The sequence below is a fragment of the Pecten maximus genome, chromosome 12, assembly GCF_902652985.1.
Source record: "Pecten maximus chromosome 12, xPecMax1.1, whole genome shotgun sequence".
NCBI classification, from domain to species: Eukaryota; Metazoa; Mollusca; class Bivalvia; order Pectinida; family Pectinidae; genus Pecten; species Pecten maximus.
In genome coordinates this window covers 33,033,908-33,315,977 of record NC_047026.1, presented here as the reverse complement: position 1 = coordinate 33,315,977, position 282,070 = coordinate 33,033,908, and the positions used below count along the sequence as shown (strand labels likewise).

The window sequence follows — 282,070 nt, the reverse complement described above, 5'->3', positions numbered from 1 at the left end:
CATTGTTAACGTATACAATGTGTTTATCTAAACCATCGCTAACTGCAAAGAAACCAATCGTTCTTTTAAATGTGTTCTTTTGCAACATGAAATATATAATATCCAAAATTGTAATAGTCAGGAATGACAGTTGTACCTGGTTTTAGTTGTTCTAACTGGACTCGATAAAACACCTGATCAAGAATTGTACGGTTTCCCAAGAATTACAGAAGAGATAAAAAGCTGTAAGTAAAATCACATAATATTTACCTGTTAACGTGACAAAGATTTGCATACACAAGATCAGAAAACCAACATAAATCCATTCCGCAGTTGTCACACCCATCCTTTCTACATCCACCTCAAAGCTGACTCCACACGGAGTATAATTCTAATGATGAATGCAACTGAGACAGGATTGGTTGAATTTCCTGTGTACATTTGATACAAGTGAACGATCGATATATCAAAACTCATGTGTCAATTTTGAAAACAATAGATTGCATTCATAACACGATCAAATACAATAATTTATTTACAATAAACCAATTATATTCCCACAAGCTAAAATTATTTTTATGTATCTATATGAATTCCTGACTTAAGCCACGCAGAGCGATTGTTTACGCTTAAAATACAGATAAAGTATCACCTGACCTACATTTTGTATTGTCTGTCTCATAGTACCAAATTAGGTCGACATGGTTCATCGGTGCGCTGTGCGTTGTCAACGGTTATGAAAACATGTAGTTAGGCATTCTAGTTAGCGTAAAAATAAGAAATAGATAACTATACTAACTACATATTTTTAATTTCCCCAATACTAACGTACCGGATAACCATATTTTGAAATGAAATAAGATGGGCTCCATGTCAATTTTTTTTTTTTTTTTTGATTCGGGAAAGACCTCATCAAAAATTACTAGCAGCCAGATTTAGCAAACTAACGGTCTTATTTGAAAAGAATGTTAAGGTTAAATTATGTTCAATGCATTTGCATGTCATGCAAAAAATAGATTTTCTTGTTGAGGTTTTAACGTATTTTACCCTTGCAGGAGCGAGAAAAAATAAAATAGTTTCAGAGTTGAAAATGAGGCATGCTATATAGTCTACAACATGTTAACAGCGGAAGGCTCTTTAAGCGTCTCTTGCCCAATTTTGGATTTCCGTCCTCGTTTTCTACTTAAGTGGGAGTAACGAGAGACTAACATATTGGTAACTTATTTTGGCACGCTCAATTGTTTGCGGATAGCTAATCATGAACAGAATAAGTGCATTCACAATAATTGTTGTAGAAAACAATGCATTCTTACTACAATGGTAACAGTAGAAACAAGTTAGTAGAAGTCTTACAACGAGCAAAGCACTAAAATATGTATGTTAACAGTAGACATGATGCCATGCTACAAAACGTTAGAGTTTTATCTGATATTTTTATCTTTCCTTTTTTACTCTTATTTTTTCTCATTGATTTTTTTTCTAATAATTCATACCCGTATTATATTGTGTTTCGCAGTAACCTAACCTTAAAGGATATTAACTACTGTCGAACCCCGTGATCCGAAGTAACTGAAGACAAGAGACATCGAAGCCTGAGTATTTGATGAAACCGAGTATACTTTATCATTTTAACGGTCGGAACTGAATTTGTATATCCAGTAAAGCCATGTCTTCGAGTTATAAGGGTTTAAAATAATATAGTTTGACTGTATGCAAAATATATATACGAAATGTTTTAGAAAGTAGAAAATTCTGTAACAACAGTCGCGTTTTCTTCAGCGATCAGTAAACATGAAGAATGATTCTGACTTATTTTAATACATCCAAGAAAATCGGTACTGTATCAGAATGTGAAGCATTTACTTACAACATTTATGGATTTATTTACTCACATACTTTTCTATTGTTTAGTATATCAAACATCGTTAAGACTTATCTAAATTTTTTGTCGAGGGATATCCAATTTTTAATAAATATCTTATATTTAAGTGCATAAAAATGATAGCATTGCAAAACTGTATGATGATTATCTCAAACACAGGCCAATATTGCCAAGTGGCCATAATGTAGAACGAATAGCCTTTTTGTATCATTGAATAACAGGCGACACAATTGTTGAGTACGTTTCGCAATACAAAATGGAGCTACTGGCAAATGAGCAATATATGACTACAGCCTCTTTAACTATATTTTATATAAATGTTCCGATTGACAATATAGAATTACGATCATTATTCACTTAGCACATGTTCTTCTTAATCACAACCCTTGGCATCATATCTATGGATTGTACAAAAACATCATCTTAACAAAAACCCTATGTTTAGAAGATATATTCTGATTGTCTTCAAGTTTATAGTTAAAAAGGAACCAAACCAGATGATTAAAACAGTACACTGTATAATAGATATTAGTTATTAGTTAATACAGCACTCTATGTGATTATAATCAGTAAAAGAGTAATTATACCATTAAACAACATTGAACATTGATTGAAGCATTGTTAACGTATACAATGTGTTTATCTAAACCATCGCTAACTGCAAAGAAACCAATCGTTCTTTTAAATGTGTTCTTTTGCAACATGAAATACATAATATCCAAAATTGTAATAGTCAGGAATGACAGTTGTACCTGGTTTTAGTTGTTCTAACTGGACTCGATAAAACACCTGATCAAGAATTGTACGGTTTCCCAAGAATTACAGAAGAGATAAAAAGCTGTAAGTAAAATAATATATATTTACCTGTTAACGTGACAAAGATTTGCATACACAAGATCAGAAAACCAACATAAATCCATTCCGCAGTTGTCACACCCATCCTTTCTACATCCACCTCAAAGCTGACTCCACACGGAGTATAATTCTAATGATGAATGCAACTGAGACAGGATTGGTTGAATTTCCCGTGTACATTTGATACCAGTGAACGATCGATATATCAAAACTCATGTGTCAATTTTGAAAACAATAGATTGCATTCATAACACGATCAAATACAATGATTTATTTACAATAAACCAATTATATTCCCACAAGCTAAAATTGTTTTTATGTATCTATATGAATTCCTGACTTAGGCCACGCATAGCGATTGTCTACGCTTAAAATACAGATAAAGTATCACCTGACCTACATTTTGTATTGTCTGTCTCATAGTACCAAATTAGGTCGACATGGTTCATCGGTGCGCTGTGCGTTGTCAACGGTTATGAAAACATGTAGTTAGTCATTCTAGTTAGCGTAAAAATAAGAAATAGATAACTATACTAACTACATTTTTTTAAATTTCCCCAATACTAACGTACCGGATAACCATATTTTGAAATGAAATAAGATGGGCTCCATGTCAATTTTTTTTTTTTTTTATTCGGGAAAGACCTCATCAAAAATTACTAGCAGCCAGATTTAGCAAACTAACGGTCTTATTTGAAAAGAATGTTAAGGTTAAATTATGTTCAATGCATTTGCATGTCATGCAAAAAATAGATTTTCTTGTTGAGGTTTTAACGTATTTTACCCTTGCAGGAGCGAGAAAAAATAAAATAGTTTCAGAGTTGAAAATGAGGCATGCTATATAGTCTACAACATGTTAACAGCGGAAGGCTCTTTAAGCGTCTCTTGCCCAATTTTGGATTTCCGTCCTCGTTTTCTACTTAAGTGGGAGTAACGAGAGACTAACATATTGGTAACTTATTTTGGCACGCTCAATTGTTTGCGGATAGCTAATCATGAACAGAATAAGTGCATTCACAATAATTGTTGTAGAAAACAATGCATACTAACTACAATGGTAACAGTAGAAACAAGTTAGTGGAAGTCTTACAACGAGAAAAGCACTAAAATATGTATGTTAACAGTAGACATGATGCCATGCTACAAAACATTAAAGTTTTATCTGATACTTTTACCTTTCCCTTTTTACTCTTATTTTTTCTCATTGATTTTTTTTTCAATAATTCATACCCGTATTTATATTGTGTTTCGCAGTAACCTAACCCGTGAAGGATATTAACTACTGTCGAACCCCGTGATCCGAAGTAACTGAAGACAAGAGACATCGAAGCCTGAGTATTTGATGAAACAGAGTAAACTTTTTCATTTTAACGGTCGGAACTGAATTTTTATATCCAGTAAAGTCATGTCTTCGAGTTATAAGAGTTTAAAATAATAAAGTTTGACTGTATGCAAAATATCTATACGAAATGTTTTAGAAAGTAGAAAATTCTGTAACAACAGTCGCGTTTTCTTCAGCGATCATTAACATGAAGAATGATTCTGACTTATTTTAATATATCCAAGAAAATCGGTACTGTATCAGAATGTGAAGCATTTACTTACAACATTTATGGATTTATTTACTCACATACTTTTCTATTGTTTAGTATATCAAACATCGTTAAGACTTATCTAAATTTTTTGTCGAGGGATATCCAATTTTTAATAAATATCTTATATTTAAGTGCATAAAAATGATAGCATTGCAAAACTGTATGATGATTATCTCAAACACAGGCCAATATTGCCAAGTGGCCATAATGTAGAACGAATAGCCTTTTTGTATCATTGAATAACAGGCGACACAATTGTTGAGTACGTTTCGCAATACAAAATGGAGCTACTGGCAAATGAGCAATATATGACTATAGCCTCTTTAACTATATTTTATATAAATGTTCCGATTGACAATATAAAATTACGATCATTATTCACTTAGCACATGTTCTTCTTAATCACAACCCTTGGCATCATATCTATGGATTGTACAAAAACATCATCTTAACAAAAACCCTATGTTTAGAAGATATATTCTGATTGTCTTCAAGTTTATAGTTAAAAAGGAACCAAACCAGATGATTAAAACAGTGCATTGTATAATAGATATTAGTTTTCAGTTAATACAGCACTCTATGTGATTATAATCAGTAAAAGAGTAATTATACCATTAAACAACATTGAACATTGATTGAAGCATTGTTAACGTATACAATGTGTTTATCTAAACCATCGCTAACTGCAAAGAAACCAATCGTTCTTTTAAATGTGTTCTTTTGCAACATGAAATACATAATATCCAAAATTGTAATAGTCAGGAATGACAGTTGTACCTGGTTTTAGTTGTTCTAACTGGACTCGATAAAACACCTGATCAAGAATTGTACGGTTTCCCAAGAATTACAGAAGAGATAAAAAGCTGTAAGTAAAATAATATATATTTACCTGTTAACGTGACAAAGATTTGCATACACAAGATCAGAAAACCAACATAAATCCATTCCGCAGTTGTCACACCCATCCTTTCTACATCCACCTCAAAGCTGACTCCACACGGAGTATAATTCTAATGATGAATGCAACTGAGACAGGATTGGTTGAATTTCCCGTGTACATTTGATACCAGTGAACGATCGATATATCAAAACTCATGTGTCAATTTTGAAAACAATAGATTGCATTCATAACACGATCAAATACAATGATTTATTTACAATAAACCAATTATATTCCCACAAGCTAAAATTGTTTTTATGTATCTATATGAATTCCTGACTTAGGCCACGCAGAGCGATTGTCTACGCTTAAAATACAGATAAAGTATCACCTGACCTACATTTTGTATTGTCTGTCTCATAGTACCAAATTAGGTCGACATGGTTCATCGGTGCGCTGTGCGTTGTCAACGGTTATGAAAACATGTAGTTAGTCATTCTAGTTAGCGTAAAAATAAGAAATAGATAACTATACTAACTACATATTTTTAATTTCCCCAATACTAACGTACCGGATAACCATATTTTGAAATGAAATAAGATGGGCTCCATGTCAATTTTTTTTTTTTTTGATTCGGGAAAGACCTCATCAAAAATTACTAGCAGCCAGATTTAGCAAACTAACGGTCTTATTTGAAAAGAATGTTAAGGTTAAATTATGTTCAATGCATTTGCATGTCGAACCCCGTGATCCGAAGTAACTGAAGACAAAAGACATCGAAGCCTGAGTATTTGATGAAACCGAGTATACTTTATCATTTTAACGGTCGGAACTGAATTTGTATATCCAGTAAAGCCATGTCTTCGAGTTATAAGGGTTTAAAATAATATAGTTTGACTGTATGCAAAATATCTATACGAAATGTTTTAGAAAGTAGAAAATTCTGTAACAACAGTCGCGTTTTCTTCAGCGATCAGTAAACATGAAGAATGATTCTGACTTATTTTAATACATCCAAGAAAATCGGTACTGTATCAGAATGTGAAGCATTTACTTACAACATTTATGGATTTATTTACTCACATACTTTTCTATTGTTTAGTATATCAAACATCGTTAAGACTTATCTAAATTTTTTGTCGAGGGATATCCAATTTTTAATAAATATCTTATATTTAAGTGCATAAAAATGATAGCATTGCAAAACTGTATGATGATTATCTCAAACACAGGCCAATATTGCCAAGTGGCCATAATGTAGAACGAATAGCCTTTTTGTATCATTGAATAACAGGCGACACAATTGTTGAGTACGTTTCGCAATACAAAATGGAGCTACTGGCAAATGAGCAATATATGACTACAGCCTCTTTAACTATATTTTATATAAATGTTCCGATTGACAATATAGAATTACGATCATTATTCACTTAGCACATGTTCTTCTTAATCACAACCCTTGGCATCATATCTATGGATTGTACAAAAACATCATCTTAACAAAAACCCTATGTTTAGAAGATATATTCTGATTGTCTTCAAGTTTATAGTTAAAAAGGAACCAAACCAGATGATTAAAACAGTACACTGTATAATAGATATTAGTTATTAGTTAATACAGCACTCTATGTGATTATAATCAGTAAAAGAGTAATTATATTATTAAACAACATTGAACATTGATTGAAGCATTGTTAACGTATACAATGTGTTTATCTAAACCATCGCTAACTGCAAAGAAACCAATCGTTCTTTTAAATGTGTTCTTTTGCATCATGAAATACATAATATCCAAAATTGTAATAGTCAGGAATGACAGTTGTACCTGATTTTAGTTGTTCTAACTGGACTCGATAAAACACCTGATCAAGAATTGTACGGTTTCCCAAGAATTACAGAAGAGATAAAAAGCTGTAAGTAAAATAATATATATTTACCTGTTAACGTGACAAAGATTTGCATACACAAGATCAGAAAACCAACATAAATCCATTCCGCAGTTGTCACACCCATCCTTTCTACATCCACCTCAAAGCTGACTCAACACGGAGTATAATTCTAATGATGAATGCAACTGAGACAGGATTGGTTGAATTTCCCGTGTACATTTGATACCAGTGAACGATCGATATATCAAAACTCATGTGTCAATTTTGAAAACAATAGATTGCATTCATAACACGATCAAATACAATGATTTATTTACAATAAACCAATTATATTCCCACAAGCTAAAATTGTTTTTATGTATCTATATGAATTCCTGACTTAGGCCACGCATAGCGATTGTCTACGCTTAAAATACAGATAAAGTATCACCTGACCTACATTTTGTATTGTCTGTCTCATAGTACCAAATTAGGTCGACATGGTTCATCGGTGCGCTGTGCGTTGTCAACGGTTATGAAAACATGTAGTTAGTCATTCTAGTTAGCGTAAAAATAAGAAATAGATAACTATACTAACTACATTTTTTTAAATTTCCCCAATACTAACGTACCGGATAACCATATTTTGAAATGAAATAAGATGGGCTCCATGTCAATTTTTTTTTTTTTTGATTCGGGAAAGACCTCATCAAAAATTACTAGCAGCCAGATTTAGCAAACTAACGGTCTTATTTGAAAAGAATGTTAAGGTTAAATTATGTTCAATGCATTTGCATGTCATGCAAAAAATAGATTTTCTTGTTGAGGTTTTAACGTATTTTACCCTTGCAGGAGCGAGAAAAAATAAAATAGTTTCAGAGTTGAAAATGAGGCATGCTATATAGTCTACAACATATTAACAGCGGAAGGCTCTTTAAGCGTCTCTTGCCCAATTTTGGATTTCCGTCCTCGTTTTCTACTTAAGTGGGAGTAACGAGAGACTAACATATTGGTAACTTATTTTGGCACGCTCAATTGTTTGCGGATAGCTAATCATGAACAGAATAAGTGCATTCACAATAATTGTTGTAGAAAACAATGCATACTAACTACAATGGTAACAGTAGAAACAAGTTAGTGGAAGTCTTACAACGAGAAAAGCACTAAAATATGTATGTTAACAGTAGACATGATGCCATGCTACAAAACATTAAAGTTTTATCTGATACTTTTACCTTTCCTTTTTTACTCTTATTTTTTCTCATTGATTTTTTTTTTCAAATAATTCATACCCGTATTTTATATTGTGTTTCGCAGTAACCTAACCCGTGAAGGATATTAACTACTGTCGAACCCCGTGATCCGAAGTAACTGAAGACAAGAGACATCGAAGCCTGAGTATTTGATGAAACAGAGTAAACTTTTTCATTTTAACGGTCGGAACTGAATTTTTATATCCAGTAAAGTCATGTCTTCGAGTTATAAGAGTTTAAAATAATAAAGTTTGACTGTATGCAAAATATCTATACGAAATGTTTTAGAAAGTAGAAAATTCTGTAACAACAGTCGCGTTTTCTTCAGCGATCATTAACATGAAGAATGATTCTGACTTATTTTAATATATCCAAGAAAATCGGTACTGTATCAGAATGTGAAGCATTTACTTACAACATTTATGGATTTATTTACTCACATACTTTTCTATTGTTTAGTATATCAAACATCGTTAAGACTTATCTAAATTTTTTGTCGAGGGATATCCAATTTTTAATAAATATCTTATATTTAAGTGCATAAAAATGATAGCATTGCAAAACTGTATGATGATTATCTCAAACACAGGCCAATATTGCCAAGTGGCCATAATGTAGAACGAATAGTCTTTTTGTATCATTGAATAACAGGCGACACAATTGTTGAGTACGTTTCGCAATACAAAATGGAGCTACTGGCAAATGAGCAATATATGACTATAGCCTCTTTAACTATATTTTATATAAATGTTCCGATTGACAATATAAAATTACGATCATTATTCACTTAGCACATGTTCTTCTTAATCACAACCCTTGGCATCATATCTATGGATTGTACAAAAACATCATCTTAACAAAAACCCTATGTTTAGAAGATATATTCTGATTGTCTTCAAGTTTATAGTTAAAAAGGAACCAAACCAGATGATTAAAACAGTGCATTGTATAATAGATATTAGTTTTCAGTTAATACAGCACTCTATGTGATTATAATCAGTAAAAGAGTAATTATACCATTAAACAACATTGAACATTGATTGAAGCATTGTTAACGTATACAATGTGTTTATCTAAACCATCGCTAACTGCAAAGAAACCAATCGTTCTTTTAAATGTGTTCTTTTGCAACATGAAATACATAATATCCAAAATTGTAATAGTCAGGAATGACAGTTGTACCTGGTTTTAGTTGTTCTAACTGGACTCGATAAAACACCTGATCAAGAATTGTACGGTTTCCCAAGAATTACAGAAGAGATAAAAAGCTGTAAGTAAAATAATATATATTTACCTGTTAACGTGACAAAGATTTGCATACACAAGATCAGAAAACCAACATAAATCCATTCCGCAGTTGTCACACCCATCCTTTCTACATCCACCTCAAAGCTGACTCCACACGGAGTATAATTCTAATGATGAATGCAACTGAGACAGGATTGGTTGAATTTCCCGTGTACATTTGATACCAGTGAACGATCGATATATCAAAACTCATGTGTCAATTTTGAAAACAATAGATTGCATTCATAACACGATCAAATACAATGATTTATTTACAATAAACCAATTATATTCCCACAAGCTAAAATTGTTTTTATGTATCTATATGAATTCCTGACTTAGGCCACGCATAGCGATTGTCTACGCTTAAAATACAGATAAAGTATCACCTGACCTACATTTTGTATTGTCTGTCTCATAGTACCAAATTAGGTCGACATGGTTCATCGGTGCGCTGTGCGTTGTCAACGGTTATGAAAACATGTAGTTAGTCATTCTAGTTAGCGTAAAAATAAGAAATAGATAACTATACTAACTACATTTTTTTAAATTTCCCCAATACTAACGTACCGGATAACCATATTTTGAAATGAAATAAGATGGGCTCCATGTCAATTTTTTTTTTTTTTATTCGGGAAAGACCTCATCAAAAATTACTAGCAGCCAGATTTAGCAAACTAACGGTCTTATTTGAAAAGAATGTTAAGGTTAAATTATGTTCAATGCATTTGCATGTCATGCAAAAAATAGATTTTCTTGTTGAGGTTTTAACGTATTTTACCCTTGCAGGAGCGAGAAAAAATAAAATAGTTTCAGAGTTGAAAATGAGGCATGCTATATAGTCTACAACATGTTAACAGCGGAAGGCTCTTTAAGCGTCTCTTGCCCAATTTTGGATTTCCGTCCTCGTTTTCTACTTAAGTGGGAGTAACGAGAGACTAACATATTGGTAACTTATTTTGGCACGCTCAATTGTTTGCGGATAGCTAATCATGAACAGAATAAGTGCATTCACAATAATTGTTGTAGAAAACAATGCATACTAACTACAATGGTAACAGTAGAAACAAGTTAGTGGAAGTCTTACAACGAGAAAAGCACTAAAATATGTATGTTAACAGTAGACATGATGCCATGCTACAAAACATTAAAGTTTTATCTGATACTTTTACCTTTCCCTTTTTACTCTTATTTTTTCTCATTGATTTTTTTTTCAAATAATTCATACCCGTATTTTATATTGTGTTTCGCAGTAACCTAACCCGTGAAGGATATTAACTACTGTCGAACCCCGTGATCCGAAGTAACTGAAGACAAGAGACATCGAAGCCTGAGTATTTGATGAAACAGAGTAAACTTTTTCATTTTAACGGTCGGAACTGAATTTTTATATCCAGTAAAGTCATGTCTTCGAGTTATAAGAGTTTAAAATAATAAAGTTTGACTGTATGCAAAATATCTATACGAAATGTTTTAGAAAGTAGAAAATTCTGTAACAACAGTCGCGTTTTCTTCAGCGATCATTAACATGAAGAATGATTCTGACTTATTTTAATATATCCAAGAAAATCGGTACTGTATCAGAATGTGAAGCATTTACTTACAACATTTATGGATTTATTTACTCACATACTTTTCTATTGTTTAGTATATCAAACATCGTTAAGACTTATCTAAATTTTTTGTCGAGGGATATCCAATTTTTAATAAATATCTTATATTTAAGTGCATAAAAATGATAGCATTGCAAAACTGTATGATGATTATCTCAAACACAGGCCAATATTGCCAAGTGGCCATAATGTAGAACGAATAGCCTTTTTGTATCATTGAATAACAGGCGACACAATTGTTGAGTACGTTTCGCAATACAAAATGGAGCTACTGGCAAATGAGCAATATATGACTATAGCCTCTTTAACTATATTTTATATAAATGTTCCGATTGACAATATAAATTACGATCATTATTCACTTAGCACATGTTCTTCTTAATCACAACCCTTGGCATCATATCTATGGATTGTACAAAAACATCATCTTAACAAAAACCCTATGTTTAGAAGATATATTCTGATTGTCTTCAAGTTTATAGTTAAAAAGGAACCAACCAGATGATTAAAACAGTGCATTGTATAATAGATATTAGTTATTCAGTTAATACAGCACTCTATGTGATTATAATCAGTAAAAGAGTAATTATATCATTAAACAACATTGAACATTGATTGAAGCATTGTTAACGTATACAATGTGTTTATCTAAACCATCGCTAACTGCAAAGAAACCAATCGTTCTTTTAAATGTGTTCTTTTGCAACATGAAATACATAATATCCAAAATTGTAATAGTCAGGAATGACAGTTGTACCTGGTTTTAGTTGTTCTAACTGGACTCGATAAAACACCTGATCAAGAATTGTACGGTTTCCCAAGAATTACAGAAGAGATAAAAAGCTGTAAGTAAAATCATATATATTTACCTGTTAACGTGACAAAGATTTGCATACACAAGATCAGAAAACCAACATATATCCATTCCGCAGTTGTCACACCCATCCTTTCTACATCCACCTCAAAGCTGACTCCACACGGAGTATAATTCTAATGATGAATGCAACTGAGACAGGATTGGTTGAATTTCCTGTGTACATTTGATACAAGTGAACGATCGATATATCAAAACTCATGTGTCAATTTTGAAAACAATAGATTGCATTCATAACACGATCAAATACAATAATTTATTTACAATAAACCAATTATATTCCCACAAGCTAAAATTGTTTTTATGTATCTATATGAATTCCTGACTTAGGCCACGCAGAGCGATTGTCTACGCTTAAAATACAGATAAAGTATCACCTGACCTACATTTTGTATTGTCTGTCTCATAGTACCAAATTAGGTCGACATGGTTCATCGGTGCGCTGTGCGTTGTCAACGGTTATGAAAACATGTAGTTAGTCATTCTAGTTAGCGTAAAAATAAGAAATAGATAACTATACTAACTACATATTTTTAATTTCCCCAATACTAACGTACCGGATAACCATATTTTGAAATGAAATAAGATGGGCTCCATGTCAATTTTTTTTTTTTTTGATTCGGGAAAGACCTCATCAAAAATTACTAGCAGCCAGATTTAGCAAACTAACGGTCTTATTTGAAAAGAATGTTAAGGTTAAATTATGTTCAATGCATTTGCATGTCGAACCCCGTGATCCGAAGTAACTGAAGACAAAAGACATCGAAGCCTGAGTATTTGATGAAACCGAGTATACTTTATCATTTTAACGGTCGGAACTGAATTTGTATATCCAGTAAAGCCATGTCTTCGAGTTATAAGGGTTTAAAATAATATAGTTTGACTGTATGCAAAATATCTATACGAAATGTTTTAGAAAGTAGAAAATTCTGTAACAACAGTCGCGTTTTCTTCAGCGATCATTAACATGAAGAATGATTCTGACTTATTTTAATACATCCAAGAAAATCGGTACTGTATCAGAATGTGAAGCATTTACTTACAACATTTATGGATTTATTTACTCACATACTTTTCTATTGTTTAGTATATCAAACATCGTTAAGACTTATCTAAATTTTTTGTCGAGGGATATCCAATTTTTAATAAATATCTTATATTTAAGTGCATAAAAATGATAGCATTGCAAAACTGTATGATGATTATCTCAAACACAGGCCAATATTGCCAAGTGGCCATAATGTAGAACGAATAGTCTTTTTTGTATCATTGAATAACAGGCGACACAATTGTTGAGTACGTTTCGCAATACAAAATGGAGCTACTGGCAAATGAGCAATATATGACTATAGCCTCTTTAACTATATTTTATATAAATGTTCCGATTGACAATATAGAATTACGATCATTATTCACTTAGCACATGTTCTTCTTAATCACAACCCTTGGCATCATCTCTATGGATTGTACAAAAACATCATCTTAACAAAAACCCTATGTTTAGAAGATATATTCTGATTGTCTTCAAGTTAATAGTTAAAAAGGAACCAAACCAGATGATTAAAACAGTACATTGTATAATAGATATTAGTTATTAGTTAATACAGCACTCTATGTGATTATAATCAGTAAAAGAGTAATTATATCATTAAACAACATTGAACATTGATTGAAGCATTGTTAACGTATACAATGTGTTTATCTAAACCATCGCTAACTGCAAAGAAACCAATCGTTCTTTTAAATGTGTTCTTTTGCATCATGAAATACATAATATCCAAAATTGTAATAGTCAGGAATGACAGTTGTACCTGATTTTAGTTGTTCTAACTGGACTCGATAAAACACCTGATCAAGAATTGTACGGTTTCCCAAGAATTACAGAAGAGATAAAAAGCTGTAAGTAAAATAATATATATTTACCTGTTAACGTGACAAAGATTTGCATACACAAGATCAGAAAACCAACATAAATCCATTCCGCAGTTGTCACACCCATCCTTTCTACATCCACCTCAAAGCTGACTCCACACGGAGTATAATTCTAATGATGAATGCAACTGAGACAGGATTGGTTGAATTTCCCGTGTACATTTGATACCAGTGAACGATCGATATATCAAAACTCATGTGTCAATTTTGAAAACAATAGATTGCATTCATAACACGATCAAATACAATGATTTATTTACAATAAACCAATTATATTCCCACAAGCTAAAATTGTTTTTATGTATCTATATGAATTCCTGACTTAGGCCACGCAGAGCGATTGTCTACGCTTAAAATACAGATAAAGTATCACCTGACCTACATTTTGTATTGTCTGTCTCATAGTACCAAATTAGGTCGACATGGTTCATCGGTGCGCTGTGCGTTGTCAACGGTTATGAAAACATGTAGTTAGTCATTCTAGTTAGCGTAAAAATAAGAAATAGATAACTATACTAACTACATATTTTAATTTCCCCAATACTAACGTACCGGATAACCATATTTGAAATGAAATAAGATGGGCTCCATGTCAATTTTTTTTTTTTTTTGATTCGGGAAAGACCTCATCAAAAATTACTAGCAGCCAGATTTAGCAAACTAACGGTCTTATTTGAAAAGAATGTTAAGGTTAAATTATGTTCAAATGCATTTGGTCGAACCCCGTGATCCGAAGTAACTGAAGACAAAAGACATCGAAGCCTGAGTATTTGATGAAACCGAGTATACTTTATCATTTTAACGGTCGGAACTGAATTTGTATATCCAGTAAAGCCATGTCTTCGAGTTATAAGGGTTTAAAATAATAAAGTTTGACTGTATGCAAAATATCTATACGAAATGTTTTAGAAAGTAGAAAATTCTGTAACAACAGTCGCGTTTTCTTCAGCGATCAGTAAACATGAAGAATGATTCTGACTTATTTTAATACATCCAAGAAAATCGGTACTGTATCAGAATGTGAAGCATTTACTTACAACATTTATGGATTTATTTACTCACATACTTTTCTATTGTTTAGTATATCAAACATCGTTAAGACTTATCTAAATTTTTTGTCGAGGGATATCCAATTTTTAATAAATATCTTATATTTAAGTGCATAAAAATGATAGCATTGCAAAACTGTATGATGATTATCTCAAACACAGGCCAATATTGCCAAGTGGCCATAATGTAGAACGAATAGCCTTTTTGTATCATTGAATAACAGGCGACACAATTGTTGAGTACGTTTCGCAATACAAAATGGAGCTACTGGCAAATGAGCAATATATGACTACAGCCTCTTTAACTATATTTTATATAAATGTTCCGATTGACAATATAGAATTACGATCATTATTCACTTAGCACATGTTCTTCTTAATCACAACCCTTGGCATCATATCTATGGATTGTACAAAAACATCATCTTAACAAAAACCCTATGTTTAGAAGATATATTCTGATTGTCTTCAAGTTTATAGTTAAAAAGGAACCAAACCAGATGATTAAAACAGTACACTGTATAATAGATATTAGTTATTAGTTAATACAGCACTCTATGTGATTATAATCAGTAAAAGAGTAATTATATTATTAAACAACATTGAACATTGATTGAAGCATTGTTAACGTATACAATGTGTTTATCTAAACCATCGCTAACTGCAAAGAAACCAATCGTTCTTTTAAATGTGTTCTTTTGCATCATGAAATACATAATATCCAAAATTGTAATAGTCAGGAATGACAGTTGTACCTGATTTTAGTTGTTCTAACTGGACTCGATAAAACACCTGATCAAGAATTGTACGGTTTCCCAAGAATTACAGAAGAGATAAAAAGCTGTAAGTAAAATAATATATATTTACCTGTTAACGTGACAAAGATTTGCATACACAAGATCAGAAAACCAACATAAATCCATTCCGCAGTTGTCACACCCATCCTTTCTACATCCACCTCAAAGCTGACTCAACACGGAGTATAATTCTAATGATGAATGCAACTGAGACAGGATTGGTTGAATTTCCCGTGTACATTTGATACCAGTGAACGATCGATATATCAAAACTCATGTGTCAATTTTGAAAACAATAGATTGCATTCATAACACGATCAAATACAATGATTTATTTACAATAAACCAATTATATTCCCACAAGCTAAAATTGTTTTTATGTATCTATATGAATTCCTGACTTAGGCCACGCATAGCGATTGTCTACGCTTAAAATACAGATAAAGTATCACCTGACCTACATTTTGTATTGTCTGTCTCATAGTACCAAATTAGGTCGACATGGTTCATCGGTGCGCTGTGCGTTGTCAACGGTTATGAAAACATGTAGTTAGTCATTCTAATTAGCGTAAAAATAAGAAATAGATAACTATACTAACTACATATTTTTAATTTCCCCAATACTAACGTACCGGATAACCATATTTTAAAATGAAATAAGATGGGCTCCATGTCATTTTTTTTTTTTTTTTGATTCGGGAAAAATTACTAGCAGCCAGCTTTAGCAAACTAACGGTCTTATTTGAAAAGAATGTTAAGGTTAAATTATGTTCAATGCATTTGCATGTCATGCAAAAATTAGATTTTCTTGTTGAGGTTTTAAAAGTATTTTACCCTTGCAGGAGCGAGAAAAAATAAAATAGTTTCAGAGCTGAAAATGAGGCATGCTATATAGTCTACAACATGTTAACAGCGGAAGGCATTTTAAGTGTCTCTTGCCCAATTTTGGATTTCCGTCCTCGTTTTCTACTTAAGTGGGAGTAACGAGAGACTAACATATTGGTAACTTATTTTGGCACGCTCAATTGTTTGCGGATAGCTAATCATGAACAGAATAAGTGCATTCACAATAATTGTTGTAGAAAACAATGCATACTAACTACAATGGTAACAGTAGAAACAAGTTAGTGGAAGTCTTACAATGAGAAAAGCACTAAAATATGTATGTTAACAGTAGACATGATGCCATGCTACAAAACATTAAAGTTTTATCTGATACTTTTACCTTTCCTTTTTTACTCTTATTTTTTCTCATTGATTTTTTTTTTCAAATAATTCATACCCGTATTTTATATTGTGTTTCGCAGTAACCTAACCCGTGAAGGATATTAACTACTGTCGAACCCCGTGATCCGAAGTAACTGAAGACAAGAGACATCGAAGCCTGAGTATTTGATGAAACAGAGTAAACTTTTTCATTTTAACGGTCGGAACTGAATTTTTATATCCAGTAAAGTCATGTCTTCGAGTTATAAGAGTTTAAAATAATAAAGTTTGACTGTATGCAAAATATCTATACGAAATGTTTTAGAAAGTAGAAAATTCTGTAACAACAGTCGCGTTTTCTTCAGCGATCATTAACATGAAGAATGATTCTGACTTATTTTAATATATCCAAGAAAATCGGTACTGTATCAGAATGTGAAGCATTTACTTACAACATTTATGGATTTATTTACTCACATACTTTTCTATTGTTTAGTATATCAAACATCGTTAAGACTTATCTAAATTTTTTGTCGAGGGATATCCAATTTTTAATAAATATCTTATATTTAAGTGCATAAAAATGATAGCATTGCAAAACTGTATGATGATTATCTCAAACACAGGCCAATATTGCCAAGTGGCCATAATGTAGAACGAATAGCCTTTTTGTATCATTGAATAACAGGCGACACAATTGTTGAGTACGTTTCGCAATACAAAATGGAGCTACTGGCAAATGAGCAATATATGACTATAGCCTCTTTAACTATATTTTATATAAATGTTCCGATTGACAATATAAAATTACGATCATTATTCACTTAGCACATGTTCTTCTTAATCACAACCCTTGGCATCATATCTATGGATTGTACAAAAACATCATCTTAACAAAAACCCTATGTTTAGAAGATATATTCTGATTGTCTTCAAGTTTATAGTTAAAAAGGAACCAAACCAGATGATTAAAACAGTGCATTGTATAATAGATATTAGTTTTCAGTTAATACAGCACTCTATGTGATTATAATCAGTAAAAGAGTAATTATACCATTAAACAACATTGAACATTGATTGAAGCATTGTTAACGTATACAATGTGTTTATCTAAACCATCGCTAACTGCAAAGAAACCAATCGTTCTTTTAAATGTGTTCTTTTGCAACATGAAATACATAATATCCAAAATTGTAATAGTCAGGAATGACAGTTGTACCTGGTTTTAGTTGTTCTAACTGGACTCGATAAAACACCTGATCAAGAATTGTACGGTTTCCCAAGAATTACAGAAGAGATAAAAAGCTGTAAGTAAAATAATATATATTTACCTGTTAACGTGACAAAGATTTGCATACACAAGATCAGAAAACCAACATAAATCCATTCCGCAGTTGTCACACCCATCCTTTCTACATCCACCTCAAAGCTGACTCCACACGGAGTATAATTCTAATGATGAATGCAACTGAGACAGGATTGGTTGAATTTCCCGTGTACATTTGATACCAGTGAACGATCGATATATCAAAACTCATGTGTCAATTTTGAAAACAATAGATTGCATTCATAACACGATCAAATACAATGATTTATTTACAATAAACCAATTATATTCCCACAAGCTAAAATTGTTTTTATGTATCTATATGAATTCCTGACTTAGGCCACGCAGAGCGATTGTCTACGCTTAAAATACAGATAAAGTATCACCTGACCTACATTTTGTATTGTCTAACTCATAGTACCAAATTAGGTCGACATGGTTCATCGGTGCGCTGTGCGTTGTCAACGGTTATGAAAACATGTAGTTAGTCATTCTAGTTAGCGTAAAAATAAGAAATAGATAACTATACTAACTACATATTTTTAATTTCCCCAATACTAACGTACCGGATAACCATATTTTGAAATGAAATAAGATGGGCTCCATGTCAATTTTTTTTTTTTTTTGATTCGGGAAAGACCTCATCAAAAATTACTAGCAGCCAGATTTAGCAAACTAACGGTCTTATTTGAAAAGAATGTTAAGGTTAAATTATGTTCAATGCATTTGCATGTCATGCAAAAAATAGATTTTCTTGTTGAGGTTTTAACGTATTTTATCCTTGCAGGAGCGAGAAAAAATAAAATAGTTTCAGAGCTGAAAATGAGGCACGCTATATAGTCTACAACATGTTAACAGCGGAAGGCTCTTTAAGTGTCTCTTGCCCAATTTTGGATTTCCGTCCTCGTTTTCTACTTCAGTGGGAGTAACGAGAGACTAACATATTGGTAACTTATCTTGGCATGCTCAATTGTTTGCGGATAGCTAATCATGAACAGAATAAGTGCATTCACAATAATTGTTGTAGAAAACAATGCATTCTAACTACAATGGTAACAGTAGAAACAAGTTAGTAGAAGTCTTACAACGAGCAAAGCACTAAAATATGTATGTTAACAGTAGACATGATGCCATGCTACAAAACGTTAGAGTTTTATCTGATATTTTTATCTTTCCTTTTTTACTCTTATTTTTTCTCATTGATTTTTTTTTCTAATAATTCATACCCGTATTATATTGTGTTTCGCAGTAACCTAACCCGTAAAGGATATTAACTACTGTCGAACCCCGTGATCCGAAGTAACTGAAGACAAAAGACATCGAAGCCTGAGTATTTGATGAAACCGAGTATACTTTATCATTTTAACGGTCGGAACTGAATTTGTATATCCAGTAAAGCCATGTCTTCGAGTTATAAGGGTTTAAAATAATAAAGTTTGACTGTATGCAAAATATCTATACGAAATGTTTTAGAAAGTAGAAAATTCTGTAACAACAGTCGCGTTTTCTTCAGCGATCAGTAAACATGAAGAATGATTCTGACTTATTTTAATACATCCAAGAAAATCGGTACTGTATCAGAATGTGAAGCATTTACTTACAACATTTATGGATTTATTTACTCACATACTTTTCTATTGTTTAGTATATCAAACATCGTTAAGACTTATCTAAAGTTTTTGTCGAGGGATATCCAATTTTTAATAAATATCTTATATTTAAGTGCATAAAAATGATAGCATTGCAAAACTGTATGATGATTATCTCAAACACAGGCCAATATTGCCAAGTGGCCATAATGTAGAACGAATAGCCTTTTTGTATCATTGAATAACAGGCGACACAATTGTTGAGTACGTTTCGCAATACAAAATGGAGCTACTGGCAAATGAGCAATATATGACTATAGCCTCTTTAACTATATTTTATATAAATGTTCCGATTGACAAAATAGAATTACGATCATTATTCACTTAGCACATGTTCTTCTTAATCACAACCCTTGGCATCATATCTATGGATTATACAAAAACATCATCTTAACAAAAACCCTATGTTTAGAAGATATATTCTGATTGTCTTCAAGTTTATAGTTAAAAAGGAACCAAACCAGATGATTAAAACAGTACATTGTATAATAGATATTAGTTATTAGTTAATACAGCACTCTATGTGATTATAATCAGTAAAAGAGTAATTATATCATTAAACAACATTGAACATTGATTGAAGCATTGTTAACGTATACAATGTGTTTATCTAAACCATCGCTAACTGCAAAGAAACCAATCGTTCTTTTAAATGTGTTCTTTTGCAACATGAAATACATAATATCCAAAATTGTAATAGTCAGGAATGACAGTTGTACCTGGTTTTAGTTGTTCTAACTGGACTCGATAAAACACCTGATCAAGAATTGTACGGTTTCCCAAGAATTACAGAAGAGATAAAAAGCTGTAAGTAAAATCATATATATTTACCTGTTAACGTGACAAAGATTTGCATACACAAGATCAGAAAACCAACATAAATCCATTCCGCAGTGTCACACCCATCCTTTCTACATCCACCTCAAAGCTGACTCCACACGGAGTATAATTCTAATGATGAATGCAACTGAGACAGGATTGGTTGAATTTCCCGTGTACATTTGATACCAGTGAACGATCGATATACAAAATGTATCAAACAGCTGTTTGATGTCCCTAACATCAATGGCAAGCGCTAGAAGAACGGGACTGCTGTATGAAATCCCTAGCATCACTGACGAGTCCTTGGACTACGAGACAGATGTATGATGTCCCTAACATCACTGACGAGTCCTTGAAGTACGAGACAGATGGATGATGTCCCTAACATCACTGACGAGTCCTTGAAGAACGAGACAGCTTTATATAATGTCCCTAACATCACTGACGAGTCCTTGAAGAACGAGACAGCTTTATATAATGTCCCTAACATCACTGACGAGTCCTTGGAGGACGAAACAGCTGTATGATGTCCCTAAACATCACTGACAAGTCATTGAAGGACGAGACAGATGTATGATGTCCCTAACATCACTGACGAGTCCTTGAAGTACGAGACAGATGTATGATGTCCCTAACATCACTGACGAGTCTTTGGAGGACGAAACAGCTGTATGATGTCCCTAAACATCACTGACGAGTCATTGAAGGACGATACAGATGTATGATGTCCCTAACATCACTGACGAGTCCTAGAAGTACGAGATAGCTGTATGATGCCCCTAACATCACTGACGAGTCCTAGAAGTACGAGATAGCTGTATGATGCCCCTAACATCACTGACGAGTCCTAGAAGTACGAGACAGATGTATTTTACCGTTTCCATTTTACAGCATGATAATACGATATCCCACATCAGTGACGTGATCAGGACGTTCTTACAGCAGTCTTGGATTTGCCTTCGAAACAGTTGGGATGTCTTTGGAAAACGAGTACGGCCAAATCCTCCCTAAAACTTACAGGAACTGGCGGGGATGGAAAGCCATCCCAGCTCACACCATTCGACGATATGCATGTTCTATCCGCCGGCATTGTAATGCTGTGATCCTAACCAATGGTGGTCAAGCTCTTTACGTACAACGTTATTAGGGACATATTTATGAGCATCACAAGTCTTGTACATCACACAAAATCACTGACCCATAACGGAGTTTGGTTGGCATTTAAGCTTCCTTAAAAGCAGACATCTTACTTCAACATTTGACTCCTCATTTACAATATTTCTTAAGTATATCTGTAATGCTTTAGCCTGGAAAGATAATCGGCCAATAATAAGGACAAACAGATACCTGCTAGTAGCCATGGTGAGCTAAGTTTTTGTCCGTTAGATTCGAAATGCCAAACAAAATGTTTTATACAAAGAAGGACGTTTTGGTATAATTTGGAAGGGAAGGACTGCAAGAAATATTCGACACAAACGCAGTTTTCGAATTATTAATTTTCGAAACATCTGTGATTAAATTACTAAGATAAGGAAGGGACAGAATCGGGACAGAAAACATTCCACTCATCCGATGTATTAAATCAAAGCATATTCGACATAATCCAATTTTACTTTATTTAGATATGCTCTTTACAGTTTCAGTCTATATAACTAACAAATTATCGCGAATCAAAAACTGGAGGAAAATATGTATTTATGAAAGAATAAGGGAAGTATAAAAAAATAATAGCTGGGTCCGATGCAAACTAGTCCCACAATGCAACGGGCGGAATATCAGTCAAAACAAAATGAAGGAAGGGGCCTGTCGAAACACAGACATATTCTGCGAAATAGAAACGCAAAAGGGACTGGAATCGGAAAACCCCCAGGATTTCCGAAGGAAAAGAATTGATTTGGTGTAACTTGCAAGAGCAAAAGGAATAGAGTCGAATCTTGATTTTGCCGGACGTCTATTGGGTTGCTGGTTAGCGGTGCTTTTTCCGTATTCCTCGAATAATGTCAACTTTACCGATCTGAATTTATCGATGTTTTGTCGTATGCATATTGCTATATTTAAAAATTGAGTATTTAGCTGCATGTTTGTTTATATTGATCATTTATTACGAGAATATTTTGCTAATATGTTCAAATGAAAGCAGGATATTTCACGTATACCCGATATGTAAAAACTGCCATATGTGTTATACGTTGTTGTAGCCTCGTTCTCGGCTCCGTGACAAAGAAATTCAGCGAATTATATTTATACACTGATGACGCAAGGATTCCCCCGGTCAATCGTCCGCTCCAATGGACATTTTAATGTTAGGAGAACGTAAATTGAGCATCTTTGATTGGCATTAATACATGTGTGCAACTAGAACGCCTGATAATTTTCAGTGTATCATTCGCGGAATCACTACTAAACTAAGTTGTAAGTTGGTTAAAACCACATAATCCAAAAGAAATATACATAAGTGTTTACATTTTGATCTCATTATAGATTTCAGAGTTAATACATACCTAAAAAATTATCGCGAATCAAAAACTGGAAGAAAATGTGTATTTTTGAATGTATAGGGGGATTTCCAAAAATAATAACTTTGTCCGATGGAAGTTTCTATCTAAATTAGTCCCACAATGCAACGGGCGGGTTATCAGTCAACAACTACAATGGCGGAGCGCCGACGCATGTGCCTGCCACAACGCAGACAGAATATGCCAAAAAGAAACGTAAAAGAGACTGGAATCGGCAAAACCTCAGGATTTCCTCACGAGAAGAATTGATTCGTTGGAACCTAGCAAAAAAGTAAAGGGAATAGACCCGAATTCCGAGTTTACCGGACTTATGTTGGATTGCTGGTAAGCAATTATTATTCGTCATTTACCCATCTGAATTTTATCGATGTTTTGTCGTATTAATATTGCTTTTCTTTTTAAATAAGTATTTAGTTGTATGTTTGTTTATATGTATCAGTCACTGCGAAAATATTTTGCTAATATGTTCAAATTAAAGCATCAATAGGTATGTTCAAACATCCCGGCTTCGTGACAAATCTCGCGATAAAAATTAAATGCGGATAGTTATTTTTATACATTGATGGCGCAAAAAAAAAAAAAAAAAAAAAAAAAAAGACCGGAGTCTTACATGGGGAGATGATGTCCCCGATTCTGTTCAGCATATTTGTTAATTATTGTGAATGTTTACGAGTCCGTGTACATTAGAGTCACGTACTTAAATGTACATAATGTACATTATTACAATGTACAGTGTATGTGGATGTATTTTGTTTAGCTGGTACAATACTTGAAGTATTCCTATATTATTGTTATGCAAAGTGTGATTTGGTGAACATAAATCGGCATTCGCATGCAATATACCATTTTGAAGTAATTTGTGCTATGGCCCAATACTTGTATAACCTTGTTCATTTTGTTAATGAATCATATCAAACTAATTATTTGAATTTGCAATGTCTTTTGATAGTGTTGAACTCAATAAAATTCAAATGATAAAAAAGCTAGAAAAGTAGTTTCTCACGGTTAATATGTTAAAAATAACGTTGTGGTTTTCCGTATATCCGGTAGAATACCGTCGGATGAAAATCGTTGCTTTAAAATGTAGATTGCTTTTGCTATCGTATAACGCAAGCTTCACTTGTCTACCAATGTTTGTTTTTTATTTTCCACATTATATTGAGTCTCTTTGACACTAAGAATATTTAAATACCGATGTACGTTAACCAAGAATTGCGTACCAAAGGCATATTGAAAATATACATGTATATACAACGATCGTGAAACGAATCCTAATTGTAGAACCTTGGTTGCAAAGGACAAACACTAGTTGGCTCATTAGGTACAATGTATGTTAGGGATATTTGGGTTTCCCAAAATATTAAGTATATATAAATAGTTTGATATATACGTTTGTTAGGTAATTTCAAACAAGAGTGTTTTGGCTGTTTTCGTCGCCAGACGGATATCAGTTGATTTTTAAAGGCCCCATGTACAGTGATTTGAGAACCAAATGTATTGTTTATATTGACCAAAGGGTACCCATATTAAACACTTTTTTCTGTTAAAGTGGTTGATCCGACTTTTTAAAAAATAATTTCTAAACAATTATGGATTAAATTATACATCATGTACATCATGTAAAATACATAAATAAACCGTCCAGTTCGACACGTCTGTAACTACCCTGATTAAAACATTATACTTCTTGTGTTGATCAGTTCGTTCTTAATATGACCGCTTTCATGTAATCAATACGTCTTTCCATGGCTTGAATATTTCATGCAGTAAGGGCGTTCAGAAAGGAGATTATGGAACGTGACACAATAATGGCATTTTTAAATATGAATGGATACTTGTGAGTAATAAGAGACTGCATAAACATGTTTGCATTATATAAACATACTGTACTATTAACTTTACCTGGTACTTGTATATACGGCCAATATATTACATGCAGTTACTTTATCATATAACGTAATCGTTTCTATTTCTGCTCTAGACCAACGCTGAGAGTATTTGTTAACAAAGTAAAATATTAAGTACGGTCAAATAATGCCAAAATGTGCTTTAAAAGAGTTAAAGAATATATGTTCATTCATACTGAATTCTCAGAAGTGAAAAGACCCATAGGTACCACATCAGCTTCGAACCTGTACTGTGTGTCTGACTGACATCGAGGAGGAATATAAATTAATTTTTAAATGACCCTTGTACATTTGAGAACCAAGCAACATTATGCCCTATTATCGAGTAAATCCCTTTGTCTTTAAATTAGCTATATTTCGATCGTCTGTAAATACGAAAGAATATACGAAAGAATATAATTCAAGAAAATTTGTCCATCAAGGAGGTGATCACCGATAAGCCTTTGTTTAGAGGTGATCACTGATGAGCCTTTGTTTAGAGGTGATCACTGATGAGCCTTTGTTTGGAGGGGATCACTGACGAGTCTTTGTTTAGAGGTGATCACTGATGAGTCTTTATTTAGAGGGGATCACAGACGAGTCTTTGTTTAGAGGTAATCACTGACCAGTCTTTGTTTAGAGGGGATCACTGACGAGTCTTTGTTTAGAGGTGATCACTGACGAGTCTTTGTTTATAGGTGGTGATCACTGATGAGTCTTTGTTTGGAGGGGAGGTGATCATTGACGAGTCTTTGTTTAGAGGTGATCACTGATGAGTCTTTATTTAGAGGGGATCACTGATGAGTATTTGTTTGGAGGTGATCACTGATGAGCCTTTGTTTAGAGGTGATCACTGATGAGCCTTTGTTTGGAGGTGATCACTGATGAGCCTTTGTTTAGAGGTGATCACTGATGAGCCTTTGTTTAGAGATGATCACTGATGAGCCTTTGTTTAAAGGTGATCACTGATGAGTCTTTGTTTGGAGGTGATCACTGATGAGCCTTTGTTTAGAGGTGATCACTGATGAGCCTTTGTTTAAAGGTGATCACTGATGAGTCTTTGTTTAGAGGTGATCACTGATGAGTCTTTGTTTAGAGGTGATCACTGATGAGTCTTTGTTTAGAGGTGATCACTGATGAGTCTTTGTTTAGAGGTGATCACTGATGAGTATTTGTTTAGAGGTGATCACCGATAAGCCTTTGTTTAGAGGTGATCACTGATGAGTCTTTGTTTGGAGGTGATCACTGACGAGTCTTTGTTTAGAGGGGATCACTGACGAGTCTTTGTTTAGATGTGATCACTGATGAGCCTTTGTTTAGAGGTGATCACTGACGAGTCTTTGTTTAGAGGTGGTGATCACTGATGAGTCTTGGTTTGGAGGGGAGGTGATCATTGACGAGTCTTTGTTTAGAGGTGATCACTGATGAGTCTTTATTTAGAGGGGATCACTGACGAGTCTTTGTTTAGAGGTAATCACTGACCAGTCTTTGTTTAGAGGGGATCACTGACGAGTCTTTGTTTAGAGGTGATCACTGACGAGTCTTTGTTTAGAGGTGATCACTGATGAGTCTTTGTTTAGAGGTGATCACTGACGAGTCTTTGTTTAGAGGTGATCACCGATAAGCCTTTGTTTAGAGTTGATCACTGATGAGTCTTTGTTTAGAGGTGATCACTGACGAGTCTTGTTTAGAGGGGATCACTGATGAGTCTTTGTTTAGAGATGATCACTGACGAGCCTTTGTTTAGAGGTAATCACTGACGAGCCTTTGTTTGGAGGTGATCACTGACGAGTCTTTGTTTAGAGGTGATCACTGACGAGCCTTTGTTTAGAAGTGATCACTGATCAGTCTTTGTTTAGAGGTGATCACTGACGAGCCTTTGTTTAGAGGGGATCACTGACGAGTCTTTGTTTAGAGGTGATCACTGACGAGTCTTTGTTTAGAGGTGGTGATCACTGATGAGTCTTTGTTTGGAGGTGATCACTGACGAGTCTTTGTTTGGAGGTGATCATTGACGAGTCTTTGTTTAGAGGTGATCACTGACGAGCCTTTGTTTGGAGGTGATCACTGACGAGTCTTTGTTTAGAGGTGATCACTGACGAGCCTTTGTTTAGAAGTGATCACTGATCAGTCTTTGTTTAGAGGTGATCACTGACGAGCCTTTGTTTAGAGGGGATCACTGACGAGTCTTTGTTTAGAGGTGATCACTGACGAGTCTTTGTTTAGAGGTGGTGATCACTGATGAGTCTTTGTTTGGAGGTGATCACTGACGAGTCTTTGTTTGGAGGTGATCATTGACGAGTCTTTGTTTAGAGGTGATCACTGATGAGTCTATGTTTAGAGGTGATCACTGACGAGTCTTTGTTAAGAGGTGATCACTGATGAGTCTTTGTTTAGAGGTGATCACTGACGAGTCTTTGTTTAAAGGTGATCACCGATAAGCCTTTGTTTAGAGGTGATCACTGACGAGTCTTTGTTTAGAGGTGATCACTGATGAGTCTTTGTTTGGAGGTGATCACTGATGAGTCTTTGTTTAGAGGTAATCACTGATGAGCCTTTGTTTAGAGGTGATCACTGACGAGTCTTGTTTAGAGGGGATCACTGATGAGTCTTTGTTTAGAGACGATCACTGACGAGCCTTTGTTTAGAGATAATCACTGACGAGCCTTTGTTTGGAGGTGATCACTGACGAGTCTTTGTTTAGAGGTGATCACTGACGAGCCTTTGTTTAGAAGTGATCACTGATCAGTCTTTGTTTAGAGGTGATCACTGACGAGCCTTTGTTTAGAGGGGATCACTGACGAGTCTTTGTTTAGAGGTGATCACTGATGAGCCTTTGTTTAGAGGTGATCACTGACGAGTCTTTGTTTAGAGGTGATCACTGACGAGCCTTTGTTTGGACAGGATCACTGACGAGTCTTTGTTTAGAGGTGATCACTGACGAGCCTTTGTTTGGAGGTGATCACTGACCAGTCTTTGTTTAGAGGTGATTACTGACGAGTCTATGGTTGGAGGTAATAACTTAACAGTCTTTGTTTAGAGGAGATCACTGACGAGCCTTTGTTTAGAGGTAATCACTGACCAGTCTTTGTTTAGAGGGGATCACTGATGAGCCTTTGTTTAGGGGTGATCACTGATGAGCCTTTATTTAGAGGTGATCACTGATGAGCCTTTGTTTAGAGGTGATCACTGATGAGTCTTTGTTTAGAGGTGATCACTGATGAGTATTTGTTTAGAGGTGATCACCGATAAGCCTTTGTTTAGAGGTGATCACTGATGAGTCTTTGTTTGGAGGTGATCACTGACGAGTCTTTGTTTAGAGGGGATCACTGACGAGTCTTTGTTTAGATGTGATCACTGATGAGCCTTTGTTTGGAGGTGATCACTGATGAGTCTTTGTTTAGAGGTGATCACTGATGAGTCTTTGTTTGGAGGTGATCACTGATGAGCCTTTGTTTAGAGGTGATCACTGATGAGCCTTTGTTTAAAGGTGATCACTGATGAGTCTTTGTTTAGAGGTGATCACTGATGAGTATTTGTTTGGAGGTGATCACTGATGAGCCTTTGTTTAGAGGTGATCACTGATGAGCCTTTGTTTGGAGGTGATCACTGATGAGCCTTTGTTTAGAGGTGATCACTGATGAGCCTTTGTTTAGAGATGATCACTGATGAGCCTTTGTTTAAAGGTGATCACTGATGAGTCTTTGTTTGGAGGTGATCACTGATGAGCCTTTGTTTAGAGGTGATCACTGATGAGCCTTTGTTTAAAGGTGATCACTGATGAGTCTTTGTTTAGAGGTGATCACTGATGAGTCTTTGTTTAAAGGTGATCACTGATGAGTCTTTGTTTAGAGGTGATCACTGACGAGCCTTTGTTTGGAGGTGATCACTGACCAGTCTTTGTTTAGAGGTGATTACTGACGAGTCTATGGTTGGAGGTAATAACTTCCCAGTCTTTGTTTAGAGGAGATCACTGACGAGCCTTTGTTTAGAGGTAATCACTGACCAGTCTTTGTTTAGATGTGATCACTGATGAGCCTTTGTTTGGAGGTGATCACTGATGAGTATTTGTTTGGAGGTGATCACTGATGAGCCTTTGTTTAGAGGTGATCACTGATGAGCCTTTGTTTGGAGGTGATCACTGATGAGCCTTTGTTTAGAGGTGATCACTGATGAGCCTTTGTTTAGAGGTGATCACTGATGAGCCTTTGTTTAAAGGTGATCACTGATGAGTCTTTGTTTGGAGGTGATCACTGATGAGCCTTTGTTTAGAGGTGATCACTGACGAGTCTTGTTTAGAGGGGATCACTGATGAGTCTTTGTTTAGAGGTGATCACAGACGAGCCTTTGTTTGGAGGTGATCACTGATGAGCCTTTGTTTAGAGGTGATCACTGACGAGTCTTGTTTAGAGGGGATCACTGATGAGTCTTTGTTTAGAGGTAATCACTGACGAGCCTTTGTTTAGAGGTAATCACTGACGAGCCTTTGTTTGGAGGTGATCACTGACGAGTCTTTGTTTAGAGAGGATCACTGACCAGTCTTTGTTTAGAGGTGATCACTGACGAGTCTTTGTTTAGAGGTGATCACTGACGAGCCTTTGTTTGGAGAGGATCACTAACAAGTCTTTGTTTAGAGGTGATCACTGACGAGCCTTTGTTTGGAGGTGATCACTGACCAGTCTTTTTTTAGAGGTGATTACTGACGAGTCTTTGGTTGGAGGTAATCACTTACCAGTCTTTGTTTAGAGGAGATCAGGGACGAGCCTTTGTTTAGAGGTAATCACTGACCAGTCTTTGTTTAGAGGGGATCACTGATGAGCCTTTGTTTAGGGGTGATCACTGATGAGCCTTTATTTAGAGGTGATCACTGATGAGCCTTTGTTTAGAGGTGATCACTGACGAGTCTTTGTTTAGAGAGGGTCACTGACCAGTCTTTGTTTGGAGGTGATCACTGACCAGTCTTTGCTTAGAGGGGATCACTGACGAGTCTTTGTTTAGAGGTAATCACTGACCAGTCTTTGTTTAGAGGTTATCACTGACGAGCCTTTGTTTAGAGGTAATCACTGATCAGTCTTTTTTAGAGGGGATCACTGATGAGCCTTTGTTTAGAGGTGATCACTGATGAGCCTTTGTTTAGAGGTAATCACTGATGAGCCTTTATTTAGAGGTGATCACTGATGAGCCTTTGTTTAGAGGTGATCACTGACGAGTCTTTGTTTAGAGGTGATCACTGATGAGTCTTTGTTTGGAGGTAATCACTGACGAGCCTTTGTTTAGAGGTTATCACTGATGAGTCTTTGTTTAGATGTGATCACTGACGAGTATTTGTTTAGAGGTGATCACTGATGAGTCTTTGTTTAGAGGTCATCACTGACGAGTCTTTGTTTAGATGTGATCACTGATGAGCCTTTGTTTAGAGGTAATCACTGACGAGTCTTTGTTTAGAGGTAATCACTGACGAGTCTTTGTTTAGAGGGGATCACTGATAAGCCTTTGTTTAAAGGTGATCACTGATGAGCCTTTGTATAGAAGTGATCACTGATGAGCCTTTGTTTAGAGGTAATCACTGACGAGCCTTTGTTTAGAGGTAATCACTGACGAGTTTTTGTTTAGAGGGGATCACTGATGAGCCTTTGTTTAAAGGTGATCACAGATGAGCCTTTGTTTAGAGGTGATCACCGATGAGCCTTTGTTGAGAAGTGATCACTGATGGGATTGTGTTTAGAGGTGATCATTGATAAGCCTTTGTTTAGAGGTGATTACTGACGAGTCCTTGTTTAGAGGTGATCACTGACCAGTCTTTCTTTAGAAGTGATTACTGACGAGTCTTTGGTTGGAGGTAATCACTTACCAGTCTTTGTTTAGAGGAGATCAGGGACAAGCCTTTGTTTAGAGGTAAATTACTGACCAGTCTTTGTTTAGAGGGGATCACTGATGAGCCTTTGTTTAGGGGTGATCACTGATGAGCCTTTATTTAGAGGTGATCACTGATGAGCCTTTGTTTAGAGGTGATCACTGACGAGTCTTTGTTTAGAGGTGATCACTGATGAGTCTTTGTTTGGAGGTAATCACTGACGAGCCTTTGTTTGGAGGTGATCACTGACGAGCCTTTGTTTAGAGGTGATCACTGATGAGTCTTTGTTTAGTGGTGATCAATGACGAGTCTTTGTTTAGAGGTGATCACTGATGAGCCCTTGTTTAGAGGTAATCACTGACGAGCCTTTGTTCAGAGGTAATCACTGACGAGTCTTTCTTTAGAGGGGATCACTGATGAGCCTTTGTTTAGAGGTGATCACTGATGAGCCTTTCTTTAGAGGGGATCACTGATGAGCCTTTGTTTAGAGGTGATCACTGATGAGCCTTTGTTTAGAGGTGATCACTGATGAGCCTTTGTTTAGAAGTGATCACTGATGGGTTTGTGTTTAGAGGTGATCATTGATAAGCCTTTTTTTAGATGTGATCACTGACGAATCTTTGTTTAGAGGTAATCACTGTCGAGCCTTTGTTTAGAGGTGATCAATGATGAGCCTTTGTTTAGAGGTGATCACTGATGAGCCTTTGTTTAGAGGTGATCACTGATGAGCCTTTGTTTAGAGGTAATCACTGACGAGTCTTTGTTTGGAGGTGATCACTGACGAGCCTTTGTTTAGAGGTGATCACTGACGAGTCTTTGTTTAGAGGAGATCACTGACGAGCCTTTGTTTAGAGGTAATCACTGACCAGTCTTTGTTTAGAGGGGATCACTGACGAGTCTTTGTTTAGAGGTAATCACTGACCAGTCTTTGTTTAGAGGTTATCACTGACGAGCCTTTGTTTAGAGGTAATCACTGACCAGTCTTTGTTTAGAGGTTATCACTGACGAGCCTTTGTTTAGAGGTAATCACTGACCAATCTTTGTTTAGAGGGGATCACTGATGAGCCTTTGTGTAGAGGGGATCACTGATGAGCCTTTGTTTAGAGGTAATCACTGACCAGTCTTTGTTTAGAGGTGATCACTGATGAGCCTTTGTTTAGAAGTGATCACTGATGGGTTTGTGTTTAGAGGTGATCATTGATAAGCCTTTTTTTAGATGTGATCACTGACGAATCTTTGTTTAGAGGTAATCACTGTCGAGCCTTTGTTTAGAGGTGATCAATGATGAGCCTTTGTTTAGAGGTGATCAATGATGAGCCTTTGTTTAGAGGTGATCACTGATGAGCCTTTGTTTAGAGGTGATCACTGATGAGCCTTTGTTTAGAGGTAATCACTGACGAGTCTTTGTTTGGAGGTGATCACTGACGAGCCTTTGTTTAGAGGTGATCACTGACGAGTCTTTGTTTAGAGGAGATCACTGACGAGCCTTTGTTTAGAGGTAATCACTGACCAGTCTTTGTTTAGAGGGGATCACTGACGAGTCTTTGTTTAGAGGTAATCACTGACCAGTCTTTGTTTAGAGGTTATCACTGACGAGCCTTTGTTTAGAGGTAATCACTGACCAGTCTTTGTTTAGAGGTTATCACTGACGAGCCTTTGTTTAGAGGTGATCACTGATGAGCCTTTGTTTAGAGGTAATCACTGATGAGCCTTTATTTAGAGGTGATCACTGATGAGCCTTTGTTTAGAGGTGATCACTGACGAGTCTTTGTTTAGAGGTGATCACTGATGAGTCTTTGTTTGGAGGTAATCACTGACGAGCCTTTGTTTAGAGGTTATCACTGATGAGTCTTTGTTTAGATGTGATCACTGACGAGTATTTGTTTAGAGGTGATCACTGATGAGTCTTTGTTTAGAGGTGATCACTGACGAGTCTTTGTTTAGAGGTGATCACTGATGAGCCTTTGTTTAGAGGTAATCACTGACGAGTCTTTGTTTAGAGGGGATCACTGATCAGCCTTTGTTTAAAGGTGATCACTGATGAGCCTTTGTATAGAAGTGATCACTGATGAGCCTTTGTTTAGAGGTAATCACTGACGAGCCTTTGTTTAGAGGTAATCACTGACGAGTCTTTGTTTAGAGGGGATCACTGATGAGCCTTTGTTTAAAGGTGATCACAGATGAGCCTTTGTTTAGAGGTGATCACTGATGAGCCTTTGTTGAGAAGTGATCACTGATGGGATTGTGTTTAGAGGTGATCATTGATAAGCCTTTGTTTAGAGGTGATTACTGACGAGTCCTTGTTTAGAGGTGATCACTGACCAGTCTTTCTTTAGAAGTGATTACTGACGAGTCTTTGGTTGGAGGTAATCACTTACCAGTCTTTGTTTAGAGGAGATCAGGGACGAGCCTTTGTTTAGAGGTAATCACTGACCAGTCTTTGTTTAGAGGGGATCACTGATGAGCCTTTGTTTAGGGGTGATCACTGATGAGCCTTTATTTAGAGGTGATCACTGATGAGCCTTTGTTTAGAGGTGATCACTGACGAGTCTTTGTTTAGAGGTGATCACTGATGAGTCTTTGTTTGGAGGTAATCACTGACGAGCCTTTGTTTGGAGGTGATCACTGACGAGCCTTTGTTTAGAGGTGATCACTGATGAGTCTTTGTTTAGTGGTGATCAATGACGAGTCTTTGTTTAGAGGTGATCACTGATGAGCCCTTGTTTAGAGGTAATCACTGACGAGCCTTTGTTCAGAGGTAATCACTGACGAGTCTTTCTTTAGAGGGGATCACTGATGAGCCTTTGTTTAGAGGTGATCACTGATGAGCCTTTCTTTAGAGGGGATCACTGATGAGCCTTTGTTTAGAGGTGATCACTGATGAGCCTTTGTTTAGAGGTGATCACTGATGAGCCTTTGTTTAGAAGTGATCACTGATGGGTTTGTGTTTAGAGGTGATCATTGATAAGCCTTTTTTTAGATGTGATCACTGACGAATCTTTGTTTAGAGGTAATCACTGTCGAGCCTTTGTTTAGAGGTGATCAATGATGAGCCTTTGTTTAGAGGTGATCACTGATGAGCCTTTGTTTAGAGGTGATCACTGATGAGCCTTTGTTTAGAGGTAATCACTGACGAGTCTTTGTTTGGAGGTGATCACTGACGAGCCTTTGTTTAGAGGTGATCACTGACGAGTCTTTGTTTAGAGGAGATCACTGACGAGCCTTTGTTTAGAGGTAATCACTGACCAGTCTTTGTTTAGAGGGGATCACTGACGAGTCTTTGTTTAGAGGTAATCACTGACCAGTCTTTGTTTAGATGTTATCACTGACGAGCCTTTGTTTAGAGGTAATCACTGACCAGTCTTTGTTTAGAGGTTATCACTGACGAGCCTTTGTTTAGAGGTAATCACTGACCAATCTTTGTTTAGAGGGGATCACTGATGAGCCTTTGTGTAGAGGGGATCACTGATGAGCCTTTGTTTAGAGGTAATCACTGACCAGTCTTTGTTTAGAGGGGATCACTGATGAGCCTTTGTTTAGAGGTGATCACTGATGAACCTTTATTTAGAGGTGATCACTGATGAGCCTTTGTTTAGAGGTGATCACTGACGAGTCTTTGTTTAGAGGTGATCACTGATGAGTCTTTGTTTGGAGGTAATCACTGACGAGCCTTTGTTTAGAGGTGATCACTGATGAGTCTTTGTTTAGATGTGATCACTGATGAGCCTTTGTTTAGAGGTGATCACTGATGAACCTTTATTTAGAGGTGATCACTGATGAGCCTTTGTTTAGAGGTAATCACTGACCAGTCTTTGTTTAGAGGGGATCACTGATGAGCCTTTGTTTAGAGGTGATCACTGATGAACCTTTATTTAGAGGTGATGACTGATGAGCCTTTGTTTAGAGGTGATCACTGACGAGTCTTTGTTTAGAGGTGATCACTGATAAGCCATTGTTTAGAGGTAATCACTGACGAGCCTTTTTTTAGAGGTTATCACTGAGGAGTCTTTGTTTAGAGAGGGTCACTGACGAGTCTTTGTTTAGAGGTGATCACTGACCAGTCTTTGTTTAGAGGTTATCACTGACGAGCCTTTGTTTAGAGGTAATCACTGACCAGTCTTTGTTTAGAGGTTATCACTGACGAGCCTTTCTTTAGAGGTAATCACTGACCAGTCTTTGTTTAGAGGGGATCACTGATGAGCCTTTGTTTAGAGGTGATCACTGACGAGTCTTTGTTTAGAGGTGATCACTGATGAGTCTTTGTTTGGAGGTAATCACTGACGAGCCTTTGTTTAGAGGTGATCACTGATGAGTCTTTGTTTAGATGTGATCACTGATGAGCCTTTGTTTAGAGGTGATCACTGATGAACCTTTATTTAGAGGTGATCACTGATGAGCCTTTGTTTAGAGGTAATCACTGACCAGTCTTTGTTTAGAGGGGATCACTGATGAGCCTTTGTTTAGAGGTGATCACTGATGAACCTTTATTTAGAGGTGATCACTGATGAGCCTTTGTTTAGAGGTGATCACTGACGAGTCTTTGTTTAGAGGTGATCACTGATGAGCCATTCTTTAGAGGTAATCACTGACGAGCCTTTGTTTAGAGGTTATCACTGACGAGTCTTTGTTTAGAGAGGGTCACTGACGAGTCTTTGTTTAGAGGTGATCACTGACCAGTCTTTGTTTAGAGGTTATCACTGACGAGCCTTTGTTTAGAGGTAATCACTGACCAGTCTTTGTTTAGAGGTTATCACTGACGAGCCTTTCTTTAGAGGTAATCACTGACCAGTCTTTGTTTAGAGGTAATCACTGACGAGCCTTTGTGTAGAGGGAATCACTGATGAGCCTTTGTTTAGAGGTAATCACTGACCAGTCTTTGTTTAGAGGGGATCACTGATGAGCCTTTGTTTAGAGGTGATCACTGATGAACCTTTATTTAGAGGTGATCAGTGATGAGCCTTTGTTTAGAGGTGATCACTGACGAGTCTTTGTTTAGAGGTGATCACTGATGAGTCTTTGTTTGGAGGTAATCACTGACGAGCTTTTGTTTAGAGGTGATCACTGATGAGTCTTTGTTTAGATGTGATCACTGATGAGCCTTTGTTTAGAGGTGATCACTGATGAACCTTTATTTAGAGGTGATCACTGATGAGCCTTTGTTTAGTGGTAATCACTGACCAGTCTTTGTTTAGAGGGGATCACTGATGAGCCTTTGTTTAGAGGTGATTACTGATGAACCTTTATTTAGAGGTGATCACTGATGAGCCTTTGTTTAGTGGTGATCACTGACGAGTCTTTGTTTAGAGGTGATCACTGATGAGCCTTTGTTTAGAGGGGATCACTGACGAGCCTTTGTTTAGAGGTAATCACTGACGAGTCTTTGTTTAGAGGGGATCACTGATGAGCCTTTGTTTAAAGGTGATCACAGATGAGCCTTTGTTTAGAGGTGATCACTGATGAGCCTTTGTTTAGAAGTGATCACTGATGGGTTTGTGTTTAGAGGTGATCATTGATAAGCCTTTTTTTAGATGTGATCACTGACGAGTCTTTGTTTAGAGGTAATCACTGACGAGCCGTTATTTAGAGGTGATCAATGATGAGCTTTTATTTAGAGGTGATCACTGATGAGCCTTTGTTTAGAGGTGATCATTGATAAGCCTTTGTTTAGAGGTGATTACTGACGAGTCCTTGTTTAGAGGTGATCACTGATGGGTTTGTGTTTGGAGGTGATCACTAATGGGTCTTTGTTTGGCGGTGATTACTGACGAGCATTTGTTAGTCGATTACTGATGAGCCTTTGTTTAGACGTGATCACTGATGAGTCTTTGTTTGGAGGTGATCACTGATGGGCCTTTGTATTGCGACTATCATCGATGAAGCAGAACAGGCCACGCTTACTTTACTGGACCACTTGGTCGTGTTATTCTTATAGATTTTAGAAGTCCATATAAATCGATGTGTTGCTCTTATTTCATCATTATTTGATCGTTTTTGATTAAGCAGTATGGTTTCGTTTCTTAGTTAATGGTGTTACATGTATATTAAGCTAATGGCTAAGAGTAACACGTTCAGGAGCGTCAGTGGCAACCTGCATTTTATAAAAAAAATTCTGGCAGTATCGGCCATGACAAGTGTTCATTTTTGATATATATTAACAAAAGTGTACTCATATAAATACTTTTTCGTTGTTTAAGTCTCCTTTTTCGGTGGTTTGGGTTTCAGATTAAAGCTGAGAAAGCGGACCATCTTGTGCGTATGTGGTCATTTCCTTTTGCGAGACGCTTTACTCCAGCTACTTAGCAAAACATAACTCGTTAGTGAGGTAGCCACCAACTACTACAATGGAATTTAAAACAGAATTACAACTATTGTTTATGTATGTAAAATAAAGTATAAGAAAGTAATTTTAAAACATTTTTGATAAATCATGGATTTAATTGTACATAGTGTACATAATGTAAAATACCTAAATGAACCCGCCTGCTCGACATGTCTGTGAAAATTCGGTTCTACGCAGATCATACTTGCTGTGTTGAGTAGTTCGTTTTAAATGACCGTATTTATGTAATCAATACGTATTTCAATGGCTTGAATGACTTGTGTAATAAGGGTGGTCTGAATGGAGTATGCATTATATTAACTCATACGGTACGTACCATTACTTCACCTGGTACTTCTTTTGGTATATGACTGGCATAGATTAACACCTACGTACAGTTCCTATATCACGTGTATTTAGCACAAAAGGAAATAAAGGGAGAAAACAAAAAACAAAAAACTAGTGCTTTAAAAGAGTTCAATGCATACTGAATTCTCAAAAGTGAAATGACTCATATACCGGGTAATTCGTGAATTGCGTCGTTGATATATCACTCTGAACCAGAGAGAGATAGGCAGGTATCAAATGGTAAGTCTGTAAATGACTAAATTCAAATAGTATCATTTGTGTCATATATATATATATATATATATTGTGCATTTAAACCTTAAGAAAAGCGTCAATTATTTGTATTACTTCTTTTCCTTTTCATTACAGAACACGGGAGACTGTGATGGATTCCACCGGGGAAGAAGGTATCAATTTACTGGTTTCTATTATTATTCTGAAGAAATTAAATAACATATACTATATATAATAATGTATATGTATATTACGCCTAACTCTATCATATGTATTAGCTACTAAGGACTTTGAAAAAACACATTCGTAACTTATCCTCATTCTTCGCATAAAATATGGCGTCCCTATGAGTGTACTGATTTCTATGTCAAAAATGAAAAGTTAGTAAATTTCATAGTATATAATTGGAAGAAAATTCGTAATATAGCAATCATAATGACACGGTTAATGTAATGAGTATGCTGTCTTTAGGATGGTCCTGTTCCGTGTGCACATACTTGAATGCCTCTTATCGTTGGAAATGTGAAATGTGTCATACAGGACACAGACACACATATAGTTTGATAGCTGCCGGAGGTAGTTCTACAGGTAAGTACACATGAAGTGTTGTCTTGTTTCATAATTATCCACTAGACATTTAATTCACAATAGCGTGAAACAGATAAAAAAAGGAAGTCAAACATGTGTAGCGGAACTTAACTGGGTCGATCGTCGGCGACCAGGTAGCTCAATTGGTAGAGCATCCGACTAGTGTTCGGAGGTTCCGGGTTCGAATCTCGGTATGGCCGTGCATTTTTCCACTCCTACTACATTTGGTGCCTGTGACCAAACCTTGTTTCAAGTGAGATGAATACATGTACTTGTCTAGGAGATACCCGAATCTGGGTTGCTAGTTGTGAAGTCTCAGGGTCGAAGACTTTAAAAAAGGCAGGGAAGAGTATAGCGGAACTGGACTGGGTCGATCGTCGGCGACCAGGTAGCTCAATTGGTAGAGCATCAGGATAGTGTTCGGAGGTCCCGGGTTCGAACCCCGGTCTTGCCGTACATTTTGCCACTCCTGCTGCACATGTATTATTATCCGAATGTTTATTGATATGGAACATGTTACATTATTTTGAAACTAAGATGCGTCTATCCACTTCAGATTTCTACATTTTAAAGTGTTTGTGTATTTGTGTCGCAAAGTGTTTGTGCATGTTATATTTTTGAACGAATTTGTCACATAACAAAGATTCATGTAAGTCACAGTGGCCTATCTATTTTCATTGAATTTTATCAGGAACAGATGTTCCCGGAATTCTGTGACATTGTTAGGTCTACAGATCCAGGTCCAGAGTTGTTGATATGGTGCATGATTCATCAACCATTCACCAGTAAACAAAAACCACATTATCACTACTTCTCCGAAATAGAAAAAAGACATCTATTCATGAGTAGGATCTGGTCAATGATTGGCCATCGATAAATTGGGACATTCAATATGGCTGAAATGACTGTATCAAAATTGTATACTTCTCTTGAACGAAGTGTTGTAAGAGTTATATAATTGTTGTTATATGCTGATTCATAGACCTAACTGGAATTTTAAGATCACCGTTATCTTGAACATTTGTTCACTGCCTCGGAATCTCGTGAATATAGAGAGTACCTTTGCAGAATAACAGAATCCTGGTAATAGTTTAGCTAAAGAAGGTACAATATACACTAATCAAAATACATATTATGTTTGTACAAGGTTAGAATTTCTTTTTCAGGTACAGATGCAGTGGTAACACAATGCATTATGTACGATACTGCTGATTTTACATAATTTCCGAGATATGATCATTTTTACTGAAGTTAGTTTTGTGATTTTCAGCATCGTCAAAACATACTAGGACTTCGAGTTTCGAAACGTTTTTCGATGGAACTCTTAAGCACGAAGAAATGGACAAGAAAATGAGAGGATTAAGTTTGGATTCCATTCAATCAGGTTTGAAATATCACTTATTGAACAAACAATTTTAAAGGAAACTTAATTTGTGGGATTCGGTTGACTCGGACATTAACGTGTATCTTGTATGCTTTAACTTATACATGTAGTTGTGAAATTTGATCCTGGAAAAAAATCTAATTCCTCATTTGTTGATTTTTGTTAAACAGAACCGTAGTTGAATTTTATGTTAATTGTTACTATACCTGCTTAGTGTTCAGCATTTTGTGATTTGGACGACTGGTGTGTCCGTTGTCAGCATGATTTGACCAGATTGGGTACAGTATTTTTCTTACCCGTCTTCGATTCCGCTACGATGTATCGCATTATCTTTTACAGTCACTTTGGTTTCAATATTTCATGGGCGGTTTGAAAATGCAGCCGATGTTCTTACTGCCTAGTGTAAACACGACAGTCGGTGGTAAATGAGTCTTATTTTAGCGATTATAACGAACGTTAAGATATATTCTCGAAGAAATCGCAACACAGAAAAGTCATAATCGACTTATAAGTTGTAAGAGTTCAGATATCTATCTTTCGAAGCATTTGAAATAAAGCATTTTATATCTCTTAAATCTATGTCTATAATAATATTAATTTTCCTTTATTAAATCAAATAGTCATCAAATTGTTATGAACAATGATTCTTAGACCTAGCTAAATGTCTCAGTACATATATATTGATATAAATTAAAAGTATACTCAGCACATTTTTTCAAAGTGTCTGGCTGCTGTGTATACACCTTTTATACCTATTGTCAGCTTCAAAGAGTTTTCCTGCGTATGCTGTTCACATGTAATTTCTGATTTGATCACCTTTTCATTGCTGGGGGTTTGAAATTCCAGCTCCAAACAAAAGTTCAACAAAGAATAAATAATGTGTTTTGATACGTTTCCATAGCAAAAGATGTGTTTCTGCAAGTTTCATATATAAAGATAAAATATGATAAATTGGTGTGGTTTATGTCTAACTCGGTGGGCTGGTCGACATTTATGTCCCTGTGAGTGGACTGGTCATTGTGAGGATGACGACAGGTCATTGACAATGCTCCCCGCTTAGCCAGACAAGATGCACGGGGATTGATGTTATGTCAGATTATTTTGAGGACGATTCCCTCGACAAAGATTTGAACGCTCAAGCACAGCGCTCGTCAATTCATAGCGCTGCGATTCATTTAAGAAAATATCTCTATAAATACAAGGTTCCTGGGAGTTGTTTATATTGGGGCCCTCAAGTGAATAATAAAATATGTCTAAGTAGACCAATTCAGGCTAAGGACCACGAGTTTAAGGAGGCACAGCGAATGCTAGGTTTGGATTTGATCGCCCTCTTGAAACTAACCCAGGCGTTAATGAAGTTTCCTCAGTTCGCCGAGACGTTACCAGCACTATGTGGGGATTCAATGTTGTTGGATAAAAACGCTTTCCTGAAGATATCCACTGAGAGACGGTTCCTTGTTGGAAAGGCTCTTCCTAAAGCCTATCACTCCCTGCGCTCGAAAGCTGTCCCAGTAACCAACTGGCTGCTCGGGGATGAGTTAACAGAAAAGGTAAAGGATATTTTTGAGGCTAATAAAGTCTCCAATGCCTTTTCTTTCACGAACAGGTCCAACAAGTTCTGAAGCGGTCAACCTCTTAGCTGGGCGAATGAGAACGCCCATTTGTTACGGCCAGGGGGCAGGGGATACGTCAGGCGACCCGGTCGGGCCCAACAGAATCACAACAACAGCCAGCTTGAAAAGCAAGAGTAGAGGTGAGTAATGTGTTTCCCTTCAAGAAGGCAAAAGGTTCACTTTCCCTATTGTCAGTTTATCACTGATGATATGTGGTTTCTGAAACTGTCAAGGGTTTACGTATAGAATTTGACAGTCGGCCACATTAGAGTTTTGTTAAACCGATTCATAATTTAATTTTATGTTAATTGTTATTTGTAATTAAATGGATCTATAAAATTGGTAATTTCTACAGCTGCTTAGTGCTCAGCATTTTGTGATTAGCTAGACTGGTTGGTCCGTTTCATGATTTAACCAGGTGGGATACAGTGCATTGTTTCGTGTTCGATTCCGCTACCACATTCATCATTCTCTTTTACTGTCACTACTGTCGAGGTGTTTACTTCCTAGTGTAAAGACTACCCTGGGTGGTTAATAACATACCTACTTCGGCGATTATAACGGTAGTTAAGATATATTCGACCAAGAGATCGCAAAACAGAAAAGGCATCGCTAACTTATAAGCCGTAAGAGTTCAGATATATTCCTTTATACAACCAAATAATCATCTAATTATTATTAACAAGAATTCTTAGACCTAGCTTAGCGTCTCTGATACAGTATATTGATGTAAATCAAAGTTAAAATCGCACAGTCTGCAAACTATCTCGCTGCTCTGCATACCTTTAAGGACATTTTCTAATGACTTTTATAACAATTGTCAATTTCAGAAATAAAATTCTATGTAAGCTGCTCACTTATAATTTCTACCTAGATCGCAATTTAATTGTGTGGACATTTGAAATTCCAATTCCAAAAGAGTTTCGACAAACTACACACTATGTTTTAATTAGGTACATTGAGGCGTAAAATTTCCATAACAACGTACAAGTAGATGTTTTTGTGCAAATCTTATAAAAACACGTGTCGTCATTTATTTCCAAGTAGGTGGGTAAGTCATCATTTATGTCCCAGTAGGTGGGTTGGTCATCTGTCCCAGTGTCAGACATAAATTTATATTTTTTCGGGATCTTTTCTGTGGTAGCTTTGCTTTCACCGAGTCGGGAACAACAGAGGCTTTAGTAGGTTTCAACAAATTCATATAAACAAAACGTGTGTAACAACAATGGACATAATAGATGACATAAAATCTAACAACAAAAATTCACATAGGCAACATTACGTGTGTGGCACTCGTACCCAGTTCATGACCACATATCCTCCTGGCCGCGTCTCGCGATCGCACACACGTACAATGTATCTCAATCCACTTCTAACAATAACATTGTCACTTTGTCGTCGCCATCTCTTCTCGCTGTCATTTTCACCACCGCTTCCCTAGCGCAGGTCGGGTCGATCGCTATATTAGGACATAAACATAGATTAACGTCACCGGCCTGTTATCCATAATGCATTGCGAGGTTCGGCCAATCGACTAAATGAGATGTGATCACATGATCTGTTTTACTACGTGTTTACTATGCGAAAAACACGTGTTGCGTGCATAAATATGTTGTTTTTTTTCTCTGGGTAATTCATTTTTGTAATTTGTTGTTCAACATTTTGTATCAGTAAAGTTTACAGGATTATAAACAATTTCACCTTTGGAATTACACGTTTTTATAAAAGACTGAGAAAGTAAATCACCGAAATCGTTATCAATAATGTACATATACATGTATTATTGTACTAGGACACGTGTCAACCATGCGTGTATCGTGCAAACACGCGTAACACACATATCACGAGAATTAAGCAGTTTTACAATTAATACCAGAGTTACAGCTATAAATTGGCCGTATATAAATTAAAGTGACATGACATTTTGAAGTGAAGGAATCCTACCCGAGAAGCCCCCAATTACAATAGACAACCTAGTTAGTACATGTATTATGTATATAGAGGATCTTACATGAGTTGCTATGCCATATGGAATTTACTAAACTCGCTCATTAATTTGATATGCCATGGGCCTTTATGTGTTTCTAATAGAAAAATTAAGTCGATTGGTAGTAAAATTGAAATGTGTCAACAACTCACAACTTTTAGATGTGAAAGCATTAAACAATTGGTCTTTGGAATTTATATAAAAAAAAAAATTCTTTAAATCAAAGTAAGAAAAATCCCCGTAACTGAGAATGATACAGTGAATTTAGAGAAAGATATATCAAACCGATATTGACGAGAATGTGAGAGGGATGCCTGAAAGTGTAAAAGATGAATTGGTGACAAGAATGAAAGTTGAGAAAATCAAAACAGCTAGCAAAACAATATTACTGCAATTTTTGACCAGTGTTCTGGAACCAGTAAATGAACAAATTGACTTAATTTGGATACCAGTTTTTGCGTCTTTGTTTACATCTGAGTTACGAATTCCAAAGGTAGAATCTTGAATTATGTGCATAGTTAACATTTCGACATTTTTTATCGGTTGATAAGCCATATTCTTTTACCCACTGCAGTTTTTGCAACACTATTGACAAATCATTATCTAATGAATGAAACAGGTGACTGATGCGTAGTAACTGTGTAGTAAAACAGATCATGTGATCACATCTCATTAGGCGATTGGCCGAACCTCGCAATGCATTATGGATGACAGGCCGGTGATGTAAATCTATGTTTATGTCCTTACATAGTGATCGACTCGACCTCTAGCGCGTGCCATCCAAGCCCAACTGTCTTCCTTGGTTTTCGTTTTAGAGTTAATGTGTAAGGGAAGTAACGCCTGACGAATCTTATTAAGGGCGCGCCCCATCAATTTCACACACGTTAATATATCTAGGAATGTCCTTTCCTTTGGCCGAGCCACATACATATCCATATTTAAATCACATACAAATATTTATTTTGACACCCAGTAAGTGGGATATGGTCATCATTTATGTCCCAGTAGGTGGGATGGTCATCATTTACGCCCCAGTAGGAGGGTTGGCCATCATTTATGTCCCAGTTGGTGGGTAGGTCATCATTTATGTCCCAGTAGGTGGGCTGGTCATTATCTATGTTCCAGTACATGTAGCTGGGTAGGTCATTATTTATGTCCCAGTAAATGTAGGTGGGCTCGTTATCATTTATGTCCCAGTAGGTGGGGTGGTCATTATCGTTGTTCCAGTACATGTAGGTGGGATGGTCATTATCAATGTTCCAGTCTATGTAGATGGGTTGGTCATCATTTATGTCCGAGGTGAGTAGGTGGGCTGGTCCTCATTTATGTCCCAGTAGGTGGGATGGTCATCATTTATGTCCCAGTAGGTGGGTAGGTCATCATTTATGTCCTAGTAGGTGGGCTGGTCATCATTTATGTCCTAGTAGGTGGGCTGGTCATCATTTATGTCCCAGTAGGTAAGATGGTCATCATTTATGTCCCAGTAGGTAAGATGGTCATCATTGATGTCCCAGTAGGTAAGATGGTCATCATTTATGTCCCAGTAGGTGGGTAGGCGGGTTGGTCATCAGTTCGATCCAAGTAGGTGGGATGGTCATCATTTATGTCCCGGTAGGTAGGTTGGTCATCGTTTATGTCCCAGTAGGTAGGATGGTCATCATTTATGTCCCAGTAGGTGGGTAGGTCATCATTTATGTCCTAGTAGGTAGGATGTTCATCATTTATGTCCCAGTAGGTTGGTAAGTCATCATATATGTCCCAGTAGGTGGGTTGGTCATCATTTATTTCCCGGTAGGTGGACTGCTCTCTCACTCTGTCTATATATATGACGCATACTCAATGTCAATAAATATCAGCCTTAACATTTATTTAGAATATGTGAAAAGACGTTTTTAAGTAAGCACAAAAATCATATAACTTCATTATAGATGTAGAAACCGAATTGTCTACTAAGGAAGAGCCCTCTAATGAAGTGGTAGGTAATTTTGAAAATACAATTCTTTTGACTGCTCAGCATTTTGTGATTAGCTAGACTGGTTGGTCCGTTGTCTGCATGATTTAACCAGGTGTGATACAGTGCACTTTTTCGTGTTCGATTCCGCTACCACATTCCGCATTCCCTTTTACTGTCAGTGTCGAGATGTTTACTTCTTAGTATATTCAATATGGCTGAAATGACGTATCCAAATTGTATATTCTCTTGAACAAAGTGTTGTAAGGTTTATATAATTGAGTTGTTGTTATATGCTGATTCATAGACCTAACTGGAAATTTAAGATCACCGTTATCTTGAACAAAGTGTTCACTGCCTCGGAATCTCATGAACATAGAGAGTGCCTTTGCAGAATAACAGAATCTAGATAATAGTTTAGCTAAAGAAGGTACAATATACACTAATCAAAATACATATTATGTTTGTACACGTGTGTACAATGTTAGCACTTCTTTTTCAGGTACAGATGCAGTGGTAACACAATACATAATGTACGATACTGCTGATTTTACATAATTTCCGAGATATGATTATTTTTACTGACGTTAGTTTTGTGATTTTCAGCATCGTCAAAACATACTAGGACTTCGAGTTTCGAAACGTTTTTTGATGGAACTCTTAAGCACGAAGAAATGGACAAGAAAATGAGAGGACTAAGTTTGGATTCCATTCAATCAGGTTTGAAATATCACTTATTGAACAAACAATTTTAAAGGAAACTTAAATTGTGGGATTCGGTGGACTCGGACATTAACAAAATCTAATTCCTCATTTGTTGATTTTTGTTAAACAGAACCGTAGTTGAATTTTATGTTAATTGTTACTATACCTGCTTAGTGTTCAGCATTTTGTGATTTGGACGACTGGTGTGTCCGTTGTCAGCATGATTTGACCAGATTGGGTACAGTATTTTTTCTTACCCGTCTTCGATTTCGCTACGATGTATCGCATTATCTTTTACAGTCACTTCGGTGTCAATATTTCATTGGCGGTTTGAAAATGCAGCCGACGTTCTTACTTCCTAGTGTATACACGACAGTCGGTGGTTAATAACAGTCTTATTTTAGCGATTATAACGAACGTTAAGATATATTCTCGAAGACATCGCAACACAGAAAAGTCATAATCGACTTATAAGTTGTAAGAGTTCAGATATCTATCTTTCGAAGCATTTGAAATAAAGCACTTTATATCTATGTCTATAATAATATGAATTTTCCTTTATTAAATCAAATAGTCATCAAATTGTTATGAACAATGATTCTTAGACCTAGGTAGATGTCTCAGTATATCGATATAAATTAAAAGTATACTTTAAAATTCTATGTATGCTGCTCACTTATAATTTCTACCTAGATCGCAATTTAATTGTGTGGACATTTGAAATTCCAATTCCAAAAGAGTTTCCACAAACTACACACTATGTTTTTATTAGGTACATTGAGGCGCAAAATTTCCATAACAACGTACAAGTAGATGTTGTTGTGCAAGTCTTATAAAAACACGGGTCGTCATTTATTTCCCAGTAAGTGGGCAAGTCATCATTTATTTCCAGGTAGGTGGGATATGGTCATCATTTATGTCCCAGTAGGTGGGTAGGACATAATTTATGTCCCTGTAGGTGGGCTGGTCATTATTTATGTCCCAGTAGGTGGGATGGTCATCATTTATGTCCCAGTAGGTGTGATGGTCATCATTTATGTCCCAGTAGGTGGACTGGTCATCATTTATGTCCATGTAGGTGGGTAAGTCATCATTTATGTCCAATTAGATGGGTTGGTCATCATATATGTCCCGGTAGGTGGGATGGTCATCATTTATGATAACAATTTATAATGAACAAAGATCAAAGTTTTGATGAATTTGATGAAAATATCTGGCCGCTTAATACAGGACGATACAAAGACTCGGGGCAGGTTTTTGTGGCCGTTGGCCGCGTTAGACAGGTGACCGCTTATTTAAGGTTCATTATATAGTGTTTTCCATCGGGCGGACCACAGACTGACCACTTAACGGAGGTGGCCGCTTATTCAAGGAAGCCGTTAGAGCAGGTTTGACTGTATATATAAATATATATATATATGAACCATACTCAATGTCAATAAATATCAGCCTGAGCATTTATTTAGAACATGTGATGCACAAAAATCATATCACTATTTTATAGTTGTAGAAACCGAAGTGTCTACTAAAGAAGAGCCCTCTAATGGAGATGGTAGGTAATTTTGAAAATATAATTTCTTTGACTGTAATCCTGTAGTGCTTTCCTAAGGAATGGCTTAATTTAAGGACTTCTGATTAAACTGTGGCCTGGGGTTGCACCTTATACCTGCCATGCAGGTAGGGCGTAAGAATTGTACCTGATGCCCCCATTGCATGATCGTAAGAGGCGACTAAACTTGAGTTCTTGTCTTTTCTCTTCTTTCTTAACAACTTTCTTCTTCCTAATGTCTCCCTTGACAATGCCTCACTTTTGGCCTTTAGTTGAGCGTTCGCCCCTGTGAGGAAGGCTTTGGGTTCTGTTCCCTGGCCAAGACATACCGGAGTCTTTAAAAATGGTAGTTGCTGCTCCTGCTTAGCGCTCAGCATATTTGGAGTGGAACGACTGGTTCACCCGTTATCAGTATAATGTGACCGGGTGGGGTGTCCTGCTGGGTGTCTTCGGCAGTATGCTTCAGTGAGGTAGCACTATAAATCGGCAAAGGTTCCGGCCTATCACAAGGAGACTTAACACGAACTTACCGCAGCCTCCCAAAACACACATACGCACTCACCACACGCATGCACGTCGCAAGCACGGGAGGCCGTCCTTGAATGAACTTGGCTGTTAATGGGACGTTAAACAAAATAAACCAAACCAAACTAATCCAATGCACCTTATACACATATTTATTACGCGTTTGCCTTTGCAATGGATATCAATATGTAACATACGACATCATCTCTTTTACGAGTTTTCATTTCAACGACCTGGAGTTAAACTTCTGCTTATTGTTACTATATATTTGGAATTTTTTCTGAACGGCATTTTTATTTGACAATTCTTACCATCTTTTGTTGCGTATTAGTTGGGGTTGAATAGCAAGGGGATTCGTATAGCTTGATATTCCATGATTTTAACTTGAATTTGCACTGCTATTTTCAGACTGGTCCTGCACTCGTTGCACACTATTGAACAGTGCAAGCAGTTGGAGATGCGGGGCCTGCTCTCTGAGACGAAAACATACAGAGGAATTCGACGGATCTGTAACATACCAAGACATAGACGGAGAAATGGAGAGAAATGGTTTGGATATTGGTAAGATACTTTCTGTTCCTCTTTTCTCGATGTATGTCTTGCCAGTGACGGGGTCGACGACCGAGACATAGATACAGGTCACAACATTTGTGTCAAACTCCCAGTTGTTCAATAATTACTAGTGGCATTATCTCCAAATCTGTTTTTACATGCAGTTATGCATATAAGCAGGAGCTTCTCTCACATGATTTTAGTCTACTTTTTGAATTGTCAAATAAATATAAGGTGTTTTTTTTTTTGTTTTTTTTTTTAAACTAGCGGTTGAGCATAATTTCTGTTCAAGTATACGTGCTGTCATAACCAAGCCTGGATTTTTCTTTTGTATCCTTGCATGGACATCCCTCCATACATTTCAGATTTTGAATTTTCTCTTCTGTGTAGCGCTAATTGAACTTAAAGAAGAGAGGACACGCGAGACATATATTAGACGTGTTTTTTTTTTATTGATTCCGAGTAAGAATTAGTTTCAGTAGAAACAATACCTTACATAGTATTGGTATCATAGAGTGTCTTACCATAAAGGAAATGATGCATTCATTTGTAGACGCACCTCAGTCGAAGGAACTACAGAATGAGCTCCGCATTGTTTTAATTGGGAAAACCGGCTCCGGTAAAAGTGCGACAGGAAACACCATACTCGGGATAGATGCTTTTAAATCAAGCTCGTCTATGACATCAATCACCGAGAAATGCTCGTCTGGAAATGCAAATCGCTTTGGGAAGGACTTAGTTGTCGTGGATACCCCGGGTTTATTTGATACCGGTATGACCAATGAGGACATGACCAAGGAGATAGTTAAATGTATCGGAATGACATCACCAGGACCACATGCAATCGTACTCGTGATATCCGTAGGGAGGTTTACTAAAGAAGAGCATGATACCGTTCAAGAATTTTCTAATATTTTTGGAGAAGGAATGTTTAATCATATGGTTGTGCTGTTTACACGTAGGGATGACTTGGAAAAACAGGGAACTACCATACAAAGCTGTGTACAGAGGGCAACACAACCGTTAAAAGAAATTCTCAGGAAATGCAGTCAGAGATACCTTGCGTTTGACAACGGGCAGTCGACCGAAATGCGCGAAAAAGATGCAATGCATTTGATCCGATTAGTTGGTGATATTACTGACAGAAATGGTGGCAAGTGTTATTCAAATGAGATGTACAAGGAAGCAGAGAAACAGTATAGAAGAAGAGCTGAAGAAATCAAACGTCAACAGATGAAAGAAAGGGAACTTGAAAAAGAACACATAAAAATGACTCTGAAGAAAGATTTCCAGGTGCAATTAGATGAATTTGATAGAGACAAGAGAAAACTTTTAGAAGATAAACGTGCTGAAGAACGAATTCTGAATTCACAAATCAATGAACTACAGCGGAACATACAGCAGCAGCAACGTCAAAGGCAACAGCGTGAAGGTGAGGAAGAGAAAGAGAGAGAAGCTTTATTGAAGGAAAGGGAAGAATTCCAACGCCTCAAAAAGGAAATGATAGAAAATGAGCAACGTAGAAAACAGCAGTACGAGGCTGAGGAACAGGAACGACAACACAGAAGGGAAAGGGAAAAGGAAAGGGAAAAGGAAAGGGAAAAAAAGGAAAAAAGGGAGCGAATTCGCTTGGAAAATGAGTTGTTAAAACAGCAAAAAGAGGCTGAAAAACACCTACAGCAGATCGAAGAGGAACATCGAAATCGACTCATTCAAGCGGAAGAAAGAGAACGGCAATGTAGGGAAGAAAATCGGCGCAAAGAACAAAGACGTCTTGCTGAAGTTGAAAGAAAATACGAACAGGAAGCACAAAATATGCGATCAAAAGTACGTAGAGAGTATGAGAACGAAAATAAAGGAATGTTATCATATTTGTGGAGTGGAGTGAAAACTGTCGCGAGCGGTGTTGCAGGATTCGTTAAAAGCATTTTTTGATATCAGGATTAGGAAGTATTTATTGACAGTTATGCACAAATCACTTCTAGGACTTGAAAATTGGTTGGTGGCTTTGCTATTGCTGACTCTTTCTCATTACTATGCTGAAAGTTTTTTATGAATAAGAAAGACATGAATTCGCAAAAATAATATCTACAAGTACATGTAACTACTAATTTTCTTTAGAAATTTAAACTATAGCACAAAATAATATATTCATAAAAAAAGCATCGCATTAGTATAAACCAATAATTCATGTCTATCCATAGTATTCAATTGTAATACATGTAGTTTGGTTTTAAATCTATTGCAGGAAATGATATCTAAATTAATACATTTTGACCTAAAATCTTTATATTTCCTTTCTTTTTGTGCGAGTATTATTGTTTTACTTTATATTGTCCACGAGTCGTTTCTAAACGTTTAAGCTCATTTCACGTTTGATGTATTAATGAAACGGTCATGAAATTTAGTCTCATTTGCCATGCCAGCAAACAAGCTTTTCGTGCACATTTCTATTATTACCTTTTTGGATGTTTTATACTCATATTCAATTATCCGCAATCTCCATTTGTTTTAGAGAATAGAATAGAAAGGTATATTATTCATTGTGAATAATCTGTTAAAAAGAGTTTTACTTATTTCAGTTTGATTTACTGTTGTGAACTGCATCCAAGCAACATAAATGCTAAATGGTATTCAAATTGTTAACGTACTAAACCCAAAGCCGTAAAATGAAGTCGCGGTAATTAATGGCATTTAAGCAAACTTGATATCCGTTACCCGAGCCAGCAAGAAAAAAATATAACATAATAGAAAGGTTTTTAAACATGTTATTGTAAAACTGGAAATATTCGTATTTTTTATTAGTAGGCTCAAAAATTATTATATTATCTAAAATAAATACTTGAAGAGTCACGACACTAGCATAGCTGTAATGCATAAGATAGACTACACTTACCTGCTGGAGCATCTGGTCTTGTACGTTTTCAAGGGTCTCCTTTCACATTCATAATTTTGTTCCTTCATAGTTTGCCCTCGGATTATAGATTTTGAGTTGGAATAAAAGTTTCACTATCATATACTCGTTGATGTTTTCTAACCAGCTAGTATATTCACTTTGAACCAACTATTGATAGACTACTTATATAGCACAATTGTCTTCAAATATTCAGATGATCTATAATATGTTATGTTCTGAGATAAAATAAAAACTTTTCATACAATGTTTGTGGATGATACTCAGTAATAACGTGCCAAGATATCCCAAGTTATATACCCTACCATGTTACCATCCATAAATAAAGATTTCCCATTCAATATCATATGCAAAGTGCAATGTTCAGCATATCTGCAACATTGACTTCTGAAGGCGTCTAATACGGATCGTTTACACAGGAAATGTAACGAGATATAATTTAAGTCACATAAAACAGAAGCTTAACAGTGGTGCTCTCTAGCTTAGGATATCTTGGCGGCATATGATGTCAAATTCTGTAGACTTGCAAGTAATAAACATTCTCTTTAAATATATTGCTTCCATATTATTCTTTCAATAATTGTTATTCAAACTTTTTCTTTTATGTAGGTCAAAAGCCAAAATGTAGATCAGAGTGATCGGGGTACGCAGCACACCGCCTCATTAAGATGACCATATGCCCTAAATATGAATTGGTTTGGTTTATTTTGCTTAATGTCCTATTAACAGCCAGGGTCATTTATGTTAAGGACATGCCTGGTTTTGGAGGTGGAGGAAAGCCGGAGTACCGGGGGAAAACCACGACCTAGAGTCGGTACCAGGCAACTGCCCCACGTACATGTAGGTTTCGAACTAGCAACTTAGAGTTGGAGGGCTAGTGATGAAGTGTCGGGACACCTTAAACACTCAAAATATGAAGTACCAGTGTTAAGAAGTATAGGAAATACAGCCCAAACTTTTTTATCTAGGTCAAAGGTCATAATGTAGGTCACTCTGTCCTTCATTTTGTATGTGACACACGTTTCATTTCAGTAAAACTATACCACTAGTATGAAGTGGAAGTGTTAAGAAGTACAAGGGGATAGAGCCCTGACAAAATTGCTTTTGATGTGAATCAAAGGTCACAATGTAGGTCAAAACACCTCTTTACACATTATTCTTGCTAATTTCTTTGATTTTCCAAGGGAGACTCGGGTAACAAGTCAATGTAAACTAATTATACAGAAAACAAGGGTATTGTTATATCATTTAGAGATACAAGGATGAAAGTATGAAAGCTTTTCAATAAAAAAGTCTGAAGGCTTTTAATAACAGGAAAACCATAATGTATAATTCAAAGGCTGAAAACTTACAACAGTTTAATCCTTCAACAAAGCACTAAAGAAAATCTGTGTGTATTGTAAAATAAGCAATGTAATTTTAATCTGAGTTTAATAACACAAACATTTGTATACGTGTTCCTGTATCAGATGGTAATTACCAGCTACATGTACTGAAATAATATTATGTCTGTACATACGAATCTGAATCCTTTACATCAGCTACATGTGCATCTTATTCAGTATATCAAACATTTACAACAATAGAATGTGATACACTCAAAATCATTAAGGTATGTGTAACATCAGCTTTTATCATTCAGATATGTATATCCCAAGTGTATACATTCATACAAATTAACATTTTATGATTTTATGTCCAAATCAAACCCATGGCATTACTACATCATGTACATGTTCAGGTATTCTGTTTATGCAAAAAGAAAATCATTATTTGGTTCTCGGGACCTCCCTCATCTGCTTTGAAGGAAAAAAAGCCCCTCGTCCCATGTTTTTACTGGTAGAATTGTAAATTCTTTCGCTCTTCTTCGGGAGAAGAATGTGACAGAATAATTTGTGGAAAAAGCGTCACCACTGAACCTTTCCCAGTAATACTTATTATACTTAACCATAGAATTAGAGCACATCTTAATTAACGTGAAGAAAGACCCATAACAAATCATACTCTCCTTATTATGAAGCAATTTGTATGAAAATTAAATGGATAATTATTGGTTGGGGAAAAAACGCCCTCATCTGTTTTTTTCACCAATAAAACAATAAAATGAAATTAACTCCCTCTGACATCTCTTTTCAGAAAAATTAGCCCAAGAACCAAGTATTGAATCAATTTTAGCTTGCCTTAGTCAGATTTCAGAGCTAAATATAATCATATCATACCTGTCACATCATGTCCAGTAGATTATTCAGGTTTAAATGCAAAGTTTGAATCACATCGCACATTTCTTTACTGTTCAGTCTCACTGTACCCACAACATACTGATTTTCTTTTAACATGAAGACAAGATTTCAATTCACAGTGATGATCTTGAGTTATAATTTCTTAAATTAATCAGATCTATATCACAGACAGAAAACAAGGACCCTGTCTGTATCAGAGAGATGTTTACAGTGGAGGTTGAACATAACGAGATCCCAGAGGGATCTTGGCGCCCACCATTGAATGATCTTCATAGGTTCCATGTCAGATTGATCTTTTCTCTACTTTTTCCTTCCTCTAAGTCTTACTAATCTGTGTAAATTCAGACACAGCCCTCTAGTACTTTTCAAACAAGGGGAACCTATATATAAAATTTAAGATTTAGCCATAATGGCTGTCTGTCGGCCATGTTGTTTTCGGATTGGTCCCAAAATGCAACATCAGGGACCAAAGGGAACCTACATATGAAATTTGAGAAAGATCCCTTCAGTACCTTCTGTAAGATAGCGATAACAAACTTCAATTGTCAAAATCCAAGATGGCTACCTGTCTGCCATGTTGTTTTCCGATTAGTCTCAAAATCCAATATGCATAACAAGGCACAGAGGGAAACCTACATATGAAATTTGAGAAAGATCCCTTCATTACTTTCTGAGAAATAGCGATAACAAACTTCAATTGTCAAATTCCAAGATGGCTTCCTGTCGGCCATGTTGTTTTCCGATTGGTCTCAAAATGCAATATGCATAGCTAGGCACCAAGGGGAACCTATATATGAAATTTGAGAAAGATCCCTTTATTACTTTCTGAGAAATAGCGATAACAAACTTCAATTGTCAAAATCCAAGATGGCTACCTGTCGGCCATGTTGTTTTCCAATTGGTATCAAAATGCAATATGCATAACTAAGCACCAGGGGGAACCTATATATGAAATTTGAGAAAGATCCCTTCAGTACTTTCTGAGAAATAGCGATAACAAACTTCAATTATCAAAATCCAAGATGGCTGCCTGTCGGCCATGTTGTTTTCTGTTTGATCTCAAAATGCAATATGCATAGCTAGGTACCAAGAGGAACCTACATATGAAATTTGAGAAAGATCCCTTCAGTGCTTTCTGAGAATTAGCGATAACAAACTTCAATTGTCAAAATCCAAGATGCCTGCCTGTCGGCCATGTTGTTTTCTGTTTGGTCTCAAAATGCAATATGCATAACTAGGCACCAAGGGGAACCTACATATCAAATTTGAGAAAGATCCCTTCACTACTTTCTGAGAATTAGCGATAACAAGAATTGTTTACTGACGAACGGAGGGACGGACCACGGACCATGGACGCAGGGCGATTTGAATAGCCCACCATCTGATGATGGTGGGCTAACAAAATATAATATTCATGAAAACAAAACTTCATCATACCCCAGTCTGCAATTGCTGTAGGTACCTGATGTAGTGATAGAAAATTTCCTCAAACATATTTCAGCTATCAGGTGGCTATGTAATTACTGGGAAAAGATATGCCTAGATAGAATTCCATAGAGAGCTGGACAGCTTCCTGTCAACTGGACATTGTGACAGAAGGCTTCTGCTGAGAAGACATGTATGCTTGGACAGATCTCCATAGAGCTGTGATATTACCAGAGCCAAATCCTGTGGCCCCGGAACGATGTATCACTTCCAGGAAAAAGGTGTTTTTATCAAAGAGAGGCTTGGTGAATTTCTGCATTAAGTACCTGCAACAAAGTTTGCATAATATCAGTATGATATCTCTAAAAGAAGAACAGGTATTTCAACATGAATAAAAAAGAAAGGTCAGAGCCAATTTGACACAGAAATCCTTCTTTTTCGTTATCACATTTTTAATGAAAGCTATTGATAAACATGTATATAATTGTAAGAGTGATATTTTAATCCTAATTTTTTCTCCAACTTGTTCCTAGTTGTTAAAATGAGCTTACAATTAAGCTGTGTGATTTTAAGATAATGCTTACATCAACATCATTATATTTTTTTTGTATGTTAAAGAGTTATAGATCTGTACTTATTACAAGTGATTAAAACTTATCAAGACAATAATTTTATTCTCATTTTATTATCTTCATCAGTAAAAATAAAGACATTGTAAAAGTTAGCTCCAAGCACCTGTCAATAATAATATAATGTACCAATTTTTTAGCACACAGCAGTTATCTACTTTTTTGAACAAACATGCAAAATTAAGGCCACTCAAAAATATTTAAACCTGGATACATCTGTATTTATGACTTTCTAAAGTTTGCAAGAAAATAATGACTGAGAGTTGAATCCAATCAGTCCGATTAAAATTAATTTGTAAATAAATTATCCCTGATCAGCAATGAAGACTATGGAGTCCTGTTTAAATCCTTGTGCATAGTCCTAGGTATACATGTAGGTATACCCCTACTAGCTCTAAGTTTATTTGTGGTGTAAAATAAAGATCATAAAAGGACAAAACCATCATTATTTTTGAAAAAAAAAAAAAATATATATATATATATATACAGTATACTCTACATTGTATATAGAACATTTGTGTAAACTTCCTTAGTTGCTGACCTTTTACTGTTGTGTCCATCCTTCCCTGATTGTTCCCCACTCTGTTCCCCTCTGGTGCTCTCCTGTACATTTGATCTCCCACTCTCCTTAACATCTTGCTCTCTGTCCACCTCCATATCTACCAGTATACCATTGGTCTCCAGGATCGCGACACACTGACCGATCTGCTCAATGTCTTCCAGTTTTCCGATCTGTCCCATACAAGTTGAGATAGGATTTAGTTTTTCAATTTAATTTTTTTTCTTATAATTGTCACAAATATCATTATTCCAATGATCATTAAATGTGCATTTTTTTGTTTTTGTTTTTAATTTTACATTCAGATTCATCCCCTTTCCTTTCAAAGATTTTCATTGAACCCTTCATCTTTATGCTTTTCTTATGATGTTCTCATACCAACATTTAAGAGTTGTCTATCAAGTAGTGTTAATCCAAGGGGACACTTGTATATTCACCTCTGTGTAATAAGTGTATGGTGGTTCAGCGAAATCTACACCCCTTCTCATCAGAGTGGATACTGTAGTCACAATGTCTGGCGTATGGAGCCCAATATGCTGGATTCCTGGCCCACCATGTTCTGTCAGGAAGGTAGCCACCTGGTTAGGACCTGTACAGACAATGGGAAGGACATTTAATGATTATGTCATGAAATGATTATAGCTGTAAAAGCAAGCTACAAATGTACATGCATATTAATTAAAACATATTGATTATCAATCTGATTAAATTAAAACAAATTCAAGACCCTTTAAATATACCTTGATGTATTTTTTTTAAAAACCTTAATTCATTTGAATTAATTTGACTTCAAGTTGAGTCATTAATATATAGCTTAAGTGATAAACATATTTTTATTATCGTGAATAAAATATGCTAAGAAGTTACATAACGATATACTGTAAAATGACAGCATGATTGACAAAGGCCAAAAACACCTTATAGTAAATAAAGTTTGCCTTATAATACAGATACTAGACCTTTAATTACATTTTGGTGCAGGATAGTTTGTAAGATATATTTAATAAATTCAATGGAGGTATATGCTATACATAACCAAATATTATTATAGAAAAAATAAATGAAATAAACTTAATCCTACTGTTCCGAAAAACATGACAATGAATTTCTCTCGTTGTTTTCTTATTTTACCTTGTACATGTAACAGACATACATTTGGATTAAGTAACATACGATCATGATGCTGCTTTAATTTTGTAATATAAGTACACAGTACATTGTACATGTTTGAACCCCAATAAAACCATATTTAATATATTCTATGCCAGATGAAGTGTAACAGCTTATGAGAAACAATTATAAGCCTAAAGTTATCAAGGACAAGTCACAGCTTGAACATGGTAAGAGTCCTCGTGTAATGGGAGTTTATTAATAATATTAACAACTTTGTATGAAACTTAGCTGATGAATAACATGCAATTTACTTAATATATAGAGGATATCTAACAGTGTCTTCAGTAATACCAAATATATTTCATGAGTGGGGCTAATATTTTGATATTTTTCACGAGTGCGCAGCACGAGTGAAAAATATCAAAATATTAGCCGCACGAGTGAAATATATTTGGTATTACTGAAGACACTGTTAGATATTCTGTTTATTACATTTTTTTATCAACGAAAACCCTACCCCGTATGCTAACTAGGACTACAGCGATAATTTGTAAACAATAAAGTAGTTTCCCCTGTCCAGGTGCTGACGTATATGTCGGGCTTTCTGATTGGTCAATTATTTTGGTATTTTCTAATCATTGATTTGATTGGACAAATCAGCAAAAGTGATATTTTTCACTAGTGAAAAATATGATATTTGTCACTAGTGAAAAATATCACTTTTATAGAATGAATAATTTTTGATATTTCACTGGTAAAAATGTAATAAATAGTTATATACATGTAGTATTGTATTTTACTGGTAAACTACATTGTATTTTAATGGTAAACTACATTGTATTTTACTGGTAAACTACATTGTATTTTAATGGTAAACTACATTGTATTTTAATGGTAAACTACAATAACAAGCAGAAGCTACATTCTGTACCTTGATCTGGTAAAGCCTCTGCTATAACAAACTTGATAGTGTTGACACTGTCAGATTGATGTGCTGCAGTGATTCCTGTTTCAGCACAGTGCCAGTACTCCATAGCCTTCAGTCGCAGACCAATGTCTGTTGTATTTATCACAAAACCATCATCAGTATCTTCATCACTGAAAATTACAAATAATGTGCTATGTATTATGTGATGTCATGGAATATAATATGTTCATCACATAATTATCAAGTTCAAATAACAATGACAGTTGTATATATGGTTATCAAAATTTCTTTCCAATTCTTTAATTATGAAGTAAAAGTTATTACTTTAAAAATAGAGCATCAACATTTAAATTGTATATCTTGCAGCAAGAAATAATTTATTTTTACTAATCAAAACAACAGAAATATTATAATCTAGTAATCACAGTGGCAGGTACAGAGGCGGTTCAGTGATCATCAGTTCAATGAAACAGTTATATTAACAGCAAACCTTTTTAATTCAAAGTATTGCATTCTATACAATTTACTTGCCATAGTATAAAAATAATTATCACTGTGTCCATATTGAACACCCTCTTGGTAATATCCTATATATACTTGTCCCAATTTAATCTAATGATTATGACGGTTTCTATTGTGATTTTTAATATCTGATATTCATTATCAGATACAAGTGTATTTATTATTTTTTGTTATATATTTGTGTTGAACCTAAACGACTGCCAGGTTTGACAAAATGAATTAAAACCACGATAAGAACCTCAGAAGTAATAAATTATGGGACTAACATATGATATATATGTAGTTTATCCTCTTGTTTACGGAGTCATGGATCTGCCATTTTAACATTATTCTTTATATTTTTTTAAAATTTAATATCATTGAGGTAAGATGGTAATATGTCTTTATTGAATTTTTGACAGTGAAACATAGAAATTTATCAAACCAATAGAACTTTTCACTACAACAATGAGCAGTGAAAATATAAGATTTTGCAGTGAAAATATAAGTTTGTCTTTTTTTTTACAAATCAGAGCGAACCTTTTTATTCACCTCATTGAAACTTGCTGATTTTTTCCAATCGAAGCGAAGATAGATAAATTGGTTATTTTTTGTATATCTGAAATATTCAGACTTGTTTTTGACAAAATACTAACTCGATGTTAGCTATTCATGCACATGCAGGTTCTCCGTAGCCCTATAATATAAGACTTTGAAGGTTCATATCATGATTTTTTACGTTTATTATCAGATATTTTACATTTATTATCAGATATTTTACATTGTTATTTGTCGAACCTGGAATGTAACCCTTGTAAATACTAGCTGCAATTAATATACTGCTTGGCTAGAGAGATCTCCTCATTAGCTCGATCAGTTGAGCGTAAGACTATAGCTACATGTAGTAAGCCAGAGGTCTCTGGTTCGATCCCTAGCGGAGGTAGTGATTTAGATTTAATTAATCATGCGCTCTGTTACATTGGCGCCAACGTAGGGACTCGGGAATGATACTCATCGCTGCTTGCGAAAGCATCAATGTTACCCCTGGAAAACTTCAGGACAATTTCTTTCCTGGAGGGGGAGAATGTAACCCTGGTAAATACTAGCCGCAATATACTGCTTGGCTAGAGAGATATTCTTTTTAGCTTGATCGGTTGAGTGTAAGACTATAGTAAGCCAGAGGTCCTGGGTTCAATCCATTAATGATGCACCCTGTTACATTGGCGCCCATGTAGGGACTCGGGGAAAATACTCAGCCTTGAAGTTGCTCCACAATCATCGATATTACCCCTGGAAATTTGAGGATGAGTTCATAATCCTGGAGGGCGAGTATGTAACCCTGGTAAATACTAGCCGCAATATACCGCTCGGCTAGATAGATCTCCTCTTTAGCTCGATCAGTTGAGTGTAAGACTAGTAAGCCAGAGATCCTGGGTTTGATCCCTAGCGGAGGCAGTGATTTAAATTTAATTAATCATGCACTCTGTTACACGAACAAATAACAAGAATGTAAATATCCGATAATAAACATAAAAAATCATGATATGAACCTTCAAAGTCATACATTATTGGACTAACGTTCTCAGATAACAGCAGCTAACCCTTAAATTGCGCTGATAAGTCCTTTCAAAATGGCGCTGTCAAGTTGACGTGGAATAACGTCAAAAAGAGATGACATCATGAATTTCCGCACTTTTTGGCAAAATTAATATTTCGATGTTTTAAATTTTGTTTGCAAGTATATAAAATGCAATGAAAATAATATTGAATGATTTCCCGTGTATTATAACATATATTTTATTCATATGACAGCTAGAATATTTCAATATTTTTCACTTGTACTTTGCAGTCGTGAAAATATCGATATTCTGTCATGTTCGTTAAATATGTTATAAATATTAAACGGACACCATTCAATATCCTCTATATATTTATTCACATATATATATAAATCTATATACAATTAATTATGTACAGATCATTGTGAGATGTAAAAAAATGTGGGCGAGTACAAAACCCGGTGTCATGTGGGATTTGTATCCCCCATAGGATAAGTACCCGGATACTAAAACAGGCCATAGGATTAGTATCCGGGTACAATATTTGGCCATAGGATAAGTATCCGGATACAATAAATGGCCATAGGATTAGTATCCCCCCCATAGGAATTGTATCCCCCCCCCCTGAAATTTGTCGTAGGGTAACAATGTAAAAATTTGGAAAATAACATTTTTATCATTTATATGCCTTAGAAACTTAGGAAATTAAGTTTTATTGTTCAATTTCATATTTGATTGATCTTATACTTTTCAATAAAATTGATGAATTTTTTCAAAACAGTTGAAAAACAAAAATTCATTTGACTTGTTGATGTATGGTCACTGAAGCAGTATAGTTATTGACACTTATTGAAGTAGAGACAAAAGTCTGGCCTATGTCACCTGGAGAAAGGTAAAACTGTTAGTTGGATGGGGAATCGGTCTGGGATGGCAGAGTGTTGTTTTAGTCATTATCACCTAGCTATCACCTGTTCACATACCTAAGATGTTGGAATGGGGTAAAAGAATAGATTATTAAGTCATTCTTAAAAAGAACCTGATACAACCAACATGGACTTAGAAGTAATCAACGAAATCGTAGATTTTCTTCAAAGTCCCACTGAGAAGAGGAAATGGCCTCAGCATGTACTTGTAAGTATAAAGACATGTTATTTAAACAAATTTAATCATTACTTTAAATTTTGTGTTTACTTTTTGTGAGTTGAAAATTGTCTTGTTATTATTTGTATTTAAATGTAAAAAAGAAATGTCAAAATCTTTTAAAAATTGATAATATATTCTTATTTATCACACTTTATTTGTTATTGCTGACTCGAATTAATCTAACTAAAAAAATCAACCATTTCACAATGTATATTACTTAATTCTCATTTGGACATATAAAGTTTCTTCTTCAAATGGAATGATTTCTATTATTGTTTCAATATAATTAGACAATTATCAAATCAGAAATTGTATATGATACATATATATATATATATATATATATATATATCACAGTACAAAGAAGTGTATACATACATACATACATCATCATCATTGTTTTCAATCGTCATTATTGCCAATCATCATCATCATCATCACATCATCATCACTAATCATAATCATCATCATCTTCATCATCAACATCATCATTGTTTTCAATTATCATCATCATCATCATCATCATTTATTTCATATCAACTATTCTCTTCTTGCCTTATTTCCCCTTTTCTACCTCATACTTGTCATTATCATCATCATCATCATTTTCATCATCATATTCATCATCACTAGTCATCATCATCATCATCATCATCATCATTGTTTTCAATCGTCATTATTGCCAATCATCATCATCATCATCATCACTAGTCATAATCATCATCATGATCTTCATCATCATTATCATTGTTTTCAATCGTCCTCATTAATCATTATCGTCAATCATCATCATCATCATTTATTTCATATCAATTATTCTCTTCTTGCCTTGTTTCCCCTTTTCTACCTCATACTTTTCATCATCATCATCATCATCATCATCATCATCATCATCATCATATTCATCATCACTAGTCATCATCATCATGATCTTCATCATCATCATTGTTTTCAATCGTCATTATTGCCAATCATCATCATCATCATCACATCATCATCACTAGTCATAATCATCATCATGATCTTCCATCATCATCATTGTTTTCAATCGTCATCATTAATCATTATTGTCAATCATCATCATCCTCATCATCATCATCATTTATTTCATATCAATTATTCTCTTCTTGCCTTGTTTCCCCTTTTCTACCTCATACTTTTCATTATCATCAACAGCAGCATTTTCATCATCATCAATTGTCATCATCACCATCATCATCATCGCCATCGTCATCTTCATCATCACATCAACATCATTAGTCATCATCATCATTGTCAATTATCATTATCATCATCATCATCATCATCATCATCATCCCTAATTTCTTTAGACCCTATCTTTTCATTGTTACACAATTTAACACTGACACACATACAGTATGGGTTCTTAAACTCATTAATTAAACATTACAATAGCTTAAAGTTGTTTAAGAAAGATAAGGAACTAATCTTTTTTTTTCTTACAGGAATCAAACACAAAGGCTAACTTTAGGAAAAAGGTGAAACCATATCTATTGCAAGATGGAACCTTATTCTATCAGCACAAAAGACATGGAGCTGTAAGAGTTGTTAAGAGAGATGAGGTCAATGTCATCCTTAAAGCTTGCCACGAAGATCCACTTGCTGGGCACCAAGGAGTTAATAGGACTTGGGAAAAGGTTAAAACCCGCTACTTCTGGCCGACACTAGGAAAAGATGTAGAGCAACATGTTCGAGAATGTGACAACTGCCAACGCCAAAATCACTTGGGAAAGACCCCCTCAACTCTTCATCCCATACCTGTGAAGAATAAAGCATTTTCAATGTGGGGAATGGATTTGGTGGGACCTCTTCGAGAGACAAGAAATGGGAATAAGTACATCATAGTGATGACTGATTACCTGACCAAGTGGCCAGAGGTAAAAGCCATTCGCACAAAGACTGCAGAAGAGATTTCGCTATTCATTACTGAGACAATCTGCCGTCATGGGACACCAGAAGTAATTTTAACAGATAATGGACGAGAGTTCTGCAACCAAGTTAATGATAATCTCTGCAAACAGCTAAAAATTGATCACAGAGTCACCACACCCTACCACCCACAGACAAATGGTCTCACTGAGAGGAACAATCAGACATTATGCAGTGCCCTAACAAAGTATGTTAATGCTGAACAAGATGACTGGGATTTGTATCTACAGAAAATAGCCTTTGCTATGAGGACCTGTCGCCAGACATCAACAAAGGCTACCCCATTCTTTTTGACATATGGAAGAGAAGCAACACTTCCAATCCAACTGGACATACCAACTGCACCTAATCCCAACAAGGATGGTTGCTCAATGTCAGAAGAAGACTTTCAAGAGGTTATTGACATCAGAGTGGCTTCTTTTGTGGAACTCATGAAGATTCAGCAGCAGGCAACAGAGGAAATATCTCAAGCCCAGGCCAAGCAGAAGATGTATTACGACAATAAGAACGACAGCACCACTTTTAAACCGGGAGATTTGGTTCTTCTGAAGAACAAGAGGAGAATAAACAGAAAAGGTGATAAGATCCTTTCCAGGGGGACAGGCCCATTCACTGTTAAGAACATTATTGGAAAAGGTGTATTCAGCTTGGAAAACAGAAAACAGAAAGTCAACATCAAGGATATGAAAAGATACAGGATTTCGTCTAAAACCAAGACAGATGTACAGCCACAAGCAGATGATTCAACAGAGGATTATCTACAGCCAGAAGCAACTGCTCCAGAAGAAACTCAGCAACTGCCAAAACCACTGACCAGAAAGCTGAAATCAAGAGGACAAATGTCAACTTTGCCGTCAAGACAGAAAATGAAGAATGGAAGAACATCTTGCCCAAAGCCCAGAAGAATCAATGTGTCAACAAGAGAGAAAATTGTGGAAGAACAGGAGACAACTAGACAAGAATCACCAATGAACATTCAAGATTATGTCCACAGTATTGATAATGACATCAAAGAAGAAATCTTCACCAAATGTAAACAATATCAAGTAGGAAAGCCGGAGGATATGCAGTCTGTATTGGAGTCTCCAACATTCTCCTTGATTAAGGATGCTGATGATCGATTCAGTGATGACATGATGGACTGTGAGTCATTATTACTATCATGGTACATGATGTCAGCTAGCAGAAATTTAGAGCTGATATGTGAATTGGACCCCTTTGTGCTGTCTTCAGCACTGCTGACCATAGCCTACCACGATAGGATCAACCCAAAGGAACTACTCCCCACCTTGGATAAAGTGCCTTTGTCTAAGGTTTCCTCTGCAAACTCTCCCAACAAGCTACCAAAATCATCTCTCCAGATGTGTGTAGGTGACGTCACCATCCATCGGCAGGACCTCACCACTCTCTATCACAAACATTGGCTGAATGACCAGGTTAGAAATCTATCTATTAACTTAAAGATATTTGAATATTGAAACAAAAACTAATTTTGAAAAGTCAGTACCACAAAATTATTTTAACCAATCTAACTGTAATAAAATCAGCGTAACATTTCAATGTTTGAAACAAAACTACTAGCAAGACATGCAACATTGGAAACATTTTGTGCAAGTATGAGCTTTTGTTAATATTTTCAAGAGATCTCACAACATGAAGCAATCTGAGTTTCATAAAATCTATTAAGTATAGAAACATGACTTAAAACCAACTGTTTAAATATCATATTGCATACAGTTTTTTTCTACTATGACACTTCATGTTCATTGTTGTTTTTACTTTTAGGTGATCCATGCATACCTAAGTGTACTACGGTCAGAACACAATGCTTCACATGAACAAGGATGTTATGTATTGCCCTGTTTCATAACAGACAAGTGGGAGAGTGGTCAATATGATGCATGGCTCTATCCCCAGGTAATTATAAAAAAAACTCTTAAATGCTCTCATAACAACTACTGTATACACGCATGTCCCATATATGATAATACCAAACAGGGTATTACACTAGTAACGCTGAACATTATATAGTCATCTGAAATTTTCCCATTTAAGATACTTCTGATAAATATTGCATAAAGACAAAAAAGGTTCTTTAGTGTTTTCTACAAGATAAACTGATAGAATAAATATCACATTGAGGGTGAAAACTCATAGTTTGGTAACATTATAGTCATACAATCTGTCTGTGATTTTGATATACATGTATCAAGAAATGCTATGTACCTGTAATTTGAAGACCTCATACCTGAATAAGATTCATAGCATCTTAATTTTTTTTTAAACCCAAAATGAAAGGATTTTAACTGGGGGCAGTTTCCATCACAAGCACAAAAACAATTTGTTTTGTTTCTTTCAGATTCCTCTTGAGAAATTCGAGCATGTGCTTGTGCCAGTTTGCCATCAGCAGCATTGGTTCCTGCTGGCAGCATCTATGAAAACCAACACTGTTAACATACATGACTCTCTCCCATACCAGAAAAGGGCAGAAAGATTCTGCAGACATTGGATGTAAGTTGTGTAATCATATATTATGAAAGTATTATCTTTAAAATACATCATAGATCTTTTTTTTTTTCTAATAATCACTTTCCAATGGTATTCATTGAAATGAAAATAGATCCAGAATTCTTCTTACATAATTCACAAGCTGATCTTAGATATTAAGTTCCCATTGGTCATACAAGGTTCCAGCAATTTCCATTGTAATGGCACAATTATTAAGTTTACTGCTATAGTTTAATTCCTGAGTTCCTTGTCACATATAATTATACATCGTGTATGTAGGAAGCTTTTCAGTTAATTTCACATATCATAACATATGAATATATATAAGGTAAACCCATGTTGGATCCTTTCTTAATCACTGAAATAATCTATTAAAGGAACTTCATGGCTGCAAGAAAGTGTGCCAATCAGTGGAATGCTGGTAGTAACCAGTCGAACAGACAGGCAGATGGTCATTCTTGCGGGGTATTTGGTTTCTAACAAAGCAGCATATTAACAGTATTTCAATTGTCATGCCTGGCTATATATATATATGTGTGTGTGTGTATACATTGATTATGAAGTGCTTCTATACATGTACTAAATATATATACACATGTAGGATAATGTCTTATTTCTCACCATAACCAGAAAACCTATCAAGGGATATTAGCAATTGGCATACCCTATAAATTTTAGTTTGCATTTTCTTTTTCTTTTCTTTTCTATTCAAATATCAATCTTAAGAATTACGACATAAATCAACCGATTTTATGCAATAATTTACAGTCTAGTGTTTTCAATTTACTTTTTTGAACTGTACTTTAATTACTGTACATGTAATTGGTGTTTGTAAAGGAATATGTTACTGCATAAATGTTGTTGTTAAGTAGAGTCCAATCTTTATTTTATTAGAATGCTGAAGCGATCCTTCAAGATTCTTCACCTGCAGTGATGAGGCAGTGTCACACACAACACTACAGGAAACATGTCCTGAAGCGACTCCTGGCCGAGTCATCGCCACACAACAAGACAGTCTGTGACCTACCATTTTGCAGTATGTTGAAGCCTCACAAAAGACACCAGTGTGCAAGATGCTGCAAATGGGTCCATAAAAAGTGCCTTGGCCTCACCAGTACACAGAGTATTCCAACTTGCGTTTTCTGTCAACTTAACAAATCTTGTTGATTTGTTCTAGATGATGGCATGTGTTTTAGTTCAGAGACTTGATTTTCCAGTTATTTTGAAACTGAATTAGAAAAAGTTTACAGAATTGGACTGTGCAGAATAGTTGGTATTGTCATTCAACATAATGTATCAACAACATTAACCATTTTTTAAGTATGTTTATCTAATCTGCTTGTAAAAAAGGCTCAATAAATGATTTAGATTTCTTGTTTATATGAAAGTTCAAACAATTACATTTATTTTCAATTGTAATGAAAACTCAATATGATTATCACAGCTAAAAATCTGAAGATTTGGTGTTGGCAATGAGCATTGTTTTTTGACAGCAGATAGAGAAACATCAGTAAATTGAAAAGTAGTGTTATTATGATTAGTTATGCATTTCAGTTTTGTATGTTCCAATACAAAATACTTATATTGATAGTTCCAATTGGTATGATAGTTACAAGACTTACAAAGTTATTATTACCATAGTGATGATGTGTAATTTGAATCATCTATAACGTACTTCCGTGAAATTTGATGCAAAAAGTACTTATTTTAGATGATTTTCAGTTAAAACACACTTTCAAAATTAACCGATTTGAATCAGACATGACATATCTTTCTTTTCGATTATAATTTTTATTTGTATGAGATAAAGCACATGATTTGTAATTATTGTTAACACAAACTGTGCCAATTTCACTTGTTTTCCATCTTATTGTTGATTGTTATCGTTACATGCCTTAATTTATAATAAATATTTATAACTGTACCTCCAAGTGTTTGACTTTGTTTGGCAAAGTATAATGATATAAATGACAGTAAAAGGATTCTATCAAAGAAAGCAATGATATAAGTAAACAAAAACATTCTACCAGATAAAATACTTGAAAGGCAAAGCCACTATCAATGTGGTAACCAGATGATTAATTTATCTTCGCACAACAGTGATCGCTCCATAAGGGGCACTGGCACAAAAAGTCTTGTATTTATAAGGCAAATACAGAAATATGAATAGTTTTGAAGAAAATGGCTGCAGAAACTTTCCAAAATCAGAAATGTTTTTAAGCATTGATGTCATTATTTTTTAGTTTCATCGGGGTATGAAACCCCTATGAAACTAAAAAATAATTGACATCATCACTTATAATCAATTTTTGAAAATGATTTTCTAATTTAAAACATGTTTTATGTACAATTTTACTGGTTTTAAATGAGATTCTTTTTCTCAAATCAATACGCAACGTCAATTGTCGCATTGTGAAGTCACATTTTTCGCGCCATTCTCGGAATTTCTTTCATAAAAGAATAAAAACAGTTTTCCGACCACTCACATTTGAGTATTTACCATGAAAACAAAGAAAAATTAATTATTATAATATGGTCGTGAAACAAGCTAACCCCACATATGGGTGAAACAATCGTAGTTTCCATTGGAAATGGGCTGAACAAGTCTAATGGAGAGGGGATACAAATCCTATGGCTATAGTTTATTTAGTATTGGTGAGGGGGGATACAAATCCTATGGCTATAGTTTATTTAGTATTGGTGAGGGGGGATACAAATCCTATGGCTATAGTTTATTTAGTATTGGTGAGGGGGGGATACAAATCCTATGGCTATAGTTTATTTAGTATTGGTGAGGGGGGATACAAATCCTATGGCTATAGTTTATTTAGTATTGGTGAGGGGGGATACAAATCCTATGGCTATAGTTTATTTAGTATTGGTGAGGGGGGATACAAATCCTATGGCTATAGTTTATTTAGTATTGGTGAGGGGGATACAAATCCTATGGCTATAGTTTATTTAGTATTGGTGAGGGGGGATACAAATCCTATGGCTATAGTTTATTTAGTATTGGTGAGGGGGGATACAAATCCTATGGCTATAGTTTATTTAGTATTGGTGAGGGGGGATACAAATCCTATGGCTATAGTTTATTTAGTATTGGTGAGGGGGGATACAAATCCTATGGCTATAGTTTATTTAGTATTGGTGAGGGGGGATACAAATCCTATGGCTATAGTTTATTTAGTATTGGTGAGGGGGGATACAAATCCTATGGCTATAGTTTATTTAGTATTGGTGAGGGGGGATACAAATCCTATGGCTATAGTTTATTTAGTATTGGTGAGGGGGGATACAAATCCTATGGCTATAGTTTATTTAGTATTGGTGAGGGGGGATACAAATCCTATGGCTATAGTTTATTTAGTATTGGTGAGGGGGGATACAAATCCTATGGCTATAGTTTATTTAGTATTGGTGAGGGGGATACAAATCCTATGGCTATAGTTTATTTAGTATTGGTGAGGGGGGATACAAATCCTATGGCTATAGTTTATTTAGTATTGGTGAGGGGGGATACAAATCCTATGGCTATAGTTTATTTAGTATTGGTGAGGGGGGATACAAATCCTATGGCTATAGTTTATTTAGTATTGGTGAGGGGGGATACAAATCCTATGGCTATAGTTTATTTAGTATTGGTGAGGGGGGATACAAATCCCATGGCTATAGTTTATTTAGTATTGGTGAGGGGGGATACAAATCCCATGGCTATAGTTTATTTAGTATTGGTGAGGGGGGATACAAATCCCATGGCTATAGTTTATTTAGTATTGGTGAGGGGGGATACAAATCCCATGGCTATAGTTTATTTAGTATTGGTGAGGGGGGATACAAATCCCATGGCTATAGTTTATTTAGTATTGGTGAGGGGGGATACAAATCCTATGGCTATAGTTTATTTAGTATTGGTGAGGGGGGATACAAATCCTATGGCTATAGTTTATTTAGTATTGGTGAGGGGGGATACAAATCCTATGGCTATAGTTTATTTAGTATTGGTGAAGGGGGATACAAATCCTATGGCTATAGTTTATTTAGTATTGGTGAGGGGGGATACAAATCCTATGGCTATAGTTTATTTAGTATTGGTGAGGGGGGATACAAATCCTATGGCTATAGTTTATTTAGTATTGGTGAGGGGGGATACAAATCCTATGGCTATAGTTTATTTAGTATTGGTGAGGGGGGATACAAATCCTATGGCTATAGTTTATTTAGTATTGGTGAGGGGGGATACAAATCCTATGGCTATAGTTTATTTAGTATTGGTGAGGGGGGATACAAATCCTATGGCTATAGTTTATTTAGTATTGGTGAGGGGGGATACAAATCCTATGGCTATAGTTTATTTAGTATTGGTGAGGGGGGATACAAATCCTATGGCTATAGTTTATTTAGTATTGGTGAGGGGGGATACAAATCCTATGGCTATAGTTTATTTAGTATTGGTGAGGGGGGATACAAATCCTATGGCTATAGTTTATTTAGTATTGGTGAGGGGGGATACAAATCCTATGGCTATAGTTTATTTAGTATTGGTGAGGGGGGATACAAATCCTATGGCTATAGTTTATTTAGTATTGGTGAGGAGGGATACAAATCCTATGGCTATAGTTTATTTAGTATTGGTGAGGGGGGATACAAATCCTATGGCTATAGTTTATTTAGTATTGGTGAGGGGGGATACAAATCCTATGGCTATAGTTTATTTAGTATTGGTGAGGGGGGATACAAATCCTATGGCTATAGTTTATTTAGTATTGGTGAGGGGGGATACAAATCCTATGGCTATAGTTTATTTAGTATTGGTGAGGGGGGAAACAAATCCTATGGCTATAGTTTATTTAGTATTGGTGAGGGGGGATACAAATCCTATGGCTATAGTTTATTTAGTATTGGTGAGGGGGGATACAAATCCTATGGCTATAGTTTATTTAGTATTGGTGAGGGGGGATACAAATCCTATGGCTTTAGTTTATTTAGTATTGGTGAGGGGGGATACAAATCCTATGGCTATAGTTTATTTAGTATTGGTGAGGGGGGATACAAATTCTATGGCTATAGTTTATTCAGTATTGGTGAGGGGGGATACAAATCCTATGGCTATAGTTTATTTAGTATTGGTGAGGGGGGATACAAATCCTATGGCTATAGTTTATTTAGTATTGGTGAGGGGGGATACAAATCCTATGGCTATAGTTTATTTAGTATTGGTGAGGAGGGATACAAATCCTATGGCTATAGTTTATTTAGTATTGGTGAGGAGGGATACAAATCCTATGGCTATAGTTTATTTAGTATTGGTGAGGGGGGATACAAATCCTATGGCTATAGTTTATTTAGTATTGGTGAGGAGGGATACAAATCCTATGGCTATAGTTTATTTAGTATTGGTGAGGGGGGATACAAATCCTATGGCTATAGTTTATTTAGTATTGGTGAGGGGGGATACAAATCCTATGGCTATAGTTTATTTAGTATTGGTGAGGAGGGATACAAATCCTATGGCTATAGTTTATTTAGTATTGGTGAGGGGGGATACAAATCCTATGGCTATAGAAATGAGTTAAACTAGTATAGATGAGGGGGGATACAAATCCTATGGCTATATAGAAATGAGTTTAACTAGTAAAGAGGAGGGGGGATACAAATCCTACGGCTATAGAAATGAGTTTAACTAGTATAGAGGAGGGGGATACAAATCCTACGGCTATAGAAATGAGACAAACTAGTATAGATGAGGGGGGATACAAATCCTACGGCTATAGAAATGAGTTTAACTAGTATAGAGGAGGGGGGATACAAATCCTGCGGCTATAGAAATGAGTTAAACTGGTATAGAGGAGGGGGATACAAATCCTACAGTTATAGAATATGAGTTAAACTAGTATAGAGGAGGGGAGATACAAATCCTACGTTTATAGAATATGAGTTAAACTAATATAGAGGAGGGGGGATACAAATCCTACGGCTATAGAAATGAGTTTATTTAGTATTGACGAGGGGGGATACAAATCCTACGGCTATAGAAATGAGTTAAACTAGTATAGAGGAGGGGGATACAAATCCTATGGCTATAGAAATGAGTTAAACTGGTATAGAGGAGGGGGATACAAATCCTATGCCTATAGAAATTAGACAAACTAGTATAGAGGAGGGGGGATACAAATCCTACGGCTATAGAAATGAGTTAAACTAGTATAGAGGAGGGGGATACAAATCCTATGGCTATAGAAATTAGACAAACTAGTATAGAGGAGGGGGGATACAAATCCTACGGCTATAGAAATGAGTTAAACTTGTATAGAGGAGGTGGGATACAAATCCTACGGCTATAGAAATGAGTTAAACTAGTATAGAGGAGGGGGATACAAATCCTACGGCTATAGAAATGAGTTAAACTAGTATAGAGGAGGGGGGGTACAAATCCTACGGCTATAGAAATGAGTTAAACTAGTATAGAGGAGGGGGATACAAATCCTATGGCAACTGAATTGAGTTGATTTAGTATTGACGAGGGGGGATACAAATCCTACGGCTATAGAAATGGGTTGATTTAGTATTGACAAGGGGGGATACAAATCCTATGGCTATAGAAATGAGTTAAACTAGTATTGACGAGGGGGATACAAATCCTATGGCTATAGAAATGAGTTAAACTAGTATTGACGAGGGGGATACAAATCCTATGGCTATAGAAATGAGTTAAACTGGTATAGAGGAGGGGGATACAAATTCTACGGCTATAGAAATGAGTTGATTTAGTATTGACAAGGGGGGATACAAATCCTATGGCTATAGAAATGAGTTAAACTAGTATTGACAGGGGGGATACAAATCCTATGGCAACTGAATTGAGTTGATTTAGTATTGACGAGGGGGGATACAAATCCTACGGCTATAGAAATGGGTTGATTTAGTATTGACAAGGGGGTATACAAATCCTATGGCTATAGTTTATTTAGTATTGGTGAGGGGGGATACAAATCCTATGGCTATAGTTTATTTAGTATTGGTGAGGGGGGATACAAATCCTATGGCTATAGTTTTATTTAGTATTGGTGAGGGGGGATACAAATCCTATGGCTATAGTTTATTTAGTATTGGTGAGGAGGGATACAAATCCTATGGCTATAGTTTATTTAGTATTGGTGAGGGGGGATACAAATCCTATGGCTATAGTTTATTTAGTATTGGTGAGGGGGGATACAAATCCTATGGCTATAGTTTATTTAGTATTGGTGAGGGGGGATACAAATCCTATGGCTATAGTTTATTTAGTATTGGTGAGGGGGGATACAAATCCTATGGCTATAGTTTATTTAGTATTGGTGAGGGGGGATACAAATCCTATGGCTATAGTTTATTTAGTATTGGTGAGGGGGGATACAAATCCTATGGCTATAGTTTATTTAGTATTGGTGAGGAGGGATACAAATCCTATGGCTATAGTTTATTTAGTATTGGTGAGGAGGGATACAAATCCTATGGCTATAGTTTATTTAGTATTGGTGAGGAGGGATACAAATCCTATGGCTATAGTTTATTTAGTATTGGTGAGGAGGGATACAAATCCTATGGCTATAGTTTATTTAGTATTGGTGAGGGGGGATACAAATCCTATGGCTATAGAAATGAGTTAAACTAGTATAGAGGAGGGGGGATACAAATCCTATGGCTATATAGAAATGAGTTTAACTAGTAAAGAGGAGGGGGGATACAAATCCTACGGCTATAGAAATGAGTTTAACTAGTATAGAGGAGGGGGATACAAATCCTACGGCTATAGAAATGAGACAAACTAGTATAGATGAGGGGGGATACAAATCCTACGGCTATAGAAATGAGTTTAACTAGTATAGAGGAGGGGGGATACAAATCCTGCGGCTATAGAAATGAGTTAAACTGGTATAGAGGAGGGGGATACAAATCCTACGGCTATAGAAATAAAACAAACTAGTATAGAGGAGGGGGGATACAAATCCTACGGTTATAGAATATGAGTTAAACTAGTATAGAGGAGGGGAGATACAAATCCTACGTTTATAGAATATGAGTTAAACTAATATAGAGGAGGGGGGATACAAATCCTACGGCTATAGAAATGAGTTTATTTAGTATTGACGAGGGGGGATACAAATCCTACGGCTATAGAAATGAGTTAAACTAGTATAGAGGAGGGGGATACAAATCCTATGGCTATAGAAATGAGTTAAACTGGTATAGAGGAGGGGGATACAAATCCTACGGCTATAGAAATGAGTTGATTTAGTATTGACAAGGGGGGATACAAATCCTACGGCTATAGAAATGAGTTGATTTAGTATTGACAAGGGGGGATACAAATCCTACGGCTATAGAAATGAGTTAAACTAGTATAGAGGAGGGGGATACAAATCCTACGGCTATAGAAATTATCTTAAATGACATAAAGTAGGGGGGATACATATCCTACGGCTATAGAAATTAGCTTAAATGACATAAAGTAGGGGGGATACAAATCGTATGGCTAAAAAAATAAGCTTAACTGGTATAGAGGAGGGGGGATACAAATCCTATTGATATTGAAATGAGCATATTTATGTAAAAGGAAGTAAATTCAAATCTACGGCTATATATATATAAACAGAAATTAGCTGAATTATCAGACATTAAGGAGAAGAAATGCAAATTCTTTAATATTGAGAAATGATTTAAAATATATGGTGGTTGAATGCATATGGCTCTAAAAAAATATTCCAAATTTCACTTTTTCAACATGAGAAAATAACATATATATGTTATCAATTATGTAAAAACATAGATTGTTTTTGTTTTGTTAATAATTTATGTATCCAATTTTTCTTGTCAAGTTGTGAATGGAGAAAATCATATTTAAACCAAAAACGTAATATAATTATTGATGTTAAAATCCATGTCTATCTGGGAATAGGGAAAAAATGGTATGTATATATATACCTTAATTAATTAAAGCCATTATTAAAAGAATTAGGTGATTCTATTCATTTATATCACACAATACTTTGTAATGACGTATATCTATATATATATATATATATAGTAATAATTAATACTTAAGAAATATGGACAATGTAATAATAGTAATAAATGCTTAAATAAAAAAGTAAGCATAAAACTTTATGGGGTATTTTCTTTAAACCAAAACAAATTCTGCTATTCAAGTTTAAGCCTTTTTTAATTAATGCTTGTCACAACACACGTCATCCACATTTACACCTGTCAAGTCCATGGCCATCCTGCTGATTGTGTGTACATCACACCCTGACCCCATGCATGACTGCTCACCACCCCTCCCTAATTGTCTTTGATGACAATCATTATATACACCTAGGTGTAATAAGAGTCACCAGGTATGCAGAGATGAACACATATATAATAGTGAACAGGGAACTACTGCAAACTGTATAGATATGTCCTGAATAAATAGATAGTCTGTATATAAAACATACACCCCTGCAGTCCATTCTCCCAATACCTTAAAAACTCCTTTAATCCTCCAATTATTAAAAAAAAAGTTCACTAATACTTTCTAGTTCATAAATTCAATGTATTGAACACCCATAAACAGATAAGGTTTGATATGAATAGGGGGGATACTTTTCCTATGGGGGGGATACAAATCCTATGGCCAGTTTTAGTATCCGGATACAAATCCTATGGGGGATACTTATCTTATATGACACCGGAATGCACTCAGGCGTGAAGAGATTTTTGTTGATTTATTGTGTTTATTAGGTCATAATTCCGTTATTACTGAATGAATTTTTGTTCGGATACCAGCAGTAAAAGGGTTAACTTATCCCCTTTCAAATGGTATAAATTATATTTAACAGTATCAAAAATTAGAAGTGAAAGTGGTGGCCGGAATGAACCCATATGGAATAATAATGTCGATATTTACAACTGTTTTCGTTAAAATAAATACCCATATCTCAAATATTACTGAACAGATTTTTGTTCGGGAACCACACAAAAACGGAGAATTTAGTACTCTTTCACATGATATAAACTGTTTGAATACATGTTCGATATTACTTTCAAAAGTGGTGGCCGGAATGAATTGATGTGGTGTGAAAAATTAGCAAAATCGTCAAAGTTACATGTAAATTTCCATCTTTATTGATCCATAACTCTTTTATCACCTAACCGATTTCTGTTCGGGACACGCTCTAGACAAGATAATTTAATAGGCTTTAAGCTGATATATCTTTTATTAAGGTAGCACACCACAGTAAGACAGCCTGGCCATGGGCAATTTTTTTGTTAAGCAAATAACTCCTGTATTATGATATGCATAAAAAATGAAAAAATAAATGTACACTATAATTGGTATATTCAGTATGAAGTAGTACATACAGGCTTCACATTTATTAAAACAAAAATCAATAAATTGGTTCCGGATTTTAAATATCCGGATTTTCCGAACGTGTGTTTACACAGGAAATTTAGTTTTGCCTACAGCGCAAAATGGCAGCCCACAGAAAAGGTAAGATAGCGGAAAAACTATAACTTATTGGGTATCTAACAAACCATATAGACTGAATTCTGGTTAGTTTTACCTGATTTATTACCCCGTATCCATGGAAACTATTACAGTAAGTGTTATTTTTTGAAATATTTGGTGAAACCATTATTTTCAGTTTATTTATACAATGGTAAGCATGTAATTTCAATGGCTTGAGTGTATGGTTGATGCAATATTGTCAATTATGGTCATTCACTTAGGTAAAGCAGAAAAAATAGCATTTTCCGCATAAAATGGGAGCAGCAGACACTTTCATATGATCATTGGTACATATCTGAATAACCGGGGTGGAAACAGATGATTGTGATGTCATAGGCATGACATTTTGAAATCTTGGATGTCATGCCATGATTTATCAGTTAGAATATTGCATGTGTTGCTAAGCTGAGGTTTGGAAAGGAATTTGGTTATTTATTATGACACCATTGAGTATTTATGACGTCATATATACCATCTGATGACGTCATAGTTACTGATGACGTCATGGTAACTATGACGTCATATTACAAGGCTAAATTTGATAGTTGTATAGTATTTTTTGCTTGATTACATGCACAGAGACTCAAAGTACCACATTCAACTCAAAACACAACTTTATTCAAGAGATATACAGAATTATGGGAGTTTTCATCTTTAAAATTACCTCCCCTTATTACTGGATTGGGAGAAAAAGTTGTCAAAATACACCTCTCAGGGAAATCAGCAATACTCGGTGACTATTAAAGATACACAGTAACCGGATATGTCATTTTGTTCGTCGGAACATGTTCTAGACATTCATGGGGTTTTTAGTAAAATTAGAATTTAAAAAAGTGATGTATAAGGTAGCACACCACAGTAAGACAGCCTGGCCATGGGCAATTTTTTTGTTAAGCAAATAACTCCTGTATTATGATATGCATAAACAAGAGGCCCATGGGGCCTGCATCGCTCACCTGGTTGGATTACGCCAAATGTCAAAATAATGTTCATATTCAATTTGTTTTATTTGTTAATCTCTAACAATGCTATATATGGTTATAGTGTGGGAATCCAAACTGCTTTAAAGATTAATGAAGTCCTGACTCTCTAAGGTCTGAAAGACCTCAAGAATTGCTTTTAGAACATGCATTCCTCACTTTATGACTAGTAGTGATTCAAAGGAATTACCTCTATTTCACCTATTGGGCCCCGCCCCTTTGGCCCCTCGGGGGTCAGAGTCACCATTTATGCAAAATCTGTTCTTCTTCCCCCAAGGATGTTTCTAATTAAATTGGGTTCAAATCCATTCATAACTTTATGATAAGTAGCGATTTAAAATAATTACCCCTATTTCCCCTATTGGGCCCCGCCCCTTTCGGGTCAGAGTCACCATTTATGCAATATCTCTTCCCCTTCCCCCAAGGATGTTTCTGACCAAATTGGGTTCAAATCCATTCATAACTTAATAACTAGTAGCGATTTAAAGGAATTACCTCTATTTCCCCTATTGGGCCCCGCCCTTTTGGCCCCTTTGGGGTCAGAGTCACCATTTATGCAAAATCTGTTCTTCTTCCCCCAAGGATGTTTCTGACCAAATTGGGTTCAAATCCATTCATAACTTTATGACTAGTAGCGATTCAAAGGAATTACCTCTATTTCACCTATTGGGCCCCGCCCTTTGGCCCCTCGGGGGTCAGAGTCACCATTTATGCACAATCTGTTCCCCTTCCACCAAGGATGTTTCTGACCAAATTGGGTTCAAATCCATTCATAATTTTATGACAAGTAGCGATTTAAAGGAATTACCTCTATTTCCCCTATTGGGCCCCGCCCCTTTGGCCCCTCTGGGGTCAGAGCTACCATTTATGCAAAATCTGTTCCCCTTCCCCAAAGGATGCTTCTGACCAACTTGGGTTCAAATCCATTCAAATCTTTATGACTAGTAGCGATTTAAAGGAATTACCTCTATTTCCCCTATTGGGCCCCGCCCCTTTGGCCCCTTTGCGGTCAGAGTCACCATTTATGCAAAATCTGTTCTTCTTCCCCGAAGGATGTTTCTGACCAAATTGGGTTCAAATCCATTCATAACTTTATGACTAGTAGTGATTCAAAGGAATTACCTCTATTTCCCCTATTGGGCCCCGCATCTTTGGCCCCTCGGGGGTCAGAGTCACCATTTATGCAAAATCTGTTTCCCTTCCCCCAAGGATGTTTCTGACCAAATTGGGTTCAAATCCATTCATAACTTTATGACAAGTAGCGATTTAAAGGAATTACCTCTATTTCCCCTATTGGGCCCCGTCCCTTTGGCCCCTCGGGGGTCAGAGTCACCATTTATGAAAAATCTGTTCCCCTTCTCCCAAGGATGTTTCTGACCAAATTGGGTTCAAATCCCTTCATAACTTAACAACTAGTAGCGATTTAAAGGAATTACCTCTATTTCCCCTAATGGGCCCCGCCCTTTTGGCCCCTCTGGGGTCAGAGTCACCATTTATGCAAAATCTGTTCCCCTTCTGCCAAGGATGTTTCTGACCAAATTGGGTTCAAATCCATTCATAACTTTATGACTAGTAGCGATTTAAAGGAATTACCTCTATTTCCCCTATTGGGCCCCGTCCCTTTGGCCCCTCTGGGGTCAGAGTCACCATTTATGCAAAATCTGTTCCCCTTCCCCCAAGGATGTTTCTGACCAAATTGGGTTCAAATCCATTCAAATCTGTATGACTAGTAGTGATTTAAAGGAATTACCTCTATTTCCCCTTTTGGGCCCCGCCCCTTTGGCCCCTTTGGGGTCAGAGTCACCATTTACGCAAAATCTGTTCTTCTTCCCCCAAGGATGTTTCTGACCAAATTGGGTTCAAATCCATTCATAACTTTATGATTAGTAGCGATTTAAAATAATTACCCCTATTTCCCCTATTGGGCCCCGCCCCTTTGGGGTCAGAGTCACCATTTATGCAATATCTCTTCCCCTTCCCCCAAGGATGTTTCTGACCAAATTGGGTTCAAATCCATTCATAACTAAATAACTAGTAGCGATTTAAAGGAATTACCTCTATTTCCCCTATTGGGCCCCGCCCCTTTGGCCCCTTTGGGGTCAGAGTCACCATTTATGCAAAATCTGTTTTTCTTCCCCCAAGGATGTTTCTGACCAAATTGGGTTCAAATCCATTCATAACTTTATGACTAGTAGCGATTCAAAGGAATTACCTCTATTTCACCTATTGGGCCCCGCCCTTTTGGCCCCTCGGGGGTCAGAGTCACCATTTATGCACAATCTGTTCCCCTTCCACCAAGGATGTTTCTGACCAAATTGGGTTCAAATCCATTCATAATTTTATGACAAGTAGCGATTTAAAGGAATTACCTCTATTTCCCCTATTGGGCCCCGCCCCTTTGGCCCCTTTGCGGTCAGAGTCACCATTTATGCAAAATCTGTTCTTCTTCTCCCAAGGATGTTTCTGACCAAATTGGGTTCAAATCCATTCATAACTTTATGACTAGTAGTGATTCAAAGGAATTACCTCTATTTCCCCTATTGGGCCCCGCCCCTTTGGCCCCTCGGGGGTCAGAGTCACCATTTATGCAAAAACTGTTCCCCTTCCCCCAAGGATATTTCTGACCAAATTGGGTTCAAATCCATTCATAACTTTATGACAAGTAGCGATTTAAAGGAATTACCTCTATTTCCCCTATTGGGCCCCGCCCCTTTTGGCCCCTCTGGGGTCAGAGTCACCATTTATGCAAAATCTGTTCCCCTTCTGCCAAGGATGTTTCTGACCAAATTGGGTTCAAATCCATTCATAACTTTATGCCTAGTAGCGCTTTAAAGGAATTACCTCTATTTCCCCTATTGGGCCCCGTCCCTTTGGCCCCTCCAGGGTCAGAGCTACCATTTATGCAAAATCTGTTCCCCTTCCCCCAAGGATGTTTCTGACCAAATTGGGTTCAAATCCATTCATAACTTTATGACTAGTAGCGATTTAAAGGAATTACCTCTATTTCCCCTATTGGGCCCCGCCCCTTTGGCCCTTCGGGGGTCAGAGTCACCATTTATGCAAAATCTGTTCCCCTTCTGCCAAGGATGTTTCTGGCCGAATTTGGTCAAAATCCAATAAGAACTTTTTGACTAGTAGCGATTTGAAGCAAATGTTGACGGACGACGGACGGACGGACGGACGACGGACGGACGACGGACGCTGCGCCATGACATAAGCTCACCGGACCTTCGGTCCAGGTGAGCTAAAAATGAAAAAATAAATGTACACTATAATTGGTATATTCAGTATGACGTAGTACATACAGGCTTCACATTTATTAAAACAAAAATCAATAAATTGGTTCCGGATTTTAAATATCCGGATTTTCCGAACGTGTGTTTACACAGGAAATTTAGTTTTGCCTACAGCGCAAAATGGCAGCCCACAGAAAAGGTAAGATAGCGGAAAAACTTAATTTACAACATATGTCCAAACAAGATTAATTCTGTCTTTGGGATAGAGATATTTAATTTTAAATAGGTTTCAGAAAAAAAATTGTGTAGAGAATTGTGCCATTTTGGGTCAAATATCATAATATTTTGCAATTTTTGAGAATTTTTTAAGCTGTTACCATGGTATTCACAGCTCTAAAAATCACAGAAAATATCAGTTTACTTATCCTTCAGAGCTCTATTAAAATTGCAAATGTTGTACAGATTTCAAATATATATACTTTATTAGAGGTTATATGTAAGGTTAACTGGCAATGTTTACATATCTAAAACATGTGCCATATTTTTCAGAATTTGGCATTTTTACTGTACACTGCTACCTAATATTCATTACAAATTCGGTGCAAAAGTGGTGGCCGGAATGAACCTAGGTGAAATTCACGGACGCCATTTTATGAGTATGTCCAAGCCGATACCACACTACGTCTATACTAAAACAACATATAGGCCTACACCGTACACCGGTCACCATGACCAGGTAACGGGCGGCTCGTTCACACCTTGATGAATATAATCGATCTTTAAATTAGCTTACGCTGGCCGATGACTGTTAACTAGAATTTTTTGAGGTTTTTAACCAATTGTTAGATTTAGACGATAGCTCAGTAACAATGTGCTTAGGGTATGACACAACTTTTAATCTAGGTGATTTTTATGTGACACCAGTCATTTTCCAACATATCCTTTTTGAAAACAAAACATCCCATTAGCATTTTTGGTACATGAACGAAAATTTCAAAAATGTCACGAGCGATTGTTTGATTATCTTTGTGAAAAAGTTCCAAAACTTTTGAAAAAGAATATTCCAATTATAACAGATAGAGAAAAGAGTTTTTCTAATGCAATTAAAAAGGTGTTACCAAATTGTACTAATCTGTCTTGCTGGAATCATATTAAAAGAGACTTTAGATACTGGTTACAAAAGAATCACGCAGATAGTTCTGAGATAGCTATTTATTTACAAGATTTTACTAGAATTCTTCAGTCAAACGAGGAAGACTTTGACGACACAGTCCAACTTCGCACAGGTAAGTGGTCCCAATTAGCGCTAAACCACTTCAACAACCATCTCCAGAATGACATCAAATTACATACTGCAAAGTGGAACATTCAACAGTTCAATGGTTTGTATAATCTGCTGTCAGGTATTACAAATACAATGTAATGCGTCAGAAAGTATCGACGCTGTCTTGAAAACTCACGTGAAAGGTAAGGAATTACCAGTCGATATCTTAACATTAAGTTTACAGTTGCTACAGTATAGATATTTTTATAACATTCAAACTGGAATGGCAGGAATAGGACAATACAAACTTTTAGATAAATTTGTATATGCTAATATTTCCAAAAGATGAAATTGTCATACCCCAAAAACTTTTAAACCCCAATGAAATCGTAGACCTTGTCAAAGGTAATTTAAAAAACGAGTCTTTTATAAACTTATTAGAACCTACTTCTAACGAAAACGGTAAAACAGTAGCAAGCCAAGTCAGTGAATCAGTTCAAGAACCTAATGTTAGTAAAGTTAGTGAATCTAAAGAAGTAGACATATCAAACGCCAAAATCTACGAAAAAACTAGGTCCATCAAAAACTCCTATTCAACAAATAAAGACTCCTACAAATCAATCTATTAAAAAGGAAACCTTAAGTCCTGAAAAAAAGGAAACCACGTGTTCAGTTAGAAGATTCTGATACATGTAATATTAGCGAAGATAATGTACAACTTGTTAAAAAACGTAAAGTCGCTACAAAACCCATGGGTAAATAACTTAAATGAAAGCCATAAACTTAAAATTTCCAATAAAGAATGGATTTGTTCTGATATTATAAATGAAGTACAATCAATAATGTCTAAACAATTTCCTGGTTTGAATGGTTTTCAGTTGACAAACTTAGCTCCAGTATATGATTCAAATAAATGTAAATGGAAAAACCAAATAGCTTTTCAATCTGTAGTTTCACCTTCTGTTCAAATTCACCATAATGGAAGAGACCACTGGGTTACAAGTTTTCAAAAAAGTAATGGGGAAATATCCGTTCTAGACAGTTTAGCATCAAAAGAAAATCATACAGTTAACACTCCGTCAATCGAACTTCAGCTTTGTAGTATTTACGGTAATAATAAAAGTAGTATCCCAGTCAAAATTTTAGATGTACAGGATCAAAATAATGGCTACGATTGTGGGCTTTTTGCAATAACTAATATGGTAGAATTTTGTTTTAAAGGTAATTCATTCAAACAAAAAACTAATTTCATTGAAAATCAAATGCGGGATCACTTAATTTGGTGTTTAGATAAAGGTTATTTCATGCCGTTTCCACAGTTCGTTAAAATAGCATCACAACTAAAAAAGGCAAGTACTAACAGTATCACAATAAATTGTAGTTGTTCTTGTGGGTTTCCAGATTGGATGGATGAAACAGGTACAGGTAATTTTTCCTTGCTCGAGTTACTTCCCTTGTATTAAAGAACTAGCATGTAGCTTGTGTTGTTTTTACATTCAACTTTTGTTCAAAATGGCGTCCGTGAATTTCAACTAGGTTCATTCCGGCCACCACTTTTGCACCGAATTTGTAATGAATATTAATAAAAGATATATCAGCTTAAAGCCTATTAAATTATCTTGTCTAGAGCGTGTCCCGAACAGAAATCGGTTAAGTGATAAAATAGTTATGGACCAATAAAGATGGAAATTTACATGTAACTTTGACGATTTTGCTAATTTTTCACACCACATCAATTCATTCCGGCCACCACTTTTGAAAGTAATATCGAACATGTATTCAAACAGTTCATATCATGTGAAAGAGTACTAAATTCTCCGTTTTTGTGTGGTTCCCGAACAAAAATCTGTTCAGTAATATTTGAGATATGGGTATTTATTATAACGAAAACAGTTGTAAATATCGACATTTTTATTCCATATGGGTTCATTCCGGCCACCACTTTCACTTCTAATTTTTGATACTGTTAAATATTACTTATACCATTTTAAAGGGGATAAATCAACCCTTTTACTGCTGGTGTCCGAACAAAAATCCATTCAGTAATAATGGAGATATGTCATAATAAATACAAAATATTATGAAAAATCTCTTCACGCCTGAGTGCATTCCGGGTTTTGTCCTCACCCCAAAAATGTACATATATATCCGTGTATACTATATGTAGGTGTAGCTACAAATGTACAGTGTAGGAGAAAAAAAAAGTCATTTAACTGAAAATGTAATTCTGTTCAATGAATTGTTACCTGTTCATCAGAAATCTTTTCAATCCAAGGCACTCCTCATACCACCGTAAGACAGCTGATGATGTACCAACTTCGCATGCAAATGTCACATGGTCAAAGTGTGTTAAATTCACTATGTCAGAATCCGCTTTCTCGCATGCATGATTTTGGGGAATGATATTGAAGTGGGGTAGGAATGCTCCCTTGTATCTATCACAATTAAGCAGAGTATGAATCACATTTCCAACACAAGATTTCACTATTGCTATATCTACTTCCCCTAAATCGTCCACAATAGTTGTTTCTTCCTTTAATATAGTTGCTCCACGTGCATTCAATCGCTGCAAGCACGATCTGACATTTTTGACCTTCAAAGCTACATTGTTCACCGTGTCGATTTCATCACAATTTTTGAAAGACCCACTCTCCGTTTTATGTGTTCCTTTGTATTTCAATTCAGTTGACACTAAATAAAAATCATCATTGTCTATCAAATCTTGTATTTTTGACTCGATTTGCTGCGCATGATGAAACAACTTCGATTGTGTCACCATAAAAATCACATTACGTGATTTAAGAACCCATTGATTCGCGAATGAACATGACCTTTTCGCGAACAAAATAAAACCATATTTTGTAACGAATTCCCGAGTAACAGATTCTCCATCTCGAGCAAGAATTTCAATATGATGAACGCAATCTGCATCCATGTTACAAAACAAATAGTCAAGTTGCTGTCTGCTTCTCGTTACCGGTGCGGAAGTAGTACTAGTACCGGAAACAGAACTCTTTTAGAATTATGTTAGGCGCAAGGTAATGTTAGAATTTTACAGTAACTACACGGATATCAAGAGTTATATATATAGGCCTACAAACCGAGACAAAAAGAGAACCGAACGAAATATTTTTATTCAAGAAATTTCATTTTAACAGTAAAGCTGATTGATATGCTCAAATAATAAGATTTTGAAGAAAAAGAATAAAGTAATAAATAAATAATAACATAAACAATATGTGCGGTATTTGTGCAAAAAAAAGAGAGGTTACTTGGGTGTGATTTGTTCAGCTGGTGTAGCTGAATTGCCTTTTTTTTCGGAAAGTGAAGTCGTGGACTATTATGCCAGAGATTTGGATTCGATTCAGGAACATTTTCCCATTTTCGCACTCACTTATGGCAATGGGTAATGGGTGAAATGTTATAGATCAAATGTATCAGACACAGTAAATATATATCAGTCTCTGGTTAAGTGCCATAGGCCAAATTAATGTACAAAATAGTAAAGATAAATCCGACATGGCTAAAATGTTATAGGCTAAATGTACCAAACATAAAAAAAAGATTAATGGGTTTTGTTAGAGGTTGTAGCTAGTGTAGGGATCCTATCAGGGTTTTGTGAGAGGCTATAGCTAGTACTGTAGGGATCCTATCAGGGTTTTGTGAGAGGATATGGCTAGTGTAAGGGATCCTATCAGGGTTTGTGAGGGGCTACATTTTGTATATAACTAGTGTAGGGATCCTATCAGGGTTTTGTGAGAGGCTATAACTAGTGTAAGGGATCCTATCAGGGTTTTGTGAGAGGCTATATAACTAGTGTAAGGGATCTTATCAGGGTTTTGTGGGAGGATATAGCTGGTGTAAGGGATCTTATCAGGCTTTGTGAGAGGCTATAACTAGTGTAAGGGATCCTATCAGGGTTTTGTGAGAGGCTATATAACTAGTGTAAGGATCATATCGGGGTTTTGTGAGAGGATATAGCTGGTGTAAGTGATCTTATCAGGCTTTGTGAGAGGCTATAACTAGTGTAAGGATCCTATCGGGGTTTTGTGAGAGGATATAGCTGGTGTAAGGGATCCTACCAGGGTTTTGGGGGAGGATATAGCTAGTGTAGGGATCCTATCAGGGTTTTGTGAGAGGCTATAACTAGTGTAAGGGATGTTATCAGGCTTTGTGAGAGGCTATATAACTAGTGTAGGGATCCTATCAGGGTTTTGTGAGAGGCTATAACTAGTGTAAGGGATCCTATCAGGGTTTTGTGAGAGGCTATATAACTAGTGTAAGGGATCTTATCAGGGTTTTGTGGGAGGCTATATAACTAGTGTAAGGATCATATCGGGGTTTTGTGAGAGGATATAGCTGGTGTAAGTGATCTTATCAGGCTTTGTGAGAGGCTATAACTAGTGTAAGGGATCTTATCCGGCTTTGTGAGAGGCTATAACTAGTGTAAGGGATCTTATCCGGCTTTGTGAGAGGCTATATAACTAGTGTAAGGATCATATCGGGGTTTTGTGAGAGGATATAGCTGGTGTAAGTGATCTTATCAGGCTTTGTGAGAGGCTATAACTAGTGTAAGGGATCTTATCCGGCTTTGTGAGAGGCTATAACTAGTGTAAGGATCCTATCGGGGTTTTGTGAGAGGATATAGCTGGTGTAAGTGATCCTACCAGGATTTTGAGAGAGCTATAACTACGGGATCCTATCAGGGTTTGTGAGAGGCTATATTGCTAGTGTAGGGATCCTATCAGGGTTTTGTGAGAGGCTATAACTAGTGTAAGGGATCCTATCAGGGTTTTGTGAGAGGCTATATAACTAGTGTAAGGGATGTTATCAGGCTTTGCGAGAGGCTATATAACTAGTGTAAGGGATCCTATCAGGCTTTGCGAGAGGTTATAGCTGGTGTTAGGGATCTTATCAGGCTTTGTGAGAGACTATATAACTAGTGTAAGGGATCTTATCAGGCTTTGTGAGAGGTTATAGCTGGTGTTAGGGATCTTATCAGGCTTTGTGAGAGGCTATAGCTAGTGTAAGTGATCTTATCAGGCTTTGTGAGAGGCTATAGCTAGTGTAAGGGATGTTATCAGGCTTTGTGAGAGGCTATAGCTAGTGTAAGGGATCTTATCAGGCTTTGTGAGAGGCTATAGCTAGTGTTAGGGATCTTATCAGGCTTTGTGAGAGGCTATAGCTAGTGTAAGTGATCTTATCAGGCTTTGTGAGAGACTATAGCTAGTGTAAGTGATCTTATCAGGCTTTGTGAGAGGCTATAGCTAGTGTACGGGATGTTATCAGGCTTTGTGAGAGGCTATAACTAATGTAAGGGATCTTATCAGGCTTTGTGAGAGGCTATAGCTAGTGTAAGTGATCTTATCAGGCTTCGTGAGAGACTATAGCTAGTGTAAGTGATCTTATCAGGCTTTGTGAGAGGCTATATAACTAGTGTTAGGGATCTTATCAGGTTTTGTGAGAGGCTATATAACTATAGTGTTAGGGATCTTATCAGGCTTTGTGAGAGACTATAGCTAGTGTTAGGGATCTTATCAGGCTTTGTGAGAGGCTATATAGCTAGTGTTAGGGATGTTATCAGGCTTTGTGAGAGGCTATATAACTAGTGTAAGGGATCTTATCAGGCTTTGTGAGAGGTTATAGCTAGTGTTAGGGATCTTATCAGGCTTTGTGAGAGGCTATATAGCTAGTGTAAGGGATCTTATCAGGCTTTGTGAGAGGCTATATAACTATAATGTTAGGGATCTTATCAGGTTTTGTGAGAGGTTATAGCTAGTGTTAGGGATCTTATCAGGCTTTGTGAGAGGCTATATAACTAGTGTAAGGGATCTTATCAGGCTTTGTGAGAGGCTATAGCTAGTGTTAGGGATCTTATCAGGCTTTGTGAGAGGCTATATAGCTAGTGTAAGGGATCTTATCAGGCTTTGTGAGAGGCTATATAACTATAGTGTTAGGGATCTTATCAGGTTTTGTGAGAGGTTATAGCTTGTGTTAGGGATCTTATCAGGCTTTGTGAGAGACTATATAACTAGTGTAAGGGATCTTATCAGGCTTTGTGAGAGGTTATAGCTGGTGTTAGGGATCTTATCAGGCTTTGTGAGAGGCTATAGCTAGTGTAAGTGATCTTATCAGGCTTTGTGAGAGGCTATAGCTAGTGTAAGGGATGTTATCAGGCTTTGTGAGAGGCTATAGCTAGTGTAAGGGATCTTATCAGGCTTTGTGAGAGGCTATAGCTAGTGTTAGGGATCTTATCAGGCTTTGTGAGAGGCTATAGCTAGTGTAAGTGATCTTATCAGGCTTCGTGAGAGACTATAGCTAGTGTAAGTGATCTTATCAGGCTTTGTGAGAGGCTATAGCTAGTGTACGGGATGTTATCAGGCTTTGTGAGAGGCTATAACTAATGTAAGGGATCTTATCAGGCTTTGTGAGAGGCTATAGCTAGTGTAAGTGATCTTATCAGGCTTCGTGAGAGACTATAGCTAGTGTAAGTGATCTTATCAGGCTTCGTGAGAGACTATAGCTAGTGTAAGGGATCTTATCCGGCTTTGTGAGAGGCTATATAACTAGTGTTAGGGATCTTATCAGGTTTTGTGAGAGGCTATATAACTATAGTGTTAGGGATCTTATCAGGCTTTGTGAGAGACTATAGCTAGTGTTCGGGATCTTATCAGGCTTTGTGAGAGGCTATATAGCTAGTGTTAGGGATGTTATCAGGCTTTGTGAGAGGCTATATAACTAGTGTAAGGGATCTTATCAGGCTTTGTGAGAGGCTATAGCTAGTGTTAGGGATCTTATCAGGCTTTGTGAGAGGCTATATAGCTAGTGTAAGGGATCTTATCAGGCTTTGTGAGAGGCTATATAACTATAATGTTAGGGATCTTATCAGGTTTTGTGAGAGGTTATAGCTAGTGTTAGGGATCTTATCAGGCTTTGTGAGAGGCTATATAACTAGTGTAAGGGATCTTATCAGGCTTTGTGAGAGGCTATAGCTAGTGTTAGGGATCTTATCAGGCTTTGTGAGAGGCTATATAGCTAGTGTAAGGGATCTTATCCGGCTTTGTGAGAGGCTATATAACTATAGTGTTAGGGATCTTATCAGGTTTTGTGAGAGGTTATAGCTTGTGTTAGGGATCTTATCAGGCTTTGTGAGAGGCTATATAGCTAGTGTAAGGGATCTTATCCGGCTTTGTGAGAGGCTATATAACTATAGTGTTAGGGATCTTATCAGGCTTTGTAAGAGGCTATATAACTAGTGTAAGGGATCCTATCAGGGTTTTGTGAGAGACTATAGCTAGTGTTAGTGATCTTATCAGTCTTTGTGAGAGGCTATATAACTAGTGTAAGTGATCTTATCAGGGTTTTGTGAGAGGCTATAGCTAGTGTTAGGGATGTTATCAGGCTTTGTGAGAGGTTATATAACTAGTGTAAGTGATCTTATCAGGCTTTGTGAGAGACTATAGCTAGTGTAAGGGATCTTATCAGGCTTTGTGAGAGGCTATATAGCTAGTGTAAGGGATCTTATCCGGCTTTGTGAGAGGCTATATAACTATAGTGTTAGGGATCTTTAAGGTTTTGTGAGGGGCTATATAACTAGTGTAAAGGATCTCATCGGGCTTTGTGAGAGGCTATAGCTAGTGTTAGGGATCTTATCAGGCTTTGTGGAATATATAACTAGTGTAAGGGATCCTATCAGGGTTTTGTGAGAGACTATAGCTAGTGTTAGTGATCTTATCAGTCTTTGTGAGAGGCTATATAACTAGTGTAAGTGATCTTATCAGGCTTTGTGAGAGGCTATATAACTAGTGTTAGGGATCTTATCAAGCTTTGTGAGAGGCTATATAGCTAGTATAAGGGATCTTATCAGGCTTTGTGAGAGGCTATAACTAATGTAAGGGATGTCATCAGGCTTTGTGAGAGGTTATAGCTAGTGTAAGGGATCTTATCCGGCTTTGTGAGAGGCTATATAACTAGTGTAAGGGATCCTATCAGAGTTTTGTGAGAGGCTATAGCTAGTGTTAGGGATCTTATCAGGCTTTGTGGGATATATAACTAGTGTAAGGGATCCTATCACAGTTTTGTGAGAGACTATAGCTAGTGTTAGTGATCTTATCAGTCTTTGTGAAAGGCTATATAACTAGTGTAAGGGATCTTATCAGGTTTTGTGAGAGGCTATATAGCTGTAGTGTAAGGGATCCTATCAGGCTTTGTGAGAGGCTATAGCTAGTGTACGGGATCTTTTCAGGCTTTGTGAGAGGCTTGGCGTTAGATATCATATAGTGTACATGTATATGAACTATATAGCCTGTTACTACAGTGATATTTAACCCAAAGCACCTGTGATTGTAAAAGGGTCCTCGAGAGAAACGGCTTATCAGCCCATCACTGCCATGTTGAGTTTTCTCATACTGAATGTTGAAGAAATGTGAATATTGCAGCGTAGAAAATTGAGCAATTGTTTTGCCATGCTGTTTGGACGGCGTCTTTATTGGCACATTGGGTCAAATTATTTAGTAGTAAGGGTAGAAGCATTGCCGCTTGTGTTGATTAATTGCTACACTTCAGTATGCCATACGTATACACTACAGGAATCAGTTTTACCTAATCCTAATTTCGCCACCTAAAACCTATAAAAATGGGCTATAGATAATGAGATAAGTTTAGTTACACACAGACAGTGACATATTATCAGGTCCTAGTTATATATACATTTTTTTGGTATACGCTCGTTATAAGCGAACACGGTTGAAAGTCGTTATGGTTCCTGTCCGTAACTATTATCCGTATGTCACCCTGTCCCTAATCGCTACGTGATGAACTGAAAGTAAACATGCATCTATCCCCCTGTTGTTTGGACGCTCCTTTCACGCACTCCGCAGTAGTAACTTCGATTTTCTGATGCTGGAAATATATAAGTGTTTTGGAAAAGTTATTTTTGCCAATGTTTTGGCATAGATCTACTGATTCCGATGCAAAACAGTTCAGCAGTGCCTAGTATATTCTGTAATCAAATGATTATATTTTGAAGGTAAGCATTTATATCAAACTTTATGTCATGCAATAAACATGGTATTTTTTGTACAATGCAATGCAACCAAACACTTGTATACAGATCTAGAAGCCTTGAACTGTTGAAGCTATCTGGCACATTGCACAGGGTATATTGTAGCCCGAGTTTCCTCTGGCCCTGTCACCTTGTCTCATGGGTGACAGGGCCAGAGAAAACTCGGGCTACGTATGTTGTAAAATAGGTTTAATGTACATGTATATGTGTAACAATAGAAGGAGAAAATGTAGCAACCAGACCGGGGTTCCAATGCGGGACCCTCCGAACTTTAGACAGACATTCTACCACTGAGCTTGTACCTGGTCGCCGCTGATCGACCCAGTCCAGTTCGACTACATATTCCTCCCTCCTTTTTTAATGCATTCGACCCGGAGAGCATAAGTTCGGATATCCCCTTGCTAAGCATACTGCCAATGCTTTAAACAAGGGTAGGCAAGCCCGCCAATTATGTAACAGGAGAAGGAGAAAATGTAGCAGCCAGACCGTGGTTTGAACCCAGGACCCTCAGAACTCTAGACAGACACTACCCATGATATACCTGGTCGCCGATGGTCGACCAAGTCAATTTCCGCAACACATGTACACTCACACATCTATAGACCGGTACATACAGTAGAAACCATGATAATGATGAATCAATGGCACATCCTCTACTACTATAATATTAGAAACTATAATGATGACACAGTCCCTCTACTACTATAATATTAGAAACTATAATGATGACACAACCTCTACTACTATAATATTAGAAACTATAATGATGACATACCCTCTACTACTATAATAGTAGAATATATAATGATGGCACATCCTCTACTACTATAATATTAGAAACTATAATGATGACATACCCTCTACTACTATAATAGTAGAATATATGATGATGACACACCCTCTACTACTATAATAGTAGAAACTATAATGATGACATACCCTCTACTACTATAATATTAGAAACTATTATGAGGACACATATCTACTACTATAATAGTAGCATCTATAATGATGACACACCCTCTACTACTATAATAGTAGAAACTGTAATGATGACATACCCTCTACTACTATAATAGTAGAAACTATAATGATGACACACCCTCTACTACTATAATATTAGAAACTATAATGATGACATACCCTCTACTACTATAATAGTAGAAACTATAATGATGACACATCCTCTACTACTATAATAGTAGAAACTATAATGATGACACACCCTCTACTACTATAATAGTAGAAACTATCATGATGACATACCCTCTACTACTATAATAGTAGAAACTATAATGATGACATACCCTCTACTACTATAATAGTAGAAACTATAATGATGACACATCCTCTACTACTATAATATTAGAAACTATAATGATGACACACCCTCTACTACTATAATAGTAGAATCTATAATGATGACACATCCTCTACTACTATAATATTAGAAACTATAATGATGACACACCCTCTACTACTATAATAGTAGAATCTATAATGATGACACACCCTCTACTACTATAATAGTAGAAACTATAATGATGACATACCCTCTACTACTATAATATTAGAAACTATAATGATGACACAGTCCCTCTACTACTATAATATTAGAAACTATAATGATGACATACCCTCTACTACTATAATAGCAGAAAGTATAATGATGACACACCCTCTACTACTATAATAGTAGAAACTATAATGATGACACACCCTCTACTACTATAATAGTAGAAACTGTAATGATGACATACCCTCTACTACTATAATAGTAGAAATTATAGTGATGACATACCCTCTACTACTATAATAGTAGAAACTGTAATGATGACATACCCTCTACTACTATAATAGTAGAAACTATAATGATGACACACCCTCTACTACTATAATAGTAGAAACTATAATGATGACACACCCTCTACTACTATGATAGTAGAAACTATAATGATGACACACCCTCTACTACTATAATAGTAGAAACTATAATGATGACACACCCTCTACTACTATAATAGTAGAATCTATTATGATGACATACCCTCTACTACTATAATAGTAGAAACTATAATGAGGACACATATCTACTACTATGATAGTAGAATCTATTATGATGACACACCCTCTACTACTATGATAGTAGAAACTATAATGATGACACACCCTCTACTACTATAATAGTAGAATCTATTATGATGACACACCCTCTACTACTATAATAGTAGAATATATAATGATGACACATCCTCTACTACTATAATAGTAGAATATATTATGATGACACACCCTCTACTACTATAATAGTAGAATCTATTATGATGACACACCCTCTACTACTATAATAATAGAAACTATAATGATGACACACCCTCTACTACTATAATAGTAGAATATATTATGATGACACACCCTCTACTACTATAATAGTAGAATCTATTATGATGACACACCGGTCCTGGTCACAGCGCATCCAGGTATCTGTCCAAGGGCCAAATACTGTGATCCATCAGAGTTAGAAACAATTAAAACCACATTAATATGTAAACAGTAAAGCATAGCATAGCAAAAATTATATGGATGCTTTATAAACTTTTATCTCTCTCTCTTTTTCTCTCGGTTTTTTTCTTTACTCATTTGGAGGTTTTTTTATTTTTTTTAAAGTTGTTGAATGCTTTAATTGGCAAACAGCATACACTTTTTGTAGCTAGCTATGCCACTTAATGATTACTTTGTGTGAGGTATCAGTTTTTTCATGTACAATAGTATATAAAGTCCAACCTTAACCAAACTTGGTTATCTAAAAGTGGAAATCTTAACTTAGCCTTTATGTGATTATGGAATATATATCACACAGAATCTATATAAAGGTCCAGTGACTCTGGAAATCTGGACTTTAAAACTGTGTGTTTAGCTCAGTTTCTCATAAAAATAACATTGCAGGTACATGTATTTCAACCAAACATAATTGTATGGTAATTTTGCAAAATTTGATATTTGTTTTGCGATGCATCAATATCTACACATGTTCATGCATCAATGCATGTGGATGCTTCCAATACTATCAAGTGGAGACTTTTTTTTTAAAATTATGAATTTGTTTTATTAATTTGAACTTATGGAAGAAGATTTCAAATTCATTCAGTGGTGCCAAAATGAATTCAAATAACATGGAGTAAATCAACTTCACTATATTCAGTGCCACACTGTTGTTTTGACAACTTCTCCACTATCACTGATAATTTTATTCAAAGCTATTATAAGTAACTGGGTTGTGTTGGTAGTGAAGGATGTGAGTGACAGTCTTTGTAACCTGATCCACAGAGAGCATATACATGTACATGTATACAAGTACATGGTATGATTTATATCAACATATTATTTTTGAAATGTGCTAATGTTTAAATGTGATTGCCTCAAGAAAGTGATATTAGTAAAGGTACTTAGGTTTTCACTCAAATCACTATATCTAGTATTTAATGGGAGTTTGTGTATATGTATCTGGAGATCCATAGATATAGCTTTCTGAATAGTTAAATGAAAAATCCCACTTATACATGGTTACATATTATTTGTGTGTTGAAGTAGCCAAATAATTTAAGTCACATTTACATGTAGCTGAAAAACGTTTTTTTTATAGTGAACTGTTGCATGATACAATTCTTGATGATGTAATATGTATACCTTAGGTAGATAATCATTGATATCTTTGATCCATTTTCCCTCAACTTTATAGATAACAATTTGATTGAGGTTTTAAATGCTTCACCTTGAAATTCCTTGTTCCAGGTATATATATATACATGTATATAGTGCTTTACACTGATCATGATGCGGTCTGATAATTTCTAAATCACAGCCTCAACATCAGTACAATGTAGTGAAAGATAAAGTTACATTCCAGTCTATAAATAAAGTCTGCATGGTAAACTGACAGGCTTACAAACATTAATTTACATATTAATGTATACATATACATTTGTATATCAAAATCCATTTTGTGGAGGGTAGATGACCTGAATGTATGTTCTTTTTTAGATGAACAACAGTATGGACATATAGACAAGCTGAAGAAATGGCGACATCTCACCAGGTAAATGGGACCATTCAGCATTTTATCTCTCAGACATCGAGGGGATGACACGAAAGCACAGATCAAAACACGCTAATACTGACACGTTTATGTCATGTACAATTATTTTTACAATGAATGAATTGCACAAATACTGATTCAATACACTCAAGTTAAACTATATGTGTATATTTGGAATTCCAGAATATGTTGGTGTTGGTTTTATTAGGCACCCACTGGTTCACCCAGTTAATTGAGGCTATAGGTATCAATGTTTCAGAAATATATAGCTCACTGACCTTTATTTTGACCTTTGACCTACATGTATATCAAAGAAAAAGTTTGTCAGGGCTCAAGTTATATCATGGCCAACTATAATTAATGATATTACCTAATCATAAAATCACCAAAATATTGAGTTACTGATTACAGTAGATACATAAATTATTGGAATAAAATTTCCCACATATTAGAGGTAATGTAATTTGTCTTATTGCCTCGTTAGAAATCAAGACGAGTTGATGATTAGAGATGAGACAATTTGATGATTAAGATCAAACAAAAAATGCTCAATAATGCAATGATTGCATTTAAACACAAGTAGTATTCCATATAAATGTGGTAATCTAGTATATGGCAGACACTAACATATATTGGGAAACTTTTAGTGTTCTTCAGTCCTCAGACCTTTACTGGTAGCAGTACTACTCTCCTCACAAGTTAATCAATGCATCCATTATCTGTGAACATTTTCCACCTCCTCAAAATTTACTCATTACAGCAATTTTGATAAAAAATTGCTGTAAACTTAATTAAGCTTCCATTCTTGCCAATTTAAAGGGAATAAACAAATCTGAGTGTTCTGTGTCCCAATCCCCTGTGAACCTTCCTATGTAGATTATAATATGCTAGAACCACCATTGTTTTAATGATTATAAAGTGAAAAATTAAAATTATATATTTCATAACAATAACATATATATCTCTTGTTTCCCTCCTTAGGGTGATAGTAAACATTACTTAATAATACATATGTATGTACATGTAGTAGTCTGTGATAAGGTATTAGTGAAATAGTTTGTGGAAAAAAATATATCTTAACATACATTCAAGGTAACCTCGATCTTAGGTACAATGTATATGACTAGGCTTTGTCAAAACACATACCCTAAAAACTCCTGATTAACTGAAGGGCATTTTAGAATCAGTTGGCTGGCAGTATAGTTTCTACAAAGTTTTTAAAAGAAATGAATTTGATTTATATTCTAAGTTCATAGGTGTTAAATTGGTAATTTACCACTTAAATACAGCACATATATGCATGCCAGTTCTGATTCAGGAAATGACTACTTCGGTAAAGTCACCATAACTTCAAAGTTTTCATGATAACTTTGATACTTCTTTAAGTTTACAATGTTTAAAATTGTGACTTGTTGGTTTCAAAAATAAATATCTGTTTGTTCTTAAAAATTTTGAAAGTTCCTGCATAAGAAGAGGTTGTCAACAAAGATCTGTCAGTTGTTTTACAGTTTTACAGAAATAATTTAATCTGGGGTGTTATGCTTACTATGACATTTTTAAAGAATTTTTATTTCAAAATAAAGAAATTCTTTGAAAATGTCATAGTTACCATAACTATGACCTAGCTCTAACTATACAATTGTACACAATGTTTGACTGTAATTGTGATATTTTGCAATGAGGGTTTGGGGGCCAGACTATTTAAGATGAGTTTATACTATGATTTTTTTGAGAGTTAAGTAAAATTTCCATGTCAATGGGACACAGGTGTAATCCTAGGTAAGAAAGGTATGTATTACACTTGTGGATAATGAAATGCAGTACAGAGTGGGTATGTGTCTCCCTCTGAGGACACTGTGAAGGGTTTACCTGTAGAAGTTAACGTTGGTGTCACTGATTATAACGTGTAAGTGGTTATGAGAGGGTTACAATCTGTTTACACATTTATGATGTTCATGTGTTATGTATTAAATACATCAAAAATCTTTCACACTTTTCAGATTGATATAACTGTTAACAATGTTTTATAAAATACAAAATATAATCTTTAGGTATCCGATTCAATACGACCAGTGGTAGCTGACACACTCTGGTGTTCGTCGGTAACACAGGTGTTGGGCTGTGATGTACAATGTACATCATGATTTTTGTACTCAAAATGTACATGTATGTATCATATTTCATCTCTAGTAAGCCATTTATATTTCTGGAACCTTTAAAGTCTGACAGAGGCCCCGATATCATTTCTGTTTTTGACTTGTTTATGATATGAGACGTGACTTCATTCGTTAATGACCTGTTTTATATGTGTCGACATCCTTCTTTTTACATTAATACGTTATACATATATATGTATTTTAAATTATCACAATCATACATTGTTGCTTTTGTGTCCCTTCTATCACAGGGGCTTGGCACAATTTTCCACATGATGTGCCAAGCCCCTGTGCCTTCTATTATGTATAATCAGTCATTTTCTTGTTTTTGTCCTGTTCTCTGAAGGTTCTTAAAGATTTGTGAAAATAGACTGTTCCTTAGCTGTATCTGAAGACAGGAAAGGACCAACAAGGAAAAGTCAACCACAAATAACTGTTTATGGTTTCTTTGAAATGTTAAAATTCAGTGACAAAAACAGTGCAGCTAGCAATAGATGGCCCAGTGAGCTGCCACCCCATATCAGATGATCACTCATTAAGTATAAACCTGATTTCTGTTATACAGGTGGATATGGCACAGGAACCTAGATCATACTGAGAGGAAGGCGCCAAAGTTTACTGAGCTGAATGATTTGGCTGTAGATACGGTATTCAATACTATACTTCATAAGCTTATGTGGTTTTGAGTTAAAGTTCATCTTGATGTGTAACCTGAATTCCCTAGAATGGTCAGTTGAAAGTGAAAGTGAAAGTTCAATACTCAATGTAGTTTTGTATCCAACTTAAAATCTAATACCTGGATACCTTTCATACAGCATGCAGTAAACAAACAGTACAGAATAGGAGTGATACATCACTGGTGTGGTCAGGTGACTCGGTGGTCACACACCTTCCACCTGGCGTTAGGTGACCAGTGTTGAGTCCTCAATCAGAAGTGAAAAGATAAAGGATCACCTGCTCGATCACTTGGATTTTCTCCCGGAACTTCAGTTTCCTCTCACCCTTAATGACCTTTTGACCTTTTGTATTCTTCCATCTGAGCCAACAAGCATTATTGATATAACTTGTTTCGCATTTGTTGTAAAATACATGAAGTTGACCTAGCTAACATCACTTTTAATTCTTCTAACCATTGCTTATTAAACATGCAGGATGCATTTTTAGACTAAGTATTGATCTTCAAGTATTAATTATATATTTAGTATTTCTCCCAGAATTAATTAATGTTTATGCAAACTCCCATCTTTTAACTTTTCACCACAGGGGTTTGCGGTACAATGTACTCCTATACCCCAGAACGAAAAACTAAGACCAGGATACAACCCTAGGTCATTTATTATCATCAATAATAAGTAATCTAGGGGTCTGACCTTGGGGTTAATTTTTTATCATGGGTCATACATAGAAATGTGTCAAGCTCATGTGCTTTTAAATTCAAACCTGTCTTGGTTTGTATATATAGTGCCGTGAAAAAGACATAGGACTTAAGTTTTGTTGCTCAGTCATGGTCATGAACAGAGTAATTTCCTACTTATTTCAGGTATGCCAAACTTTTGTCAGAATAGATACATGCACGTTGTAATACATTCATGTCTACATTATACATATTATGACTTAATTAAAAAAAATCACCTTATTGCATGGTCGAGATTTGACTTCATTGTACATGTAGTTATAGAAAGTGTTGTTTACTAGTGAAAAGTATTAATGGGATAACAATTTAATTCTTTGTTTTGTATCAGGTTGGTGGTAAAATATGTTTTGCGACAGATGACTATTTTGCAGTAGCAGACAATTTGTTAAAGGTAAGTAGAATGTACAGTATCAAGGAGCTCCAATGTATATATAGTCCTAGTTTAATGTGGTCGTACATTAATGGGTGACAAAGTGATATAATTCTGTAAATATAATAATTAGCTAATCAGATGAATTCTCATCTGACAATAACTTTCAAAATAATTGAATGTATAAAGGCGATGGATATACAAATGTTCTTAAATTATAATGTTTCTGCAGTTTGGTTTTTCTAACAAAGTCTGCAATTCATGGTCTTTGACTCATCTGTTAATATATACATTTTGATTATCAGCTTTGAACCATTTACATATTAACAATATACCAAAATTGATTTAAAGCTGGGATATTACTTTAACTTATTCATGTTTTGGTGCAGCCTGTAGCTCCAGTATTTAAGGAAGGCGTATTTACAGTGTTTGGAAAGTGGATGGATGGCTGGGAGACGAGGAGGAAGAGGATGGCTGGACATGACTGGTGTATTATACAGCTAGGTATACTATATCACAAAGCTACATGTTGGCCTGCTTCAAGTGTCAACTATAGTGACTATAATCTAACTATTGTAGAAGTGAAGCAATACCCATGTGTAGAAAAACAAAAAGTTACTATGCGCGTGTCTGGTCCACTTTTACTCAACACCCATTTCCTTTGGTGTGACTACAGCAATCTAATTGAAATCTAGATCATCATGCAATTCTCACTCCGTTACATGAACATCTACTAACATCCCATAAGGGGTCATTTCTGCAAGGTGACCTTTTGGACAAGCCAATCAAATGACTACTTCCAGAATCTTGGAAGTGAATTTTATATGTGGGAACTAGCATGACTATAGAGTTCATATAGCTTGCATAATCTGTCAATTTGTTTCAAGTCATTTCGTCCCATGAAGCATATAGCTATATATACACACTGTGCCTAACTGGTTTATATGGAACGCCATAGCTGCCTTATGTGGTAACTTGTATTATATGATGTATTCGCTTCATTACATGAAGTGATTGTTTCATTATATGAAGTGATGGTTTCATTATATGAAGTGATCGTTTCATTATATGAAGTGATTGTTTCATTATATGAAGTGATCGTTTCATTATATGAAATGATGGTTTCATTATATGAAGTGATCGTTACATTATATGAAGTGATGGTTTCATTATATGAAGTGATTGTTTCATTATATGAAGTGTGGTTTCATTATATGAAATGACGGTTTCATTATATGAAGTGATCGTTACATTATTTGAAGTGATGGTTTCATTATATGAAGTGATGGTTTCATTATATGAAGTGATGGTTTCATTATATGAAGTGATGGTTTCATTATATGAAGTGATCGTTTCATTATATGAAGTGATTATTTCATTATATGAAGTGATCGTTTCATTATATGGAGTGGTCGTTTCGTTATAATGACCAAATATCTTTATGGCTACACTTAGATTTATAATACAGAAATAAAACCGGTAGAAATATCCGGACGCTTTCAATTCCGTAAATCTTTTTGTAAATTATTGCGCGCACACACACACCGTCTTTTTCTTTAAAAAAATACTTGGAAATTAAATTTTTTTTAATTGTAATTTTGTCTACTTAATAAGTCCGTAAAGTGAATCTAAATGAAAAAAATGTGCAAGAAATGTGAGCGTGTTAAGGGTGACGATGCTGTGGGTACAAGTGTACGTGACCTATATTCCTCATTGGTTCCCTATTTTAGCAAATAAAAGTATAAAGTGTTCGTGGAAAGTGTTAAACTAGAAACTTAGGCACAACTTACCTCTCGGGTAGCGCGGGTAGGCCTCCCTGCTCCTCACACGATCTAGCTTAACTTAACTCAATATTTCACCTTAACACGTGTTCTGACTATGCAAAATGATTACAAAATTGTTATTGCGTGTTAATACCCAATCATATCTGGAATACCTTAACAAAACAGTCTTTAATTGACACTTACCTAGGGAACCAACAAGGAATATAGGTCACGTACACTTGTACCCACAGCATCACTGTTTCAAGCATCTTTGCGAGTTAACACGCTCACATTTCTTGCACATTTTTAGCTCACCTGGACCGAAGGTCCGGTGAGCTTGTCATAGCGCGGCGTCCGTCCGTCGTCCGTCCGTCAACGTTTGTTTCAAATCGCTACTAGTCATCAAGTTATAAATGGATTTGAACCCAATTTGGTCAGAAGCATCCTTCGGGGAAGGGGGAACAGATTTTGCATAAATGGTGACTCTGAACCCTAAGGGGCCAAAGGGGCGGGGTCCAATTGGGGAAATAAACGTTATTCATCTAAATCTCTACTAGTCATAAAGTGATGAATGCATGTTCTAAAAACAATTCTTGAGATCTTTCAGACCTTAGAGAGTCTGGACTTCATTATTTCTTTAAAGCAGTTGGGATCCCCACACTATAACCATATATATATAGCATTTTTTGAGATTTACAAAGAAAGCGAACTGAACATAAACATTATTTTGACATTGGGTCAAATCCAACCAGGTGAGCGATACCGACCCTATGGGCATCTTGTTTCATTTAGATTCACTTTACGGACTTACGTACACAAAACTACAATTAAAAAATGTTTAATTTCCAAGTATTTTTTTAAGAAAAAGACGGTTTGTGTGTGTGTGTGCAATTATTTACAAAAAGATTTACGGAATTAAAAGCGTACGGATATTTCTACCGGTTTTATTTCTGTATTATAAATCTAAAAGTTAGTCATAAAGATATTTGGTCATCATAACGAAACGACCACTCCATATAATGAAATAATCACTTCATATAATGAAACCATCACTTCATATAATGCAATAATCACTTCATGTAATGAAACCATCATTTCATATAATGAAACCATCACTTCATATAATGAACCATCACTTCATATAATGAAATAATCACCTCATATAATGAAATAATCACCTCATATAATGAAACCATCACTTCATATAATGAAACCATCACTTCATATAATGAAACCATCACTTCATATAATGAAGCAATCACTTCATAAAATGAAATAATCACTGCATATAATGAAGCGAATACATCATATAATACAAGTTACCACATAAGGCAGCTATGGCGTTCCATAGGTTTCATTCAGATGCATGTTGTGATGAAATGGTTTGCTTCGATGACATCGATAAATTGACAATTCGCACTGAAATACACATATCACACAAGTCATCAGAACGTGATCCCTGCTTTGGGATGTTGTTAGATGTTCATGTAACGGAGTGAGAGTGAGGACCTAGGGTTTAATCAGATTATGACTACAGCAACTAGACTTCAAATTCATTTGCACATATGTATCATGATCAGGAATTAGGGTAGCGATTGGCTGTTGTTTATACGGTGATGAAATCACATTAGACAGAACAGCCTAACTATAGTTAATAGTTGACTCTTGAAGAAGGCCAATTTCTCTCATATCTCGCCATGTTGGATAGAGTTTGCCCATGTAAGATAGCTATGTAAGATAAATCTATCTTACATAGCATTTCACGCGCGCGGATTAATCTGCGTTCAAGGGGGACAACTCTTACAACGTCGTCTGCTTGTGTTCACATCCGACAGTCCTTTTCGTCGGTGTCGGTTTTGAAACGTTGGACTTAACTATAAAAATACATACATTCTTAGATAAATATATATCATATCAGCAGTAAATCAATAGGGCTACACGGTTAAACGATTAGACATTTCATCTGAGCGAACATATAACTCCGTTACTGTAACAAACAGTTAGACTACGCCTACAGGCCTGTTGTAACAGCTACAGTACAATACAGACTTGCCTACCCGACAGATTTGTCATTTGTCATTAAAAACATGTACACACACACACACACAATCACCTGGCAATGACAGGAAGTAAAATAAAAGCCATACATAAAAAAATATAAAAAAGAAAATGTCATACGTCACAACCTATGAATTGGTTCCGTTTGCGTCAGCAGGGGGCCCTGGAATTTGTTTACTCTACTGTACTGTACTGTCAGTAACTGTTAGGCCTACTCAGTAACCTGTGTATTTGGAAGTTGGGAATTGGCTCTTAAATGAACGAACATTCGGTAAAAAGGCTCTTAAATGAACGAACATTCGGTAAAAATGACACCCCTCGATGTTCATATAAAAATATTTATTTCAATTGTAACTCAGAGTCTATATTTGTGTAGAGTAACCATGAAAACTAACTGCCATCCTAGCCTTTCAATATGATCATCGTTAGCCTATCGACTGACCTACCTTTGTCATTCCATCAAGACAACCGGTTAAACACATATAATCCTATGTCACAGAAAAGATCGAATACTCGTATAGAGTCACTGATCGCTGGTTCACACACGAAGTTGCCAAAATCACAATGAATTTAAAATTACCAGCCACGAAACATCGCCGCGCCATGGCGATCGAGATCGACATCACTCTCAATATCCTTGAACTATGAATGGAATTCCAATGACAGTCGTGACGTCATGCAGTGACGTAGTATTTTATAAAAAAAAATTTGACTTGACATTTAAAAGTACAGTGTGTTCTGTGAAATGATTAAATATGTCGAGGTGCAAATCAAATTATATGTGAAGTTGGAAAACTCATTTCAGCGTTGGCTTTCAGTATTGTTGATAGAACTTCTTTTTCTCGGATGTTGACAATTTGATCACGGCCAAGTAAAAGTCGGTCAAGTTACGGTAATTTTTATCGGCGAATAGTTCATTCGTTCATCACTTAACCACAAAATGAATGAAATTTGTGTTCAAACATAGTTTGCCAAAATAGGGTATGATCTTTCAGAATATCACAAGTATATTTAGTAAAAACGTCAAATGAAGAAATTAAAAAAATTGAAGAAAATGGATGGCTGAGGGACACTTTCGCCAGAAATTCGGTAATGATATGAGAGAAAAAGACTCTTTCATTATGTGTGTATGTAGGATAGGGATAATCCACCCTCGGGATCACAAAATGTGGTAAAACCCTCGGCAAGCCTCGGGTTTCACCACATTTTGTGACCCCTCGGGTGGAATATCCCTATCCTACATATACACATATGAAAGAGTCTTATATTATATAAAGAAGTTGGTGGACAAGATAATGTAACATTTTCTAACCTTCACCTATAATATTATATCTAATTAAGACACAAAAAACAGGATCCATAGTGATGATGTTGTTACTTGAACATGTATAACATGTAATTGATGTGTTCTGCCTGTATCGATGGTGATGTTATATCTAGTAGTGCACTCTGGCCCTACACTAGATAAACTGTATGGTGTCAGGGCCAGAGAAAACTCGGGCTACTATAGAACTTGTGTTCTGCCTGTATCCATAGTGATGTTGTTACATGTACAGTATATCTAGTGACAGGTGTCAGGGCCAGAGAAAACTCGGGCTACTATAGAACTTGTGTTCTGCCTGTATCCATAGTGATGTTGTTACATGTATATCTAGTGACAGGTGTCAGGGCCAGAGAAAACTCGGGCTACTAGGACATGTGTTCCGCCTGTATCCATGGTGATAATATGTTACTATGTCCTAAATAATGTGTCGTGTCTGTTTCCATGGCATTGCTATGGTACTAGTTTATGTGTTCTTCTTTGTATTTATGGTGATAATTGAATGAGTTTACAAATGTACGTATACATGTACCTCCTATTTTCAGGTGTTCCTGGCTGTATATATGGGGTAGATTTTGACACATCCTACTTTACAGGGAACTACAGCCCTCGAGTTTCCATACAAGGTGCTAATCTGGATCAAGGTTAGTCAGTGTAATTACAGAATTAAGATTAAATCGCCTCAGAAATATAGGTATCTTTTCTCAAATTAAGTATGGTCTGTAATGTACCTCACTGTGGACATTAATGTATCAGTGGTGTTACTGTATGTGAACAATGAGAAATTTAAATGCAAGTTCAGATCTAAAGTACAATTCTAAAAATAGAAGTCATATACTGATGGCCATGTGATGTGATATGAAGTGACAATGATACACAATATTTTCAGGTCTCCCTGACAGACTTAGTGACATGGGAACAGAAGCCACTGTACAAGAAATTACAGACATAACTAGACTGAAATCAGAGGTATACTTAATATAGGTCAGGGGTGCAAGTTATATTCTCGTTGGCAGCTATTGCTTTAAAGTTTATGTAAATATTAACCCTCTTTCTAGTTCAGTATATCATGAATCCAACGGAGCATGAAGTAAATTGCTTTCGCGTTTATGAACCATTTATCTCATGCCTGTTCCAATGGATTTTATGATCTCATAAACTAAACAAAATAAAAGGTTAATACTTATATTTACAATATTTTCTTTTAACAATAATAGCTTTCTAAAAATCGGATACAAATATTTTATCTGTGTGATCTCTCTTCAAAATTATATCATTGTTAAATTTATCCATGCACAACACGTGCAGCTGTTCGCAAAAGCCTTTGACAGCCAGCTAAACTCTGCCCATATCTCCTTTACATTAAATCACAAGACTTTTTTTTTTTGCAATTTTACAGTTGTCTTAATATGTTATGATTTTATTAGATAAATACTTTTTTTATGAAAATAAGGTTTTTTTGTTTTTCTCTAAAAACTGACATGTGGTTTGTAGCAAAAAGTTTGCTAATATTTCTCGTAATCATGCATGATGAACTTTTTATATTGAGAAATAAGTTGCTGACACTAAGGTTATCAATTCAGAAACAATGGCAATTGTAAATTGGATTAAACTTAAATTCTGTTGAACATTATATTATTTCGTATTATTTTGGAAATGATACCTAAGGTATGTATATCATTCAGACTACTACTTTGATTCTGCCTTGAACAAATTTGTAATTTAGTTTGGCTACTGTAGGACAGTCATAGATAAAAAGGTTTTTTAAAGTTGTTGATATAAAACTGATACAAAACTGATATAAAAAGTTGTTGAAAGGTGAATTAAGTCATGTGGTTATATAGTCCAATTTTCGTTATTTTAGACACTAGTTGAAATCCGATAGCCATAATTTTAAACACTCAAATCCATGATCAACAAAATATTGAGAAGCACATAAAGGAAATCAAATGTCATTTTATACAGTAAATATTGAGGCAATCTTAGATTTGAATCCACACATAATTAGGTAAATCTTTGTTCAGTGTTAATTAGGTCAAGATTGGTTAGAAATTAAAATTTATACGAACCAAATGTTTATGGTTTCCTATGCATGTCAATAGATTTCATGTATATAATAACCAGTTACAGATTCTATTTACCCACCTGAAGGAATTATTTCAAAAAGCAGCTCCTGTGATGGTCTCTATTTTATTAACATCCATAATTTTCTTAGTATTATTGGGCATGTAAATGAAGGGAAGCAACTCTTGCATCTTTCTCTGTGAATGAAGCATGTAAGAGTTACCTCCCATTCCACTGAGTAGTTGAGGGTGTAATTGTGGATTCCCATATAGTGTTGCAGGAACAGAAGGGAGTTGATAACCATACAATAAAATGCGATATTGTAGCCTAGTTATCCCAAAACCTTTATTTTGAGGAAAACTATAACCACCAATACATATTATGCCCATCCAAGGGGTTTCAAACATACTTAAGGCTTCCTCTTAGTGAATACTGGGGCTAAAAACAGCAGTAACATTGGGCCTGGTATGATGGTGATTAGCTATCCTATCTAATACATGTATGTAAATGTTAACTTATTTCTTTCAAAACATATGCCCCTTTTCCTGTGTCTGTACACACAATCTTGTTAATGTGTTTGGGTTGGGATTGGTAATGGATCAGGGTGGATAGAGGAGTGAGGTGTATCAGTCACCCTGATGATAGTTCTAGGTTTAAACAGTAAATAATATTGTTATCCTCCAAGTTAGTCATGGTGTAGCGTTTGTTGTAACAATAAAGATGAACATCTTTCCAGTGTGACTTTTTCATTGTGTTGTTTTAATAGGACTGGACAGAGATTTTGACCAAAACACCTCTCCAACCAGGCTACCTGACATCATGCCATAATTACTTTGAAATTTACAATAGGTCACGATGGACCCATCTAAGAGTCAACATGTTTCCAGGTAAATCTGAGGAACCTGTTATAGTTACAGATAAATATCTTCTGAGCAAACATAAAACCAACATATAACAAAACAGTAATCAAAACTCAAAATTCATGAAACAATGGCAAAATATAAAGAAAAATATAGATTTACATGAAGAATTCTAAAAAGAATTGTAAAGAGAATATAACCTTACTCAGGAATAGTTAGCATCTTCTGCTTTACTGACAACATTTGGTTCAATGGTCTGTCAAACTGATGCTTATATATAGTGCATTGATCTTGGAACTGATCAGAAAACAAAATGGCTGACAGACAGCCATCTTGGATTATGAGATTGAAAATTTGTTGTCACTATCTCTTGAGAAGTACTCGATGAATCTTTCTCAAATTTTGTGGTTGTGCTCCTTTGATTTTGGAACTGATAAAAAAATGGCTGATAGGTGGCCATCATGGATTTTGAGGATGAATGTTTGATATTGCTTAATCTTGAGAAATACTGGAAGGATGTTTTTGAAACCTGGTGGTAGATCAAAGATTCCCCTTTCAACATACTCTGGTAGTTGTGCCTATTCAATTTTAAGTCTGATCAGGAAGACAAAATGGCTAACAGGCAGCCATCTTTTGAGTTTGACATTTGAAGGTTGTTATTGTTTTTAGGTCATCTGACCCGAAGGGTCAGGATGACCTATAGTCATCATGCTTCGTCCGTCGTCGTGCGCCGTGCGTTGTGCGTCGTGCGCCGTGCGTAAACTTTTCACATTTCAATCTTCTTCTCAAGTTCCACCAGTGGGATTAAGCTGAAACTTGCCTGAAATGATCCTGAGATGGTCCTGACCAAGTGTTGTTATTTTTCGGGTCAGTCCGAAATCCAAGATGGCCGCCATAGCCGCCATTTTGAAAACACATTTTAAACTTCTTCTCAAGTTCCACCAGTGCTGTTGGGCTGAAACTTGCCAGAAATGATCCTGAGATGATCCCGACCAAGTGTTGTTATTTTTCGGGTCGGTCCAAAATCCAAGATGGCCGCCATAGCCGCCATCTTGAAAAACACATTTTAAACTTCTTCTCAAGTTCCACCAGTGCTTTTGAGCTGAAACTTGCCTGAAATGATCCTGAGATGATCCCGACCAAGTGTTGTTATTTTTCGGGTCGGTCCGAAATCCAAGATGGCCGCCATAGCCGCCATCTTGAAAAACACATTTTAAACTTCTTCTCAAGTTCCACCAGTGCTATTGAGCTGAAACTGGCCTGAAATGATCCTGATATGATCCCGACCAAGTGTTGTTATTTTTCGGGTCGGTCCGAAATCCAAGATGGCCGCCATAGCCGCCATCTTGAAAAACTTATTTTAAACTTCTTCTCAAGTTCCACCAGTGCTGTTGGGCTGAAACTTGCCAGAAATGATCCTGAGATGATCCCGACCAGGTGTTGTTATTTTTCGGGTCGGTCCTAAATCCAAGATGGCCGCCATAGCCGCCATCTTGAAAAACACATTTTAAACTTCTTCTCAAGTTCCACCAGTGCTATTGAGCTGAAACTTGCCTGAAATGATCCTGATATGATCCCGACCAAGTGTTGTTATTTTTCGGGTCGGTCCGAAATCCAAGATGGCCGCCATAGCTGCCATTTCGAAAACACATTTTAAACTTCTTCTCAGGTTTCAACAGTGCTATTGAGCTGAAACTTGCCTGAAATGATCCTGATATGATCGTGACCAAGTGTTGTTATTTTTCGGGTCGGTCCGAAATCCAAGATGGCCGCCATAGCCGCCATCTTGAAAAACACATTTTAAACTTCTTCTCAAGTTCCAGCAGTGCTATTGAGCTGAAACTTGCCTGAAATGATCCTGATATGATGCCGACCAAGTGTTGTTATTTTTCGGGTCGGTCTGAAATCCAAGATGGCCCCCATAGCCGCCATTTTGAAAACACATTTTAAACTTCTTCTCTGGCTCAACCAGTGCTATAGAGCTGAAACTTGCCTGAAATGATCCTGATATGATCCCGACCAAGTGATGTTATTTTTCGGGTCGGTCCGAAATCCAAGATGGCCACCATAACCACCATCTTCAAAAACACATTTTAAACTTCTTCTCAAATTCCACCAGTGCTGTTGGGCTGAAACTTGCCTGAAATGTTCCTGAGATGATCCCGACCAAGTGTTGTTATTTTTTAGATTGGTCTGAAATGCAAGATGGCCGCCATATCCGCCATCTTAAAAAACACATTTTAAACTTCTTCTCCAGTTCCACTGGTGCCATTGAGCTCGAAATTGGTGAGGATGTTAAGGAAGGAGTGCCAACAAAGTGTTGTTATTTTTTCGGCCATGTAAAAACTTTGGCATGGCAGCAATGACGGCCATTTTGTAACATGATTGCGCAATCATGGTTTTCCTGAACAACACCTATTTCAAACTTCTTCTCAAATTCCACCGGTGGGATTCAGCTCTAACTTACCAGAAATGATCCTTAGATGGTCCAGACCAAGTGTTATTATTTATTGGGTCGGTCAGATATCCAAGATGGACACCATGGCCAACAGTGCCACTATATACTTGCTACAGAGAATGCATACTACAATAATATAAGGGTTTTAATTTAGAGTCAGATGACCGTTAAGGCCCCTGGGCCTCTTGTTTTCTTTAGAAGAACTCCATGGAAAATACCCAATTTTACGCTGGGTTTATTCATGACAATTAATTTTTTAAGTTTTAAGTTTTTATACAAAATTATATCATATTTCAGATGGTGGTATAGCTAGGCTGCGAGTATATGGACGTGCCAAGAGGGACTGGAGTTCTGTTCCCCACAATCAAGTATGTCAATTAACATGACACAGAATATATCATTTATTCTAAATAACACATTCAGTACTACTGTACATTGTACAACACACAGTTCTACATTGCACATGGTACTGGAACAACCATCCTACAACACTCAATACTACAACACACAGTACTACAACACACAATACTACAACACACAGTACTACAACACACAGTACTACAACACACAGTACTACAACACACAATACTACAACACACAGTACTACAACACACAGTACTACAACACACAGTACTACAACACACAGTACTACAACACACAGTACTACAACACACAGTACTACAACACACAGTACTACAACGCAATACTACAACATATAGTAATATAGTACTACAACACACTATACTACAATACAGTACTACAACACACAGTACTACAACACACAGTACTACGACACACAATACTACAACACACAATAGTACAACACACAGTACTACAACACACAGTACTACAACACACAAGTACTACAACACAGTACTACAACACACAATACTACAACACACAATACTACAACACACAGTACTACAACACAATACTACATCACACAATGCTACAACACACAGTACTACAGCGCACAGTACTACAACATACAGTACTACAACACAGCACTACAACACACAATACTACAACACACAATACTACAACACACAATACTACAACACACAGTACTACAACACACAGTACTACAACACACAGTACTACAACACACAGTACTACAACACAAGTACTACAACACACAGTACTACAACACACAGTACTACAACACACAGTACTACAACGCAATACTACAACATATAGTAATATAGTACTACAACACACTATACTACAATACAGTACTACAACATATAGTACTACAACACACAGTACTACGACACACAATACTACAACACACAATAGTACAACACACAGTACTACAACACACAGTACTACAACACACAGTACTACAACACAATACTACAACACACAATACTACAACACACAATACTACAACACACAGTACTACAACACAATACTACATCACACAATGCTACAACACACAGTACTACAGCGCACAGTACTACAACATACAGTACTACAACACAGCACTACAACACACAATACTACAACACACAATACTACAACACACAATACTAAAACAAAAAAAGAACTACAAAAAACAGTAAATACCAAAAACAAACTAAAATCACAAAACTAAACAACCCCCCACAAAGGGACTAAAAAACACAAACTACCCCACCAAAAATCTACAACACCCAAACACACACCAATACTTAAAAACCCACATTAAATAAAACCCCACAATCCACAAAACACAGAAACCCAAAAAAAAACAGGACACAACACAATACTTTCATCAACAAAAAACTGGGAAAACCAGTTAAATGCCAAAAAAACACAGTACTAAACCCCAATACTAAAAAAAAAACACAAAAAAAAACACACAAATACTACAACACACAGTACTACAACACACAAAACCACAACCCCAAAAGTTAAAACAGCAACCCCAAAAACTACAACAACCCAAAACCCACAACACCAAAAAACAACAATAAAAAAAAAACCCCCCCCGCCCAAAACCCTCCAGACACCCAAACACACCAACAAAAGAAAAAAAACAAAACACAAAAACACAGCCCACAAAACGACAACACACAACGACAAAAAACACACGACCCCCAAAACACAACACAAAACAAAAAACTACAACACACAGCCCCCCCTACAAAAACAACCAAACCAAAACACCAATACTACCAAAAACCAAAGGACAACACAAAAACAAACACAACACAAAGGACACCAAAACCCCAAAAAACACAACAACACAGGGGGTAAACCCAAAAAACCAAAAAGACTACCAAAAAAACAACCCCCTAAAAAACACAGGGAACACAAACCCCACAATACTACAACCCCACAGGGACCAACCAAAAAACAAAGTAACAACACACAGACTTAAAAACACAAACCTTAAAAAACACACAAATTTACAAAAATCACAAAAATTAAAAACCAAAACAAAACAACACCCAGAAATTTCAACAAAAAGAAAATACAACCCCAACATTCTAAACAAAAACAAATACTACAAAACACACAACCAAACCAAAACACAAACTAAAACACCCAACACAAACCCCCACAATTAAACAACCCCCAAGTACTACAACCACCCCCTACCCCAAACCCCAAAAGAATAAAACCAAAACACAAACCAAAAAAACACACCCCAATAAACAAAAAAAACACAAAAAAACTTTTCTAAAAACCCCCAAAACTAAAAACACACAAATAAATACAACAAAAACAATCCCAAAAACACCAACCCCTCCCACAACCCTAAAAATTACGCCCCCCCCCAATTTTCTAAAAAACCCCGGGGAAAAACCCCCAAAAACACGTAAAATACAACAAACCCGAGCAAAACACAAAAATATACAACACCCAAAATACACAAAACAATACACAAACCACAAAAAATAATTAACACAAAAAACTACAAAAAAACAAAAGTTAAAACACACATAAGACAACCCCGCACACCCCCAAAAACCAACACAAACTAACACCCCCAAAACACAAAAAACAAAAAATTTTCAAACCAGTCCCACAAACAAAGGACACAAACAGAAACCAAAACACAAAAGTCACAACAAAAGACACAAAAAAAACAGATACAAAACAAAAAAAGACACAAAGATAAAAAAAACCAAAAGTACTCCCAAAAACAAAGTACTAAAACACACAAATACTACAAAACCCAAAAAAAAAAAAGTTTTTTAAAAAACACAAAAAAACAATATAAAAAAAACACCGACTACAAAACAAATAAAAACCCAAAACACAAGCAAAAACCAAAAACCAAAAACAAATTTTAAAAAAACCCAAATTAAAAAAACACCCGTACTAAAAAACAACAAATCCCAAAAAACACAGTAAATACAACCCCCCCTTTCAACACCCAAAATAAATACAAAACAGAACAGAAACTACAAAAAAACAAAAAAGGACAAAAACAAAACAGCAACTAAAAAAACAAAAAGTAACAACAAAGGTACCAACAACAGTACACAAACACCCAAAAAACAACACACAAAACAAAAGGGCCCCCTTACAACACCCAAAAGTACTCCAAACCCCACGTAAATACCCAAAACAAAGTACAAAAACACAAGTACTACAACACCCAGCAAAAAGTGCCCAAAACAAAAATACTAAACCCACATACTAAAAACAACATACCCACAACAAAAGCCTCAAAAAACAGTAAAAAAACAAAATTTCACCCCAAAAACAACCCGTACTACAAAAATAAAAACAATAAATTTCCACCCCCCAAACACTAAACACAACCCCAACCCACAGACTAACAAAAAAAATAGGAAAAACCACCAATACACAAAAACACACCCCCTAAAACAAAAAAAACAACACAAAAAACCTACAACAAAAAAGTCTACAACAAGTCCCACAACAAAAGAATAAAAAACACCCACTTAACCCAAAACAAAGGTTAAAAAAAAACAGTCTACAACACACCCATAAAAAAATAAAAAACAAACACAAAACTCAACCCCTACTACAACCCAAGTACTAAAAACACAATAAAACCCCAAAAAACCAAAACCAAAACAACCCCTCAAAATTTTTAAAAACAAAAACAAACCCCCACAACCCCCCCAAAAAATACTACAACCCAAAATTTACTACAACACAAAATACAACACACAAATTTCCCACAAAAAACAACAGACACCCCCACAGTACTACAACCCCCCCTAAAACACAACCAAAAACACAAAACAAAAAAACACAACAACAAAAAACAAAACACCCCTATAAAAAAAAACAGTACTAAAAAAACCAAATTTCTACAACACCCCCCACTACAAAAAACAGTAATACAACAAAACCCCTACTACAACAAAAACCCCCAAAAATACAACAAACCCCCTACTCAACACACAGAAATACAAAAACCCCACACAACACACAGTAAAATACAACCCCCAAAAGACTAAAAAACAAAACGTACACAAACCCAGTACTACAAAAACACAGTAAATACAAAAACCCCCAGTTAAATAAAAAACAAAAACAAATACTAAAAACCCCTATACTACAAAACCCCACCAATAAAAAACCACAGTACTAAAAAACCACAAAAAATACTAAAAAAACCACCGTACTAAAAAAACACAAAGTCTACAACACACCCTAAAACAACAAAACGGGACTAAAAACCCAAAAGTAAAATAAACACACAAACAAAACAAACAAAAACCCCTAAACACCAAAAACTACAACACACAGAACTCAACACCAGTAAAAAAATACACAAAATAAAATTAAAAAACACCAGTAATACAACACACAAATACAAACAAACAAAACTACAACCAAAGTACTTAAAAAACACAAACCACAAAAAACACCCCAGTACAACAACCCCCCATCAAAACCCAAACACAAACACAACCAATACTAAAAACCCCATATTTCTACAACACACAGTCCCAAAAAAAACAGTTAAAATACAACAAAAACCCCTACACCACACAGGCCCACAACCCAAAATTACAAACAAATTTCAAAACCAAGTACTCAAAACAAAGTAAAAACAAAACAAGAAAACTACCAAACACCAGGAAATACCCCCACACAGTACTACAACACCCAAAATTTCAAAACACAATAATCCAAAAAACAAAAAACTACAAAAACAAAGTTAAATACAACAAAACCCCGAACCCCCAACACACAAACACGGGGGGAAAACAATATTTCAACACACAATTTCTTTCAACCCCAACCCAAAACCCCCCCCCCCCCAAAACCCAAAAAAGAAAAAAACCACAAACACATCCAAAAACAAACAAATACTACAACAACAACCCCTACAACCAAAAAAGTTAAATACAACCCACAAAACTAAAAAACAAAGTAAATACAAACCCCCAGTACTACAAAAAATGTTTCTAAAACACACAGGACTACAACCAAAAAAAATAAAATACAAAACACAAAACTTTTTAAAAAACCTAGACACAAAACAAATATACAAACCCCAAAAGAACTAACCCACAAAAAACTACAACCCAACCCAAAAACCCCCCAAACTTTCAACACCAAAAATACTAAAACAACCCAATAACAAAAACCACAAAACACAACCAAAAGACTAAAAAACCCCAATACTACAACAAAACCCCCAAATTCCAAAAACAATAAAACAACACAAATACAACACCCCAAAAACAAAAACACACGGGAAAATTTTTAAACACCCCAACTACAACCCCCAATTTAAAAAACCACACAATACTTTCAAAACAAAAATAAAAAGTAAAATACAACAAAAAGTTAAATACAACAACAGTACTAAAACCAAAACCCCAAAAAAATACAAAAAACAATAAAAATACTACAACCCAAAAAAATTCCACAACAAACAGTTTCTACAAAAAACAAACTAAAAAAAACACAAAATTTCTACAACAAAAACAAATAAATACAAACACCCCAAATAAACCCAAAAACAACAGTAAACAAACACACAACTTACACACCCCAAAATACTAAAAAACACAAGTACAAACAAAACACAGAAATAAAAACAACAATCACAACCCCCAGAAAACAACCCAAAGTAAAATTACAAACACAGCACTCAACCCACAATACAAAAAACACGTACTACAAAAACACAACTACAAAAACAAATTTCTCAACACACAATAATACAACCCCACAAATCCAAACACCGTAAAAAACACAAAATAAAAACAACACACAGTCTACAACACCAAAAACCACAAATACTACAAAACACAAAATTTCAAAACCCCAGATTTTTAAAAAAGGAAAAACTACAAAAAACCCTTAAATACAAAAACACAAATACCCACACATTAAAACCAACATAAGACCACCAAAAAACTAAAAAAAAACCAAGTAAACCCAACACCAAAAATATACAACCCCCAACCAGCAAACACAAAGGAAAAATACAACACACATTCTACAACAAAAAGTAAAATACAAAACAAGCACTTTAAAAAACGTACTACAACAAAAATAGAAAATAAAAAAACAAAGCAAAAACCCAAAACCCCAATAAAAAAATACAACACACTGTACTACAACACAAAAAAAACTACAAAAAACAGGGAAAATACAACACCAAAATTAAAAACAAAAACAGTACTTGGGAAAACACCAGGAAAACAAAAACCACCAAAATACAAAACAAGTAAAAAAAAACACAACTACAACACAATACTAAAAAACACACAAGATACAAAAAACAAAAGTCTAAAAAACACAGGGACTAAAAACACACATTAAAATAAACAAAAAAACAAACACAACACAGTCCCAAACACCAAACTACAACACACTACTACAAAACAATACTCAAACACAAAATACAAAAACAAAACACAACAACAAAGTACTACCCCAAAACACCCCTAAAAACCCAAAAATACACAAAAACATAGTTAACCTACAAACAACAGTACTTTCAAAAAACCCAAAATACTACAACACAGACTACAACCCAGTTTTAAAAAAAAACAAAATACAACCCCAAAAGAACTAAAAACACACAAATACAACCCCCAAATTTCAAACACAAAAAAATTTCTACAACACACAGTACTAAAACACCATAACAAAACAAGTACAAAAAACACACAAAATAAAAACACAGTTAAAACTATAAACCCAAACCCAGCACACAACCCCCAAAAGTACTCAAACCCCCCCCAAAATACAACAAGAAATACAAACACATGTACTACAAAAACCCCCAAAATTTAAAAATAAACACACCCGTAAATACAACAACAAAAAATAAAAAAACATAGTACTACAACACACTGTACTACAACACACAGTACCAAAAACCATAACACCCCAACCACCCTAAAAACCACCCCAAAACAGCACTACAAAACAAACCAAAGTTTCTACAACAAAACCACACCAAAACAACACAACCCCCCAATTCCAAAAAACAAGCCCCAAACACCCCAATACTACAAACACAAGTATACAACAAAAATAAAAAAAAAACCCCAAAAATTTCTACAACCCCCAAAAACCACAACACAAAAATTTTCCACAACCAAACTTAAATAAATAAAAAAAACACAGTTAAATACAAACCAAATAAATAAACAAAATATACAAACCCCACAGTAAAATTAAAAAACACAGTTAAATTCAACACCCCAAAATACAACAAAACAATACTCCCCAAAAAAATTTCAAAAACACCCCCTTCCTACAAAAACCCAAAATACAACAAACAGTAAAAAAACAAACAAACCCTACCTTTCAAAACAAACACCACCCCTACTAAACACTATACACCAAAACAATACTCAACCCCAAAATTAGACTACAACACAAAAAGTACTTAAAAAAACAAACGTACCAAACACATAATACTTACAACCCCACAATAAACCACAAAGTACTAAAAACACCAAAATAAAAACCAAAAAAACCACCCTTTTTTACAAACACAGCACTACAAAAACCCCAAAACAAACCCACCTACTAAAAAACAAAAAAATAATACAAAACACCAGTTCTACAAACCCCACAGAAATACCAAAACACAGCACCAAAAACCAGTAAATCAAACAAAAAAGGACTACAAACAACCAAAACTACAACACACAATTAAATACAAACACAATAACAACAAAACCCAATCACCCCCACAAAAATACTAAAACCTACAACACAAAAACAAAACAGTAAAAAAACACAAACAATAATAAACATAAAAAGTAAAAAACAAAAGTACTTTAACACACAGTAAAAATGCAAAAAACAAAACTAAAAACAACAAGGGGACTTCCCAAAACAAAAAAATACAACACAAAGTACTAAACAAAAAGTTTAAAAACACCCCTTCTAAAAACCCCGTAATAAAAAACAAAAACAAATATAAAAACACCTTTCTACCCCCACACATAACCCAAAACATAAATACACACACATCCAAAAAACAATAAAAAATATACAACACATAATACAAAAACACACAAATTTGTAAAAACCCCAAAATAAATACCACAACAAATGTACAACCCCAAAAACCCAATTTTCTTTCACACAGTAACCCACAACACCAACAACCCAAAACACAATTCCCAAAAAACACACAAAACAAAAAACACACAATATACAAACAACGTACCACAACACACCAAACACAACCAAAAGTTTCTACAACAAAAATAAAAAGAAACACCCCAAATACTACAAAAAACCCTACTACAAAAACAAAGTATACAACCCCACAAAACACAACACCAAATACTTTTCCCCCAAAACAAAAAACGTTTCAACAAAAAACAACACTAAAACACACGAAATCAAAACCCCACAAATACTTTCCCAAACCCCTAAAAACAAAAAGTAATTTAAAAAAAAAAATTGTACAAAACCCCAAAAGTACTTTCAAACACAAGTACTAAAAACACAAGACTACAACACACTGAAACAAACCCGTAAAACAACACAAAGGTTTTTTTCTTAAAAACACAAATATCAACAATAAAAAAATACCAAAACAATTACAAACACAAAAGGCCCAAAAACACTGTACTTTCCCCAAAACTAAAAACACAGTAAACAAACACGAAATTTCAAAAACAAAAACAGTACTTAAAAAACACAAAAAGACTAAAAAACCCCCCCCCAAAATAAATCTTTCAACACACGTACTACAAAAAAAATAATAAATACAAACCCCTAACTACAACACAAATTTCTACAAAACACCCGGTAAAAAAACGACTAAACACACCCCGTACTACAAAACAAATCTAAAAACAGCAAAAAAAACAAAAAACACAGTTAAATTAAAAACAAATACCCCAAAACAAAACTACCAACCAAAAAAAGTACACAACCCCCCACAACAACCCCAAAAATACTAAAAACACAAAGACTACCAAAAAACCCCAATTTCACAAAAAACAGTACTAAAAAACACAAATACTAAAAAACACACACTTACAAAAACACATAAAACCCCCCACAATACCAAAACACCTTTCTAAACAACCCCTAAACCCCTTTTCCCCCAAACCCCCCCCTGTAAAATACCCCCACAGTTACCCCAACACCCCAGAAAAATACCCCACACCAATTTCTTCCCCCAAAACAACGGAAACACAAAATTTCTTTCAACACACCCCTAAATAAAACCCCACAAAAAAACCCCAAACACAAAACCAATACCCAAAAACAATTTTCCCACAAAAACAAGGAAAGCAACACAAATAAAAAAATACAAAAACACACAAGACCAAAAAACACCAAAAAAAAACAACACCCCCAAAAATTAAAAAAAACGATTTAAAAAAAAAGCAAGAAACACCGTACTACAAAACAATTTCCAAACACGTTAAAAACAAAAAACACCAACCCGTTACAACCCACAGGAAAAAATACAACCCCAACCCGTAAATAAAACACCAGACTTTCCAAACAACCCCAAACCAAAAAAACCCCCAATAAAAACAACACAAAAAATACTACACCCCCAATACTAAAAAAACAGCCCACAAACCCCAAATACTACCACCACAAAATACTTTAAAAAAACCCCCACTAAAAACAAAAAACAAGTACCAAAAACCCCCGTACTCCCCACAAAAACTCCCAAAAACAAGTAAATGCAACCCAAAAACTACCCAACACACCCTACTAAACACACAAAACTTTAAAAACCAGGACTACAAAACACAGTACTACAAACACACAATTTAATACACAAAACACAAATACAACCCCAACCACAAAAAAAACTCACACAATACTACAAAAACAAAAGTACACAAAAAAACAATAGACAAAACACAAATACCCACAAAAAACAAATAGACAACACACAGTAAAATACAAACCCCAATATAACAACACATACAAAAACACAAAAATACAAAACACACAAAACACTAAAAAACACAAAAGTACACAACAAAAAATACAAACACCAAAAATAATACAAAAACCCCAAATACTAAAAAAACACAGTACTACAACACCCCAGTAAAAAAAAAAAAATAAAACTGCAACACACAATCTACAAAAAACAAATTACTAAAAACCCACAGTTCTAAACACACCTCTACAACAACACAGTATAAACACATAGTAAATCCCCCAACACCCCCCAAATAAATACAAACACAACAATAAATAAACAAACAGTAAATCCCAAAAACAATACTACCAACACCCAACCCCTCTTTCAACACAAAGTACCAAAAACCACACCCAAAAACTACAACAAAACAAAAAACACCCAAAAATTTCTACAACACACAGTACTACAACACACAATACTACAACACACAAAAACAAAAAACCCACTTAACCTAAACACAAAAAACCCCAAAAACACACCCAATACTTTCAAAAACAGTACTACAACACAAAAAGTTTCAAAACAATACTACAACACACAGTACTACAACACAAGTACTCAAACACACAATTTCTACAACCCCAAAAAACAACACACATGCCCACAACCCCCCAAGGGAAATACCCCCACAAGTAAATACCCCCCAAACACCCCCTACCAAAAAAAACTAAAAAAACACACAACTACAACACACAATACTACAACAAAAAGTACTAAAACACACAATCTACAACACACAGTACTTTTCAAAAAATAGCTTACAAAAAACAGAAAAACACAAAAAACAACCCCCCAAAACCCTACTTTCAAAAAACCCCCTTAAAATAAAAACACCGGACACAAAAACACAAATAAAACAAAAACACAATACTACAACACCCAGTAAATTAAAAAAACACAATACTACAAACCAACAAATACTACAAAAACCAAAAAAATACTAAAACCCCAAATAAATACAAAACAACTTACAACACACCCAAAAATACAACAAAAAAAACCCAATTTTTTCTACAACAAACCCAAATACTAAACCCAATTACTACAAAACAAAAGTAAATCAAAAACAAAATTAAATACCAAACAAAAAGGCAAAAAGTTTTCCAAACACATAGTAAAATACAACACACAAAAAAAAACACAAGTACTAAAAAACAAGTTCCCCAAAACGTATAACCAAAACCCGGCTTTCAACACACAATAAAAAACACAAACTTAAATAAAACACAGAATAAAAACCAAAAAAGTACTACAACAAACCCCCCCCTACAACACCCCAATACAACAACCCAATACTAAAAAACCCACAATCCCCAAAAAAAACAGTACTACCAACCCCAATCCCCACAAACCCAGACAAAAACCCAAGTAAATAAACCAACACACACAAAAAAGTTCTAAAAAACAACACACAAAAGATAAAAACACCCCGTACTCAACACCCCCCAAAATACAAAAAACAAAAGTAACAAAAAAACAAAAAAAAAAAAACCCAACCCAAGTATACAAACCCCCCAAAAAATAAAACAAAACCAGATACAAAAAACAAAATAACCCACAAAAACCCCAAATTAAAAACACAAAGTGCAACCAAAAAACAAAACCAAATACCCCAAAACCCCAAAAAAAGACAAACCCAAAAATACTTTAAAAAACAAAATAAAAAACCCAAAACACCAATACACAACAATTTGGGAAAACAAACAAACAAAAAAACCACAAAAAACAGTAAAAACAAAAAACCCAAACTACACACAACCCTACTACAACCAAAATTACTTTCAAAAAACAAACTACAAAAAAAGCCAAAAAAACACACCCAAAATAAATTAAAAAAACACAGTACTACAACCCCAAAAAGGGCTAAAAAACAAAAATACTAAAAACCAAAACCCTTTCTAAAAAACACAAAAATAAAACAACACACATAAATAACCCAAAACAAAGTACTCAAAAACACAAATTTCTACAACAATAAAGGCACAAACAAAAAAAAGTACTACAAACACCCAATACTACAACAAAATGTAACCACAAAACATAACTAAACCCCCAAAAAGTACTACAACAAAATTAAACTCAAAAAACACAAAAAAAAACACACAGTACTAAACACAAAAATTAAAACCCCCAATACTACAAAACCCAGAAAATACAAAAAAAATAGACCAAAAAACCCCTTACTACAACACCATACCCACAACCCCACATACACAACACACAGAAAATAAAAAACAAAACAATACTTTAAACCCCCCAATACCCAAAAACACCACAAAACAACCCCCACAACCACAACAACTCCCACTTAAAAACAACAAATACTACACAAAACAACTGATACACCCCAAAACCCAAACACACAAAATACAACACAAAAGATACAACACACAGACTGCCCCCACAAAACACAACACACAGTACCAAACACAAAACTAAAACCCCACGTTCTAAAACAAAAAACCACAAAAACATATTAAATTTCAAAAACAAATACTACCCAAAAACCCATACTAAAAAAAAAAACCCAAAATTTCAATATAAAAACACAGTACCCAAAAAACAACAAAAAATGTAAACGTACACAATATACAAAAACAAAGCAAAACCCCTAAACCTTGTTTTTTTAAAAAATTTTTAAAAAAAAAAACAAAAGAATTTAAAAAAAAAGGGGGTTTAAAAACCAAAGGTTTTCAAAAAATAATTTTGCCCCTAGGGAAAAAAACCCCCCAGTTTTCAAAACACAAGTTTAAATTTTAAAACCCTATCCTTTTTCCAAAAATAAGCAAACCCTATAAACCCCCCAGATTTCAAAAAGGTTAATTTTAAAAAAAACAAGTCCTTCAAACACCGCCCCCCCCCCCCCCACCAAACCCAAATTAAGTTTTGCCCAACCCGGAATAAAACCAAATTTAAAAGAATTTTTCTTCCCCTTTCCCAAAACCCGACCAAAACCATAAAAATTACAAAAACAGTCCCAAAAAAGTCAAAAAAGACTAAACCCAATTCTAAAAAAAGTTAAAACCCCAAGGGCCTTTAAAACAATTAAAAAATTTTCCACAACCAAAGAAAACCAAAACCCAAGGTTTCCCTTTCCCACAGTAATTTAAAAAAATTCAGACCAAAAAGTTAATTTCAAAAAGGGGGCCTTTCAAAAAGGCCGACAAAACCAATACAAGGACAAAATCCACAAAATCTCCCGAAATAATATAAACAAAGCCCCTAAAAAAACCAACCCCTTTAAAAAAACCCCAAATTTTTTTAAAAAATTTTTTACAAAAAAGGGGCCCCACCAAAAAATATACCAAAGGGGCCCATTAAAAACGACTTTTTAAAAAGTAACCAAGGGGGCTCCAAACAAAACTTTAAAAAACATTTTTTAAAATATTTTTGAAAATTCCCCAGGATAAACAAAAAACCAATTATTGTATACTTTTTTTTTTAAATTTTAAAAGGATTTTATTGGTTGGTTTTTAAAAAAATTTTGGGGGGGGCCCCCCCCTTAAAAATTTTGGGGGGGGGGGGGGGGGGGGGGGGGGGGGGGGGGGGGGAAAAAAAAAAAAAAAAAAAAAAAAAAAAAAAAAAAAAAAAAAAAAAAAAAAAAAAAAAAAAAAAAAAAAACAGAAAAACTTTTTTTTGAATTGTTTTTGGGGAACCACTTTTAAAAAAAGGAAAAAATTTTTCCTTTTTCAAAATTTTCAAAAAAAAATTCCCCTTTTTTAACCCCTGAAACAAAAAAAAGGTTTTTTAAAAGGGGAAAAGGAAAAAAAGGGGCAATTTAAAAAAACCCTTTGGAAAAAAACCCCCCCTAATTGTGGTAACCGAGTATGTTTTGCATGTATAGTTTCACTCTAGGAACTGAACTTTCCATTCAGGTTAAACAAGATCTTTGAGTTATCAGATTTTGAAATATTAAATTGCCTGTACCATATCATTTGTCCTATATATAATAAGTCATTGTCTAGTAATAATTTCACCCATGCATGTACATGTATGTTAATTTGAAAACACTATAATATATGCTCCTTCATTACACTGCAATAAGCCCATTTTCTACTTCAAATCCAAGTTAATGTGTTTGCCCCTTTTGTTTATTGCAGGATGAAAATGGTATTACGTAAATTAATTGTAATTGTCTTCCTGGCTGTCTGACGCAGACATATATCCAGTAATGAATTACGTACTACAGCACTCGTTACATGATGTAATAATTAGACTAATACTGTTGGCTGGCATTGCTAATGATGTTAACAATAGTCGGTATACAATTAATTAGATTTTCCACTGAACCTAAATTGACACCAGAAAGCTCAGCTGTATTGTTCCTGTACTTGTCACAGATATATTATTTACGAGGTATAGTTATGTAGGTACATTGAGCTCATTAAGTCTATATCAAGGTTGGGTCCGTACTATGTGCCTTGTTATCTTTACACATGAACAGTGACATCCCACAAGGAGTCTCCATTGATACTATATACAAATGTAGTTCTCCATAATTTGTATAGGCGAACATCTTAGGACGATAGTTTGTAGATTGTATACATAGAAAAGGTCACTGCATCCTAGATATATACCATTAGGTAAAAATTACAACGACTTCATGAAGTATGTAGATTCTTGATGATTTGTGCTGCAGTACATCTGGAAAAGAATCATTATGTTACATATTGTATGTACATCCCTCAGGTACATATCTTAGAACAAAATTTTGACGTTTTAATTTATTTTTTATTATAAAGATGTTTATCTGTGTTGTTCCTTCATACTATTTTGCATACTTAGATACAGAACTATATGTTGGAACACTTATTAGGATTACTTCAATTCAGTCCACCTAACCCTGACAAGGTAACATTAGCACTGAGAAAAGTTCAAAATACTCATTATAGAAAAGTTGATAGCTTATGCTGTAATGGCTTTCCAATGGCATGGCCATGTCATACAATTATTTTGAATAATTTGTAATGTTTGCTGACCTTGCTTGTGATGAGTAACAGGAGTTCATTGACATGGTATATCTCTATATAAGGAGTTCATTGACATGGTATATCTCTATATAAGGAGTTCATTGACATGGTATATCTCTATATAAGGAGTTCATTGACATGGTATATATAGAGGTTACACAACGAGTGGTTGTTGGATATGGAATTTATTTCACACGAGTAAGTTATTTTTTAAAAGTTACAAAAGACACGAGCTTTAGCGAGTGTTTTTTGCAACTTTTAAAAAATAACTTACGAGTGTGAAATAAATTCCATATCCAACAATTTCGAGTCGTGTGACCTGTTTCTACCACAATAATATCGGCTTGAATCAAAGGGAAACGTGGCCAAGTATAATTTCGCGTATGCAAATAAAGTGTACCGGTGACGTCCGGGACCCGATGATGTGACGTCATTAGATTATTGTTGACGTCAATAACAATTGCAGCTTGGGTCAAAGTTCACCGTGTTAGCCAATGGAAATGCGAACAGAGTTTATACCACGTGTGGTATAAACAGATTGTTAATCAACAGCTGTAATGATTAACTGATGGTCTGAGAGTTGAATAACACAGGGTATTGTGGTAGAAATCTCTATATAAGGAGTTCATTGACTTGGTATATATCTCTATATAAACAATTCGTTGACATGGTATATATCTCTATATAAGGAGTTCATTGACTTGGTATATATCTCTATATAAGGAGTTCATTGACATGGTATATCTCTATATAAGGAGTTCATTGACTTGGTATATATCTCTATATAAGAAGTTTATTGACATGGTATATATCTCTATATAAGGAGTTTATTGACTTAGTATATCTCTATATAAGGAGTTCATTGACATGGTATATCTCTATATAAGGATTTCATTGACTTGGTATATATCTCTATATAAGAAGTTTATTGACATGGTATATCTCTATATAAGGAGTTCATTGACATGGTATATATCTCTATATAAGGAGTTTATTGACATGGTATATCTCTATATAAGGAGTTCATTGACATGGTATATCTCTATATAAAGGGTTCATTGACATGATATATCTCTATATAAGGAGTTCATTGACATGGTATATCTCTATATAAGGAGTTTATTGACATGGTATATCTCTATATAAGGAGTTCATTGACATGGTATATCTCTATATAAGGAGTTCATTGACTTGGTATATATCTCTATATAACGAGTTCATTGACTTGGTATATCTCTATATATGGAGTTCATTGACATGGTATATCTCTATACAATGTATAAGGAGTTCCTGGCCGACGCACATTTATTTTAGGGCCACGGTGACCGAGTGGTTAAGGTGTCCCGACACTTTAACACTAGCCCTCCACCTCTGGGTTGCGAGTTCAAAACATAAATGGGGCATTTGCCAGGTACTGACTGTAGGCCGGTGGTTTTTCTCCAGGTACTCCGGCTTTCCTCCACCTCCAAAACCTGGCACGTCCTTAAATGACCCTGGCTGTTAATAGGACGTTAAACAAAAACAAACCAAACAAACCAAAATAAGGATTTCATTGACATGGAATATGTAAGATATATATGCCATCTCTATATAAGGAATTCATTGGGAAGAGAGTATTACAACATTATAGGTATGTGAATTATAAGTAACAGCAAATAATATATGGATTATACATAGAGTAAATTTAGATATATCTCTGCTCAGATATTACAACCAGTTGCTATATTCTCATTATCGACATCAACTTCAATTTCATAATGTCCGAATCTATCAAATGAAAATGTTGTTTTATTGTATTTTCTGCTCACAAAGCCACAATTTTCTAACATAATATAAGCTGCCCCATTTCAGAGTAAATGCATGAGATGATGTAGCAACCACCTACATGTATAGTAGTTACTAAATTGTGACTCAAAGATTCCATAGTTTTCAAAGTGATATCATGCATACACTGTCGGAATATCTGCAGAGAGCTTTCGATATGGTATATATAGGGCTGTCCAACTCTCCAATCTGTTATACATGTTTAAAACATTTATAATACAGATATGTGTGAACATAAGAAAATGATTTGGTGATTTATTATAGGACATTAAAAGATATTAAATACAATTATAGAAATAATAGAAAATGGACTTGATACTTGTGACATGTCTTTGATGATATTGAGATATGAATTAATATTTTATATGTATATATGTTTCAGTTGACAGATTTAGTTGCCATGGAGAATGGTGGATTGTGTATTGGTTATAGTGATAGTCATTTTGGTCATGCACGAAATTTGATCCAGCCTGGTCGTGCAGAGACAATGGCAGATGGCTGGGAGACCAAACGACATGTATGTATATACTACACTGTAATTGAAGGCCTTTGTCTCTTGTATTCAGTAATATAGACCTAAGTCATCTATGGGTCAGGTTTGGTAGAGCAGTGGTATTTAATTAATGCACTTGTCTTTCTCTTATAAGTGATCATGACAGGGGTTCGATTCCCCTATCAGACAAAAGGTTATTTATGGCACCAGTCCAACCGTGTAGGTTTTCTCTAAGAACAAATTTAAAGTAAATCAAGTTTTTAGTTAAATACTGATTAATATTGATTTATTATTAGATCGGTGCTGTCCTTCAAAGTGGTACATTTTATTATGTGTTTAGTAATGCTGATCTGTTTATATTAATGTACTATATACAATGTATGGATATTGGGGGTGAAGGGAGGGGGTACATGGTGCATGGGGGCAGGCTTTTAGTTCCTGTCTAATTAAGTACATTTAATTCATGCTGATCCTTTTTATACGCCCGACGAAAGACGGGAGGTATTATGTTATCATGTTGGCGATCAGGCGGGCGGGTGGGTGGGCACATATGGTGTCCGGACCATAACTCCAATACTACTCGACCCAGGCTCTCCATATCTCTAATAAATATTAGCAAATAGTAATGGCGTATTTGATTATTAGTTCAGTGGTCAAATGACCTTGGTGAGCTTTTGCCAGACTGTGGTGTCCATTGTCAGTTGTCTGTACATCAACAGTTTCTTCAAAGTTCTTCTGAACAAATGATAGGAATTTTACTGGCAGCATCTATTGGTGATGGGCATTCAGAATGGTATAATGATGGGGCTGACCCCCAAGGGGGTTGAGGGATCTGGCCAAAAGGTGTCAATTTGGCTAAATTGCTATAAACAACTTCTCTGGAACTAAGTAATCAGTATCACTCATACTTGATTTGAAGTATCCCTAAGTGGTGGTGATTCAAAATATTGTTCAAATGGTGTGTATGATCTGTTAGGTACCTGAGGATTGGGGTATAAAGGGGCAATTTGGTTATATTGCTATATATGACTTCTTCTCTGGAACTAAACAATGAATCATATCACTCATGTTTAACTTGCTATATAGCATCCCTAGGTGGTGGGGATTCAAAATTGTACAAATGGTGGGACTGATCTCCTTTGGGCCTGAGGAATGAAAGATTTGATCAGTATTAATCTGAAATATCCTTTGGTGAAGGGGAATTTGTTTTGTGTAAACTTTGAGGCTGGCCCCAAGGGGCCTGAGGGGTGGTGCCCAATAGGGGAAATATTGCAAATTCTTCAAAATCTTCCTTCTGTTTGAATGGCAGGATTCTGTAAAAATTTTGTCTGAACCAACCTTGAGTAAATCAATTTCAGAAAAGCTGTGGGTCTGGGACCCCTGGGGCCTGATGGTTCTGGTCCTATATGAGAAATACACAACTTCTTTAAAATCTTTCATTTGTAGAAATGACATGATTTTGTCTTGATTTAAGGTCCCCATGCAGTGCTGATAAATATTTTGTTATAATATTATGAAGCAAAGTTGGTTGGAATTGTTATGATATTATGAAGCAAATTTGATTGGGAGTCAACTGACCAGAGATCAAGCCCACTGGCTCAAAGGTCAAGGTTATATTGGTCCAAAGGTCAAGGACAATGTGAATCTCTGACAATGTCCCTGGCAGCATTAGTTTTGGAGGAATTTAAGGTTTAAATAAATCAAAACAAAGGTAACACATGAGTATTATATTATATTACTGTTATTTACATTTCTGTTAGACTAGCTAATATGGAGGTGGAATGAAGTCAGAGCAAGAGGCACATCATAGGTAGACACATGTACAATTAATGTATAATTGTTTTTGAAGTCCAAATGTTTGGAACCAGAAAGCTAAATGTTAGTTAAAGGAAAGTGTTTACTGCATGTTATGTATGATACCGAGTGGCAGATCCTAAAACCTGGCAGTATTTGTCATATGATATAAATGAGAGTGTTTTGTCATAATCATTGACATATCCTTGTATCTTAGAAAGCAATTTAAGAAGATAATTTGTGTGTGTTACAGCCTGAGAGACCAGCGATACTAACCGCTGATGCCCAGGGTATCCTGCATGTTCCAGGTACGACTGTTTTGTTTCCTAACAAATATTCCTTTACTTATTGCTTGCAATACAAGTTTTCATTGGATAGCATATAAAATAACAAAGTATATGTGTATACACTTGTAGTACTGTATTGAAAAAAATGAAGGATAAATCTTAGTTTATGGGATAAATTAGTAACAAATGTTTGCTGCACTTGATTTTCTTTCAATATTACTGAAGTCGGCACCACGTCAGAATTGTACCCACAATTGTATCAGAATTTCATCTAAATACTACAAATGTATAAGAACTAAATGTATCAAATATACATGTAGGTCAGATGTCAGAGTCACCTTCATGTAAATATCTCACTGAACTTTTGTATTTACTTAATATTAAATTTTGTTTTGTGAGACTTTCTTTTAAATATCTCAGTTTCATATGAGTGAGAGCAGGGATATTTTATATCTATTCTAAATAAACATTTTCTAATTTGATATGACATTGTTTTTACTTTTAGGTGAAGACTGGTGTGTTTTTCGACTGGGACATCCAGGAACTGTTACAAAGGTATACATCAGTCATTACAAATAAGACTAATTACTTTATTATTATACTGTGTCTTTGTCTGTCCATCCATGCATTTGTTTATGTGAGTCTGTCCATCTGTGTGTTTGTTTGTGTGAGTCTGTCCATCTGTGTATTTGTTTGTGTGAGTCTGTCCATCTGTGTATTTGTGTGTGTGAGTCTGTCCATCTGTGTATTTGTTTGTGTGAGTCTGTCCATACATGTGTTTGTCTGTGTGAGTCTGCCCATACATGTGTTTGTTTGTGTGAGTCTGTCCATACATGTGTTTGTTTGTGTGAGTCTGTCCATCTGTGTGTTTGTTTGTGCGAGTCTGTCCATCTGTGTGTTTGTTTGTGTGAGTCTGTCCATCGGTGTGTTTGTTTGTGCGAGTCTGTCCATCCATGTGTTTGTTTGTGTGAGTCTGTCCATCTGTGTGTTTGTGTGAGTCTATCCATCTGTGTGTTTGTTTGTGTGAGTCTGTCCATACATGTGTTTGTTTGTGTGAGTCTGTCCATACATGTGTTTGTTTGTGTGAGTCTGTCCATACATGTGTTTGTTTGTGTGAGTCTGTCCATCTGTGTGATTGTTTGTGTGAGTCTGTCCATACATGTGTTTGTTTGTGTGAGTCTGTCCATCTGTGTGTTTGTTTGTGTGTGAGTCTGTCCATACATGTGTTTGTTTGTGTGAGTCTGTCCATCTGTGTGTTTGTTTGTGTGAGTCTGTCCATCTGTGTGTTTGTTTGTGTGAGTCTGTCCATCCGTGTGTTTTTTTGTGTGAGTCTGTCCATACATGTGTTTGTTTGTTTGTGTGAGTCTGTCCATCCGTGTGTTAGTGTGTATGAGTCTGTCCATCCATCCGTGTGTTTGTTTGTGTGAGTCTGTCCATACATGTATTTGTTTGTGTGAGTCTGTCCATACATGTGTTTGTTTGTGTGAGTCTGTCCATACATGTGTTTGTTTGTGTGAGTCTGTCCATACATATGTTTGTCTGTGTGAGTCTGTCCATCCGTGTGTTTGTTTATGTGAGTCTGTCCATCTGTGTTTGTTTGTGTGAGTCTGTCCATACATGTGTTTGTTTGTGTGAGTCTGTCCATCTGTGTGTTTGTTTGTGAGTCTGTCCATCTGTGTGTTTGTTTGTGAGTCTGTCCATACATGTGTTTGTCTGTGTGAGTCTGTCCATCCGTGTGTTGTTTATGTGAGTCTGTCCATCTGTGTTTGTTTGTGTGAGTCTGTCCATCTGTGTGTTTGTTTATGTGAGTCTGTCCATCCGTGTGTTAGTGTGTATGATTCTGTCCATCCATCCGTGTGTTTGTTTGTGTGAGTCTGTCCATCTGTGTGTTTGTTCATGTGAGTCTGTCCATACATGTGTTTGTTTGTGTGAGTCTGTCCATACATGTGTTTGTCTGTGTGAGTCTGTCCATCTGTGTGTTTGTTTATGTGAGTCTGTCCATCTGTGTTTGTTTTTGTGAGTCTATCCATCCGTGTGTTTGTTTGTGTGAGTCTGTCCATACATGTGTTTGTTTGTGTGAGTCTGTCCATCTGTGTTTGTTTGTGCGAGTCTGTCCATCCGTGTGTTTGTTTCCGTGAGTCTGTCCATACATGTGTTTGTTTGTGTGAGTCTGTCCATCTGTGTTTGTTTGTGTGCATGGCCATGAGTCTGTCCATACATGTGTTTGTTTGTGTGAGTCTGTCCATCTGTGTTTGTTTGTGTGAGTCTGTCCATACATGTGTTTGTCTGTGTGAGTCTGTCCATCCATGTGTTTGTTTATGTGAGTCTGTCCATCTGTGTTTGTTTGTGTGAGTCTGTCCATACATGTGTTTGTTTATGTGAGTCTGTCCATCCGTGTGTTTGTGTGTGAGTCTGTCCATTCATATTTATGTATTTGTGAGTCTGTCTATTTGTGTTTGTGTGTGAGAGTCTATTTTTCCTTGATAAGCTTGTGTCCAAGTTCCGACCCTGTGTTGCACTCCTCTGATCAGGAGAAACATTTCGTGTTCAATATCACACGTTACATGGAACAAAATACCATGTGTTTGCTGATAGTACATAATAATAAATCATTTTTGACTTTTTAAAATAAAAATGAAATGTCATGATAGGTATGATTCAGATGTTTTTATCTAGTTTTGAATAATAGTTATAATTGGTGTCTGCTTAAAAAAAATTTCAAATATTTGTATTTAGCAATAAATTTATAAAATATATCATGTTTTATTGTTGCAATTTGAAATCACTTAAAAAATTTAATGTTAAAATCATGTACATAAAAATCAAATTATCATCCGGACATACTGTATGTATCTATATTGCCAGCTGATGATCGCAAATCAGCTTGGAAGTATTCTGATATTGTTGAGGATAAGTCGTTTCATAAATTCAAATAAACTGTAAATGTCCATCTCAAAAGCGATTTTATTTCTGTAGTAAATTCAGTTTTAAATAGGTGACTGTTATCCTAGCTAAATATCTACATTTAAGTTATTGAGGAGTTGATTCAATTTTATTTTCATCCCATAATATTATTCATTTCAGATTGAGATTGATACAAACCATTTCAAAGGAAATTTTCCAGATTCTTGTCGCATTGAAGGTATGCAATCTGTCATTAGCTATTAAACCTCTAACCCCTTAACAGTCAGAGTGGTATAAACCATGTGAATGGAAGTCCATACCTATTAGTGTGAAATGGGTTTAAATCACCTTATGCCCTGAGGTCATAGTGTAAACTACCTGAATAAAGAAATATCATCTAATATCATGATGCCTCATTATAAAAAAAAAATTTAAATATCTTTTAAACTATTTTTTTTTGATTCCATGCTATTAACACAATCGTATTGATTTATAAAGGTGTCATTGAGGTGAACATCTGCCTGTATATGGTCACCTAAACGTTTGATACATTGCTGTACTTTAAAGTGATGGAGTCACATGGTGTAATAACTCTGATTTATAAGGGGAAAATTTTATAATGAAATTATCGTTGATAAATCTGTATAATTCAAAATGATCTTAGACCTGGTGTTCCAGCTGTCTTTGTATCTATTAACCTGTTAACCTGTCATGATCATTGTGTGGTATTTTTGATCTGAGGAAAATCCAACAGAATTCTGTACTAAATGTACATATGGATGAAAAAAATGAATCTTAGGTTAGGCATTTGTCCCAGAGAATGAGGGGGATTGTAACAGAAGTAGGGGAGGCAACAGTAGCCCAAGGCAGAGGGGATGAGGGTAGGGTTCACAACCAATGCCATATGCTACTTGGGAGGTGGGGGGGGGGGGGGGGGGGATTGGTCAGTTAGGGACATACCAGGTAACTGTTGCCCAAAACAGTTGGTAGGGGTGTGGGGAACAGATCGATATAACCATGAAAATTAAGCTTAATGATTGTGACAATTTTGACTTTTCATAAATCATTTGAAGAACCAAGGTGAGCTTATGCCATACTGTGGCGCCTGTCGTCCGTCGTCCGTCCGTCCGACAACAATTGACTTCTTCTTCATAACCTACGATTGGAATATATTTGACCAAATTTGGTCAAAAGCATCCCTATGGAGTGGGGACTCAAGTGGGTTTGGCTAAATTGATATCAACAACTTCTTCTCTGAAAGGAAGCAATGGATATTGCTCATATTTGACTGGTAGCATCCCCTTGGGGTTGGGATTCAAAATTGTGCAAATGGTGGGGCCGAACTCCCTGGGGTCTGAGGGGTGGGGTCAAAAGTGTCAAAATCATCACTAAAAAGTAATGATATGTATAGCCGTTTAATTTTCACAACTTTAAATGTTTGCAAGTTTTACCCTAAATGAGAATATTAGATTTACACCAATTAACATTTTGCTATCTTGCAATCCAGAAATATAAGAAATAAGGAAAATTTGATTTTACAATTATTGCCCCCAATATAATATTTCAAACATATGTTAGAAGCCAATACTCCACACTAACCTTCAAATAAAAATGTTCACTCTGATATACCATTATCATCATGAAATATTTCTTGGTTACATGAAAACAAAGGTATAGACATTAACTTTCTACCAGTAATTAACAGTTATTTTGATAATTTTTCAGTATGAGAGTAGGTTTTTTTTGATAATATTTATGTATGTATAATTATTTGAGGAGGAAAATTTTGAGAATTCTTAAAAACTTGGTACAATGTACTAATTATAGTAAATGTCATCCCTGTTAAAATAATTACATTATGTAAATATATGTATTTGTATCCCAACTGATCTTTTTAAGAGACATAAAAATCTACCCTGAAAGCCTCACTGCATTACATATATACCGGTATGCACAGTGTTAATTTTGAATCTGGGCGCTACACTAAAATACCTAGAGGTCAAAGACTATGCACAGTTTGTGATAAAAATGAGGTCGAGGACGAAGTACATTTTGTGCTTCTTTGTCCTGCATATTCTGAATTAATAAAAACATACATCAAAAAGTATTATTATTGTCGTCCAAGTGTTTATAAACTGATAGAATTGTTTTCCAGTAAAAGTGTTAAAACGTTGAATAGATTGGGTAACTTTTTGTTACATGTACTCGTAAGAAATTAAATTCAATATGTTTTGGAAGTTAAGATCACAAGTTTCATGTATAGAGTTCTTGTGCATATTTAGAAATCAGTTACCAGGTACTTATATTGAATAGTATATGTTTAAATTATGACGTTATACTGTCATGACGTCATAGGCATGCAATACGTAAATGCTGAATTGTTATGCATCAGTTACAAGTTTTTAAAATCAATGTAATTCATTATGTGTCCTTATTATACAGTACTGCTTATGTTGTGTCCCTCGCCATCTTGTCATTCAATTTGCAATATATATACACACATATGAATATTTTGTTATCCTATATGTTGTGTTGCATTTGGAAATGAATTGAATTGAATAGAACATTGATTATGTATTTTTAATGACATATAAGATATCAGTAACTATGATGAGGCCTTACTGCTTTACAGGCTGTTGGGTAGGAGTTGACCATGAGGAGGAACTCGTTAAGAGCTATGATACCCACACCTGGAGACCTCTCCTACCTGTCAAAAAACTGTCTGCCCATAAACAGTTTATCTACAAATCGGAGGAATTGTTTAGCTGTGGAGTTATCTCCCATGTTCGTCTTTCCATCGCACCAGATGGCGGTATAAGTAGAATGCGTCTGTGGGGGTACACTACGATAATTCCTAATTCCAAGTTGTAGCTATGATATAGTAACACAAGCTGTGATTTATAGCTGTCATGTTACAAACCTTGTTGAATTTTATTTTACCATACTTTATATAATTTGTCTTGAAACTTTGATGAAAGAGTTTGAAATTATGTATGTCCATCTTTGACAGGTTGTATGATACACTACAGGCTCTTTAATCAGATTAGTGTTCATGAAACCTGACATAGATCTAATGAACTACCAGGGGTATACTATCTTTGACTTACATAAGTTAAAGGTCAAGGTCTCATTTGAAATTTATATAATTTACTTGCCATTACTAAACAGGCCAGTATTCAGAATTTGAGGAAACATGGTCGGATTCAAACAATGCACATGCACATTTGAGTTGGAGAAATGATTTATTTACAATATTTGAATTTCAACACACATTTCATTCAAATTATACAAGTGTATCTTTTCACTTGTAGCAGAACTTAATTATTATATCACCTGTCAAAAATGGTCGACAGAACTGTAAAATTGATGGCCATATAATGGCCTTTAACTTGTGGTTATCACAAACAGTAGATGTTCAGTTTTAAAACATTGAAGAGAAAATGTATTTCAAATTAATTAAAAGAGGGGTGAAATGCAAAACATAAATCAGTTGTAGTTGACAATCAATGTTAAAAACACTTTAACCCTTAAACAGATCAGACATTATAAGTATGGTATATCTTATATACTTAACCCTTAAACAGATCAGACATAAGTATGGTATATCTTATATACTTATCTCAAATGTCTTAAGTAAACTTGCAATGTTAAATTTGTCATCTATTTTTAATTGCTCATTCTAAGCTTGCATATAATGATATACATATCAGTTTTATTTGAAGATTACCAATCAATTTTATAGTATTTTAAATCTAGCTATATCTATGCATAAATACAAGAAAGCCTACTTAACTTTTAATAGCAAGTAGGATATAAATACACACATATATATATACTTATATGTATTATTATTGTGTATATTAAACAAACAACCCGTTTCAAATTGCAACACACCACATGTACGGGTATACTTAATTTTGCTTGTTAAAAAAGCTCCATTATATAATTAGATAATAAACTTATATATACATGTAGATAATGGGTGTTATTTATACGCAGGTTTGACTGTGGTGTTTTACAGAGGCATTGATATCTAAAAGTTCAGTATATAAACATTGTATTACATTTATATTATATTATTACAAATTGCCAAAAGGATCATATTTATAAAAAATTAGGTTAATAAGTAGTGTTCAGATACTTATATTTGTGTCATACCCAAGGACAATACATGGCTGGCAACCTAATCCAATCAGTGAATACATTGTAATTATATTACATGTACATGTACATGAAATTAAAATCCTAGAACAAATCCCTAAAGTAATACACCAGACTCGCACCCTGGGAAAAAATCAGTGAAATAATACACCGGACTCACACCCTAGGACAAATCAGTGAAATGATACACCGGACTCACACCCTAGGACAGATCAGTGAAATAATACACCAGACTCACACCCTAGGACAGATCAGTGAAATAATACACCGGACTCACACCCTAGGACAGATCAGTGAAATAATACACCGTACTCACACCCTAGGACATATTAGTAAAATAATACACCAGACTCACACCCTAGGACATATCAGTGAAATAATACACCGGACTCACACCCTAGGACACATCAGTGAAATAATACACCAGACTCACACCCTAGGACAGATCAGTGAAATAATACACCGGACTCACACCCTAGGACAGATCAGTGAAATAAAACACCGGACTCGCACCCTAGGACAGATCAGTGAAATAATACACCGGACTCACACCCTAGGACAAATCAGTGAAATAATACACCAGACTCCCACCCTGGGACACATCAGTGAAATAATACACCGGACTCCCATCCTAGGACATATCAGTGAAATAATACACCGGACTCAAACCCTAGGACAAATCAGTGAAATAATACACCGGACTCAAACCCTAGGACAGATCAGTTAAATAATACACCGGACTCCCATCCTAGGACATATCAGTGAAATGATACACCGGACTCAAACCCTAGGACAAATCAGTGAAATAATACACTGGACTCAAACCCTAGGACAGTTCAGTGAAATAATACACTGGACTCCCACCCTAGGACATATCAGTGAAACAATACACTAGATTCACACCCTAGGACAAATCAGTGAAATAATACACTGGACTCACACCCTAGGACAGATCAGTGAAATAATACACCAGACTCGCACCCTAGGACAGATCAGTGAAATAATACACCAGACTCCCTCCCTAGGACAGATCAGTTAAATAATACACCAGACTCGCACCCTAGGACAGATTAGTGAAATAATACACCGGACTCCCTCCCTAGGACAGATCAGTTAAATAATACACCGGACTCACACCCTAGGACAGATCAGTTAAATAATACACCAGACTCACACCCTAGGACAGAATAGTGAAATAATACACCAGACGCCCTCCCTAGGACAAATCAGTGAAATAATACAAAGGACTCGCACCCTAGGAAAGATCAGTGAAATAATACACCAGACTCCCATCCTAGGACAGATCAGTGAAATAATACACCAGACTCACACCCTAGGACAAATCAGTGAAATAATACACCGGACTCGTACCCTATGACAGATCAGTGAAATAATACACCGGACTCACACCCTAGGACAGATCAGTGAAATAATACACCGGACTCGCACCCTAGGACAGATCAGTGAAATAATACACCGGACTCGCACCCTAGGACAGATCAGTGAAATAATACACCGGACTCACACCCTAGGACAGATCAGTGAAATAATACACCAGACTCACACCCTAGGTCAGATCATATAGCAGGTACACATCCTAGGACAAATAACTGAATAAAAGGAACAATAGGTTGACAAGCGAAGCATTTGACAATATCTGGATGTAAGATATAGAGGATAGAGATATCGTTAAATACAAACGTATCATATTGAAGAGTTTATTGTTTTCGAGATAATAGCCGGTTTAGTCGATGTATATTTTAGAGATCACCACTTTAGCACTGACAGTAATTATCTATTTACTTTTTATTCCGAAATTGCTCATTAATTATTCACGACTCCACAGCAGCTGTAACCTGTATTTTCCACAGGTAATTAATTTCCTGTGGAAACAAATAGCTAAGTCATGAATATTCAGGAGGACATAATGAGGGATGATACCTTAATAAAATAGAACATCTGATATGGCATTAATAAGATATAACCGATTTAGAAGTATTATAATCATCTAGATTTTTATGAGTTTGCCTAGTGATGGGTGTCTAGAATTTTTAATAGTTTACATGTTCCAATTATGTGTAAGTTAAAGGAATTGGAACATAGAACAAATACATTTTAATAATGATTGTGAACATACATTTCATAAAAAAAAATTCTCGTTACCCTTGAGACGTAGTTTTCCTTGTAGAACATAATTATAATGACGCTCTTAATTAATACGATACCTTTTTTATTCTATATAGATATGATCTGTTGTTTACCGTTTTCTACGTCTCACTATTTACAAAACTTATCAACTTTGTGCCTTTTCGGTTTCGTACAATGTTGATATAATTTATGTTTTATATTGAGACGTAATTACGTGATGGGAGTGAAATGTTTTGTTGTTATATGAACTCCGACATATGTATTGAGTAATGATGCATGTATAATGATACTCTTATGATATTGTCGTTAACACTGTCTTCTCTATTGGATTACGTCACTCAGTAATCGTATCAGCCTTATATTTCCTAGCGGAACCTGTGATGAAATAATTACTGGTACTATACATGTATATGATATTAGAGTCATGAAGATTGCTTTATTTGTTTTAAAATCATGATTAACACTCATAATTAACACTCACAATTAACCTTAACTAATACGTTCTTACTGTGACCTTATACAGCTCATAATTATTAGAAACTACATTTGTAATGTTTTAACCAGTAGAACACTTTGTCATGTATTAAAGATAAAACGTGTATCGAATCGGTTTTAGGGCATATGAACCAAATGAATGCATTTGTTTTCCTGTTAAATATGTTTATACAGCAAAAAAAAAACCTGGTTGTGCAGTTCCATCTAACAACACAAACACATTGATGATAGTACTCTTCTATATTGTTAGGACTTGTTTATCAGAAAACTAGCATTCAAATACCAACAAAGCTCAAACCAAGTATTGGAAAGGTACAGATAACTTTGATATGGTAAGAGCTACAGGCCAGCCGACATGTATATCGGGTAAAGTGTTCTCATGTATATTCTGTATCTATTGTATAACTTTACACGTTACTTGCTATGCAAATGATGACCATTTTAAATACTGCATCGCCAGCAGTGTACACACTGCTTCTCACAAAAATAATAACGTTCTAATAATACTCGTTTTTAATACCCAAAGTTATAAAGAGTACAGAAGCGGAATACGATCTGATTTCTTCGGATAAAATTAATTATTTATTCACCATGAATGCAAAAGATACTCAACCTTTTGAAGGTGGAAAAAACGTGAAATATGTTAAGTATGAAAATATACAGCATCCCTATTCTTATTTCAGTCGGTTATTCTTAGCTTTTAGTCGGCGATTTACCATCTTGAATACGAAAGGCGTAGTCTGACGCCATAGTTACATGTACTACATGTTAATGACGTCATCTAAATGTGGTTTTAGTTTTTCTTGGATTATTGCTCAATTTACCTCCCGAAAATCATTTATTGTTCATCTCGACTTCGTGTATTGCTAACACAGTTTATCTGGCGTGTGATTGCTAGGCAGATTTTCCACCATTTAATCAGGGTACCGACCATATCAGCTTGAGTGGTCAACCTGTTACACGTCATTGTGTATGGCCTGAAACATTACATAAATTGTGTAAGTTATTTGTATAGTACATTATATTGACGTTTAATATATATATATAGCATATTATATAAGTAGATAAAGATAGCATTTCTTTAATATATTGTTTCGTTTTCATTCCTTTGATTTTGTAGTTTATATTGTATGTCGATTGTGATTATAGCCTACTTATGTTATTTAGAGGAATACAGACACATTGTTTTTTTACAGCAGAGAATAGCGACATAATAACGGAAATAGCGACATAATAATGGAAATAGAGACATAATAACGAAAATATCGACATAATAACGAAAATAGCGACATAATAACGGAAATATCGACATAATAGCGGAAATAGCGACATAATAATGGAAATAGCGACATAATAACGGAAATAGCGACATAATAATGGAAATAGCGACATAATAATGGAAATAGCGACATAATAACGGAAATAGCGACATAATAATGGAAATAGCGACATAATAACAGAAATAGCGACATAATAATGGAAATAGCAACATAATAATGGAAATAGCGACATAATAAAGGAAATAGCGACATAATAACGGAAATAGCGACATAATAATGGAAATAGCGACATAATAACGGAAATAGCGACATAATAATGGAAATAGCAACATAATAATGGAAATAGCGACATAATAATGGAAATAGCGACATAATAATGGAAATAGCGACATAATAACGGAAATAGCGACATAATAATGGAAATAGCGACATAATAACGAAACTATAATTGTAACTCAAGTTCGATAAAACTATGGTAAACTACGAACAAAGATTAAATTGACAATGAAGGTCATAGATAAAATACAGGGAGAATAAGATTAAGGGTCTTCTGTTTCATATATACCACATATATATATATAATCGCACGACATATATATATAATCTTAATGTATGTGTGGTGTCGTGTAATGCTTTACCTTGCACGTTCACGTAGAGATATTATAAAACGGAAGTATGATATGTCAGACAATTATTCTTATCCTCTGTTGAATATGTATTTGATCCTTCTACAGCGGTATTGAATTCCATAACAATTATCCGAGACTGGTTTATTACAGAGTATGATTTTATATACATGTAAAACTTTGTATTGTCTTGTTTTCTGTTGTTTTCCAGTTACCTCCACTACCAGTCAAACTAGTGTTTTGACGTTAATCAGATATATGTATTGGCATGTGTGTTGTTGTTATGGAATAAAACAAACCCACTTTATCGTTCTATTAAACATTCAATTAGAAGTTGATCTCAAACCTTCAAAATTCCTGACTATATATTATAATCTTTATACATTTTACAATTCATTGTTTTTTTTTCTGTTAGAAGATTTTATTTTATTAACCCAGCTTTCTGAACAAATTATTTCATCTACATGTATGGCAACCATAGCGACACATCCTCGAGAGATAAGTTCAAAATTATAACATGATAAAGCCAGATAGTGGATATTGTATCGGCTTTTGTGAAAATAAAATCGAAATTTGGCCATTTTTGATTAAAGTTGAATAGTACTTATATTTTGTTATAAAAATTATTTATCAATTAAACACGCTTCAGATAATAGAAAATATAAGTTTACCTTCTTTTTACATTTTATTATGCATAATCTTAACAATCCCGCATTGTATAACCTATATATGCCTAGAAATACTATAATTTTTTTTGTATATACAATGCATGGTATTACTAGGGCGTTGTGCTTTATAAATTTTGAAAAGTTCTTATCAGTATTTAACTTGACTTTAATTTGTACTAGACATTATATTTTACATTGCCTAATTATCAATGTAATTAGTTAAGTTGATGCTCTCACTCATGCCTGCCTGGTTACAGTTAAGTTGTATCATGTTTCATCCTACATGGGTAGATGAAGACTATCATGGTTTTTTTTCTGTCTATATAACATATGCTATATTTGGCCAAAGGAAGGGAAGAACACGACTTTATAACTATTTACAGATGTTATTCCAGTGAGTATATCCATTTTCTTTGATCTGATTTTTTTCCCTTTATGGTGTAGGTATTTTTACACTTATACATGATATATAGTGTATAACGAAAATAAATTGAGATGCTGATCAATAAATGTGTCGAGTAATTCACGAGCTTTGTTGTTTTTTAATTTAAGATATAAATGCTTTTGAACAGGTCAATTCTTTTTACATATCATAAAAAAGTGAATACAGCTTAATAATCAAAACTGAAATTTGGGCCTCGTTGCACTTTAAACGTGGCAACTGTATGTTTAGCGCTCATGGGTGAAATCTAGATATTGTAGCACGTACTGAAATTATTCCGCTAAAGTGATATAATGCTAATTGCAAGATTTAATGCATATGAATTGACCCCTTCTCAAGTGTTAGCCAACCAAACGCCATGCACCACGTGATAAAAATAGTCCTTGGCAAAGGTCACATGTCGACCAGTTAAAACACATTCAACTGTTGTAATGATTAGCTGATGCTCTTGAAGTTTACTAAATTCTACGTATGGCAGAAACACCAATTCACCATTGCGGTTATCTGTAATGTGTCGGTTATGTGCTAAGATTTGCGTGCGCCAAAATAATTAAATTTGTAGTAGTTTGGCTTTGACCAAATTTAATATCGGTATTAAATAGTAGCGAACTCTGCCATGCCTTTCATTAGTATCGTTTACGAGTACATATGTAGTTGTGGATTGGGGTAATGATCTTCCTTACAAATGATCATTTACAAAATATATCGTATTCCATGGCTATAGTGCTATCATTGTTTTCATTAGCTACTCGTGTGTAATATACACCGTGTAGTATCCGCCTTTTGTTCCTGACTGCTGAACGAATACTTTATTTAACACTAGATCGTAGTAAAGTGCAAAGAGCAATATTACAGTCAAATCTATATTACGAACGTGAGAATGCATTGCTGTTAAATATATCGCTGTATCTAATGGGATCATACTTCGTCGACAATTAAGTATACTTGCATCAAAATATATTCTTGTGAGAACATCTTATAGTTAAATACGATTTCAGTTTGGCCTTGATGTCTTGGGTTCTATTGGCGGAAAAGATGCAGGTCTTGTATATGTCCCGACGGTGTGAAAGCATCAGGGCGGATATAGTACAAATGTTCCATGTACTCTAGCATGTGCTCTGCTATCAGCAACTGATGAAAATAATTGAAGCTTGCGTAAATAATAATTATTATGTTTATAGTAGTAATGTGTTTGTTTTATCCGCCAATAACATTGCGTCTACAGGGGCACACGGCAATTTGTTCTGTACAGCAAACTGATAGATTCTACAGACCCCGCAACACTCACAGTGCTACGGTTTGTCACGCCTTCCTAGTCATATAAAAACACGGCACTGTCAAAGTTTTCACGCAAAGAAAACAATTTCCGTCCCTCGTCACGGCTCATTTGGGACAAGAGAGAATATCGGTACCATAAAGTATAACATTTTAACGTTTATTTATGCATCATTTATGCTGATTTTCTACCGAGAACAGAGAACTATTCCAAATGATGGCTAAAACATATGTTTAAGATATTTTGTAAAAGATTACCCAAGGAAATGTATAGAACAAGCTTTTTTGTCGTTTAGATAAGGAATCCTGTATTTTGCTATCAATCATTTCCAAAATGGTCCAGCTATTCTCGATAGCTTACAGATTACTTTCAGCTCGTTTTTACACTTATAATACCAAGCCGTTTTATTATAAACATCCCTTCGCTTATCGGTCACTTTTGCCGGGTAATAAAACAAGGACGTACATGTACAGGTGCACTGAGAAAGGGGGTCTTAGCAAAACTAAGGTTTTTTGGCATCTGTAAAAATAACCGTTTTCAGTCTCTTGTAAAAACAATTCCAACCTCCTTAGATAAGCAATGAACTTTTTGGCCATCAATCACCTTAAAAATACTCGCAAATCATTCTAGCCGAGACCGGAGGGTGATGAAAACGGCCTAAGTATGACTTTATAATGGCAGTCGATGACTTCAAGCGATGCCGTGGAGAATTTATCTTTCTGCACCCTCATCGAATATTAAAAGTGCATTTACTAAACCATTTGGAAAGGAAATGAATATGAATTGCAAACTATTTTACCATCCATGTATTGTGTGGTCAATTGTTTTTCTACTACCCTCTAGATGGTATCCATTTACCTCGCCATCCTTTAACTCTCATCTTTAGATTCCTGTGATGATAATTTATTGATCTGTATAACATACGTGCCTTATTTCTACTGATACACAATCCCGGCTAATTCGACGGAAATCGTCTTGTGTTCCTCGTTTTGAGACATTAATTTCTCATTGAGTTGATTCCTTTTAAATGCGAGTATGACGTCAGGTTAAAGTGGTGTGTGCTTTTCCAGAAATGATAGTAATTTGATGTGTAGAATTTCTTGATAGGGCCGCATGTCTTCGATATCATATACACGTGTTGTAGAGATTTTGTTTAACAATGACCAAACAATAAGCAATTAATTAAACATACAGATTTCAACCCGTACAAAGCGTTTCGCCGACCAAACAGTGAGTTTAAAAATATATTTACTTTTGGAGAACAAAATAATATGATTTAAATATGTATTTGGCTTGACTGCCGATTATTTTGCACGAGAAGAACAAGTCAGCTTTGATCTAAATACTGGGTATGTCGATCTAAATACTTAGTATGTCGATCTTAATACTGGGTATGTCAGTCTAAATACTTGGTATGTCAGTCTTAATACTGGGTATGTCAGTCTAAATACTGGGTATGTCAGTCTAAATACTGGGTATGTCGATCTTAATACTGGGTATGTCGATCTTAATACTGGTTATGTCGATCTAAATACTTAGTATGTCGATATTAATACTGGGTATGTCAGTCTAAATACTTGGTATGTCAGTCTTAATACTGGGTATGTCAGTCTTAATACTGGGTATGTCAATCTAAATACTTGGTATGTCAATCTAAATACTTGGTATGTCAGTCTAAATACTGGGTATGTCAGTCTAAATACTGGGTATGTCAGTCTAAATACTGGGGATGTCAGTCTAAATACTGGGTATGTCAATCATAATACTGGGTATGTCAGTCTAAATACTGGGTATGTCAGTCTAAATACTGGGTATGTCAGTCTAAATACTTGGTATGTCAGTCTTAATACTGGGTATGTCAGTCTAAATACTGGGTATGTCAGTCTAAATACTGGGTATGTCAATCTTAATACTGGGTATGTCAGTCTAAATACTGGGTGTGTCAGTCTAAATACTTGGTATGTCGATCTTAATACGGGGTATGTCAGTCTAAATACTTGGTATGTCAGTCTTAATACTGGGTATGTCAGTCTAAATACTTGGTATGTCAGTCTTAATACTGGGTATGTCAGTCTTAATACTGGGTATGTCAGTCTAAATACTTGGTATGTCAGTCTTAATACTGGGTATGTCAGTCTAAATACTGAGTATGTCAGTCTAAATACTGGGTATGTCAGTCTAAATACTGGGTATGTCAGTCTAAATACTGGGTATGTCAGTCTTAATACTGGGTATGTCAGTCTAAATACTTGGTATGTCAGTCAAAATACTGGGTATGTCAGTCTAAATACTGGGTATGTCAGTCTAAATACTTGGTATGTCAGTCTTAATACTGGGTATGTCAGTCTAAATACTTGGTATGCCAGTCTAAATACTGGGTATGTCAGTCTAAATACTGGGTATGTCGATCTTAATACTGGGTATGTCGATCTTAATACTGGGTATGTCGATCTAAATACTTAGTATGTCGATCTTAATACTGGGTATGTCAGTCTTAATACTGGGTATGTCAGTCTAAATACTGGGTATGTCAGTCTAAATACTGGGTATGTCAGTCTAAATACTGGGTATGTCAGTCTTAATACTGGGTATGTCAGTCTAAATACTTGGTATGTCAGTCTAAATACTGGGTATGTCAGTCTAAATACTTGGTATGTCAGTCTTAATACTGGGTATGTCAGTCTAAATACTGGGTATGTCAGTCTAAATACTGGGTATGTCAGTCTTAATACTGGGTATGTCAGTCTAAATACTTAGTATGTCGATCTAAATACTGGGTATGTCAGTCTAAATACTTGGTATGTCAGTCTTAATACTTGGTATGTCAGTCTTAATACTGGGCATGTCAGTCTAAATACTTGGTATGTCAGTCTTAATACTGGGTATGTTAGTCTAAATACTGGGTATGTCAGTCTAAATACTGGGTATGTCAGTCTAAATACTTGGTATGTCAGTCTTAATACTTAGTATGTCGATCTAAATACTGGGTATATCAGTCTAAATACTTAGTATGTCGATCTAAATACTTGGTATGTCAATCTTAATACTAGGTATGTCAGTCTAAATACTTGGTATGTCAGTCTTAATACTGGGTATGTCAGTCTTAATACTGGGTATGTCAGTCTTAATACTGGGTATGTCAGTCTTAATACTGGGTATGTCAGTCTAAATACTGGGTATGTCAGTCTTAATACTGGGTATGTCAGTCTAAATACTTGGTATGTCAGTCTTAATACTGGGTATGTCAGTCTAAATACTTGGTATGTCAGTCTTAATACTGGGTATGTCAGTCTTAATACTTGGTATGTCAGTCTAAATACTGGGTATGTCAGTCTAAATACTGGGTATGTCAATCTAAATACTGGGTATGTCAGTCTTAATACTGGGTATGTCAGTCTAAATACTGGGTATGTCAGTCTAAATACTTGGTATGTCAGTCTAAATACTTGGTATGTCAGTCTTAATACTGGGTATGTCAGTCTAAATACTTGGTATGTCGATCTTAATACTGGGTATGTCAGTCTAAATACTTGGTATGTCAGTCTTAATACTGGGTATGTCAGTCTAAATACTTGGTATGTCAATCTAAATACTTGGTATGTCAATCTAAATACTTGGTATGTCAATCTTAATACTGGGTATGTCAATCTAAATACTGGGTTTGTATTATAATATTTTTATATTTTTTTCGCAAAATATGCAGCAAATTTGTAAAAACGGTCCAAAACCTATGCCATTCAGCACGTTTGTTGCAATTCTAGAATATCATATGAAAATAAACATTGTATTGTCATATCATGTTATTGATACAGTTGTTATTTTATTTTTAGAATCATTTATAGTAATGAAAAATGTGAAGCATGTCTCCCCTTGTTGCATTCGGATACATAAAGAGTGTTACTCTCCATCTGTTTACCCAATGCGAAGTTGGTTAAGTTTTAAAAGAGTTTATGAAAATCTCATCAACAATTATTTGTTGGAGAATTGTTGCATGAATATTTTTTTCCGGAGGCCAAATATAGCCGTGAATTTCTTGACTGAATATTTGGTCACCATCTCTTGGAAAAAATAGCTCAAAATAAAAATCCTTCCGGTTAGAAAATAAGTGATGGATGTCGGGCTGAATTTTCTGTAGTTTTTATGGGTAACATATTCTGTGTACTGTTGGTAGTTTATATAAGTAACATATTCTGTGTACTGTTGGTAGTTTATATAAGTAACATATTCTGTGTACTGTTGGTAGTTTATATAAGTAACATATTCTGTGTACTGTTGGTAGTTTATATAAGTAATATATTCTGTTTACTGTTGGTAGTTTATATAAGTAAATATTTTGTTTACTGTTGATAGTTTATATAAGTAACATATTCTGTTTACTGTTGGTAATTTATATAAGTAACATATTCTGTTTACTGTTGGTAGTTTATATTAGTAAGTTATTCTCCAAACTGTTGGTAGTTTATATAAGTAACATATTCTGTTTACTGTTTGAAGTTGATATAAATAACATATTCTATTTACTGTTTCAAGTTGATATAAATAACATATTCTGTTTACTGTTGGTTGTTTATATAAGTAACATATTATGTGTACTGTTGGTAGTTTATATAAGTAACATATTCTGTTTACTGTTGGTAGTTTATATAAGTAACATATTCTGTGTACTGTTGATTGTTTATATAAGTAACATATTCCGTGTTCTGTTGGTAGTTTATATAAGGAACATATTCTGTGTACTGTTGGTAGTTTATATATGTAACATATTCTGTGTACTGTTGATAGTTTATATAAGTAACATATTCTGTGTACTGTTAGTAGTTTATATAAGTAACATATTCTGTGTCCTGTTGGTAGTTTATATAAGTAATATATTCTGTGTACTGTTGATAGTTTATATAAGTAACATATTCTGTGTACTGTTGGTAGTTTATATAAGTAATATATTCTGTGTACTGTTGGTAGTTTATATAAGTAACATATTCTGTGTACTGTTGGTAGTTTATATAAGTAACATATTCTGTGTACTGTTGGTAGTTTATATAAGTAACATATTCTGTTTACTGTTGGTAGTTTATATAAGTAACATATTATGTGTACTGTTGGTAGTTTATATAAGTAACATATTCTGTGTACTGTTGATTGTTTATATAAGTAACATATTCTGTGTACTGTTGGTAGTTTATATAAGTAACATATTCCGTGTACTGTTGATAGTTTATATAAGTAACATATTCTGTTTACTGTTGATAGTTTATATAAGTAACATATTTTGTGTACTGTTGGTAGTTTATATAAGTAACATATTCTGTTTAATGTTGGTAGTTTATATAAGTAACATATTCCGTGTACTGTTGGTAGTTTATATAAGTAACATATTCTGTTTACTGTTGATAGTTTATATAAGTAACATATTCTGTTTACTGTTGGTAGTTTATATAAGTAACATATTCTGTGTACTGTTGGTAGTTTATATAAGTAACATATTCTGTGTACTGTTGGTAGTTTATATAAGTAACATATTCTGTTTACTGTTGGTAGTTTATATAAGTAACATATTCTGTGTACTGTTGGTAGTTTATATAAGTAACATATTCTGTGTACTGTTGATTGTTTATATAAGTAACATATTCTGTGTACTGTTGGTAGTTTATATAAGTAACATATTCTGTGTACTGTTGGTAGTTTATATAAGTAACATATTCTGTTTACTATTGGTAGTTTATATAAGTAACATATTCTGTGTTATGTTTGTAGATTATATAAGTAACATATTCTGTGTACTGTTGGTAGTTTATATAAGTAACATATTCTGTTTACTATTGGTAGTTTATATAAGTAACATATTCTGTTTACTATTGGTAGTTTATATAAGTAACATATTCTGTGTACTGTTAGTAGTTTATATAAGTAACATATTCTGTGTACTGTTGGTAGTTTATATAAGTAACATATTCTGTGTACTGTTGATTGTTTATATAAGTAACATATTCTGTGTACTGTTGGTAGTTTATATAAGTAACATATTCTGTTTACTATTGGTAGTTTATATAAGTAACATATTCTGTGTACTGTTGATAGTTTATATAAGTAACATATTCTGTGTACTATTGGTAGTTTATATAAGTAACATATTCTGTTTAATGTTGGTAGTTTGTATAAGTAACATATTCTGTGTACTGTTGATAGTTTATATAAGTAACATATTCTGTTTAATGTTGGTAGTTTATATAAGTAACATATTCTGTGTACTGTTGATAGTTTATATAAGTAATATATTCTGTGTACTGTTGGTAGTTTATATAAGTAACATATTCTGTGTACTGTTGGTAGTTTATATTAGTAAGATATTCTCCAAACTGTTGGTAGTTTATAAAAGTAACATATTCTGTTGACTGTTGGTAGTTGATATAAGTAACATATTCTGTTTACTGTTGATAGTTAATACAAGTAACATATTCTGTGTACTGTTGATAGCTTATATAAATAACATATTCTGTGTGCTATTGGTAGTTTATATAAGTAATATATTCTGTTTACCGTTGGTAGTTGATATAAGTAAATATTTTGTTTACTGTCGATAGTTAATATAAGTAACATATTCTGCGTACTGTTGGTAGTTTATATAAGTAACATATTCTGTGTACTGTTGGTAGTTTACATAAGTAATATATTCTGTGTACTGTTGGTAGTTTATATAAGTAAATATTTTGTTTACTGTTGATAGTTAATATAAGTAAATATTTTGTTTACTGTTGATAGTTAATATAAGTAACATATTCTGCGTACTGTTGGTAGTTTATATAAGTAATATATTCTGTATACTGTTGGTAGTTTATATTAAAGAACATATTCTGTGTACTGTTGGTAGTTTATATAAGTAACATATTATGTTTACTGTTGGTAGTTTATATAAGTAACATATTCTGTGTACTGTTGATAGTTTATATAAGTAACATATTATGTTTACTGTTGGTAGTTTATATAAGTAACATATTTTGTTTACTGTTGGTAGTTTATATAAGTAACATATTCTGTGTTATGTTTGTAGATTATATAAGTAAATATTTTGTTTACAGTTGGTAGATTATATAAGTAAATATTTTGTTGACGGTTGGTAGTTTATATAAGTAAATATTTTGTTTACTGTTGGTAGTTTATATAAGTAATATATTCTGTGTTATGTTGGTAGTTTATATAAGTAACATATTCTGTTTACTGTTGGTAGTTTACATAAGTAATATATTCTGTGTACTGTTGGTAGTTTATATAAGTAAATATTTTGTTTACTGTTGATAGTTAATATAAGTAAATATTTTGTTTACTGTTGATAGTTAATATAAGTAACATATTCTGCGTACTGTTGGTAGTTTATATAAGTAATATATTCTGTATACTGTTGGTAGTTTATATTAAAGAACATATTCTGTGTACTGTTGGTAGTTTATATAAGTAACATATTATGTTTACTGTTGGTAGTTTATATAAGTAACATATTCTGTGTACTGTTGATAGTTTATATAAGTAACATATTATGTTTACTGTTGGTAGTTTATATAAGTAAATATTTTGTTTACAGTTGGTAGTTTATATAAGTAAATATTTTGTTTACTGTTGGTAGCTTATATAAGTAATATATTCTGTGTTATGTTGGTAGTTTATATAAGTAATATATTCTGTGAACTGCTGTTAGTTGATATTAGTGCCATATTCTGCGTATTCTGGGTAATTATGGTACATTTAGTTGATTTAAATAACCTATCCTTGGTATTTGTGTAATTTATATCAGTATCTTAATTAGTGTAATGTTGGTAGTTCAACATTTTCTGGTTATTATTGGCGAAATTGAGATAAGTAACGTTTTCTGATTAATATTTGTAATCAATATAAGTAACGTTTTCTGATTAATATTTGTAATCAATATAAGTAACGTTTTCTGATTAATATTTGTAATTAATATAAGTAACGTTTTCTAATTAATATTTGTAATTAATATAAGTAACGCATTGTGGATAATACACATGGTACATGTAGCAATTACAAAAAAAAAAAATATTTGGGGTATTTTTGGTAATATAATTAAAGTAACATTTTCTTTGTGGTATTTGTAGTTATTATAAGTAGCATAATCCGAGTACTATTGGTTATTTATATCAGTAACATACTCTGAGTATTATTCGTTATTTATATAAGTAGCATGTTCTGGATACGGGGCCGCGGTGGCCGAGTGGTTAAGGTGTACCGACACTTTATCACTAGCCCTCCACCTCTGGGTTGTGAGTTCAAAACCGACGTGGGGCAGTTGCCAGGTACTGACCGTAGGCCGGTGGTTTTTTCTCCGGGTACTCCGGCTTTCCTCCACCTCCAAAACCTGGCACGTCCTTAAATGACCCTGGCTGTTAATAGGACGTTAAACAAAAAAACAAACAAACAAAGCATGTTCTGGATATTATTTTTAGTTTATATACATGTAAGTAACATTATTTGGGTAGTGGTTTATGTAATTAACATATTTTTGATAATAATGGTTGTTTATATAATTAGCATATTTTGTATAATAATGGTTGTTTATATAAGTAACATATTCTGGGTAATAATGGCACAATGTAATTTACGTTTAATTGTAATCTCTGATAGTGTTGATAATTTATACGTGTATAAGTACAAAATGTGCCATTATCTGGGTGATATGTGAATTCATTATCATTAAAACATTCGTTACTAGGTTCTGGGTAATGTTGGTAGTTTATTTCTATGGAAAATGTCAAGCGTCTTTTCACAAACAAGAATCACTTTTAGTAATTATCATAGATCTAGTAGTTTATAGTATACATTATGTACTAATTAGATTAACTTTCTTTGTTCATCGTTTTTGTTTCAGTTAAGTTCAAAATTGAAAATGAATAAATCTATTGTTTTACTTACCAGTAATACAATAACGACGTATACAAGAGCACCACTGTGAGACTGTATGTTGTACAAGTCATTTTTGCATATCATCAATGTTGATTGTATTTTTACATTGAATTACAAGAGCTGGACATATGGGAATCAGTAACAGCCATTTCTGGTGAGGTTAGGAAGCCATCAAAACCATTTCTTATATAACCTGAATAAAAACTGGTGTGCAGAGTAAAAATCATTTTTATTTTCTTGTTTTCCTTGTGTGTTTTTTCCACAACCCGTCACAACTAGACATTACTACTACAATTGAATATTGACAGAAATAACTAACAATAACTATTGGCATATACATTTCTTTAATATCATTAGTTGATTGTAAATATATTTAATTCATAGATAAAACATGAAGAATTTTTTCGATTATAATTGTTTTACTCTCTTCCCTATTATAATCCATTTTGTTCGTTATTTTGTTTAAAATCGATTTGGCACATTATTATAACATACGTATTCTGGAAAGTTTTAATAGTAAATATGTTTTTTTTATCATTGATAAACAGTATATCAAAACAAAATATAATTTCTTGAACCAGGTTATCAAACCGATAAGAAAATCAATTTGCTTGTAAACCTAAATGTACAGCTTTTCAATAATAACAAGAAACTATCAGTCGTTGTTGTTTCTCGTTTGTTGTTCAGTCGTTGTTGTAGTCGTTTGTTGTTCAGTCGTTGTTGTAGTCGTTTGTTGTTCAGTCGTTGTTGTAGTCGTTTATTGTTCATTCGTTGTTGAAGTCGTTTGTCGTTCAGTCGTTGTTGTAGTCGTTTGTTGTTCAGTCGTTGTTGTAGTCGTTTGTTGTTCAGTCGTTGTTCTCGTTTGTTCAGTCGTTGTTGTAGTCGTTTGTTGTTCAGTCGTTGTTGTAGTCGTTTGTTGTTCAGTCGTTGTACTCGTTTGTTCAGTCGTTGTTGTACTCGTTTGTTGTTCAGTCGTTGTTGTAGTCGTTTGCTGTTCAGTCGTTGTTGTACTCGTTTGTTGTTCAGTCGTTGTTGTACTCGTTTGTTGTTCAGTCGTTGTTGTACTCGTTTGTTGTTCAGTCGTTGTTGTACTCGTTTATTGTTCAGTCGTTGTTGTACTCGTTTGTTGTTCAGTCGTTGTTGTAGTCGTTTGTTGTTCAGTCGTTGTTGTACTCGTTTGTTGTTCAGTCGTTGTTGTACTCGTTTGTTGTTCATTCGTTGTTGTACTCGTTTGTTGTTCAGTCGTTGTTTCTCGTTTGTTGTTCAGTCGTTGTTGTACTCGTTTGTTGTTCAGTCGTTGTTGCACTCGTTTGTTGTTCAGTCGTTGTTGTACTCGTTTGTTGTTCAGTCGTTGTTGTACTCGTTTGTTGTTCAGTCGTTGTTGTACTCGTTTGTTGTTCAGTCGTTGTTGTACTCGTTTGTTGTTCAGTCGTTGTTGTACTCGTTTGTTCAGTCGTTGTTGTACTCGTTTGTTGTTCAGTCGTCGTTGTTTCTCGTTTGTTGTTCAGTCGTTGTTGTTCTCGTTTGTTGTTCAGTCGTTGTTGTACTCGTTTGTTCAGTCGTTGTTGTACTCGTTTGTTGTTCAGTCGTCGTTGTTTCTCGTTTGTTGTTCAGTCGTTGTTGTTCTCGTTTGTTGTTCAGTCGTTGTTGTACTCGTTTGTTGTTCAGTCGTTGTTCTCGTTTGTTCAGTCGTTGTTTCTCGTTTGTTATTCAGTCGTTGTTGTACTCGTTTGTTGTTCAGTGGTTGTTGTACTCGTTTGTTGTTCAGTCGTTGTTCTCGTTTGTTCAGTCGTTGTTGTACTCGTTTGTTCAGTCGTTGTTGTACTCGTTTGCTGTTCAGTGGTTGTTGTAGTCGTTTGTTGTTCAGTCGTTGTTGTTCTCGTTTGTTCAGTCGTTGTTGTAGTCGTTTGTTGTTCAGTCGTTGTTGTACTCGTTTGTTGTTCAGTCGTTGTTGTACTCGTTTGTTGTCCAGTCGTTGTTGTTTCTCGTTTGTTATTCAGTCGTTGTTGTTTCGTTTGTTGTTCAGTCGTTATTATTTCTCGTTTGTTGTTCAGTCGTTGTTGTTTCTCTCGTTTGTTGTTCAGTCGTTGTTGTTTCACGTTTGTTGTCCAGTCGTTGTTGTTTCCCGTTTGTTGTCCAGTCGTTGTTGTACTCGTTTGTTGCTCAGTCGTTATTGTTTCTCGTTTTTTGTTCAGTCGTTGTTGTTTCACGTTTGTTGTTCAGTCGTTGTTGTTTCGTTTGTTGCTCAGTCGTTATTGTGTCTAGTTTGTTCAGTCATTGTTGTTTCTCTGGTTTTTTGTTCAGTCGTTGTTGTTTCTCGTTTGTTGTTCAGTCGTTGTTGTTTCTTGTTTGTTGTTCAGTCGTTGTTGTACTCGTTTATTGTTCAGTCGCTGTTGTTTCTCGTTTGTTGTTCAGTCGTTGTTGTTTCTCGTTTGTTGTTCAGTCGTTGTTGTAGTCGTTTGCTGTTCAGTCGTCGTTGTTTCTCGTTTGTTGTTCAGTCGTTGTTGTTTCTCTCGTTTGTTGTTCAGTCGTTGTTGTTTCACGTTTGTTGTCCAGTCGTTGTTGTTTCCCGTTTGTTGTCCAGTCGTTGTTGTACTCGTTTGTTGCTCAGTCGTTATTGTTTCTCGTTTTTTGTTCAGTCGTTGTTGTTTCACGTTTGTTGTTCAGTCGTTGTTGTTTCGTTTGTTGCTCAGTCGTTATTGTGTCTAGTTTGTTCAGTCATTGTTGTTTCTCTCGTTTTTTGTTCAGTCGTTGTTGTTTCTCGTTTGTTGTTCAGTCGTTGTTGTTTCTTGTTTGTTGTTCAGTCGTTGTTGTACTCGTTTATTGTTCAGTCGCTGTTGTTTCTCGTTTGTTGTTCAGTCGTTGTTGTTTCTCGTTTGTTGTTCAGTCGTTGTTGTTTCTCGTTTGTTGTTCAGTCGTTGTTGTAGTCGTTTGCTGTTCAGTCGTCGTTGTTTCTCGTTTGTTGTTCAGTCGTTGTTGTTTCTCGTTTGTTGTTCAGTCGTTGTTGTACTCGTTTGTTGTTCAGTCGTTGTTGTTCTCGTTTGTTGTTCAGTCGTTGTTGTACTCGTTTATTGTTCAGTCGCTGTTGTTTCTCGTTTGTTGTTCAGTCGTTGTTGTACTCGTTTATTGTTCAGTCGTTGTTGTACTCGTTTGTTGTTCAGTCGTTGTTGTTCTCGTTTGTTGTTCAGTCGTTGTTGTACTCGTTTATTGTTCAGTCGCTGTTGTTTCTCGTTTGTTGTTCAGTCGTTGTTGTACTCGTTTGTTGTTCAGTCGTTGTTGTTCTCGTTTGTTGTTCAGTCGTTGTTGTATTCGTTTGTTATTCAGTCGTCGTTGTACTCGTTTGTTGTTCATTCGTTGTTGTACTCGTTTGTTGTTCAGTCGTTGTTTCTCGTTTGTTGTTCAGTCGTTGTTGTACTCGTTTGTTGTTCAGTCGTTGTTGTACTCGTTTGTTGTTCAGTCGTTGTTGTTCTCGTTTGTTGTTCAGTCGTTGTTGTACTCGTTTGTTGTTTAGTCGTTGTTGTACTCGTTTGTTATTCAGTCGTCGTTGTACTCGTTTGTTGTTTAGTCGTTGTTGTAGTCGTTTGTTGTTCAGTCGTTGTTTCTCGTTTGTTGTTCAGTCGTTGTTGTACTCGTTTGTTGTTCAGTCGTTGTTGTACTCGTTTGTTGTTCAGTCGTTGTTGTACTCGTTTGTTGTTCAGTCGTTGTACTCGTTTGTTGTTCATTCGTTGTTGTACTCGTTTGTTGTTCAGTCGTTGTTGTTTCTCGTTTGTTGTTCAGTCGTTGTTGTTTCTCGTTTGTTGTTCATTCGTTGTTGTACTCGTTTGTTGTTCAGTCGTTGTTTCTCGTTTGTTGTTCAGTCGTTGTTGTACTCGTTTGTTGTTCAGTCGTTGTTGTACTCGTTTGTTGTTCAGTCGTTGTTGTACTCGTTTGTTGTTCAGTCGTTGTTGTTTCTCCTTTGTTGTTCAGTCGTTGTTGTTTCTCGTTTGTTGTTTAGTCATTTTTGTACTCGATTGTTGATCTCTGGCTGGTTTGATTTACTAAGCCAGTAAGAACCTAGTATTATATATTCTAAATTGTCATTTCTGTGTGATATTCCCACCATTGCGCGTAACGAACCAAAACGTCTAGTGTACAAACGAAAACAGAGTTTTGTCCTTTTGGTGACATTAGACAAATTAACACATCTGATTAGGCAGGCACCTGCCGGGGTGAACCTGATAAGGAATATGTTCCCAACACCCCCAGTACCACCCACCGGTCTCTGGAATTTCAGTTAGCAACTTTTGCAATGATGCTGAAAAATGTATTCTCGTTTTCATCATTCTACAAGCAATTTATTTGCAAAGCTCTAAACATAAGTTTCACACATCAGATAAAAATACGATTTATTAGATAAAGATACAATTTATTGAAAGCGAGAGACTTTACACGTTAGACTTGAGATGACCCGAAGTCTTTCTACACGACTATATGTATGTTTTCCCTATCTGTAATTGCTGCCTGACGTTACGGAGCACCTGTCTATAGTCGCACTGGCTTTGGATGTTCAGTCGGTGACTTATCGTCCCAGAAAAATATCGAAAAGGGAAGCTTTATGACACAGATAAGATTTGTGGTATGCAATTTCCATAGCGACTGTTGAATGCTTAGTAACAAGATCTCAACTCAAAGTCGTTAGATAACGACTTAACTCCAGGAATAGGTCAGTCTTTCAGGGCCATCTCCAAGTTTCGGTCTTCAGTTTGAAACAGGTTGGAAACCATTCCAACGGCAATGCGTTGATACATAGATTCCTGAAAAGTGCATTTAAAGTTAAAACAAGGAATAGAGTTTGATTCGTGTGTGGCATATATTGACTATGGAAACGCATAAAGATGTAAATTCATATTGTTATTGTGTATTTTTACTTAATATTCTTAACTTTTATTTAGCTAAGTCTTTATTCAATTTAAAACTTTTATTATTAATTACTGATTATTGGAACCCCTCTCAACTGTTAGTTGTACTAACATTGGTTGTCGCAGTGTAATGTAACAATGCCTCTTCTTCGTGATATCTATTTGTATTTGAGCGTGCTGTGTCTTTTGGTTTGGCTAGTGTAACCTCCAATATACAATCGTACTGAATATCAATATTGCTAATTACAATATATATCTGAAAGTTTTATTTCCTCGTGCGATATGAAATTAGAGATTTACGGTTTCATGTATATATCCATATTCTTTGTTTGATGATATCAACTGTTCAGCTGTAATTTTTTGTGTGTTTTTTTTTTTACTAACTTAATGTGGACATTATTGCAGAAACAAACAGGAGCATATCCAATTTGAACAGATTCATTATCATTGTAATTGAAATTATGGCAACAGATATACATATCAAATCATTATTTAAAGATATTTTTACTATCCAATCATGTAATTATGCATGTACTTTTTACGTTATTTGATATAAGTCATGAATAATACCTAGAAATTATCTAACATCGTGAAACGTTGATATGTAGATGTATTAGTATGTTAATATATATCTAGTCCTTTTTATACTGTGTAAATGTGTTAATAGAACATGAAATCATGTTTTTATACGGTACGGATACAATAGATAATATAGTGTGTATACATGATAAATGTACATTGTATTTACAAAATTATGAAATTTTAATTTACTTTTAGATGCATATATATGAATAATAAAACATTTATATCAAAATACTGGAAATTTCTTGTTTAATTATGACATTTTCTAGGGATTTATTTTCAACTGTAACTTTATTCAGAGGTAAATAATTGCAATAATTATTTTGAAGGGTGATATAGTAAAATCTGAAAATGAAGTACATAAAGATCATGGTCTGATGAGCATGTTTTCTGCTTGGACAATTGATCAAGCATGCTTGTTTACATGTCCTTGATAATAGATTGTTTACCTTCTCGCTTGCTGCGATAAATATGGTAGAATATATATTTTCATCAGATATAATTTATTTTATCTTTATGTATGTTCTATATATAGTACCTTATATATAATACTGGTATATGTATACTTACCGACACATCCTGTTTTATAACTCATCACACCTTTTAAGCTTATCTATCACCTGAACAGCATTTTACAAGTACTGATTTTCAAATGAATAGACATTTGCATATCTGTACTTCAGTAGTCTGGAGGTTATTGAGCAGGCTACGCTGTATATGATATTTACAAATTGCATTCCTGTTCCGTATATGATGTATATTTAACCCTTTAACTTCTACTTATATAAGTTAGAACATAAGACATTGTGTATGCGTTTATATAATAGTAAATCGTATCAATTTTGAACATTACTTCTGAAGTAGTACCAAACTGCACCTGTTTCTTCGGAAACGTGAAATAAATACATCTAACCTAGCGGACAACGACAAATGTGGAACTAACAAAAATAAAAACTAAGTAACTACAACACAATGTATATGGCCAGCTCATTGTTTCACTTTCAGATTGCAGTCATTTGTAAACAATTTATGTTGTTTACGTGAACACTCTCAGTCAATGTGGATAGCTTGTAGTAATCTGATAACGCTATCGGATAATATGTTCAATTAATAATTAACCGAATCATACTAATATGTATGATTTAATTCTGTCGCGATCTGAATTGTTTCATCATTCAAGACCACTTCTATGTCAAGTTGTATGTACGTACAGTTATTTGGCCCTAAGCGTGATTAAATTAGCCCCTAAGTGGCCACACGAGGGCACATAATTTGATACTTCGGGCATCGAGGTCGGCGTGTTTTCTATGTAAACCTAACTCTTCTTTGATACATAGCACACATGCTTTTCGTTTCAGTGCACGGGTAGCCTCGAATTATCACCCGTTGAACACACAAGATATTCCATTAAGTTCCAAACCTGAATTAAGAATTTCCTATCGTTATAACTTAAGAGACCGTTATATTATAAATATAAAACATTATGTGATTTTTTTTTTATAATTTTGGATCGATTTCGATTCTACGTTATTTCTATATTATTTAACGGACAAACCATCTGATGATATTCTCGCAATTAAAATTATCTCTACTACTGTAAACATACATTTTGTAGCGGTAATCTCATTTTAGCGGTTTTCGCTTTTAAATCCTTCCACTAAACTGTTATACTATTTGCAGTTCTGTCTTTTACTTTTGCTTTCTCAACTGTTGATGCGCTAAACTTTGATAGTCCCAGGATAAGTCCTTTGTGGTATACCATAATTTATCATTTTATATTGTTCATCTATTGATTTAAGCATTGGTTCCCATAAAAACATCGGTTGCAAACTTCATTCAGGATTGCTTCTACACATTTAGATAAGTGAGCTTCAAATTCTATTACCGTTTGTGTTGGGGGATGGTACACACAGAAAAATACTGGTAAAAGATGGTGTTCTAAAACACATGTCAATAGTTTACCGAATATCTCAGACTGAACGATTTATATGGACATCATTTGTTTCACTTCCAGTTGACACAGAAATGTTATTGTTGGATATTGAAATACGTTTTACACACATGTATCCAAGTAACACTGTGATCTGCATATATACGAGTATGTAGAAACATAGGTCTTTACTTTATACTGGTGACAAGCAACCTCGGAATTACGTGTTCTAACATTTTGAAAAATGATTACCAAAATCCCTGATGACACTTTTACATCTAGATCTACTGAGAATCTCTACATACAGATATACGATAGCTCCGGGGTAATTCCGTAAGATTTACAAGTAATTAAGATAAGAGTTAGATGGCCGTATATACCAGCGACACGGCGATGATGGCAATGCAGAGAATGCTCCTTCTATATGGGTTTTCATAGGACCGTTAAAGCCGCCGTCCCGTGCCGGAATGATGAGGCATTCATACAAGACAATTGGTTCTGCCAGGAGGGCAAGAAAGTGGTACACGGAATGATAGGTATCTCGTTATAGAGTATGGCTGATCGTTTCACACAAAGAAAGAAGCATAAAACAACACGTACACAATGATTTTGCCACTTGGTAATTAAGGCATCACGTGTAGAGTCAGGGAAGGGGACTTCAGTGTAAGTGAGGGCTAAATCATGGCGTGTAGGAGGGTGACAAACGATAACGAGGCTCGTCTTTTTTACTTTGTGTAATTATGAAAAGCATTGTTATCCTATAAGTGAATTAACTGTTAATGATTGCATATGTTTAGTGGTTATGATATAGTTTTACCTGGATATTTTTCTATTCAGTTTCCATTTAGTAGTACAATACGAATTTTTTGTATGTTACTTATTTTTACAATGCTATTTGACATATAAAATGCAGTAAATGTTAGATTTAAAAAGTTGGGAACATTATCACATGGCCACTACATCCTAGATACAAAGAATGCTTTAAGTCCAAAGTCATCAGGAAACTATATCATAAAAAACAAACATAGTATTTCTGGTAATTATTCACTTACAAACAAGACATTCTGGGGCTGGTTAGTACATCTGTAAGTGTATTAGTAATCAGGCAATGGACACAAAGCAAACGCTAGGTTTCTATTCTATATTTACCGAAAACAATACACTGTAACATGCTTTAATCAGTCGGATTGTCCTTGTAGTGACTTTGTCATATTAACATACCGCTAAAGGTTCTGAAATAGCAGTGGTACATGTAAGTCAGGTAATAGAAATATGGATTATACGATTCACTTAGAATATCACTAACGCTATATTGCTTTCCTCGTAAAATTCAATATGTAGTAGTTTAATCAATAAACCACCTAGATATTAAAATCAAAACACAGATAAATTATCAACTAGTTAGAATGCGTTTCATATTTATCTTATAATTCATTTTAAGATGGAATACACAATATTAGAATAGTATTAACAATATCCTACATGGCAAATATAGTGTCAGTATTTGTTCAATCTATATGTTTTATTGCCAGTTATTATCTAAGCAGACAAGACAGTTGCTTTACACAATTCCATGGTCAACATGTTTTATTGAACACAATATTAAAAATAGTCTATACACTGAATATTTGTATTTGTTATGAAAGTAGAAAAGTTATTCTTTCCTCGAGCATGATCGAAGTTTTCTCTTACTGTCAGAATCACACGAACGCTGTTCCAATGTTCTAGAATAATTGTTAACATGGTTGATTTAATATGTTTTTACATAGAAAGTTGAAATCATCTTCATTAAACGCTGATGACGGAGGTAGTTGTGTCTTGTTTTGGACATTTATAAACAAAACAAGTTCGTGACAAGTTTTGAAATATAGTTTTAAAATTGTTTACTCTGCGCTTCAGCGCTATGAAGAATAATTTGGTGATTTGTAATAGATATTTTTAACATATATTCAATCTAATACGACTTCCTTTATCTTCCCGTATATAACTTCATAGTGTATACATGTAACCATCTGAATTGATATATTTCTAAGACAATATCTACGTATGGGTTTTATTCCACTTTGTGATAAATTCCATCATTGGCAAACTATTTAAACTCTCTTATTTGATACTTTGATATCAAGACATCAGGATTACTTAACACATTACATCGATTAATTCCGCTTAAATTAAGTCTTATTAAATCTTCTATTTACAGTTTGGTCTGCAGTGTAAAATAGCTGCTCGACTTACATGTACCATTGACAATACCTCATATGCGTTTTATATCTTCCAAAATCAAAACATATCAAAAGATGTCTTTTAAACTCACAGACGACAAACCGATCAAAGTTGTTTTATTGCCATTACGATTTCGTTTTGATAATGTGTGAACTCCGTTCGTCAGGCTCTTGAAGTATCTTTATCTTTTCGTGGGAGATAAAGAATTTGAAAGACGTCGATTTATTTCCGCTAAGGAGCTCTCCTATGTCTGTTTATTGGTACACGTGGCTGATACTCGCCTGATAATTAGGTGCCTCCTTTCAATATTACTACCCATAAGTACGATATCTCACTTGCCATTAATCGTATTTTCTCGCCTATTCCCACTTAAATTTGTTCAACATCTGAATTTCAAGATATTTTCGCTTGAAATAACACGGTATCAAACGTCAGAAGCTATCGGTAACACATGAAGCAAATTTCGGGGCAAATCAAACCCAGCTAGATTAGAGTGGGAGGCCTGAAGGAGGGGTGGAAAGACAACACACACCGAGCTTTGAGGAGGTAATTTGACTCATTTGTTGATGGAAATGACTGTAATGGCTTGGCGCATGTGCTAACATTGATATTTTCCACCAAACATACGCGTCATTTGTAGACATGATAGAACAGCATGCAGTGGTCATTCATATTGATGCTATTTTGGGATTCGAATAAGTACGTATACATGTATACTCATATAATAAACATATACTAGAATGGTAAAAACAACAAATGGAATGTTATTTTCATATGAAAATATACAAAACCATTGAAAAAAATATAGTTACTGTATGCGTAGTGCTACACACATTGAGTACGTTTGAACCCTGTCTGGATCCTCTAAGAAAGTCACAATCTATCAAGAATGTCCTGAACAAATCGCTATATATCGGGCGCATGTTCATGCCAGTTTCGTTTCACAAAAACGGTTTTAATTGCTCACTATTTATCTGATATATTTGATGTTGACAATATATCAAAATTCCGAAACAAAGATCAGCAGTTGATAGTTCATTAATTACTTGCCGACCCTCTGCCCGATTCTATCTGCCCCCTCCAACACACATCACCCTCATGTCGGTTCCGCCCTTTGCACAGCTATGGCAAGCGATCACGATTTGCGCATGCGTTAGATTTTTTACATTTTGTAAGCTGTCTGTTGAACACAATTTCAACCTCCCGGTGACGTTGAAAGGAAATGATAAATGTTTATCTACATCAAACTGATTTACTGCCGTTTGTTTTCTCCATTCCTTAGGACTTGTTTTTGACCACCCCTTTGCACATCTTTAGAAAGTACACCGCTCACTTGGAAGCATATATCCAACAAATACTTTCTTTTACTGAAGTAATTTGGTTCGAGTATTATATCAGGAGTTTTCATTTTGATAAAACACATATCCTCACTTTTTAGTAAAAGAATGATGTCATCAGTATATTACATAGTCAGTTATATAACGTTTGGTATTTACTAATTAATGAGAACGATTCTGTCTCTCCATGCGTGCCTATTTACATTGGGGATTAGGGAGGTTTAATCGAGAATAATAATAACAGAAAACGCTGATACTGTGTTTAGCACCCATCTAACAATAGCGTTAAATTCTAGTGACGTCATTAAATTCGACGTAAAAGAGCGCCATGAACTCATCGGGTATTTAGTTTAAACATATTTTATTGACATAAAATGACAAAGGGATTGGTCGGTAAGTTTTGCCAACTTATTGATGACCTTTCCCGCATAAATGACATATGATAATATACAGTGGTCACATGATGATATCGGGTATTGTGGGCCCTGAGGAGTTCCGGATGGTTCTATTTGTAGCTCCCGAGTTATTTGATGTGCACCTTTTTTGACCTTATATTTTTTCATCTTTACAAATGAAGTTGAGTATCATACATAAATGTTAACATTTCTCTCGCACGACAGAAATCGCCGATATTTTGTAATTTAGTTACGACACTCAACTGTAACCAATCAAATACTTTCTGTACATTTGTTGTTTTTTATTATTATCAATTTATTCAGTGTATATGTATTTATATCTTATAGGAAATATGCCATTATTTTAACTAAGGTATGTATACAACATGTATTTATGTTATCGTTGTTGTTGTCGTCGTCGTCATTGTCGCAGTCGCCGTCGTTGTTGTTGGTGTTTTATCGTTGTCGGAGTCGTCGTCGTTGTTGTTGGTGTTTTATCGTTGTCGGAGTCGTCGTCGTTGTTGTTGGTGTTTTGTCTGTTAAAACCTGAACATATGTTACATTTCACATGTTACGTATCGCGCTAAAACCGTGATGCTTGATGTTTAAACGCTTTGTAAAAACGAATTCTTAACTTCCTGTTAATACCACCGGCAAAAGAAATACATTTCAAATGATTCGAAATCTAATTATAGCACAATATAAGATAAGCAACTCCCATGAAGATAATATGTTACAGACTGCCCTTCCCATGTTATGTAGTTTTGCGATTTATTAAAAATGTTTAATCATTAGCTGTATTTATGCATCTTCGGTCCTGTCAAAGACAACAAAGAGAATGTGTAGATTGAAAATGGCCACCATACATGGCATATGGTGACATTTAATATAAATTCTAAACATATTACAATTTAACAATACAAAATTAATATAGCATAACACAATCATTAAAAAACGTCTAAAAATAAACATCTCAAAATGAAAAGGGTAGTTAATTAAAACAAAACCCTGTGTGGGTGTTGCCAATCTCCGCCTTCAAACAGGCATGTGAAACATCATCCAATATAGTAAACATAAAATAAGAAGATAAAAGAATCAGGGGAAAGCTGCTACCCATAATTCTTTGCTGCTCAACAGGGGCATTAAAGGGAAATAACTCGTGTATAATTTATAGCAAAACTTGTACGAAAATTAGGAAATGTGCACGCCTTCCGATGCATAAATTAAGCTAAGTGCTTAGTTTCCCTTTATATTATTTATATTCTACCGGGTGATTTTGTATCTAATTCACTATCGAATTTTACACCCAACAGGCGAAAACCTAGCGAAAGGATATTCGTGTACATACTTTACAGAAAAGTGGACAATAATATATAACTTTCAGACAAGGGGAGATAATTATAAGAATATTGGTATATATACTTAACAGACAAGGGGAGATAATTATAAGAATATTGGTGTATATACTTTACAGACAAGGGAAGATAATGATAAGGATATTGGTATATATACTTTACAGACAAGGGGAGATTATTATAAGGATATTGGTATATATACCTTACAGACAATGGGACAATTATAAGGATATTAATATATATACTTTACAGACAAGGGGAAACAATTATAAGGATATTAATATATATACTTTACAGACAAGGGGAAACAATTATAAGGATATTGGTATATATATTTTACAGACAATGGAAAAATTACAAATGTATAAGGATATTGGTAATTACAAATGTATAAAGATATTAGTATATAATTAATTTTCCATTGTTTGTACGCAGAGTGCGGCTTTCTGATTAGTTGAGATTTATTTTTCATAACACTATAACTAATTTTTCTTTGTTTTCATGGTAAATACTCAAATTGGATTGGTCGAAAAATTCTTTTCATTCTTCTATGAAAGAAATTCCGAGAATGGCGCAAAAAATGTGACGTCACAATACGACAATTGACGTTGCGTATTGATTTGAGGAAAATAGTCCCATATAAAACCAGTAAAATTGTACATAAAACATGTTTTGAATTAGAAAATTATTTTCAAAAATTAATTATAAGCGTTGATGTCAATTATTTTTTAGTTTCATCGGGGTATGAAAAAAATTGTGTTTGCAAACTGTATGAATCCGCGTAATTTTCTAATTCAAAACATGTTTTATGTACAAATTTACTGGTTTTATGGAGACAATTGTAAGGATATTGGTATATATACTTTAGAGACAATGGGACAATTATAAGGATATTAATATATATATACATTTGTATATACTTTACAGACAAGGGGAGATAAATATAAGGATATTGGTAAATTTGAAGATCAAACATATAATTGACGGAAATATTGTACGGATTTTGGTGATATTTTGCGCTTCTTTGTGCAATATCAAGCTTGAACACGAACAACATTATAAACATATGCTAGATATTTTTAACAAATTTATATACATAATGCTAAGTAACAATATCACAAAGTCATTCTATGTATGTATTGAAAATGTAAATGTAAATTTGATTAGACATACAGTACATATATTTATCTACATTTGTATATAGCTATGAATGGGTCACCTTACAATATATACATATCTAACTATTGCAATTGTTAGCTTATTAGCTTACACCTCATCAGGAGACGATTTAAAACCAAGCAGCAATTTAGCTTTGGTTTAGGTTTGTTTTGATTTTCATACCAAATAGTTGATATAGTATGTTGCTATATATACCGCTCTGTTGGTATGTTTAATTTACTCATCGTTATGTCCAACTGATACACGACAAGACATACTGTCGATATGATGTTGAGACAGACGTTTTGTTTGTTATTAGGTCAGAACTTCGTATATTGAGTATGTCGTTCTTAGAACCTTGATTTCGCACTCCAATACAACAATTATTCATTTATTCACTGGAAATCCATCCTAAAATGTTATTAACATTTATCATTATAAAATAAGCATTGAACTTTGAGTTTTTGTTTTTAACACATGCAACTATTGAGAGATCATATATGAAAGGCAGTTAATTATTTTTTTTTTTTTTATAAATATGTAATAAGTAATCGGATGATGGTCGATGGGTCAAAATGGAGACAACGAAATTGTTCTTTAATAAACACGTAATGAGCAATCAAATGAAGGTCGAAAGGTCAAAAATAAAGGAGAATTAAGTTGTTCGTTTGTTAACACGTAATTGGTAATCAGGACAAGTTCACATGGGAATTACAACCGTTTACGTCTCCTGGCTATACGCAGATTTATGATCGCGTTTTTAAGTTTGCCTTAACATCAAGATAAGACGTTCTACTGACAGAACTACCAGTCAAACATATGGTTGTCCTTCTTTTTCAATAACAGATAATGGTGTAGAAGTCTTGTTTGTAATAGTTAGACCCATTGTCGTGATAGTGAAGGCTTGGAATTTTCCTTGCTATATCTGAAACCACATGCTTATCTTAGACTTAGAATTGAGAGCTGTGGAAATAAGAATTGGCAAAAAGACTTATTATCCACCTTTATCAGCGAATCTTGATGTGTAGCACTGAGAGTTGGCTTTTCTTATGTATCTCTAGAATCCACGTCCAATGCCGTCCTCAACTGTGGGCCAAGTCACAGACGTTTGACTGTCGGCATCTCGGTACTAGACGCTTAGCTCAATCATAAATGCTGGTTTTACGGTTTTACTGGCGCGTCAATAACAAAAACCGTTTAAAATGCTGTGTTTTAATGTGGCTTAAATGTTCATATTTTAAGGTTAAACTCTTATTTCATCGTATAGTATGTTCCGTGTAATTTTTTGGAAAAGAAGAAATTCTTTCCAAGTATCGGGTTCACATGTGTTTAAGTCTAGAGGATAGTTTGCATTGACAAAATGAAAATCAAAACGACAACATAAAGAAAGAAAGAATATTGAGGAGAATGAATACTTATTGTCATATTAAATCCAAAGTTCAGCTTTTTTATACTTAATGTTTTATTGCTTATACCAGCTTATAATTTTGTAAAGATTTATTTTCAGCTGTCGTACCTTTGTTTAAGAAAAATGAACCACAAATAATACATTATTTGGTATCTGTCCTTATATGAATTTCTTCATCAAACTCGATTCGCAATTAATTCATTGTCATCAACAATATTAAGGGCGATGGTCGTGATTACATGACAAGCAAAACATACACAAATACATTATCACCGCTATTTTTCAGGTAGAACCACATTAATGATCGAGTTCCAAAAGTCTGTACGCGCTACTTTTGTCTTGGTTCTTAAAGTCTGTACGCGGCACATTTGTCTTGGTTCTGAAGGTCGGTACACGGTACATTTGTTTTATTTCTGAAGGTCTGTACACGGTACATTTGTTTTATTTCTGAAGGTCTGTACACGGTACATTTGTTGTATTTTTGAAGGTCTGTACACGGTACATTTGTTTTATTTCTGAAGGTCTGTACACGGTACATTTGTTTTATTTCTGAAGGTCTGTACACGGTACATTTGTTTTATTTCTGAAGGTCTGTACGCAGGTGCGGGTCCAGGAGGGGTCAAGTAAATTAGTGATAATGCGAGCGCCGAGGGGGTCTGGGGGCCGCCAAGGCCCCAGCGGGTCCAAGGCAATTCTCTAGACATTTCTTTAAGATCTTCAGAAACCTGTAACAGCACTTACAGTCGGAAAAAGAACTTATACCTAGCCGAATTCGGCATGGATGTAGTGCATTGAATGCCGACCTCTTAAAAGTCAATTTATTTTTGTGTCCATCTTGTAATTGTTCCTTTCTCGCGAAATGCATGCCACTACCTTTTCAAATGTAACCATTTTAATGATTATCGTGTTATATTTTTGAGAGTTTTATTTATGTATAATGTGAATATTGATACTCCATGGTTCTGATACACTTAGTCCTAAAATTAACAAAATTATACATATACGCTTGACAGTCCAAAAGTATACAAAAAGTACCAGCCGTTTTTAGTAAGCTAAACGATATTTTTAATTCTTATATTGTGTATGATATATACTGTAATAACTAATCCATATTCATCAAACTTATTTACATAGATGCTTTTACATCAGTATTTGAAATAAAATGTTATGGCATACACATATACTGTATGTACTGTAACCTATACCCACTTCATGGGCTCTGATATACTTAGAATTATATTGAATGCATATACTTGATAGTTCAAGACTATATATACAATACAATACAATACAATACAATACAATGCAATGCAATGCAATGCAATACAATACAATACAATACAATACAATACAATTCTTTATTAACGAATTCCGGCCCACATGGGGCAATATAGGAAATATATTAAGCTGTCATATGTATTGTACTTAGTAATTAGTTTGATCAGTGTGGAGCGTGGACAGTCGTGGTATGACCAACACAGAAGCTGAGCCCTTGACACGATTGGTCAAGCTAATCGTCTTATGACCAACACAGAAGCTGAGCCCTTGACACGATTGGTCAGGCTACCGGGAAACTGAAACACTAGTACGGTATTTATTTATTATATACCACTAACTTTATACCAATATTTGTTACAGTGTATATTGTCTATGATATAAACTACTACATGCAAGTCATTTTCATTTAACTTGTTTGCTTAAAAGATATCAATAAATTTGATGTACAATTGTGGGTATGGGTATGACATACGAAAATGGGTAATGTCACCTCATATATTAATGTTGTTTTCTTACATATATATATATCTTTATATTACATCACAAATGCTGCCATTCGTAAATACCATTGTATACATGTTTATGGAAAAGGACGTTTATAAGTTATACAACTTGTGCCCACTTCCTTTTGAATATTTTCAAATAAGATATGTTTAAACTGAGGTAGGCTTCGTCTGTTTCCTCGACAACCACATGTAATTCATGTTACGTTTACTAGGTCCTGGAGTTCTCCGGGACAAACACGTACAAGTGTTAACTTGTCAAGTATTAACGTATGTTAACGTCATTTCACCTACGTTTACGTATATATTTCCATTTGAGGGAAGTGGCTTGGCTTCTCAGGCCAATTAAAGCCGTCATCTTACAAAAATGTCAACAAGTATGACGCTTCGTCGGCACAAATTATTACAATAGAGGGCTATGTAGTTTACAGACCCTCATTTAGATAAACATGCAGTTGGTCGGCGACTCAAGTAAGATAGTTGAAAACGAAGGTAAATATATATATAAGGCAAATACATGTCTTTCAAAAGTGGCATAATTTAATTTTACGTATTAGAAATAAGCTGTTTAAAATAGATTAAAAATGAATAAAAAAAATGATGAACAATCTTCCCGATAATATAAATGTCAGTGGTAACTTTAAAATCGGGTAGCAGTTGTTGTCCGACTGTCGGTATATCACACAGCAATCTAATACTTGAGTACAATTTGAAACGAATTCATGAAGGGGAAAACATCAAAGAAAAACATGGTTGCTGATCATAAACTGTTCAACAGTTGTACAGGAACAATTATGGTTTATAAACATTTATTCAGTTTTATAAGCCGTTAATACCGACGATTGACCCTCTTAAAATCGTTTAATGATTGAATTATTAAGTGTAATAGGTGATACTAATTACCGCTCCGGGATCAACAAAAGGGGCACCTGCCGAGTGTGGCTAACTGACGCCTGGGACGCGAGCAGTTTAATATCATCACAATATCACTGATTAGATGATACCAATTGATTTAGTGTCTAATATCAATACTAAATATGATAATTACCCAAGTATTTATGATGTTGAGGTTAGAATCTTAAATATATCACTAAGAAAGATACCTTTTAAAATTCCGATGATGATACGATCTTCATTTTTTCCAACTCAGTGATAAAGAGGAAAACTGTCTATATTAAAGTCTACGGTGTGCTTTGGTGCATTGGCAGCTATTTACATTGATAATGGGCTTTCATAATATATCAAACATATTTAAAAAAAAAAAATGTATGTACCAATCTAATGCGGATTGATTGTACCCATTTGTACAAGTGCATATTTCATTTCCATGCCAATAAATATCGTTCTTCATTTTTTGACCCCACATGTAAAAGCGAATAGGCGAAAGGCATACTTTTTTATCTCTGTATTTGTTCCACGATACTGTTTAAAATGTCCGTTTGAAGAATTAATTGTTTTGAACTCGTCAAGCGTATTATTTATGTCCCAAAACGGGGTAGATATCAGATTTCTGACTATTCTACCGTTTTTAATTAAGCTTATAAATTGAATTGGTTGTTAATTAATTTCGTTGTAGATTACTCGAGGGAATCATCTAACAGAAAAGTTCTTTACCTGTCTATCAATTAGGGATTGAATACATGTGCACTGATTTCTGAAGAATAATTTATATACTTTTGTTTCTGGAAAGTAAACGTACAATTTGATTAGTTTACATTAGGATCACGACATACCTCGAAAGTCGTCTTTCAGATTTAGTTTATTGAATTGATCAAATGTATTTGAAAAATGTCAGACAAGATATAAAGGCGTTTGATTGTGACAATTTATTAATTCACCAAAGCCATCACACGTCATTAGTAGACTTTAGCATGTCAAGAACAACCTTTAATTCATCTTGTGACTGCCTCACTACTATCAGATGCAGTCCTGATTTGGATATACTTATTTGATATGGATGTCATCTAGATTGTTTACGCACTCCAGGGATATAATAAACAATAAACTTTGCCTTTATCATTCAATGAACTGAATACATTATAACGATTGTTATACACATCACAGGGGAAAACCTGGTTTCTGATTAACGAACACACGAATACACATAAAATGGTGGTTATTACCTTAATTTGGGATTTGTTTTCATCATGAAATGTATTAATTGATATTTCACAGATCAGTTAGAGCTTTGTGCATGTTACTGAACATTTCCATATGATTGAATTTAATTTAACGATATATTTCCCACCTACCGATATGACGATATTCACATTAATTCCTATAGAATTGATCTATTGTTGTTGTACTATTACATAAAGTGTACTGAAATAAGCCAATGAAAAACAATATAAACATGCTTAATTAACGGTTGATATCTGTACGCATTAAAACAAAAACAAAAACAAAACAGAAACAATATAAACATGCTAAATTAACGGGTGATGTATGTAGGCATTAAAAACGATGATTTGAATTATTTCTAAATACGACCATGATGAACATATCATTCAAGGTAATTCTTAACTAATAAATACTCAGGCCACCACGCGAGACTTACACACGCTCTGCATCTAAAGCCACTGGTCCTGTAAGTACACAGTACATTAGACCAACCAATGGTCAGTTGACTACTGATATAGGACATGTAACTTTCTAATCGTCAACAGAAATTCCTCAAACTGTTTACACAGAAGCAAGTGTTCACATTATGAGGACAATATGAAGAAGGTATTTAATCTATTTTGATAGTTTTTAAACTATGGCAATTTTAGATAATTTGCTATTGCATAGTATATCTGATGATATAAGTGGCAAAAAGTGGAACATTATTCTCATTATACTAACTTGTTATTATGATAAAACTTTTCTAGCTAAATCTGATTGCTTTAAGCGCTCACGTGTGTTGGCAAGGATTGTCAATTCAGAGCAAACCATTATCATTTCTATCCCGTAACGGTAGATTTATTGCCTAATGTAATTTGATTAAATACAGCTATGTATCTTATATCAATTCGAATTATTCTTATAAGCAATGAGTCTCATTTCCCTTAAAATGATATTAAAAGCATTCGTCTGATAATAATGAATTAGATATATCAAAATAGTATGTTGTCAGAAGAGGGATTCCCACTAACCAGTCTGTTTTCTCATTAGTTTATCGCCGTCATCAGATAAGCCATTTTAAAATCAAGGCAGAAGACACATGTTATTAACCGGTCGTAGGTCCGAAGGACCCGTATATATTTCACTGAATAAGCGGCAATACCCACAATGCATATTTCCTTTTCCACGAATTTGAAGACGACAGACAGATAAGGATGTATATTATTAAATACCTATCAATCAAACCAATTTAACCCGTAATGGCCGAGTAGTAATTCCTAGGTAGATAAGGCCAATAATCCACATTATTTTTAAATTAAAATAAATTCCTATTTTAATAGATCTGTAACGGGCCGTATCTTAATTTGAATTTAATGAGAAATCTCAAAACATATTTACAAAACACCAAGGTTTTAATTCGCCTTAAATGGAGTTAAGTTTTATAAGGTACCATAAATGTCTAGGTTTATACAAAGATATGGTGTACTTCTATTCAGTATTTATCTGTATTTCATTCAATGAACATGGTCTACAAATCAATACACTTACAGATTTTTATCATTAATGTGAAACTAACGACATCAAATGGTTTTCCCTCAAACTAATTCAAACATTTTTCGATTATTAGCTCATGTTAACATAATGATATAATGAGGTTAATGTATCATTTCTTTCTTATATTTCAAAAAGAATTTTGATCTGACCTTCATATGACAGACTGGAAAAGCAATACATATATATGTATATGCCTATTGAGTAGACGCCTACCATATACGCACATTAACTACCTACATGTATAACTGGATAGATCACAGACTTCTGTATCTGGTATGTATTTATAGAACCAATATTAGCCCCTATTTCTACTATCACAGACTTCTGTATCTGGTAAGTATTTATAGAACCAATATTAGCCCCTATTTCTACTATCACAGACTTCTGTATCTGGTATGTATTTATAGAACCAATATTAGCCCCTATTTCTACTATCACAGACTTCTGTATCTGGTATGTATTTATAGAACCAATATTAGCCCCTATTTCTACTATCACAGACTTCTGTATCTGGTATGTATTTATAGAACCAATATTAGCCCCTATTTCTACTATCACAGACTTCTGTATCTGGTATGTATTTATAGAACCAATATTAGCCCCTATTTCTACGATCGTTGCTATGATCTGAGTAGGGACTAACATTTTTTCTATAAATACTAACTAGATTCAGACGCGCATATCCCTACAAAATCACTCTTCTTATGATTTGATGTATTAAGCTTTGTTTTTTAATCTAGTCAAATTAAGAAAAAGGAGAAAAAAAACACTTCCAATTCTATAAACACGTGTAAAGAAAAAAATTAAAAGAACGAAAAGTAGGTTTTTAAAGATTAATGTGAAAATTCTTGTTGCTGATAACAATAAGTTTTTATATCCACCCCACAAAATATATGAAATGACGTTTAAAAAAAACAGTCTCACACTAAATAACATATGCTTGGGACTGGAAACTTTATAATATAACATTTTATCAGTATAAAAGTGGACATTTAAAACGTATTTTAAAAAAAACAACCGAAAAACACTCTAAAACAAAATACGTATTATACAAGTGAAATAAAGCAGACCTATCTAATATAACTCATCTTCAAGGAGAGAACGTATATACGGTAAAATGATAAAACCCACACAGGACAAAAGACTGAAATTGTATGTTTCACTTGGCCCGTATTGTCACTATATAACTTTACCAAACAAAATGGAAGGTTCTCTCATAATTCCCATTGATGTAGTGATATGAAAAACAATGTTGGTGACGTCGACACTAAATGACATCGTTTTGTCTGACGTCACTATACTAAGTGTATTATTGACGTCACGGAAATTCATGCTACCGGAGGGGGAAAAGGCAGTTGATCGATATAACTTGCAACAATTCATCTATGCATCTAGTTATGTTGTAAAAACAGGGTGAGTATCCACACCGTGGACTATATTATTGAACTGAAACTAAAATTGACGAGTTTGTGTCTAGTTCCACGAACTATAACTATTTCCCCGGAACCGTCGCCTGTTGTCAACAGGTCCCATTGACATCTCGAAAATTGACCCTGGAATGTGAACACGCTGTTACAGGATGGATATAAGAAAAGTGTATGGTTAAATATTTAGTATCTTAAATGGAAATCTGTAGGAGGCAGTAGCTTTGTTTTAAAGTCAAAATATTGAGAGGGAAAACTGATGGGGAGATCAACTTTTTCTTAAAGTCAAAATATGGAGGGGAAAAGCTGATGGGCGCAGCAGGGTACAAACAAAATTATTACGGCCTGGCGCAACCAATTAAAAACACTCTTTGGTACAAACAAACTTATTACATGGCCGCATGTATGACATACAGGCTGATTGTGTAATTTGTAAAGTATCAAGTCAGACAATAAAGATAGACGATTAATTAAACAAACTTTAAAAACTTCTATCAAATCGTTTACATTGTATCATTAATAAGAAATAAAATAGACCTAAATATATAAACTTACTTAAAATCATATCGATTTAATCATCGAACAGAATTAGATAATCTTATATTAATCACATATCATCATTAGATAATAAAAGACTAATGACGATTAGCATAAGAAAAAAGCTTCGAAAAAAGAAACAAAACATATAAAATAGCATATCACACTGAGATATAATCGAGAAAAAAATACAGGATATCAAATATTCTCCTGTCTCATTACCAACCAATAAACACAGGATATCAAATGTTCTCCTGTCTCATTACCAACCAATAAACACAGGATATCAAATGTTCTCCTGTCTCACTACCAATAAATACAGGATATCAAATATTCTCCTGTCTCATTACCAACCAATAAACACAGGATATCAAATGTTATCCTGTCTCACTACCAACCAATAAATACAGGATATCAAATGTTCTCCTGTCTCACTACCCACCAATAAATACAGGATATAAAATGTTCTCCTGTCTGACTACCCACCAATAAATACAGGATATCAAATGTTCTCCTGTCTCACTACCACCAATAAATACAGGATATCAAATGTTCTCCTGTCTCACTACCAACCAATAAATACAGGATATCAAATGTTCTCCTGTCTCACTACCCACCAATAAATACAGGATATCAAATGTTCTCCTGTCTCACTACCCACCAATAAATACAGGATATCAAATGTTCTCCTGTCTCACTACCAACCAATAAATACAGGATATCAAATGTTCTCCTGTCTCACTACCCACCAATAAATACAGGATATCAAATGTTCTCCTGTCTCACTACCAACCAATAAATACAGGATATCAAATGTTCTCCTGTCTCACTACCAATAAATACAGGATATCAAATGTTCTCCTGTCTCACTACCCACCAATAAATACAGGATATCAAATGTTCTCCTGTCTCATTACCCACCAATAAATACAGGATATCAAATGTTCTCCTGTCTCACTACCAATAAATACAGGATATCAAATGTTCTCCTGTCTCACTACCAACCAATAAATACAGGATATCAAATGTTCTCCTGTCTCACTACCAACCAATAAATACAGGATATCAAATGTTCTCCTGTCTCACTACCAACCAATAAATACAGGATATCAAATGTTCTCCTGTCTCACTACCAACCAATAAATACAGGATATCAAATGTTCTCCTGTCTCATTACCAACCAATAAATACAGGATATCAAATGTTCTCCTGTCTCACTACCAACCAATAAATACAGGATATCAAATGTTCTCCTGTCTCACTACCCACCAATAAATACAGGATATCAAATGTTCTCCTGTCTCACTACCAACCAATAAATACAGGATATCAAATGTTCTCCTGTCTCACTACCAACCAATAAATACAGGATATCAAATGTTCTCCTGTCTCACTACCAACCAATAAATACAGGATATCAAATGTTCTCCTGTCTCACTACCAACCAATAAATACAGGATATCAAATGTTCTCCTGTCTCACTACCAACCAATAAATACAGGATATCAAATGTTCTCCTGTCTCACTACCCACCAATAAATACAGGATATCAAATGTTCTCCTGTCTCACTACCAACCAATAAATACAGGATATCAAATGTTCTCCTGTCTCACTACCAACCAATAAATACAGGATATCAAATGTTCTCCTGTCTCACTACCAACCAATAAATACAGGATATCAAATGTTCTCCTGTCTCACTACCAACCAATAAATACAGGATATCAAATGTTCTCCTGTCTCACTACCACCAATAAATACAGGATATCAAATGTTCTCCTGTCTCACTACACCAATAAATACAGGATATCAAATGTTCTCCTGTCTCACTACCAACCAATAAATACAGGATATCAAATGTTCTCCTGTCTCATTACCAACCAATAAATACAGGATATCAAATGTTCTCCTGTCTCACTACCAACCAATAAATACAGGATATCAAATGTTCTCCTGTCTGCACTACCCAACCAATAAATACAGGATATCAAATGTTCTCCTGTCTCACTACCAACCAATAAATACAGGATATCAAATGTTCTCCTGTCTCACTACCCACCAATAAATACAGGATATCAAATGTTCTCCTGTCTCACTACCCACCAATAAATACAGGATATCAAATGTTCTCCTGTCTCACTACCAACCAATAAATACAGGATATCAAATGTTCTCCTGTCTCACTACCCACCAATAAATACAGGATATCAAATGTTCTCCTGTCTCACTACCCACCAATAAATACAGGATATCAAATGTTCTCCTGTCTCACTACCCACCAATAAATACAGGATATCAAATGTTCTCCTGTCTCACTACCACCAATAAATACAGGATATCAAAATGTTCTCCTGCTCACACCCACAATAAATACGAGGGATCAAAGGTCTCTGTCTCACTACACATAAATCGGAACAAATGTTCTCCTTCTGACTACCACCAATAATAGGATATCAAAGGTCTCTAGTCCACTACCCACCAAGATCGGACATCAAATGTTTCTGTCTCACTACACCAAAAATGACAGGATATAATGTTCTCCTGTCTCACTACCAACCAATAAATACCGGATACAATGTTCCCTGTTCACTACCACATAAATACAGATATCAAATGTTCTCCTGTCTCAATACCACCAATAAAAAGGATATACAAAGTCCCATGGTCCATACCACCAATATTAGTATCAAATGTCTCTGTCAAGACAACCATTAAATACAGATATCAAATGTTCTCGTCCACTACACAAACCATAATACAGGAATCAATGTTTTCCTGTAATTACAACCAATAAAGGGATATCAAAGTGTTCGCGTCACTACCAACCAAAATCAGGATTAAATGTTCTCCTGTCTCACTACGCAACCAATAAATACAGGATATCAATGTTCTCCTGTCTCACTACACACCAATAAATCAGATATCAAATGTTCTCCTGTCCACTCACTATCCAACCAATAAATACAGGATATCAAATGGTCTCCTGTCTCACTACCAACCATAAATACAGGATATCAAATGTCTCCTGTCTCACTACCAACCCAATAATACAGGATATCAATGTTCTCCTGTCTCATACCACCAATAAATACAGGATATCAAATGTTCTCCTGTCTCGACTACCCACCAATAAATACAGGATATCAAATGTTCTCCTGTCTCATTACCCACCAATAATACAGGATATCAAATGTTTCTCCTGTCTCACTACCAACCAATAAATACAGGATATCGAATGTTCACTGTCTCACTACCACCAATAAATACAGGATATCAAATGTTCTCCTGTCTCACTATCCACCAATAAATACAGGATATCAAATGTTCTCCTGTCTCATTACCAATAAATACAGGATATCAAATGTTCTCCTGTCTCACTACCCACCAATAAATACAGGATATCAAATGTTCTCCTGTCTCACTACCCACCAATAAATACAGGATATCAAATGTTCTCCTGTCTGACTACCCACCAATAAATACAGGATATCAAATGTTCTCCTGTCTCACTACCCACCAATAAATACAGGATATCAAATGTTCTCCTGTCTCATTACCAACCAATAAATACAGGATATCAAATGTTCTCCTGTCTCAACTACCAACCAATAAATACAGGATATCAAATGTTCTCCTGTCTCACTACCAACCAATAAATACAGGATATCAAATGTTCTCCTGTCTCAGTACCAACCAATAAATACAGGATATCAAATGTTCTCCTGTCTCACTACCAACCAATAAATACAGGATATCAAATGTTCTCCTGTCTCATTACCCACCAATAAATACAGGATATCAAATGTTCTCCTGTCTCACTACCAACCAATAAATACAGGATATCAAATGTTCTCCTGTCTCACTACCAACCAATAAATACAGGATATCAAATGTTCTCCTGTCTCACTACCAACCAATAAATACAGGATATCAAATGTTCTCCTGTCTCACTATCAACCAATAAATACAGGATATCAAATGTTCTCCTGTCTCACTACTAACCAATAAATACAGGATATCAAATGTTCTCCTGTCTCATTACCCACCAATAAATACAGGATATCAAATGTCTCCCTGTCTCACTACCCACCAATAAATACAGGATATCAAATGTTCTCCTGTCTCATTACCCACCAATAAATACAGGATATCAAATGTTCTCCTGTCTCACTACCAACCAATAAATACAGGATATCAAATGTTCTCCTGTCTCACTACCCACCAATAAATACAGGATATCAAATGTTCTCCTGTCTCACTACCAATAAATACAGGATATCAAATGTTCTCCTGTCTCATTACCAACCAATTAATACAGGATATCAAATGTCCCCCTGTCTCACTACCCACCAATAAATACAGGATATCAAATGTTCTCCTGTCTCATTACCCACCAATAAATACAGGATATCAAATGTTCTCCTGTCTCACTACCAACCAATAAATACAGGATATCAAATGTTCTCCTGTCTCACAACCCACCAATAAATACAGGATATCAAATGTTCTCCTGTCTCATTACCCACCAATAAATACAGGATATCAAATGTTCTCCTGTCTGACTACCAACCAATAAATACAGGATATCAAATGTTCTCCTGTCTCACTACCAACCAATAAATACAGGATATCAAATGTTCTCCTGTCTCAACACCAACCAATAAATACAGGATATCAAATGTTCTCCTGTCTCATTACCAACCAATAAATACAGGATATCAAATGTTCTCCTGTCTCACTACCAACCAATAAATACAGGATATCAAATGTTCTCCTGTCTCACTACCAATAAATACAGGATATCAAATGTTCTCCTGTCTCACTACCAACCAATAAATACAGGATATCAAATGTTCTCCTGTCTCACTACCAATAAATACAGGATATCAAATGTTCTCCTGTCTCATTACCCACCAATAAATACAGGATATCAAATGTTCTCCTGTCTCACTACCAACCAATAAATACAGGATATCAAATGTTCTCCTGTCTCACTACCAATAAATACAGGATATCAAATGTTCTCCTGTCTCATTACCCACCAATAAATACAGGATATCAAATGTTCTCCTGTCTCACTACCCACCAATAAATACAGGATATCAAATGTTTTCCTGTCTCATACCCACCAATAAATACAGGATATCAAATGTTCTCCTGTCTCACTACCAACCAATAAATACAGGATATCAAATGTTCTCCTGTCTCACTACCCACCAATAAATACAGGATATCAAATGTTCTCCTGTCTCACTACCCACCAATAAATACAGGATATCAAATGTTCTCCTGTCTCAACACCAACCAATAAATACAGGATATCAAATGTTCTCCTGTCTCACTACCCACCAATAAATACAGAATATCAAATGTTCTCCTGTCTCACTACCCACCAATAAATACAGGATATCAAATGTTCTCCTGGCTCACTACCAACCAATAAATACAGGATATCAAATGTTCTCCTGTCTCACTACCCACCAATAAATACAGGATATCAAATGTTCTCCTGTCTCATTACCAACCAATAAATACAGGATATCAAATGTTCTCCTGTCTCACTACCCACCAATAAATACAGGATATCAAATGTTCTCCTGTCTCACTATCCACCAATAAATACAGGATATCAAATGTTCTCCTGTCTCATTACCAATAAATACAGGATATCAAATGTTCTCCTGTCTCACTACCCACCAATAAATACAGGATATCAAATGTTCTCCTGTCTCATTACCCACCAATAAATACAGGATATCAAATGTTCTCCTGTCTGACTACCCACCAATAAATACAGGATATCAAATGTTCTCCTGTCTCACTACCCACCAATAAATACAGGATATCAAATGTTCTCCTGTCTCATTACCAACCAATAAATACAGGATATCAAATGTTCTCCTGTCTCAACACCAACCAATAAATACAGGATATCAAATGTTCTCCTGTCTCACTACCAACCAATAAATACAGGATATCAAATGTTCTCCTGTCTCAGTACCAACCAATAAATACAGGATATCAAATGTTCTCCTGTCTCACTACCAACCAATAAATACAGGATATCAAATGTTCTCCTGTCTCATTACCCACCAATAAATACAGGATATCAAATGTTCTCCTGTCTCACTACCAACCAATAAATACAGGATATCAAATGTTCTCCTGTCTCACTACCAACCAATAAATACAGGATATCAAATGTTCTCCTGTCTCACTACCAACCAATAAATACAGGATATCAAATGTTCTCCTGTCTCACTATCAACCAATAAATACAGGATATCAAATGTTCTCCTGTCTCACTACCAACCAATAAATACAGGATATCAAATGTTCTCCTGTCTCATTACCCACCAATAAAAACAGGATATCAAATGTCCCCCTGTCTCACTACCCACCAATAAATACAGGATATCAAATGTTCTCCTGTCTCATTACCCACCAATAAATACAGGATATCAAATGTTCTCCTGTCTCACTACCAACCAATAAATACAGGATATCAAATGTTCTCCTGTCTCACTACCCACCAATAAATACAGGATATCAAATGTTCTCCTGTCTCACTACCAATAAATACAGGATATCAAATGTTCTCCTGTCTCATTACCAACCAATTAATACAGGATATCAAATGTCCCCCTGTCTCACTACCCACCAATAAATACAGGATATCAAATGTTCTCCTGTCTCATTACCCACCAATAAATACAGGATATCAAATGTTCTCCTGTCTCACTACCAACCAATAAATACAGGATATCAAATGTTCTCCTGTCTCACTACCCACCAATAAATACAGGATATCAAATGTTCTCCTGTCTCATTACCAACCAATAAATACAGGATATCAAATGTTCTCCTGTCTCACTACCAACCAATAAATACAGGATATCAAATGTTCTCCTGTCTCACTACCAACCAATAAATACAGGATATCAAATGTTCTCCTGTCTCACTATCAACCAATAAATACAGGATATCAAATGTTCTCCTGTCTCACTACCAATAAATACAGGATATCAAATGTTCTCCTGTCTCACTACCGACCAATAAATACAGGATATCAAATGTTCTCCTGTCTGACTACCCACCAATAAATACAGGATATCAAATGTTCTCCTGTCTCATTACCCACCAATAAATACAGGATATCAAATGTTCTCCTATCTGACTACCCACCAATAAATACAGGATATCAAATGTTCTCCTGTCTCATTACCAACCAATAAATACAGGATATCAAATGTTCTCCTGTCTCACTACCCACCAATAAATACAGGATATCAAATGTTCTCCTGTCTCATTACCAACCAATAAATACAGGATATCAAATGTTCTCCTGTCTCACTACCCACCAATAAATACAGGATATCAAATGTTCTCCTGTCTCACTACCCACCAATAAATACAGGATATCAAATGTTCTCCTGTCTCACTACCAACCAATAAATACAGGATATCAAATGTTCTCCTGTCTCACTACCAATAAATACAGGATATCAAATGTTCTCCTGTCTCACTACCAACCAATAAATACAGGATATCAAATGTTCTCCTGTCTCATTACCAACCAATAAATACAGGATATCAAATGTTCTCCTGTCTCACTACCAACCAATAAATACAGGATATCAAATGTTCTCCTGTCTCACTACCAACCAATAAATACAGGATATCAAATGTTCTCCTGTCTCACTATCAACCAATAAATACAGGATATCAAATGTTCTCCTGTCTCATTACCCACCAATAAATACAGGATATCAAATGTTCTCCTGTCTCACTACCCACCAATAAATACAGGATATCAAATGTTCTCCTGTCTCACTACCCACCAATGAATACAGGATATCAAATGTTCTCCTGTCTCACTACCGACCAATAAATACAGGATATCAAATGTTCTCCTGTCTCACTATCAATAAATACAGGATATCAAATGTTCTCCTGTCTCATTACCAATAAATACAGGATATCAAATGTTCTCCTGTCTCACTACCCACCAATAAATACAGGATATCAAATGTTCTCCTGTCTCACAACCCACCAATAAATACAGGATATCAAATGTTCTCCTGTCTCACTACCAACCAATAAATACAGGATATCAAATGTTCTCCTGTCTCACTACCGACCAATAAATACAGGATATCAAATGTTCTCCTGTCTCATTACCCACCAATAAATACAGGATATCAAATGTTCTCATGTCTCTCTATCAACCAATAAATACAGGATATCAAATGTTCTCCTGTCTCATTACCCACCAATAAATACAGGATATCAAATGTTCTCCTGTCTCACTACCAATAAATACAGGATATCAAATGTTCTCCTGTCTCACTACCAATAAATACAGGATATCAAATGTTCTCCTGTCTCACTACCCACCAATAAATACAGGATATCAAATGTTCTCCTGTCTCACTACCCACCAATAAATACAGGATATCAAATGTTCTCCTGTCTCACTACCGACCAATAAATACAGGATAGCAAATGTTCTCCTGTCTCACTACCCACCAATAAATACAGGATATCAAATGTTCTCCTGTCTCACTACCAACCAATAAATACAGGATATCAAATGTTCTCCTGTCTCACTACCCACCAATAAATACAGGATATCAAATGTTCTCCTGTCTCAACACCAACCAATAAATACAGGATATCAAATGTTCTCCTGTCTCACTACCGACCAATAAATACAGGATAGCAAATGTTCTCCTGTCTCACTACCAACCAATAAATACAGGATATCAAATGTTCTCCTGTCTCACTACCAACCAATAAATACAGGATATCAAATGTTCTCCTGTCTCACTACCCACCAATAAATACAGGATATCAAATGTTCTCCTGTCTCACTACCAATAAATACAGGATATCAAATGTTCTGTTTACCCAGAAATAAACATTGGCAACAATAATGCTGGATAGTTATGTCCTGTACATCCCCTGTTAACATTATTTAAGCATTGAACGGCTTTCAGTTGGCATTCATATTGACTATGAATGCCAACTGAAAGCTGTTCAATGCTTATATTTACCATCTGCGATTTTTTATTTGTCGTGCGATTTTTTTTTGAAATTTTCAAATTCAGATTTCAGTTTGCAGTTCATAAGCTGGTGAACTCGCAACTGAATTGGTAGGGTTATATAGTGGCAGTGCCATACAATGGTAAATATATACTGATGATACCAGTTGATATTTTCTTTCTGATGATGTATTTTGCAGAAGAAACATTTTATATTGATCAATGATTATTTATCTTTCTGTTTGGTTCAGTAAAACATAATTCACACCACATAACAGGAAGAATAAATAGACTAATTGACGTACAGTATGTACGTACATGTATGATGAATGGTTTGGATGTTAAAAGGTGCAATATTTCATTATTTATAAGGCTAAGTGACAAACTTGTTTCCAGTCTGTTATTATGTTGATGGGTTTAGAAGTGTTTTAACGTGCCTCATTAAACATTTACATAACGTGTCGCCTAATAGCTGATATGTATCTCTATATTAAGCAATTGGATGTTTGGTTTCCAACTCCGTCAGATGTATACTCATCTCCTCATTGCATGCATCAATTATAAAATAAGGAACTTGTTAAACTATTTGTTTCTGACAATCGATTCATTTCTAAGAATTAATCCCATTGCTGATTGAACTGGTGAAACAAACGCTAAATATAGCCTGAAATAAACAGAGATAAGATAAGATAATTAAATATATATCTCCCTAATTTGTCTACGCTTGTAAAGAGAAAGCTTTGAGGTCTGTGGAGACATCAATAGAAATTACGTATACCAGTGGTATTACTAAAATGGTCATAGCATGTACTGTATAAATATGTTTTCTATTTTTACACAGGCAAAATGTCTTCATGTCAATTCAGGTCAAATTCAGGTTAATTTCAGGTCAGTATTTTCAGGTCAAACTGATCTGAAAAGAGCAGAATAGTCATTCATAGCGGCGTAGGAAGCGGGGGGGGGGGGGGGGGGGGGGTCAGGGGGGGGGGGGCAATGGGGGGCAATCGGGGGCAATGGGGGGGGGGGGGATTGCCCCCCCCCCCCTTTTTTACAGTGGGGGGCAAACATATGTTTTTGCCCTCCCACTTTTTGACATCCAAAATCTATTTTGATATTTATTTCGATAAATATCTGTAAATTTTCGAACTGAAAATGTGTTCTTGAAGGCAACGATAAAAACTTAATCTTGTACATCCGGAACATTCCGACTTTTATACTAGTATATCAATCCTCAGACCTGTGTGTCGGTCGTCTGCACTAGCCTGCTAAGTCAATATTTTATCTTAATACGAAATTTTGCTTAACTTCATCACAAAGATTCGATAAGTTGATGATAATTTGTGAAGTTGATTGATTTCATAATGACAACAAGACAGAAACACAACACGGATAAGAATGCACGGTTTTAACGTGAATAGAGTAATATTAATTACCGACAGGTACGAATGAAGACACGGCACTGGCATCTGTTGTTGACAAATTAGCAGCATACAAGGTTCATACTATCAGATTCGAGGGGGGGTTTACTATAAATAATATATCCAGATTTGCGTAAATAACTTATTTTGTACTACATACATTATCATGGGGATGTTGAAATGATAATTATTGGCTAATTTTGCGGAGATGGCATACCATTTGTTTAGTGCGTAAAATTTAAGGTTAAAAAAATATTGAAAACAACTAGGCGACATATATACGTATTACATACTCAAATATTGACAGTAACACCATCAAAATCGGTAGAGACCATTCTATCATCGTTTACAAAATATTTCTTTAAAAGCTTCATGTACGCCGATTACGATATACATGTATGAAATGATTTTTTTCACAGTAAATCTAAAACAAATCGCAACATTCCGATATGAGCTACATGTCAGCAGACATTTTTGGAAAGTTTGCATTAGCATTTATATGTACAACCAACTAAATGCTGAAATTACTTTTTTTCGATACCAGCGCATCGAAGGTCCACTTTCCAGGAATAGGACTTCAGTCGTCTTTTGGTACATACATTGAATGAGACACTGAACAAGTTTGTCCTCCGATGCGATCTATGTCAAAAAATGATTTGAATTCTGGAAACCACCCCCTCAAACTCGAAAGCTGCAAATAGCCCGATGATGCTGCTTTGCGGTCATGTAATGAAATACCCATTCCAATTAAAAAAAAAACACATTCTTTTTATTTTTTTTTTTATTTTTTTTAATTTTGCAAATAAAACGGTCACCTTTAGGTCGAAACAAGCCAATATGCGCCATACCTCTTTGGCCCATATTAACAGACTATCAAAGCAACAACAATTCCGCGGACGTTCGAAATCAGCACTCGAGCGTTTTATTTTATCATAAGTGTGTTTGTTATTGCGATCGGACCAACAGTCGTACACTAATCTACATGTACCTCTTGGCGAATAGGAAAATTACAATCGACCTAAATCGAGTATAAATTACTGTTTGGATGCACACACAGTAACTACATTTATTCTAAGATAAACATAATGACACTTTTAAAATTATAATATTGAATATTTATAAGTGGCCGTTATTACGTGCCTCGTGCCTTCTATCCCCGTACCGCCTGTCCATGATATCCCCATTAGAGTAACCCATTAGATTCTGGTCTAAATGTATCCGGTAAGTTAGTGAAAGCCTGTGATATCATGTACAACCATTTTACAGATTATTCGGAAATTATTGAAATCACCCTAAACAATATTCGGCCAGTTAACACGCCCAAGACGTAAAACGAAAAGATAAGCTTTAAAACATAATGAATTAATATAGACCTATACCGGCACCATGCCTTCCTACCGTCAGTTCGAGGCTAGCGATGTTTATCAACACAGGTGTGAAATTGAACAAGAAGCATAAACATTTATGTTGGTGATTATTCGTGAAAAAAGTACTTTTTCTGTAAATTATTTCAAAGAAACAGATATTAGTACCAGTCGGTGTCATCTCTTTGTTCATCAAAACATCTCTGTAATTGGTTTTTAGAATTGAGAATGAACTCTCCATCTCTCAAAGTGATTTGAAATAGAAAGTTAAAAGTGATGTTTAAGTGTACACGATACGACATAGTATGTAATTGATTATCATAATGTTGTTGTTTTTTTCTGTTAATGGGAATCTGACAGAGTGGAAAACAGACGAGGGATACTTCCTTTTGTACATACTTATGATAAGTATTCTTATAGGATTTTATATGTTTCACAGTTAAAGTCAATATCGCCATGGTCAGCAGTCTCCCACCCGACAATATAGCTCGCATAGGAAACCCCAACCTCAGTATCATTGTAAACAATCGCGTACCCAAGTTACTTATCTACAGGACGTCTTTCTCTAACCATTAGCACAATAAAATCATAATTGATAATGTTGTCAGCCATTAATTGCATATTTAAGCATTGAACGGGCGCTTCATGTTCAATTTGCCTCTGTCCAGTTGGCATTCATATTGACTATGAATGCCAACTGAAAGCCGTTCAATGCTTATATTTACCATCTGCGATTTTTTATTTGTCGTGCGATTTTTTTTTATTTTTTGAATTTTCAAATTCAAATTTCAGTTGGCAGTTCATAAGCTGGTGAACTCGCAACTGAATTGGTAAGGTTATATAGTGGCAGTGCCATACAATGGTAAATATATTAGAATGATTGAATTAAAGAAATCCTCACTATTACTTCAAAAAAATATTAACTACACATATGTACATGCATATAAGTCGTATTAACGTTGTTGCAGGAAATTATTCCCCTTTTTACAGTATATTAAAAAAAATCGTCCCACTTATTGCTTATGATTTATTATATATAAGAATTTTATATAAGTGTTGTCTAGTTTCTAAAAAAAAATTTTTTTAAATATTAGTTTGATGTTTTATAAATCCAGCTATTATACAAATAGTGTATTACCTAAAGCCATCAATATTACACTCGTTATATAACCACAGTTATAGAACGTCTCTTTATTACCTAAAGCTATCAATATTACACTCGTTATATAACCACAGTTATAGAACGTCTGTGTATTACATAAAGCCATCAATATTACACTCGTTATATAACCACAGTTATAGAACGTCTGTGTATTACCTAAAGCCATCAATATTACACTCGTTATATAACCACAGTTATAGAACGTCTGTGTATTACCTAAAGCTATCAAACTTAGAACGTCTGTCACCATTACTTGTGTAGTTTTGTCGATATGCCATCTACATACCATCAATATACATATACTGTTACATTGTAAATATGGTCTACATAATAGGTGAGTCGTTTAGAATAAATCTTTAGACTGTAGCCAACTGTAGCCATACTTTTGTTTCTCCGTAAAATCCAAGTGTCACAGCTTAAAATGCAACATTACAGATGTGTGACGTTTTGTACCCCGTATGTGACGTCTTATTACCAATGTGTGACGTCTTGTACCCGTGTGTGACGTCTTGTACCCCGTGTGTGACGTCTTGTACCCCGTGTGTGACGTCTTGTACCCCGTTTGTGACGTCTTGTACCCCGTGTGTGACGTCTTGTACCCCGTGTGTGACGTCTTGTTACCAATGTATGTCGTTTTATACCCGGTGTGTGACGTCTTGTTCCCCGTGTATGACGTCTTGTACCACGTGTATGACGTCTTGTACCCCGTGTGTGACGTGTTGTACCCCGCGTGTGGCGACTTGTACCCCGTGTGTGACGTCTCGTTCCCCGTGTGTGACGTCTTGTTACCAATGTGTGACGTCTTGTACCCCGTGTGTGACGTCTTGTACCCCGTGTGTGACGTCTTGTATCCCGTGTGTGACGTCTTGTACCCCGTGTGTGACGTCTTCTAACCCGTGTGTGACGTCTTCTAATCAATGTGTGACGTATTGTACCCCGTGTGTGACGACTTGTTACCAATGTGTGACGTCTTGTACCCCGTGTGTGACGTCTTGTACCCCGTGTGTGACGTCTTGTACCCCGTGTGTGACGTCTTGTACCTCGTGTGTGACGTCTTGCATCCCATGTGTGACGTCTTGTACCCCGTGGGTGACGTCTTGTTCCCCGCGTGTGACGTCTTGTACCCCGTGTGTGACGTCTTGTAACCCGTGTGTGACGTCTTGTATTCCGTGTGTGACGTCTTGTATTCCGTGTGTGACGTCTTGTACCCCGTGTGTGACGTCTTGTTCCCCGTGTGTGACGTCTTGTATCCCGTGTGTGACGTCTTGTATTCCGTGTGTGACGTCTTGTACCCTGTGAGTGATATATTGCACCCATCCCTTAAGTTTTTTTGTACAGATTTGCTCAGCTAAATACTGATACTACATTATCTCCCCTAGTTTGAATCTAATCTTCAATTTATCTATCACTTTATTGTTCTAGAGACAAGGACGAGTTTATCTATGGTGTCAGCATCCAGATTATAGCCACATTAAACACAAGTAACTTAGAACAGTCTGGCTATTGGTTGTCGTTATGGTTTTGGTTTGGTTTGTTTTTGTTTAACGTCCTATTAACAGCCAGGGTCATTTAAGGACGTGCCAGGTTTTGGAGGTGGAGGAAAACCGGAGTACCCGGAGAAGAACCACCGGCCTACGGTCAGTACCTGGTAACTGCCCCACGTAGGTTTCGAACTCGCAACCCAGAGGTGGAGGGCTATAGTGATAAAGTGTCGGGACACCTAAACCACTCGGCCATCGCGGCCCCTCTGTCGTTATGGTTAAGTAGCCTCCGATACATACTGTAGTACGCGATCGCTTCTTCAACATCGGGAGTCAAAACATAGTCATCAATGAAATATGTTTGTTTAACCTTTATAATGGCATTGTTATAAAAGATGTAATTATCTGAGTTTCTCGCTATAAAAAAAACTGGAAAAAAACATTGTTATTGAACATAATGTACGTTCTGTTTGGACCGACACTTTAGGCACAGGGTTTACGTATAGTTATGGCGTTATACGCTCGTGTCGTTTCATTTGAACCATCAAGATATGACGATAGAGAGTTCCCTATCAAACAACCTTTGGCAACAGAGCATGACATTTTAAGTGAACAAACAATGAGACTAATTTACTATCTGGCTATCTAAAATTGAAATTAAATGTATTTTTTTTAATGATTTCAAAAACTAAACACAAGTTCAAATTCCCTTAACAAACACAATGCACTACGTCAAGTAGCATGTCAAATAAAAATTAACCTCGATAGATACAGTGATGTTTTGTTGATTCCGGATTCTTCATCACCCGTACACGTGTTAGATATTAGATACAGCCAACAAATGTGTACCTTTATTGGAGAATTGTTTATGTAATTTGCTAATTGGTGTAGTATAATTGGCGTTGATGTTATAGAGCAGTAATCTTTGTCGTTGATGGAGGCATACCGCGATCGTCTATGTAATCGAGAATCACTCCAAAGCCGGTTTTTAAAACGATTGCCAGTAGATAAGAATATGATTAAGCATCGAATGCAATCAATGTCACAATTATAATTTCAATAATTAAATGCTGAAAGAAATTACCTGAAATTTCACTTTGATTTCGAAGTGTGACTGTTTCAGATTGTGAATACCGGGAGAGGACAATACAGAGTATAAATGTATCATATACTGTATGTACACTTAACATCAATATGTTTGGTACAGGTCCCTTGTCAAGATTGTCAAAGTTTGAATAAAAAAACACGAATTTAGTAATGTATTATCTGTACAAGAATATTGATGTGGTGATATACATTGTAAATTATATGGATTCGTGAATATAAAACTGCATTATATAGCGGTATCCCAGAAAATCATCAATGGCGTTAGCAGCCAAACGTGTGGAAATCCAGGGTAAGAGTGGGAAATAAAACTGATCCCTTAACAGGCGTAAAGATAAAGAATAGAAGAATAGAATACCGACATTATAATAAAACTATAATTCAAAAACTCAATAAAGATTAAACGAGGGTAAGATTTTTTTTTAAAGAACAAAAAACAACAACAGATTTTTATGAAGACTCCTTAAAAAGTACAATGGGTTCGTGATATCAGAAGGGTCTTCATCAACCTGAACCTTCGTCAGAAGTCGCCATGGTCTTCATCAACCTGAACCTCCTTCAGCACTCGCCATAGTCTTCATCAACTTGCACCTCCTTCAGTAGTCGCCATGGTCTTCATCAACCTGTACCTCCGTCAGTAGTCGCCATGGTCACCATCAACCTGCAACTCCGTCAGTTATCATCATGGTCTTAATACACCTGCACCTCCTTCAGTAGTCGCCATGTTCTTCATCAACCTGTATCTCCGTCAGTAGTCGCCATGTTCTTCATCAACCTGTAACTCCGTCAGTAGTCGCCATGGTCTTCATCAACCTGCACCTTCGTCAGTAGTAGTTGCCATGGTCTTCATCAACCTACAACTCCATCAGTTATCATCATGGTCTTAATACACAGTCTTCATCAACCTCTACCTCCGTCTGTAGTCGATATGGTGTTTGTCAGCTTGCACCTCCGTCAGACATCGACATGTTCTTTTTCAGCTTGCACTCTAATCCGTAATCGAAATGATCTTCATTAATCTGCATCTCCGTCATTAATCGTCATGGTTTTCATCAACTTGCACCTCCGTAAGAAATCGCCATGGTCTTCAGCCTGCACCTCCGTCAGTAGTCGCCATGTTCTTCATCAACCTGCACCTCCGTCAGTAGTCGCCATGTTCTTCATCGACCTGCACCTCCGTCAGTAGTCCCCATGGTCTTCATCTGCATGCAACTCCGTCAGTATTCGACCTCTGAATCGGAAATCATAATAATAAGAACAAGCTCTTGCATATCGAATCAATTGGGACTTGTAAATAGATGGGAAATAACAATTTAGAAATTGCAATCATCACGCTTATCATACAGCTTGATGGTAATCATTTCCTGTTGATTACATAGTAAGTAAAGATTAAGGTAAGCAGCTGATATTGGAGAGCCTGAAGTGTCCTTCATTTTAGGTTCTGTATGATATGTCGGATAAGCTAGGTCAGTAGGTTTTGTTATCATAGATAACACATCGTCAATATACCTATAGGTGAAAGCGAAGGACTTCGCTAGGTTTCTGTTACCTGTTCGGATAAGCTCTCCATTTAATCAGATTCGTATGGGGGGGAAATCGGGCAATAGATGGGCAAAGTTTGTTCCATGAGTATGCTAATATATTGCTACCCCTGATAACAAAATTGCCCTGGCATTCGCCATGGTCTTCATCAATGACTTGTCCGTATTTGCCCTCGGTTTATCGATTTTGTCTATATTTTGATCAGTTTTTTCTGATTGGTCTGTAGAGTGGTGACCTCTGTCACATACTGAATCTGATTGGTCAGTAGAGTGGTGATCTCTGTCACATACTGAATCTGATTGGTCTGTAGAGTGGTGATACACCACATACTTAATCTGATTGGTCTGTAGAGTGGTGATCTCTGTCACATACTGAATCGGATTGGTCTGTAGAGTGGTGATCCATCACATACTGAATCTGATTGGTCGGTAGAGTGGTGATCCATCACATACTGAATCTGATTGGTCTGTAGAGTGGTGATCTCTGTCACATACTGAATCTGATTGGTCGGTAGAGTGGTGATCCATCACATACTGAATCCGATTGGTCTGTAGAGTGGTGATCTCTGTCACATACTGAATCTGATTGGTCTGTAGAGTGGTGATCTCTGTCACATACTGAATCTGATTGGTCAGTAGAGTGGTGATCTCTGTCACATACTGAATCGGATTGGTCTGTAGAGTGGTGATACATGACATACTGAATCTGATTGGTCTGTAGAGTGGTGATCTCTGTCACATACTGAATCGGATTGGTCTGTAGAGTGGTGATCCATCACATACTGAATCTGATTGGTCTGTAGAGTGGTGATCTCTGTCACATACTGAATCGGATTGGTCTGTAGAGTGGTGATCTCTGTCACATACTGAATCTGATTGGTCTGTAGAGTGGTGATCTATCACATACTGAATCTGATTGGTCTGTAGAGTGGTGATCTCTGTCACATACTGAATCTGATTGGTCAGTAGAGTGGTGATCCATCATATACTGAATATGATTGGTCTGTAGAGTGGTGATCCATCACATACTGAATCTGATTGGTCTGTAGAGTGGTGATCTCTGTCACATACTGAATCTGATTGGTCTGTAGAGTGGTGATCTCTGTCACATACTGAATCTGATTGGTCTGTAGAGTGGTGATACATCACATACTGAATCTGATTGGTCTGTAGAGTGGTGATCTCTGTCACATACTGAATCTGATTGGTCTGTAGAGTGGTGATACATCACATACTGAATCTGATTGGTCTGTAGAGTGGTGATCTCTGTCACATACTGAATCTGATTGGTCTGTAGAGTGGTGATCTCTGTCACATACTGAATCTGATTGGTCAGTAGAGTGGTGATCCATCACATACTGAATCTGATTGGTTTGTAGTGGTGACCTCTGTCACATACTGAATCGGATTGGTCTGTAGAGTGGTGACCTCTGTCATATACTGAATCTGATTGGTCTGTAGAGTGGTGATCTCTGTCACATACTGAATCTGATTGGTCAGTAGAGTGGTGATCCATCAAATACTGAATCTGATTGGTTTGTAGAGTGGTGATCTCTGTCACATACTGAATCTGATTGGTCAGTAGAGTGGTGATCCATCACATACTGAATCTGATTGGTCTGTAGTGGTGACCTCTATCACATACTGAATCGGATTGGTCTGTAGAGTGGTGACCTCTGTCATATACTGAATCTGATTGGTCTGTAGAGTGGTGATCCATCAAATACTGAATCGGATTGGTCTGTAAGATCGTCGAATACATCGGCGATCAATTGATTGTGTTTGTGTTCATCCGTTTTACTTGCCAGACTGGATTTTCGCATTTCAATTTCGCGTCAAGGTTGCGAATATCGCGGCCGTTGTTGTCACGAAAACTCTAAACAAAATAATAATAACCTCCTATCAGAATAAATGGGGGGGGGGGGGGGGGGGGGGGGGGGGTGGGGGTGGGGGGGGGAGGGTAACCTCCTAGTTGAATAAATGTAAAGTGGACTCAAACTGTTAATTTGAATGGAATTAGTCTATATAGTACATCATGGGTATACTGGGGTCATTTAATCTGACGTTAAGGTGTACTGAACATAACGACCTCTGTTTCTGTTTGAAATCCCTGGACACAATAATACTTTTGTGCAATGAACAGTTGTTTATCTAATTACAATGCGAGCTCTACATAGTCATAATATGTCTGTTTTTGTCGTCAGAAATCAAGGTGTTTCTGGCTTTAACCGATGTTCAAAGAGTCTATATGATTATGAGTATCCTCATGTATCGCGTTGTGCTGTTATATCTAGGCTTAAGACAAACACTGTTATGGTCGAGAGTCCCATGGGAGCTCTCCTATGGCGAACGGGATCACAGAGCCAGGACTTCGGCGTCATTTACATAAGTTTAGTACTCATACAAACCAAAACAAGCTGATGACCGGTATCAAAGAAATACTAACACTGACGGACGATTTTATGGCTTATTGATGATTCGAGAAATCATTGATAATTCACAAAGCTTTATACAGAAGCCTACCGACTAAATCTAGTGTAAATATTGTCAAATTATTATAATGAATTTTCAAGACGTTATCCACTACGGTTTGCTGTGAATGAATTACTTCATAGAGACTGAAAGGAAAAGGATTATGTCTCCATCATCCCTATTTTACTATATAAGATCGACTTTTCAATTGAGTAGATTAGTCAAATATTATTACCAGGGGGATGCTATTGATCTAACGAGATGAATGACTTTCTGTACATGAGTGGTATAATTAAAGGATAACCGTGAAGTTAATTTGAGGACAATTAATCAGTCTCAGCGCCCCACACACCAACCCTGACAGTACCATGTTACATGGTCCACTTCACACACCGTCACGCTACCAACATCAACATCCGCAACATCTCATTTGCATAAACCTATAAAATAAATGGAGTGATTCGGAACAAGGCGAAAACAGACTTTGGAAGCATTAAACTAGTAATAGATTTAAGAAAACAACCATCGAATTTAATACCCAGTTGGTAAGCCAAATTGAAAATTTAGCTAATTAACTATAGAGAAGGTAAAAAGCAATTAAAAAAACAAAAAAACAAAAACAAAACAAAAGAGAGAGAGAGAGAGAGAGAGAGAGAGAGAGAGAGAGAGAGAGAGAGAGAGAGAGAGAGAGAGAGAGAGAGAGAGGGGTATTTGTCTATATTTGTGTTTCTTGGCATGGCATTGGATTACCTCCCCTTATAAGATGTTTTAGTGTCACATAAGATGAGCCGTGGAGTTACTTCCTGTCACGTGTCAATCTATGGACTGTTAATGCATTACGCTACGCTCGATTTGCTGTTAACATGCCCCGATCGATACATTGTAAATGTGTGATGAAAAAATCAACTTAAGTATTGATGTAAGGTTTAAGAAGCATCCATAATTCAAACGTTCAATGAAACCATTTGAAGTGCAAATCAGGGAACATCCCTTCGAGATAGGTAGGAGTGACGGCCTAATATAGGCTGCAGAGATTGATCTCGTGGCAAAAGCTAATATATTTATCGAAAATTGTGTTTTCCGAATCAATAATTATAAGACAAATGATCTTTTCAATCGGCAGGCTCATAAAATGGACGTTTCTTGCATTGATGTTTCAAAGATTGGAAACGCCAGACTACGTAGAAAACATCATATTTTTATTATACGCACCTGTTGATTCTCAAATATGTATCCGAAAAATAAGATATAATATTTTTTTTTCCAAACTGATGAAATAAATTCGAAGAACACATTTAACGTAAGAAAATGACAGAGTTTATACACTGTATTATCTTCATCATGCATGTACATTTTTCAATGAAAGTAACGTAAGTTTTTCCCGTTGTAAAAGCTGCGTATTAAATAACAAAGATACGCCATCAAAATTAATCCATGTATGGTAAAAACAGCGGGGATACCCCATCTTATTCATTACTGGTTCGGTTTGATTTCTATTCCATAATTAGTTTGTGTTAATAATTTCAACATTCAACAGAATTGAAACATAATTATGACATATCTGTCGGTTTCAATAAAATTTATATTACCAGCCCTCCTTTTTTAGGAAAGAGATTTTCGACTTTTACCCTATTTAGAGAAAAAAAGTTATCATTAAAACTTTTTTTTTAAAGTCCATCAAAAAGGACAGTTAAAATATGCACATAATGTAGTTTTAAGGTAATATATGCAGTCTTTTCCGTGGGTTTAAACTTGTACACGATCGATCTGTTCATGAAAAATAAATAAAACCAAAAACGATAAAAAAATCACAGACTTACTTCAATAAGTAATAACTGATGAAGTCGTGGTATAAGATTATTTATATCAATAAAGAGTGAATTTGGGAAGACGTAATAATTCTTTCCGATTTGGATCAATCATTAGATCAGAAACAAGCGATATAAAAGTACAGCGGATGTATCGACCTTAGTTCCATTTCTCGCCGTCAAATGTAATTGACTTTAAAACGTTTTGGCTATTGTAACATTGCATTATACATTAAACGCATTGACAAATTCTTCTTCATTATCGCTTCATTTGTTACATTTCACCCGGGGTATCATGTTGACTTAATCTAGGCACAAAGCGATCTCATATCTGGCTACGAATAGATGTATTATCTCCATATTATACGTATCTGAGTTAGTGTAACTGTCTCCGTGGTGATCTGGTGTCTGAGTTAGTGTAACTGTCTCCGTGGTGATCTGGTGTCTGAGTTAGTGTAACTGTCTCCGTGGTGATCTGATATCTGAGTTAGTGTAACTGTATCCTTGGTGATCTGGTATCTGGGTAAGTGTAACTGTCTCCGTGGTGATCTGGTATCTGGGTAAGTGTAACTGTCTCCGTGGTGATCTGGTGTCTGAGTTAGTGTAACTGTCTCCGTGGTGATCTGATATCTGAGTTAGTGTAACTGTCTCCATGGTGATCTGTTGTCTGAGTTAGTGTTACCGTCTCCGTGGTGATCTGGTATCTGAGTTAGTCTAACTGTCTCGGTGGTGATCTGGTATCTGAGTTAGTGTAACTGTCTCCATGGTGATCTGATATCTGAGTTAGTGTAACTGTCTCCGTGGCGATCTGATATCTGAGTTAGTGTAACTGTCTCCGTGGTGATCTGGTATCTGAGTTAGTGTAACTGTCTCCGTGGCGATCTGATATCTGAGTTAGTGTAACTGTCTCCATGGTGATCTGGTATCTGAGTTAGTGTAACTGTCTCCGTGGTGATCTGATATCTGAGTTAGTGTAACTGTCTCCATGGTGATCTGGTATCTGGGTAAGTGTAACTGTCTCCGTGGTGATCTGGTGTCTGAATTAGTGTAACTGTCTCCGTGGTGATCTGGTGTGTGAGTTAGTGTAACTGTCTCCGTGGTGATCTGGTGTGTGAGTTAGTGTAACTGTCTCCGTGGTGATCTGGTATCTGAGTTAGTGTAACTGTCTCCATGGTGATCTGGTGTCTGAGTTAGTGTAACTGTCTCCGTGGTGATCTGATATCTGAGTTAGTGTTACTGTCTCCGTGATGATCTGGTATCTGAGTTAGTGTTACTGTCTCCGTGGTGATCTGGTATCTGAGTTAGTGTTACTGTCTCCGTGATGATCTGGTATTTGAGTTAGTTTAACTGTCTCCTTGGTGATCTGATATCTGAGTTAGTGTAACTGTCTCCATGGTGATCTGGTATCTGGGTAAGTGTAACTGTCTCCGTGGTGATCTGGTATCTGAGTTAGTGTAACTGTCTCCGTGGTGATCTGGTATCTGGTTAAGTTTAACTGTCTCCGTGGTGATCTGGCATCTGAGTTAGTGTAACTGTCTCCGTGGTGATCTGGTATCTGAGTTAGTGTAACTGTCTCCGTAGTGATCTGATATCTGAGTTAGTGTAACTGTCTTCGTGGTGATCTGGTATCTGAGTTAGTGTAACTGTCTCCCTGGTGATCTGGTATCTGGGTAAGTGTAACTGTCTCCGTGTTGATTCGGTATCAGAATAAGTGTAAATGTTTCCGAGATTATCCGGTATTGAAGTAAGTGTAAATGTGTCAGTGGTAATCTGGTATTTGAGTAAGTGTAAATGTGTCAGTGGTAATTTGGTATTGGAGTAAGTGTAAATGTGTTAGTGGTAATCTGGTATCGGAGTAAGTGTAAATGTGTAACTGTTAATCTGGTATCGGAGTAGGTGTAAATGTGTCAGTGGTAATTTGGTATTTGAGTAAGTGTAAATGTGTAAATGGTAATTTGGTATTTGAGTAAGTGTAAATGTGTAAATGGTAATCTGGTATTTGAGTAAGTGTAAATGGTAATCTGGTATTTGAGTAAGTGTAAATGTGTAAATGGTAATCTGGTATTTGAGTAAGTGTAAGTGTGTCAGTGGTAATTTGGTATTTGAGTAAGTGTAAATGTGTAAATGGTAATCTGGTATTTGAGTAAGTGTAACTGTGTAAGTGGTAATCTGGTATCGGAGTAAGTGTAAATGTGTAAGTGGTAATCTGGTATCGGAGTAATTGTAATTTTTCCCTGCTTGTGTCCGTGCATGGTGATAATGTCTCTCTATGGATTTTTTTCTGTATTTTTATCTATATATTGTAAGCATATCTATTTGGACATTTATTCCAAAGTTGTAATTTAACTTTTATTTTAAAGTTACGCTTTGATTCCATCAGATACATTTAAATGGGTGTTTTGAATAACTTATTTATTATGACAATATTTTTATATATTCCTAATAAAATGGAGATAAAAAGTTTGTGAAGTTAGATATTCAAGATATACAGATCGTGTACTGTTTGGACAAATGAAGCTTTACAATTATGCTTTTCTACAAATGAATATCTTTCTGGTGATTTAAATATGTTTATTATATTTACAATTATCTTAATGTACACAACTCAAGTGATTCACATTCATTAAGTAATCGCATTATAGGTAAAATATATGGAGTAATTAAGTTTTTTGGCATGACGTAATAATACTTTCAAACGTGCTGCACACTGTAGCGATATATGCTTGAAACATTCCGACGTCTATATCAAGCACATATATGTCAAAATAATTAATCTTAGACTGGTTTAAACACAATTTAATTGTGAAAAGAAGAGATATAAAGAATAGGTATGCACACACTATGTATGAGTTATATATAACATATTATATGTTCCGGTAACAAGTAGATTAAACAGTCACTTAACATTATAATTGCACACATTCCTCTAATACTCATTTATTTTTATTTCTTTAAAATTCGTTTCGTGTAGTGTTTCACCGCTCACGTATGTTATATTGTTTGACTCTCATCAGTTTAACCGTTTTGCAGTGTTAAAATGCATTAAAGTGGATAAACAGCCTTTTCTTCATTTACCTTAATTTATTTAGCAATAAACAATTGGTATTAAATCGACATATTTTCTTTTCATCGACTGTTTATCATTATTTACAATAATTAGTAAAATTAAATGTATACTGTATATATGTTATGTTCTTTAAAATAAACGCCAGAAGTGACCGTATGTTCTCAAACAGCGTATTTGTATATCGTTTATACTGTAGTTGTTTTTATCAGTAGCGCTATGGTTGTAAACTTCTGTGATAAATTATAACAATTTAAATAGCTTTATTCTTCAATGTCACGTGTGGTATTCTATCATTTTTATTATTATTATTTTTTATCAGTTTCAAATATTTAACATTTCTATACTTTTTTATTTAGACATTAATAATTATTTAAACGTGACTTGATCAGCATTATTTCTAAGTGTAATTTGTGTACAACAATCGGACGTTTTATATTTAACACATAAATTATTCGAGACTACGTTTCCGTGTATATTCCATATTACCTAAGTAAAGCGGTAAATATTTATAGAATCAACTTACGTCTATCGAAAATACTTGATATCTGAAACATATTTGATATTATCATGGTTCTATTATTTATAATGCTTCCTAAATATCACGAACAATTCTGGTGTTGTTTCCGCCATCTTACCGTTTCCTCTCAAATGATCATCGTATTGCAGACTTAATGGCATCAATTAGTCGTCAGCCAATTAACTGGCTCCGTGAAATTAATCTTTGATAAGCCCCCTACTCATGACGAGGTGTAACCCATCTGTGGCCGCGCTTTGGACGATATCATCTACGCATGCCCAGAGAAAGATGACTCCAGGCGCTCGCTTTAAGAGTCTCTAATAAGCCAATCAGAAAAAGTGTAACATCATCATTATGATCGGTAGTGCGACTGACTACTTTACAAACTTTTCATTTATATTCTGTTCGCATTGGCATTTCACACTTTCTCGACCGCTACTCCAATAGATTGGACAACAAAATGGAGACTGCGAATAGGACCTCTCCGGTTCAACGGTGTCCCACTCCGGAAAATATCAGTGACGATGGAGATTCTGACAGTCAACACGACGAATCACCCGACGAAGACAGTAATTTGTCTCCGGAAACCAACAGTACCAGTTCCACTGGATCTATAAACAAAGCTAAGAAATCAAAACAAACTTTAAAGATGAAGCAGCCTACTGAGGCACAGGCTCCTACAATGCCTATATCTTTTTCTATGGCTGACATTTTAGATCCAAAGAAATTTACAGGGTGTCCCGTGACGGGAAAGGGACAGGTTTGGAGTCCGTGGAAGGACCATTCCGTTCGGGATTCCGAAGGAAACGATTCCGCAGTGGAGGAGGAACAGTCCGATCACACAGGTAAGTAATAAGAGTGTATGAAAGGGGTTTTAGTATTTTTCTATAAATATGACAGTTTTGTATTTTTCAGCAGTGAGAAATGATGTTTTTATATGCTATTTAATGAAAATACGTGTATATTTCTTAATATAATGTCATGTTTTATGTTATTTTGTGCCACCTTTGGACAACATAGAATCCGCCTTTGGTTTTATCATTTTCTGTGGTATAATGAAATCATTTTTGTATTTACTTTTTGCTTTTTTATTCTAAGATTAATTAATAACAATATTCTTGGGACTACAAAATAGTTATTTCTGAAAGCATTCTAATCGTAATGGTCTTCAAATGGTCTTCAAATATATCTTCTTATTTGGAAATACAACTTGTCATAAAGTCAGGCCTGGAAAAGCATTGTAGTTTTAGGGAAATGATTTATTGTTTTATGAACACAAATTTTATGATAAAATTGACTGGCAGAATTACCCTAGTATATATATATAAATCATGCGTTTATATATTATTTTGTGGAGCGGTCTATTATTATTTGTCAGAAGTTGGTGGATCTCTTCGTCTCAATTGATCAACAAAGAATTTTAAAATATAATTGGAAAAATACAGTCATAATGATAATAATTATTGACATCCATATTGATAGAATATTTCTTTAAAATCATTCGAATACATTATATAATTGATTTCATCTACTTAATACACTCATGATTTCATAACTAAGATTGATAAACAAATATACTAAATGATGAAATGATTCCACTAAAGTTAAATAGAATAAAACACTAGATATATTAATTGTTCATAGAATAGAAATTGATGCAAATATAACTTTGAAACACACAAATATATTTTCAACCACATTGTAAATTTCTATTTCATTTTGTAGTTATTATATACAATTTAAAAATGAGATTTCATAGTCGTGGAACACAACCTCGAATGTAAGAAAAGTTCAGGTACAATAACCTACAGTAATATGAAAATACCAATCTTGCAAAGAGATAAAGTTAAATTAAATGAATTTTCGTTCTTATCTTATCCACATGAAACTCTAAATTTTAGCAAATTTTCAATAATTTCTTCTTTTTCACACTCGATCACGAAAGTAGGTCCAATCATTTTTTTACATGAGTAAAATAAATATTTAAAGAATATTTAAAATGAATACATTCACCCAGAACCATTTGTATAAATTACAAAGGAACAATTTCACACTGAATTACAGTGACATAATGTTGTAGTCGAAAATAAATCGGCCTTAAATGTGTTGACAGTTTCACGCAGTGACACACATATGTTAGTTTTATATGGCCATTATAATGTTTGTAGTACGTTTACAGACTGATGTAGCTTATGATAAAACATGGTATGATAGTCTAATATTTACTTTATAATTAGCTCCAATTGGAAAGTTATAGACCAACGTTACAGTTCGGTACGACGCAAACACATTCAAATATCGGTAAACAAAATTTCTGAAATCATACAAGGTCACGGTAGTAAACACATTCGTGTTATAAGTGCTGGACTTCTAAAGAAAATTAAAGGCACTAATACTATTAATTCATTAGCACTATGTAAATAAGATTTTCACTTAAATTTCACGTGCAACTACTGAACAGAGTCGCTACGACTGGCCATACTAAAACGTAATATACGTGTAAACAATTAACATACACCCAGCCTATATGTGTGACACAAGATATAACCAGCCTATATGTGTGACACAAGATATACCCAGCCTATATGTGTGACACAAGATATACCCAGCCTATATGTGTGACACAAGATATAACTTGTGTCTGGAGTCCCACTTCAAAACTCCTAAGAGAATATAAGACCTTAAATGAAAAAAAATAATTCTTCAATTTTACTTTTTATCTACGACCCCTTCAGCGCTGTGAAGTTTTTTTTACAGCTCAGGAATATATACTTCAAAATATAAGCCCATTTCCCAGAGAATTGCAAATGTTTTAAAAATTAAGAAGTTTGGGCCTGGATAATCTAGCATTTATACATCCCACAATTATGAAAGCAGTGTAATTTAAATCAAGACTAGATGATTATGTGTTAATAGTTAGATACTGTCTGATATACTGTCCCCACCATATGTTACCTGTAAAACTGTCAGCCTAAAGTACAGGCATATAAAGTCTGAAACATCAAACAGTTGCACTTCAAATATATTTTTTTCTATTTTTTTTAACAGAAAAATGTGTCTGTTAATGAACTACAAAAATGTAATGATCTAAAATGAAGAGTTTGATCAAGATTGTATTTCCGGTGTTTGTGTGGGAGAGAGGGATGGAAAATTTAAATATTTTTAATATGTCTCCAACAGTACCAGACAGTATTACAGGCACATTTCGTCCGATAAACACAAACTCGAACGAAATTGATTTTATTCGTTTATATAGTCCTTGTAATAACACATTTTAATTTCTAATGTTTTTTTCTCACAAAAACAATGGATGATGATTGATATTTTTTTTTTAATATTGTTCCACTGGCCTATAGTTTTAAGTGGACCGGGTGTGAAACATGTGGAGCAAAAACACTATCACTTTATAACTGACCTGCTGATTATTAGCACACTACAACTCGACTTGCTTATATGTACTTAAATAATTCATTATGACGCAAGGTGTAATTAGTGAGAGCTGACACACCCAACAACACTACTGTCTCTGTCCTATCTTGTATTGACATCAAAACTGGCGAGAAATCACCCGATTATTCTAACACTGCGACATATATAGCGACACATCGTAAACACCATATCTATTAACATCCAGTGTCAATCTCATTGTAAATGAAGACGTTACTCTTGTTTTAACCACTGTGTTAGATGATTATCGCCAATTAAGATTAATTAACGCAATAAAGATAAATAAATTAAACGTTTAGTTGACGTGTGAGCCAGGCCAGACGGGTCTGGGCAGAAGGCCTACTGGGACACAGTACGCCATCTGGAAACATTTCATCTCGATATCAGCTGGCCTGAGGTTCGGATTCGCTACTTGAGTGCCTCTGTATGAGAATGAAGAGGCTCCCAATTAACTTAAAGTTTTCATTAATTATACAAGTACAAAACAACGATACATAAAACCACGTCACAATTGGTTTAGTGGTTCGGCAAGTAGCGCGTGACCAGAACAGCTCGTCTTCTTTAAGGCCTAAACCCCAGATAAATAACAAGAAATTGTGTGTATTTTACCACGTAAACACAAAAATGGTCTTTTGACCCTAGAACCCCAGGACAGAAGCCTCTGTCAACATTAAATGTATTAAACCGATTATCTGCCATCGCCCAAAACAGGTTCAGTAAATCATTAATGTTTAAACATTCACACATATATACTTAGTAATTGGATTTGTACGGTTATTTCACGGGTCTAGGCCTGGGGCTACAAATAACTGACCCATGGTAGCATTGTCCGGCTGCTGTCCGTGTAACACGGTGAAGTCTCGTGTGACTCGGCAAAGTCTCGTATTCGAAAATGTGAATTGACATGTGATTTCTGAGAGGGGTATCTGAAGTTATTTTTAACAAAATTGTATGCAAAATATGAAGTGGTATACAAATGTGCTGTGCTATAAACCTCTCCTCGTGTATATGATGATACCGAGTCCTGATTGTAAGAATTAGCATTAGCTGTAATGACAGGAATGTGTCTATAAATATATAAAACGTCATAAAATAATGGAATAAAGAATAACTCGAGAAAAAAAATAAAACTTTATCCGGAATAAAACCGCGAAGATTTGAAGACATTTCTTGCCATATCAGAAATCATTTGGCCCGTTGCTTTAATCGATAAGCATGCTATCAGGCGACACACGACTCATAGTACATTGTACCTATGTACCGATGATTGAGAGGCGATATATATAATTATAACTCCATAAAAATCATAAAATATTTAAGGCTTTTCCTTTCAAGATATTAAATTACGGTTATTTTATTGTGCATCAATTAATTCCATATAATACAAGTATGCTAATATCATAATAACACGTTAAAGGGAATGTTTAATGAATATGGTATATTTCTGACAAATAGTGATCGATTCTTTTGTCCAAGCATACCGGGATCATACATGTGTGTGACTAAGGTTCGGTTCCCGGTAAAACATATCTATAACAGGAGACAGACCTCTGCGGTATGAATCAAGACTCTGTACCAGTGGTTTAGTAAGTTTCCCGTTTACATGTACACGGTGTCGACACCGAGTGGTTGATGAAGCGCGCAACTGTTGCTAGTTCTCACAAGAAAGCACTTGTTTTGGGGCTTGACCTATGTATGTCGACTTTTGCAATATGCATTTCTGCAACTCGTAAACTTTGCTGTTTAGGATAATAAAACTACCGTAAAGCTAAACAAAACGACAGACAATTTGGTTACATGAATTCCAATAGGGGGTGAAATGTTTTCACACGTTTTTCGCAATGCTTTTAAAATTACTGTTGAAGTCGTTACTAGCATGAATTTGACCCCCTCCGCGGGTCACCGGACCGACAGCAGCGACAAGTGCTTGCGCCACATGTCCTCGTCACTCAAATGTCAAACGTCCACATCCGCGACATGCATCATTTAGTGCCGCTTACGAGGGTGAACGGACAATTAAAGTATTTCTGACCACCTTTCCCGAACCCCGCCAATATTTCAAATAAATTGTAATTTATTAGCGTTATTTGAGGGATGATTAATCTAAACGTACTGTATAACAATACGTAATACATACTTAAAACCAACTTTTTATTCTATTATCTGTTAAATATCCAAGAGAAACGAATTGCTTTGGGTATGTTAATCCTGATGACTAAGGCCTATGATCACGTAATCCCATTGACCTGGTGTGTAAAAAAGACTTTAAACGACCGCGATATCGTATAATCCGACACACACACTTTTCTTTAGCTCTGACGTAATGGTGTATCTTAGACACTAGGAGTGAAACATTTCGGGATTCTCTTTGATAGTTAATTATCTTCATTCTCCATTGTCCACAACCATTCCTTCGATTGATGTTTTTGATACCCGTAACATTAAACATTGGGGAATGCGTTCAGTCATGTTAAGTCATTATTTTATTTTTCATTTCAATTATAATGAACGAATTCAAAAATAAAACATAGTATTTGTAGGAATTAAATAGTATTTATTAATCTTTAAATTGATAACAGTATTTTTGTTTAAGTTACTGACAGTACAGTAATTATACACGTTAAATAGTTATATGAATACATTCCGATAACATAAATATGTATGACAATATATGTGTCTTTCATACCTGATATAGCGATAATATGATTCATTTTGTTACGTTTATCAAAGATATGTTCTCCACTGTCTGATTTTATTTCCATGTTGATACTGTACTCAATCTGGGTACAAATGTAGTATCAAAATGTGTCCATCTGATATCAGTAAGCTATACTACCGACCGACATTTGTCCAATGTTGATATAAATATTCTGAGCATATTTACGGCTACTTAAAACACAAAATTTCTACATTTTTCTCTTTACTCATTTTATTATGTTGTATTTGTATGCGAAACATCAAAAGTAATGAATCAATTCGCAGTATTACAGAGATAAAGCCACACAGAACAAACGCTAGCCGACCATTGTAAAACCCGTCAGCAGCGATCTTGTACAGATCCCACACCGGCATATTCGAGCTTCAATATAAAACTCTCATAAATTTTGAATAGCAAAGGAATATTTTTTTCATTAATTGTGATTTTAAATTGTAAAAAATGATTTTTAAAGTGTTGGTTTTGTTAGAGTATTGACACCTGAGGGAGCGGCAGCTGGTACGTGTATTAAACTCTAGTATACCAACTTCAGTCATATTTATAAATTCCTATAAATGAATGTTATTGTTTATTAAAATGTTTGGATAATAATCTTTGTATTCTACATAGATAATAAAGACTATGCATTTATTTATAATCGACCGGAATGGCGTCTGGGTTAAAGTAATCATAATATATGATAATTTTAATACCGTTTGAAGAAATATTTACAGATGTAAATTTATTACCACATGTGTTTTTAGTGGGGAATATAACATATTTTACTGGATGAATTGACACCACTTTCGCGTACTAACAGTACATGATAGTTTTTGTAGTTTAGTTTAATTAAGCAGATGTTGTTTCACTGTTACTCATTATAATATAGTAGAGTGGCCTTGTGTATTAATTACCATACCATCCTGTTATCATATTTTACGATGAGTGCAATGATTTATACATAATTAGTCTGTGATTGTATCATAAGCTTTGTGGAATTTCTATCAATCATACCATTGTTATTATCTATTGTATGATGATATCGTGTTGTAAAATATGCCTTAGTGAGTGAAATAAAACTTGAGATCTTGCATTATAAACCCGATGAATTCTCAAATCTAACAAAGTCAATGACATGTATTACATATTTGTTTTGACCAGTATTGTAAGAAGTTTAACAAAATATCTTATGTAGTTGTAAATATCTCAGAAAGTGAACTGGAATGATTTTCAAAATGATTTTGAAATTAGCAGTCAAATAACATATTTTGCTAAAAGATTTCCCATTTCTTATAGATTGTGATACTGATGTCCCACCAATGTTTTTTAACTGATATTTCATGCCTTTTATATACATCTTATGTTTTAACACGTTTTTATTTATATTACTACATGTACCAGTATGAATTGTAAAATCATTCAGCACTATTGTGACTTGACCACTATGTGAGATCATGCTGAACTTCTGAGGGAGGTAGATTGATGTTTCCAGGTCCCTTTGCAAATTATCAACTGATATATATTTTTTTTTTTTTTTGCATTTCCGTAAGAAATGGCTACGGATTAAATAAAAAAAAAATTAAACGTGTTCATAATTAAGGAGTGGGTTATCAACAATAGATAATCGGTTATTGACATTTAGTTATAATTATTTGTTCGCTAATGACGTCATGGTTGTTTATTTCCATGATATTTTTTTGCTGATATGTTTACTTGATGATAATAATTTTAAGTGTTTTTTTATCATACAACAACGCTAACAATAATTTAACTGTGTACACATGTCACACTTGCATCAATATTGATTGATGGCTAGTAATTGTTTAGATTAAAAAATCTCGTAATATTACATACACTATAGAATTATCACAGTATTGCAAAAATAATTTCCGATTGAAAAATACACGCAGATATCATTTCTGAAAGAATGTATTTTCTTATTTCTTGACATTGACTAAACTATATGCAACCGAACGTAGCGAGCACATAATACCGTGAACTGATGTGGTTGCGGTTCATGAGGTAACTTGAATATATATATTTATATTTGCATTTTGATATAATATTATGAAAACATACCAAGTTACTCGTGGAATCTTTAAATAATACCCTTGACATTGAAACTTAAATTTCAACTGAAGACGGATTTAAATGAGTTACAAATAAATAAATAAATAAAATAAATATTTAAATAAATAAATAACCAAGTCAAGTTTGCTAACATAACTGTAGATTTGTATTTTAATGTATACGAATGTTATAAAGTTCATCTTAAAACGTAAGTAAAAAAGGTTACCGTCAGTCGACTATGATAGAACGTCCAATCAGATTTTGCTTGACTAATGTATTTCACTCTGGTTCAAAGCCAACTATTGTTTTGAATCTGTTTGATCTTATTTAACCTCGACCTAATGACTGTTGACTTGTTTCATTTCTAAGTATCGAACTTTGTTGATCTCAATTCGTAACATAAAATACATTTATTCTTTAGATACAACCCACATTTCCGGAATGGCATGTCTTTTGTATAATTTGTATAATTACTATGTTTGTTTGTATCAGATTATTTAGTCTCCATTTTTCGCTCTTTTCATAATTATGTTACCTACCTTATGTAAAAAAAAAAAAAAATAACGAATATTACAGGTACATGTAAATAAAACATCGCTGGCAGCCTACAGAACTAAGATGTACAAAACATTAATGTAATCATTACATAGTTTAGTTACATTATAAATGTTTATTACATGACAACCTTTATTAAACGAGATTTACAAATCAAACGTGGACTACAAAAAAATGTCACAACTTGCTTTCACTGTAACATTTATTCCAGGTATCTGATTTCTAAAGCATGCAGTCTAATTAGCTCATACAGACATATTATATCACATACAATGATACGGGACATTGTTAACACGGCTTTCCTTTGTTCACAGGGTCTCATACAAGTCACAGAGTCGGGCCTAAAGATGAAAGAATAGACGTCGATACAGATGATAATTCTCTATTAGACGATACAGACGATATGGACAATGATATTGGTGAAAGCGACAGCGAGAAAGACGATAAGAGGTGTAAGAATGGATTTGATTCATCAAAATCAGCCGGCAAACCCAGACGTGCACGCACAGCATTTACATACGAACAACTTGTAGCTTTAGAAAACAAATTTAAAACGACGAGATATTTATCAGTTTGTGAAAGACTAAATCTGGCACTATCTCTAAACCTCACTGAAACACAGGTGAAAATATGGTTTCAAAACAGAAGAACAAAATGGAAGAAACAGAACCCAGGAATGGATGTAAATAGTCCAACTATTCCGCCAACTGCCTCGAGTTTATCCTCATTCAACTCCCCTTATTCTTCGAGCATGCTCTATGGACATCCTTATCTGCCTAGTCACAATATAATGGGCGCACTTGGACTTCTGAGAGCACATCCTGCATACTCTGGACAGAACCATCCTGTGTACTACCCCTACTTTAGCCAGAGTACGTAGTTCATCACATCAACGCAATATTTCATCAAGCTCATCACGTGACTTCAGTTAAATTCATATTTTTCTTGTAGTTCTTTGGCAAGAAATTCACACGATTTTAGAATTTGTGTTTACAAACTGTAACTTATTTTTTCCTTCAAAGTTATCCAGTGATGTTTTTTGGCGGGCTCATTGTATCCGCACGTTCAATTCTATTCTTATCGATATTGTAGTATGTGGAAGATGGCATAATATTACACAAGAGATATTTAGTGCTTACTGACTATAAATAAATATAATATATAATAAAGGTTTATTTCATACACCATACAGCACAACAACGCTGTTATGAAGAAATATATTTCATAAATATATGACGTTGACATGTTATTATCTTGTTAGTTGAAAACAATGTTATTTTGTCAATCATCACTCTATTCTTTTTGAATAGAACTTTTTGATTTCTATAACAAACACTATTACTCATGTCCATATGATGTTAAATGCATTTAGCTCGTTTATTATATCTAATATAACAAAGAACTCGGACTCTCTTGTTACATACTCTATATTGACATACAACAAAACCTGATTCTGTATACGATAAAAAAAACACCTAATGGTCTGCCATGAATCATCAGCATTGTTATCATATTAATACATTTCATTTTAAATCTCAAATGTTTTTCCTCTCAGCGCCCGGAATTATTTTATTGTCGCGGCGGTTTAAAGTAACAATTTTATGTTCACGTCAATTAAAAGATGTCTAGGTATACGATTAACCTGGATTTATTTGAATAAGAATCATCCAGCGATATATTCTGTCTACATCGTAACACCGTTAAACACCGCTATGTTGTTTAACATAGATATCAAATCTTAATTACTTGTTAAATTATCAGTTGATTCTAATTTTGTCACCGGGTACTTCAATATAACTGTTTATATCGAAAATCGATTGATATTTACCAACATCTACATGTAAATATTTGAAATTATTTTCCAATGGAATGCTTTATATATGATTCATTTTCCGAAATTGAGTTGTGACATTTCAGACAGCATTAGAATAATTACAAAACCTCCATATTATAGAAAACGTGTGAAAATGGCTAGAAAACTTTCTATATTATTGTTGTTTGGGGTGTTGGGGAGGGGGGAAGTGAACGAATGAATATTTTTATTGTTGTTATTTATGATTATGTCTATGACACTGTTGTTGATATTACATGTCAAAAAATATATATATATATAAAATATCACTTTGATAAATCAGTCATGTGTGTCTGTTGTTTTTTTCTCGTCTTGCTGGATTTACATGATTTGTTGTTATCAGCAATGATCGCCATTACTTGTTTAAAGATTTGATACAAGCATATTTTATTAAAAATTAGACATAGGCAAAAGTTATTGTAACATACATCATCGCCTTCTTCAAACAGATAAATTGAGATAATTATATCAGACTTATTACAAAGATTTTAATGACAACATTATAACATTTTTATTAATTAATGCCAAACGAGCACATCAACTTATTGTTTTTTCAACAAAATCTTCTATTCTGGATTTTATGAAAGCACGTACATACCTAAAGATGTTGTGGCGTTACAAATAAAAACAGTTTCAAGACTACATTTTTATTCAAAGATTTGGTAGATGAATTTGTTGGGATCATTAATTAATATCTGATTTATTAGCATACATAACTATTTTTTTTGGTTACCCCATTATCGCGGTACAAAACGGAAAGCAACAGGAGTCATCATTGTTATTGTCAGCATATTATTAGCTGAAACACAATGTAATTAAGGATGTACTCTTTAGATGACATTCACGTTCAAGTCTCGTTTGGTGTTGGCTGTGTTATACTAACAGGGTTTATTAGTGCTCTAAATAGGTCAATTTGTTACCACGTGGGAGGCTAATATGTAAAGGTTTTTTTTTGTGATATTTAACAAAATATGGTAAACTTTATTCGCAAACGTGAATCTGAAAAAAATTGTCAAAATGAAGACGTCTGTTGTTTAAAAGTTTTCCACAAGCATTTAAATAAATTACCAATTCGACTGCCAATTTGAAAAAGTAAATTTCTTGTCCTTCACGAAAAGTCTAAATTTCACCTTTTTTGACTCTTAGATTAATCAGTGTGTGGCCAATTTTAATTGTAGCAAGTCATGTGTCGCTGTAAGACTTTGTAATGTTCAATATAATAAAAAAAAACAATTTAATGTACAATATTGTACAAAATTAGACTTTTTTTTTATTTCTTTTACAGTTCTGGTGTAACCTAAACACTTTGAATTTCTGACCCCGACATGTTAAACAATAACAAAAACGATGATGGACAAAAAGAAGGTTTTTTGTTTAGATATGAACTTGTTTTCTTTTGATCTGCTAAAATTTCAGGGTATTTTACTATTAAAAATATTAGGGATAGGGGAAACTTAAATTGCCATTCTGAGCTAAATGCAGTTAGATAAAATAGAATAAATTTCATAATTTAAAAGGAATTACTATTTTATCAGGTACATTTATGTAAGCATACAAACATATCTGACAACACATATGGAAGATATTGTATGGATTCGTCCTATAAAAGTTCAAAACAGCAAAGCCACATATTGTGTCAATTTTTGGTATCTTTGACCGGTCATAGCACAAAAACGAGCACACAGACACACAAGTTGTCTGGCATTTCCTGTTATTCCCTTAAAACCCATTTCCAAAAATGTACAAGAGAAAAAAGTTAAATACAGGAATATTTTGACATCACAGCGGTGTATATTCTTAATAATTGATTATTCTATTAGTTATATATTATCTACGAATGACGTAAACGAAAACCATTTTGAGTATTTTGTTCTCAGTAGCCTCGAGAAAAGGGAACCTGTGAAAATAGAACCGAATATGCTTGTTGGCATTTAATAGACAAAAGTTGTTAATAGGACAAATCCAAGGCCAAGCATTAGCAGATATATCAAGCAAACAATTATGCACTTTTAAATTGTTTATCTTTCACCCAAAGGAACATCTATTGCATACCTCTATAATATTTTACCTATATACATAACGCGGATCGCGAGACAGCAGGCCTGGTATTACCTGGACCACAGCGAAGCCCATTAATGACTAGGTGTGTGGGGTGTTTCAGCCTGCTACATATGTAGCCAGTGTCTGCTGGATCCTCCCAGCTGTCACATTACGCAATCAAATGGAAAATAAGATAAACTTATCAACAGACATCATGTGTTTTATTACATCAGATTAATACGAGTCGTGAATTAAACTTATATGATGACGATATGTCTTGCATGAGATCAATATAAATTGACCAGCCTGTGTGCGGTCGCCGAAACAATGGGCTTATTCCAAATAATCTAACTATGAAAAAAACCAAATAAATGAAGCATAGGAAACGAAAATGTGAAATGGATAGAATACAAACGACAGACATAACATATCATTGAAAACAATCGACCAATATACAGTATCGTAACATTGAATACAAACGACAGACATAGCACAACATTGAATATAAACGACAGACATAACATTGAATACAAACGACAGACATAACACAACATTGAATATAAATGACAGACATAACATTGAATACAAACGACAGACATAACATTGAATATAAACGACAGACATAACATTGAATACAAACGACAGACATAACATTGAATACAAACGACAGACATAACACAACATTGAATACAAACGACAGACATAAAATATCATTGAAAACAAACGACCAATATAGCATAACATTGAATACAAACGACAGACATAACATAACATTGAATAAAAATGACAGATATAACACAACATTGAATACAAACGACAGACATAACATAACATTGAACACAAACGACAGACATATCATTGAATATAAACGACAGACATAACACAACATTGAATATAAACGACAGACATAACATTGAATACAAACGACAGACATAACATAACATTGAATATAAATGACAGACATAACATTGAATATAAATGACAGACATAACATTGAATACAAACGACAGATATAACATTGAATATAAACGACAGACATAACATAACATTGACTACAAACGACAGACATAACATAACATTGAATACAAACGACAGACATAACAATGAATACAAACGACAGACATAACACAACATTGAATACCAACGACAGACATAACATAACATTGAATATAAACGACAGACATAACATAACATTGAATACAAACGACAGACATAACATAACATTGAATATAAAACGGAGAATAGTTAAAATCATCGTGGGTAGAGAAAGTGAGAGGACGGCTATCTAGTAAAAGGACACAACATGCCTTGACAGTGAGCGCTACATGACGAAGCCTTGAAGGTGTTTAACGGAGTAGGAAGAGACAGATATTATTAGATACTAGAAAGTTTTATTCTAGTATTGGGAAAAGGCGTTGAGCTATAGTTAGTGTAGAATATCTTCTTCGAGATTAATCAATTAACAACACAATGACATATTACACGTAGTTGATGCAATTAAGACGTGAGCTGATGACTTCTGAACAATATCATACTTCACATGATTTTGAAAAAATCTTATTCTATCGTCGCCAGGTACCGGCTGTTGTATTTCTACATATCCCAACATGGCGGATCATACACCACATATCCCAACATGGCGGAACACACACCACATATCTCCAGTAGTACATTATCAGATTTCACTTCTCTGCTATGTCATCGATTGGGAAGTATTTGCATACTGATGGTCACACTTCATTAGTCTCGTATATAACAGATAACACACCTAGTACCGTACTTAACAACACCTGGACACGGTACAATCCATCCATCCAATCATTCATTCCTCACATACAGATTTCCTTTGTTGTTCATGTTCTTCAGCAATGCTCTCTGCTTGTGGTTGTATTTTGTCATTTATTCTGGAGAGAGTTGGTCAAGGTTTGAATACGAAGATTTGATCCCTCGACTGTCCTCAGATCGAATTGGAGATAAACAATTACAAATCTACCGTGGCCTGTCCTCATGTCTAACCAAGGTCTGTTGAAATGATGCCCACTCTTGCCGATTTCCCATTTCAAGGCGATGTTTCCTTTCTCTGTGTCTCTAGAAATGAAGTCCACTCTTGTCGATTTTCTTTTTCAAGGCAATGTATCTCTTCTCAGAGTATGTTGAAATGATGTCCATTCTTGTCTTGTTGGCGCTGTCTATTTCAGGGATAATCATCTCCAACGCGTCTTCATCCGGATTATCGAATTTTGTAGATTAAGCCATTTTCTGAAATGTTCCTGCAGCATTCACTCGAACGATATAAGTAAACAAACTGTGCCTGCTTCGTCTTGGAAAGCACTTTCGGACTTTATCATATTACAAGGGATGACCGTAGAGACGGGATATGACAAATGCATTGTCCAATCATAATGAACGAAAAAACCGCGAAAATACAAATGCGCCCATTCCAGGTAAATATTACTTTTGACTATTAACTTGGTTAAGAGCATTTTTGGAGGATGTGGTTCAAATAGCATTTCTACTGTCTACTTTTTATAGTGTAAAATAAGGAAAGGTATGATAACAATAAAACATGTTAGAATACTGTCGTATAATAGTCTACTCAAGTCTTTCAGCATCAGCAATTGATGACGTCACATATACTGGGATAACATACTCATACATACGTATTTCATTGTTGGAATATGTATTGACCCGTCGGCGGAAAGATAGTATGTATAGCGATCCAGGGTCAATGTTTTATTTATTTCCTGCTATAAGTGTTTGAAATCAGTTACATTTCCTGGCGAAACAGACACCAAATTTCGTCAAATGACTGTCTTGGTTAGTGATAACATCCGGTGACATCTCTTTCTTTTTTCATTTTTCTTTTGATAACTACATCTCACGTCATAAAGACATTTAAACACGATTAATTTGATTCAAACGACAACGGTCATTGACCTTGAGCAAAACGATACACTACTGTGTATCACCACATCCGCTTACGTCACTACCTGATGCGCAAAGATATAAAACTGCACATCCTGCGTCCCTTTATAGTGTTTACGTTCAGTGAGATCAGCTGATACAAATTATCAACGAGAAACGGGTTTTTAAAAATAAAATCGGGTATTAGTCTTTGAATTCATTATTGATTTGCTATAAACTTGTAAACAGTTAATTTGTGGTATTATGATATCTGCTGATCGAGTGGGACCTTAATTACAGAATCCCGGCCTTTTCTTTGTCAAAGGGTCATCGTGGACTAGACGCACGTGCGACTGATATGGTAATGAATGCGACATACTGCTTTCTTGTTTCCTCAACACAGGTCGGAAACTTAAGTGCAAAAATAACATAGCGGAAGCCAAAAAAATTTTGAAAGCAATGTCGATTTACCACGTAACAGCGACGCCTGGTAGCGTATGGTACAGTCATGCATGATTAATTACGAGTAAAGATTGCTAAGAACAAATGACTATATTTCATATTATAATTTGCGAACAATGAACGAGACAGATAACTTTAATATTTGATAAAGAGCTTCATGTACGCTATACATTTAACATGACGACCTCTGGAAAAGGAGACACAAATTGAGAGAGAGAGATAAGTCTTCTTTTATTCTAATGTTTTACAATTAAGTAATTCCATTTCCCGACTTTCATAATTCATCAAAAAACTGAATGTTTTAAACTGCTATCAAGATACTTCTCTCCTGAATTAACTTGGGGTCATCAAGTCTCACAAGGTCACCTTCAACAATATGTAGTAGATCGAATAATTTAGACAATGTACGTCATTGACAAGGACACATTGCACTAGACCTGAGATAAGTAGAGTCAGACTCAGCGCTAAGTAGTTCTGTCATGGAAATATATATATGGGGCGTCCATACCCGTAAACGGTCTCTAGGCTTTCCACTTACAAACCGAACGGAATGAGAGATCAAGCTCTCTCTCTCTCTCTCTCTCTCTCTCTCTCTCTCTCTCTCTCTCTCTCTCTCTCTCTCTCTCTCTCTAAAAATGAATGATATTTACATCGAATTTAACGTATAACGAAACAAATATTTTATAAAAGTGTTGTTTTTGCTAGAGCCTCATTTGATCGTTTATTGTTCAAACCTACAGGCATTTGATACGGATTTTTTTCTATATGTATGATTCGTGATGTCAGTTAATACTGTATGAACGACAGTCTGTGTGGTACACGAATCGTTTTAATTTTAATAATTAAGCATTACAAAAAGAACAGGAGATATCAATTAGGCGTCACGCACTTCGTCACGCATCAAACCATCGCGACTGCCCCGGGCATTCTATACACGTGCACTTGTTTAGTCGACTGCACATATACACATATACATAGAAATCTACGTAAACATATTACACTTGTGAGTTTGGTACATACAATGTACGTGCATATCTGTTCCGAGCACACGTGTAATATGTTGGTACACCATCAACGTGAGAGGATTTCCGGGTACACGTGTGTTATATTAGGTAGATAAAGAAACAATTACGGAAACTACAATAGGTAACAAGCAGGAAAAAAAGCAATAACGGAAACTCCAATAGAAAACAGGTAGAGAAAGAAACAATAAAGGAATATACAATAAGAAACGGGAAGATAAAGAAAAAATAATTTAAACTACAATAGAAAACAGGTAGATAAAGAAACAATAAAGAAAAATACAATAGCAAACAGTTACAGAAACAAAACCGGAAACTACCATAGAAAACAAGCAGGTAAAGAAACAATTAAGAACAATACAATAGCAAACAGTTACAGAAACAAAACCGGAAACTACCATAGAAAACAAGCAGGTAAAGAAACAATTAAGAACAATACAATAGCAAACAGTTACAGAAACAAAACCGGAAACTACAATAGAAAACAGCTAGATAAAGAAACAATAAGAAAAATACAATAGAAAACAGATAAAGACACAACACTGGAAACTACAAAAGCAAACGGGTAGATAACGAAACAATAACGGAAATTACAATAGAAAACAGGCAAAGAAACAATAACGGAAACTACAGTATAAAACAAGTGAAGAAACAATAACGAAATCTACAATATAAAACAGGTGAAGAAACAATAACGACACTACAATAGAAAACAGGTGAAGAAACAATAACGACACTACAATAGAAAACAGGTGAAGAAACAATAACGACACTACAATATAAAACAGGTGAAGAAACAATAACGACACTACAATAGAAAACAGGCAAAGAAACAATAACGGAAACTACAGTATAAAACAAGTGAAGAAACAATAACGAAATCTACAATATAAAACAGGTGAAGAAACAATAACGACACTACAATAGAAAACAGGTGAAGAAACAATAACGACACTACAATATAAAACAAGTGAAGAAACAATAACGAAATCTACAATATAAAACAGGTGAAGAAACAATAACGACACTACAATATAAAACAGGTGAAGAAACAATAACGACACTACAATAGAAAACAGGTGAAGAAACAATAACGACACTACAAAAGAAAACAGGTGAAGAAACAATAACGACACTACAAAAGAAAACAGATAGATCAGGAAAAAATAACGGAAACTACAATAGTAAACAGATCAAGAAACAATAACGGAAACTGCAATAGAAAACAGCTAGATAAAGAAACAATAAAGAAAAATACAATAGCAAACAGCGAAAGAAACAAAACCGGAAACTACAATAGAAAATAGGTAGATAAAGAAACAAAACCGGAAACTACAATAGAAAATAGGTAAAGAAACAAAACCGGTAACTACAATAGAAAACAGGTAGATAAAGAAACAATAACGAAATAACAATAGAAAACAGATAAACAAACAAAACCGGTAACTACAATAGAAAACAGGTAGATAAAGAAACAAAACCGGTAACTACAATAGAAAACAGGTAGAGAAAGAAACAATAACGGAAACTACAATCGAAAACAGGTGAAGAAACAATAACGGAAACTACAATCGAAAACAGGTAAAGAAACAATAACGGAAACTGCCATAGAGAACAGGTAGAGAAAGAAACAATAAAGAAAAATACAACAGAAAACAGATAAAGACACAACACCGGAAACTACAAAAGAAAACGGGTAGATAGCGAAACAATAACGGAAATTACAAAAGGTGACCGGCAGATAAAGAAACAATAACGGAAATTACAATAGAAAACAGTTAGAATAAGTAACGATAACGAAATTACAATAAAAAAAAGACACAATAACGGTAACAACATTAGGTAACAGGCAGGTAAAAAAAACAATAACGGAAACTTCAATAGAAAACAGGCAGATAAAGAAACAATAAAGAAAAATACAATAGAAAACAGGTAGATAAAGAAACAATAACGAAATCTACAATATAAAACAGGTAGATAAAGAGACAATAACGGAAACTACAATATAAAACAGGTAGATAAAGAGACAATAACGGAAACTACAATATAAAACAGGTAGATAAAGAAGCAATAATGGAAACTACAATAGGTAACAGGTAGATAAAGAAACAATTAAGAACAATACAATAGCAAACAGTTAAAGAAACAAAACCGGAAACTACAATCGAAAACAAGCAGATAAAGAAACAAAAACGGAAACTACAATAGGTAACAAGCAGGAAAAAAGGCAATAATGGAAACTACAATAGAAAACAGGTGAAGAAACAATAACGGAAACTACAATATAAAACAAGTGAAGAAACAATAACGGAAACTACTGTACAATAGAAAACAGGTGAAGAAACAATAACGGAAACTACTGTACAATAGAAAACAGGTGAAGAAACAATAACGGAAACTACGAAAGCCTTTGACAGAGTCTGGCACAAAGGCCTCCTAACAAAGTTAATACATATGGTATTTCAGGTAACCTCTTGTCCTGGATAGAAAACTATTTATGTAACAGACAACAAAAAGTATATATTAACAGTTCATCTTCTGATGCTGGTATGATAATGGCTGGAGTTCCCCAGGGCTCAATTCTAGGACCTCTTCTTTTTTTTAATATATATTAATGACATAGCTGATGAACTTGAGTCAACAGCACGTTTATTTGCTGATGACACTTCTCTTATAAAGTCGTCTTCTTCATGCCGAGAAATTGAATTAGTTTTAAACAGAGATTTAGAAAAATTAAATCAGTGGGCAAAAACTTGGCTTGTTTCTTTTAATCCTAATAAAACTGAGATAATTTTTATATCAAACTCCGACAATATTGAAGAAAATCTTGATTTAATTTTTGATGGAACCTTTTTAAATTTTAGTAGTTTACATAGACATCTTGGAGTAATATTTAATTCAAATGCTAAATGGTCTGACCACATTGATGAGATATACAAATCAGTAATGAAAAAAATAAATGTTTTAAGGAAAATTAAATATATGTTAAAGCGTGATGCTCTTTTAAGAATTTATAAGTCATTTATTTTACCTGTTCTGGAATATGCATGTGAGGTTTGGGGCGGATGCTCTCAAGCTGACTCAGAAAAGTTAGAGCGGGCTCAGCTTGAAGCAGCTAGAATAATAACTGGTCTACCATCTTATACAAGAAAAGAATTTTTATATTTTGAAACATCTTTGGAACCACTTTCAGACAGAAGAGCTAAAAGAAATCTTCAATTACTTTATAAAATAAAAAATAATATGACTCCAAGTTATCTATCTAACTTATTACCTCCTTCAGTGGGAAATAATAACCCTTACCCTTTAAGAAATAAGGACAATTTCAGAATTCCAAATTACAGACTCTCTTCTACAATAAACTCCTTCTTTCCCTCTACCTTAAGAAACTGGAACAATTTAGACGACAATGTTAAATCCATTTCTCTTTCTTCTTTCAAACTAGCTCTCTCTCAACCTATTTCTACTAGTCTGCCTTGCTACTATAATTATGGTGAAAGAAAGTTTAATATAATACATACAAAATTAAGATATAAGTGTAGTTCTCTTAAGGATGATCTTTTTCGTGTAAATTTGGCAGAGGACTCTATTTGTGTAAACTGTGGTAACATTTGTGAAAATGTGCATCATTTCTTTTTTGAATGTCCAATATATGCTACTGCTCGTGCTGAAATGTTCCAATATTTTAATGATTTAAATATACATGTAAATTTAAATTTGTTATTATATGGTAATGAAAACTTGGCTTTGGAAGTAAATAGTTATGTATTTGGATATGTGCAGTCTTTCATAAAGTCCAGCAGAAGATTTTGAATATATATACTTGTATCTCTTTATTATGTAAATGTATATTGTATGTTAAATTATCCATTTTTCCTCCTAATTGTTACATGATTTACTATATATTATACCTATGTCATTACTTGTAAATATTAACATGTTGAATGGAGAAGGCTTCATAAGTTGTAATAACTTGTGCCTAATCCTATTGTTCTTGTTTAGACAATAAAATATGTTTAAAGTCAAAGTCAACGGAAACTACTGTACAATAGAAAACAGGAAGATAAAGAAACAATAACGGAAACTACAATAGAAAACAGGTAAATAAAGAAACAATAACGGAAACTACAATATAAAACAGGTGAAGAAACAATAACGGAAACTACAATAGAAAACAAGTGAAGAAACAATAACGGAAACTTCAATAGAAAACAGGTGAAGAAACAATAACGGAAACTACAATAGAAAACAGGTGAAGAAACAATAACGGAAACTACAATATAAAACAAGTGAAGAAACAATAACGGAAACTACAATAGAAAACAGGTGAAGAAACAATAACGGAAACTACAATATAAAACAGGTGAAGAAACAATAACGGAAACTACAATAGAAAACAGGTGAAGAAACAATAATGGAAACTACAATATAAAACAGGTGAAGAAACAATAACGGAAACTACAATAGAAAACAGGTGAAGAAACAATAACGGAAACTACAATAGAAAACAGGTAAATAAAGAAACAATAACGGAAACTACAATAGAAAACAGGTGAAGAAACAATAACGGAAACTACAATAGAAAACAGGTGAAGAAACAATAACGGAAACTACAATAGAAAACAGGTGAAGAAACAATAACGGAAACTACAATAGAAAACAGGTAAATAAAGAAACAATAACGGAAACTACAATATAAAACAGGTGAAGAAACAATAACGGAAACTACAATAGAAAACAGGTGAAGAAACAATAACGGAAACTACAATATAAAACAGGTGAAGAAACAATAACGGAAACTACAATAGAAAACAGGTAAATAAAGAAACAATAACGGAAACTACAATATAAAACAGGTGAAGAAACAATAACGGTAACTACAATAGAAAACAGGTAGATAAAGAAACAATAACGGAAAATACAAAAGAAAACAGTTAGAATAGGAAATGATTCAACAATCCAAACTACAGGTGATACCTGTAACAAAAGGACGATACAGTATTGTATTGTCTTCGCTGTCGCCGCCCGCCAGAGTTAGATATATGTAATCCTGCATGATATTATCATAGAACATAATGTTATTCAAAAGAGAAATAATTGTTATTGACATTTATCTACATTTTCTAATATATTTGCATAGCTAAGGCTTTTGTAAAATATTCGAATATTGCTCCCAGTGATGTGTTTTCTGTCATGTTACCAGATTTTGTTGGCGATAGCCCTATACTTTATCCTCGCCTAGTGGACACCGTAGCATTTGGAACTGGTGGAGGTGATAATCTACTAAGCATATTTAATTTAGTAGCAGGATTTATGCGATTATCTCTGTCGTTGATTTATGCTTCACATAAATTATACATATTTAAGTCGAACTTTCTACATCGTCTTTAAACACATGTTGGAAATCGGAAAACCGCAATCGTTTAAGCTCATTGAAAAATAAATATCCAACCCATAAACTTTCCCAAGCCCCTGTACACAGTTATAATGCTACACCTTCTATCATATCAACAGTACTTACGGCGTGAAATCGTTTTTACATCGAACAGTTAACATGAAACTGATCCCTACAACGACCTGCGACCTGTTATATTTCTCATAAGGCCCCTCGATCATTAGGGGTTTCAGAGTAAATCAGCTGTGGCCATTCCCTAATGAGGCCCGAGGTCTACACCAGAGTAAACACACCAATGTTGTTACAACCAGCGCTTTTGCTATCCAACCCGGGGTCAGGGAGGTCGAAATCCTCCAACATCAAAACCAGTCCTCTGGATATGTTTCCAGAGTATCTCCTCGCGGCATGCTGCAAGTGTCCAATGAATCCCAGACCTGCAACCCAAAAATCATGTCTACCTACAGATGAAGAGTGGGAACTTTGACAAACGGCCTTGCTCTTCAGGAATGCTTCTTAAGTGGTGTCGTTTTCTCATCTGTTGATGTCTTTCTCACTCACTTCAAATTTTCTCCAAATGATCCTATTGAAGTATTACATCTGTCAGTATTTTGTTAAGCATTGTGTTATTTCTCTCACCAGCTTCCCTTTCTTATTTACCCTGTGGGTGTTGTTTTCGTTTCTGTTAATGTAAGTCCCCGTTTCTGTTAATGTAAGTCCCCGTTTCTGTTAATGTAAGTCCCCGTTTCCTTCGTTTCTGTTAATGCAAGTCCCCGTTTCCTTCGTTTCTGTTAATGTAAGTCCCCGTTTCCTTCGTTTCTGTTAATGTAAGTCCCCGTTTCCTTCGTTTCTGTTAATGTAAGTCCCCGTTTCCTTCGTTTCTGTTAATGTAAGTCCCCGTTTCCTTCGTTTCTGTTAATGCAAGTCCCCGTTTCCTTCGTTTCTGTTAATGTAAGTCCTGGTTTCCTTCGTTTCTGTTAATATAAGTCCCCGTTTCCTTCGTTTCTGTTAATGTAAGTCCCCGTTTCTGTTAATGTAAGTCCCCGTTTCCTTCGTTTCTGTTACTATAAGTCCCCGTTTCCTTCGTTTCTGTTAATGTAAGTCCCCGTTTCCTTCGTTTCTGTTAATGTAATCTCCCGTTTCCTTCGTTTCTGTTAATGTAAGTCCCCGTTTCCTTCGTTTCTGTTAATGTAAGTCCCCGTTTCTGTTAATGTAAGTCCTCGTTTCTGTTAATGTAAGTCCCCGTTTCCTTCGTTTCTGTTTTTATCGTAATATCGTTATTCTTATTCAGGGACGTATACATAATTATTTGAAACTTTAATTTACAATTTTTTCTTTGTATTAGAGTCATCTTAGTTTGTTTGTTTGTTGTTTTTTTTTAGAAGGGACATAAACAGATCTAGATCATTTATTTGCGCCGCTTTCCTATCCGAATTGCCCGCAAATACGGTGACGCATTACGTTCCGTTTTTTTTTGTTTTTTTTTCGTCTTGCGGTTGAACTCCATAATGATTGTTTTGCAAAGCAACACTTATTTTAAAAGTTTAACATTAAATGTAACTAAAGGGTTTATGTTTCAATACCATGCCATGTTCGTGTGCAAAACATTATTTTGGAAAATCTTAATAAAAGTTATCTTAAGTAAACTGAACTTAATTTAGATACTACCTTGAAAGGCGGCTGTGTGACTTCAAAGGATATATCTTAAAAATGTCGCCAATTTCCAACAATTCAATGCCTTATAAAAACAATGGCATCAGGTAAATATGTCCATGTGTCACTCATAACACAGAAGTGTTACGTCGTTGATGATTGGCTAGTAGTCTGTAGCAAACGTAAAACTAATTTCTTAAATAAAGGAATCCCTAAATGAAATGATAAATTACTACATTCATCCTGGACTAAAAAATGTGGTCATGTTGATAATGTTGATAATTTTATGTTTTATATTTATGCTCTTCCTTTATATTAGTGTAATCAATATTCTTCAGATCACTGTTTATATTTACACTGTTTGTATTTTTACTCTTTATATTTACACTATATAAATTCATTCTCTTAAGCTTTACACTCTTCATACGTTACTCTTTAGATCTACACTGTTTATATTTTCATTTTCAATGTTTACACTGTTTATATTTTCATTTTCAATGTTTACACTCTTTATATTTTGCTCTTTATATGTTTGCTTTTGATATTTACAGTTTTTCTTGGTATTCTCTTTGTTTAAATTTACCTTCTTCATATGTATCCACTTAAGATTTACACTCTTCATACATTACTCTTTAGATTTGCACACTTTATATTTATTCTTTTTTATATTTACACTCTGAATATTTATACTCTTTATATCTTAACTCTTTAGATTTACATTTTCTATATTTACACATTTTATGTTTAAATTCTTTATATTTTCACTTTTCATATTTACATTCTTTATATTTACACTCTTTATATTTATACCATTTATATACATTTTTATATGAATCTACTGTTGCTATCTATACCCGTTTTATTTGTTTTTTATTATATTTACACTCTTCATATTTTCATTTTTATATATTTACATACTCTATGTTTACACTCCTCATAGTATATTTACATTATTTATCTTTACACTCCTTATATTTGCACTTCTTATATTTAAATCTCCTGTTGCTATTTATACCCGTTATATTTGTTATTTTTACAGTGTAGTACATATTAAGCTAATGCCTCTCGCGGAATTCGTAACTTCACCACGTGTGTCCATAACTTACATATTGCTGTTTATCAGTACAGTAGAAATTCCAAAATAAACTTAAATCTTAATCAGTATTAAACCCTCTGTTCCACAAAAATGATATCTGTGCTTAAGATATGCAATACACAAATTATGTTTTTATTTTTTACATGTGTATCACATATACCATGCTAAAATGTGAAGATAAGAATTATCAACTTGAAACTTAAACATGTGCAAAAATATTGGTCTCCACATGAAAGCTGATTATTCAATTACAATGTATACGCAGTGTGCCGCTCAGTAGCATACCTATAATGACGCGGTCGATTGACTAACACCTGGGGGGAAATACCTGTCTCTGTTGTCGGATGGACACGTCGGTTCACAGGTTAAATAAATAAAGACTTGAATACCCACACGATTAGTCAGATCACAGCCAACTACTTACATTCCGGAACAAAGCGGTCCGCACTTGACTTTTTATTTACTTACAATTAACTTAAGAGGAGACCAAAGGAGGTATTAAGTAAAACTATTTATGAGACACTTAAAGAAGGCAGCTTTGAGGAGTTAAATGAACCGTAACACCAATTTGCTGACCCTTCGATGGTTATTTTCATCAGTTCAAGATCGACATCGTTCTTCTCCATTTAACAGCATTAGGACAAAACTGAGACATCAAAACCTCCGTCAAAACCCCGTAATGACTTAATCGTCTTTGATTGTAAATAAAAATTTAGATATTTACCGTGTTTAAGAGGACACATATATACCTTAGTTGCTGGTATCAGAGGAAAATATCTTAAACACAATCAAATGTATTTCTCGGGAGTGTTATAGATGTTTAGTTTGATGTCGACTGGGCCTGGGTACCCTCCAGTACCGGGATCGCTAGCGATGTAAGAGCCGATTCGATTCATCTGTGACCATTTTAGCATGTTTTATTGATTAATTTATATGGGATAAATTGTTCAAAGACAGCCTACAAGTAAAATATAGCGATAACATCACTTTTCCGTTTATATTCTTTTCTGCTGCATTTGTATCATATTAACATTAATAGTTCAAATCGAATCCAACATGTGTTCCGCGATCAGTCAGTGGGAAAAACTCCCCAGGAAACCAAAAGTATCCGAAATGAATCCAGGTTTCCCGATTACGATCACGTGCATAAAACGCAGGTGTTGATAGAACAGTGTTTGCTGAGCGATGTGTCCTCTCTAATAAATGGTTTGATAAACTGAGCCCGCATTTGTTTGAGCAATTCATTTCCATACACACTTACAAGTACCAGTAAATGTCTCCACGCGTTTAGCAATTACTTTTTCCTTTTTATCTAGAAATCCACTGATACGTGGAAATGATAATTCCAATTATCTCAAAATCAACACTGTTCGAGAAATGTAATGTCAAAATACATTATTATTGTATGTATGGTTTTGGCCCAGACTGAATATGATCAGATTTGGAATGGTTTGTACGAAGGCTTGTAATTCGGTGAGGTGAAATGGCGTCATTTAAGACTCGGACGGATAAGATCGATTTTATTTATAACTGAACAAAAACGTCACATGATACATACACATATCGTTAAAGATAAGTGTTAAAGATAATCAGTATTAAAACATCAGCATTTTAACGACTTACAAGGTAATTAGAAATTCAGAAAAAGAACCTAACCGCATTACAAAGGAGGCAGCTGTCGTTCACAATAATATGAACGGAAACAAGGACGATTCACGTCCGATAACTCTGTCTACACCATAACTAGTCTCGACTTCACCACGGATTTCCCTTCCACGACCAGACGGCGGCCAATTGGCTGGTTTATCTCGACATCGAGGTTAAGGTATCGTCATTTAATCTGCCAATGCTTACTTTGTATATTTTTCATCATTTTCCTTTTCTGCGTCGTGTGATTTCAAAATTATGTAATATGTGTAACTTACTTAGCGATTTATCTCCCTTCAGTTTAGTGTATACCTGTACATGTGATCGGTTAGAATTCAAAACTAAACGGAACTTATTTAATTTTAACTTATGTTATATTTAGAATTGTCACTGTCTCTGAATCGATATTTCTTAATAACGCGAGTGCAGAACGTGACCCAATTCGCCGCGTATGAATATATGCAAATAATGGCGGACTTCTTTCCCCACAACATGTGTAAGAACACCAAAATAATTTATTTCATAAAACATTGCGATCAAATATGAATAAAATAATTGAAATGTGGGGACTTTTTCTTCTCTTGTCGGTGGCCGAGCTGAGTTCTCTGTGAAAGGTTTTTGGAAATGGTTGTTGTGCGTGATAAACTTATTGAAAATATTGAAAATATATAATTATAAACATTTCATTCTGTTCTTTTTTTGATATCGCAAATCGATTGGAGCATGAGGTAAATTGAATAAACCGTTTACGGAATTTATCTCGTGCTCTATTTGATTTATGATATCATAAACTAAAAAAAAAAGAAAAAAAAATCCTTCAACATACGGTGCACAAGTACATCCATATATGGTATTATACGCAACTAAGTAATAACAGTAAGTAATACCACAGGCACATACGTGAGATTATCTCACGTTTAGTATTTTTAAAATAAAGATTCTAGTTAATATTCATAGAATTAATTTACAACACTTACAGTTACAATAATAATGTTCTAAATTATTTTTATACAGAAAACACCCCAACATATTATTGTATGATTATTACATTTGTGCTGTTTACATATGCTTATGATTCCATTATTTACAAGCTGTGAAAATGCTGATAAATAACACAATCCTACGTATTGCTTTCCAAAATAATCGGAAATATCTAAAAATGTATCAATATATACCTCAATATATACCTCAATATCTTTTACGCCATTATTTTGTTTTCTTTTAATACTGTACATATATGAATTGCTTTCAAATGTATTATGACGTGTTCGGGCAGTTGAAATGGATAAATCTTTAATGAGAAGAAACATTTAGTATGCATACAAAATTAAAATGACACCACCATATCTATTACGTAAATCAGAGATTTGTGTTACGGCTCCAATAAGCCAAGACACTATGCTGAAATGAGATGTCGTTGGCCATATTGTCAGTCTGTCCTTCAGTTAGCACTCTTTGATGACCCCGAACGACTATTTAATGAGCCAAATAAAATACCGGACCATTATTCCGGAAATGGTGATAATGACCATGTAATATGTATTGTTCGTTGCCTATGAAGGAGAGTGATTCCACATCAGTGGCTGGCGGAGGGCAGAATCGTTCGGTTTTGTTGGAGGTTATTCTCAGACGTTAATGAGTCTGTTTTCAATTTCCTTTAGGGAAATCCGGCGGATCAGTGTGGAGGGCTGAGACGATCGTAATTCAATAACTTCGATTTAAAGCGATCACAATTTAATTAAAATGGAAATTGCTACTAGATTGGCAGATTTAGGAACTTGTCAAGATTTTCCTGCCTGGATAATAATTGTCTACAAATTAAATAGTGTTTTACATTCTTTAAGGGCCAGAATATAGGGTCTTAAGGCGCCTGAAGCTAATGACGCTCTCAACAAGACTTCAAATATTTAATTCACTGCCAACAAGATTAGATTGTTTGCCATTATCGTCCACAAAGAAGATTTATTTCATAATTAAGCCCGGCAATGTGGCAAATTGTTTCCAGTATACGGCTAGAGGAGCATCCGCTTGTGTGAAACAGATTAGATAAATTGGCCTCTCACCAACTTCTATTAGAACGAGGTCCCCGCTAATGACAGGCTTGACAAAGGGGCGATGTCCGTAACGCGATAACATGACCAGCGCGGATTGCTACCTTACTAGTCTAATGTCTCATGAGCGCGTGCGGCGCATCAACGCTCAGCGTCAATATTAATAGAAGCTCGAGCTAAATAGGTAAGGATGTATAATTGTGACGGAAGAGGAAAATTACATTAAAAACTGCAAAGTGCCCACGAAATGAATCTGACTAATTCAAAACTTCTAAAGACTCGCTATCATTGGCTAAGTGTACGATAGTGATGGCTAGCGATTCGAAATTGGTTTGCAAATGGATGTGGCATCAGGTCATAGATGTCAGTTTGCACGCCGCATCGTCAGCTCCACTGAATAGGGCCGGCGTTCTTATATCGTCAGCGATAACTTCGTCAGTTGTCCTTTTTTTTCTTCACGATTCGACGTCTAAACATTTCAGTATTTTACTCAAACTTTCGGACAAAACGCACTTTAATTTTCTTTCACGATGTTTAAAAAATCAGTCTAACCAATATTCCTTACGCCATTTATAAACATTGATTAAACCGGTTTTAGCTAGCCATTTTGTCAGTGATTCTTTTGTACCCTGTCAACCTATCGTCTGTCTAAGAAGTTCTATATATACGTAATAGTACGGGTGTGTAATGGGATCTGTAGGGTGATGTGGAGAAAATGAGATGTTTTAATTCCTTAAACCACTGTGGAACAATGAACACCAATAAGACATATATACATGGTAGTCTTATGTAAATTATTCTCTAACAGTTTAGACTATCTTAACATAGTCCATAGTATCCCAAACTGACCCTATCTATCTATCGCAATACCTTGACAAATGACCAGGTTTGGATACCCAGGACACACAATTGGGCAATTTGGAACACCGTAGATTAATAGGCAAATAATCATAACGTAAGTCAATACAAACGATCAAGCGTGGTCCATGGTACATTCGTACAACCCTATATTATGTACAGGTCTCGACACTGTATGGTGATTCAGACATTCTAGGCATAAAATTATCACTCTTTGGCCATCCACAATTAGGCAGGACAATAATGACGTCATGGCCATGATCAAACTCACCACAATATAGCCGCACAATTTTGGTGGCGGGGGAAAAGACAAGTGCACCCGTTGGTTCGGTGTACCCGCTCCCCAGGCGTTAACAAGGAGCGTGCATATACTATATGTTGGAGGGTAATTCATGTCTTATCTGATACATACTAATCATTGAGATAAACTGTTAAAACGCGCATTACATAGATCTAGCACTTAATGTTCGTAACCACAGATAAACGCATATCCTTTCAGATACAATTTTATACATTAAAATCTTTCATTGACAATAGATGGGTTTCCGTTGATATCTGACAATGCACAAATGACATGCCCCTTGCGTCTTCTTCTTGACAAAAACACCAGGCACCAGGAGGCGCCCCAATCGGCCCTAACATCAACGTTTATGGGGCGCTCTGTTGTAATGTGATCAGTCGAGTAAGTCCGATATCCATTACGCCTTCCCGTGTTCCTTTATCTTGACAATAGTCACAATTTGATCATTATGTTGCTATAGGTATAACACTGTTACAGTTATTATGTTAATTGAGAATTTAATGACGGAGTTCGGAGCCAGTTGACATTATGAGGGGGTGATGAGCCGCGTTGCATAGAAGATAGCACAAACTCACAGGAGATCTTATCGCTTAGAAGTTCTATCTCACCATTTAATCGCCGATATGCTTTCGTGACTTTCAAAAAGAAAGGTTTAGGCGATAAAGTAGATGGCTGCGCTTCATTTCGATATTTAATATTTTACCAGTTATGAGTACAGCCAAAATGCAATATTAAAGACATACTTTAATTGCATTTGATATTGTGAATACCTAAATGATTTCAAATTACAATGAATTGTATTATTTGTAAATTTTAAAGTGTCAGTTTTATATAAAAAGTAAGAGGTTATTTAAACTTGTACAATGAATAATACGAGCAATTTTAAAGATATTTATGTAAACCATAAATTGAAATGCTAATGTACAACACGTTTGCATTATATTAAGAGTAAAATATTTTAAAACCTCTTAGTAGTAGCTACAATGTACCTCTGATCCCTAAGAAATTTGCTACCGAACCCTTTTGTTCAATAAACGATTGTACTTTAATTTACAATGTATTATTGCACTCAAATCATCTACAAAGTAACATCATGATATTTTGGTATATTCATTTAAATAAATTCTTTATCTGCAATTTTTAGTCACTTGAACAATGCATGCATTTACGAGTTTGTAAATGATATATAATGTACATGTATAGTTTTACAAATTAATGTTAACATGCCGTATAAAGTTTTACAAATTATTGTTTACATGAGTTATATTTTGACAATAGTTTTATAACAAATTAATGTGAACATGTTATATAATTTGTCAATAGTTTTTCAAATTAACGTTTTTTATGCCGTATAATTTGATAATAGCTTTAATTACAAATTAACGCTAACATGCTGTATAATTTTACAAGTTAATTATTACATGCTGTATAATTTGACAACAATTTTACAAATTAATGTTTGCGTGCGGTATAGTTTGAAAATAGTTTTATTACAAATAAATGTTAACATGATGTATAATTTGGCAATAGTTTTAAAAATTAATGTTTACATACGGTATAATTTGACAATCATTTTACAAAAAATGTTTACATGCTGTATAGTTTTACAATTAATGCATACATGCTGTATAGTTTTACAATTAATGCATACATGCTGTATAGTTTTACAAGTTTGATGTAAACATGCTGTATAGTTTTACAATTAATGTTTACATGCTGTATAGTTTACAAGTAAATGTTTACATGATGTTTAGGTTAATAATTAATGTTTACATGCTTTATAGTTTTATAATTAATGTTTACATTTCGTATAATTGACAATAGCTTTACAAATTGATGTTTACATGTCGTATAATTTGACAATAGTTTTTCAAATTAATGTTTACATGCGGTATAGTTTTACAAATTAATGTTTACATGCTGTTTTGCCAGCCATTTTATGCTACTGCGCTAGTGTCTGAATGACGCCGTTATTATAAAAAAAACAAGTCTTAAAACGAAAAGTTAGTATCTACTGTTAATTAAGAGTTCATATTAAAAGTATCAATGTATTCCACCTAATTGGTTGTTTTAAATTTTAAAAAACAAAACAAAACTATGTTATTGTCAGTCTTATTACTGAAGATGACTTCTGTGAGTTTGGAAACGGCGTTAGGAGTTGTTATATTGTACATACACATTTCATTTTAATGTTCCCTGTGAGAGAGTTCCGATATACTTCATAGACGTATTTGAGTGGAAATGTCTATGTGTTTAATGAGTTATAGATGAGTTCTCTGTGGTGTTATTTGACTTACGTATGATAATTACCATCACAGATATTTATATTACCATTATTATGGTACATCAATTAGTCACGGTTGGCTAGCTGATGTGTAATTAATTAGCCAGACCTTATCTTGATGTCGTGATCTATTAGCATAGCGGGGATTGGTAAGTCTGGTAGTTGCCGGGGTGGGTACTGACACGACCTTTCAACCCCACTAATTGTGGATCCTCAGTATGTCAGCATTTAGAACAGAGTGGAGGGTTTAGACTTTGTCCATCGTCAGCCACTAATGGTAGCATTATCGACGTCACTGAAGCGTGGCCAAGACTGGCCACCAACAGGGTAGAGGAATGCAACGGAAAGTGCCAAAACAACCATCTCCCGAACTAATCATTCAAACTAAAGACAATGAAATTACCACGAATACATCTTAAATATATCACTTGGGTCAGCTTTATTTGTTAAAGTTATATCTTATACACTTGTAAGTGTCTGTTACCTGAGGAGATATGCCTGTGTGTTGGACCCGACACGCACAGTTCGATGACGGTAATCTTGTATTATCAGGAAGGCAATTCTTTTTGGTTAAGAACCCTTGTTGATAGTCAAAGATGTTTAGTTTTCTTAGTAAAATATAGCTCTACAGCACATTCAGTATTTGTTATAATGCGCATAATGATACATATCAGTCTGTTTTCAACATTTGTTTAATTTCACAGCTTAGGATAAATGAATCAACGATTGTAAATTACAATATTGTGCAGATGATGTTCAATGAGCATTGTCATTTCTCTTCCGACTGTAATTACGCATTGCATTTTATTAATAAGATATTGTAATACATTGTCATAAATATGAAGCATTACATATGATATTAGTTGATTGCATGGTATTGAAAAGGAAAATTACTCAATATTAGAATTAGCAAATCCCGAAATACCGGATTGATTTACTATAACAAGGGATTAAATGTAAAAATTACAATGTTCTATAGCAATAGAAAGTACCGTATGATTATAATGAAATGGCGGGCTTAATTAGAATAAAATATAAACAAACAATAAATGATAATATTCATTTTCTGGTGCAAGAACAATATAAAGTTTCATTTAAATTCGCATACATGTAACATAACCATTTTTCGCCACACCACCTGTACATGTCGGGCATTGTCTAGCAATGTTTTATTAAGCATTACTGGATACCGAGGTAGATTTAAAAAAAAAAACAACAAGTAACTGACAAGTGTAGAAAGGCAATAACTTTAACTTATTAAACATACATACACATGAACATAGAATCTCGCACGGTTAATATTGATTAAGTTACATGTGATTATTTTCAAACAATAAAGGTTGAAATTAGGAATGTGCTCCAGATACCGAACAAAATATAAGTTACACTACTATAATGCGTACTTGTGTTACACAAAATACTATCATGAATAATTTAAAACTATCTTCGAAAATGTGTATATAAGTGGTAGAATCAGGCTCGTGACTACAGAAATTGAACGTAAATGTATTTTGCCGTTGTTGAGCAATGGTGAAGAACATGTAGAATTAACGAATTTCAAGCAGGATTTTAATAAAATAAATCTGTCCTGGAAGAATTGAATGGACATATTAAAATGTCACAAACGAGTAGCATTGTGACATTTGTTAGTAGGAATGCCTTGCAAAAAATACGTGTTTCAGCGAAAGGGGGTTTCTATCAACATTGAGTAGCTTGTGACATCAATTCTGATAGACTTGCCTTACTTTAACCTATTCTCTTTAACGCCTTTTGCAGCGTAGGTCTACAATCACATCCCACAGTTAACTCGATTTTGGATCCATGTCGTTACAGGTACATGGGTTCTTTCTCTATAGATCTTCTGGTTCTGTCTCGGACTCGCAATCTGTCTTTTCCATCCAGTCTATCCATTAACTTACGTTAATAATATAATCATGTTTGAATGTAAAACAATTGTTAGAAACTGTCCACTGGTTTGATGCCAATATAAAGTTGAGATTGCAATTTGTGAAATTAATGTGAGATAATGGTTTAATGACGCCACTTACCTTATCCACAATATTTGGATTTGTTTCACATAGTTGTGCTTTAGTCCAAATACATGTATATTTATAATATTACAAGTGGTTGACACAGCTGATGGACGTTTGTCTCCATGGTTGGCTCATGTCATGTTTAAAATCATTTGATGTACACGTATCTTATGCTACTTTGAAATACAATGTTGAATCTTCAGAATTGCATCATTGGGCTATTAATGACGTCATCTCTTTGTGACGTTACTCAAAGTCAACTTGACGGCGCCATTTTGAAAGGACTGATCGGCGCAATTTAAGCGTTTTCTGCTGTTATCGGAGAAACTGTGCATGAATAGCTAACGTCAAGTGAGTATTTTGTCAAAAACTAGTCATAATATTTCAGAAATATAGCAAAAAAAAAAAAAAAAATTATCTATCTCCGCTACGACTGGAAAAATCAGCACGCTTCAAGGAGGTGAATACAAAGGTTAGCCCTGATCGGTCAAAAACGGAAAACTTATATTTTCACTAAAAAAATCTTATATTTTTTCTGCTCATAGCTCATAACAATATTTATTGCATTTTTGCCAGTGAAATAGAAATTTATCAAACTAATAAAATTTATATTTTCACTGCAGCGATGAGCAGTGAAAGTATTTAAGTTTTGCAGTGAATATATAAGTTTTCCGTTTTGGCCAATCAGAGCGAACCTTTGTATTCACCTTATTGAAACCTCAATCGAAGCGGAGATATATAAATTGGTTATTTTGCCGTATTTCTGAAACATTCAGAATAGTTTTTGCCAAAATACTAACTTGACATTTCTCTTTTCCTACAAAGATTCCCCGATAACAACAGAAAACACTTAAATTGCGTTGAACAGTCCTTTCAAAATGGCGCCGCCAAGTTGAAGTGGAGTAACGTCACAAAGAGATGACGTCATGAATTCCCGCACTTTTTTTTTAAATGCAATGTTAAAATGCAATGAAAAGAAAATTGAATGGTTTCCCGTTGAATATAACATATATTTCACTCGTACATGTTGTATGATATATTATTTTGCTAGTTTTCACACGTGCTTCGCTCGATATTCTATCATACTCGTGAAAAATATGTTATTTTAAACGGGAAACCATTCATTATCCTCTATATATTTACGAACTTTGAAAACTTAACTCGATCTCCTTTTTTTTCAATATGATAATTCTATCCTTTGAACAATGTTGAGGAAATGCATAATTTCATGAATGGTGATGAAACAGGGCCTTTGTATAGTACATAAACAGGGGCCGGTGTATAGTTAGTTCATGAACTAGGACCTGTGTATATTACATTAACAGGGGCATGTGTATAGTACATGAACAGGGGCCTGTGTATAGTACATTAACAGGGGCCTGTGTAAAGTACATGATGTGAGACATGTGTATAGTACATGAACTGGAGCGTGTGTATAGTACATGAACTGGGGCGTGTGTATAGTACATGAACTGGGGCGTGTGTATAGTACATGGATTGGGGCGTGTGCATAGTACATGAACTGGAGCGTGTGTATAGTACATGAACTGGGGCGTGTGAATTGTACATGAACAGGGGCCTGTGTATAGTACATGAACTGGGGCGTATGTAAAGTACATGAACTGGAACGTGTGTATAGTACATGAACTAGGGCCTGTGTATAGTACATGTACAGGGGCCTGTGTATAGTACATATTGTACATCAACTGGGACGTTTGAGTATATAAACAGGGACATGTGTTGTTTATAAACTGGGACGTGTGTTGTATATAAACAGGGACGTGTGTTGATTATAAACTGGGACGTGTGTTGATTATAAACTGGGACGTGTGTTGTATATAAACTGGGACGTGTGTTGTGAATAAACTGCGACGTGTGGTGTATATAAACGATGTGTGACATTATCCTACCTGAGTACAAATGTATGATTTCCCTTCAGGTATGCTTAGCGTTCTTTTAATTTGCAATAAATTAAATAACCTTCAATAATTAATGTATTTCTCTAACAATATATGGATGACGAAGTAATTATGACCGAGTACACGTGTATTTACCTAACCGTTTTACCTACATTGGGCTGAGCGATTAACGTGTTTATCTGTCATTAAAGTGTAACAAGTAAACCCAACGGCGGACGAATTATCCGGATAATTCGAAAAGTAAATATTTCGACAGAAACAGACTAGGGAAGTTTTGCTAATAAAAAAGATGTAATTTATCTTACAAGAATGAATAAAATATGTTGATACATGGGAGTAAATCGGATAACATTAAATTCCGATTAATTTGAAAACCTTTACCAATAGTTCGTATTGTTTGTTTACAGATAAACTTACGATCATTGTAGTTCACTGATTAGTAAACAAGATGACAGATTGGTTTTCCCTCTTTACAATGCTACAGTGAATGTTTACTTAGAAAGAAATATAAACACTAATTGAATTAGACATTATCAAAGGTATAAAGAAGGTGTTGGTAGCCAAAGGTTATTCTCAACAAACCGTAACGGTCTCATTGTACAGAGGTGAGCGTTATCTCTCATCAAAATGTACTTTAGCCAGTGAGCTCTTCTGTCACATATCAGTATGTGGCGGGGTTAATACGACGTACCGGGGTCACCGCACTCTTCTGTCATATATATATCAGGTGTGTGTAGCGGGGTCAACACGATGTACCGGGGTCACCGCGCTCTTCTGTCACATATATATCAGGTGTATGTAGCGGGGTCAACGCGATGTACCGGGGTCACCGCGCTCTTCTGTCACATGTACATCAGGTTATGTAGCGGGGTCAACACGATGTACCGGGGTCACCGTGCTCTTCTGTCATATGTACATCAGGTGTATGTAGCGGGGTCAACACGATGTAGCGGGGTCATCGCGCTCTTCTGTCACATGTATATCAGGTGCATGTAGCGGGGTCAACACGATGTAGCGGGGTCATCGCGCTCTTCTGTCACATGTATACCAGGTGTGTGTAGCGGGGTCAACACGATGTAGCGGGGTCACCGCGCTCTTCTGTCACATGTATATCAGGTGTACATTGTATGTAGCGGGGTCAACACGATGTAGCGGGGTCACCGCGCTCTTTTGTCACATGTATATCAGGTGTATGTAGCGGGGTCATCACGATGTACTGGGGTCATCGCGCTCTTCTGTCACATGTATATCAGGTGTGTGTAGCGGGGTCAACACGATGTACCGGGGTCACCGCGCTCTTCTGTCACATATCAGTATGTACCGGGGTCACCGCGCTCTTCTGTCACATGTATATCAGGTGTACATTGTATGTAGAGGGGTCAACACGATGTACCGGAGTCATCGCGCTCTTCTGTCACATGAATATCAGGTGTACATTGTATGTAGTGGGGTCAACCCGATGTAGCGGGGTCACCGCGCTCTTTTGTCACATGTATATCAGGTGTATGTAGCGGGGTCATCACGATGTACTGGGGTCATCGCGCTCTTCTGTCACATGTATATCAGGTGTGTGTAGCGGGGTCAACACGATGTACCGGGGTCACCGCGCTCTTCTGTCACATATCAGTATGTACCGGGGTCACCGCGCTCTTCTGTCACATGTATATCAGGTGTACATTGTATGTAGAGGGGTCAACACGATGTACCGGGGTCATCGCGCTCTTCTGTCACATGTATATCAGGTGTATGTAGGGGGGTCATCGCGCTCTTCTGTCACATGAATATCAGGTGTACATTGTATGTAGCGGGGTCAACACGATGTACCGGGGTCACCGTGCTCTTCTGTCACATGTATATCAGGTGTATGTAGCGAGATCAACACGATGTACTGGGGTCACCGTGCCCTTCTGTCACATGTATATCAGGTGTATGTAGCGAGGTCATCACGATGTACTGGGGTCACCGAGCTCTTCTTATCACAAAATGTTAATGAGAAATATGTGTACCGCATTTGTACGAAAAGTCTTCGTTACTTCATGATCATGTCGCAAGACGAAATTTGTAATGAATTTCCAATTGCCATTTAAAGTAAAAACCTAGTATTATAATATCCAAATAAGGTCGAAACTTGCTAAAATAAAATATTTTCTAGCTCGTTAAAAAAAACAGAAAAAAAAGGGGAAACAAATTAAATTTGAGTAAAAATCTACGTAACTGGACACAATTTGTAATTACTTTTCAAACTTCATGTAAGGTAATACATTTGTATAGGAATATAATAGTGAAATTAAGTCAAAACGTGTACAATGAAAAGATTGTCTTTCGATCCGTTGGTGCATATTTGTTTGAAAAAAATATACTTTTATTAAACACCATTCGTCATTTAGTACCCTAATATTAATTACACAGAATGATACAATAACTCCCTCTAACAATATCAAGAACTGATGATATTGAGTATGTACAAACAGTCCAGAAAGTAATAAAAGATGTAAAGAAACAGTATGCAGTGCCAATCTATGATATAAATAACTTGGATAACATAAATGAAAATGAAATACAATTTATTATTGATGACCAGTTATTTTTGGAAACTTTATTGATGGAAATCAGGGGGAATGATATTTATAAATGTAAAAAAGAGTTAGAAGAGATTAGAGATAAAAAATTGAAGGGAAATATGTTTAGATCAAAGGTAAAATGGATAGAAGAAGGGGGAAAACCATCAAATTATTTTTGTAGTTTTGAAAAAAGAAATTTCACAGAAAAAATAATACCAAGGATAGAAACAGAGATGGGAATTATTACAAAGCAGGAGGAAATTTTAGAAGAAACCAGAAAGTACTATGATATACAAATGTACTCTATATAAATAATGATAAACCCTCTAATTACTCATGGATTAATGATCTCTCACTTACTGATATCCCTAAACTAACAGTCGATGAAAAAAATAATTTAGAAGGCAATATTAATTATAGGGAAGCAACAGATGTATTAAAGAGTATGAAAAATGATAAAAGTCCTGGGTCAGATGGTTTCACTGTTGAATTTTTAAAAATATTTTTGGAAAAATCTTAATTCATTTATTATTCGATCAGTAAATCGGGGATATGAAACAGGTGAAATATCTGTAACTCAAAAACAGGGAATCATTATTTGTATATACCAAAGGGAGATAAACCCCGTCAGGTTTTAAATAATTGGAGACCCATTTCTCTTTTAAATGTTATATATAAAATAGCTTCAGGATGCATCGCAAAAAGACTTAAATCAGTTCTAGATAAACTTATACATAGTGATCAAACAGGCTTCATTCCGGGCAGATATATAGCTGATAATACTAGATTAATTTATGATGTAATGGATTATACAGAAGAACAACATATACCAGGCATGCTTCTTTTAATAGACTTTGAAAAAGATTTTGATTCTGTTTCATGGACATTTATAAATCAAGTTTTACAATTTTTCAACTTTGGGGACTCAATTAAACCTTGGATAAAAACTTTTACAAATAATATTTCTTCTTTTGTAAACCAATGTGGAAATTTATCTAAACCCATTAAACTAGAAAGAGGCTGTAGACAAGGAGATCCATTATCACCCTATATTTTTCTTCTCTGTGCAGAAATATTAGCAATTAAATTAAGAACAAATACACATATAAAAGGCATAAAAGTTGACACAACAGAACATCTTATATCACAATTCGCTGATGACACTTTTTTTTATTCTAGATGGTACTGAAACATCACTTAGGTATGCTTTAAAAGAACTTAATTACTTCTGGGAAATATCGGGACTCAAATTAAACTACACAAAAACACAAGTTATATGGATAGGGATTAAAAAATACAGTTCAGAGAAATTAGTCAATAATCTTGCTCTATCATGGGGTTCAACACATTTTAATCTTTTAGGAATTAACTTCAATGTTGACCTCAGTAAAATAGTTCAGTCTAACTTCATAGAAAAAATTACAAAATTAAAGGCACTAATTAAACAGTGGAATAGACGATATATAACTCCGATAGGTAGAATAACCGTAATAAAAACACTGCTACTATCAATACTTACACACTTATTTATAGGATTACCATCACCTAACCAATCTACTATGAAAGAGATTCAAAATATGTTCAATGAATACCTTTGGGGAAGTCCAATAGCAAAGGTCAAAGGAGATATTATTGTGAAATGTTATGAAGAAGGTGGCTTGAAAATGGTTAATATCCAACATTTGAAATGGCCTTAAAATCAACATGGATTAGAAATATTTGTCTTAAAAATTCAAATTGGCAGACACTTCTTTTTACAAAAATTAATAGAAATAAGCTTTTAACGTTAGGAAATAGATATTGAATATAATATCAAAAATGAACTTCATAACAAATTTTGGATTGATGTTTTTAATGCGTGGAATACATTAAGAGGGGAAATTGAAATATTTATGCCAGAACAAATATTATCTCTACCAATTTGGTATAATGATTTAATAAAAATAGGTAATAATACTGTATATTATAAGCAATGGTTTGATGTACCATGTGTACCACTGATATATATTGATATTGTTATTAAAAGTAAAAAAGGTACAACAGATATGTATAATGTATTGAATAAAAATAATGTATTGCCTACAGGCCAAGCAAAGTGGGACACCATATTTGGAAATATACCTATTGAGGAATTGAAAAAAATATACAGATTGCCTTTTGACACAAATAAAAATTCAAAACTACAATGGTTGCAATTTAGAATTAATCATCATGTCTTAGCTACAAACACTTATTTGAAAAGATTCATTTGGTTCAGTCTGATTTGTGTAATGTCTGCTTCATAGAAAAAGAAACAATACAGCATGTACTTTGGGAATGTGATAAAGTCCAAAATTTAATTATGGCTTTCCAAATTTGGGTGCAAGATACTTGTAATGAGACATTTAATGTATGTAAAAAAGATTTCATTTTTGGTAAAATAGCACAAAACCCACACCAAAATAACAGAGCAGAAAATATTATAATACTAAATATGAAGCACTATATTTATTGTCAAAAGTGTTTAGGTAAAGCTCTTTACTTACCCACTCTAATTAGTAACCTTAAAACTTCATATAACATGGAGAGATACTTAGCAAAAAAATATGACAAGGAAGCTACTTTTATTGAGGATTTCAGTGCTTACCATTCAGCTTTTATAAAATAAATATAACAATTACAATAAGGTAGTGTCTTTCATTATGAAAAAGATTTAAATTTACCAATGTAATTATTTTTTATACTTTTTCAATTTACTTGTGTTTTTTGTTGGATTCGTATCAACCTTTTTTTTTCCCCATGAAATGTTTTTATTAGCAATAGTCAGTTATTTTTTGTCACCCTTTCAGAAATTGCCTTTGCTTTCGTCGGAAATCTCGTTCCTTCTTCTCTTCTTCCTTTTATGTTTCCTTTCTCTCTTATCTTTGTATTTCCTTTTCTAAATCAGCTTCTACTTTTTATCCAAACTATCCCCCAATCCCATTTTTCAATTAGCTCCAGTCAATATATTCATTGGTTGATTGTTTCAATTCTACATACACTTTACTGCCCAATAATTAAGAATGTAATAGTAGATTTTAAATATGAGTATTCATAAAAATTGATTACATGTACGTAATTAAGAGAGTATTGATGTATATGTTTGTCTGGAACTAATAAAAAAAAGTACTGATGATACAACATAATAAATTAACACCATTCTCCTGTAGTAAATACAAAAGAATACAATAACATTATTCTCCTGTAGTAAATACAAAATAATACAATAACATCATTCTCTTGTAGTAAATACAAAATAATACAATAACACCATTCTCCTGTAGTAAATACAAAATAATACAATAACATCATTCTCCTGTAGTAAATACAAAATAATACAATAACACCATTCTCCTGTAGTATCCTCTAATAATATCAATTACTGATAAAACAAAAAATATATACAAAATAATACAATAACACCATTCGCTTGTAGTAAATATAAAATAATACAATAACACCATTCTCCTGTAGTAAATATAAAATAATACAATAACACCATTCTCCTGTAGTAAATATAAAATAAATCAATAACACCATTCTCCTGTAGTATCCTCCAAGCAGTTTCACCTAATACGAAGACATCATACTTGTATGAAAACAGTACATGTTTTTTTTTTTTGTTAATTACAATGAAGATAAAATAATTATTATTTTGTAACTGGTACACAAATTTTCATAATTCACGACCCAATGGTCTACTTAAATGTAAATTAAAAGTGCATTTTTTACCGTTTGATCAATACTATTAACAAATATAATTTAAAATAGGAGACATCCGCATTGGCTTTGAACATTTCAAATTAAATGCTCTATGTTATTAATTATATGGTGCTGATTTATACGAAGAAACTACTAAAAGTTTATTTTTCAAAATCTGAAGATCTCATTTGGGAAATTAATATGTGTTTTCTGTTATAAGTCACCAATAAAGGACTTGTAAGCTCATGTTGCTATTTCCAGTACACCGTACTTGAGTATCTCATGCTGCTACAATATTTCTAGCTGTGTGAGTATCTCATGCTGCTATTTCACCGTACTTGGGTATCTCATTCTGCTATTTCTAGTTACGTGAGTACCTCATGCTGCTATTTCTAGTTACGTGAGTATATCATGCTGCTATTTCTAGTAACGTGGGTATCTTATGCTGCTATTTCTAGTTACGTGAGTACCTCATGCTGCTATTTCTAGTTACGATAGTATCTCATTCTGCTATTTCCAGTTACGTGAGTATCTCATGTTGCTATTTCTAGTTACGTGAGTATCTAATGCTGCTATTTCTAGTTACGTGAGTATATCATGCTGCTACTTCTAGTTGTGTGAGTATCTCATGCTGCTACTTCTAGTTGTGTGAGTATCTCATACTGCTATTTCTAGTTACGTGATTATCTCATGCTGCTATTTCTAGTTACGTGAGTATCTCATGCTGCTATTTCTAGTTACATGAGTATCTCATACAGCGAATCACGATCCTTTAATGTTATTCATGTTTGTTTTTGTTTTTTTGTTGTACTTTTTTTAGGGTTAAATTTATTCCTTAAATCGACATTTGATTAAACGATAATTTTAGACCAATTAAAATGATTTTCTCGATAAAATCTTCACCATAAAGGGCGAGTTCTGTTAACCAGAAACTTGACGCCGTTCCCCATTAGTATGCGTTTCTGTTTAAAGTTCCCCTTAAACGTGTAAATCGAACGCGATAACAAGCTATTAAGATAATGAACTCTCTGATTGTGTTAGAAAAGACCATACTCTGCTTTATTATCAAGTGAGTTAAATCCTGCTAAACTGATACAGACAACTGTCTCTTTTGACTTTTTGTGATGGCATCCGCTTTCAATTTTACGTTGCGTAATTTCTTTGTAGAGATTTTAAATACTAAAAATCAGGGATGTAATGCGATATTATATGTACCGATTATTCGTATTCACCAAAAAATAAAACATCCATTAATATTATATAAATATATTATGACGTTTATTTCTTATTTATTTACTTAATATTCTATGCATGTTAAATGTAAATTATGATATAATGGGCACCCTTAACGTTGAGATAAAAATCGAGAGCGATGACTGTATTAACATATAAAATACCGACAGAGCGCGCTTACGATTACTGTATTTACGTGTGACGTCAACCAAAACCAGTATGTACATGTATAACGAAGACAAACAATAATAAAAAAAAAAGCAAATAATCAATCAAAAATAATCCCAGAAACGAATTGAACCAATAGAGTACACGATTTATTCACATTTAATGGTATTGGGAATGAAACAAAAGCGTATTAATTGAATCTTATTAAGACTAATTTGTCTCTAGAAACATTTGGAAAATCAAGAATTAGCATGGAACTTAACATGTAGGACAACTCTAGCTGTACCAATACCTGTACTGTAGGGTAATTATCATGGGACTTACATGTAGGACAACTCTAGCTGTGACAATACCTGTACTGTAGGGTAATTATCATGGGACTTACATGTAGAACAACTCTAGCTGTGACCATACCTGTACTGTAGGGTAATTATCATGGGACTCACGTGTATGACAACTCTAGCTGTACCAATACCTGTACTGTAGGGTAATTATCACAGGAGTAATCATGTAGGACAACTCTAGCTGTGACAATACCTGTACTGTAGGGTAATTATCATAGGAGTAATCATGTAGGACAACTCTAGCTGTACCAATACCTGTACTGTAGGGTAGTTATCACAGGAATAATCATGTAGGACAACTCTAACTATGACAATACCTGTACTGTAGGGTAATTATCACAGGAGTAATCATGTACATGTAGGACAACTCTAGCTGTGACCATACCTGTACTGTAGGGTAATTATCACAGGAGTAATCATGTAGGACAACTCTAGCTGTGACAATACCTGTACTGTAGGGTAATTATCATGGGACTTACATGTAGAACAACTCTAGCTGTGACAATACCTGTACTGTAGGGTAATTATCATAGGAGTAATCATGTAGGACAACTCTAGCTATGACAATACTAGAACAACTCTAGCTATGACTATACCTGTACTATCAGGTAATTATCATGGGACTCCCGTGTATGACAACTCTAGCTGTGACCATACCTGTACTGTAGGGTAATTATCATAGGAGTAATCATGTAGGACAACTCTAGATATGACAATACCTGTACTGTTGGGTAATTATCATGGGACTTACATGTAGGACAACTCTAGCTGTGACAATACCTGTACTGTAGGGTAATTATCATAGGAGTAATCATGTAGGACATCTCTAGCTATGACAATACTAGAACAACTCTAGCTATGACTATACCTGTACTGTAGGGTAATTATCATGGGATTTACATGTAGGACAACTCTAGCTATGACTATACCTGTACTGTAGGGTAATTATCATGGGACTTAACATGAGCAAAAATGATCAAAGTACAGCTTTCTTTTACTAGTAAATTTAGGACATTCTGACAAATAGTGGAACTCGTCTCCAACCTTTTCATTATTACAATATAACATCGGCCCATATGACATTGTGCAAATTCTATCTTCTTGTGCAACATCATTCCACTTTTCTGTTTCACTTATAAATTTATTGTCAGTTGTTCTAAATAATTTTGCTGTTCAAGATAATTTCGAATTCTAAGCTTTCCTTAAATATCATGTACATTTGTAACGTACAGCCTTATAGGAATTAAAAGCGATGTTTTTCCAATTTTCCTACTGGTCGTTAAGACCAACGATAAACGCATAAAAAATCATTCTAGAACCGCTAATGTATTAAAATAGTGTCTAATACTTGTTGTTACAATGATTGATGTCTATTTTGGAGTTAAAAACAATTGACGACAGACTACAAAGCCTCATAGCAAAGTAGCCAGCATATCCTGAAGGATTTATTTTCAATTCAATAGACGCATTTTATCATAAAACAATACACTATCATTTAATTATGGGCGATTAGAGATTTGACAATGCCTGCAAAACGATATAAATAAATATATCCTACTCATACCGGGATATCTATACAGAATGTTAGAAATAAATATATCCTACTCATACCGGGATATCTATACAGAATGATATAAATAAATATATCCTACTCATACCGGGATATCTATAAATAAATATATCCTACTCATACCGGGATATCTATACACAATGATATAAATAAATATATCCTACTCATACCAGGATATCTATACAGAATGATATAAATAAATATATCCTACTCATACCGGGATATCTATACAGAATGATATAAATAAATATATCCTACTCTTACCGAGATATCTATAAATAAATATATCCTACTCATACCGGGATATCTATAAATAAATATATTCTACTCATACCAGGATATATATACAGAATGATATAAATAAATATATCCTACTCATACCGGGATATATATACAGAATGATATAAATAAATATATCCTACTCATACCGGGATATCTATACAGAATGATATATATATCTATAATACAGAATGGCAGTTTTGTCATCAGATCGAAGATATGGTCATAGAGTGGAGAATTTAGCAAATATAGATAATGTATCATAGAAATATGGACATCCTGCCTGAAAGAATTCATAATAAACCATCATACAGATACATTATTGTTTTTTTTCACATTGGACTTATTATAACCGTCATTTCACTTCACAAAGTGATAGACTTGTCTGGTGTACACTCTCTTTAGACATAGCCTGATGTCCGGATCTTACTAGTATTAATATGGTTAAAAACGAAGTACAGTGTAAAGGGGAAATACTTCGTAGCTATGCTTACCGTTGTTTTATAAATGTTAGTACATGTACCTGTATTTCTGTTATTGTTTTAATGTTGTATTGCAATATGTACTGCATTGAATGACAATGACAGGTCGTAACGAACAAAATCAACTGAATGTTTAAATCGGCGTCTCCTTTTATGTAGCATTCCTGATAGACATAAATAAACATTATTTCAACTTAAAAAATAACTTGCAAACTAAGTCAAGATACTTTCAATAAAACGTATATAAAATATCAAAATCATTTTCAACTCCTTAGTTGACAGAAGTTTCTATTCAGAAAATTAAACTAGTTTTAAAATAAAATCGTTATTAGATCAACGAAATACATTAATCACAAACAATAAAACCCAATTCAACCGAAAATGATTTTAATTTGTTTATTAATCGTATCGATACATCTTGTTTGACATCTAACAAGCAACAAAGACTGGAGAATGGTGGTCATTATAAGAATCAAAAATGGAGTAGTCTCATTCCGGATCTGTCTTGTTTTGAGAAATTGTTTATAGTTGTATTTGTCACAGATGGTAACAAATAATTGAAAGTGATAATTCTAAAAGAGTAAATCAAAAGGAGGGTGGAGATATGTTCCGGATAGCAAGATTATGGTTGGATTTTGGCGAACGAATTGCCGTTACAAGTTAATGTTCGATGATATCGGAAATTTGGCTGCCAAGTGTATTTTGATTGGCTCTATTGGGGTCCCGATTCCGTTCTCGACCCGGCGATTACTCATTCCCAGATTGGACAGAAAGAGTGATAGGAATGAAATAATGATCACATATTAGTCTGGTTGGTATTGCAATTTTCTACAAGAGGAAGCCACGAAGGGTCAATTATTGCCTTAACTCGCTAGCATACATCTGAGAAATTGGCTCAATATTTTCGCCAAATGTACCAACCATTTCATAAAATATCGTCATAGAGTTAAGATTAGGACTGAATTTGCCCAAACTTTGTCATTTTCGATCTAGATAAGGGCTAAATCGCCACTATAAAGATCTGATAACTGGAAACGATACATTATACCGCACGCTCTGACGCAGTCGAAGAAGTGCCGGGCCGTTATTATATAAACATCATATAGGGCAGATTGGGCAGATTGAATATAGACGGTGACCGATGGACGGAGAGACTTGGCTAATTGATAGGGGGATTACCGACAGGAACGAGTGTACATTGAGGGCGGATTACACTGGAGAAACAAGACGCTCTCTAACCATTATAGGGGAAGCGATGTTCATTTCCGCTTTAATGCTAGTTTTGGTCCTTCGGGATTTACACACTTACTACAACGTTAATATTATAGTTAGACAGCAAGAAAAAAGTGTTTCTCTCGGAACAATGGCATTTTCAACAGCAAGTAAACAAGAACCATTGTATCACTGTTAAAACATTTAGTTTGATAAAAAAGCAATCGTGAAAGAAACAATACGACCCTTAAAACACACGTAAATTACAAGATAGATCTACTCGATTGAGGTAGTATGGTACTTGTTATTTAAACAAACAACATCTCGATAAGGTTTTTAATAAATATCACTTAATTTAAAACGAAACTTTACAGGTAAATCTTGTATCATCCTTGTCTTCGTCCTCGACCGAGAAAAAAAATCATTATATATTAAAATCAAAACAATGGTTTCAATCCCCCAAAATTACGAATGCCTATTCTAGTTTTCTGAATAATCTTTTGGATTGAATATAACTGCATAATAGAACAGTCTGACGGGCATTAATTATTTAACTGACGTATTCCTAAATATCGAATCAGTCGGAAAAGGCGAATTAAACTTACTGTGAACATCAACACCGATTCATCAGGGATATTGCTCAACTGCAAATATTACAATAATGCTAAGTGACTTATACAACAAAATCAAGGTAAACTTAAAACAAGATGCTTACCATTCCATAACGCCTGGTCTAATTCTCCTTGTACACAGTTGGCTCCGTGTAAATCAATATTTTGTTTATAGATTGTCCTCGATTTATCGATCTTTAATTATAATTACGCTTTTATTTTCTTGTCGGTATTCTCTGTTTTTAACAACACTGGATCGTATTTTCCATTCGATGAATGCTACGATAAAGGTTACAGGTTAACATTTACAGTTTACAGCCATTATCAATCTTTATAACAAAAGTTAAGATTTCAATTATTTTTTGTATCATTTGGGTAAGGCACATTAAAATACGTTTTCGATTTATCGAAGAGTACGCGGGAATGACCAGTGTGGTGTATCGGAGGTAAACCCGTCTCCGGGACACACCCCTCAAGACATGATGGATAGAAAATTAAGAGATAATTACAACTACAACTGTGATTGATTCATCTGCAATAGAGCCATTTATTCCCGCGTTTCACCAATGGTGATGGTTGACTAACCAGGACTCCAGCGATATTGGGATTTGTTAGCGACATCAAAACCTTTGTTTCATACATTGCCGTCACGTTAAGTTAGTTATTGGTCGTAAATAATAAGATAATCAAACAGTACTATACCAACATACACCTGAATAGGAAATGTGGTTTGTTTATATAATTCAATGACTGGAAGAGTCTTACATACATTAGTTAATTGATGATTTCAAGCTGACAATAGTTGGAGACATTGGTTTGTATGACGGCCGAGACAGCTCTCCGAGATTTCATTAATTTTCCCACTAGCAATATGGGTTAGTATCGCCAATCGGCCTCGCTCATTTATCATGGCGAAAATAGTCTTTAAAGGGAAATAATCGTACTACAAAATAACAGATAATAAATCTTGTTGAGTTATATCTTGGATTACATCTAGCACCTACAAATTTAATTCTCTCGTGATTGCCTTTATTTGTTTGGGTAATAGAAGAAATTGCTCCATTCTCGCGTAGGGCACTGTACGGTACACGTGCTAAACGTGAGTATGATGCCACTCGTGAGCGCGCAAGGTCGTGTTAGCAAACATGTCATTACCGCCTTATTTGAAGTAAAATTGTCGTCAATATCAGATAATTATTTAACAGGCTACATTTGCAAATGGACTTGCGTAGAAATTGTCACCGTTGATCCAATAAAAACATTTCAATGTTCCTAATTATCGAAATCAAATATCAATATCCTTCCAAGTTATTGATATTAACGAGAGATAATTGTGGCTTGTCCGCGAAACCCAGTAATGAAACGGTTATAATTTATATCTCTCTACTTGGTATGTCATGAACGGCGGAATGAATAAAAAAAACAATACAGTCGTACAAGTATGACAGTTAAAAAAAGTTTTATTTTGCACATCATTAAATGATAAATACTTACGTGGTTAGATATTACAAAATGGTACCATCTAATCAATCAACTTCAATATAAACCAAAATGCAAGAATTAGCAGTTAAAGCGTAAATAATATACGAACAACTTTTCCATATATTTTAAGTTATACAATTATTCGTTTTTCCAGGTTTGTTGTCAAGATGTTCATAACATACTCATCTGTTTCTCTCTCGCTTAATATTTGCCCATTTTGATTTCCATACCTTCCCTACTGGATTTTTTCACCAACTTATCATCACCAACGAGTTCTCAACAAAAAAAATAGCTCTTTGACGTCCCTAGCTTCACCAACTAGAACTCAAAGAACGAAATATCTTATGACGTCCCTAACTTCACCGACGAGTCCTCAAAGACCAAGATATCTGCATAGAGTCTCAAGCTTCATCGACGAGTCCGTCAGGAACGACATAATGTACCTGTATGGTGCCCAAAGCTTTAAGGACGAGCCAGCGACGAGTCTTCAAATTACAAAATAGCTGTATGGTGTCCCTAACTTCACCGACCAGTCTCCTCAAATTACAAAATATCTGTATGGTGTCCCTAGCTTCACCGACGAGTCTCCTCAAAGAACGACAAAGCTGTATGGTGTCCCTAAGTTCACCGACCAGTCCTGAAATAACAAAATAGCTGTATGGTGTCCTTAGCTTTACTGACGAGTCCTCAAAGAACAAATTAGCTGTATGGTGTCCTTAGCTTCACTGACGAGTCCTCAAAGAACAAAATAGCTGTATGGTGTCCTTAGCTTCACTGACGAGTCCTGAAATAACAAAATAGCTGTATGGTGTCCCTAGGTTCACCGACGAGTCCTGAAATAACAAAATAGCTGTATGGTGTCCTTAGCTTCACTGACGAGTCCTCAAAGAACAAATTAGCTGTATGGTGTCCTTAGCTTCACTGATGAGTCCTCAAAGAACAAAATAGCTGTATGGCGTCCCTAGCTTCACTGACGAGTCCTCAAAAAACAAAATAGCTGTATTGTTCTTTATATCATGTTACTTTTCGTAAATGTATGTAGTGCTTATCTAATTAAAAATGTAGATGCTATGTTCTCATGTAGGGTTTTTCAAACTTTTAAAAATGCCGAGAATCGATAACCCCACACAACTAAACACATTATAGACAAATTTGTGCACGTTTATATCGTCAGAGAATCTTACACGATTATGGGTGTCAGGTCTATATTAATTTATTTATACATGCTGTTAAAACATATATTATCTTCATAACAATATGGTAGAAGTATTACCAGGTGACAGAAAGTAACGGTACTTTGCATGAAAATATTATTATCAATAAAATGTCTATTGGAAGAGCTGAATCCTATTTGCGATCAACATTTCTAGCAAATATTTATACGAATTTCCGTTAACCCCTTTCCCAATTAGAGACGGGTCCATGAGTTTAGCGGGGTTTTTTTCTTCTGCTTTCCGAGTTCAGATATCATATTAAACGACGATCGTGAAAAGTTCTGACCAAACAAACTGAATTTCTCAATTGTACCCAGCCAACCGGTATGCCTACTTATAATCGGAATTGTAATATTCTAGTTATATCTCAGATGATACCTTGGTATTGTCACAAATGAGTATTGTCAGATTCCTTTAATCTACTATCGTTAGTTTTCGAAATCGTATACGCAGGTATGTATGCCATCATATTGGACTGTAATATTGAAAAGTTCTAAGTAAGCTGAATTTTCAATTGGACCTTAAAAATCTACTTGTTAATAATCTTCAAGGTATAACTCTGATAACATCTTGGTATTGTCACAAATGAATAAATCGTGCGTGGTAAGCGTCTTTGAAGTTTGATAATTATTATTATAACAGTTATTTCCTAGGTGTGTCATCCATAACGATGTACTCTATATTACACAGGTACTTAGCCTATCCCTCTTTTTAGATATTTGCGACATGCGTATATAGTTTTGTTCATTGATTATTTTGCCCTCGTTTGATCAATTTTGAGCTAAAAATATGGTTTCTTTATCATTATGTCCATATATAACCATTTTGGTATACCAGAAGTCTTCTACATCTAAATTGTTCAAACACGCATCTTCCTACTGCATATAAACTGGTACAATATCAGAATAATAAAAAAATATTTTCAATCATCTAAAACCTAGTTAAGTCAAAATAAGGTTATCCATTGAGATTGTTCCTAGCAATCATTTTTTTTACATAACTAGCAAGTCACCATATCATACAATCTGCTATCAGAAATCAAGAATAAAAATAAATAAATGCATCAATTCTCAATCATATAATAGGTTTTACCAGTTTTTACTCAATTGCGGCTTTACATCAAGTGGACAGATGGGAATTCAAGTATCATACCACTACAAATGTAGGATGAAGAAATGCGCCGTTTATGAAACAAGTTAAAATATGACTGATCAAACATGTATAATATAAAATGCCTGTCCTCTACAGTAACGTATATATTAAATATCAATACAAAATGTAATATACCCCTCCACTACAGTAATGTATATATCTCTCCACTGCAGTACTGCATACATTTAATATCAATTCAAAATGTAATATTCCTCTCTACTTCAGAACTGTATATATTTAATATCAATACAAAATGTAACATACATGTCCACTTCAAAACTGTATACATTAAATATCAATACAAAATGTAATATACCTCTCTACTTTAGAACTTTGTATATCAAATATCAATACAAAATGTAATATACCTATCCACTACAGAACTATACATATCAAATATCAATACAAAATGTAATATACCCCTCCACTACAGAACTGTATATATTAAATATCAATACAAAATGTAATATACCTCCCCACTGCAGTAATTTATATATTTTAAATCAATACAAAATGTAATATACCTATCCACTACTGGAATGTATATATTAAATATCAATACAAAATGTAATATACCTATCCACTACTGTAATGTATATCTTTAAAAAAAATCAATACAAAATGTAATATACCTCTCCACTACAGTTATGTATATATTTAAATAAAATCAATACAAAATGTAATATACCTATCCACTACTGTAATGTATATATTAAAAAAAATCAAAACAAAATATAACATACACCACCACTATAGTAACGTATATATCAAATATCAATACAAAATGTAATATATCCCTCCACTACAGAACTGTATAAATTAAATATCAATACAAAATGTAATATACCTCCCCACTACAGAACTGTATATATTAAATATCAATACAAAATATAATATGCCTCTCTACTTCAGAACTGTATATATTAAATATCAATACAAAATGTAATATACCTCCCCACTACAGAACTGTATATATTAAATATCAATACAAAATATAATATGCCTCTCTACTTCAGAACTGTATATATTAAATATCAATACAAAATGTAATATACCTCTCCACTACAGAACTGTATATATTAAATATCAATACAAAATGTAATATACCTCCCCACTACAGAACTGTATATATTAAATATCAATACAAAATGTAATATACCTCCCCACTACAGAACTGTATATATTAAATATCATTACAAAATGTAATATACCTGTCTACTACAGTCGTGTATATTGTTAGATATCAATACAAAATGTAATATACCTCCCCACTACAGAACTGTATATATTAAATATCATTACAAAATGTAATACCAGGGTATACCTCTCTACTTCAGAACTGTATATATTAAATATCAATACAAAATGTAATATACCTCCCCACTACTGAACTGTATATATTAAATATCAATACAAAATATAATATACCTCTCCACTACAGAACTGTATATATTAAATATCAATACAAAATGTATTATACCTCTCTACTTCAGAACTGTATATATCAAATATCAATACAAAATGTAATATACCTCTCCACTACAGTAATGTATATATTAAATATCAATACAAAATGCAATATATCTCTCCACTACAGAACTGTATATATTAAATATCAATACAAAATGTAATATGCCTATCTACTACAGTAATGTATATATCTCTCCACTGCAGTACTGCATACATTTAATATCAATTCAAAATGTAATATTCCTCTCTACTTCAGAACTGTATATATTTAATATCAATACAAAATGTAACATACATGTCCACTTCAAAACTGTATACATTAAATATCAATACAAAATGTAATATACCTCTCTACTTTAGAACTTTGTATATCAAATATCAATACAAAATGTAATATACCTATCCACTACAGAACTATACATATCAAATATCAATACAAAATGTAATATACCCCTCCACTACAGAACTGTATATATTAAATATCAATACAAAATGTAATATACCTCCCCACTGCAGTAATTTATATATTTTAAATCAATACAAAATGTAATATACCTATCCACTACTGGAATGTATATATTAAATATCAATACAAAATGTAATATACCTATCCACTACTGTAATGTATATCTTTAAAAAAAATCAATACAAAATGTAATATACCTCTCCACTACAGTTATGTATATATTTAAAAAAAATCAATACAAAATGTAATATACCTATCCACTACTGTAATGTATATATTAAAAAAAATCAAAACAAAATATAACATACACCACCACTACAGTAACGTATATATCAAATATCAATACAAAATGTAATATATCCCTCCACTACAGAACTGTATAAATTAAATATCAATACAAAATGTAATATACCTCCCCACTACAGAACTGTATATATTAAATATCAATACAAAATATAATATGCCTCTCTACTTCAGAACTGTATATATTAAATATCAATACAAAATGTAATATACCTCCCCACTACAGAACTGTATATATTAAATATCAATACAAAATATAATATGCCTCTCTACTTCAGAACTGTATATATTAAATATCAATACAAAATGTAATATACCTCTCCACTACAGAACTGTATATATTAAATATCAATACAAAATGTAATATACCTCCCCACTACAGAACTGTATATATTAAATATCAATACAAAATGTAATATACCTCCCCACTACAGAACTGTATATATTAAATATCATTACAAAATGTAATATACCTGTCTACTACAGTCGTGTATATTGTTAGATATCAATACAAAATGTAATATACCTCCCCACTACAGAACTGTATATATTAAATATCATTACAAAATGTAATACCAGGGTATACCTCTCTACTTCAGAACTGTATATATTAAATATCAATACAAAATGTAATATACCTCCCCACTACTGAACTGTATATATTAAATATCAATACAAAATATAATATACCTCTCCACTACAGAACTGTATATATTAAATATCAATACAAAATGTATTATACCTCTCTACTTCAGAACTGTATATATCAAATATCAATACAAAATGTAATATACCTCTCCACTACAGTAATGTATATATTAAATATCAATACAAAATGCAATATATCTCTCCACTACAGAACTGTATATATTAAATATCAATACAAAATGTAATATGCCTATCTACTACAGTAATGTATATATCTCTCCACTGCAGTACTGCATACATTTAATTTCAATTCAAAATGTAATATTCCTCTCTACTTCAGAACTGTATATATTTAATATCAATACAAAATGTAACATACATGTCCACTTCAAAACTGTATACATTAAATATCAATACAAAATGTAATATACCTCTCTACTTTAGAACTTTGTATATCAAATATCAATACAAAATGTAATATACCTATCCACTACAGAACTATACATATCAAATATCAATACAAAATGTAATATACCCCTCCACTACAGAACTGTATATATTAAATATCAATACAAAATGTAATATACCTCCCCACTGCAGTAATTTATATATTTTAAATCAATACAAAATGTAATATACCTATCCACTACTGGAATGTATATATTAAATATCAATACAAAATGTAATATACCTATCCACTACTGTAATGTATATATTTAAAAAAAATCAATACAAAATGTAATATACCTATCCACTACTGTAATGTATATATTAAAAAAAATCAAAACAAAATATAACATACACCACCACTACAGTAACGTATATATCAAATATCAATACAAAATGTAATATATCCCTCCACTACAGAACTGTATAAATTAAATATCAATACAAAATGTAATATACCTCCCCTCTACAGAACTGTATATATTAAATATCAATACAAAATATAATATGCCTCTCTACTTCAGAACTGTATATATTAAATATCAATACAAAATGTAATATACCTCCCCACTACAGAACTGTATATATTAAATATCAATACAAAATATAATATGCCTCTCTACTTCAGAACTGTATATATTAAATATCAATACAAAATGTAATATACCTCTCCACTACAGAACTGTATATATTAAATATCAATACAAAATGTAATATACCTCCCCACTACAGAACTGTATATATTAAATATCAATACAAAATGTAATATACCTCCCCACTACAGAACTGTATATATTAAATATCATTACAAAATGTAATATACCTGTCTACTACAGTCGTGTATATTGTTAGATATCAATACAAAATGTAATATACCTCCCCACTACAGAACTGTATATATTAAATATCATTACAAAATGTAATACCAGGGTATACCTCTCTACTTCAGAACTGTATATATTAAATATCAATACAAAATGTAATATACCTCCCCACTACTGAACTGTATATATTAAATATCAATACAAAATATAATATACCTCTCCACTACAGAACTGTATATATTAAATATCAATACAAAATGTATTATACCTCTCTACTTCAGAACTGTATATATCAAATATCAATACAAAATGTAATATACCTCTCCACTACAGTAATGTATATATTAAATATCAATACAAAATGCAATATATCTCTCCACTACAGAACTGTATATATTAAATATCAATACAAAATGTAATATACCTATCTACTACAGTATATACGGTATACAATTAATATCATTACAAAATGTAATTTCTACCACAATACGCTGTGTTATTCAACTCTCAGACCATCAGTTAATCATTACAGCTGTTGATTAACAATCTGTTTATACCACACGTGGTATAAACTCTGTACGCATTTCGATTGGCTAACACGGTGAACTTAGACCCAAGCTGCAATTGTTATGACGTCATTAATAATCTAATGACGTCACATCATCGGGTCCCAGACGTCACCGGTACACTTTATTTGCATACGCGAAATTATACTTGGCCACGTTTCCCTTTGATTCAAGCCGATATTATTGTGGTAGAAACAGGTCACACGACTCGAAATTGTTGGATATGGAATTAATTTCACACTCGTAAGTTATTTTTTAAAAGTTGCAAAAGACACTCGCTAAAGCTCGTGTCTTTTGTAACTTTTAAAAAATAACTTACTCGTGTGAAATAAATTCCATATCCAACAACCACTCGTTGTGTAACCTCTATTTCTACCACAATACGCTGTGTTATTCCACTCTCAAGCCATTGTATAAATGTGCCGACTGTTGGATAAATATATGTTATATACCACTAGTGGTATATGACATTCCGGTCTTTTGGTTGGTCAAGAATTCTAACTTTGACCCAAGCTGCAACTGTTATTGACGTCATCAATAATCTAATGACGTCACCGGTACACTTTACTTGCATACGCGAAATTATACTTGGCCACGTTTCCCTTTAATTCAAGCCGATATTATTGTGGTAGAAACAGGTCACACGACTCGAAATTGTTGGATAATTATGGAATTTATTTCACACTCGTTAGTTATTTATTAAAAGTTGCAAAAGACACTCGCTAAACCTCGTGTCTTTTGTAACTTTTAAAAAATAACTTACTCGTGTGAAATAAATTCCATAGACAACAACCACTCGTTTTGTAACCTCTATATGTCTCTCCACTACAGAACTGTATATATTAAATATCAATTCAAAATGTAATATACCTTATACTACAGTCGTGTATATTAAATACACGGACAACAAATGTACATACATTGTAGAATATGAGTGCATAGCTTGTGATTCCATCCACCCAGTATATAGCTCTGGTAATTAGCGATTTCTTGTGATAAGGCGAATCGCATCCCATGTCTACTTTAATACCATTAGATTGACGGGAGAAACAAATCATGTCTGCTAACAAATTGTAATTTTGTTTATTTGTAGTATGCAAACAAAGATATCAGCCCGTTCAACCAGTTTAGGTATCTCGCTAATGCAAATGGGAATTCCTTTCTAAACTCTAATTGAATCCAATTAGATAATTCTTCAATGTCGTGTCACTGTAAGGATATCATAAACTCTGTATTTATAATTTGGTTTTATCAGCCATTGGTAAACTCAGGTGAAATAAGGTTGTGTGAAATTGTCGCTCTTTCTCAAAATGTTCGAAGCCTTTTGTGACCTGATACATGTACATGTTACTCATATATTTTGGAAATAACATCACACTACTTTAGAGATGATGTTGGCGTTTTCCTGTGCTTACCTATAGGAGCCTAGATGCGTAATGAATATACAAACAATGAAATGAAACCTCACTAACTCTCCAACCAATACACCTTAAAAGTATATTTTTGTAAGATTTGTCGTACAACTCTATATCTATTTTAATATTGTATCCCAGAAACAATATGTTATATTAGACAGAGTGGTCGGGTGGCCCATTAGTAAAGTACATTATCCTTTCTCCTAGGCTGCCCTTCCCCCTCCACACATACGCATGTTACAGCAACAAAGTAAAATATCTCACTCCATGTGCTTCGTCTCGACCAGGAAGAGTTATTAGTATAAGTTGAAATAACAATAAGATTTTAGTTATAACATATTGTTCTTACGCTTCTTACAATTTAAGAAAATGCTTACCACCTTATTAACAGAGAATCTTGTGTGTTTACGTCCCTAATTATCTAACTTTAGCGGGATCACAGCCGTATGTACATAATATCAATCTATCTGTGTCTATAGTACGGCCATCCTAACTTCAGACAACGTTTTTGTATGCTCTGTGTACATGTCAATCGATTGCAGCTCACCGAAACCACTAATTGGTTCCGAGATCAATAGCAATTTAAAGCAGTTAGTAAATGTGTTTATGGTATATATAAGTAGTTGTAGCTGACATCATGTACGATACTAATAAATATCTAATCGGTGTGTAAAATTCTATCAAAATCACTTATTTTTTCACAACAACCTGATTCATGTCGTTAAAACGATCCAAGTATTTAAATGTGGAGTTCAGTGTCACAAAATGAAGTCTAAAACGCTTCTACTAGACCTATAATGACAAGGCCAATTAAAGCTTAAGTGACATTAAATCTAAAATTGTAATAAGCCTGCGTTAACGCAAGGTTCAACGTATTAAATAGAAAAAAAAATATACTTATATTTGTTACGTATTGGATACTTTGTCACATAAAAATGTCACTTAAATCTTATTTTGCAAAATATTCGATGTAGCCAAGTTGTCTTATACCTTAAGCTATCAAATGTAGTCGAGTTGTCTTATCATATCAACTATCAGGTATAGCCGAGTTGTCTTATTATATCAACTATCAGATGTAGCCGAGTTGTCTTATCATATCAACTATCAGGGATAGCCGAGTTGTCTTATCACTTAAATTATTTGATAGCCGAATCCTCTATATGTGACAATTAAATAGTTTATTTTAACTATTTGATATATCGTCCGTTCACTAAAAATAAAAAAAAAAATAAAAAATGATTATGACAGAGTCGTTTGCAAGTCTTTATCCATATCAGATACCCATATCTTCTATGTTTGGGAATAGTATGTCTTTTTTTTTATATAAATTTGATGTAAAAGTCTCGTGCCGTAATCACTGTTTAGATCCCTCTATATATTTCAGAAACCAAATAAACCACATCTAGGAAATAAACTTGACAGAACGTAATCGTATTTGCTGTTTTATTCTTTTGTTCCACTCGTCACCATATACCCCCAACCCTCTCTCTCTCTTTTCTTACATGAACGAACAAATTATTTATTCCACTTTAAGCAATAGATTATGATCAAATGCATCACCCATCTGTCACAAAAACATATTCCTTAAACTGGAAAGTAGATTAATAAGTTTACGGGTGTGTAGTTAATGTTTGTCTCATATCTAGTAGTCTAGGTGGCCTAGCGTAACATTGATATCTGTAAAATATAAATCCCGGGATATCCGGCTAGTCCCCTCGTGTCTCCTAAAGTACCTGCAGTTTGAGGAATCCACTAAAGACTGGCAGTACAGGCTCAAACCAAACCGCTAATGTCTTCCACGTGACAAGAAGGTCCAGTGCTAAATTGACAGCGTTTAATTAGTCACACGTGATTGGGGATAATTTGAGCAGAAAGAAAGGAAAGCAAATGCACTTGACGTTAAATTACAACCGTAAGGCGTTCTGAATACAAAGGGTTTCCTCTGTAACTTCTGCGTGCTTCCTGTAGAAACACCATTACAGAATCAACTCTTATTGGCAGGCATGGCTAGTTAATGAGATATTTACAGTGTCGGAAATGGAACACAAAACAAAGAGTTTAACTCTATACAGCTCAAATGATATTTGGCGGTATCAATGTCAGCTAGCATTCTCCCTGCTTAGTCAATTTAATGATATTTGTTATGTTATAAGCGACCTTATATGCACTTTTTACAGTGGCGGTCGCTTGTGTTAATGTAAAGTCGCTCTTTTCATTTCACGGTCTGTTCAGTTGATGACCCATCATGCTTTTGATTTTCATTGGAATGATGGTTCAAACATAAAACAGGAACGTAGAGGGACGATAATAAAACAGAGCATATTAGTAGACAAAACATAAATATGTATGTTTACAATTTGTAAGGCGCTACAATACTGGGACGAAAACACAATATATTTCTGGTATGTCTTTGGTTTTTAATGTTTAACACTAAAGAACAAAAGTACAAACTCAGTTTTGCACTCTTTCCAACTCAATAACTCTGTATTGTAGGGCATTCCTTTGATGAGAACATTAATATATTATCTGAATAGGATTTGGTTGGGTATATACAATTATATAAATACTAACGATAAAAATGGCGGCAAATAATAATAGACGTCTTTCATAGAGACATTTAATGATGAATGTAGAAAATATAACATTACAATGCTTTCGAGTAAAATTTACATAAATAGTTGTACGAAAAACACTATGGCTATGATAATATAGCTATAAGTTAAAACAAACGAACGCTGACTAATAATGATATACTGGTTCATCGATGAAGCAAACACTCACTGATGATTGTATACTGCTAAAGGAGGTAACAAACGCTCACTAATAATGGTATACTGCTAAAGGAGGTAACAAACGCTCACTAATAATGGTATACTGCTAAAGGAGTTAACAAACGCTCACTAATAATGGTATACTGCTAAAGGAGGTAACAAACGCTCACTAATAATGGTATACTGCTAAAGGAGTTAACAAACGCTCACTAATAATGGTATACTGCTAAAGGAGGTAACAAACGCTCACTAATAATGGTATACTGCTAAAGGAGGTAACAAACGCTCACTAATAATGGTACATTGTATACTGTTACATGATGTAACAAACGCTCACTAATAATGGTATACTGTTACACGATGTAACAAACGCTCACTAATAATGGTACACTGCTAAAGGAGGTAACAAACGCTCACTAATAATGGTACACTGCTAAAGGAGGTAACAAACGCTCACTAATAATGGTATACTGCTAAAGGAGGTAACAAATGCTCACTAATAATGGTATACTGTTACATGATGTAACAAACGCTCACTGATGATTGTATACTGCTAAAGGAGGTAACAAACGCTCACTAATAATGGTATACTGTTACACGATGTAACAAACGCTCACTAATAATGGTACACTGCTAAAGGAGGTAACAAACGCTCACTAATAATGGTATACTGCTAAAGGAGGTAACAAACGCTCACTAATAATGGTATACTGCTAAAGGAGGTAACAAATGCTCACTAATAATGGTATACTGTTACATGATGTAACAAACGCTCACTGATGATTGTATACTGCTAAAGGAGGTAACAAACGCTCACTAATAATGGTATACTGCTAAAGGAGGTAACAAACGCTCACTAATAATGGTATACTGCTAAAGGAGGTAACCAAACGCTCACTAATAATGATATACTGTTACATGAGGTAACAAACGCTCACTAATAATGGTATACTGCTAAAGGAGGAAAAACAAACGCTCACTAATAATGGTATACTGTTACATGATGTAACACACGCTCACTAATAATGGTATACTGCTAAAGGAGGTAACAAACGCTCACTAAACGCTCACTAATGATGATATAGAGGTTACACAACGAGTGATTGTCGGATATGGAAGACACGAGCTTTAGCGAGTGTTTTTTGTAACTTTTAAAAAATAACTTACGAGTGTAAAATAAATTCCATATCCAACAATTTCGAGTCGTGTGACCTGTTTCTACCACAATAATATCGGCTTGAATCAAAGGCAAACGTGGTCAAGTATAATTTCGCGTATGCAAGTAAAGTGTACCGGTGACGTCAGAGACCCGGTGATGTGACGTCATTCGATTATTGATGACGTCAATAACAGTTGCAGCTTGGGTCAAAGTTCGAATTCTTGACCAATCAAAAGACCGGAAGGTCATATACCACTAGTGGTATATAACATATATTTATCCAACAGTCGGCACATTTATACAATGGTTTGAGAGTGGAATAGCACAGCGTATTGTGGTAGAAATACTGTTACATAATTTAACAAACGCTCACTTATCATGTTATAATTCTACACGATGAAGCAAACGCTCAATATTGATGTTATACTGTTATACGATGTATCAAACGCTCATTAATACTGTTATACTGTTACACGGTGTAGCAAAGGCTCACTAATAATGGTATACTGTTACACGATGTATCAAACGCTCATTAATAACATTATTTACTGATACACAATGTACTAAAGTTCACAGACATTATTTCACTGAAACACGATCTACCGATTTTTACTAACATTAACACATACACGATGCACTAAAGTTCACAAACATTATTTAAATGAGAGACAATGTACTAAAGGTCTATAGCATTCTTTTCTGATACACGATGTACTTAAGTTCATTAACATTATTTAAATGATACACGGTGTACTAAAGTTCATTAACATTATTTAAATGATTCACGATGTACTAAAGTTCACTTACATTATTTAAATGATTCACGATGTACTAAAGTTCATTAACATTATTTAAATGATTCACGATGTACTAAAGTTCATTAACATTATTTAAATGATTCACGATGTAATAAAGTTCACTTACATTATTTAAGTGATTCACGATGTACTAAAGTTCATTAACACTATTTAAATGATTCACGATGTACTAAAGTTCATTAACATTATTTAAATGATACACGGTGTACTAAAGTTCATTAACATTATTTAAATGATTCACGATGTACTAAAGTTCACTTACATTATTTAAATGATTCACGATGTACTAAAGTTCATTAACATTATTTAAATGATTCACGATGTACTAAAGTTCATTAACATTATTTAAATGATTCACGATGTAATAAAGTTCACTTACATTATTTAAGTGATTCACGATGTACTAAAGTTCATTAACACTATTTAAATGATTCACGATGTACTAAAGTTCATTAACATTATTTAAATGATTCACGATGTACTAAAGTTCATTAACATTATTTAAATGATTCACGATGTACTAAAGTTCATTAACATTATTTAAATGATTCACGATGTACTAAAGTTCATTAACATTATTTAAATGATTCACGATGTACTAAAGTTCATTAACATTATTTAAATGATTCACGATGTACTAAAGTTCATTAACATTATTTAAATGATTCACGATGAACTAAAGTTCATTAACATTATTTAAATGATTCACGATGTACTAAAGTTCATTAACATTATTTAAATGATTCACGATGTACTAAAGTTCATTAACATTATTTAAATGATTCACGATGTACTAAAGTTCATTAACATTATTTAAATGATTCACGATGTAACCAAGTTCTCCTGTGAACAGTAAACAGTGTGTTATACTGTGATGCACCGAAGTTTAGTAACAAATTATTCGCTGACGCCACAGCATCGATGATAACAGGTATAGGAAACACAAAGAGGTGATAAATAATACAATGGGCTGCACATCAGACACACGGGTAAATACAATAGACTGTACATCAGACATACAGGTAAATACAATAGACTGTACATCAGACATACAGGTAAATACAATAGACTGTACATCAGACGCACAGGTAAATATAATAGACTGTACAACAGACATACAGGTAAATACAATAGACTGTACATCAAACACACAGGTAAATACAATAGACTGTACATCAGACATACAGGTAACTACAATGGAATGTACAACAGACGCACAGGTAAATATAATAGACTGTACAACAGACATACAGGTAAATATAATAGACTGTACAACAGACATACAGGTAAATACAATAGACTGTACATCGGACCCACAGGTAAATACAGTGGAGTGTACAACAGACATACAGGTAAATACAATAGACTGTACAACAGACATACAGGTAAATACAATAGACTGTACAACAGACATACAGGTAAATATAATAGACTGTACAACATACATACAGGTAAATACAATAGACTGTACAACAGACAGACAGGTAAATACAGTGGACTGTACAACAGACACACAGGTAAATACAGTGGACTGTACAACAGACATACAGGTAAATACAATAGACTGTACAACAGACATACAGGTAGATACAATAGACTGTACAACAGACATACAGGTAATACAATGGACTGTACAACAGACACACAGGTAGATACAATAGACTGTACAACAGACATACAGGTAATACAATGGACTGTACATCATACACACAGGTTAATACAAAAGACTGTACAACAGAGATACAGGTAAATACAATGGACTGTTCAACAGACCCACAGGTAAATACAATGGAATGTACAACAGACATACAGGTAAATACAATATACTGTACATCATACACACAGGTAAATACAATAGACTGTACAACAGACATTCAGGTAAATACAATAGACTGTACAACAGACAGACAGGTAAATACAATATACTGTACATCAGACATACAGGTAAATACAATAGACTGTACAACAGGTAACAGTAAAAAATGTATAGAACATTGGTTGTTGCGCTTTAATGTTTCAAAAGTTCAAATCACTGTTTTACACGCATCTGTTTCGTCACCCGTATATCATCGGAATATAGAATATTAGCGATATGCCTTTGATCTTGAAATGATCTTGAATATGATATCAAAGATTTAACTGATTGTGTGGGGTCTCGATACAATGTTTGATGGACCTGTCAGTGTGCCGAGGGGTCCGAAACAGTGTGTGGTTGACATGTGTCTTTCTCCTGAAATAGGTGCCATTGAGGAGCTATTACGGAGTAATCCGACGCATTAGACTGTCTTTAGGTCCCAACTCGCAGCGAGCACCATTTGGAGAATTGCCTGAATTAAAAAGGTGCAAAGCGTGAAATTTCTCAATAGACAATACTTTCCAGGCGGATGGACCGGTAGCGAGAATTGTACTTAAGATTAGTCGATTTCTCAAGAAAGTGAGTTTCTGTGCGATTAAACCCGCATAGTGGCCAAGGAGATGGGACTCCATTGATCGGATAACAACACACTTGTTTAACAAATTTGATTGTGTCTGTGACAATAAAATAGTAATTTCATTTGATGGGATTTAGCCCGCAGAATACGGCTAATCATAGGCCTCGGCGCTGCTGTAGCGGGGAGTACCAGTGATAAGCACTAACCACGACAATTAATAGCCTCCCAGCAACTAGACAATTAAGAAAAAGTTGTTACAAATTAGATCAAATAAGGCCATGATAGTCTTTCGATTACACAAAGTGTCTAGCGTTAAACTGATACTATTAAAATTGGCATGTTGATGGCCGATAGGACTTTAACGCATTTATACAACGAGAGCGAACTCAATGTTTGTATTTTATGTTGGAATTGTGTTTGTATAAAAAAATAAAACTAGCGAGCCGAAGCTGATACCAGCATGTCTGTCGTGTCAAATGACCCTAAACTGGCGTAGTCACGAATGTAAGATACGGCAAATTACTAGCATTACGATACATTTAGTTAGGTATTACGACGTAGTTAGTTTTTGGTAAGCTTAGTACGATAATATTACGATTCGGTAAGTCAATGTATAACAATAGATCAAAAGTTGTAAGAATTGTAAAAGTGTCTATTTGTCGAGTCATATCCTCGTAACAATGCTTTATCTGTTGAATAGGGAAGCGTAATACTTATTTTTATTTTCCACACTTTAATCTGTACATTTTATTGGAACAGGTCACTAAGGACGAAGATTTATTTTGTTTTTGTTTTCTGTTGTTGGTTTTTGGGGGTTGCTTTTTGTTTTTGCTTTTTATGTTTTTCCTTTTTTATAAGCTTAGTGGGAACATTACAATAACAATACAAAAATGAAAAATGTCATTAGACAATACATATGAAAAATCAATTAAGGTTGATCTGATTCACCTCCCCTCAATCTGCGCCTGTCATTTGATACATTTTGTGTGTTAAGTAGTAACCACTTAAATTTCTATAGTCGTCAGTGTATATTCCAGGTCTTCGGCAATATGGAATCATCTCGCCATTTAAACTTTTTTTTATCTTTGTTTAGGAAGACTGACAGTGACCAACCAAATAATTGATAATATGAATTCAATACAGAATTTTGGTTTTCACGAATTCTATAAAAAAAGTTTTTTTTGTTTTGTTTTGTTTTTTTGTGAAAATAAATTAAGTAAAAATTACAAAATACCAAAGTTTTAAAATATACAGTAGGAGGATTTTTTTTTTACAATATCTGAATATGCTTTATGTAGAACATGTATGGCAGTGTTTTATAACTGAGGAGGGTTTTGAGTATTATTTTTTTTTATTCTGAATGTCCCATTATCCGCCCGTGCACTATACACAGATCAGATGTCTCTATACTGTTGAGTATAAAACCTGATATATTAACATTTACAAATCCGTTTTTAATAATGACAATCTCAACATTATTCAAAGAAGGATTATAGAATATTTGTATAATTAATGCTCTATATTCTGATAATTATATAAAACTGGACTTTAAAAAAGATTTCATAAGAGATACCAAAGCAGATATTACCTTTAAATGATGTTTAAGTAAATTACAGTATGTCCCCAAATTACAGATATCATACTTCACCATACATTTGTATCTCTGTCTGTACTTATAGGTCTCACCGGGGTCGCTAGGGACACAATTACGGAAACCCATCAAGGGAGCCGAGACATTCGAAATGAGTTGAAACGAAAGTAGAATTGAGAAGGGGAGATGCATTTACCCCATAGTTAAATTCTTACGTTTGATTAAGGTACGATATTTCTAAATGGATATGATGTACATGTACGTGTGTGGCGCCGGTTCCCCTAACCATAGATTTGTAAACATGGCATACAGGGTAACGACGAACCTCGAGTCCGGACAGCAGATAATCTCCACCCAGGAATCTCAAAGGATGGCACAAGACACAAAATGGAATCGAAAAGAACTTTTCATAGCTAGGTTTCCCACTGAAACAAAATGAATATTCATTGCATCAATGATAAAACATTTCATGTAACCAGCTTTGCGTGTATATTGTTTTTAATCTCAATTGATCACGAGCGCGTGTGTACGGACATTGCTACTATTGTGTTGAAGGACTTTCTGAACTATGATTAAGGAATACAATGGAATATTATCTGAGGCATACTGATACTTTGTATGACTGAAATGGTATCAGATATACACGGATCGATGTTAATAAGATTATATAACTTGCTACATCATATACATGCATCGAAACTAAGAATGAAAAAAAAAAATTATTTCAAAGTTCGGTTCCCCCAAAATGTCCCAGCATGCACACTCAGTCGAACTCCCTGTAAAAGTACTGGCGTAACTCATCTGATAGGGACCAAGAATTCCGATGTGTGTCTTATAACAGCATACGAATTGATAGCAAAGTTAAAGGCCGATCGATGAAAATAGTATCTTTACTAGTAATCTTGATCTAAACATCCGGTGTCAATTTAAGCCACAATTTGATTGGTCAGTCACCCTTAACGTAAATATACACTTAATTGACAACAGTTTATGAACGAAAGTTTTGGATAGATATTTATAAAGAACATAAGTGTGTATAAATTTAGAATGAATATGGATAATATTGTGAGTTAATTTCCGGAAACCATTATCATAAAATTATAAGATACATAAAAAGTGACTTGGAAAAATAAACTTTAATTTATGTGAAAGAAAATGCGTTTATATAAATGTATGTATAAAGATATGTATTTCAACTTCAAATGATAGGTATTGTCCTATTACCATTGATAGTACTAAGAGGTTTGGAGACACCGTTCAACACCGTCTAGCCGATTTGAATGTTTTAAAGATTTTATCACATAAAAGTGAAATGATGGTTTTTAAAAAAAGAGATCGTCAGTTACCAAGTGTTATCTAGTTAAATTATTGAAACTATAATATTTTAATTTTATGATTGAGTTTAAGATACCTGAGATTCGGGTCTTGATTCCAACGCGACAGGGACATTGTGAAACACTTCAGTTGATAGCCCGATGGTCACGTGACCGACATTACTCTTTAGATCGAGATGTATTGTCGACAGTGATAGCGATCTTGCAATTTGAAACGGATACTTCTATGAATTAGTTCTAATGTCAAAAACATGATTTATTGTAATTTTGTATGTTGTGTCATATGAATTTGATAGAGGACTACCATATCATTTGTACCTAATAACTAAGACATCAGAAACAAACGTATTATTTCCATTCGAGGCGATAAACTGCCGGCTCCTAATCCTAAAGAATAAACAAACAGTAGTTTTTAATGACCTGAAATCGACAAACCAATGTACGAGCTAGCATATATACGGAAGCACAATAAAACAACATTTGTAATTGTCCAACATCACAATCCGTTTATTACTTTTAGCCTTACGGCCAATCAGTCAAAAAGAAAAAAAATTATACGGCATGGCAACCGTATAGAGAATGAGATATACATTATACAAACGTCGACTGATGTATGCACGTGTTAAACAACAAATATATACTACCGATATGAAACGAAACCGTTACTCTAAATTGATGAGATTTGGGCAAATCATTAATAAAATATAGAGCTGTATAAAGATCATTCAACAATTATTAGATTCTGTGTCCGCCTGAAACATAGGATACCATGGAAAGGCATGAGGAACAAACAACATTTAAAGTTACAAACAAGATCTATCAACAACAACAGCATTGTCTATGGTCTTGATGTGAATTAACAATAAGAAATCATTCTAAGAATAATAAACAAACACAACAACAATTGGCAACATACAGACATTATTTTACATGTATGCAAGTTAAGTGTGTATTTTTAAAGGAATTGAAAGTCACATGAAATGCATATTAAATAATAAATGCAATGTCCAATACAGGAATACCTCCTTGCAGTTTTCGGAGAGGAGATAATGGCGAGAAGACATAAGACAATACGATAAAATAATTCAGAGGTCAACACTAGTTCTGCACAATAAATAATTAATATATAAAATAGCATCATACAGCTGTCTCTTCTCTGTGTTAATTGTGTAAATAGAGACGAGCCACCAGGTTACCAATATCGACATTACGTCGGTATAATATATAAAAGAAGGTACATTAAGACGAGTATATTTTGTAAAATGTCTGATAAACTCTAAACGAGAAATGCGTGATTATATCCTGAACAGGTGACACTATCAATAAAAATAAACACATGATTTTTAAAATTGTATTCAGATCTTTCTCTGGAAAGTTTTATGTCGTAATACTTGTATCTCTCCTCAAAAAGGTCAATGCATATTTAATTCAACGCAGCCCAATAATAATACCACAAAAGTATTGGTGTATTATTATTGTCTGCTTCAGTTAGTCGGAGAATTGATGATGGCGAGAAGAAAATTAAACAAAAAAAAATCTCTTTGTCGTTTTCTGTTATTATTTTTGAGTTATGGCTCATATCTTTTTATTTTGGCATTATCTTCTAACGTCCGTGATATATATGTATAAGGAAAAAGTTCATGTCCTCTTGGAGTGGGAAATTATAGGGGGAAAAGTTCATGTCCACCTGGAGTGGGAAATTATAGGTGGAAAAGTCCATGTCCACCTGGAGTGGGAAATTATAGGTGGAAAAGCCCATGTCCACCTGGAGAGGGAAATTATAGGGGGGGATGTCCATGTCAACCTGGAGTGGGAAATTACAGGGGGAAAAGTTCATGACCACTTGGAGTGGGAAATCATAGGGGGGGGGGGGGGGGGGGGGGGGGAAGGTCATGTCCACCTGGAGTGGGAAAATATAGGGGGGAAAGGTCATGTCCACCTGGAGTGGGTGGGAAAGTATAGGTGGACAAGTTCATGTCCACCTGGAGTGGGAAATTATAGGTGGAAAAGTTCATGTCCACCTGGATTGGGAAATTACAGGTGGAAAAGTTCATGTCCACCTGGAGTGGGAAATTATAGGTGGAAAAGTTCATGTCTACCTGGAGTGGGAAATTATAGGGGGAAAAGTTCATGTCCACTTGGAGTGGGAAATTATAGGGGGGAAATTTCATGTCCATTTGGACACGGACATTAAAGGAGAAAAAAGTTCGACGACATACATACTTGCAGCTTTCACCCTTTACATTGTTTACAAACTATATATATAAACAAGTCTACAGTGATTTAGAGTCAAGGAGTAGATATAAGAACAAGACAGTCTGTTCTTGGTGGCGGAATTCGGAATGTATTGAGCATGAGCTTAGTCGAAGGAATCTGCTTGTGTGTCTAGGAAAGTTTTGGTGAAAAACATTCCTCACATAGGGCTATTCCATTCGGACCCTTGAACAAAACTGGCCTAACTGGGTATGGCATTGTCGAAGGAAATCGTACTTATCCACCCACCCTCACACCCATCCGGGGCCTGTACAGGGTCCATGGCGGGCTGCTGCCTGATGGCACGTGAATTTTATATGAGGCGTGCCAATGTGGTACCTCAGTAAATGAACCGCGGAAGGCTATGCCGATAAATCAGGTAGAAAATCACATTAAATGCAACCAAGCATAACCGTCACAATGCTGAAGTAAATGTGAGGATACTATTGGATGATTGGACCAACACAGTTTTCTGTCATTTCGGCTTTGATGTCTTCATCGGTAAATTTATGTCAGCATTTATAATGACTACTGAATACAGTGACACTTCAGCTTGTCGGGCAGGCGAAACCTTGTCACACATGGCTGACTCGCCACAAACGTTCATCATTTAATACTAATGTACATGATTTTAAACCGCAACAACTCCTATAGCTACAATCTGGCCTAGCCTTCCTCTCTTAGGTTGAGTATCCGGGTATTCTACTGTGTGATTGACAGGTGGTAATTATAGGTATCATGTTACTGACAGGAATACGGTACCGCCAACAGGTACAATTGATATAGTCACATTCATTTTAAAGACGGGAAGGATATTAAAGTATATCGCTATTTAGAAATTACCATTCTGTATCCCCAGTAACTTCAAAAGTAAACTCGCATGGTCAATTTACACATCTGCCATTTTATGAAATCTTCTTTTTAATTTATCTAAGTTCGTTTTAGTTACTCTGCCAAAGATTTTCAATCCTGTTTCGATTTGATGGTCAATGCCCTTGACAAATACATCGTCTGATTAATATATAACATCATGGCGTGCAAGACGTTGTCACTAGAGTAACAAGGTAAACATGTTGTAATAGTTTAACACAAAAAATATCCGTTTTAACACTTACTATTGCTATTTCGTCCATTCAGATGTAGCTTAAAAGAAATAACTGTTTTCAGAATACAAGTTTTGATTATACTGTTATTAATAGTCGATAGGGTTGTTGATGATCTTCAAATACTCAAAATACAACATTTTTTCTCTCAATATTATGTCTTTTAGGAAGTTTGTTAAATTGAGAGGCTACTTTCACAGAAAAAATTATTTTGAAGGGGTTATATGAATAGAGTGTAATGTTAAGGTGCACCTTAAAAAAACGTTTTTATGCAATTTTGGAATATTTTGGAAAATACTCATTTCCTTGACACCACATATCTTATAATCACGATGAAGATCAGGATATGACATCATACTCAATTACATCACGATGGAGTATATGATATGATATCATACTCAATTACATCACGATGGAGTATAGGATATGACATCATACTCAATAACATCACGATGGAGTATATGATATGACATCATACTCAATAACAACACGATGGAGTAAAGGATATGATATGCTGAATAACAACACGATTTGAAGTAAGATATGATATTCTATCTTGATATCTGACGAGGTGACCATCAGACAGTTATTGCTGCAAGAAAGAACACATCTAAAACTTGTATAAAGAGGTAAACGTGTCTAAAAGGTTGACTTAGTAAATATAAAGCTGACAAATTGTATCTAATGATTTGGCCCCTGGCTATATATCCCGTGCTAATTGATGAAGGTTTATATGTATACTAGTTAACGACTCTGTCGTACCGATGTGTACCAGCAATTGAACGGTGCTAAGCTCGCTTCAGCAAGCTTGCTAGTTCACCGTTTAAAGGTTTTGATACAAAATATGAATAGATGTTTTTGATTAGTTTTACCCACGCTGGTACGAGGATGCTCTGGACGTGGACGATTGTCAATGAAGTCCAGTCCTCGAAAGCATCAACAGCTTGTAAAAGACATATGTACAATGCTAAAAGGCTTTGTATACAGACTTTGAAAAGTCGTCAATTATCATTACATAATGTTTATTTTATATCAGTTCTGCCTATCTTATTGCATGGTTGTGATCGATCAGATGGATGTATATCACACATACTTGTCATCAAAGAATCATAATCGTAACCATGCTACTAACCAAACATCCAGGGCGATCCGGTCCTGCTACTCCTGACAATAGTCCCTCCCAGAGAACCCACCGGCGGAACATTAAACACTCTACAGAAAATTAAAGAAAGTGATCATTATATATTACTTAAACAAACTATAAAACATGTTTTTTCAACATATGTACAATCAAATTGTAAAATAACCAAAGAGAGGCAATGTTAGGGTAGATTGTCGGTACGATAGAAGACTGTGGGGACACTTGACAGGAGGTACGCGATCTGTTTACATCTCATGACCGGAAATTCTTAATGGAACATCGTCCTTAAGATGAATAAATGTTTACAAATATTCTAATTGAAATTTATATTTATTTAAAGTGTTTCTATTTATAAACTTCCAGTAACTTTGTTTCGAGGAGAATCTTTCATAATTAGAACGACTTTTTTGTGTCTCTGCTTGGTGATCTGAAGACTGGCCAAGCAATTATCAATCTTTCACAGTTTCCATATCCTAACTGATAAGACAGAGATTTGACACTTTCGAGATAATCTCTTTTTCTTCGAAAAAAAAAAGAAAGAAAAAAGAGTTTTGGAAATGTATCATCTTGCGTTGAAATCCCGACACTTTGCGAGTTAGAAACCTACGTGGGGCAGTTGCCAGGTACTGACTGTAGGCCGGTGGTTTTTCTCCGGGTACTCCGGCTTTCCTCCACCTCTTAAACCTGGCACGTCCTTAAATGACCCTGGCTGTTAATAGGCCGTTAAACAAAACAAAACAAAACCAAACCCAAATATCATGTCACAATATTTACAAGTCCTATTTGATTGGATAATCAAGGTGCTTTGTATCCAGTCCCACAATTTAAACGATAGATAACACCTGGTTCAAACATATTTACAACTTTGAGTTTCAAGAGATAAAAGTTGACAAAGACAATATGAAAATACCGATATCGTGAACGACACCGTAATGCTACATGTACCTCAAAATCGATACGGTAATACTGGGGTTTTTTTTTACAAGGAAACTAACACCTGGGGTTTTCCAAAAGGGTAGCAATTTCTATTTTATGGAGGACACGCGCTAACCAATCGGGGACAAATGAGAATCGCGGGTGACAAGGGAAACCTAACACATCTAACTTCTGATAAGACCTGTGGTACTGGTGACAAATACAGCTGAGGTTTAGACCATGTTCGAACTCACGGTAACTAGATAATGCGAGGGACATATATATTATGTAAATATCCCATGGTCCGAATTGTTCTATCATAAATATATGCATTTTAAGACTAATTCAATTGTATTCCATTCTTTTATTTGCACACTTGTTACTACAAAGTAGTTTGAACTCAAAGTAACAAAACAAACAATACATATGATTTATATTAATACAACAACTATTGCACTACAACGCAGAAGTACATTAAGAGTATCATTTAGACCGATCACTTTCCCATACGTAATCTCCCCAGTTCCAGGGATTGTTTAATGAATATGCAAGAGTCCAGTATAAACTGAAGATTATCAGATGACAGGATTGACGTTAGGCTGGCTCCCTGTCTCTAGGATATTAAAATAAACAAGTTAAAGTTTGCTGCACGATTTCTTAGCAAGTATCTAGGAAAATAGTCACCCATTGGTTTTGTATACAGAGGACAGTGAAAGAAAACATGTTCTTAATTTTCAACAACTTTGCAAATATTACAGACTTTGATCTCTTGGTATAATTTATGCGTTCGATAGCTTAGTCTAGTGTATCACAAAGTCGGAAAGATGCAAACAGCGTCCTTAAACTGCTACAAGCAATTGTTAAATTAATACATCATGTATAACTGTTTAAGCTATTTTGCCATAATTGTATAGTCACCTTACATAATGTTATAAAAAAAAGTTAGATTTGTTTATTGTTGTTTAATCTTTTTTGTTTGATATATGTAAATATCAATTTATAATGATTAGTCTGTATTAGCATCGATGGATATATATTGAGGGTGCAATTTAAAGTGGGGGTAATTACATAGATAACGCTCTTGTTTTAATACAAGTGTCCAATTCAACGACGCGAAAATGCTACGTTTGTTATCTGATCATACTAAATACACTCCATTTGAGTAAATTAGAAATGTTTTTGCTAATTGTGTTCAAACACCATTTGTATGTTGTACGGTTTTTGACTCACATGAATTCGATTGGAAACGCGTTCGTGTATAGATAGTTATTTTCAGATATTAACTTAAACTTTTAATGTGCCAAAGGAACTTTAAATTGCTAATTAATGTTGAAGTAATCATAAATAAAATCTTCATCACAAGTACACCTTAATTAAATTAATGAAAATAGTCCTAAATGCATTTAAATTGATGGGAAAAGCCCTGTTGAAAGGTTTAATTGTGCGAAAAAAATACACTTACAAATATCATGATAGATGTTAACTAATTTGAACATAATGTTTTTTTCTGCTTGCTGTACTTTTTATGTAATTGATTTTCAATTATTCTTTAATTTTGCCAGGATGTTGATCAATTTTGGGTTTATCATGTGAAACGGAACTTATGTAAAGCCTGCCGCCGTAAATAGGTCGATGTGAACGTGTTGAAACAGACGATATTCGTGTGTATTTATATAGAAATTTTAAAACAATGACGAGGCGACAGGATGACATCAACCATAATGTTAATTAAGTTTTTAATCATACACAGTTAACAACATTTTTTTAGTTTAAACATATTTGTATTGCTTCAAATGTAAGCATGAGGATTGGGCACAAGTTATACAACTTATTAAAGCCCTCTCGTCCAAACATTATTACAACAATATGACACAAAACAATGGACATTTACATTAATGTTACGATTGACAAATTAGAAAAGGAAGACTAAAGAGGGAAAGTGAAGGGAATACAAATAATTATACAATAATTAATATATGTCTAACAAAAATATTTGATTTACACACAATAACATAATATCTGCCTGGAACAAACTAACTACATATGCACGCTCCTTCATCTTATCATTGTCCTTTTATGCTTATTCCTTAATCGTTCTCCTTTTGATAATCAAGCTCCTGCTAGGTAACGTTTCATTGTGTCAGGCAGAAAAATATTTACAGAACATATCAAAATATTAGTGGACATTTTATACATAAATATCAATTCGTAACGTTCCAGAGAGGGTAGTGGTAGAATTGAGTATAGGGAATTAATAGAAAGACAGCAATATATGAGACGGAATACTAAGAGTATTTGTATGATATAAAGTATTTGAAATAGTCTCATAGTCTCACCTATTCTGCAGGGATATATTTAAAATCTGTTACTAGCATGAATGAATTCTTGGACACTTTCAAAATTAGTTTTGTTATGTTCCGGTTTCAGATAGAAATGCCCATACAGGAGAGTATCCAGTTGTAATGGTTGATAATGATTCAACTTTATTAACATATCGTTCCTTATATTATTATACATAGAACATTCTAATAAAAAATGATACGAGTTTTCACATGGATAACCACAGGTACATGATGGTGGATCAGTTAAATTTACACTATATAGATCATTATTTAATGCACTGCAATTATGTCTTAATTTAGTAAGAAGAATATTCAGATAACGAGTTCCACAATTAAAATATGAAGGGGGGGGGGGTCGTTTTCTGTATGTATATGTTTTTTAAAGGATTCAGAGAGATGGCTGGTTTCTGTCAGTTTCCGAGAGATTGTTCCAAAGTCTGTTCCGTAGCTGGTATAAAAGATGATCGAGTATTTGTTAAACTATAAAAGGAGATAATATAGTTGCTATTATTTCTCAATGAATATGGGTTTCTTTCACCAACTAAACCGGGTAATAAATTATAGAGGTATGGAGGAGTCATTTTATTATGCATTTTATAAAATAAACTAAGTGTTCTTCTTTCTCGCCTACTTTTTAAAGTTTCCCAACCAGTTTCATAATAAAGAGATTGTTTACTAGCATATCGAGGCAGTCCTGTAACAATTCTAGCTGCTTCGAGTTGAATTTTTTCCCAACAGATCTATATGGTATTGAGTACACCCACTCCAAAGTTCACAAGCATATTCCAAGGTTGGAAGTATGAAACATAAATATATTTTACTAAGTATTTTTCTGTTTACTAAGAATTTTAGCTTTCTCAATGCATTGACTTTTTTTTAACGCTGAATAATAGATGTTTTCTATATGATCATTCCATTTGGCATTTAAACTAAGCGTAACACCTAAGTGCCTATGGTTTTCTAAAAATTGAAGAATAGTTTCATTGAAATGTAACTCAAAGTCATAATCATGTGTTATGTTAGAGATAAATATTACTTTTGTTTTGTTAGGATTAAATGTGACGAGCCATTGTTTTGACCAATCGTCTATACATTTCAGATCATGATTTATTACACGTTCAATTTCAAAACAGGAAGAAGAGGAATACATCATAGATGTGTCGTCTGCAAATAGTCTAGACACCCTTTGTAATTTATCTGCAATATCATTGATAAAAATTAAAAACAACAAGGGTCCTAGCACTGAACCTTGAGGAACACCTACCTTCGAAGTTTGATTATTTGAAAGACATTCACGGATAAAAACCTTTTGTTTCCTGTCTTTGATATAATTTTCTAACCACTGTAGAAGTTTTCCTGAAATACCATATGACCTAAGCTTTGCTATAAGACCTCTGTGCCATACACTATCAAAAGCCTTTGAGATATCACAAAAAACTATACATGTATGTTTTTTCCCTTCCATATTTAGACATATATTATGGTAAATTTCAATAAGCTGATGTACCGTTGAATGACTGGGCAGGAAACCGGATTCTTTACTATAAAATAGATTTTCTAAGAAATAATTATGTAAATGTTTAACAATAACACGTTTGAAGACTTTTCCTACTACTGACAATAATGATATAGGTCTGTAATTTGACGGGAAGTCTTTTTCTTCCTTTTTAAATACAGGCATAACTAAAGCCTGTTTCCACAGGTCAGGATACATACTGTCTGACATTGATCTATTGAATAAAATTCTTAATGGCTTATATATAGTTTTTGCTGTATATTTTAACATGTGGTGGCTAATGCCATAAATACCCGAGGCTTTTCCTAATTTCAGTACCTCCAATACATCTACTATTTCTTCTAGAGTAATATGTATTGTACTAATAGAGGAATTTGTTTTAAGATCGATAGTCGGAACACAGATGTTTGAATGTTCTAAATTACTTATAGATGAAAAATAATTGTTCAATAAATTTGGGGTGGGGGTGGGGGGGGGGGGGGGGGGGGGGGGGGGTTGTATACAAATTCAACTTCATTTTATTCTCTTTCTGACATGATATATAGAGAAAAACATATTTACAATATAATATATACAATTAAAGTAGTGTTCGTAGTTGATACACGGCACTGTTTCACAACAAAACATTTTCATTTTTATCAAGGATGACAGATAATGTTTTTAATTAATCTGATAAAAATACAAATTTTCATTAGTTTTTTAACATTAGTTACATTATTTGTATAATTCATTAGTTCGTTAAACTTAAAAATATTTGGTCTTGACCAATAGTATTTGTCTGTATATAAGATTCTGTGAACAGATAACGCTACATGTTGGTGAAGTGACTTGACGGATTTCATAACGCATAATTCATTTACATATTTTACTGTAGATGGAATTAGGCCTCTGTTTTTGAGGTTACACCCATTTCTGTTATTGTACAAAATATCCCATCCTGGACATTCCAAATAAATAACACTAGACAGAGGCACATGGAGTTAGTGAATGGGGAAAAACGTATCGTTATAGACATGCCCCCACCAATGACTAGTATCATTGTGGATTACAAGTTCTAATGTTTTGTGTATCACAGCCATGTTTTCGTAAATTAGTTTTGAAAAAAAAAAATTAAAACAAATAAATAAAAAAAAAAAAAAAAAAAAAACTAGACGACGCAATATAGGTAACAACATCTCTTTGGATCGGACGGTGTCCTCCATTCCTTGGTGGAGAATTTATGTTATTATCTTTTGTTTTGATGTCTCAGCAGTGTTGATACCGAGGACATGTCTTTTATTTCTCTTACTTTTTCTTTTTTATATATATTTATTAAATAAATATTAAATAGTTATCACTTTATAATTAATAATTTATTTATTTATTCACATTTGATATAAGAAGTGCCATAACTTCCATAGTGTTTGAAGTCATTCCAATACTCAATAATCGGTAATCAGTAAACGACTGCTTACAAACACATATGGTGGTAATTCAAGATAATTCCAAGAATCCAAATACATGAATACACATCACAGATGTAATGAACGACACAGTTAACCTACACAAAAATAATCTTTCCAAAGTTGCAGTTGAATAAATAGTTATAATTCTATTTATCAAATTCTAAAAACTGTATGACATAAAATGTTCGTGTGTACTTTCTTTCGTGGTTTGGAGCTTTCAAATTATTTCGAGTGTACAAACTTTTGCAGTGAGTCCATGCAATAATAATATAATAATAATACATATGCAATGATATTCGTTGTATTTATCTTTGTGGGTTCCATAGCAACCAGGAAAACAATGAAAGTGTATATACAACCAACTTTTTATGTTATCTAGTATATAGATTATAAAGGATTTCATCTCATTATGTATATCATTTTTAACATTGCCTGTTTTTATTTCAATATTAAGATCATTACAAATTACATAAATATATAGGAATGCCACACACACAATAAAAACAATTTGAAAAAATAGCTTCCAATATTATCGCCAATTTATAGAAAATGTATTATATCAAAACCACATGATGAAAACCTAAACATAAAATCATGACGGAAGTACAACTTAAACTCCCAGATGGCCTTTTATTAAGAAGGGTGTAACAGTGAACCAGCTCTAACGAGTCGACTATTCAGGCGCATAAGCTCTTGTTTGCAATGGAATTAAAATCATTTTGTGTATTGTTTACTAATAGCTAAAGAATGAGCGGGCCAGTCGATGTGTCGAGAAACATTCTTGAGAAATGGAAACCCCGTTCAGAGTTTGACAGAATACAATTAGAAATAAACAGCGTGGTCTTAATCCGTTAAATGAAATGTCGTTTCCATTCATGGCAATGATATCTGGACCTTACTGCCATTGGCGTTCCTTTGTGAGGATGTCCATGTACGGGGACTCGACCTACACTCTATCAGAGAGGACGAGGTCAAACCAATATCTTCACAATGGACTGCAAATTATGTGGTTAAAACTAAATTATTCCTGGATTTTTAATTCGGCCTTATTTATATTGGTAACACCTCCAGGTCGAATAGCGGATTAGGATAATTATTGGTATCAGAAGAATTCACAACAAACTTAATTTGAATTGAATAACTGCTACCAGTCAGGTGTGCGCATTGTGTGGATGTAATACATCTGTATTGGGGCGTTCAGACCATTTATGCTCTAAAGACCTAACGGCCAACGTTGTAGTCTTTTAAATCAGGGGCGTGGGGCATATCAGAGGTATCAACACCAGCAGTATACGACCTACCCATGAAATAGACAAGTTGACCGCACGCTATCATGACATCACATCCCTGATTTTAACACGGTGAAAATACAGTTAAGAGATGTATAGTGTTTGAATTAGCGTGCCATTTTCACATATGGAAGGTTATAGATAATCAGCTATCAGAGACATCATACATGTCTCATTGCTGGGTGTCAGTCTTTGGTGAACACTAAATATCGGAATCAGAATTAGATTAATTCCGGATGTGCTGGCTATAATCGGGAAAACGTTTTAAATTGGCAATTCTGGAAAGAATATAATTTGATAGTGAGATGATAAGTCAGCGTGCTTTCACACACAAGACTAACAAGTAACCCGACATCACGCGCCCTTGTCAGATCGTCATGGAGATAGCGCGCCGTCCTGATGAGCACGTGATATCCGTTTGTATAAGCTGCATATACAGCTAATTCCTGTCAATTCCTGGCCAATTTGTACAGTGCTGATAAGAATTAGTTAATGTTTCTGTCAGTTAAAGAAGAAAAAGATGAAAAAATATCCCTTTTTGTTTCTTAGCAGATAACAGCTTCAAACTCAAATTAATTTTATCTTAATATTTCAAACGAAAAGTGGAGAAAATCAGGATATAAAACAGTCATGCTCTAAGAACATTTTTCATATCGGAATCTGTGGAAATAAAACTATTTTACGATCTCAGCTTTGGTTTTGATGCCAGTGTGAAATTTGCGTGGATGTCTTACAAAACAATGACGCTAATTACTGGCGTGTGATCAGTGCACTAGATAACCTTAATTTGTAACCAAGAGGCCACAGAACAGCTTTATTATACATTGTGAGCTTTACCTTTTTACAATAACTATCCATTCTAAGTAGACATTTTATGGTAAGGGTGTACAAACGGGAAGGCAATGCTATCTAATCTGTTTATACGGAAACGGTAATGACTTGTACTGAAAACTTAATGTACGTATACATGTACATCATAATATTGTAACAAGAATTAAAGAATTTTACAAAAGTACACTAGTAAACGGTACCTTGAGATATCAATATAGTAATGAGTACATCATATGCCGAGATATCAAGATGGAATTACATAATCATAAAGCTGTATCTTTCTTATAAGCTAGCGGTTTGGAGCAAAAAGTGTGAAAAATCGAAAGGACAAATGTATCTTAATCAGATCACTAATTATATAAATGTCAAGTTATTCACATTGTATATACATACA

At 34.7% G+C, this 282,070-nt stretch overlaps 5 protein-coding genes and 1 long non-coding RNA gene across 6 annotated transcripts; 4 read left to right on the top strand and 2 right to left on the bottom strand.

The window, feature by feature from the left end:
* Window positions 1-38,502: 38,502 nt before the first annotated feature.
* Window positions 38,503-52,345, top strand: LOC117339792 (eukaryotic translation initiation factor 3 subunit A-like). The gene is made up of 7 exons (XM_033901502.1): window positions 38,503-38,613; window positions 39,884-39,997; window positions 41,604-41,750; window positions 46,155-46,268; window positions 47,758-47,805; window positions 48,736-48,888; window positions 49,433-52,345. The coding sequence occupies exons 1-7, from the start codon at window positions 38,553-38,555 to the stop codon at window positions 50,812-50,814; spliced, it is 2,019 nt and encodes a 672-aa protein (XP_033757393.1). The 5' UTR covers window positions 38,503-38,552; the 3' UTR covers window positions 50,815-52,345.
* A 2,983-nt stretch (window positions 52,346-55,328) lies between these two features.
* On the bottom strand, window positions 55,329-85,335 carry LOC117339881 (4-hydroxyphenylpyruvate dioxygenase-like protein). The gene is made up of 5 exons (XM_033901593.1): window positions 84,606-85,335; window positions 58,691-58,857; window positions 57,084-57,235; window positions 56,629-56,819; window positions 55,329-55,784 (listed from the first exon to the last, which is right to left on the bottom strand). The coding sequence occupies exons 1-5, from the start codon at window positions 85,292-85,294 to the stop codon at window positions 55,610-55,612; spliced, it is 1,374 nt and encodes a 457-aa protein (XP_033757484.1). The 5' UTR covers window positions 85,295-85,335; the 3' UTR covers window positions 55,329-55,609.
* Window positions 85,336-93,870: 8,535 nt separating this feature from the next.
* On the top strand, window positions 93,871-142,517 carry LOC117339002 (allantoicase-like). Its single transcript, XM_033900367.1, has 14 exons — window positions 93,871-93,940; window positions 95,465-95,519; window positions 98,241-98,322; window positions 99,418-99,480; window positions 99,849-99,963; window positions 105,147-105,245; window positions 105,491-105,570; window positions 107,432-107,552; window positions 110,281-110,351; window positions 127,520-127,654; window positions 129,678-129,732; window positions 130,217-130,266; window positions 132,796-132,853; window positions 135,248-142,517. The coding sequence occupies exons 1-14, from the start codon at window positions 93,871-93,873 to the stop codon at window positions 135,484-135,486; spliced, it is 1,293 nt and encodes a 430-aa protein (XP_033756258.1). The 3' UTR covers window positions 135,487-142,517.
* Window positions 142,518-153,209: 10,692 nt separating this feature from the next.
* Window positions 153,210-153,839, bottom strand: LOC117339001 (RUS1 family protein homolog). Its single transcript, XM_033900366.1, has one exon. The coding sequence runs from the start codon at window positions 153,837-153,839 to the stop codon at window positions 153,210-153,212; it is 630 nt and encodes a 209-aa protein (XP_033756257.1).
* A 46,795-nt stretch (window positions 153,840-200,634) lies between these two features.
* Window positions 200,635-211,190, top strand: LOC117339478 (homeobox protein slou-like). The gene is made up of 2 exons (XM_033901089.1): window positions 200,635-201,133; window positions 209,370-211,190. Exons 1-2 carry the CDS (start codon window positions 200,749-200,751, stop codon window positions 209,933-209,935), a joined length of 951 nt encoding a protein of 316 aa, XP_033756980.1. The 5' UTR covers window positions 200,635-200,748; the 3' UTR covers window positions 209,936-211,190.
* Window positions 211,191-227,214: 16,024 nt separating this feature from the next.
* On the top strand, window positions 227,215-270,381 carry LOC117340074. The gene is made up of 2 exons (XR_004535359.1): window positions 227,215-227,301; window positions 267,596-270,381. It is a non-coding gene; the product is annotated as an uncharacterized LOC117340074 (long non-coding RNA).
* The last annotated feature ends 11,689 nt before the right edge of the window (window positions 270,382-282,070 follow it).

Coding starts and splice junctions, on each gene's coding strand:
- LOC117339001 (XM_033900366.1), bottom strand. CDS start 153,839: ATGAACAACAAACGAGTACAACAACGACTGAACAACAAACGAGTACAA.
- LOC117339478 (XM_033901089.1), top strand. CDS start 200,749: ATGGAGACTGCGAATAGGACCTCTCCGGTTCAACGGTGTCCCACTCCG. Junction 201,134..209,369: donor GGAACAGTCCGATCACACAG/GTAAGTAATAAG, acceptor CTTTGTTCACAG/GGTCTCATACAAGTCACAGA.
- LOC117339881 (XM_033901593.1), bottom strand. CDS start 85,294: ATGGATGCAGATTGCGTTCATCATATTGAAATTCTTGCTCGAGATGGA. Junction 57,236..58,690: donor AGAGGCTTTACCAGATCAAG/GTACAGAATGTA, acceptor TTGTCTGTACAG/GTCCTAACCAGGTGGCTACC. Junction 55,785..56,628: donor GATGGACACAACAGTAAAAG/GTCAGCAACTAA, acceptor ACTTTGTTGCAG/GTACTTAATGCAGAAATTCA.
- LOC117339792 (XM_033901502.1), top strand. CDS start 38,553: ATGTGTCATACAGGACACAGACACACATATAGTTTGATAGCTGCCGGA. Junction 41,751..46,154: donor CTTGAAAAGCAAGAGTAGAG/GTGAGTAATGTG, acceptor TGTGATTTTCAG/CATCGTCAAAACATACTAGG. Junction 48,889..49,432: donor GAGAAATGGTTTGGATATTG/GTAAGATACTTT, acceptor ATTCATTTGTAG/ACGCACCTCAGTCGAAGGAA.
- LOC117339002 (XM_033900367.1), top strand. CDS start 93,871: ATGACACACCGGTCCTGGTCACAGCGCATCCAGGTATCTGTCCAAGGG. Junction 98,323..99,417: donor ATGATTTGGCTGTAGATACG/GTATTCAATACT, acceptor GTTTTGTATCAG/GTTGGTGGTAAAATATGTTT. Junction 105,246..105,490: donor AGGTGCTAATCTGGATCAAG/GTTAGTCAGTGT, acceptor CAATATTTTCAG/GTCTCCCTGACAGACTTAGT.